This window comes from Rhinolophus ferrumequinum, chromosome 7 (assembly GCF_004115265.2).
Source record: "Rhinolophus ferrumequinum isolate MPI-CBG mRhiFer1 chromosome 7, mRhiFer1_v1.p, whole genome shotgun sequence".
Classification (NCBI taxonomy): Eukaryota; Metazoa; Chordata; class Mammalia; order Chiroptera; family Rhinolophidae; genus Rhinolophus; species Rhinolophus ferrumequinum.
Window position 1 is genome coordinate 3,131,123 of NC_046290.1, and position 234,276 is coordinate 3,365,398.

The window sequence follows — 234,276 nt, forward strand, 5'->3', positions numbered from 1 at the left end:
CAGTAGGAACCTGCTGCTCTTGCCCCCTATTTCCTTCCCTTACACTGCTTCTTGCGTCTGTGAATTCCCTTCCTGTGTTGGGGAACCCTCAGGCTCAGTGATTCACTAGAAAGACTCACGATGCTCAGAAAAGCTGTTAAACTCACAGTTACAGTTTATTACAGTGAAAGGATACACAGTAAAATCAGCAAAGAGAAAAGAGACATGGGGCGACGTCCAGGAGAGATGTTATCACAGAATCACATGACACCTTTGTTTTTACTGTGTTGTATCACAGTTTTTTTCACATGGCTTTACCTAGCCCCAGGAAGAAAAATATAACTATGTCAGTAATGGATGAGGACGTTTCCCTTAAAAGTCCCTGGTCAGCAATGAAAGTGAGAATAAAGGCATGTTTACTCATTCTTAGACTATCAGTTATTATTTAATGATAAAACAGTTTGAGATTCCCCTAGAAACTAAACATTGCACTAGATATGGAGGTGAGGAATGAATCTGATTCAGCCCAGCCGAAGATCCTGGCATGAGAATCGATGTGAAAAACTACAATGTGATACGTGCTATAATATCGATATATGCTTAGTATTATTTATTCATTCACTATTTTCACAGAAATATGCAGAGTGCCTACAATACGCTAGTTGCATGTTGATTGTGGGCAATAGGGTACAGAAAATAGAATATGTGACCCCTGAATCCTGGACCTGGCAGTCTGGTGAAAAAAGACATATTAAAACACAAATACTTAATTACTATTATCCTAATCATACATGGCTGTGAAGGAGGGGTACAGGACTCCGTACGAGAGTTTGTGGAAGAGCCCGGAGCTGTGGGAGCACAGGAGACATTTGTTATTGTTGATGACGGAACCATAGGATTGATGGTGGTATTACTTTCTTCTACCTTCTCAATATCAGTTTCTGAAAGAGGCCAACAAAAGAACAGGACAGTGAACTGGCTTCAGAATCCAAGGACCTGGGTACTACTCACCACCAGGGTTATCAATTTTAAGTATTATTTTATCTTGCTGTAGTGAAAGTATGTTTGTTAGCTGTGTTAAATCATTTCTGTCAAATGGTTGAGTTTAAAGTGATTAATCAATTATGAAATAAATCTCACCGATGGCCCTCTTCACCCAAATCAGATAAATGTGACAACAGAACAGGTGACCCAACTTTGTTATGTATGGCCACCACCATGGTGTGCTTCCAGGAATCCAGAAAACTCCACTGTGTTAGGAAGACAGCAAGTCAAATTCTCAGTATTTTGTTTTCTTTTTTCATTTTGAAAGTGAATTGGAGTTGATTTACCCACATCATACTCTCCATGACTACACATTTTATAGCCAATCTGACACATTCTGTTTGATCTCCTAACATCTAAGTAAAAGTAGATTTGTCCATTCCGGGAGGGGTTGGCACTGTGTCTGATGCACTCAGACATCTGATTAGAGTTGTTTTCTGCCCTCCTGCCCATGGATCTGCAGCCTTTCTGTGGCTGACAGGCAAATATAGAACCTGTCACCCAAAGGACTCAGTATAACTAATGATTATTGAGTGACTTTTAAAAATTTATAGCACATTTTAATATGGTTTTGCTTTATAAATCATTCTTTAATATCATCCTAGTGTCTTGTTTTGTTGTTTTATAAATTGGTGACTATAAGCTGGTGTTTATATTATTTGATGAGTCTATTTTGCCTGTGTCTGTTTGCTTTGTTGTTGAGAACACTGTTTAGTCTGAGGATTCACAAGCACGAACTGTTAAACAGGATGAAAGTTGCTTATAACTTGGCCTGTGGTTGGGAAATGCCTCATAATGCCTGACTCATTAATTCAGTCTATAACTGATTACAGAGAGTTTTACAGATGGTGCCAAGTTTCACGAGAGCTCCCCTTCACTTTCTAGATTCACTAACTAAAGTGTGCATATTATTTCCCATCAGCTGAGGACGACACTTTGGTTGGTTGCAGGTGAGAAGGCAGTGGCTGATTCAGTGTGGCCCCTTGTAGATCAAAGGCAGATCCTCTACTAGGAAAACATGACTTACGTGCAAGTCCCAGAAAACCTAGGCAGTCCTCCCTGAAACAGAGAATTGTTTACAAATACATGCCAAAAAAATATGGGCTTGGGTGGCTTTTATTTTATTTTTTTTGGAGGATGCTTTCAAAACTTCATCCAAGTCTCTCAGATATCCACTCACCTGTCCAAATCAAATACAAGACCTGCCATGCAACCCTGCTGCAAAATTGTAAATTCTGTTTCTCTTCCCTCTTCTTTAATTGCAGAAATAAAAATTTTCAAGAATAAGTTATGTAAATAGGTGACTATTATTCTATGTTTGGGGACTAACACTCTACACGGCCTTGTCTAGACAATTATTGAACTTGGTTTATTTAGCCCTGAACCTCAGGGTTGAATGAGACCCTACAAGAGTCATCCAGAATATGTCTCTGAATATATAACTGAAGAAACCTAAACAAATAGAGACTGAGGGTTTTGCACAAGATCATGGCATTTGTTAGGATGCGGTAAGAATCAGAACCAGAAATGGCAGACAGGTTAGCTAGCCACTTAACCCACGTGACCTGCACACTGAGCACACACTGACTGGCATGGCACACGATAGGGTCCCTGGCCCTTAGATGTGGCTACGGAACTGACTGAGTTCAAGCCAGTGGATGTGAGTAGATATGAGATACAGGACTCGATAATACGTTAAGTCCTAGCCCACAAGGCCTCCCACTCAAGACTCCACTGACTTCATGTAGATAAGCCACCATGGGGGTCGTGAGTCATTCGTAGGTGGGAGGAACATGTGTCTTGGAATCACTGCTTGGGGAAGAGCAACCACCTACCAGAAAATAATTTGAGATTTACATGAGAGTAAGAAACACGCTTATACATACTGGGGCTGTGACACCTGCATCATCACCTGCCCTCTGGTACCAGCTCTCTTGACTGGCTGTACAACTGTGCGTGTGTGTGTGTGTGTGTGTGTGTGTGTGTGTGTGTGTGGCCTAATACTATCCTCTCAGAAACCTACTGCAGCTATATGAATTCACAACACAACAAATGTAACCGACAGAACATAATAAATGAGTTACTCCAATAATATATTAAGCATATATTGGCTATAGAGTTGATCATGCTCTAATTGTTATTGTAGCAGTTTTATAGTTTTACTGTCACTGTAGTTGTTACTTGGTGGGTGGTATTAAGATTTATTTTTTCCATATCTATGGTCTACTTAAAAAAATGCCAGCTGGCTATCTTATACAAATACATATATATTTTTTCTCATCTAACAATCCATGTTTCCAACAGTTGTGAGACTTGAATCTGGTATACCTGGAAGCAGGAAAGTGTAACTAAGATGCTAAGACTATTTATTTCAGTAAAAGTAACTTATGTGTTTATTTATTATTTTTAATCATTATTATTGTTAAATACAAATAAACAAAAACCTTATTAAGACACCCATGTTAGTGCCTGGACCACTAATACAGGTAGCCTGCGTTTCCCATAACAACAATGCATCCTGCTGCTTAAGTAGGTCTCTATCCTGGACAGTGTTTCATGTGTATTTAGGAATGTATATTATGCTGTGTTTGAGTGACGCGTTCCAAACATGTGTCTTAGGCCCAAGCGGTTATACTACTGTTCAAGCAAGTTTTCTAATACATTGTTGCTCTTCTGAGTAGGCGTTATATCTGTTATTGAAGTGGATTTTTGAAATATCCAGCTATTGCTAAATTTTCTGTTTCTCTTTCAATTCTGTAAAATTTTAATTCATGTACTTTTATAATTTGCTTATTGTTAGATTCATAGTTTTAAAATTGTTATATTGTTATAGTTTCCTAATGCACTAACCCTTTTATCATTTTGAAATGCTCCCTTAGGTTTCTTTCTTTTTTTTATCCTATCCTTTATCCATTGTTTTTATTTAATCCCATAACAAACTACATGTTTTTCTTTCTTCATTGTTTCACTAAATAGTGATCATTTGATCCCCAATGTTGCCTTTTGCCTAAATTACAATTTTATGTGATAACCAAAACGTGCCACATTGCTTTAGGGTATAATTGCCTCATCTTTTTTTTTTTTTTTTTTTTAGAATTTATTTTTCTGAATTTATAAGGAATGCACAGAAAAGAGAATTCAAATGATATTAAAGTGTATTTAATCTAACAATAATTTTCTCTTAAAGTATCTTGTCTAATATTAATATAGACAAATGGTATGTGTGTTTGCATGGTATATGTGATTCCCTCTTTTTACTGTCAACCTATTTGTGTCTTTGAATCTAAAATGTATCTCTGGTAGAGAGCATATAGTTCTAGTTTTATCATGTTTTGTTTTGTTTTGTTGTTTTTAACTAATTCTGCCAATCTCTGCCTTTTGATTTTTTATTTGATGAGTTTGTTCAAATCCTTTATTTTATTATATTTCTGACTTTGTAGTATCAATTTATATATATATATATATATTCTGGATACAACTGCATTTCAGATAGATATAGATATAGAGATACAGAGATATAGATATATAGATATAGAGATAGAGATATATAGATAGAGATAGATATTACAAAAGTTGCCTCCCAGTCCGTGGCTTGCATTTACTTTTCACATAGTCTTAATGGTGTCTTTTATTAGCTGAATTTTTAATTTTGATAAATTTTAACTAATTCATTAAATTTTACTAAAGTTTACTGCTTTTTATTCCCTTCTTCAAGAAGGGAATTCCCTAACCTAAAATTGGGAATATATTCTTCTGTGATTGTATCTAGATGATTATAATTTTTTATATTCAAGCAATGATTCATTTCAAGTAAAAACTTTGATTGGTGTGGCTAAAGATCAAGGTTCATTTTCCCCCCACATATTTAGTTGTTCCAGCACCATTTATTGAAAAGAACTTCCTGTCTCCAACGAAATAACTTGGCACCTTTTTCAAAAATTATGTGATCATATATGAATGGTCAATTTTCAAGTTAACATTTTGTTTCCTGTCAGCTCTTTAAAGTGGCATTTCATTGTTTTGTGTATGTCATTGCTTTCCCTCGGAACTCAGGTGTCATTTCTATTATTGTTACCATCTGTGTAATGGGTAGTTTTCCTCCATCTGCTTTTAAGATGTTTTTAATATATTAATTTCAACAGTTTTACTCTGATATGCATACTCATACATGGTTCTCTTTTTAAATGTATCCTGTATGATATTTTCCTGGCTTCTTGGATCTCCAAGTTAATGTTTTTTTTACCAAGTTTTACAGTTTTTGCCATCACCTTTTAAAAAGGTTTTTCTGCCTGAGGTTCCATCTCTTTTATTTTGTGGAGTTCTATTAAACCTATGTTAGTCTCCTTCATATTGTCCCACAGGTCAGTCAGGCTCTGGTCAGTTTTCACTTATTTTTTCTCTCTGTTCCTCAGACTGGATATTGTCCATTGACTTCTTTTTAAGTGTACCAGTTCTTTCTTCTGCCATCTCTTATCATTGTTAAGTCTATCCCTTGATTTTTTTTTTGTTTCAGACATTGTATTTTTCAGTTCTAAAATTTCCGTTTAAAAATTCACCATAGTTTTCATGTCATTACAGAAACCCCCTATCAGTTCACTCACGGTGATCATCTTTTCCTTCAAGTTCTTGAGCATATTTACAATGCTGCTTCAAAACCCTGCTCTGATAATTCTAGTATCCGTTTACTTTGAAGACTGTTTCTCTTGATAGTTTTCCCCTTTTTAATGGGTCACATGTTCCTGCTTTTTGAATATCTAGTCAATTTTTTATTGTATGCTGGAAATTGTAACTGGTAGAATGTTTTGTCTTTTTAAAGATGGTCAATTTTGCAGCCAAATTACTGGTGGACACTGTCAGGCTGTTTTCGTTTGTTAGGATGTTTCTATTTCACGGTTCAGTTTAGTCCTAGGATATTTCCTCTACTGTAAAACATGATCTTTATTCCTGAGACATGCAATTCTGTAGACTCTCAAGTGGATGCCCAGTGGTGCTCAGGGAGGTTTCTGCACTGTGGCTGCTTGAGAACTCTAGCATCTGTGGGCCCTGCGGGACGTCTTACACCCCTGCTCAGCACCCAGGCTGGCAGCACAGGAGGTTCTTCTGCACTCATAGTCCATCCCTGTGCAAAGGTCAAAGTGAGCCCCAAGGTTGCTCCTGGGGCCCCCTCCTTTCCCAGCTCCTTGCGTCAGGACTTGCTTCATCATTGCCTGCTGCTTCTGCAGGCCCCAACTCCAGTCTCTGAACTCTCAACTCAGCCGCACCCCTACTTGGTGTGGGTTCTAGCTCCTCGTGGCACTGTGGGCAGGATGCCAGCACTGTTGTCAGGTCAGCTTCTGTGTCCACATGGTCCCCAGAATCAGTATCCTGTGCTGCCCAAGCTGTGAAATGTAGGTTGCTTGACAGCTGAAAACAGGTGACTCATGTGTTGTTCAGTTTTATGGTTGGTTTCCAGTGGAGGGGGCTTCTCGTGATGCACTGTCCTGACCAGAAATGGAAGGCACCATCTTCGTGTGGATTACTACAGCGTTCTCCTCCTGCTCTTTCTGCCTTCTCTCCCGTCTGCAGGCACAGCAATCCTGGATGAAAAGTTGGATCACGCTGCTCCAATACTCTAAACCTTTTCCTGGTTTCCTACCTGATCTGCCTTCCTATGCTCACCTCCATTTACTCTCTAACCTCAACTTCTTTCCCATAGTCTTCTAACTGGAGTTTCAGTTCCGGCTAAGGTGACGTCATTTTCATCTCATAGGTACACAAGCTGAGCTTCTTGGTCGTGCTCCTCCTCTCCATCATCTGGACCACAGACAACCTGGCTGCCTTCAGGTCTTTATTTCAAGCTTTATCTTCTCTCTGAGACTACTCTAGCAACTCTTCCCCAAACTGAAGTCTCCCATCCAGCTACATGACCTCCTCTATTTCTCTATTACTTTTTTCCACAGAATCTATCAATAACTAAACACTGTCTCTTTTGTATATTTACATTGTCTAATACATGTTTCCATTTTGTTCTCATTCCAGGTTCACAAAAACATGAATATTTCATGTTCTGTTCACTGTTGTAGCCCATTCTCCTGGAAGAATACTAGCCCTTTCATGGACTCTGAGGATTTGTTGAAAGAATAAACGCTAAATCAACAGAATTTATTTTTTACCAGAATAAGTACTACATATTTTCAACATTTTATATGTTCATTGACTTGTTCATATAATCTTTAAATTTGTCAGGCACACTGATGATTTATTAATTAGACCACATAATAACATGTAAATCATATTCTTAAAATAGTATAAAGATGCCTCAAATAAATTACAGAAGCTAACTTGTCCGAATAGCCCTTGTCATAGAAAATAGTTATTTATGACACTTACTAAAGCAGGAAGCAGACTTTATTCAGGGTTATCACGACAGGTATAGGGACTGCTGCAATGGAGAGTTTGCAGCAGGGGACAGCAACTGGGCTCAACCCCAAATACAACAAAGAAAAAGAGGAATTTATAGCCAAGGCACAGAAGAGGGGGATCAGTGGCTTGGAAACTACTACGAGGAAACACTGGAGTTAGAGGAGCATTCTTGCTAACACGACCCACTAGGATTCTTGCTGAAGGCAGACCCTGGTGACCAGACATCTGGTGCAAGTGAGGAATTTCGTCAGATATCAAAGCTGATCAGACATCCAGGGTGGAGATTCTGGCTAAGCTGACTTAACAAGATCTTCGCTAAAATTAGGCTCTTGAGAACATGCCTAAGGACAGGTTCATTGGAAAAGACATCAGAGAATCCTGACTAGAGTTTGGTCAAGGAGAGGATTGTCTCGTTCTGGTCAGGCTGCTATAACAAAGTACCCTAATCTGGGTGGCTTATAAACAACAGAAACTTACCTCTCACAGTTCTGGAGGCTGGAAGTCCAAGATCAAGGGGCCAGCAAGGCCTGGCCCTGTGAGGACCCCACTGGTTTGCTGACTTCCGCACTGGCCTCGCCTGGTGGCGAGCAGCCAGACGGAGCCAGCTCTCTCCGGACGCTGCAAGGGCACTCATCCCACTCACGAGGGCGCCATCCTCTGACCGCATCTGACCCCATTCACTCCCCAGGGCTCCTACTCTTATACCATCACATCGGAGGGAAGGGTTTCAACACAGGGATTTGAGGGGGACACAAATATTCAGTCCATTACAAGAATCGGTCATCTTTTAAATGCATGAAATACTGAAAAGCTTGTAAAAAACAAAAACAAAAACAAACTATTAGGTTGGTATAAAAGTAATTGTGGTTTAAAAGGTTAAAACTAATGGCAAAAACTGCAATTACTTTTGCGCCAATCTAATACATTTGGTATTTTTTTTCCATTCTAAATAGGATATACAGCATTTTTTTGAACATTGACTGAAACCGAGATGATATTCTACTGCATTTTGCTATTACATAATGACACCCTGAACCTATGGAGATTTATGGGCTTATACTGTTTTACTAAATTACCTAAAAGTGCTCTGCTTTTTATATTCTCTATTTTCCAAGTTATTGAAACTTTCAACTTTAGATCCACTTAAGCAAAATAACCATGATTATGGAAATCTTTCTAAAGCATCACACGTGTCCCTGATTTGAAATGGGGTAAAAAATTGTTCTTCCTGTCTGTGACTTCTGTGCATCTTGGCCCTCTGCTTGGTTCCCCTCTTTCTCTGCTCAGCTCTGGGGGGAGGGGGAGAGACTGGAAGGTGGACAAGGGATGAGCGGCTTTGTCTTCCTTCCATCTGCCTCCAGTGGCAGAGGTTATGTGGTAACCCCGCATCCCCAAGAAGCGCCACTGGGGTCAGCTTCAGGGAGGCTACACCCCCACCCCCAACACCCACTGGTTTCCTGGGAATGCTAATTGCTGAGTCCTCACCACCTTCTCCTTGCAGCACACCCAGCTTCTCCCTCATCTGTGCAATGGTTTGCCTGCAGTAACTTCTCTCTTCTTAGATACATTTTCCCTCTTCCAGGTTATACCCTGAGTCAATGAACCAAGGCCATGCCTGTGAGTGACAGCACTTTGTTTTGAATCACATACAAGCAGGTGCTTCTGTGACTCTGCTCCTGCTCACAATCATGCTTTGGCCAATATTCTGATTGCTACCATGTGTCTCCCCTGTACGGAGTCCCAGGACACCCCTGCTTTAACTTGAGGAAAGGGGCTCCATTGTGGGGATTCAGGAGCTTGGAAATATTTTGCCATTTTTATGATATGAATTTTGGCTCCCCCAAGTAAATCAGACACATAAGGAAATGACGTCAAATTTAACAGAGAAATCCATTATCGTTCCACATGTTCTTTTAGGTTAATTAGGTTAATTTGTACTTCTGGCCTCTCTTTTCTGCCTGCTCACTCTCCCAGCAGAGACACAGTAAGTGATGCGATGGGCACACATAAGAGAGGAAACGGGGTCTATTCTGATTGCCTCTTTTCTCTCTGCTTTGTTTGGAATTCTGTCTGAAATAAGCATCTACTCTCAGGTCCTCTATGTCATACATTTGCAAGGGCAAGGGGAGACTGACATTTGCAGCTCAGCCAGCAACTGGGTGAGTTTAATTCATTTCTACTGAGCAAGGAGCCCGTGTTGGCAGAGATGGAAGCTGTTCTGTGCAGAGAGCCTGATTCTATTCTCCACTTCTTGGACCCCTGGCTCTACCTCTTAATTGATGCCAAATGTGGAGACAGGGGAGACATTTATTAACTCTTTCAAAACCCCGTCACCAGCTACAGAGCAACATCTCATTTTGCATTCTCACCGGCCCGTGTTTAATTCTCCCAGGCTGGAATCTCTGCATCCCTTATTGGGAATATCACACACAAGAGACGTAAATGCCCCAGTAATTCCCAGAGGAGAGCGAGTGAACTTTTTGGCTGTGCACCTTTCAAACACCTCTCAATAACATTACTTAAAAAAGAAACTCCTGTAGGCAAATGTGCATTGCCAATTTATTCAAATAGGTGCTGTTCTCATGGTGAAAGGGGGTGCAGCATCTCCCCACTGTTCGGGCTGCAAGGGGCGAGGCAGCACTGTCCTCTGCCTCCACTCTCACTTCCTAACGATTTGGTGATTGGCATCATTAAGTCAGTGTATTCCAAAAAATTGCCAGAAGTTTTAACTTTGCTTCTGGATGCTTCTATGCTTTTGTCTTAAAGAAGAAACAGCTGGACGGGGCACTGTACCAACTACATAGCATGCTGCCCGGTGGCTGGTTGCTCAGTGGGGGAGGCAGAAGCAGGTTAGGGAAGGGTAAATGGTCCGACGGTGGTTCCTGGGTAAGGACAACTCACAGCCTCGACTCTGGTTGTAGCCTGTCAGTTATGCAGCTCAAAGACTTCACCTGTGCAGGAACAATACCCAGTGAAATGTAGGATGAGTTATAGACGTTCTGACCTACCGCTAGCAGAAGAAAATGGATGTCAGTCTTCGTGATGTGAAACAGGAGAATCCCTGGCCAGGGCCCAGCAGCTGCCTGGACAATGGCACCTAGATCCTGATATTCCAGAAGACGGCAGATATCCTCATGCAAGTGTCAAAGATAACTCTAACATTAATAATTATGCTTTACATTCTAAAAGGGTATCTAAAAGGGTATTCTTTGGTTTTCTAAAAGGAAGGTTATTAAACTGTGGTAGACTTTAAAATGCTTCCCCCAAAGATACCCACCTCCTAATCCATGGAACCTGTAAATTTAGCTTAAATAGCAAAAAAACAAAGGGCAGTATTTGCAGATGTGATTAAATTAAGGACCTTGCAATGTGGAGATTATTCTGCATTATCTGGGTGAGCCTTAAATGCAATCACATGTCTCTTTATGAAGGGATATTCAACTCACACGGAACAGGAAGTGAGGTGACCACGGAGGTGGACGTAGGGCCGATGTGGCCATGAGCCTGGGAATGCAACAGCCACCAGGACCTGGAGGAGTCAAAGAACAAGTTCTCCCCCAGCCTCCCGAGGGGGCGTGGCCCTGCTGACACCTTGATTTGGGTCCAGAGACACGGATTTCAGACTTCTTTCTGGCCTCCAGAATGGTGAGAGAATAAATTTCAGGTTCCTTTAATCCACAAGTTTATAACAATCTGTTACAGCAGCAATAGGAAGCTGATACATAAACCACTGACTCCTATTTACCTGTCCAAGGTAAAAACAACCCCTGTACTCAGTTTGCACATTCACGGCTCCCTGAGGTACCCCAAGCTGCTAACCTGCCAACTGCATACACAGCCCGCTCTCCTGGCAGAGGGTGGATTGTCTCAACTCATGGGTCCAGCTTGTCTAAAACAAGTGCTAAAAACAAAACAGATTTGGTTTTGACTGACTTTGAAATGCATTGAGCTGGTTAAAGTGAAGATGGTAAATATTATATGATTTTTAAAAACTACTCCTTATTTCAAAAAAACAAAAACAAAAACCCGATACTTGCAGTTCGTATTTTCATGTATGTTTGTGGGTATGTATACATATAAACACATAAATATACATATGTTAACTTTCATCCAAAACTATTAAGAAATTATAGTTAAAATGCTACAATTGCTCTTTTACTGGAAATTTCAAATTAATTGCTTTAATTTCCTTCACCTCCCAACATCCTCACACAAATTTATGCCACTCTACACGGACAGAGCGAAAATTAGAGATGAAGGGTTTTGTTTGTTCATTTAGTTGCTATTTCGTTATATCATGCTATTCTTTTATTTTTTTAGCCATAGCTTCCAAAATATATTTTTCAGTATTAAATAGAGTGTAGGACTTTTTCCAAAAGCACAAGCTATTGCTTCTCTTGTTTTATTTATTTATTACACTTGAAAATGTATGAGCTGGGGGGTGGCTGGTCAGCTCAGTGGGAAATGTATGCACTAAATAACAAAGCATCAATCTATATAAAATAGAAAAACAACAAAAGTTACAAAGCTGAAAACCATAGAAAGTAAAATCAAATTACAAAACACAACTGCTGATAACATAATTTTGTATGTGGAAACAAAACAAGAGAATCAAGTGAAAACTGATATAATTAATGAAAACAGTGAGGTGAATCCACACACAATCAAATGGTAAAAGTATTTTTATATTATCAATTACAACCAACTAGAGAATAAAAATTTAAAAACATCTTAAATTACAATATCTACCAAAATATAAATTACATTAAATTAAGTTTGGCAATGAATTTATAAACATTATTCAGGAACTACTATGAAAAGTGAGAGTTTGAATGTGCTTAGAAACTTTTGCACCATAACATCTTTAAACTATAATCTGCTCTAATCCACATACTTGTCAAACAGAAAGCAGACAAATGTTTGCTTTCTCAATTAGCCTCAGAACATTCACTGAAACAGAATGCCACTAATTCCTGGAAATCACTGCCTAATAGATGCAGTCTTTTGCAACTGAGGGGAACAAAAGGATTTCTAGCTTTTAAAATGTAAATGGATAGTTTCTCCTTGCTTTATTTCCCCTCTGGAAAATTTCAGGTTTCTTTTTGCTTTGTGCTGTCTGTAGGATTTACACCTGTGTTAATCCCGACTTGAGTCCAGTTTATCCTTTAAGCATCCAACGCAATCCTGTCATTCCGGTGTGTGAAGGTTTAAGAGTAACTGTTCCACTCCTAACTGCGTGTCATCTGGCATCCTGTTTCCCATAAATGCCATGTCTGTGTTTTATGGGAGTTTTCAAAAGGTTTGGGGAAGGATCTTGGATGGAGGTCAGCCTCCTGAATGAGAGCAAAGTGGCAGAAGCCAAGAGGAAGTCCAGAAATGATTCATGGTGTGTTCACACCGTGTGGGGCTGGCAAGTCGGGGAAACAGCGCTCTGCCAACAGGCTGGAACTAAATTCTTAGACATTCCTGTACTGCCAAAAATTGTCATCACGGAGCTTCCTGAAGAAGCCATGAGCTGGATGGCAGTGTCTTTCCACTGAAAGCAGAGTTTTTGCAAACCCCAGGAGATCTCTTTACATACACTTTTCTGTTTCCCTGACAAAGAAAAGCATTGATGCCTGAGTGTCCCAAGGGAGGACTTCAAGCTAAGCAGGATTCCAAGGGGGAAGGTACACAGGGTACAGATGGAGATTTGTTCCACCTGCCAGGCGGGTACATCTATCCCACATTTTCACAGAGATGCGATGCCTGTCAGGAACCCCTGCCGGCTCATCCCCCTCACTCTCTGCTGTGACGTGGGCCAGTCACACTGACACGCACAGTTGCCTTTCTGGACATAGAAAGCTACTTTCCCTAAGTTCTGTGCCTTCTCTGCCCTGTGACGTATTTCCAAGCTTAGCATCCCCGACTTGAGCGCACCCATCTTTCCTAGCCTGAAGCGAGGCGGTGGGGTGATTTAGTAGCTCAACCCCACTTTACTAACATCAAATTTGTCTATGCTACTCTGAGAAAATAGTGAATTCTGTCATATAAATGTCACTCAAATCTAATGGGACTCAGTTGCCTGCCTGCCTTCAGTACTGAGGGGGAGTAGCCGGGTTAACCTCGAATCATGGCAATTCCAGAACTTTCTCTACTTGTCACATACTGAATTTCCAGTTTCTTTATTGACTTTTCATCTTTTTCCTCCTTTTAATAGCAGAGCACCAACACCAGATACCATCCTAACATACTTTCCTCAGGATAATATTAAATCAATTGATTATCCTTGAACAAGAACCAACTGACTTGATTGATATGTGGGAGAGAGCCTAGAATTTCTCAAAGACATTACAAGAGGCCCCAAGTAACTAAACATGTTAAGCATTTGTGACACATGAATTTTAAAAAAGGTAGGCATATAAGAACTTAATTTGAATTGACTTTATAATTTGAAGGAAATTATCGCCCATGTTAGACAAGTGGTCACTGAGACAATCAAAGACCCATGTGTCCTATTTCCTTTGATTCTCTCAGCACTTGTGTGACAACATTGTGTCATTAACCATCTTGAAGGTGAGACACTGTGGCATGACAATGCGAGTGAATTTCTCCACATCCCACAAAGTAAGAAAACAGGGTTAGGTTATAACTGCGGGGTTTTCCCACCCCTAAACCTCAATCTCTTGCACTACACTGTAAAAATATAATATAAACGGAGCCACTTGAAAATGGGGCCAAAGATGCTGTCCCAGAGGAACGGCCTTGCACGTTTTATGCCTTAAACCTCTGGAAAGTTAAGACAGAGCAGAAGAACCTGTGAACTCGGCCTAAAGCATCATAGTGTCCCTAAGAACCGTTTGCAAAGATAACAAGAAAGCAGATATTATGACGATGGAACTGATGACTACCTGACTCAACAACAAAAGCATTGTTTGGAATTAGTGTCACTGTGTTAGCTTGTCTGCACCGAGAGAAGTGCCTTCCTTCTACTGATGCCATTGTTCCTCTTCTCATAAATACCCTGCCTTTGACTCCTCATTAGAGCACTATTTGGGCTTTGGCCTGAATCGTGGTTTCCCAGTAGCTATTTAATTTTTATCTCAAATAAATGACCGTTGCCTCTCACTTTGGTCTTTTATTTTTAGGTTATCGGTACTATAAAAATTTGAAATTCTCCGTAGCCAAGAAGACATTTGTCATCCACTTACACATGTATTAAATAAAGACTTAGCTACTGTCCAGGTGCCTGTTTCCACATGAGGCGTGCAGCCAAGCATCAGAGAAGGTCCTGTGACACATTTGTTCATAGAACACATAGTCAGCAAGCATTTATTAAACACCTCAGTGTGCCCAGGACTGGGACAGCTGCTGAGAATCCAGAACTCTTACCCGTAAGTAGCTTATGCTCTGCTGGGGATGTGAGGTGGTCAGTGGGAGGCTTGGGGAAGTGAAAAAAATGACATCAGGTAGAAGTGAATGTTACAACAACAACAACAAAAGCAAGTCCAGTAGTGGGGAGCAGGGATTCTGGTGTGGCCTGGCCTGGGAGACAAGGTGACCTGTGAACACAACAGAATGGCTTCCTGCCCATAGGAACCAAAACCACCACAAAAGCAAGCAGTAGGCCAAGTAATCGTGAACTGTGACACGTGATCAGAAGGGAAGCTAGGCGGTTAGGTGACAGGATGAAGATGGAACAGCTACCCCTACAGAGGGTGCTGGGGGGCTATGCTGAGCTGGTGATGTGCAAGCTGAGAGCTGAGCATTGACAGGAACCAGCCAAGCTCCGTGGAGCAGGCGCAGTCCGCCCGAGTCCACGCCAAGTGCACACGTGTGAGAGGAGAAGAACTCGGCATATTCTTGGTGAGTAGCATGTGCTGAGAGTGGAGCAGAATGGGGTTGAAGACGGGTCTGAACCCCAAATATGTGAGAGCTACACGCTGTCCCTGTCCTTAGTTCCTCTAACAGCAGAACAGCTGTCTCCACTTCCACCTTCCACTTCCACCTTCCCTCCCCCAGCTTTCTCTGGCCTTGGTTTTCAGAAGGTGCTTTTCTAACTACCCTCCAAATGAGGTATCCAGAAGAAATGTTGAAACTTAATGAGGTCAGGGCGACCATAGAGCAAGGCCCTCATTCCCTTCACTCTGATGCTCCAGGTCTATTAGTCCACCCCTTCTCCCCTCCATGTGGCACTCACACCACACCGAGGACGCCCCCTGAGCTTAACGGCTAGGCCCTCTTTTTCCACACATACCCCTGGAAGCAGTCGGTGTTGGACCCCAGATCAACTCTCACATTGGATGCTCTGTCAGACAACTGACACTGTGGCTGCATTCCTTCAGGTGACAAAAGCAGGGTAGGAACTCAGCTTTTAGAACTCAGGCTGTGGTCTGAGCTGTTCCCAGGGTGGACAGTCCTGGCTGCACCCACAGAAGTGGTGTCCTTGTCCGGGAGCTTTGTGACAAAGGGCACCGGGCAGGATGCTGAGCGTGTCTGCGGGGTAAGTCAGGCAGGAAATGTGAGATCCTGCTGGGCATTTCGTGAGTGAAGCAGGACCTCACAAGTGTGTCAGATGTGGAGAGTCTTAAATGCTGGCTGAAATTGTCAGGGCTTTATTCTGCAGGAAACAAAATCATGCAACAAAGTATTAAAGAAGAATTTGGGAAAGTTGACTGGTAGAAAGGTGTTGGACAGAAGGTAATGCAAGTCCCTTTTTTTATAAATTGCAGAGAGGAGTCTATCTTGGTTAACGGTTGGGTTATGTCATGAGTAAAATGAGAATAATAATTGTGTCAGGTATATAATGAGTCAACTGAGTACCAGAGCACTTTTGTGTTTTCCTGAAGGAAACATCCAGTTCAAGGAGTGAGAAAAAGAGTTTTGCACACCTATGATTCTCACTTAATATGAATGCCAGAGAAAGAAATAAGGTAGCTTTTGTAACATGCGTACAGTGGGTGTGATGTGGTCAGACAGTAAAATTATGAGAGCACAGCGTTTTGTTACAAATGTCATTTTTGCTACCTGTTAAAGTTGTAGTAGATCCACCTGGTTGAACACCTCCCCCTCTCAGTCCTGGGCCCACCTGATCAATTCCTACCAGCCCCTTTCTCTAGCTCTTTTTTGGTTTCTTATGCATCTTTCCTGTATTTCTTTGTCGTGAGCAGTCTTGCTGCTGCCTTCTCTGATATGTTAGTTTCCTCAGGCTGTTGGAACAAAGTACTAGACTGGCCAGCTTAAACAACAGAAATTAATTTTCTCACAATTCTGGAGGCTGAAAGTCTGAGATCAATGTGTGACTAGGGCTGGTTTCTTCTGAAGCTGCTCTCCTCGACCTGTACACAACAGGCTTCTCCCTGTGTCCTCACCTGGTCTTCCCTCCATGCATGTCTGTGTCTTAATCTCCTCTTCCCTTAAGGACACTGGTCATATTGAATTAGGTCCCACCCTAATACCCATTTTACCCTAATCCCCTCTTCAAAGGCCCTGTCTCCAAATATAGTCACACTCTGAGGCTCTAGTTTTCAAGACTTCGACATACGGATTTTGAAGAGACACACTTCAGCCCAGAACTCCTGTTCTCAGTTTCTCCGATTCTAGGCAATGACCCAACTAAATCCGATAGGATAGCAGCTAACCCAGACCAAGGAAAGCACCACAGCATCTGTGCTGGAGAAGGAATCCATCAGAGCAAGAGTGACATGGGTCTGTGGTTGGCCACAATGTCCTTACACCTGCCAGTACTTCCAGCTGAACCGTGTAATTAATACTGTTACCTACATAGCGATATGGTTGTGGTTTAGCCTACAGATGGAGTTCAGCAATTCCCTAATACCCTGCTTTACAAGGTCCCAAGATAAAAGAACCTGTGTAGAAAGAGTTGGGAGACACAGCTGATACAGATACACCAGGCAGACATTTCTAGAAACCACCTTTTGTCTGCCTTGTGTAGTGAGGAGAGAGCAGCAACTCAGCAGGACACATGGGTTAGTCCTTGCTCAAATTGTCATTCCATGGGGGATACTAATGTTCAGGTTCTAGCAAGCTCATTATGTAAGTTTATGTTATTTTGCAATTACAAAGAGATACCAGCACATTAAAAGAAATTTAGAAAATAGAAACATTTTAAGTCTATAAGCAATAGAGATCCAAGATGGCGGAGTAGATAAACACCATACCTGCTTCCTTCCATGAACACATTAAAATTACAACTAAACTATAAAACAATCAACCTGGAGAACCATCTGAAGACCAGAAGAACAGGTTTTGTAACTAATGATGTAGAGAAAAAGCCATGTTGAGACTGGTAAGAGACTAGAGATGCGAAATGGGCCAGCCCCAAATCTCCCTGTGGCAGCTGAGAATCAGGAGGGGATCTCTCAGCCACAGAGGTTCCCCACATAGGAGCTAGAAGCCCCAGCCTGACACCAGGCTCCTCAGCCCAGAGTACTGGTGCAGAAAGAGGAACCCCCACAGCATCAGGCTGTGAGAAACAGTAGGGATTCTGACTATCTTGGTGGGACAGAAGGCTGCGGGAAACCCGGCCATCCTCTTAAGTAGTCCACGCACAGACTCATTCGCTCGCAAGCACTCACCTTGGGATCCAGCGCAGGGATGATGATTCAGGGGGCATCAGAGGCATACGGGGGTCAGATTGAAGTGTGTAGCTTTGGTAGGAGGGCTGGAGGACTGTCTCCATTTTCCCTGTGAGGAGGTCTTCCTCCCTGCAGCCGGCAGGCAGGCACCATCTTTCCTGTGTTGAGCCCTCCCTCTCCAGCCAAATCTGAGTCTGATTGGTCTGGTGAGCTCAGCTCCTCCTTCCTGCTGACTCACTGGGAAACCCATCACCCAACTTCCCCAATGCCAGAGGCTCTTTCTCCACAAGAAGCCAGCCCCGCCCACATTGCACTCTTTCTTGAAAAAATATCAGAGTCCGTGGTCCCCAAGCAGGTGGCCACTGGTGTTGGTGTGCTCTAAGACCAGTGCTGAGTAGCTCCAGGCTCAGCACTGGCACCAAACCAGAATCTACATTAATCTGGTGACCATAATGCTTCCCACTCTAGTGACTCCCTGAGACCCTGCCTCACCCAATTAGCTTACCACAGGTTTTATCAGTGGCTGAACCTTAAGGGAGCCAGCAGGTGGCAGCAGGCCTCAAGGTGTCCTGGATTTTTAGGGAGCTACCCCAGATCCAGTACTGGTGGCAGAAGTCCTCGTTTCACAGCATTGCCTCTCCCAAGTGCCTCCAGGTTTAGCACAAGCCAGCGAACAACCACAGATCACTTCGTAGTTCCTACAAGGTAATCCCCAGCTGGTCATAGGCTGTGGGTGACCTGGGCCTGCACCAGAGCACCACCCAAGAGGCCCCAGAGGTTGGCTTCAGACCACAGCACCACCCAATTAACCCCACAAGTGGCAACACAAAGGATGGTCTCAACAGGAACCAGAGCCCACTGGGGCGAATCCCACTCCATGGGATAAGATCCCTGCACAGTAGCCCGTAAGCTGTGGACATGGCCAAACCCCACGGCCAATCATCTTGAGAGTCAGTCTCACCCACTGACATGTCAATAGCAATCAAGGCTCAAGTATAACAGAAGAGCACACACAACCCACAAGGGGCAGTCCCAGAGCACCCAAAGTAGGTGACCAGGGAGACTGTGCCTGGGCCACAAAAGGCACCTACTATGTAAGGCCACCCAGCCAAGGCTGGGAGACATAGCAGATCTATCAAATACATAGAAACAAGCACAGAGAGGCAGCCAACATGAGGAAACAAAGAAATACATCCCAAATGAAAGAACAGGAGGAAACTCCAGGAAAAGAACTAAACAAAATGGAGGCAAGCAATTTGCTAGAAACAGAGTTCCAAACAATGTTTATAAGGATGCTCCAGGAACCTAGTGAGAACTTCAACAGAGATAGCAAACGCAAAAGACCAGTCATTGACTCCATTCCTTATGCTGTACTCCACATCCTATGACTACATATATATTAAATTATAGTTGATATTCAATAGTATTCATTGTTTTGTATATCTGAAACTAACTGAAAACAAATAAAGAAGAAAAGCGAAATTAAAAAAAATAAAGAACCAGTCAAAAGTGACAAATACAATAATTGAAATGAAGAATATACTAGAACTCACCAGGAAACTAGATGAAGCAGAAGATTGAATCAGCGATTTGGAAGACAAAGTAGCAGAAAACATCTAATCAGAACAGAAAACAAAAAAAGAGGATACTGTGGGATACAAAAGTGAAAGCAACAAACAAGCAAGACAAACCAACAAACAGGCAAAAACTCATAGACACAGACAACAGTTAAGTGGTTAACAGAGTGTAAGGGGGAGGAGGTGGTAGAAGTGGGTAAAGGGGGTTCAAATATATGGTGATGGAAGGAAAACTAACTCTGTGTGGTGAACACAAAATGCAGTACACAGAATATATATCATAGAATTATACACTTGAAACCTATATAATTTTACTAACCAATGTCACCCCAATAAATTTAATTTTAAAAAGAGAGGGACATAAGAGAACCAGCAGCTTCTGGAAATTACAGACTCCTTCCTCTTGGCTCTCACTCATGTTTCTCGTTTAAAATATATGAAAATATATGGTGATGGAAAGAGAACTGACTCTGGGTGGTGAACACACAATGGGATTTATAGATGATGTAATATAGAATTGTACACCTGAAATCTATGTAATTTTACTAACAATTGTCACACCAATAAATTAAAAAATAATAAAATAAAATAAAATAAAAATAAAATAAAATATATGCCCTTATTTCATCTTGGGCTGATGGCAGGTGACGCCATGGGGATTACAACCACTGTGCCCACTAAAACCTTGAAAAAGTAAAGCATGCATCTAACTTTAGACTTTTGCAGTCAACTGTGCCTGTCTGAGCTCCTGCTACACAAGAACAGAGGCGTGGGGTTAGGAAGGCGACCCCAGAGAAGTGATCATCCAGCTACTCAGGAGACTGTCTGTTTGTGTATCTACTCCAAAACTAATGGAGTAACGCAGCAAATAATATCACCTGGAGCCATGGACTGGGGACATGATTGGGCTAAAATATCCACAGGGCTCCCTCCTGCCTTAGCGGGACCAGCCACGGTGCGTCAGCTGGGATGCTGGGTCTCTCTCTACATATGTGATCTGAGAGAGGGCTTCTCTCTCCATCTGGGCCTCTCCTCATGGTCTCTCCACGTGTTCTCTTCCTGTGGTCACTCCTCATGGTACTTCACGAGGTCACTTCCTGTGGTTTCTCCTCATGGTCTCTCCTTAGAGTCTCTCCATGTGGTCTCTCCCTATGGACTTTCCACATGGTTTCTCCTTGTGGTTTTTCTTTGTGGTCTCTCCCCAAAGTCTCCCCATGTGACCTTTCCTCGAGCTCTCTCCTTGTGGTCTCTCCGTGTGGTCTCCTCATCGGGGTAGCTGGGTTACTTATATGGCAGGTCAGGGTCCACCAAAGCCCAAACACAGAAGCTGTTAGGCCTTCTGATGGTTATGGCCCAAAGTGGACATAGGGTCACTTCTGCCTTCTCTGAAAGCAAAACACAGTCCATTTCTGATTCCATGTGGGAGAGGGCCACCCAGAGGAGAGGTGGCTAATTGGCGGTTTTCCTTGGCAAGCAGTTGTTGGCAGGTGTTAGCAGGTTCTTCCAGGCTCCGAAGGAACCCTAATTCATTAGGCAATTGCTGGTGCTTGGCTCCAGCCATGACTGCCCACGGCCATCTCCCCAGCCTCTGCACTCCCATCCATCCAGAGTGAGGAGCACCAATGGGGAACATACAGGTAGCACTGTTGATAGAAAACATACCTCCTGCTGCCTCTCCGTGAATACCATAACTTATGTTAATGCAATACTAAAGAATAGTAAATTGCCAATCAACCAACTATATGGTTTTTATTTTTTGAATCTCCCAAATATCTTTAAAATAATGGACATTATTGTATTGTAGCTCATGTTGAGGTTTGTTTTTTTGTGTTTTGTTTTTGCTGTGTAAATTTGTGAGTTACTTGCATTTGCTAAGTAACTTAATTAAGAGAGATTAAGATCTGTTTTGCACAAAGGAAATCCAAGAACAAAGGCCATGGAAGTATAAAAAAAAAAAAAAAAAATTAGCATTTCTCTTCGATCTCTCCAATCCTGGCCCCAACCCCAGGAAGAAACTGCTTTGAATTTATAATAGCTAGTATTCTCCATAAATGAAGCACAACCATGAAAGAGCTATATTTAGAAGCAAACTATGATAAGCAAATAACTGATTAAGGGAACAAGTTAGTGATTATTTCTTGGACTAGTTTGTTGACAGAAAATTATAAAGATTTTTTAAAGTTTTCTTAAAATGTTAAAATCCAGTTTCTATTTTTGTAATGGAGATAAAAGAAAGCTTGAGGGTAAATTATATGAATGTAACCTAATTTAATTTCAAGTATACAACTGTTCAAGTTTAGACATCTGATTTTAAAATGATTAAAGTGTTTAAAAATGATTGCTATACCATACATGTGGTAGGGTCCCAAAGGGAGCAAATTTTATATTTAAAGATAGCAGAAATGAATAATGTTGCCCTATCCTTCTTTTATTTGTTGTATTTTCTTTGAATCAGTTCTATAAGTATTATGTCTACTGATGATTATTATAAGTAATCATTATATTTACTATTAAGCCTTTAAAAAATGACAGAAGCACAAGGAAAAAATAACAATAATCTATAATGCTACTACTCAACGATTATTTTCAATATTTGATAAGTTATCGGATTCTACAAAATTTATACCATGCTATGTTCAAATTGTGTTAAGAAATTAATGTGAACACTTTCCCATGCAATTCAATATTTTTCTAACACTGGTTTTAAAGGGCACTGTAGCATTGCAACACGCAGATACCATGAGTTACTTGTCCAGCTCTTTATTATTGGATAGTTACTTCGGTTTGGGGTCTTAATACTGCTAAATCAAGTATGCTGGAGACACAAAAATGTAAAATGTTTGCTTTGTGTTGATTTGGGACCTACTGAGCTCCCGCACCAATCTATACCTTCTATGAGTGTTGTCCCTCTAAACTAGACATTTGGGAATGTTTTCATTTAATCTTCCCAAGTTGATCGATGGCAATGTTTTTACATTTGCATTTTAATGTACAGCCTGATAACCAGCCCTGAGACAGATAGATTTCATCTCCTGGAGACACCATCCACCGTGGTCATCAGGTAGCCCGACCCTGTGTTTGAGGATGACACCACATCCTCGCAGGGTACCGTTTTTGAGCTGGGGCCTCAGTTGCAGTTTCCCGGCTATCCCAGCCCTGTATCGGCTGGTGGCCTCTGGTGGTGTGGCATGGCCCTGGGCCCACGGTTACCGCTCCCTTTCCGAAGTCTGCTTACACCATTGTTAATTATTGCTCCATCAGTGCAGAAACCCACATGTCAGCTGATGTTTCTTCAAATTGTATCACATTTTCCATGGAGTCTTTATAGTACTAATTGTCTTAATAAGTACTCCATGACCTCAATAAAGGAAATTATTCATTAACTGAGACATCTTTTCTAAAATGTACAGATTTCTTCTCACTCAGAGATGAAGAACAGAGCCTGCCGAGACTGTAGCGACGGTGCACTTGTAGAGTCTGGTCTGGAGAAGGTACGTTCACTTGATGTCACCGGACAAGCACGCAATCCAGGGGACATTTCGACGCCCCACTTGCTCAGTGAAGATCTAATTAGTCAGTCCCTATGTATCTGAGCGACACGGTTTTAACTCTGCCCTTGCTCAGGCTGGTGCTGAATGCTCTCTGCTTCTTCTGATGGATGCTGCGTGGGCCAACGCTCTGAAGCCTTTTACGGAGTTTTCAATCAGATTGTGCTGTAAAAATGTTTGCAGAGCCTCCGTTACCGTTCTGGTTAATGTCCTCCAGGGATGTATTGTAAAATTTTAAAACTTTGTATGTTCCTGCTGCCTCACCATCCCCACAAACAGGCTGTGAGCACCACTGTCCAGATGACCAGGTGATCAGTGTGGCAAGCTTGGCCCCGCCACAGGTTCCCTTCTTGCCCTCCGTAACTGTGACCTAGTGACCTTCACACACACATTTTGCTTGGGTTCTTCACCTTGACCCCCCTGAAGGCACTGCCCACTGGTCCTCATTTGCTTTTTTTTGGCTCCCCTCCTGCTGGGTGCTCCCTCCACATGGCCCCCTGGGAGGACTGCCATGCCTACCTCTCTAGGACCTCTGGGTATAATAAATCTCTTTCACTTTCACACACCTCTCCATGGTGTTATGCCGTGTCTGAGCCTGACTGATCATTTTAAAAAGTAAATAAATTTTAACTAACATGATTATTCTTTATTACACCATATAAAACTTCCATATAAGAACGTTCTTTCGGAATTTAAGAGTCAGAAAACTCTGTGTCACCTAGAATGACATGTTTTCCCCTTCCTCATAATTGGAATTCTGTACATATTTTGATTTTCTTTCTTACCTAAAATATCAGTAGCTTCTAAACCCTGGCTGAAATTAATTCACATAAATTATACGGCCTCTTGCAATTGATGTATTATGTATGCCTTTTCTATGATGTTACTTATTTTATACGTGTATGCATAGTTTACTCTTTTGACATCTATTTATTTTGTTATAAGCAGCCTCAAATATTCCACAGAAAGAAATGTGATATAAATAATTATACATAAATTAACCAACTTAATTAAGATCTTTCCTCTAACAATAGCTATTTAGAATATTTAAAAATGCTTGCTGTCATTGGTAATGCTTCTGGGGTGAGTTGGTGTATCGCATTTGGAAGAAGAGTTCCATTTTATAAATTCTTCAGAGATTGTTTGAACAGCTCGAAGCCTTCAGCTATCTTTAGAGCTTTCTCATATGTTGCTATACTGATTTCCAAAGGTTACATGTTCATCATGACTCCTGCAATACACAGCAGTTCTTGTTTCATCTTATATCTGTATGTTTTTATTACAAATCATACCAAATACTGTATAAGTTAGTCATTTTATAAAGGGCATTCTGGTGCTTTTCTCATAATGCCAATACAATTTTATATGTTATCAATAATATTTCTTTATCCAGACTAAGTGAGACAAATGTTTTCATACTACTGTTGGCCCTCTCATTTTATTTTCCTTCTTGAGATACTTCTGCATCTTTTCAAGATACTTCTGCATCTTTTCCTTGAAGCTGAGATAGCTACCATTACTTCTAAGAGCTGTTCCTATCCTATTTTATTTTTTCTATTTTTCTATAATATGATTTAATAGTTAACTTTTTAAATTCATAAATTCTTTAGTGTATGCTTTATTATGTTTTAAGATAATCATGTGCACAATATTTTCCCATGTTTTTCCTTTAATTAGATACCTTAATAAATTTATCATTTTAGTTTTTAGCTGACTCATTCAGATTGCCTGGAAAATCTGAAAATAATTACAGCTCTAATTTTCTCATTCCGGTGTTATTAAAAATATAAAACACTTCATCTTCACTAAAAAATCCCTGAACCTTGGCTTAGAGTCACTAGGAACCTAATTAGCTAACAAGGCATTAAGAATAGATTTTATATCACAAAACTAAATGTACGTAAAGAAAGATGACTTAGTTGATGCTCCTTAACATCATTTCAAGAAGTCTCAGAGGTGAGAGAAAATTTTCATGTAGGTTAGATTAGCCAAGTGGGACTTATTTAAGAGATACACTTGATGTAAATCTTGAAACAAGTAGGAGACAGAGAGAGAGATATTTTCCAGTTTGTGAAAACCCAGTTTTTCCTTGTTTACATGGAGTCAACCAGCCCTTCATCTGCCATTGGAAAGATGGTGGCCATGGACTGTGGGCTGGTGGTGATAATGGGGCAGGGGTGCGGGCTGTGCTCAGTGTATGGAGCAGGACCTGAAATCCCCACCTCAATAAAACGGGGGTTTGCAGCTTCCTTCCTGTTTGTCATTCTGACCAAATCAGCAATTTCATGAGAGTAAGAGAAAAATCATTAAAACTGTTGCATTTTCTTACTGTCAAGATGTAACTTAGTCCTAGTCAACCATAAACAATAATATCCAATGAGTATATGTTAATTAAATTCTTAAAGAGAGCTATAGATCTGTAATAGAAGGAAAGGGATAAAAGGGGGTCAAATATATGGTGATAGAAGAAGAATTGACTCTGGGTGGGGAGTACACAATGTAATAGATAGATGATATATTATAGAATTGTACAATTGATACCTATATAATTTTACTAACCAATGTCACCCCAATAAATTTAATAAAAAAAATTAAAGAAGGAAAGGACACAGTGATTCTTCACTACAGTTTTGTTTGTTTGTTTGTTTTTGTTTGTCTGGTTTTGTTTTTTTATCTTTGAGTCCTCGGATTCTCCCTATGAAAATGTCAGATTCTGCTCATTCTATTCCACTGTCACGGAACTATCATATCATCCTATAATGCAGTCATTTTGTCCTCAGTTTTTGGTGGACTTTCCACCCAATCCTGATCTCTGACTCCAGAATTATCTTTCAAAAATGCAGCTCAACTTATGTCAGACTCCTTCTTAAGAAACCTCTTCTGTTTTTCCTTCAGCATGAACTCCTAATTCTTTATCACCTTGTAAACAAGTATCATAATTTTGTCACACTAAGCATGTTTAGCATCATTTTTCCTCCATCTTCCCCCATGTAATCCACATTCTAGCTAGGTCCAAAAAAATAAATTTTGCAAGTAGAAGATGAATGTGGAATTACAACAGTGTGAGTGATGCATCCTAATTCCATTTGATATCTGAAATTTAATTTTAGCTTGGAAAATAAATTCTCCTCATGGAGAAAAAGAAAAAGTGATTTCCTGTAAAATAATAGATGTGGATAGGGAAAACAATAATTTTTGGAGCTCTTCTTTAGCTATGTTTTGGAAAGAATAATTATTATACATGTCCCCATAGTCATCATAAATTGTATTAACATTTGTATTGTTACTCCCCTAAGTGATTCGTGCCCTTGTGGAAATAACAAAAGGGAAATGTAAGTCAAATATAAATTAAAACTTCATCTGTGTTCATTAAACTCTGTTCAGAAATTAATAAAACTGAATCCTGACGGATTATGTCGTAAATCTAATAAAGAAGGGCTTTTACAGAATCTAGAGCAATACCACCCATCCTACCCTCTACCCTGACCCACGAAGTCTATGTCACACTTTCATCCTTGGTTTCTTGTTTCTCCATCTTTGACTCAAAGTATGTCTTTCGAGAGCAAAAGAATTTACTCGTTTTCTGAGGGGTCCGATGTTAGTTTTTAGCCTTACTCTGTTGGGCAATGAGGAATCTGTTTTGTATTCCTAGTGTCATTGTACTTCCAGTGGAGCTCACATGGCAAATGCCCCATGAAGATTTCCATCCAATAGTTTGACAACACACTATTCCATACTATCCAATACACTCTTTTAACACTCAGCTTTGCATTTCTAGCTTGTCATCTACACTAGAGTTTAATGCAGAACAGAGGCTTTTGGACTCATCTATGTATCCTTTGACACATCAATGCCTCCCAAAGCAGGCATAGATAAATCTTTTTTAACCAATTTTTAAAAATTTTAAAGAACATTTAAGTCAATAGAAGAATGTTTTTCTGTTCCATTATTTTAAATTGTGTTTTGATTTATTAGTACATTTTTAGATAATATTGAGATTCAAATGCATTGCTTTGACTTATAAAAACATAATTTAAAGATAGACTTGAAAATATTACAGTTTAAATATTGTTGGTTTAAATATTATATCTGTATAGTTGTCCCTCGGTGTCTAAAGAGAGTTGGTTCCAGGACCCCTGCTCCACTCCAGCAGCACCAGATACCAAAATCTGTGAATGCTCAAGTCCCTTATATAAAATGGTATAAATGGTGCACATCCTTCCATATATTTTAAATCATCTTTAGATGACTTACAATACTTAATACAGTGTAAATGCTATGTAAATAGTTGTTGTCCTGTATTATTTAAGGAATAATGATACACACACAAAAAAAAGGTCTGCACAACTATTGTAGGCCCAACTACGTAGCATGTGCCAACAACCACATATAATATTTTTTTTTATATTTTTGATATGCTCTTTTGGTTGAATGTGGAACCCACAGATATGGAGGTCTGATTGTATAAGAAACTGAACTTTGCATGCTAGCAAGTAGCTTATGGTGTTTCCTAGAAAAGAAAGCTGTCTGACATACAAAGCGTTACTGACTCAGGATATGTTTCCATGTGGCCTGGAAGAAGTCTTGTGATATTCCACATCTGAAAAGCCTAGACAACATCCCGTGAGGGCCCTCGCTCATACTGCTGAAAAGTGTTCTGAATCCATGAAGACACCAGAAACTTGCTGAAACAATGGTTCCTTCTGTTCTCCTTAGATAAGGGTCAGTGTGCAACGGACTGTGTCAGTCGGGCTCTTGGCCCTGGAGTGGCTTACGTGGGGAAAGGCTGCTTGATTCCTTATAAAGTGCAGTGAGGAGGTGAGGATCGAACCATGAAGACCAGTAACCATAAATTGTATGTTCAAATACACAAAAGGTTTCTTTCACTGACTTTTGATTTTTTGTGTGTGTGTTAAAATATACCAAGCATGTTACGATTTAAAACACTGCCATTATAGGGATGTCCTGAATATATTTGTATTTTCCCAAATGTTCATTGGAAAAATCAAGAGGAAGTTAAGAAGCTGAGAAGATTAAAGAGGATAGCCCGGGAAAGATGAGAGGGCGTCGCGGGGGGGTTGTGCTGAGATGAGAGGGGCTGAGTGAGCTGTGCCAGGCTATGCTCTCTGCCTCATATGTGCTCAGGAGCAGCTCATCGGAATGGTTCCGTCCACCAGACTGAGCTGTCACTTTGCCTCATGAATGGCAACTGCAGCTTGAAGGCAGAGAATCCAATAGGAATCCTTATGATACTCCCTCCAGCCTCCGTAGTCCCTTCATGTTTTACCTACAATGTTTACAATCTAGCTCATCAAATGAAAATATACAAACTGAAAATGAAATTCCAGCTGACTAGATGACATTGTGTTATGCACTCAGTGAAAGCCCTAACAGGCTGCTGTTAGTCAAGATGCTGACAATGTCACGTTCAATTGCTTTCTTTTATTCCCATGACAGAAAGATGGATACTTCACGCATGTTCCCCTCCTTCTTAACCACCCTCCACCCTCCTCCATGAGAGTTTTTTAATTCAAAAGACCTGCACCTGTCTTATTTCCTTTGTGAGCATGAAGTCGTGAGTCATAAATCTCTTTTTACCTCAACAGCATCATGTCTTTTTACAGAGTAGATTCCTGTTTAACAACAACAGCAGCAACAAAAAACAGGGATGAATGCTACAGCCCAGCCCAGTATTCTAAACTAAGATGCATAATTATGGGGTTAAACATGTGCATATGGCTTGCTTGATTATAAGAATTATATGACAATAATAACAAAATAGAACCTGCTCTAAACCAACTACCAAATAAATGAAGCCTCCAAAGAGCTGAATTCTTCTCCCATGGTTTTGAGTATCTCTGAGAAATGGGTAACTTTCTCCTTTGGGCATTAGCAGGTCATTAAAGGTTTTCATGTAATGCAGGTATGTTGGACGTTGGATCCAGCAGCAGCAGAGTGTGGTTCTAGGATCAGAAAGGGCAGAAAATGCAAGCTCAGGGCAGTTGAAGGTGGGGGCCTCAGTCTCCCCAGCAGGTCACTGATCCAGGCTTTGGTCGTGGGAATGAGAAACAAAACCTACTACATGAAACATAAATCACCCCATTTGTTTATTGTCTTGATTGGATGGTTGTGTGCAATAAGCTGGCCAACGGCAGAGAAAAGGAAAGGATTGAGGCCATTGAGAAAGGTAGGCTGGCCCAGTGGTACGCTGGTGCCATATCCTACATCCCATGACAGCCAGTTGTTTAAATATTCAGGAACTTTGCCTCCAGCTTAAACCATCAGAAACTTAAAACCAACTATTTTGGGGGTGGGGGTGTGTGTGGATATTTACACCACAGAAATTGGCCAAAACCATAAACAAGGGCTCGTGCCATTATCCCTGGACTGAAAAGCCAGTTTCAGCAGCAGACAACTGGCTGCAAACAAATCTTTTAGAGTCTGGGATCTTTGAAGGAAGTGTGGGGAGTGCCCTCCTGGATTTAGGGGAAAGCTGGCAGGATAGGGAAGTGGGACAAAAATTAGGTGATGGCTTTCACAGATAGGTGAAAACAAAAGTAAAAACAACGCACTAAAAACTGACATGCAAAAAAGTGTGCAGACAGCTTTCATGCCTGCATGTCTGCTTCTTAATGTTTGTACCACGTGCCCCCACTACGCATGCTGCTTTCAGTGAGCAATAAGTTTCCTGTGAGCAGGAGGAGGTCATCATCCTAAGATAATCCGAGTGGGACTTTCTTTCATGAGCCTTCACATCTGATCCCTTTCCCAGTCTCAGTCGGTCAGCTGCACTGCTATTCAGCAAATTCTTGAACCTGAAGCTTTACGCACAATTTAAGTATATTTCTTGGCAGACCATCCTGATACGTGGACACATGTTGTAGGCAGAACAGCGGTCCCTATAGATGAGCGGTCCCAGACTCTGAGAACACGCTGCCTTACACGTAAAAGGGGACGTGCACGTGTGATTAAAGTTAAGGATCTCGAGCAGGGAGATTACCCTGAATGTTGCAATGAGCATAATCTAATCACTTAAATCATTCAAAGCGTAGACTCTCTCATTTAAGGCCAGAGAAAGAGAAACAGAGTCAGAAAAACATGACTTTGCTGGTTCTGACGGTGGAGGAAAGGGACCATGCACAGAAGATTGTGGGCCGCTTTTAGAAGCTACAAAAGGCAAGAAAACTATGCTCCTCTGGAACCTGGAGAAAGGCCTCAGCCCTGCTGACACCTTGAGTTTAGCCCAGTGAGGCACGTCATAGCTGCTGAACGATTTTATGGCATTTGTGTTGTGATAAGCCACTGAAATTGTCATAATTTATTATAGCAGCAATAGAAAATAAATAGAGTATAGTTTACTTTTCCTGTCATTTTTAAAATATTACTTCTTCAAAAAGTGTTGCTGCTATGATTGTAAATCCTGCACTTACCCTCGTGGCTACCCTAGCTGACTGAGTTCAGAGGGCTGGATGGATGCAGAGAGGGTAGACCAGTTGGAAGACAGTGCGTAGCAGAGAGGATCTGAGGTGACTTGATCTCGGGCCTCGCAACAGGAAGATGTTTGTGTGATTATGGTTTAATTTCAGTCTCTCTGACTGACTTCTGTGCCCAGAGGTCGGGGGCGGTGGGGGGGCACAAAGACTGTCATATCCCTCTGGACACAAAGTTCTCAGAGAAACACAGGCATTTTGCAAAAGTGTGTGAGAGCAGACCTCTGGATATCTGATTGTCTGGGTTCAAAACCCAGCTCCATCGCTGTGTAACTTTGAGCCAGTAGTCAAAATATTTATTTTGCCTCCATTTCCTCATCTACAAAATGGGGCCGATAACAGTACATTCAAGAAGGATACTTGGAAGATTAAATAAGTTAATATCACGGTCATTTGTTCAACTAGCATGTACCTGGTAAAACCTACCAGTGTGGGGTTTCGGAGAGTAAGGGTCATGCACTTCATATTAATTATAAATGTACAAATGAGTTTGTTTGAGGTTTTTGTTTCAATAAAAATATGACGGAATCGTCTCACCTCACTTACTCTCACTGGGACCTTCAATCCCAGTAAGGCACTGATCTCTGAATTGTCTTCATGAGATTCTCACTCAGACCTCAGCTGAGTTAACAAACAGAAGTTTGGGAAATGGATGTCCAAGGAGTTATTATAAAATTCCACTTTGTGGATGGAAAATTGGATTATCCATGGTTCTCAGCTTGAACTTCAAACATTCTTGAGAGAAGTGGCCAGTCTACAAAAGAATGCAATTATGAATTCCCATACATACTTCAATGGAAATACGCCCACTGGGAAAATTCAGTGAGGACCAATTTGTTTGCTCTAATGAACTTAAGTTTATATATGCATTCTAAATTTGTCTATCACCCAGGGGATTCTTGTAATCCAAGACAGCAAAACAGCAGGATGCATTCTGCTTCTCAGACAACCGTGATCCCTTCGCCCACCCTTGGGATCCTGCCAAGCAGGGTTCCAGGAGCAGCATTTCTGCTGAAGGGGACGGCTTTGGATTCCAGAGTGGACATGTACTGCCTCTGCACATTCCAGCACACACTCCCACCCACGTATGTTTAATAGGTGTAGATGTAGCTATAGCTATCTCTGTGCGTGAATGTAAAGTTTAAAAGAAACACAAAAATTCAGATATTTCGACTAGTTGGGGAAGATTAGCTAAAATTCTAAATAGTTTGGCTGATTGTTGAAGCTGCTAAAAATATACTTATTGTCAGATGGCAACTTTTCATTTCACTGTGTCAGTGTCGAGTATATTCTTCATAGTTGATTTGTAGCTGGCTACATGCCAGCGTAACGTATGAGCAACTTGAGAGCTACATAAGGACACTTTTGCCATCTCCTACAGACTGGGCTAGTCACCCCTGAACACAATGCAGTGACCTTGTGCTCAGGGCTTCATTCCATCACTGGGTTTGGATTGTAGCGAGATGGTGCTCCATAATTATGACAGAGTCTGGCACCTCTGAAAGAACACAGAAAGGAGAACAACTCACATAACAGCAATGATATCGCCGGCGTTTCAATGAACTTTCACTTTCACGGTACAGTCATGATGAGGGGATGATTCTAGAGACTTCCATCTAAGCAGGCGATGCCAAGGAGCAAGGCTGAAGGGTGTATGCACACACACTCACACACACACACATACAATTTATAGGTATGTACACATATGTCTGCCTGTGCATGTGGCTTGGGAAGCGTGCATGTTTCTGTCTTTCGCTGTGTCTCTTTCCACCCACCCATTTCTTTTTGTTAAGAATCATATGATAAATTTGTCAAAATTCTGCTCAAAGATCTTGGGTTATTCACGACCCTACGGACAGTTGTTTAACCCCAGGACGACAAGCAGGATCCTGTGTAGCGGACCAGCCGTTACGAGTCGAACAGTTCCTGATAAGGGGAGTGGGAATGAAAAAGAGACACTCACACAATTGATGATGTGGCCGGTCTTCAGTGATCCTGAAGCACGGAGTTTACTTTCCTTTACCAATATAAACCACCTGTGTACGTGCAGCTTAACAATCACGAGTGAGCATTTCCTCATTGAAAGTAAAATTTGCAACTTTTACATATGAACTACAGACTCACTGAAACTCTCCCAAAGTCATTATCTCAATGACAAAGCCCACCAATTACCCTGATAATCATCAGTGATCTGTGTCCGGGAACTGGCCGTTCCCACCTCATTCCTTAGCAGCTTGCAAGCACCCTCCAGGTGTAAGCAGAGACAACGCCTTAAGAGCTAAAACTGAGCCAGTCTGCAAGGTTACAGAATAAACAAGAAATCATGGCTCCCCACAATCCTGCACCAGTGAAACCATGTCGCCTCTGCACAGCGGCCCTCAGGGGCCACCTTGCTGTGTATCACGTAGGACAGAGTTGGCCTGTAAGGAGCTTAACGCTAGAGTCGCTGCCCCCCTCAATGCATCCCGTTTAACCCTCACAAATCCGCGTTTAAAAGTCGAGCTCTAGCCCTCTGCGCCTGGTTTGCTGTCTATGAAACAGCAGTAACAACCTTTCTCCTGCCAGGATAAGAGAGAGGATGCGCTTAAGGCGACGGATGCAGAGGGCCTCCTTCCACCTGTGATGGGTCCAGCAGTGCTTGTCATCCGTCACCGCTGTCGGTTCGACCTCACGCCCTGTCCCGTCATGTCAGCGGTGCTTTAGAATCTAGGAGTGAGCTGGCCCCTACTGACAGCGTTCTGTTTGGTTAGAGGACCTCATCCTGCCTTCAGATCTCATGCCTTGTGTGAAAAACTGGACTTTTCTTCTTTTTCTTGTCTTCCAGGGAGTCTAAATTCATGTGTTGACACCTCTCAGTCCATCCTTAGGTAGGCATTGCCCTTTGGGTAGTGATATAGGGCGTTTAAAACAAAAAATTCTCAGAAGTTCCAGGTAACGTGCTTGCCCATTTATGTATCCCTTTCTTTGATTAAAACCAATGACTTTCTTCTGCTTTTTGTAAAATTACAACATGCTGTGTTTTAGAGCAAGTCTTTCGTGTGAATGTTGTAATGTTACCAGGTGGAATTTCTGCACCCGTGTTCATGCTGCATTCACAGAGACAGTTCAAATCTTTGAAACCAGGCATCAGACGGCATCGGTGAGAGATGACGGAGGAGATAGCCAGCCTCGAGGGCTGACCCCTTCGTGGACCTGGGGTAGCCCCTTACTTGGACCCAATATCAACTCTGCTTCTCTACTCTGCCCTTGTTCCTGACATAAAGGATGAGCTTCTAAAAAGGGACTTTTAACAAAGAGCTTTCCTCTTGTGCCTAAGGCTGCAAATATTGTTCTCAGAAGTCGCTCTGAGGTGGTTTGGGAAGCCATGTGGAGCCCTGCGGCACTCCAGCTGCTTCTGATTTTTACGGCAAAAATTCAGTTTCAGTGGACAGTTGATCTGGGCCTTATGCTGGCTACTGCCCATTGCTCAGCATGCTGTGGTCACTGTCAGCTTCTACTCCAACTTTTAATGAAAAAAACAAAAGTTACCATGAAATAGAATAGAACTGCAGGCTTTTCTCATTCCTGACTAGGGGATAACTAAGTTATATTTCTATGTTTTTTGCATGGGGACTCTAGTGAAAGAGGGTAATTTGTCTGAGTTTCAAGTGTGGAGAAGAGCTTAGAACTACTAAGCTGGGTATATATCCTTGGTATAATTGTGTCTTGCTCTATTTCTTTGAAATTCACTCTTATTCTTTTTCTGAAAAGCTATCTTTTCAATCCCCCTGGTTTGTGTGTGCAAATCTCTGTGTCCTGAAAACATAAAGAGAGCTGATTCAAAGCTTTTGGAAAACTTTGCAAAGAGGTTATCATTCCACTGGGTTCCTTTGTCAGGTGCCTGAATCTGATCCCGCTCCATGAAAGGAGTGTGGGGAGACCATGCATGCCTCTGACCCAGTGCCTTTTCAGCCTTGCCTGGGAGTGAGTATCGAAAGAACAATCCTTACCACACTCAAATCCATAATTGTTGTGAAGAGTATTTTTTCCTAAACTTTCTCATAAGGCCTTTGCAGGTGAACCTCCCTTACCAGCCAAGGATCTGTCTCATTTCTATGAGGTTAAATGATTTCCCCAAAGACTATTAAATCTTAATCCGATTACAAAAGAATCATGTTCTACTGAATTCATTACAGAAATGCTTTCAAGCCTTAATTGCATGTATCGGTCTAGAAAATAGTTTTATGTTCATCAAATTGAAAGGAAGCTTTTTAAATTCCAGATTATTGGGACACATTCATGCTCCTCATCCCAAGGTTAACTGTGCAATTTGGATACACCTGGCCGCTGAAAACGTTTTACGTGATCAGTACATTCCAAGACTTAAACTCACCTAAGTGGAAAAGGTATAAAAATCTGCCTTGTAGACTTAGAAAATAGGTGGTATTTGTAAAATACAACCTTTAAAAAGAGGTCATTGGATTTTCTCTTTGTTAGTCCTGGTAGGAAAACAAAAAATCAGGCTGTGAGAGATGCATGGCCACATACACGTTAGATAAAGAGGTTTCTCCTATAGGAGCTGGAAGGACATGGGAGGCTTATGAGAGGAAAGCTGAGAGCTGCACACCTCTGGGGAAGGCCTCTCCTGTCCTCATCTGGGCAGCAGCCCTAGGAAGCTGTTTCATGTTCATGAGGCGTATTTCACATTCAGGAGGTTGGCTGAGTACATGTGACACTCTTTTGGACACCATCGCCTATCCAAGTGGAAAGTGGCCACTTAAGACCCTTATGGTATATATCCCCAGTCCTTGGAAAGAAATCACAGATGACCACAGGACATAACAGGCATCCAGGGGAATCTCTGAGGTGGGACCTAGTCAGAGGGTCGGAAGAAAAAGAAGAGATTCCGTGGTGTGTTGTAGGTGTTAAACCTAGGTCCCCCAAATGGACGGAGGCTGTCTTTGCTCTACACAAGCATCGCATGCCATCCCTGAGAACCCTGACTGATACAAATATAGCAAGGCCTGCCCTGGGAGCCACAGTCTGACAAAGCATCATCCCACCCAAAATACCAGTTCTGCACATATTGAAAGACATGGAATCCATCCTATTTGCTGTTTCTCCCAACTTCCCTGTATGTCAGTTATCACCATTCACCCCAAATCACACTGGCTCGAAGTGCACAGTCTCTTCTTCATCATTCCTTCCACTGATCATCTAATCAGGATCCAAGAGGACAGTCTATTTTTCCCAAAAGGACTTTCACATTCCCTCTTGCTTCTCCATGTCCATCAGCCTCCCCCAAGTTTGTAAGCCCAAATGTGGGGAATATCCATACTCATCGCTGCTTGTTCCAAACTTAACATAATGTTTACTGTAATAACACATTGTTCACACTGAGTATAAATTACCCATGGTCTGTCCACCATGTTTCTCTTGTTCTCTCAAGTGGCTTGAACTTTGTGTCACTACACCCCTGCTAGATGAGTGACCCCAGGGGGATGGTAACTATTAGACCTGGTTTGTCAATCACAGCTCTGACCCACATTAATATGTGATGTTCAACTAACTATTTAAACTCCTCAGCATATCAAAACAAATGTCTGTGTGACACACATTAATCATTCTTCCCGACTCAGAAAGGAGGTCCTCCAGCAACACGGCTGCTGTTCCCATTAGTTCTGGTCTTGGGGCACCATCACCTCTCTTGAAAGCTCCATTCAGCTTGCTTCTTGCCCATCTTGTGCCCATCAGCCCTTTTCCCCAAGATCTCTCATTGCCTAGAACAACACTCTCCACTCTCCACTATAAATATGAAGTTACATGAGATGTTTTACATTCTTTTTTTGTACTAAATCACTGCACCCAGTGTGTGTTTTTCACTGACAGCACCTCTCAACTCAGACTAGCCCAATTTCATGTGCCCAGTAGGTACACACAGCCAGTGATAGTCATACTGCAAAGTGTTAGCCTAGAGAGCCTCAGTGGTACCTGCCTCTGCCCACTGGACATGGTCACTCTAGGGTCCTAGTATGTATTCAGATCTTAGGGTACCAGAATACCATTGAAAACCTTTCAAAGCCCTCTACCCACTGCTGAACTAATAAAACCAATATTTCCTAGATATATTAGTTTGCTAGGGCTGCCATAACAAGATACCACAGAGTATGCAACCTAAACCACAAATTCTTTTTCTCACAGTTCTGGAAAGTGGAAGTCCAAGATCAAGGTGTCAGCTGAGTGGTTTCTTCTGAGGCCTCACTTGTTGGCTTGCACATGGAAGCCTTCTGTGTCTTCACATGGTTGCTCCTCAGTCTCTGTGCCTGTCTGTGTCCTAATCTCCTCTTCTTATAAGGACACCAATCACATTGGCTGTGAGCCCACCCCTATGGCCTCACATTACCTATCACTTATTTAGAGACTCTATCTCCAAAGATGGTAACATTCTGATGTACCAAGGTTTAGGGATTCAATGTGGATTTTGGGGGGACACTAGTTAGCCCATAACCCTAGACTGTCACGAAAGGCTCTCAATAATATCGACAGACATATGTTTCCTTCCCTTCTCTCTTGTTTCTTAATCTATTGATCAAAATTTAATCCTAAATCACATTGGCACCTAAATCACTGTTTGTCCACCTCCACAACTTTTGGGAGTCCCCCAGAAAGATGTCATGACCCCCTTGTTAAGACTTCAAGTTCTCTTCCAAGGTCCCTTGTCCATTGGACCACTCTCATCTTTTTATTAAAAGCCATGCACTCTTCATTCAAACCCTTAAAGATAGCATGAGCAGTACATTGCCACAACTTGGAATGATGTATCTGAAATAATATAACACCACTCTGGGGTAAACTATATGAGACTCTATGTTAGAATGCCTAGGATTGAGCCAGAGTGGGCCATCAATAAAACACTTTCATTTATGGCATATAGAATGTATCCTAGTCCGTTGCATCTTATTATACAATTGCCTAATGAGAGCTTATTGAACTGAATTATGGCAGACAGGACGACCTCGGAATTTGTAGTGCTAGCCAGTTTGGTGGCTGGAGTTTGCTGAGATTGCCTGAATAGCCCATATGCAGCTGAAGGTGTCTTTGTACACAGAGATCTAGACTTGTCTGCTGAATGGGCCAGGCTATGCTGATCCTGTGCTTCGGGCGGTGGCTGTCTCATCAGAGAACCATCTATGGGCTTCTAAAGGCAGAAAACCATGGCTTCACTATATCACTTGGGTTGCCTCTGGTTGCCCAGAGCAACTAAACTTCATCCCACTTAATCTCTAAAAAGCCTAAATTGTTGCTCTCAATTCACTTGGGAGTTTTCAGGGAACCTGATGATTTTTGTTTGTTTATTTGGCAGGATAAATTTATGATTTCTCCTTTAATAATAAAAATCCAAGTGAGAAGGGGCTAAGCAAACAAGTGGCACAGAAGCGTTATGTGGGCAAAATGCACCTGAAAGCATCTTTCTCATTGGCCTATTGAATGTCTTGGCTCCGTGGTCTTCTGGAGACAGGGATACTTGGCAAGGCTCTACCTTCCGTGTCCGACTGCAGCTGTCCAAATGCAGAGCTGTTGTCATGATTCTGCTTTATCTCCATGGCCCCTTTCCTCTGTATGGAAGCTCGAGACAGAAATTTCTACAATAACTCCTGGCCTGACTATGAGGTGACCCTGTGTGTGTGACTCAGGACTGAATTCTTCTTTTCCCTTCCCTTATGACACAGATCAGGGGAAGTAATTGAGAGATGGATTTTTTCTTTTCTTTTTCCCCTCTCTAATCCTTTATTATTGTCAATATAAACAGATGAAAGGCTTAACTCTGTGCAGATGACTCGGTTTTCTTCTTCCTTTTTAACAGAAACTGTTGTTTTGTTCCTGTTTCTATCACATGTGAACATTTTACCTTGTTCAGAAAAGGAATGAAAGGGAATTGGGGGACAGAAATATATTTCTATTATAAATTTGTTAGTTTTTAAGTTTGAGTTTTACTTATGTCTCACCCAAAATTTAATGACTACCTTTATTTTAAATCTAATCATTCAAAATATTTCTTTAGGCAGCAATGACTGGGGGTGGGGTGGGGCTGGGAGGGCAGTCCGGAATCTCATTCATGGGATCAAACGTGGCCCAACAAGCAAGAACTCAACAAATTGTAAGCAATTATTAAGAGAAAGATGGAGTGAGTATTTGTCTTTTAAGAAATACATCCCTATTAATACATTTCTAAAGGAAAGAAAGTGGCTGGCAGAGCTCTCCTAAAACTTCATGGTCTCTATTTGGAGCCAGTGGTGTGGGATGCGGTGGGGGCTCAGGGGAAGGAGATAACTGAGGGCAGCCCCCGCCCAAACTGAACAGTTTCTCAAGGATTTAATGTAGACAGTTTGTGCCACCATCTCACACTCCCAGGAATTTTCTATCTAGACCAAACTTCTCTTGCATCTTGCTCTACCCTCAGAATGAGGACTAGGGATCCTGTACAAAAACTGACGTCTCTGACCTCACACAAAATCAGAAATCCAATGAAATGCGCATGTTCCCTAACTTCCAGGGGGGATTGTAATGAAGTGGAATCAGATTATATAAATGCACTTGGTTTATGTTTGTTCTAAATCTAACAAAACACTCCTTTTTTTATGTCTTTTGCAATGTGATGCCAAAGCCAAGTTCTGTTTGATTGGTTGAGTGATTGATAGTTGACCGTAGTACCCTTGCGGTTGTCTCCTGCCATCAGGATATCCTGTGGAAGATGGGAGAGTGGCCTGGAATTTCAGAGCCACCATGACTTCCTGGCGCATCTCCAGACTCAGCAGGTTTCTTATGATCAGGGTCTGTGCAAAGTCCTTAGCAAGGCAGCGTTGAGCTGCCAGAGGTTGGTTGCCGTTGGGTTCTCTGCACTCCCTCCTCTCATGGAACACTGGCCCTGGACACCTCGTGGTCAGGCCCCCATGGCATGTGCTCCCTCCCCAGGAGGTAGCATCTGACTGGTGATCCCTGTACCTTCGGTCCAATGCTTCATTGGACCCAGCAGGATGCTGAGCAGAAACACCTGGTTTCAAGAAGCTGATGATGGCTGCTGGCAAGTAAGTCTACGACTTGGCCGAGAAGAAGCAGTCAGTGATCACAAGAGGACACTTCATGCTGGGATGTGGAGGAATGCCATCTTCCCAGCAAACTCCACAACCTCAGCAAAGTTACCACAGCTGGTCCGCTGTTCGCTGACTGTGAAAGGAAAGGACACTGGCCCTGGCCCTCCCCCAACCGCCCATGCCTGAGAGGGTTCCCCCTTCCCCAGGCACCATGCCAAGGTCTCGAAGTGCATTCTTTGGTTTGCTCTTCACTGCAACTCTATCGAAGCAGATGGTACTAACGCAGGTTACAAATGCGCAACCTGAAGCTTCTAATGGTTAAGTGACTTATTAAGTGTTTACCAGTCAAAGGAAGAATTGGGTTTGAACCCACGTTTCTGCTTCTCTCTGACCGCTGCATATACTAGGACTGAACCACTGCACACGTTTTTATATACCCCACTTGTCTTTCTTAAAGTTTCCATTCAAATGTCATCTCTCTACAGTGTTTCTTTGATTTAGCAAGAGGTCTTATAACTTATGTCTTCCACTATCACACCTACCTTGATGAAGCAATGAACTCTGCTATGGTTAGGATTTGTACCTAAATTTGCTGCTCTTGGAATCTGAAAACCTGGAAAACAGGGAACATGCATTTTTTATGAGGATTGCCAGCTTTTAGCACACTGTACACAGCATGCATTTGGTAAGGGAGGAAAAGAGAAAAAGGAAGTACAGAGGAAGGGATGATGGAAAGAAAGAAGGAAGGAAATGAGGAAGGAAGGAAGGGAGGGAGGAAAAAAGAAAAAAAGAAAAGGAAGGAGGGAGGGAAAAGAAAAAGAAGAAGGCAAGGACAAAGGAAGGAAGGACAAAAGTAGACTTTTTTGTCACTTAAGCACAGCCATCTGCCATAAAAAGGAGACTGATTACTTCTAGTGTATGAATTTAAAACTAAAAAGACACTTTAATGTGCCCTGAATTTTCCCATTGTGGAATAATTAATGGGACAGGTATGACCATGTGACCCACAGGAAGAAAGCATTCTATGCCCACCCACAGGGAGTAAGATGTCAGAAAGAAAAGGCTTTGCTTCATATCAGCCAATTTCTAAATTTTAACTTGAGAGTTTTTGAGTGATAGTCTGAGACATATATTATTAACAACCACATTTTTCTTAGCTTGAACTAAGACGATAAAAATATTTAAGTAAAGAAAAATTGATCATTTTCTGACCTCATAAAAATGTGGAATTGTCACGCCTAACACAGAGTATGGTGCCAATAGATATTCAATGAATTTGTTGAAAGCATGCCTGGGCAGCCACCAGCTCACAGGTACCAGGGGACACCAGGAAGAATGCAAAAGAGCAGAGGGGGCACACTCTTTTCAAGGAAAGTTAGGGAAAAGCCATTAGTTCATAGATTGCCCAATTGAAGTGTTGGCAACTAAGATAAGAAATTGCTCTGTCTCATGGTGTCTCCAAAAGATGGACAGTAGAGGGTACTTGCGAAGTACTGAGTCCATCTCCTCCTAAACCTCCTTGCACCAGAAAGAGTATTGCACTGCACGCAGAATTGTTATTTTCAGAGCTGGAAATGCCCTTACAAATGATTTAGACACCAACTTCCTCGATTTAGAACTAAAATGAATGGCAACCTGAACAGATAATGTCTAGTCAAGGTCACCCAGCTGAGAAGGCAGCGCCGGTACTGGACACTGTCCCACCCACCCCAACACACCAGGTCTCTCATATCTCATTTCTGACTCTGGCAAGGAAATTCTTTCTTCCATCCATCCTCAGAGACAACCTAGGAAGTTTTAACTTACATACACGCTGCTAAATCGAACCCAAGCCAAGGAAAACCGATGCATGAGCAAAGGAGGAAAGTACTCTCCGTTTACATGGAGTTCACAGGACCTAACAGATGTGAGTGCCAGGCATGCTTTTTCAGGAGTCAGCAATTCTGATGGTTGAATTTGGCCACATTTCAAGCTACACATATTTCGAAAAAAAAAAAGAGTCCTTAAATGCATTCATGAAATGATTTACACACTTTCCCACTAACACTGGGTCCCAGCCATGTCCCCCATTGGATTCTGTGAACTCTTCAGTGACTGGGACAGACTAAGGGGTCATCAGCTTTACTAAACTATATCAGTGATATTGGCTCCTTGTTGGAACAAATGCACCACACTAACGCAAGTAGTCAGTAACAATAGGGAAACTGGGTGGGGACGTGGGTGTACACTATAGTATACATGGAGCCCCTTTAGATTGGAGCTGGAGCTGCCAGGTCAGGCGAACAGCCCAGCACATCTTAGGTCTGGACCTTTGAAATGTTAAAACATCACAAAATAACTGTCAGACTGAGCCTGAGCAACCTTGTGTGCCAAAGAACTTTTTGCAAAGATAACAAGAAAGGAGACATTATGATTGCTGGAATGAACATTCAAAACATGATTTAAAATTATTGTGACCGCTATGTTATCTGCACCGATAGAAATGCCTTCCTTCTGAGGATGTACTTGCTCCCCTTCCCTTTCTCATAAATACCCGCGGCCTTTGTCTCCTAATTGGAATGTCATTCGGGCTTCAGCCTGAATCAATGCATCCATAGTAGCTATTCTTATTGATCTCAAATAAACGCTTGTTGCCTCTCACTTTGAAGGGTGATTTTATTTTTAAGTTAGCAGGGGTGTATATGAACTCTCTGTACTTTCTGCGTAATTTTTCTATAAACCTCAAACTGCTCTAAAAATAGTCTTAATTAAAAAGCCAAAAAGGTAAATCATCTATGCTGAGTAAATATTATATAAAATGCTTCTATTCATCTATCTCTTTCTTCAAATGTGTGGACTTTCACTGAAAATGTTTTCTTTATGTTGAACTTTCTTTTCACTCCCTTAAGACTCAGTCATTTTATTCTTGTGCTACAAAAATAGTATTGGAAATTGTGTCTGTGACTATTCAAAGACTAAAACAACTAACACAGAATGTGGAAACGCACATTAACGGAGTGTATTTCCAGCCTACTTAACTGGAGTCATGAGAAAGAATTTCAAAAGGCTCATGACATGTATCCTTTTTAAAAACTCTAACAAAAGGGAGATGCAATTTAATTTCTAGATTCCATATTTCACACTTGACTGTGAAGTCTCTGTGGGCCCTGGTCTTTCTCTGCAAGTTGGGATTTCTCTGCTCAGCGTGCCGTTTTATTGGTAATTGGTGCTTGGCGAAGGTGACATCTTGAAGTCCCCTCCCACAGTGCGACTTCCCTGGTCGCTGCTCAGAGACATCCTGTGGCTTCCCAGGACTCAGTCTTAGAACCCCAAATCAAATTGCAGTTTTACTCCACGGTAGAGAAGGCATGAAGGGAAGGTTTGAGAGTGAATTCTGTGAGTTGACTATATTGTGAGTATCAAATAGAAATAGCCAGAATACTAGCTGGAGGGGAAACAAAATAACAACAAAACAAGGATAAGCGTAAGTAACAGAAATCAGAGTAGAAAGAGAAAGTGCTGGGTGGAGATGACAGCTTATGTGCTGTTGCCTTGAATTTGGAGAAGCCCCTGAGCTATTGAGGGACCAGCTAGCTCGTAGTATTTTCAGAAAGCAAAGGACAGTGCACGAGCAATCTCGGGGCTGGGGGAGAGACTGCCAAGCACCTCAGCCTGCACCACAGCCACCAGCCACTGTGACTGCTTTCCAGCCACGGGCACGTTCTTGGCATGACTACTTGTTTATTATTGACTGCTCTTGGCACTGCCCCACGTAGCCACAGATCCACTGTCTATGCGAAAGCCTGGCTCTGACTACAGGCTAGGGAGAGAGAAAAGTGTCCTTGAGAACATGCGCATTTCAGATGCAAAGGAATTCCACCAGAGGCAAGGGAACCCCCTTCAGCTGCGGACCCCGAGTTCAGCATCTCCTGTGTCTTCTGTGAATGCCGCCATGCCCTGGCGGGGACTACACAATGGCTTGCATTATAGTCCCCTGTTTTCAGGCACATTTTTCTGAGAGCTTAAACTTTGTTGGCTAGGAATGTATAAACCCAGAGGGAATTTTTTGCTTTTTCTTGGAAGGTATTTGTCTCCCGGTGTCTCAGGACTTAGCAGTCAGCTTTTCCCTGCAACAGCGTGGCCGTCTTGCCCCGATCTTGTGTGTATGTGTGCAGTGTATAATTTCCCTTTGTTTCCTCTGAATTCTCCTCTCTCCACTACCACCAGGCTAAGTGGGCATTCTTCTCTGATTTCCCTCCTTATCTTCTCCAGCGATGTAGTAATTTTGCTTCGAGATTGCTACTTGGCCTGATTTCATGTTGCCATTTTAATTTTAACGTTTGGGTTTACAAGAAACATAGGGAAAGGTGAGCTAACTGGCTATTTACCTGCCCAGGATCCCCTCCTCACTTGTTTTCTGCTGTGTTAAAGATTTCCTATTGGACAAACCCTTCACCTGAAAGCAAGCGCCCCAGGGAAACAAATAATGCCACTATCGAGAAACAGGAGACCAGGAGGTATTAGTAAACAAAAACGTTCTCTTAGCCCCTGTGACCTCTGCAGAGATATTTCAATGCCTTGCCTGTGTGTTATTCCCACGCTCACAGCCATAGGACCTCGTGGCACAGGAGGTGGAGCCTGGGACAGCTGGAGCAGCTCACACCAGAAGTGCCAGCATCACCGTAAACAATCGAGTTTAATCATGTGTTCTCTTCACGGGCTCTGATTATTTCTTCCTGTCCCTCACCCAAGACCCTCACTGCCCCACCCTGCTATTCACTACTCTGTCACCAGCATATGGATATAACGTTGTTTTGCTTTCCTATGCCCCTTAAAATTTGGTCAGATTCTCCACAATGGAGGTCATCAAACTCTAGGAATTACCCATCGCCTCATACCCTTTATCCAGAACAACTGGTGGAACTGTGTTTGATTAGCTGAATATTCTGGCTGTGCCCTGGTTGTGTCATGCCTGAGTGACCATTTTCTAAGACTATAAATTTGAGGAACAACACAGCACTGCAATAGGCTGCCCGAGGCCCCAACCCTGAAACTCTCCTCCACCTCCTCCCCTCCTTCCTTCTTTCTCCCTCTTGCTCTGTCCTTTTTCAAAATACTCTATCTGATTCTTTTTATTGCAAAGGCGATGCAAAACAGGGGCATGCCAAAAAGAGCTGGGTTTAAAGAAGTGATACAGGAAATCAACTTACGTTCACATGCACTTATAATTTTTACTTCAATATATAGAAAAATTAAATCATAGCCAAAACTAATTTTAAAGCTCAGTATTCAGCTGCATATTCTTTTCTTTTCAGAAGGTACAAATTATGTCTTACCACTGCCAGACAAATGTGCATCCCAGATCATATAGAAATAATAGTCATTATATATATGACCACCACGAGGAGTGGCCAGATTTGACAGCCTGCTTGCAGACCTGTCTTCTGGTCTACTTGTGCACGGGACTTTAGGTTGCAAAGGAAAACAAAAAAATCTGTACCCAAGGAGCAACATGAAAGGAACTATTAAATGGTGTGCTATGTGCGTGCCAGACGCCTGTCTAATTACACTTTCAATACACGTTTGTAATTTTTCAGATGTGAACATGCAATGTGTTCATTTATTTAATTTTTCACTTTCACCTCAGATCCCTAACTGGGTGGAGTACATGAAATGCTGAAAGCAAAAGCCATAGCAATTCGCCTCTACAATCCGAAATCTAGCATATTGTTTCCTAAATGAGACCTGAATGAATTGCAGTCCTTTGCAATGGCCCTCAACAAAGCTGCTCTCTCTGCTGCCCTCCAGGGGATCTGAAGACCCCTGCTCAGGTTAAAGGTGGGACAGTTCTATCACAAAGAAACCATGCCAGCTGGGTTCCACTGTGTGTTTCTGAACCCTATTTGATCACAGATTTCTTCCCAAGAAACACCTGTTTGCAGTCCCAGGAACATGCATTGCGGGGGGAGGAGGACGGGGAGGGGTGAGCCTAGAAGACTTTCTAGTGCAGAGTGAAACTTGGCTTCTGATCACATTGACTAAATACACCAAAATGGTTTTCTGTTGGTTTAAAATCCTAGCTAAACAGCCTTAACCAGCATGGGAACCACAAGGAAGTGAGGACACATGATATATCTTGATCGCAATGAGCACTTAGAAGCCAACTGCAAGCTTAGCCCGGGGACTAAATCAGCATTTCTGTCATGCACAGTTCTGTGACTTTGGTTATAGAAGCTAAAATCACAGGTACCCACTTGTCACATTACCTCCAAGACAGGTGTGAGCTTTGATCAAAATGGCAGAGGTGAAACATGGTGTTGTTTCGAAAGAACCTGTACAAACAGGAAGCAAACATGTGTTGGCCGTTGATGTCTAGATTGACAAACTAAATTGCATTGTTCAATGCACTGCAGGGAACCCAGACTGTACTGTGGGAATTCCCTTGTATTTCCTCATTCCTGGGTGGGGGTGGGAGGGTCAAGGCACGTACTCAGCATAACAATGAGTTGCGAGTGACCCACTTAACCTCAGAAAGCCTATGAGCAATCATGTCCCTTGAGGAGGGTAGGACACTCATTCTCAGGGAGCTATTTCTAGACTCAGCAGCCTAGCAGCATTGAGGCAGTGAAGAAACACCACGACGTGCTAGGTTGCAAATCCTGACCAAGTCACTCTTGTCATGGTTCTTTCTGGATAAACAGAGATCAACGGCAGCAGTGGCTTCCACATCCAGGGCCAGCCGAACCAGTGCCGTCCTTTAGACCTGCAGGGGTTGTCCAGGGTGTCCCCGATGGAGAATGTTACCAAAAACACAGATGCTGAAGACAAGCTGACCAGGTCAAGTGTCTGGCTGGACTGTGGCTGTTCCTTCACACCTCTGGGTCTCAGTGTCCCCAGCTGTGAAGTAGGGACTCTCATCCACCTCATCCACCTGAGAGAGTGATGGTGCTGATGAAACAGGCTAATAAGCAGTCTCAGGCATGTGGTCGGTGCCATAGGACTGTCAGTTGTCCCCTGGAAATCTGTAATCACAATGGGGAATGTTGCTTCCTGGTCTTCTTGAAAGCCAGATGGCCAGCTGTACAAGTCCGCGGTTTGCTGCGTTGTGCTTCAACTGCCTGGAGCCACCAGAGAACAGGGAACACAGAGGCGACATGGGGTCCATGTAGGAAGATGTGGACTTGAAATCCTCCTGCGGTACCCTGGCCACACTCAGCCTGTCATCATAAGGGATCACCAGGAAGGCCAGCTTTGCTCTTGGTGTCACCACCACTGAGTTGGCTTTGCAACGTCACACTTGCTAGAATGCATTTCCCCCAATATGGGTAAATGTGTGAAATGAAAAACCAGAAGCCTACTTGAAGCCTGATATCAGACACAAAAGCTTCTGATGTCCAAAGGTGTGGAGGCTGCTGGCTTTTGAATTCGTGGACAGGACAGATGCTGCCGTGCAAACCGGGCCCCAGGGCCTGGGAATTGGCATCACTGCCCATGCAAACAACAGAAAGGTGGGTGCTACCAAACAGGGCAGCTCTGGGCAGTGTCTGGGACCACATAAGCTTTAGTACGTCTTTAAAGGTCAGCTTTGAACGATATGTTTTAGCATTTTTCACCTTGATGCTTTAAAAAATTATATTTCTAAGCCAGATAGCAGCATTCCCAAAGGAGACTGGGGGCATTTCCCAGCTGTCCATGCAGTGTGTGTACCCGTGTAGGTTCATGTGGGGAGTGATACACCTACGCAAGCAGGATCGTGTAACCTTACTTGGAGCGATGCCCCCCTTGCCACTTTAGCTACGAGGATGAGTGGGTCTCCCAAAGCCTTGCCCCAACTCCTTGTTGCTCCACTGCCCTCCTCTGGGTGAAGGAGCCTACTCTGCAGAAAACATGGACCCTTCCGCTGAAGGGATATTGATTCCCAACCTGCCGTGCAGCACAGAGGCCTAAGAAGGCGGCTTTCTAGGGGGTTCGCAGTGCGTCTGTGTTAACCCCAGTTACTCAATGACCAGGGCGGTCACTGGAACACTTGAAACACCATTGGGGTCAGGAATAAGTTATGTGGCAAGTGAACTATTAACCGAGCAGAGAGGTCTAGGTAACACAGACATCGCAGAGTCACTATGTTCTCCAGCAAAAGAAGGCCGCCCTGGGTCTGGCGACAGCTGTTCCACAAGGTCACTTGGTGCTCGTCCTGCAAAAGGGCATGGCAGACAGCTTTGCCACATATCCAGGGTCTCACCTCCTCAGGGCTTCCCCGCGAGCCCACACGCTTGATGGAGATGCTGCTCGCAAAGTAATCAAGTGCAGCTGGAATGGGACACTTACCTCCGCAACCCGAGCTCACACACTCCAGTGCTCCCAGGGAAAAGCAACTGCAGTTTCCATACTGAGGCCACAAAGTAGCAGTCGCTGAATCCGGCCATGTGACTATAGCAACTGGCGGCTAGGAAACACCTCAACTGCTACAACAGGAGGGTCTTTCAAACGAATACTAACAGTGAGGAAGAACAAATATACGCTGGTATTTCAACCATTAAGTCAGGTCCTAAGGGTGAATGTTGTTTCCTTCTTATATCATTTCAGAATATTATTTTTCCCTTTGCTTCTTGATATACCTGCTCTCCCCTCATTCTCATCTCTTTCTCTGTAGACAATGATGAGTCACTCTGGAGGTGAGTGGAAGTGGCACACAGAAGAGTCATAATCTCTGTCCCTGGAAGAAGTAGATTTGGGCGAAACAAGAGTGATGAGTGTTTCCCCCGCATGAATGAGAAGTCAGGGCAGGCCGTGGAGGGCACGCAGTGGGCTTCACAGGGCTTCAGAGGCTCCTGCCGTCAGGCTGCAGTGCCATCCTCGGGCATAGCATGCAGTGCCACCTCAGTGTCCAAGATTGCTGCTGGAGCTCCAGCCATTGTGCCCACGTTTCAGCCAGCAGGAAAGAGGCAGACGAGCACAGCCGTCCTTCCAGGGCCTCATCTCACAGGAAGATGTGCCACTTCTGCTGACATTCTGCTGGCTACAACTGCTCTCCTGACCTTGCCAAGCACCCGCATACATGGGAAATGTACTCCATATGCCCAAGTGAGAATAAAAAAAGGGGGTCCAATTACTCAGGAAGAAGGGAAAATAGCTACTGTGCAATAATTTGCTGTCTCAGCCATACCCATTCTTCTTAAGACATGAGAAAGTTATTCAAGTGGTCAGAGAAGGGACCTGCGTCATGCAGGCCAAGTTTCTGGGTCATGTGGAGCTAGGACTGCATACTTGCTTCCTATTTGTCTGCTACCTGACCTGTCCCTGAGAAAGCCACTCCTCAGCACACACTGAAACCAGTTCTTCTTCCATGGGGGCTCCACACAAGTGCAGTTTGAAAGCGCAGCTGAAGCTTTTGTCCAAATGAGAGTTGTCGATCCAAGTCTGGATCTCAAAGCTGTCCAGCCATCTGCCAGGATTCCTACTCTGGGAATAGGTTTCTAGACCAGCTCAGGAGGACCACCAGACACAAACTCCCCACTTCACATCCCGGGTCTTCCCCAGAAAGTGCTGGGCTCCACGCACAGTATGTGGATGGCCACCCACGTGACAGCCGGGCCTCTACTGACGATCCTAAAGAGTTCTTCTCTGCAGTCACTGTGTTTGAGTGTCATCCCTGTGACAGGCCTGTGTTAAGGACTCTGCATCTTAGAGATATGTATTTTTTTCTTCAGACTCAGAAATAGGTAAAATGATGGCCTTACACTCTTTACAGGTGAGAAAACTGAGGCTTAGAGAAGGTGAGTAACACATCCTGGTTCACGCAGCTTGTAAGTGAGGGAGCTGCTCGTACAAGTTGGGCCAGGTGACCTCAGGGCCACAGTCCCAGCCACTACTGTAGCCATAGCCTGTTGCAGTGCCCGGTCAGGCCAGGTGGGGCCTGGCATCACATCCTTGAAACCAAGCTAAGCTAAGATTTATTTTTAGACAAAACAGCAGCAACATGCTACAAACTCTGCATGAGCAAAATTTTCTACAAGCGTAGTCAAGCCAATTTATTGTGGCTTAAGACCAGATTTAGTGACTTCAAACCACTTCTCTTTTCATTAGTATCGTTTCAAACCAATTATGGATTTTTAATATGATTTTTATATGCTTAGCTTCTTGCCAGCTTTCTCCCTAGAGACGGATTTTAGTGTAAGAAGTTATAGTATTCACATGTGTCTTATATTATAAGTGGTATTAGCCGATACCTGCTGATTTCCTACTTATGGTCCCCAGGGCTCTGATCTGAGAGCTGTCCCCACAATCAACATGGCCTCCAGGACGTGATCCATCTTGTTTGGGTAAAAACTGTCATGATCTGCTGCTTTCTAAATGAGCAGCTGAGTCCTGGATTGAAATAGCTGGTGGATCAGAGGCCAACGGCATGGGCCCTTTCCTGCCTCTCCTGCTATCCCTTCTATCCTCTCCTACCCTAATTGCTCTGCCACCTTTTTTTTCCTCCATTACTGATGAGGTCTCATCTAGATTGATATCCGTCTACAAAGGTATGAAACTCCATGATAGGTCTAGAGAATACTGCAATTATAAACAGCATCATGTTAAATCACTTACTGGTTTCTGGTGTTCTGTGGTGGACCCACATTAGCTTATGGGATTTTCACAGTCAATAGTACAACACAAGCAAGGGAAAAAGTATTCTCAAGTACAGATTAGGTTGTTAGTTCAAAATAATTATGTGATTCATGCAATTTATATAGTTAGCAATTCAGAAATTCAAACTCAAACCGAAGTCTTATCTCTAGCTCACTCCATACATAACACAGCACTTTAGCTCATGAACTTCACCTTCAAAGCCACCTCCTCACTTTACCAGCTTGTCAGTCACTCAAAGGGGCCTCAAAGGAAGTGGGGATATTTTTACAAATGCTGTTGATAGTTTTTTTCCCCATGAGTTAAACTAATAATCATTGAAGTTTTAATGATTAAAAACTACTTGTTTAAAAAAACAAAACAAAACAAAACAAACAATCAAACAAAAAAAAAAACAAGGAGTCAATCCCAATTGAAATTGTAAACCAACTAATTAAAGAATGAGTAATTCCCTGAAGGAAATCTCCCCCAGTGATTCCTGTATATATTGTGAAACAGACACTGGGGTTTGGGAGTCCCAGATGCTGATAATGTTGATAATTCCCCCAAATCCAGACTTTGCTCCTTACTATAGTCTTAGGGCAGGTGTGTCAGTGAATAATTGATATCCACATGGTGAGATATTGCATAGCAATTTAAATGAATAAACTAGATGACTGCAATGAATGCAGATCACAACAATAATAAACTGTTGAGAGGTTAAGCGGGAAATGGTGGGCCTGACAAGTCATTAGATACAACAGATGAATGGTCCAAAGTCTTCGTTTTGTCAGTTAAGACATCTCAGGAGGTTAAATGGCTTACCCAAGATGTAAAACGTGGTGTCCACAAACAGTCATCGACAGCCAGCTGAACACATAGAGGTCTTGTAGACAGATAACACTCTGTTCCATGATGCCCCATAGAACTGATACAGCAAATCGAAGGATTCACAAGTACCCCCGATCAAAGAAAGCAATGTGTACACTGTTACAATGATGGTCCATGGATGGAGGCAGTAAGTTCTGTGCCTATCGCAGATGGCTGAGTGAGCAGGTCTAAGTGTGTGTTGAAAGCATCAGAAATCTGGGGACGAGAAAGCCCTGTCCCAGTGTCTGGGTGAGACTGATTGACAGGGATCGTATGAAAAGTACACCATCAGCCTGGGGGTCCCTTAGCTGGACCTCTTAGGGTCTCAATGCTGCACCTGATGACACTTGGCACCCAGGCCGTCCATTTCTCACATGGAGAACCTCACTGTGGTTCCATAAGCGAGAACGCAGTGGTGTCCTCTAGGCCATTGGAACACGCAGGCTTCCTAAATTCAGGTCATACATGGCCTCGGCATATTGACAAGAATTCTCTAGTCAGCAAGCACATCATTTCTATTCTTTCCAACAAGAATTCCTTACAAAGGATCCCTTTGGTGGCTACAATCTCCAAGAAACCCTTGAAATACAAATAGATTTCCAACTCTGGCCTCCCTAAATCCTGAGTTTAATTTGTGGATACATGTGTGCACTCGCTTTCCCTTTTCTCACATTTTGTTCTTTTTTCCAAAACATTCTCCATAAAATCTATTTATGTACATCAAAAATTCCTAATGGGTGCATTACTTTTGAGCCAAATTTTATGTTCATTACTTTGTATGGTGTGTGTTTTATATGCTTTTCTGCATTAAAAAGTTGCCAAAACAATGAGGCTAGAATTCAATTATCAGTGGAGGCAGAAATCTTGGACCCGATTGTCAAGTAGCCACATGCCAACGTGAACCAAGAGGCCGTTTTCCTAGAGCGAGCTGGGCACAGCTCTGATCCCAGCACACCGATCAACCCACACTCTCACTGGCTTCTCACATGGCATCTTGCCCAGCTCTTCATCCCTCAGAGAGATTTTCCTGATAATTTATTCACACACACACACACACACACACACACACACACACACACACAAGATTCCTGCTTCCAAAGATAATGTCCAAAAGATAATGCTTCCAAAGATAATGCTTCCAAAAATAATTGCATAATTTTGATCTACTTGTGGTAAATTAGAGTTTAAAAGATCATGGTAAATCTGCTGAACTTCTTTTGAAAACCTGCTTGGATATTCTCTTTAAAACAAATAATTCTTAAAGTAGAGGAATAATAATAATATGTAATAATATATAATAATAATAACTAAATTATTCTTAAAATAATGATTGATTCCATGGGGAGTTCTGGGTATGGGAGTAGCGCAGAGACCTCCTTGTGCACCCCAGGGAAGGCTGGGAACAGGGCTGCCTACCCACCAACAGGGTTTAGTCATCAGTTGGTGGAGGGCGGGAGGGGGTGGGTGTTCATGCTTCAGCATCTCCATATCCGGTGCATCAGAGAGAAGCCTGGGGACAGAAAAGCCCTTGGGCCACGGGGAGAAGCAGGTGGCTGACAGACGGTGTGCCCTGGGCTGATGGTGCCGAGAAGACATGATAGGGAGGCAATGGTGAATTTGCCACCAGGTTCCACCATGAAATCTCTCAGCCTCCTGCAGCTCTTGTTCCTAAGAGGGTGGATACACCTCCAGCTCTCTTGCTTAGAGTCGATTGTCCTGTATTTCTAAGTGATACCAAGTAGATGCACAGTTATTCTATCGTGAATGGATTTTACCAGAAATTTACCACCACTTATCCAGTTATATTTATTTTGTGTATATGAAGGCCTTGCTAATAGCTAATATCCTTTGCCAAATATCCTTTCTATAACATTCTTCTTTTATTTTTTTTCATAGACATATAAGAAACTTTAGTGATGAAGTCCACCATCAGGTTTTCATGACGTGTCCTTTTTTAAGGAAGTGTGTAATTTGTCTTCTGAATCGTTTACTATTTCTCCCTGGCCTTGGCCCTCAGGCCCCCAACAGTGGCTTGTGTTCCTCGGGACACTTTGCCTATTGGTTGTCACCTCAAATCAGCCCTGCGGAATCTCTTCAAAGCTTCTTCTCTGTGGACGGCACCTCTGTTTTTTCCCCCTATTTTTAGAGCCAATGTCACTTTTCTTTCCATCTCCCTATTATTTTTGTTATGTAGTAGAAATTCAGGAGGCAGTGACAGTATGTTCATTCAAATCTTTAGGGTGAACCTGAACTGAAATGCCAGTGGGAAGTCTGTAACTGAGAGGCAGCCGATGTCAGCTGCACAAATGACTATACAAAACAATCAATGTTTTAGATGTGGCAAGAGAATTTTAGTGAAGCTGGAAAATGTGGACAAAGTTAAAGTATACCAGAAAAAACAGAATCTGCTTGAAAATCTTGAACGTACTGCTAGGTACATTACATCAAGTTTAATAAACCAAACACTTTTGGCTTTTCTTGTGTTGCTAAAAAAAAAAAAAAGTAACAGTTCTTTATAGGACTAAGTGTTTGATTCATGAAAAAAAATGTATGTCTTATATAAAGTCTAGTTTTAAATCAAAATCTGGGATTTTTTTTGTTCAATGTTTTAATCTCTAAAAACTTTATTTTCTGATTAAGTTTGGTTGCAAGCATTATAAGTTTGATTATAAAAATTCTGTCTCTTGAAATATAAAAATTTCCCACGAAGAATGTTTAGTATTGTTGTTGTTGTTTACAGAAACATTCTTTCTCTCTGAAAACCTTGACTAGAATGGAATATAACAAAGGTGATTAGAGGTGCATGTTTGTTCCCTCAGGGTAGGAGGGTAGGAAAAGGATGTGAGTTTTCCTCACAAGGAATGTGAAGAAGAGGAGAGAATCTGAGGTCTGACAGGGCCACTTTTCGTGGGTGGGCTCAGATTTGAATGAAGCACCTGAGTCCCCTGAGGACCAGCCTGCAGGGCCACGTGGGCCCAGGACAGACGCTGAGGTGGTTGGTGGCAGCTCTTTAAAGATCAGGCCGTGGACCTTTGCAGTATCTTCCACCCATGGAATTTGATCTCTTTATTTTCCATTTCCCCCTTTCTATGGTCACTAAGATTCAAACTATTTCTGCTAGTTGTCAACATAAAAAATGTGCAACTGTGTAAAGAATTTTCTAAGAGTTTGTTGGAGCCAAACTGATGACAGTTGCCAGGAAGCAAGATCTCAAATGCTTTGGAGAGTGACAGTAGTTTTGCAGCTTCTTTTCTGCATTTAAAATTAAGGAGGGGACCTGAGGAAGACGACATGGAGGTGGGAGAAAGTAGAGCTGAGATTGGATTACAGGATAGTGAACAAGAGTCTGTGCTCTCTAGGGATGGGCACACTTATTTCAAAGATGCATTAACCTGCACGCACAGAAACAACGAAGAGGGCTGCTTATAGCCAAGGTAAACTTTTTACTAAATTATATGTCGGGGGCATGATGACCCACCATGACCTGTCCAGTTGGGAATTTATGATCAGATCACCCTGTGATATTCCTTTTCGTGGAATCCTTTTTTCATCCACATACTGAATCATGATAAGATGAAATTAGACTCAAGAAATCTGAGCCCAAGTGCTGCATGTGCCACTCCCCTAAACAGTAGATTGATACTCTGGTTTAAAAGTTTTAGGTTTCGCTCTATGAGACATTGAAACTAATATCCCGCTACCAGGATTGATGTGCAAGTTCCAGGAAACAGGTGACCCTCACCAAGTGCTGGGCAATGGAGAATCCAGAGGAGGCTGGGCTGGGGGAGGGGATTGGCACTGAAAGCACAGTGGGAAGAGATGACATTGACATAGGAAGGAGCACCTGTCCATCTGAGATATGAGAGGAGAACCGAGACACCGCAGGCAACACCTCGCTGCGTCCATCACTAACACGATGACTGTATCACAAAGCTTACCTTGCAGCGACAATTGTGTACCTCAGTGAAGCACGAGGACCTCCCCCGCCGACCCGTAAATGTGTGAGAACGGGTCATCTGACCTTATTAGCCCTGTGTCCTACACAGTCTCACCACAAGCCTGTTCATTCCTGAAATCCTGTGCCCAAAAAGGAAAGTTGCAAGGTTCCTCTCCAGGTTCTCTGCCCCCCAGTCGGAGCAGGGACAACCAGTTTCCAAAAGCAGTTTGTTCTCAAGACCCAGCAGTAAAATCACCGGCCGGCTTGCTGCATCACTCAAAAGTATTAATGAGTGTCTTGTGTTTATGATACTTTGAAGTTGTTAAATGGAAAAAGATAATTAGATTAACACATACTGTACAAATAGTCCATTATCCCCCAGATTCCCCACTGAGTAAAAGAGGCAACTGCAAATCTAATTGGAAAGATTGGTATGAAGTGCAGCTTTGGCCAACTTCCCAGAGTCTCTGGTTTTCTGGGTCCCTGATTCTGCATGTGTCTCCAGAAATCATCTCAGTAGTGTGATCACTGCCACCAAATCCAGGCCATTCCTCAAACAACGCAAAGGAAATGAATTTAGTAAGGACTCCCACTCAGACCTGCAATAAATGTGCATTTTACGTGCAACATGTTTAATAGAAAGTCTCATGTGTTATTACTATTGTTGTTAATATCGGGTTTTCTAGGAGGCGCTAAAAATGAGGACATAAAGTGGAATACCGGGCGAGGGAAAGATAAGAGTTGTCCGAAGAGCAGAATTTATCCTTCGGCTTGTTTATGACTTACTAGCTCTTTTGTGTTGTGTAAGGGTTTCTTTAGAGATTCAATACAGTAGCCGGTTACTAATAGACAATCCGTTTAGAGGTCGAATGATGAGTCTTGCAGACAAAGTACGCATGTTCTTTCTCATTTTATTTATCCACCCCCCACCCCCTGCCTGCCGCACCTTATAGTGAACCCCTACATCTCCTCCACTCTCTCTCTCTGCCACATTCTTAGTAATTTCTATTGTGCTACCTTTGGACAAATAAATATCTATTGAATATTTACAACTGGCATTCAATACTAGTAGATGTTAAAAAAATACATAAAGTTGAATGAGAAAGCATCCTTTTATGATGGAGAATATTAAATAAGTTAGATAAGTTAACAAGTAAGAACATATGACAGGATATAAGAGCCCAGAGCAAAGAGGGTTTATTAATCACATCTTTGGTTTTCTGTATTTTCGGTACTTCCACATCTGGGTGTTGCTAACCCTGGAGAGCCTGCACCCCACAGGGCTAGCCCTGCTAGTGCACCCTTCATGTATAAACCAACCCCCTCCTTATGGGGCACTTCCACAGGGGCAGCCATTTCCCTGTCCTAGTCCTGCCAGGTGCCTGACAGCTAAGGACAGCCCCTACATCCCAGCAGACCCTGCAGCTATTCAAACAGCCAATCCTAAGCCTATCTACATGGCCTGACCTGCCCCTTCCTGCGGAAACCACATTAAGGGCTCCTGTCCGGTTCCCCCCCACCGCCCACCCTCTGCCTCCTGACCCTGGTGCTTCCTTCCAGGTGTGGTCCCTCTCAGGTGCTGTGCCTTCTCCTCTTGGGATCTGTGAGTAACAATCCATTAACAGTGACAATTGTCTCCTAATCTGTTGGCGTCACCATACCTGGATAATAACAATACAATCTGTATTTTAAAACCGGTAGAGATGAGGAATAAATGAAGTGATGGAGTGAGTGAGTAAGGCTTCAAAGAGGATGTGGCATTGATCGAATCTATAAAATATTGGACGGGGTTGACAGACAAAGAAGGGGAAGTAGAGACAGTGGTGGGCCTCCCAGGCAGGGGGTGGTCCCAGGAGTATGTCCTGTAGAACCTGCGAGGCCACCAGGCCCTGCTACAGACGGTGGTCAGAAGTCTGGCCACACCTGCCCCCAGGAAGTGGCTGGGATGAAACCTTTGCAACATGGCACCCTCTGTGGATGTGAACAATGCCACTGAGAAGTGACTGAGGCAATTGCCAAGGACACACGTGAAGTCACTGTCTCTTCTGAGGCACTGCCTGGGCGCACTGCTCAAGACTGATCAGCCTAGGCACTGAGGGGTGGGAGGGACAGATGCGGGGCCATCACGTGGGGCCAGGCAGCTGCTGCCGGTTCCTTCCTGGGTCCTGGCAGGTCAGCACTGCACATGGGACACATGGTCTGGAGGCTGTGGGTGGGAAGGACAGAATCAGGTGTCCAGCTAAACACCTTAGTTATGGTCAATAAATGGAACTTCTTCAACATAGAAAATACTGGAAAACTCATTTAAACTGAATGAAAGGGAGAAAATGGGAAGACAGGAATGTTAACAGGCCCCAGGTCAGGAATATGCACATGTTTCCGAAATGTACAAAATCAGATCACCTGACATGCAGTTGGTGGGTGAAGGCTGGAGTGAACCCGGGGACTGAGGAGAGGCGTCCAGGTCTCGGTGTGGGCTGGCCAATACGGGCGCACCTCATCGTCATCTAGGGTTTGTTCTCGGGAGCTAAAGAGGACAAGCACAGAGTGAAAAGAGGGATGAGAGAGGCCAAGCGCTGTGCTGCAGAGGCCAAGAGATGCTGCATCTGAAGACCGCATCCCAGACCAGAACAGGCTGAGATAACTGAGTTAATACAAATGACTTAGAACTGAGCCTGGAGTCATACAAGGGTCAGAAGCTTGTTTTTTTCTGGAGAGTGGCCATGTGTTCAGGGACTGGTGGGCAGTGACAGGTCCTGGTGAGACCCAAGCCACCTTAGGGCTTTCTTCCTTCGACTTCACTCAGCAGCAACCTACAAGCTGCCATTATTTAGCTTAGACTGGTAGGTTCCTCCCCAGTAAAGACCGTCTCCTGCCTTTTTGCTGCCTTTCTCTTAACCCAGTTCCTCTCTCTCTCTCTCTCTCTCTCTCTCTCTCTCTCTCTCTCTCTCTCTCTCTCTCACACACACACACACATTTTGTTCCTTTTGGAGCCATGTCCAGAATGTGCAGAGAAGCCTAATAGCGCCTACTTTTCTTGGACAGGTAAACATGAACTGGCTGGGGAAGTGCTATCAAGTCAGCCTCCAGACCCTTACAAACATGATGCGCTACGAGGAATTCTTGCTGACTGCATCCATGCCATTGTGCCCTCCTTGATTTGCTGCCACATGTGTGGATGAATCTAGGGAGAGAGATGACATGATGAACTGAAAGCCTACTTTATTGTAGGTGTCAAACAAACCATACACGAGCCACTTTAGAATGAAGCCAGAGCCAACATCCCGTAAGAACGGCCTGGCAGGACTTAAACCTGTGGAAGGTTAAAACAGAGCAAAAGAACCTTAGGACTGAGCCTAAAGCAACACTGTGACCCAAAGAACTGATTGCAAAGGTAACAAGAAAGCAGATATTATGACTCCTGGACTGATGACTACAGGACTGAAAAGTGAAAGTATTACTTAGAATTAGCTTCCCTATGTTATGCTATCTGTACCATAGAAATGCCTTCCTTCTGTTGATGTAATTGTTCCCCATCTCATAAACGCCCCTTGCCTTTGTCTCTTAATGGAACACCATTGGGGTTTCTGCCTGAATCGGTGTGTCCCAAGTAGATATTCTTATTGATCTCAAATAAATGCTTGTTGCCTCTCACCTTGAAAGGCCCTTGATTTTCAGGTTAGTGTAGGACTATGCGCTCCAAGTATGTTGGCACTTGGATCAAAAACTACACATGGAGCCCAGGAGGGAAAGTGGGCACAGGAGGAGAAGTTGCTGAGTAAGTGTGGGAGCAGCCTAATTCTCACGTCTGTAAAATGGCACAGCATCTCAAAGGGCAGACACTCGTCTGTACCTTCATAGCTGTCATCTCTGCCAGGCACCCAGGCTCTCATTTGTTAAATCTGCCCTCTGCTCTTATCCTATCATGGGGCTTTGCTCTTAGCACCTGCTTCTGTCTGCCTGTGCCACCACCCCGCTCTCAAGCAAATTATCCTCTTGGCTTTGCCACATCGCTCTGCACGGATCTGTTGTTCACGTGGCCCAGCTCTGAGCACTGGTGTCCCACTGCCAGGTAGGTGCCCACTGAGGTCTAGCACCCACCCCAGGCCCCCCTGGTTTAGATCATTTCCTGGAATCTGAACAATTCTTCCTCCCTTCTAGTCAGGCACTTCCCCAAAGCATGAAAAAGTAGAAGCCTAAATAATTTAAAATATGTAGGCAGATATTAAATCAAAAGGCTTAAACCTGCTTTGTGTTCTAAAATACAAAGCTTCAAATTCTTCTTTCTTCTGTGCTGACTTCTGGGGATATGGACGAGAGACAGGGCACAGAGATTAAATGTCCACAGTTAATAAGCGTTCCACCTAGGAGGACAATGTCTTCCATACCAGCTGCTCTGTCTCTGGGCGGAAAAATGATGTCATTCTTCCAACCATTTGCATGCTAGAATGCATGCTAAGCACCCATAGCTTCCGCCTCTCACTAAGGCTGAGTTTGGAGGTTTTCAGGATGGACTGGACGATATCAATTCTCCTATTACTGCTCAGGATTGTGAGAATGCTGGGTTTTTCTGACTATCATAAAAGATGAGACAAACTTGAATGTAGACCTCTTCTGTTCCAGGCAACTCCACAGGGATTGACCTCTACCACATGCTGGGTTCCCTGAGTGGAAGAGATAAAGCCATGAGAAAGACATTCCAGGGAAAATGAAGGCAATATACAGGGCACTCAACAAATATATGATGTAATTCAAGGTGGAGAAAGAGAATAAAGCCTGGTAAGCAGATAGGATGCAATGATCTGTTCTGAGAAAGTTTGTGACCTAAACTTACCACGTGAAAGGACAGGAGAAAATGAGGTGGCACTGTCCAGGTCTGTTTGATCAACAGTGCGATTTTCTACAAAGTGACTTTTCAGTGTCTAAATCAATGCTTTTCAGTGTCTAAATCAGTCCATGCCTGCTACGCCTGCCCTGTACAGTGTTGGAGACAGAGAGTTTGAAAAACATCATCTACATTTTCATTTATTTAATTTATCTAAGTTATTTATGTATTTAGTTTATCTTCAAATTCCAAATTGTGTCAAAGGATGCTATCAGATTTGTACACTTATCAAACTGGATTTGGGTTAAAGACATTTCAGAAATACCAGCTAAACTCATCAGTTCTTTTGAGGGAATGGGTAGAGAAAGCTAGAGAGTGAGCAGCTTTTACTGGAATTATTAAGAAGTGAAAATTGAGAATTCAAATTTCCTAAAAGAAATGTGTGCTCAGTTATCAAGAATCAGTGGAAAACTTTGTATCCTAATGATTTTACAGACCCACAATTAACTGTGTCCATAAAATAAACATTAATCATGTGATGATAAATGCACTGGTCTTAGTCTATGAAACAGTATCATGTGGTACTGATCTGGAATTTTGTAATTTGGGAGCTTGGATTTTTCCATCTCATGAAGATGGAATGAGACAGCTGAACTAAAATTGCTTGATAACGGAGTCAGGATAATTAGCTGTACCTGGCGTGGTTTTCCCTTTGAATCTGTCCCAGGGCGTTAAGAAGAGCAGACACTATTGTGTTTGCAACATTGTCGATGAGATTCTTTGTCTCTGGAAGTTATCCAGACTTTTTCCAGATACTTCTGCAAAGAGGAAAACTGGTTCTTTTCTCCGATCGTTTGTATGAGTCTGATGGGCAATTTATCCAGTTTTTCAAGGTACTTACGCACGAGAGGCGAGAAGGGAAAAACTGAATTGCATTCGTCACAACAGATTTGCTGCGCAGTTCTTGGTCTGCTCAACACAGAACTGTACACCTGAAATTTATGTAACTTTACTAACAATTGTCACCCCAATAAACTTTAATTAAAAAAAAAAAAAGAGTGGCAGTCTTTATTCTGGAAGAATCACTGGAACTATTTCCTGTGTAGATCAACTGGATTTGGAAGCAAAACTTTAGAACAAAGGAAATGATGCTCACTCATATTTAGTTTGGTCTGTACTGGTCTGATACTGCCAACTATCTTTTCCATGTGTTTTATTTTTTCAAAATAATACATATTATTTTTCATTTAAATACATTAAATTTCATTGAAATTCAAGTTTTATTAAACTTATATAGCAATTTCTACATTCCAGGGGCATTGTTCTAAATTCTTTATCAATATTAACTTATTCCATTAACCTTCTGGAGGAGGTTCTATTTCTATTATATCCTTTACACAGATGGGAAAATGAAGTCTCTTGGATGTTCAGACATGTGCCCAGGGTCATATCCTGGCATTCTCCAATTTATTACATTTCCCTGACAAATATTTTAATTTAATATTAATTGGCTAATTTAATCTGCCAGTTTTCATTTGTAGTATAGATGTACTTTTGAGAGTATATGATTGAATTTTACTTCTATAACAAAATCTAAGATTCAGTTTTGTAGTAAGCAAATTTGATCTATTGTATAATCTATTGGTACAAATTTTTTTACAGCTGCTATTGTCACATCTATATCTTCCGATTTTCATTTTTCTGTTGCTAGTCTCCATTTTTTTCTTTATATTGAAAATCTTTTTATGTTTCTCTTTGCATACAGTCTTACTTTTACCACCAGTATTTAGTTTCAACTTTTTTTTAAATTAAAGTTTATTGGAGTGACAATTGTTAGTAAAGTTACATAAAATTCAGATATACAATTCTGTATTACATCCTCTATAAATCACATTGTGTGTTAACCACCCAGAGTCAGTTCTCCTTCCATCACCATATATTTGGTCCCTTTTACCCTCATCTAGTACCTCCTTCTCTCCTTACCCTCTGGTAACCACTGAACTATTGTACTTTCAACTTTTCAGGAGGATTTTAGCTTAATTCTCTGATATTCGTTCAAAGTTACAAATAAATTGTATATGTCGACTCCGTCATCTGTGGGATATAATTTAGTAGAATTTCACCTTGCTTTTCTGCCCTGTCTTCTTTTTCAGTTCCTTGAAAATATTATGTAAAGTATGAAACACACCATTTTGATTAACCTCATTTACTTACACACAAATATGCATCTATACTTTCTTTCTCAATAATCATCTTTGTCACTTTTTTTTACTTTTTTTTTCCCCAAGTCAAGTTGTTGTCCTTTCAGTCTTAGTTGTGGAGGGCGCAGCTCAGCTCCAGGTCCAGTTGCTGTTGCTAGTTGCAGGGGGCGCTGCCCACCATCCCTTGCGGGAATCAAGAAATCGAACTGGCAACCTTGTGGTTGAAAGCCCACTGGCCCATGTGGGAACCGAACCGGCAGCCTTCGGAGTTAGGAGCACGCAGCTCCAACCGCCTGAGCCACCTGGCCGGCCCTGTCATTTTATACTGTCGGAAGTTATCTAAACTCTGTTTATTTTTATGTTAAACACTACTTAGTTAATATATCTTCCAAGTAATAAGCATATAAGTATCTAGATCTTTCCAAAGCTGAAAAAATCCTTTATGCTGATGATGTTTCAGGCAGAATTAATGATAAGTGCACAGCCAGACACATCCTGGAAAGGCACAAGTGTAAGGAAACATGACGGTGCCGTGAGAATCTGGTCTGAAGAACATAACAGGCTGCCACGAAAATAATGAAACCAAAGCTGCCCATGATTCTCCTCAGGAAACGAAGGCCAGATGACCACAGTGACATGTTGGGATAGAAAACGCTGTGGTTTGGACGTTTCATTTCAAGTTGACTTTGCCATGTGCAGGAACAGAAATGCATTGTCACATGTGCACTACTTGGTGTCCCTCCCCAATGACAGTCTGACTTGAGTCCCTCCCCAATGACAGTCTGACAATCCTTCCTCCCTCTTCCTTGGGGACACTTGGCTCCACGTTAGCCTCCACGCCTGTGGTGGCAAGGAGCTGAGGAGACAGTGCAGGGTTGAGCTCTTTCATGCTATGTGTTTAGATGATTGCATGTGACCCTAAGATGTCTGCAAGCCACTGCTGTCAATCTTGTTGCACAAATAAGAAAACTAAGGCCCATAGAGAGCAGGTCAGCTGGAGAGAGACTGAGGGAGCATCTCAACCCAAGATCCTGTTGGGGCTGTCATTTAGGAATTCACTGATGGATCCATTTAGGAATTCACTGATGGATTCACTATGTTGGTAAAATGGAAAAAGGGAATTGGAAAAAAAAATGTAGGGAAGAGCAATGGAAAAGAACAAAACTGATTTTTATAAATGGGAAAGAAGAGAAAGAAGACTGATGGGGGTGGTGAGATGTCTGCTGCAGGAACACACCCTGTGCATTGAATGGTGGCTGTGCTCAGGCCCGTCACAGAGATGACAGCACCAGGTCACAGAGATAATGGATACTGGGTCACAGAGATGATGGACACTGGGTCACACAGATGATGGACACCAGGTCACAGAGATGATGGACACCAGGTCACAGAGATGATGGACACTGGGTCATAGAGATGATGGACACCAGGTCACAGAGATGATGGACACCGGGTCACAGAGATGATGGACACCAGGTCACAGAGATGATGGACACAGGGTCACAGAGATGATGGACACCAGGTCACAGAGATGATGGACACTGGGTCACAGAGATGATGGACACCAGGTCACAGAGATGATGGACACCAGGTCAGAGATGATGGACACCATGTCACAGAGATGATGGACATTGGGTCACAGAGATGATGGACTCCAAGTCACAGAGATGATGGACACTGGGTCAATGAGATGATGGACACCAGGTCACATAAATTATGGACACAGGGTCACAGAGATGATGGACACCAGGTCACAGAGATGATGGACACTGTGTCATAGAGATGATGGACACCAGGTCACAGAGATGATGGACACTGGGTCACAGATATGATGGACACCAGGTCACAGAGATGATGGACACCAGGTCACAGAGATGATGGACACTGGGTCACAGAGATGATGGACACCAGGTCACAGAGATGATGGACACTGGGTCACAGAGATGATGGACACCAGGTCACAGAGATGATGGACACTGGGTCACAGAGATGATGGACACCAGGTCACAGAGATGATGGACACTGGGTCACAGAGATGATGGACACCAGGTCACAGAGATGATGGACACTGGGTCACAGAGATGATGGACACCAGGTCACAGAGATGATGGACACCAGGTCACATAAATGATGGACACAGGGTCACAGAGATGATGGACACCAGGTCACAGAGATGATGGACACTGTGTCATAGAGATGATGGACACCAGGTCATAGAGATGATGGACACCAGGTCACAGAGATGATGGACACTGAGTCAGACATGATGGACACCAAGTCACAGAGATGATGGACACTGGGTCACAGAGATGATGGACACCGGGTCCACTGGCAGACCCTGGAATCCCTTCCTGGGTAGACTGCATGCTTGGACTCTACTCCTATTGTGCTGCTTTCCAGACCAAACAAGAGTAGTGGACTGATGTCTACCGCTCTGTGATGAGGAAAACGCAGAGATTGTGAGTGGCATCAAGAGGCTTTCAAAGCAATCCCACAGTCATTTACGATCACTGGCATCAATTACATTTACAAATGAGGATTGGATATTATATGTCTACTTCATTTTGCTCTTCTAGTAATTCATTCTTATTTTATGAAAATGGTTCTGCTACAATTTGGAAAGGAAAAAACTGGTCCATATATATACATATATTTATATATATATATGTATATATATAATTTGTGGGAGCAATATGACATGTGGAGAGAGTTTGCGGTGGGCTTTAAGATTTGTATTTCATTGTTTGACACTATTTGGTACTACCTACTGTTTGAAAAGCAGTCTCCTGGATGCTGACCTCCTCCTTGTTCATGCCCCCTCAAGGACTCATCCTGTTACCATTTTCCTAAAACAAATTCCCAGTTGCAAAGGGAGTAACAGCCTTACAGCATGCTTGGTTTCACTGTCCTGCTGTTACACTGACACGTCCCACAAATAGGGCATGCTATGCAACAAGAAACCCCTTGAAATAAGACCTGGACTTTCCATCCCCCATCTGTTAAAGGGAAATGTTCTGCCCCCTCTCCTGCTATGTCCTTCCACCTTGAAGGAAGCTGTAGGAAGTACAGCACTCCTGGCCCGCCCCACTTCTTCTGCCACTCAGTGCTTCCTGAGAAGAGTGGCTTATGTGACCTGTGCATTTGGAAGAAAAATCGGGGCACCATAACTCCTACCCTTCTTCTTCCTTCTTGGGAGCTGCCAGACCCCAGAGGACATGTCCCTGTGCTAGTGTGTGGACTAGAAGGCCTAATGTTTGGAGGCGGAGTAAATTTAATGTCCAGGACCCTTGACGATTTATATATATGTATAAAATTTGTGGGAGCAATATGACACGTAGAGAGGGTTTACGGTGGGCTTTAAGATTTGTATTTCATTGTTTGGTACTATTTGGGGGCCGTTAGGCTACCCAGCTGTTTTTGTTGGGCCATCCATGTTTTTCACCAGTGCCAAGTGACTGCTGCTAGAGCAGGACCAGAGGTGCCAAGCTTCAGGCTCCTTGCTACTTTGATGTTAGAGCGTGGCTGTGGCTTTGGGGGACCTTTTCCATGGTCACACAGAATCTGCCCAGGAAGGCATGAGCTTGGACTGGAGGTGAGAGGTACTCAGCCAGGGAGTAGCTTGGAAGCCTCAGAATACATGCATCTGGCACACATGGCCTTTTCTTCCAAACATGGCCAAGGCAGGGATGCGGTTTTAATTGTTTCTACATCAGGAAGAGACGGGAGGGAAGATTCCAGGATGTAACCAAGGGGATTCCTTCAGAGGAAGCAAGCTCTGGGAAACCATTGGGAAGCATGGAACACCCCTAAAGCCTTGATCAATGCTGAGTTTTTCCATGTGGAATGCGTTCTGTCCTCTTTTCTCATGTCCCAGATACTCTCTGAACCCCATAGCCTCTGTTGAGTCACAGCACTGTGCCTAGGCTTGCTCAATGCTTTCTGCTCATCATAAACGCACTTTGCTAGCTGTTTATAGACTCGAGGTGGTTAGTGGTGAATGAAAAGAATCAGACCAACATAATATGCTTTTCATTAAGTTAAAGACATTCAATGTTGAAAGCATTCTTAATTTTGAGAGAATGTATTTACCATTGTTTTCTTATCTTAGAAAAATGGAAGCCAGGCAACCTAGTGTTGTGTTTCAGAAATTTCATTTGGAAATTTTACTAGCCCGTCTAATCTCACCTCTGCCTTCGGTCACTACCATCTGTCCTAGTCATTAAAGTACTTATCTATAACAGTGATCACTCTTAAATCGTCTTCATTTGTGCACACCACCTAACTTCCAACTTCTACCTTTCTCTTAAATGAACTTATCATCCGTCCATTTTTCAACAACCTCTCACGTGTTCGTCAAGGCCTCTATGGTTTCTCACTTGTTTTCTGACGTATTAGCTCATATTTGTTTCTCCCTCTCTAGCCTCGCTGTCTACAACCCATCCCCCCACTCTGATCATGGGACTCCCTAAGCAAACTCCTTCAACGGTGCACCACTGGCCCTCCTCATGCAAGCAGAGATTGTCTATTTAGAAACATCAAATCAGCAGCCACAGAAGGATGGGGCGGAAAAGAGGCTGGCAGTAAACAGAGCTTATAAATGCCACATTTTGATTCCAGGATTCCAATGTTGTCTATCCTCTAATCAGAGGGTTGGTTCTCTGGAGAAAGAATATGTTTGTGTGTCTGTGGAGGGAGAGAGAGAGAGAGAGAGAGAGAGAGAGAGAGAGAGAGAAAGAGAGAGAGAGAGAGAGAGCCAGCGAGCAGGGACCAGCCTCTGCACAGACATCAGTGCCCAGGATGTCTGGCCCAGGGCTGCCACAGGCAAGAGGCACTTCCAGGCTGGGCTAGCTGGGCAAAGGAAGCCAGAGAGCACTCCCACCACTTCCTTCTCCAACCTCCTCTCCAAAATGTGCAAACACACAAAGCTTGGCTAAACTGAATAAGGAGACACTGGGAACACCGAAGCTGAAGATCAGACCAGACACCTGCAGGAGGTAAGTGGTCAGAGAGGTGAAGAGCAACCAGTGGAGCAGACTGGTCACAGGCACTAACACGTGCGTGCACTTAGGCACTGGAACACACACTCACACACAAGCACGTACACACGCTTGCACATATAAGCATGCACTGACGCACTGGCACAAGCACGTACACACGCTTGCACATATAAGCGTGCAGTGACGCACACACACACACACACCTAAGTGCATGCACACCTGCACTCACATTCATATGCACACACATGCGTGTATGCAGACACACAAGCTGTGGAGAGATAAAGAACCTGGGCTGGGCTTGTTGCCTGACCGATGGCTTCTCCCTGGGCCCCAGGTGAGGCTGGTACAGCAGCCCAACCCCCCAGATCTAGCCGCTTCGCCCCTGGGTGCCCATTTGCATGCCGCCCAGCTGTGGACCATCCGGCGGACCTCCGATGAAGCTGTGAGTTCTCCCCACTTAGGTGCTGCGCAGGCAGCGAGCGGGCCACTCGGGGCCCTGGCTGCACAGGCAATGGAGGCAAGGCCAGTGGAGGGCAGCCTGGACCCCGAGGCCAGGAACGCCCCTACATCCATGGGTAGACAACGAGGAAGACAGAGCCTCCTCCACCCGCTGGTCACCCATCACCTCACAAGCCCCAGAGGATGCACATTCGCGTATACTCTCAGATCCAATGTTCCCCGGGCGGTCTGGTCGCCCTAGTTCCGCACTTGATCTTCCCACGGGGCGGGAGGGCGACCCCAGAGGGTCACACCGGCGTCCAGGAGCTCTGAGGCCGGCGGCAGGTGTGGGCGCCTTTGGCTGCGCACCTGGGGGTGGGGCTCAGGAGCAGCAAGGCGCGAGAAGCCAAGCGCGGCCAGCATAGTAGCCGGACAGTAGGTCCGCAGGGCGACGGGCAGGGCTGGGCGTGGCGGTAAGGGGGAGCAACCTGCTCATTGCTCCGCGCCGCAGACCCCTCTCCAGCCGCGCGCCCACCCGGCGCGCCGCTAGGCTCCAGCTGCTGGTGGGCGAGCGTCCAGCTCCTCCCGGTCCTTCTGCCCGCGAGCCCCACCTAGCCGCCCTCTTTCTCCTGCCGCTTCCCTCCCCCTCATTTCTCCCCTCCTGCCCTCCTCTCCAACTCCATCCTCTTCGCCCCTCCCGCCCCTCTCCCGGTTCTCCCACGGTGCGGGCGGGTGCTCCGCCCCCCGCGCGGCGCAGAGCCGCAGTAATAAGCCCGGCGCGGCCGGCGAAGGCACGGCGGGGCAGCGTCCTGCGCACGGGCGGCATCGGGTCCTGGCTGCCCACTTGCACGCCGCCCAGCTGTGGACCATCCCGCGGCCCCGGGACCTCTCGGAGCTCCTCCGGATGAGGACGCGCGGTCTCCCCACGGGGACGCTGCGCGGGCGGCGGGCCACGCGGGGCCCCCGCTGCGCGGCGCTCTGGCTGTTGCTTCTGGCGCAGGTGAGTGTGCAGGTGAATCCCGGGCAGTGGGGGCAGGGTCCCCGCGGCTCCCCGGCGCAGTCCGCCTCCTCACCGAGGTGTCCCCGCTGTTTTCCATCAGGCACCTGCGTGCGCCCTGGGACCAGCAGCGGCCTCGCCAGGGAGCTCCAGTGTCTGGCGTCCTCCGGGTCCCGCGGAGCAGCTTGGCGGTAAGTCCGCGAGCCGGGTTCTACTCCTTGCAGCGTAGCAGCTGGTGAGCCCATACCGCTGGTTTACGAGGTGCTGCGAACGTTAGTGTTTTTAAGATGCTTCTTTCTCACCTTAGGAGCCGGCACCTTTCCCCAACACTAACACTGTGTTCCCTTGTAAAACAGCAAAGGCTCGCCAACGTTATTACCACAAACATTAGGGAAACGGCAAGGGACTATATTAAAGAAAAAAAAAAAAAAGAGGGATCCAGAGACGGCAGCAATGTATGCATCACAGCAACTATGGCCATCTCCACCCCTCCTTCCTTTCCCCTCCCCCTCCTGCTTTTTAAACTGAAGTTTCTCTCTGACCTTGACTATCAGCAGCAATCAGAAGGGGCTCATTTTTGCTCAGTACTCACCCTCTTAGGATCAAAGTTGAAGCACTTCAAGAATTGCAGTAATTAGCATATTGTGACATCATAAGCAATCTCCATATCTTGTGCCAGGATTTGTCATAAACACAAATCTGATCCTTTTGCAATGTGTGATTTTACTTTGGCCGCTCACAAGCAGCGTTTGTGAATTTCGCATTTTCTGAGAATGGATCCTTCTGGCACGTCCCGAGCTGCACTAGGGCAAATGGGAAAGCAGCAGGTGTTGGGTATAGGTGGCTAGGTGGTTCTTATCTGGACCCAATTCATTTGCAATAACTCAGTATTAGTACTTTGCATCATTTCCAACTGTCATCTCAGATGTCAATAATGACTTTTAGAGGAAGAACGAGCTTTGATTATCCCAGCAGATTTTCAGAAAATCTGGAAACTTAAAGAGTTAATAATGCAAAATACCTGAATATAATTTCTTCACCTTTATACAATTGCATAAAGACAATAATGTATTCATTAACTATTGAAATTGTCTCCTACTGAATGAGTAGAGAAAGTCTATATAAAGTTACAAATGGGATGAGCTCAGGAGAAATAGGACTTTTTCCAGGACCACCAGAGGGAGCCAGATGTAAATGATATAAAATATTTAAAAATTACTTTTCACTGTGTATTTAAAGCTCACTTTCTTGGGGTTGCCCTGGTCTTCTTTATTGTTTCTCTTACAATGCATTCTATAATATAATTATCCACATTAGAATTTAATTTCCCCCCACCCCCACCCCCCCACACACACACTTTAAGAAAAGATTTTTGTAAAACTCTTGGTTCTCTAAAATCATGAACAGTCCTGAAGGTCTCGGGATTTTCAGAGTACTTTATAGCATTTATGGAGTTTCCTTTAAGATAGATGCATAATAGACAGAGAACCACTTACTTTCAGGAGGACAAGCTAAGGCCTCCTGCCTAAGCGTGCTTTCCTAAACCCTGGGAGAACAGACGCCTGGGAGCTGGACTCCAGCCTGGTTGGTGTGCGACTCTGGTCACCTGGCACCTCAGCTGGTGTCACAGCCCAGATTTGTCATGACTGCCACTTACCTTTGTTGGAACCTGAAGGAGAAGATGCAGTCCCTCATCAGTGAAGTCCTAGCTTACTGAGAAAACCGCCCTCATTCGCCATCTCCCCATGTTTTAGGTGTTTAGTTATGACAGGCTAAGTGGAAAGCTGTCTCTGGGGACAGCTTTCACAGAAAGACTCCTCTGCTCAGCAGAGTTATCTGTTACCAACTAGAAGAGCAGAGTGAGAGTACACTTTATGTGATGCTGGGGTCAGTTTACTGTTGGAAATCTAGGTATCCATTATACAAATTCAAAATACCCCTTTGGGTCATAAGGCTCTGTTTAAACACATACTAAACTACATTGCAAAGTTTGCTGGGTATCTGAAGTAATTATGCAATAGGAAGGAGAACTGCATATGCTAATTGAGGCAACAAAGGACAACTTCCTTGAGGTCAATTGTGCTTTCAGACATTAGGTGCACCCACTTCTTTGTAGCTGGTCAGCATTGCTTTTCCTTAAAAGGAGACTCAAAAGCTTTCCCCCATAAATTTACCATTGTAATCTGCTTGTTAAGAGCAGAGGCATATCACAGGTTGGATAACTTTTTAATTCTAGAGTAAGTTGAACTTTTGGGGTGCGGTTTTAGAAGCTCCTTAGCACTTGTTTCCTCGGACGTGAGAGGTCTGTTTGTGTATGTGCCTTGGGAGTTTATATTGATTCACACTGAAACATTCCCAAACAGGAGGCAGGGCGGTGTTTTTCAGGTTGGCCCAGTGGTCTGCTTGTAAATGTTTAACAACAGGCTCTTTGGAGCTCTGATTTGTAACGTCCTCTGGTTCTCACGGGGTAAATATCCCCACTAGGGCTGATTTCAAGTTATCTATGTGATAATACAAAATACAGAATTAGGACAGAATGTGCAAAATCAGCACTCTGCAGCTGGCCAGGCACACTCGCAGAGGGTCCACGCCCTATGCCCTCTGTTGGAAACCAGCCCATTCCCAGACTTGATGTCTTGGTCAGAAAGCCTCCTGAAATCGAGTTGTCCGGGGGTACTGGCTTGAGCAGCCAGCTGTGCATTTTTCCTCCTTAACAAAATCTACATAGGGCCCAGGTCTGATTTAAAGGATTCTCAAAGGTCAAGAATCACATTAAGTTTTTCCTGAAATCACAGCCAGCAGTTGTGGGGATTGTAATCTTAAAACATAGCTCAAATGTTAGTTTCCAATTTTCAGTTTAATGCAATTATATGTTGACTTTTTTCCAAAAAGTAACAAGTGTGTGGTGAGATGCTATGCTTATTTTGTTCATTCATTGAATTCTTTAGCTGCGACCTACTTCACACTGATTTACACATAACTGAGAGTATGTGTTGGATACAAAGGATTGCTTTTTGCTACGTTAGCATTTCTCCCTCTTGGCACTGTTGCTGTTTGGTTGTGGGGTTCTGTCCTGTGCATTGAAGACCATGTAGCAGCTTGCGTGCATTTGACCCACTAGGTTCCAAGAGCACCACTGTCTCCTCCTGCTTTGGGTCAACCAAAAATGTCCCCAGACATTTGTTCCCTGAGGGTAGCAGAGGGGAGTCACCCCTGTTTGGGAACCACTGGACTAAGTTGAAAGACAGGTCTTCCTCCTTCACCAGTGTCTCCCTCACTCTCAGGGAGGGATTGTCATTGATCACAATGGGTGGCTTTGCAGGGGTTAGAGCTGGGGTGCTGGGGCTTGCACCTGGCTGTCCTCCAGAAGTGACCATTACCTTTTCAGGAATTTCGTGAGCTGTTTGTTGAAAATTAAGATATATAAACTCACAGTGAAGGAAATCGTAGTAAACACAAAATAAAATACTCAAACTTCATTGTCCCTTCACAATTCTTTTACTGTGTTTTACTATTATCTATGCTCGTGAGGTATTTGCTTATATAGCACCTGTATGGTGGAAATACTATGTAACGGTGTGCTACTGAGCATGTTTTCTAAACTTCGCGTTCAGTAATGTCATCCAGGTAACAAAATCAGCCAAGGTGGGAGTATTTACACCGGAGAAATTGGTATATGCTGTAAACCAGGCTCCTCCCCCTCCCCTGCCCCTGCCGAGGTAGCTGGGTGTCAAACATGCGTCAGCACAGCACTGCATGTACTTATGTAAAAGCGGCATGTCAGTCATTATTTTGAAAAATAGATATTATCTGCCATCCAAAAGAAAGGTCATAAGAATATGGTTTATATCATTCGGAAACAATTTGATTTTGTTAAATGGTAATCGTCTTTTTATATGCAATAAATTTGCTGGAACAGTGCTTGGAACAGTTCTCATGCTTCTGTCTTCACCTCTATTGTAATAGGAAGAGGCGAGTGGTGATTGGAGAGTACTCCCCAAGAGCCCCAGAGGGCAGGGTGACAGGTGATAACATGACTATGTCACAGCCTGTCCTCTTCATCCAGAAAGCCAGGCATGAGGAAGGTGGTTTGGGGAAAAGCAAACTTAACAGATGTGAGCTTTTTACTTTTGTCTTTCACGGTGGTCCAGGACAAACTGCAATCACATGCATATACCAGACACACAATTCCTGACTTGTTTTCCCCTTTCTGCTATTATTGCATACAGTGTGACTGGATCTGTTTTACTTTCTCATTTTCTGAAAAAATATGAAACAGTTCCAGTATATTTCACCTGTGAGACACGGTGCCCTGCTTTGACATGTATTTCAGTGGTTGGCTGTCAAGCTGTCTGCCAGAACATGCTTCCTGTTCAGTCTGCAGTGGCCCAGTTCACCAGTTACCTCACAATGCCCATTCATCCATACCTGCATGAAGGGGCCAGGACTGGGCAGTCGCACATCAAAGCTCGGGGCCAGAGGAAGCAGGAAGCCTGGAGTTGCAGAGCCCATAACCTAGGCCTAAGCTATTCTGTCCCTTGATCAGGTTGGCTGCCTGGCCTTGGACCCTGACGTGTTATGGGCTTTAGCCCGGTGGCTTCAGGCAGTGCCTTTTCATCCACGGCCTTCCCGGTCTCTCCCAAACCCAAACACGTGCCTTTGTTAACCATCCTCTGGCTGCCACCACTCTGTTCCTGTGTAACCATATAGCTGCCTGCCAGGAAAGCACAGGGACGTGTGGACAGGTACCTGCCGTGAAGAAAAACTTTTTCCAGTAAAATAATTACCCAAGTGCTGTTCCCTTATGACCTAATGCCACTTCTATGGGATGATGCTTTATTTTCTCTTAAGACTCCAAGAAGCGTGTTCAACTCACACTAAGGTTGAAAACGGTCCCAGTTATTAAACATCTAACAGGACAGCCTCATACATCCATTTTTAGGATGTTAGAGTCCGGACGAGAATGTTAGAATTGGGGTTGTGTTAGGCACGTAAGAGGTGGTGGCACTTAGAGTCTCAAGGACTGTCCATCTCACTGCAGGGCTAAGTCTCTCCAGCTTCGGCCTGACATCGTTTCAAAGACATCTCAGGAAGCCGGGAGGGCGGCCTGAGCTCATACCAAGCTGCTATTTCCCGATGACTAGAAAACGTGGGATAGGAAGCAGGCCCTCTTGGGAGGTGTGCCGCCTGTCGCTAACATGCAAATGCAGGCACACATACCACACGTTTAAACATCTCGAAGGTAGAAACCAAGTTAATACATCGTTAACTAAAACATTCTGTAAGTGAGCCTTGACAAACCCACCTTCGCATGGCCTAAAAGTCAAAGATGGCCGTGCAGGGCGAGCTGTCCCCTGGACACCCCTTCCTTAAAAGAAGCCTGTCCTGCTCAGGACAGACGCGACCTTTCCCGACCTCTGGAGCGCAGAGGTGATGCCATTAATGATGGTACTGAGAGAACAAGTCCTGCTCTAGGATGAAAACTAAATCATTATCTAGAAGGGAGAACCCTCTTTGGAGAAGCAAACTGCGGTATTCCCAAGAAGGCCACTGCTCAGGATTCTGACGGGGCTGCAGTTTCTCTGTACTTTTCACAGAGAGGAAAATGACTCAGAGGTACATGGAGTGCAACTTGCAAGATTGTCGCCCATGCAGACCTCCGTGGGTGTCCTGAAATCCCAGAGCTCTGTGGGGTGTTCTAGGCTTTTTAAAAAGAAATCACTTACTTGACTGCTTCAGGCTAGCGTAGTATGAATTAGAGTGGGAAGAAGAGCATGGGTCATGTTTTGGAAAGACCCTGGAGCGTGACATACGTCAAGTGCTAAGAGCCCAGGCCAGTCAGAGGGTCAGCGGGGGCTTCCATTGGGAACAGATACACATGTGAGCATTTCCAAGTGTTAACATCTGGGAATCTTGGAGTGTGAGTGCAGTCCACCTTTTCTCTTACATGTTCAATGATTTAATGTCAAAAAATAAGCAGCAAAGAATGCCTATCTTATTTGTCTGTCTGTTGTCTGAAAAATTGTCAGCATTTTTAAGCTGAAATTTCTTACCACAATGAAGATGTTTGTGAAAGACAGAAAGAATATGACAAAAGGAATGCTTAGAACTATGAAAATGATTGCGTATTATAATTACTCTTAAGTAAAATTTTTGAAATATAAAAGTCCACTTTTTAGTTTTACTTGGTCTGCAATCTTTTTCTCCTCTGAGCGTCATAGAATTTGCTGGATTGGTAATAACACGTTATAGGAACAGCAGTGAGTTCCCTTTTCAAGACCACTTTTAAGTTTTTCCCTCTCGTTTCTGGTTCTGTGCATTGTGCTGTTTGGATCTGAGGATGCGTCGATGTTGAAAATGCCTCCATCATTTTTCACAGGGTGAAAGTGTCATATGGTAATCAATTCTATTTGGAAAAGTCCATATTCTTTTCAAAACTCTGAAATTACTTAGTCACACCCTGTCTTACACTTTCAGAATATGACCTCGTGTCTCCCTACGAGGTTGATCGCAATGGCAATTACGTGTCCCAGGAGATCACGCACCCTCAGAGGAGGAAACGAGCGCTGGCCCAGCCAGGAGTGGACTCTCTTCACCTTCGGCTAAAAGGCTTCAGGCACGACTTCCACATGGAACTGAGAACTGCCAGCCACCTGGTGGCCCCAGGCTTTCTCATTCAGACGCTGGGAAGGGCAGGCACTAAGTCAGTGCAGGCTTTTCCGCCCGAGGAGTTCTGCTTCTATCAAGGCTCCTTACGGTCCCACAAAAATTCTTCAGTGGCCCTTTCCACCTGCAAAGGTTTGGTGAGTACAGCTCTTGCCACCTGCAGTGTGGCAGCGGGGACAGTGATGTGTGAAAGGAGAAAGATGACAGATCTCACTTGAAATATTTTGGCTCATTCTTCATTATTGCAGTGCAGACATCTTTGATCTGTAAAAGCAGGAGAAAATTGCCAAGTCATCAGTCTAAAATATGTTACGCAGCCTTCTTTGTTCCATTTGAAAATAGCGCATACGTCCAGCTTTTTGTCGCCATTGTTGTTTTAGAATAATTGTGAAAGAGCACTGTAGCTTGAAAACTGTATGTAAGCATTGATGGCCACCGCTGAAGGCATTGGCTTCTTAGAAGATGATTTTATAATAACTTACTGGCCATCGCTAATACTGGAGAAGTGTCTTCACTTTGAATAGAATGTAGTCCTCAAATGGTAATTATTTGACCAGATCACATGACTTCTGCCATTCTGATGAGGATGACATGGTTATAAATTGGGATGTTCATTCCAGATGGGTGGATGAATTCATGGCAGGGCAGCACTGGTCTTATTAGACTAATGGTTCTATTGATTGGTTCATCCCCCTGTTTTCTTAGTGTCTGATTTAGACATTGAACATCACTTAGAGCTTCAGGTGGTCCCCTTTGTTGGGACTCCAGAAGGAGGAGCATGTGGCTAGGTTGAAAGATGCTAGTACCCCTCAGGCTGACCCAAACCGAAATCTTAATGGCATGCCTTTTACTTTTCTTAAAACATTTCTATATTTTTAGGGAAGAAAAGCTTATTAGAATCCCAAATACAAGTTAATGAGTCACACACAGACGACAGAGAAATGACTCAGGGAGCAGAACGGAAATGTGTGGCCCAAACACCTCAAGGTTGTGACCATGTTAAAGATTTGCTAAGCAGGTTCCTGAACATGTATTACATCTCCAGAAAATGCTTGAGGTCTGTCTTAGATTTATTTCCCTCTTTTGAAAGAGGAAATTCAGACTCTACATAACAGACGGATTCTATGTATGTGTATGTGAATAGTGGATGCTGAAGGGGCATTCATAACCAGTTTCTTAAAATAATAAATTGTGCAAGTGCTAACTCCTCTGAAATATGTATTTTAAAATATTAGCTTCTGCTTTTTAGGAGAATGTGGTATGGCTTGGTCTCATGTCTACCTTCACTTATCAAAGTATTTGGCTTTGAGAATGGATGCAGCAGAGTGGGCACAGATGTGGTGGTTGTTACTTGGCCAGCGTGCTAAGCATGAAGACTGTGTGGCTGATTTCTTCCATGATCTCCCAAGAAAAATATACCTTCCTTAACTAAAGGACTAAAGTCTTCACATAATACACTGAAGGAAAATATCTCTTCCTTGGCTTTCTTTGACAAAAGTTCAGAGCAGAAATGGAAGCCATCTGTGGGGTAGGGAGGTGGGCCCTACCCTTCAGAGCTTGGCATCCTTGGATTTGTTTGTGGAGAATGGGTGAGGTGGTCCCCACTAACCTGCAGGGGTGCAGGCTCATTGGTACTCCGGTCTCAGTGAACCAAGGCTCTCCCAGGATGGCTGAGCCATGCCCTGGAGTCTGTCCCATGGAGAGGGCTGACTGGCTGCAGCTTGAGATTTCTGGCTCTCTTTGAACTCAATGGGAGTTACCGGCAAAAGCTATAATGACAAGTATGTGAAAGATAAAGAAGTGAAAAAGAACAGGAAAAAAAAAAAAGATTTCTCTGGACAATGAACACTGGAATTTAATATTTTGGTCACTGGAATAGAAATCCGTGTGCTTTCACCATTGATCTTCCAAATACATTAATTCCAGCTTCACTGATACTTTGTCTGGAGATGGTCATTACAAACATGATCTCAATTAGACATATGAGTGTGAGTGACAAGCCATATGATAAGACCAACCAAAGATATTTTAAGGAAGGAAAGGGGAAGATAAAGAAATCCTTCATCTTTAGCCAGATAACAAAAAAACATTGAATGTGAATGTCCCTCAAATGACTACCAAGTCTGTTCTTTTGTGATTGATGGTTACCCCATCCCACATCTTTCAAATCCATTAATATATGAAGAAAACTGGAGTGTCTTTTACATTAGATGATGACTCCCTTTTGGTTACTGTTGTTGTTCTTGGTTAGTTCAGATTCTAATTAAGTTCCAGGTAGATCTCGATTAAGCATTTTTTTAAAAAATTAAAGTTTATTGGGGTGACAACTGTTAGTAAAGTTACATAGATTTCAGGTGTACAATTCTGTATTACATCATCTGTATATCACATTGTGTGTTCACCACCCAGAGTCAGTTCTCCTTCCATCACCATATATTTGACCCCCTTTACCCTCATCTATGGCCTCCCTCCCCCGTTACCCTCTGGTAACCACTAAACTATTGTCTGTGTCTATGAGTTTTTGTTTCTTCCTTTGTTTGTCTTGTTCCTTTGTTGTTTCCAATTTTATATACCACATATCAGTGAAATTATATGGTTCTCGACTCTTTCTATCTGACTTATTTTGCTTAGTATAATAATCTCAAGATCCATTCATGTTGTCACAAATGGCACTATTTCATCTTTTCTTATGGCAGAGTAATATTCCATCAAAAGCAAGGGGAGTAAACCTAAAATAAATACATGGGACTATATTAAACTAAAAAGCTTCTGCACAGCAAAAGAAATCGACAAAATAAACAGGCAACGAACTGAACGGGAGAAGATTTTTGCAAACAATGCCTCCAGTAAGGGGCTAATATCCAAAATATACAAGGAACTCTTACAACTCAACAACAACAACAGAAACAATCCAACTGAAAATGGGCAGAGAACCTGAATAGATATTTCTCCAAAGAGGACACACAGATGGCCAGTGAGGCATTTTCTTAAAGAGTTTCTAGTTGACTCGGTTATCTGAGTCAGGAGTGAACAGAATTCTCTTTTGTTTGCTCTGTTATCGCTCACACACCTTTCCAGACCCTAGTGGAGAGCACTCTGAAAACCAGACCCCTGGGGATAGGAGGTCATCAATATTCTATTCTCCTGATTTCATCTACAGTATGGAACTATTATTACCTTTAAGGGAAAATATATTGCCTAATTAAGAATTTAATATGTTGTATCATTCAATTAGACAAAAAAAGGTTTACAACTGTGTGACATTGCAATTTCCAAACTGGTAAATAGTTTTTTCCTCATAGTTCTCAAATCTTGAGTTTGGCAACATTTTGCTGCAGTCCTCTAATAATCGACTTGAGGAACACTATGAAATATGTTTGGCTAGCGTGAATAGTGCTGCTATGAACATTGGTGTACAAGTTTTTGTGCAGATATATGTTTCAGTTCTCTTGGGTTTATACCTAGGAGTATAATTACTGTGTCATAAGACAATCATATGTTTAACATTTTAAGGAACTTCTAAACTGTTTTCCACAGTAGCTGTGCCACTTTACATCCTCCCAGCAACGTATGAAGGTTCTAATTTCTCCAAATTCTGGCCAACATTTGTAGTCCATCATTTTCATTATAGCCATCCTAATAAGTATGAAGTAGTATCTTATTGGGGTTTTGATTTGCTGGATAAGAGTATTGTTTGACAGTTTGTTGTTGTTGTATGTTTTTTTTTTCCTTCCAGCACTTTGAATATGTTGTCCTACTGCCTTTTAGCTCCCCTCATTTCTGATTAGAAGTGAGCTGTTTATCTCAGTGTAGTGTAGTGTACATAAGATTTGTTTTTCTATTGTTTTCAAGATTTTCTCTTTGTTTTTGTCTTTCCACATTTTTACTACGTATGATGTGTATGGATATGGGTGTCTTTGGGCTTATGAACTTTGGGACGCCCATTATGCATATTTTGGTGTGCTAATGGGTCCCATATTTCATCGTAGCTCCATTCATTTTACTTCATTCTTTTTTCTCTGTGTTCTTCAGATTACGTGATTTCCATGGCTTTATCATTAAGTTGACTTATTCCCTGCTGGCAGTTCAAATATACTGTTAAGTTTCTATAGTAAATTTTTCAATTTGGATTGTACTTTTCAACTCCATTATTTCCATTTGGGTCTTTTTTTTATAGTTTCTCTTATTCTGCATTTTATAAGATGTTCTAGGCTTTGTTTTAATTCTTGAATCATAGTTTCCTATGTTTCTTTTTAACATATTTATAATAGTTGCCTTGAAATCTTTGTCTACTAGGTCTAATATCCAGATCTCCTCAGAAGCAGTTTCTGTCACCTGTTTCTTTTCCTATACATGGGTCACACTCTTTTGTTTCTTTGCATGTCTCAAAATTTTTTGCTGAAAACTGAACCTTGTAGATAATATATTGTAGTAACTCTGGATATTGACCATCCTCTGCCACTCCAGGGCTTGTTTGCTATTGTCTTCTTTTTGATTGTTGATGTGGTGACTCGACAGGACTAGTCTTCCTGAAAGCCTGTGCTCGCCTGCCTCTATGGGTATTACACCTGTTAGCCTACACTAATGGCTAGCTGACTTTTTTTTTTCAATATCCTGCAGCATAAATTGCTCCACAGTCTGATTTGATTAAAGAGGAATACTTTAAAGGATGAGGATGCTGCTGCCTGTTGTTGAGACTGCTCCGACACCAGGGGAATCTACTTTGCTGTCGTTTTCCCTGAGTCTCTGCTAAACTTCTGGTCCACATCCTGTTTTGCTTACTGTTATGTGTGTCATGGAGCTACCAGCCTTCTCTTAATTGCTTGCAGCCAATGGCTCCAGGACTTTTAGTAATGCCCTTAGGCATGAACTTTCACACACTCCACTCCCAATAAAGTCAAGCCCTTTGGGGAAGCTCCGCGTGTGCACAGCTTGCATCTCTTCCTGGGCAAAATGTGGGATGGTACTGCCCTACATGTGCCAGAGTAACACACCTATTGTAGGAATGGAGCACTGGGTGGGAATGCTATCACCTGGTCTTCTCTGCTTTGGCTCCCTTGCCTGAAACCTCTACCTTACAAGTGAGCTGGGGTAGGATGTTCAGGGTTCCATTAGTCTTCGTTTGCTTAGTCTGGAGTAGGTCTTCCACCCTTTGAGTAGGGGCCACTTGGTAAAGGGAAATCATTTCCCATGGCCATGGCTGCCTAAAATAGAGCTTCTGCAATATGGAACCGAGGGGCTGAGAGAAGCTGGTGGCTGCCTCCTCCTGACATGGAAATGTAGCTCTAGAATGGGACTTGACTACATTTAGTTTAATACAGCTTTCTCCACTTTTTGTGCCTTTGGGACAATTTATAGGGACATTAAATGGTTTGGATATATATGTGTGTGTGTGTATATATGTGTGTGTGTGTGTGTGTGTGTGTGTGTGTGTGTGTGTGTATGTGTGTATATATATATATATATATATATATATGGAATTGCATTGTGTGTGTGTATAATTTTAGCAGCTAAATGGTTGTTTCACTGGAAAGACTGTCTGCCACATTCACACTGCTGTTCTGTAACTAATCTCTGCTAGGTGCTATTATTAACACATTTTAGAGATCATTGCCCAAAACCATTGTATTATCCCCATTTTACAGCTCATTCCCAAGAAAATGCTTGAAAGAAATGATATTTGGCCGTAAGTAGCCTGACTCAGAACCAGTGTCTAAAGGACAATACTGTTTTGCTTCCCTTGATCATGAGGTTATTGCTGCCTAACAGAGACCTGCAAGATCATTTACGTGAATTTCCATAGCATCACCTTGAACGTGCTCTCAATTGTAAAGACGTTCTCCTTTGGTTTATACCTTAATGCCACCTTCTTGGCCCTCTGGCCCTCTCTGAGCTTAGAGGTCCCATTTCTAATGTATCAGGGACTTCATTCAAGTACATGCATTTGTTTCATATTATCACTTTTTTTTTTAATACCAGTCTGTGAGCTCTTCTAGATGCCTTGTTTTATTCATCTTTGTATCCCCAAATTCCAGTAAATGTTAAACCAAAATTAATTTTTCATGTAATGATGATTGTATTTCAATATATCATTCAAAAACTATATCGTCTCAACCTCTATTTGAGGCATGAATACATATAAAAATAATTTCGTAATCCATGTATCTTGCCATGACTAATACCAAACAAACTAAATTTTCTTTCAAAGCACATATTTTTATTCAGAAATGGTTCAATCAATAAGGTTTCTGACAATTTTTAAAAACTCCCATTAGTCAATGCTTTTAAGAGGTTTCTTTGGAAATATTTTGTGTTGCATATGACAGGATTAGATTTCCTTGAAGGACTTCATGCAAGTTCTCTAGTAGGATTAGAACTTTAGCCAAAAATAATAACACTGTCAAGTCTATCAATTGTCCTTGGCACAAAATCTGAATGAACTTTAGCTCCTCTTGCATAAAGCATTATGTTTGTTACTGAATTAATGTGTAGGATTTACACCACTTCAAAAATCTAATTATCCTCATTTTCAACCATGTTGGAAAACTTGTGCATGTCACAGTTCTCAGTTCTCTTCAAGGGTTCCCTAACTTGGTAGGAGACTTACTCTAGAACCTGGTTTGAATTATACAAGGTTTCATTTCCAGGCACAAACTCCAGGGAGTCTCTAGAAACTCTAGTCATTGCAAGTTTTTCTATAGCACACAATAAATCCTAGGAAACTGAAATATTGCCGAAATTTGAAGTAATGTTGAAAAATATTCATGAGCCAGGGTGCTAAAACAGGAGTAGAAAAGGACAGTCAACGTGGAGAAGGTCAGAAGAGATCAAATGAGTTTTAAAATAAAGGTGTCACCATCTGAGAAGGGTGGTGATGGCATAACCAGTTGGTAACATGTCAGTTTTGGGAAGCATGTGGGAAAGTTGTAGAGACAGTAAGGTTTTCAGATAAAGTATGGCCAAAGTTTTGTGGTTATTAGGAAATTTACAAGGTTAGTATGGAAAAATGACTAGAAAGAACTGGATAATTCCATAAATTTCTGCTAATTAAGAATAAATACAGTAAGAAATTTGAAATTGACAGAAACAAAAGTATTCGATCACTAGAAATAGATCAAAGGAATATTGTATAAGGTAATATTTTATACTTGAAAAAGCCACATATTTTTTCTATTAGCTTGTATTACTTGTAAACAAAGATGAGATGATTAGAGACATTTAATTATAAAACATGGTTTTGTTCCAGTTCCCTTATTTTTCAGGTGATGAGTCTGAGATGCAAAAGGGTGGACTGATTGGCCAATATTACAACGTCAGGTGGATTCAGATAGGTCTACGGTGCACATCTTCAGATTCTCCGTCCAGTGACGTTTTCACTGAAACACAAGGGATGCTCTTACTTTTTTCACTATAGGGAATAATAGCCGGTTGAAGAAGTTTAAATGTTGGAATATGTGCCAGAGATTTTAAAAATAAAGCAAGTGTGTCCTTTGTCTGAAGATCTGGGCAAGGTAGCAGTGGGGAGATGAGAGACTGGCAGGCTTCTGTTCTAGTTGGGGGTTGGTGCTCCGGATGTCCCTTTGTTGGGTGAGGTTTCCCTGTCCCCACCAAGGACAGCCTTCATATGGATCCACATCATGGTCAGTAGGATACTTCCTGTAAGGATCCTTGGAACGGTGCTCCACAACCAGTGTGAACATGATTTTATTCTTGGTGAAGATCAGCCTAATAACAGCAAAACCCACCCCACTGGAGGAGCAGGAATGTGATCCCTGTGGTCATTTCCTCTGGGGGAAGACCCAAGTCTAGGATCCTCCAAAGAGCAAGGGTGCTCCAAACCTCGAGAGGGATTATTTAAGAGAACATCCAGCCCAGAGAGAGTAAAAGAGATGGCCCGATGAGACCAGCTTCTTTAAAGTAAAATCCCGCTTGCCTGAGGTTCAAACAGGGCAGCCTGATTGTATCTGCTGGACACACATGTAACTTATTTTTCTACCTAAGCGTCACTTTCACTATGAGGCCCACCCATCTAAAATTGCCTACTCTTCCCCCTTCCATACAAATTTTCTGTCCCTTTCCCTGATTTACTTTCCTGTTGAGTATTTATCATTATCTGCATCAATTATAGTCCAGTTAGGAGACAGAAACCACACAAATTCACTGAAAGGAGAGAATTAATGCAATGTATTAAGTAGGTATGAAAGAACTGAAAGATTAAAAAGAGAATACTGTGGCATCACAAGCTAGCAAATGCAAAAAGCAGCTACAGCCCCTAGGACTGAGGGAACTGGGGGAAGAAGTTGAGATTATTACAATTTAGATGCTTGGAGCTCAGCTCAAACCCCCGAGTAAGAGGAGCTGGCCAGCTGATGCTAGAACTCTGATGGCACATGTTGCTGCTGTTTCTTCAAGTAAACAGCAGACTGGAACAAGCTGGTGTTAGTGGAACAAACTGCCACTGCCAGGGTGAAGAAAGGCTGAAAGGAACAGGAAGCTGACAGGAAGGCTATAGGGAACATACAGGATGTCCACAGGGAGCAGACAGGAAGTGTATAGGGAGCTGACAGGAAGTTCACAGGTTAGACAGGAAGTCTATAGGGAGCAGAAAGGAAGTCCCCAGGGAGTAAGCAGGAGGTCTACAGGAGCAGACAGGAAGTTCTCAGAGGGCAAACAGGAGGGAGCAAGTTTTTTCGCCTTCCTCAATGGTCGGGTCCCTCCTTGTATGGACTATAGACAGAGGTGAACAGATAGCAGGTTCAAAGCAGAAATAGGATTTGTAGTTTCAGCCTTAATATCACAAAGCAGAGTTAAAATTTTTTTAACTTTGGAATTTAAGATAATTTAATCCTAAGCAACCTACCTACTATGTTAAACATTGAGAGTATTTCAGGGGTTTATGTCTGACTTTTGCTTGCTTTATCCCAGAAATTTCAATAATGCCTAGAACATAGTAAAGCCCTCAATAAAATTTTGTTCAATAAATGAATGATCTTTTAATGGAGAAATAAGAATTCTGGTGCTTTTTAAAATCATTTGCACTGCACAGGTTTAAGGGGTTGGGGAAAAGGGGACCCAAACAGCTGAAAGAAGTAGGGCAATCCCAGTGCTATCTAGGGAAAGGGCTAGGCCTCAAGGACTAGACCCTGCCAGTCCTGCTCCTGTGTGTGGTTGGAGCTCTCAGATTCAGTATGTGCAGACCTTCCTCCGCTGTGGTGGGCTGCACTTGCCATTGTTTGCCAGTTAGACCAAAATTAGGTCTCCTGTGCAGCTTGCCTGGACGGAGAAGAAGCACAGTGTTTCCTCAGGAAGCTTAAAAGTTGTATTTTGTAACTTACTGTACAAGATTAAGTTGGCACTCAGGCTTGTGTGTGCAAGTGTGTTTGTGTGTGTGTGTGTGTGTGTGTGTGTGTGTGTGTGTTCAGTGTCTGTGACGTTAGTTATTCTAAATCACTCTTGAAGGAGAAATCGTGGTATCATTACTTGTAGGCCCCAGGCCAGACTGTATAAAGTGAATTTATACACGCAGTATATAAAAACCAGAGTCCTGGTTTTGCTCCCTTTGGCCCACAGCCATCCTCGTTAATCTCACCCCAACTCTCAGATTCCCTGAGCCTCAAAACTGAATCAGAAGCCACTAATTGAATTTGTTCTTCTGCTGATACGCCATTTCTCATTTATTCCAGGTGTGTGTCATTGTTACTGGTTTTGATTCACTTGCCTGTTAATAACATTCATCACGTGTCATTCATTGCACACATTTTTCACTGCTTGAGAGTTTGTTTTATGGAATTTTTTAAAGGAAGAGCAGCATATGTTTTAAAGACATTAAATTGAATAAATCTGCTATTTTAAATTGGTGACAAAATCAGTGCTAATTTCATATTCTCTGTTCTGTAATTTCTGTGAAATTATAGGAAAACTAAATAACAGCTCATTTGAAAAATTACAATTTAAAAAAATGTAGACAGGATTCCTTTTTTTCCTGTATAGTTAGTTAACAGTAAATGAACATATCCAATGAGGCATTTACTGTCAATATATAAATATTTTGAAACAAAAACCAAACTAAACTTTAAAAAATAAATCAAAATCCACATGTTGTTAGTCACCAGATTTACGGTGATGCTAAAATGGTTGGTTGTCTTCAGTGTAAAAATGATAGTAACATAATACAGATCTTCAGTAGGCAATGCCATGATATATCCAAATACCGTGTTTCCCTGAAAATAAGACCTAGCTGGACAATCAGCTCTAATGCATCTTTTGGAGCAAACATTAATACAAGACCCAGTCTTATTTTACTATAAGACCGGGTCTTTAATATAATATAGTATAATATACTATAATACTGGATCTTATATTAATTTTTGATCGAAAAGACGCATTAGAGCTGATTGTGCGGCTAGGTCTTATTTTCAGGGAAACACGGTAGTCCAGTTTTCTGTCATTGAGTAGTTATATCTCTATTCCTTAAGACATTAGAAATTTGGAGCGAAACATGCAAAGTAAAATGTAGTTTAAACAATTGGTGGTTTTTTTCAGTATGAAAAAGCTTGGAAAATATTTGCCTGAATGACCTTAGGGTCATTCCCTTCCATAATAATTTAGATTTTCACGTGAGTAAATTGTATCTTTTTCTTAGGTGAAAAACTAGGGGCAGTCCCTTAAATTTGGTAAGCCCACATTTAAGTCCGCAGATGTTGGGAACATTTTAGAAGATTCTTAGTTTTGATTGGGCTTGCAGAAATAGCCAGGGCCTCCATGCAAGATATTATAGTTCGGGTTCGGCCCTGGTAATATGGGCAGACCTGGCGAAGGATGTGTTCAGGGACTGTTCCATGAAAGTTGAGACAGTCTGCTGGCATCCCTACTCTTCTCCTACTTCCCTCCAGAGAGCAGCCTCAGTGAGGTTTGAAGAGCAGAGTTCTGACTCTCATTCTCCTACTCAATGTGTTCCCGTTGCGCTCTGACTAAACCCTGTGTCCTCTTTATGGCCGACGATGTCCTTACCTGCAATTCCAACCTCATAAGGGAAATGCTCTAGACTGGAGCAGCACCAGTCTATTTCTTTCAAAATAAGGCTGAGTTCCTCACCATCTCAGGGCCTCAGCTGCTTTTCCCTCTGCCTGGAGCACAGTCCCCATCCCTCTGCAGCTGGTTAACTGTCACTTATTCAGAGTTAGTTCCGTAAGTTGTACTTTTCTGATGATCCGAGCCACTGAATGTTCCCTTGTAATACATTCGTGACTTACCTTGTTTTTCTCCTTGAAAGAAATCATTGCATTTTCTTATTTTGGTTACTAGGTCATTAGTTACCTCTCCCTCAAAATAGACAGTGGGCATCCTCAGGGCAGGACCATAGCCGTCACGACCCTTTCAAGACCACTAGTACATATCAGTGTTCCTGGCCCATGCAAGTAACTGGATGGATGGGTGGAGGGAAGAGTGGGTGAATGGGTGGATGATTGGAAAAATGGATGGATCGATGGACGGGTGCATGGATGGATAAATGTATGGCTAATGAAAGGATGGATGGATGGATGGATGGAAAAAAATGTATGGATAATGCATGGATAGATGGATGGATGAAAAAATGGACATAAGGTCCTATGCTGGAGAGAGTCCTTGTATTCAGGCAGAGGATGCCATGACTGTGAACAGCCTGGTCTAGAAATGGCCCTGTGTATGTTGAGTTTGGAAAGCATGCATTTCCCAGACAATCACCACACAGACCCAAGTCTGTCTGTCGAGGCCCTTGGAGCATATTTCCACAGTGAGGAAGAGAGCAGCCCATGTACTGTTTATATCATTTGGTCTCAGCAAACGCCATCTGACAGTGAGTACTTTTCCAGTCCTCACTACATAAGTAATTTGTTAAATGACAGATCAAATCTCTAGGCGAATCCTTAATAACAAATGTTGCAGTATACTTGGTGACAGGATATGATATAATTTACAGAAAGTGCGGTTCAAGACAGTAACTGGCATTTGTCCATCTCTTAGTCCTTCATACCTTACTGCACAAGCATAGAGACATAGTAATGGCGTGTCTCCTTTTCTTGGACGTACGTCTTCCTCAATTACCAAGCTTATGACAGGGTGGTTGCCTATTGCACCTTAAGATTTCTGAGGAAGGGTATTCTTAGAACCCGGAATCCTTCACAAAAAGTGATGCAGCAAATGTATTCTACACCAACTTTCAGAGATGAAAAGCTGTCCCATCATAAAATAGGAAAAGAATTATCTACTTACTTTGTTTAGTTAATGATAAATTATATATTATGCAATTATTTTATCAAAATCTAGAACCAAAGTAGTCAGCGAACATTTTGGAGCACCTGTATTTTAAGGATTGTGGGAGTTATCCTGGGAAACAAATAGAGAGAAATACGTGAACTCTCTTCTTGTGAAGAAAGCTATGTAGACAGACATTCAAAGAAGCAACAGAATAAAAATGACTTCTTAAGATAAGCAAATGGGAAATATAGTGAAAAAAAACGACCTTTGGGGTCAGTCAAGTCTTCTTCAAATCAAATTTGTTTCACGAGCCAAGTGGCTCACCAGTGTGTGCTTCAGTTTCTTTAATTTGTAAATAACATCAGCCTCGTAGGGTTGTGTGAGGATGAGTGAGACTGTGTGTATGTATAAATGACCTCCCTTAGCACAGGGCTTGGTGCTTACCGAGAGGTAAGGAAGTCTTTGTTCTCGTCCTCCTACTCCCCATTACTAAACTATATAATAAGGAGACAAACCTAATTAGAAAGCACCTACACACGTGGTAATGCAGGCAAGTTCAAGTCAAGTTCAAGAACCGAGCACTGAAGTCACCCTGACCTTCAGAAAAGCCCCACCAATGAGACGGGGCTAAGATTAGACTATATTTTAATTACACTACAACCTTTTAGGTGACTTATTGAAAGCACATAGGATGATAGAAAGGCATATCATTTGAGCAGGCAATTTAAAATGCAAAAGTGTTGTTTATGCAATTTTTAGAACCACTGGTTATGTCCACTCGTTTGAAAGAAAGTTGTCTATTCCTAACACCTGGGAGATTAGTCTGTGCTTAACAAGGTATCATAAATGGGGACAGTGCCCAGAACAGCTGACATTTGACTTTGCGTTCCCTCTGCAGCAACCACGGGAGCTATAAACCTCGTTTTATGTGCAGAGATTATCTCTAACTGAAGCTGAGGGAGGTTTGGCTATTCCCTTTACAGGTCATCGTTATGTAATAAAACAAAGAATAACGGCTGGCAGAACAATAAGCCAAAAGAGAAGCTGGGCTATTTTATAGAGCCCTGTATTTCTAGTTGAAATGTGCAAGTGTGTATAGTAGACTTGGGAGAGTAAATAGTGGATGTTTCAGTATGTAAGGGCTGTGTCGTGTGTGCGCCATGTGTAGAAATATCAGTCTGCGTGTTCCTTAAGCAGGTCAGTAATATAAGGTTGCCTTTCTTCATCATTCAGTATCATTATGAATTGCTAATATTGCTTTCATACATAATGTAATTACAGGTGTACTACTTGAAATCTTCTTTGGATGTAATATCAATCGTAACTACCTGTTTCTGCCCCCCAATAATCCAATATGTCGTCCAGTGGGGAGTAGTTTCTGAGCGTATACATCCTAATAAAATTGAACTCCTTGATCCCCAGCGCTTCCAAGTTTCCTGCTATTAACCCTCTGAAAATATATTAGGTTGGTGCAGAAGTGATTGGGGTGTTTGCAGTTATTTTTACCCTTTTAAATCGCGGTCACTGTTGCTCCATCCTCGTATAACAATACACGTGCCATCCTCTCCCCTACTGGAGGAAGGATGAGAGCCACTTGTTTATGACACTTTTAGAAGAATGACTTACTCCCACATATTGAAGTGGACACAATCTAAAGTCTCAGAATGACTGCAACTCCAGGCTCTGGTTGGTGTAGGGACTTAATGGGACAAGAGTCTTCTCTGAATCTGGCTCCAAATACTGACTGGTTTGTGAAAACGTTTACGTTTACTTGAAGTGATGAAAATCCTCCTTACATTAACTTAAAACTTGAAAAACTTAAAATCCCAGCTTCACCACAGGCCTGAGTTACGTGTGTGTATCAGTGGCTGAAAACCGGCAAACCCAGATTTGAGCCTCACCAGAATGGCTAAGTGCTCTGGGGTGCCTGGGTCCCTATTTGGATAAAGGGGCACAAGTTATTTGAAATAATTTTTAATACATACAGTACATTAGTGAGAATAACTTGACAGATACACAGATTGCAATTTAAATGTAATAATGCCCTAAAAGCCCGTAACTTCAAATTGTTGAGCGGCAGCCCTCTGTTACATATATACACGCAAATTGCATACATCGTTGTATATGTATGCTATAATAAAAGCATTCTGTACATCATAATAAAATCAAGCATTAACATCCATTCTAGCCAATGTCCATACCCAACCATGAGAACACCAAGCATATTAATTACATTTCGACATCGTATCCTGTTCTATTGTGTAGTTTGCAAGTTGATCCTCATTTGGCAATTATTCACAGTTTAGATTTCACCCTCGTCTCATGCAATTTAAAATGGATTCGATTTGGAGACTTCCAAGAGGTCATTTTTGTTTGATCTTAGTTTCAAAGTCAACCGCGACCACCTTCTCCTTTCTCTGATTTCAGCCCTTTCATCTACCCTCTGTCAAAGGTGTGGCCCCCTCCAGACTCTGTCACGTGATGGAGTGTCCCTGACATAGCTGCTGTAGACACGACGCTCATGCAGGTGAAGTTGTAGGGCCATAAGCATCATAGATAATTTATTTTATATGAGACAACACGTAGAGACAAAGATGTATTAGAAAAGACTCTGGTTGCTATTGCCATCGTGTTTAGTTGGATACTGTTGGAGAATCCCTTTTTTGATGATCTAACTTTCCAAAGTCCTATAATTTTGTTTTGTTTTTTTGTGCGTGTTATTTTAAAGTCCTGTGATTTTGAATTCATTTTCCACTCATGTGTTCTTTCTACCATTTTTTTCATGTCAATTATCTTCTCACAGCACACATTTACAGCTCTTTCCTAGAAGGGTAGCCTCTGATAATATTTTTCTGTCATAGGAAGAGTAAACACATCCTGTCTTAGACCTGCTTCAATTATGATGGTTCTTTGGATGGTGGTTCTTCTGTTTATTGTAACCAGACAATGGGGGGCTGTGATGATTTCACTTTCCTCCCTCAACCTACCCATCGCTTTTTTCCAACTCTTAAACCAGAGCTTTGGGGAAAAATTCTGAACCTAAACGTATTCTAATGCCCAATGTACCCAAGTACCAATGTGTCATCATTCGGAAAATGCCTACTTGCAACCTGTGTTCCATGTTTGGTTGTCCTGAAACATAAAGTGAATTCTGCTTCTTTATCATAGGAACACATATGTTAAAATGTGTCAGTGATGCAATTTGAATGGTTTCAAATAAAATATGAAGCTACACGCATTGTAAGTAGGAAAATCATCGATATGAAAATGAGCACTCGCCATATGCCAGGCCAGTCATGGTTGCAAGCAGATCTATTGCTTGCATTCCTATCGTGTCTCATTGTATTAACAACACGAGAAGAGTTTCTGTTCCCATTTTGTATAAGAGGAATCTGAGGATCACATAGATTATGTCACCTGCCAAAAGCTGCCATTTTACAAGGGACGGAGCCCAGATTGCAAGCCACACCTCTTGGCTCTCAGAACAAATGATGAGCTTTCAACTCGGCCCCCATGTCCCCTCCCAGGCACGTCCTTCGCGTGTATCCTTGCAGTCAGATCGACGCGTTGGGCAACACTGGATTCTGTCAGCAAAAGGAGAACTTAGGTGTACAAAGCCTGTGCTTTTCATCACTCTGATGCCTGATGGGGACAACAGTGCAATAATTCTGTACAACCTCACTCAAAAGCTGTGATTCCTCCAGAAAGCATTGGGGACTTTTATAGCTGTATGTTTATAGCTCTAATGGTTATAAGCTCATGGGATTATATAATTTAGTGATAAAAGGCCAGAAAGAGAGACAGACAGGCAGGCAGAGAACATATGTATAAAGCATTTTTTAATCCCAAACTAATCAAGGGAGGCTACAGAAATTTCCAGTTACAGAAGTGGTTGGTCCCCCTAATTCGGCCCACTTCTCAGCTGGTGGAAACTGCCTTACTTTTGGACATGCCAGCAGAGTTTCCAACAGTGCTATGTCCTTTCATATGGCCGAGTCAAAAATGCACATGGAGAATTGGCAGGAAGGCAACTTCAGGGAGTGTGGTGACCACAGCCATCGCTGGGAGACCAAGAGAAATGAATGTCTTACCTGGAAATAACTGAGGGAACTGGTCCCGGAACATTTTCTTTTTTTATTTCTTTTGCGAAGAAAATATATAACTCGTCAGGAATCATTCTTGCCAATAAAATACACAGACACATACTCATATGTACTGATTTCGAAATGCTCCCTTTCAGAAACTTTTCAGTCTGTTGGATTTCTTTGCGGGGGAGGTAACCTGAGCATGAATAGCTTCACTGGCCTGAGAGTTTTCCTGTAAATACGAGCTCCATGATCTGAGCAGGGGAAGTTCTTGTCTGTTGACCACCCACTGTGTTTCAAGCTCTTACCTCCATGATACTCATTCTATCAGCATCTTTCATTTCTGCAGAGCTTGCCATGTGGATTTTGAATGTTCACACGGGGACCGTGGCCACGGGCTCCAGTGTGTTGGTAGTAACTTTGACCAGGTCTCAGTCTTAAGCAGTCATTGTTTATGTGTATGATTTATGGTGAGAATCCTAGGGGTAAATGAGTTGGTAGACATCATGGGTCACTGGATAATACGGTGTTTATGGCAGTTGGCTGTCCCCCTCCCTCCACCTAAGGTTCAGTTTCCTTGTCCTAAATAGAGAGTTAGACATAATCAATTTCAGAGGATAAACCTGTTATAAGAAATATGTAAAATATTCTCCTGTGTGTGAAGATCAGATTGAACCAGACACCCTCTGCTAAGTTCTTACACAACGTGCTGGTTCCTGCAAGATTCGGACCAAAGTCCACACACATTTATTTAGTGAACATGGACAGTTAAGTGACAGGTAGTGTATGTGTCCTCAGTCTGTCCTTTGGGACATTTGGCAGATGAGAGAACTGAAATTATCAGTCACAGAGGAGACTAAGTTATCAGCAGCATCCAGTTAACGTGGAACGATGTGTCTGCACGAGTGACAGTGGCTGTTTGTCCCTGTCAGGGCCTTGGGCTTGGTCTGCATTGCCGGGTTGTTTCCATGGCCACAGCGGAGGAGACGAGGCCAGGCCCAAGCTTATTAGGAGCTGCTCTCCCTGAGCCACCGTGGGAATCGAATCCTTTCCTCACTGGTGGCAAAGGTGACAGCTGACCGCCACGTAGTGGTGTAGAGAAACCAGTGGGCAGTCACACTAAGGAAACAACCCGGGCCAGACTTCTTTTCATTATTTGTTGTGTTTTTGTTTTCCTTGTTTGTTTTGGTTTTTGTTCCTCTGGAAGTCATGGACTTGCCCGGATTTCCTAGGAGGGAGCTGTCCCCCTGGGAGGATGCTGTTTAGAAGACCCCTTCATTCCCATGGACTCATTTTGTACACTGTTGTCACTGTTTCATTTTGACAAAAAAAGAGGGTATTAGCCTAATAGATTCTTGATAAATGTTTATGGAAAAGGTATTCTAAAAAAAGAGCATTTTGAATATGCGTTGCCGCATTGCGTAATGTGTGGTTTGAGGTGGCAGCCTGGAAATAGGCTAGGTCGTAACTTTTATAATTCCCTGGGGACTCTGACATGGTTATGACAGTATATGTACTCATACATATAACTGGGGCTGGAGTTTGTGAATGGTCCGATTTGGTATCCAGAGTAACGGATGTTTAGAGGAAATGCCTGGAATGTCACATGTCTAACAGAAGTCCTGGAGAATACACAGTCCTGGTATAAATGACCATCCCCAGGCCTGATGTTACAAAAGCCATTATTGGGCCAAACTGGAAAGTTTTTGTACTTGGTATTGCTTTTCGTATTTATTAATTTACCATCAGAAAATATTGGTGTCTAAAGTCACTATTTAATTGCTTGAAAATAAGGGAACTTAATTATAACAAACTTCACGCCTAGTCAAATTGTGTTCTAGCAAGCCAGCCGATACATGGCAGACAGTGACAACACTGGGGACGCTTGCCTCTCCTGCTTGCTGAGCGCAGGGCTGGAAAGTGAAAGCTGACAGATAAGCACAGGGTGTGGGGGCCTTGCCCTCAGGGCCCTTCCCATGGGGGTGTCTCGGTGTTGAGTCTGTGACTCTTACTAAACAAAGTTGTTGTCACAAACCCCCTCCCCACCCTACATCTGCTGAGTCAGAACATCTGGGGGTGTGAGGGGAGGAGCATGGATTCCAAGGAGCTGCTCAGACAGTTGTCATGGACAGAAAGTGTTGAGAATCAGGGCTGGAAATGCAGAGGGTGGCAGACTCCAGAAACGATACCCATGACCTATGGGTGCCCTCTTTAGAGAGAGTCCATTAAGTGCCACCTTGTTCCCACAGCTGGAAACGCACAAGTGAAAGACTCCTGGTCCTTCCCTTGTGGGTTGCCCAGCCCAGCAGCAGGGGGAGGAGACAGTGAACAACTGATTTCAAATCTTAATTGCCTTTCAGAGTCACGTTGGTAGATATGAAACCTGGCACATCATTTTTCTCAGTCTTGCAATATTCCGCATGTATCCAGGGGAAGGAAGCCTGGGCATCCGTTGCACTCCCGGGGGTGCTGGCAGCCTCTGGGCTTCACTGTTTGTCTCTGTGTTCTTTTGCAAGAAATCTGACCTTCAAATGGCTTTGGTGTCTGTGCTGTGCTGTGTTAGGCAGTGGTTCCCATGGGCTCGTCTTTGAATGACTTCATCCCACCGTTTGCCCAGGAAGCACCGAGGGGCAGAGAGCATGGATGCAGGAAGCGCAGCAGGCCTCACCCCATGTCTTGGTGGTGTGCCCTTGTTTACGGAGTCTCTGTTTTCCTTTCTTAATGCTTTAATGAGGTGTAATGTGCATGACAAAACCTCACCAATGTAAGTGCACATTCAGTGACATTGTAGTAAATGCACAGTTAGTTGCGCAGCCATCTCCACAATCCACATTGAGACCACTGCCACCAACCTGTAGCCAACTGCACTCACTCCCTGGTCCCGGCCCCCACCGGCTACTGCCGCTCTGCATCCCCCTGCACAGCTTGGCCTTCTCTGGGCATTTCGTAGAAATGGCATCACACAGTGTGGGGTCTTTTGTTCTTGCTTCTTTCACTCGTCACGACTTTTTTTATTCATCTAAGACCATCAGTTCTTCACTCCCTTCATTGTTGAACGGTAGCCCGGTAGCCCGTTGTAAGTATGGAGCACATTTAGTTAATCCTTTCCCCAGGTGATGACATGTAGGGTGTTCCAGCCTCAGTTTCTTTACTCTCACAAATGTACCTTGCAAATCTGTTCTGAAGTTTACTGATAATAACATGATGTCCAGCCCCTGGGAAAGAGACAGGGCCGTGGTAGGTGACCAGTAATGAATGCCACTGGTAGTAGTATTGACAGGAGCATGATGTGACCATTCTGGAACCTTCAGCTTAAAGAGCCCTGTCAAGAGAAACTAGTATCAACACCAAAACCAGAGGGGAAAGAAATATCGCCGGTGGCAGAATTAAACAGAGAAAACAGCTGATTCATGAGCTAAGTGTCAACTTGCTGAGCTCATTACAAAATTCGTCCCAAGCTGGCAGCCTGCCACTGCCAGAGGGAAGAGTGCCATGGGATCGCACCCTGGGATGGGTTGAATGTGTGCGGGAAAACACGGATGATTTCAGCAATGGCTGGTAGACCCAGGTGACAACACCCTTGGGACCCATGGCCTCTAATGAGAAACATGTGTGTCTGTCCACCTCCTGAGTATGGCCTATTGTCTGCCATGAGGACTCGGCATGGCTGTCCTGCTCTGCTGAGACTCTCCTGGTGCCTTCAACATTTTGGTCTTTGTTTCCCAACCTGCACAGAGTCCTGGACACACTTGATTTCCGTCCTTCCGTAGCTTCCTATGTGCTACCCTCATTTAAAATGCATATGCATATGTATATTACTGTGATCTTGTTTGCCATTGTGTGTGTGTGTGTTTGCCACCTCTGAAGTATGTGTATGTAATCTGCATAGTCACACTGGGAAATAACTGTATATTTATCCTCTTTTGGCAAAGCTAGGCATTAGGACGCACACACACACACACACACACACACACGAGCTCACCCTCTGAAAAGACACAGAGGCAGGACAAGGGCGGGACCGCCACTGGCCACACACCACCACAGTTCAGGCCCCACAGCCAGGTCTGATGTCTGCCCCCCACTAAGAGCAACACAAGAACGAGCAGTCCCCACACCCCATGCTGTCCCTCCAAACTGCAGGATGGAAAGACCCAGGATGGTGGAGGCCTGTTGGAGTTGGGGGTCGGAAAGCAGGAGGTGTGGGTGTCAAGGCCCTGAGGCTGGAGGAAGCCTGGGTGTTGCTGGAGTGGGGGCAGTGACTGGCACAGCGGATGTGTCCTGAGCCCCAGGTGGGGTGGCAGGTATACAGCTGGGGGCTGGGGGGAAACCAACACAGGCCAGAAGGTGAGGTTCCTGGGTGTCTGGATACTGAAGTGGTGGACTGCAAGCTTGTCAGCAGGAACTGACCTCTTTTATGCTTCCTTTTTCCCAAAAAAAAAGTAGAGAAAAAATTGGAAGGATGGCAAGACTAGAATTAGCAGATGGTAAGTGTAACCATCTGTGGGACGTGATGGAGGCAGGCTGCAGGGACAAGCCCAGAAGCTTCACGTGTCCCCTTTATCTGACGGGCCAGAAGAGAATTTCCAAGAGAGTTTATCCAGTCTGAACAAAGCCCTACTGAATAATCATCGTAATGATAATAATAATAATAAATACTTGGTGTGTCTCCCACACGTGGGTATTCTGCAGATAACACAACCTTAGCTGCTGTCATGTTGGGCCTTCCCTCCGGTATCCTCGGGGCCAGTTCCTCATGTCATTTAGCACTTTGCTGGAAGGCCACCTTCTCAAGGAGGTCTGCCTGGCTACCCTTGCTAAAATTGAAACCCCCTTTCTCTGCACTCCTTATGTCCTTTTTCATCCTGATTTCTTTTCTTTCTTCTTTTTTTTTTTTAATGACCTTTATTTTTAGGTAGATCAGTTTTAGTTTCACAGCAAAATTAAGAGGAAGATACAGAGATTTCCCATACACCTCCCGCTCCCACACATGCACCGCCGCCCCCATTTTCAGCTTCCCCACCAGAGTGGTACATGTGTTACAATTGATGAACCGACATTGACATCATAATTACCCAGAGTCCATAGATGACGTTGTGGTTCACTCTTGGTGTTATACATTCTATGGGTTTGGACAAAAGTATAATGACATGTATCCATCATTATGGTATCAAACAGAATAGTTTCACTGCCCTAAAAATCCTCTGTGCTCCATCCGTTCATCTCTCCCTCCCCACTAATCCCTAGTAACCACTGTTGGTTACTTTTTACTGTCTCTACATTTTTGCCTTTTACAGAATGTCATAGAGTTGAAATCATACAGGATGTAGCCTTTTCAGATTGGTTTCTTTCACAGAGTAATGCTCATTTAAAATTCCTCCATATCTTTATATCTTCATATCTCTCTCTCTCTCTCTCTCTCTCTCTCTCTCTCTCTCTCTCTCTCTCTCTCTCTCTCTCTCTTTTCTGTTGAATAACATTCCATTGGCTGCATGGACCACAGTTTATTTATCCTCACCTACTGAAGGACATCTCAGTTGCCTCCAAGTCCTAGCAATTATAAAGCTGCTTTAAATATCCATGTGCAGGTTTTTGGTGTAGATACAAAGTTTTCAGCTCCTTTGAGCAAGTACGAAGGACTGCAATTTCTGGATCTCATAGTAAGAGTTTGTTTAGTTTTTTTAATTTTTAAATTAATTTCAGGTGTACAAAATAACGTAGTGATTAGACATTTAAAGTGTTAACCCCAATAATTCTGTACTTTCAGGGATCATTTCTATAGTTTGTTTAGTCTTTGTAAGAAACCACCAAACTGTCTTCCATACTGGCTGCCCCATTTTGGATTCCCCCAGGAATAACAAGAGTTCCTGTGGTTCCACACCCAGGCAGTGTTTGATGTCGAGTGTTTGACTGACGAGTCTGGCCATTCCAGTACATGTGTAGGAGTATCTCGTTTGCTTATTTTGCATTTCCTTGATTACATGATGTGGAGCATCTTTTCATGGGTCTATTTGACTTCCGTATATCTTCTTTAGTCAGGTGTCTATTAAGGTCTTTGGCCCATTTTTTCAAATTGAATTATTTGTTTTCCTATTGTTGAGTTTTAAGAGTTCTTTGTGTATTTTGTGTAACAGTCCGTTATCTGATCTTACTTTTGCAAACATTGTGTCCCAGTCAATGGTTTGTCTTTAGGTTCTCTTGACGGTGTCTTTCATAGAGCAGAAATTTTAAAATATGTGTTTCATGGATTGTGCCTTTGGTATTGTATCTAATGAGTCAGTGGTATAATGCACAGCACTGGCGAGGTAGTCAATGTTGTCACAATTTTGTATGGTGACAGATGGTTAATAGACTTACCATGATGAGTACATTGTGAGGTATTTAAGTGCGAAATCACTAGGTAGTACATCTGAAACTAATATAATAGTGTATGTCAACTATACTTTAATAAAAAAATTAAAGTCATTGTCAAACCCAAGGTCATCTAGATATTTTCCTATGTTATCTTTGAGGAGTTTTGTAGCTTGGGATTTTATATTTAGGTCTTTGATCTATTTTGAGTTAATTTTTGTGAAGAATGCAAAGTGTGTGTCTAGATTAATTTCTTTTTTGCATGCAGATATCCAGTTGTTCCAGCACCATTTGTTGGAAATACTATCTTTTCTCCACTGTATTGCCCAAGATCAGTTAATTATATTTGTGTGCATCTAGTTCTGGGCTTTCTATTCTGTTCCACTGACTTATTTTTCTGTTCTTTATCTAGGACCACACTGTTTTGATTACTATAGTTTTATATTAAGTCTTGAAGCTCAGAAGTGTCAATCCTAAAACTTTGTTCTTCTCTTTCAGTACTGAGTTGGCTGTTCTGCATTGTTTGCCTCTCCATATAGATTTTAGAATCAATATGCTGATATCCACAAAATAATTTACTGAAATTTTGATTAGGAATACACTGAATCTATAGATCAAGTTGGGAAGAACTGACACATTGCCTTTTAACTTTTTATGATTTAAGAAGAGGGGAGGGTGGCAAATTTATTATCTGTCCCCCACTTCCCTACCCATGATGGAGTTTAACCTTCAAGAGCACAGCTATATTTGTCTATTTTATTCATTTTTTTTTATCTTTATTGCCTAGAAGAGTGCCTGGCTTTTAATAGGCAATTGATGAATAGTTGTTAATTAATGAATTAGAGTAAACAAACTTAAATACACACTCCTTGGATGAGAGTGAACAAACTTAAATACACACTCCTTGGATGAGAAGGACTATGAATTTCTACCATATGGAATAAAATGAATGTCTAAATGTTACACAATTCAGTAAAACAATCCATTACAATGTACAATCCATGTAATTTGGATTACATGAGGTAGCAGAAATATATCCAGTGACTTGGCTAGGTTACTGTTTGCTTAAATATTTCTCTTTGTGGTTTGGGAATATATAGACACAGGATCTGAGAATTTAAGTTTCTGTTGTTGTTAGTTCAAACATTCTTGTGTCAACCAAAATAAATCTAAGCAATTAATCTAAGATAATATGTTCTGAATAATCAGCGGGGACAATTTTATAAATATGTTAGTGGATGTGATTACATCATTGTTCCTAACTGTGTGATATGTACTATTTATTATAGAGAAATACTATAGCAGCCTCTCATTTATGTAGCAAACTAGTCTTAAGAGGTAAGTTCCCAAAGATTTGTCAATGACTAGTTGTTCTAGATCAGTAAATAAAACATTGTGCCATGATAGAATGTTTGTACTGTCCAGTATGGCAGCCAGTGGTCACATGTGGCTTTTGAGCAATTGAAAGCCTAAAGTTTTAGCTTTATTTGATTTTAATTTATTTGAACTTGATTTGAATAACCATGCATAATGACATTTATACAATTGGAGGACTGAACATTTAATTTTCTTCAATTTTAATTAAAATTCAGAGGCTGTCGTATTGTACAGCACATGTGTAGAAGGTTTCCTCTAACAGAAGCTTAAATCCTTGCAATAGATTGGCCTGAAACATGTTATAAGTTTCAAAAGCACAAAAGCTAGAACAACAAATTCACATGGAAAATAAGAATAATATGGCAATGACGTTTAATCTCCAAGAGAAGTTTGGTTTCCCATTATAAATATTTGCCATGTCCCATTATATTATCTGTGTGCTTCACTTTTTGCATTTTTATGAGCTGTGCCCGTTTTGGTCTAAACACCAGATCTTGGATTTACTAGACTGCTTTGGTTTAATAATCACATTGTTTTACTGTTTACTGATTCATTTATTCTGAATTTATTTTTAACACTTTCTTTCTGGTTTCTAGGTGGTCATTCACTGCATTTTAAAAAATGTTTTGACTTAATGTTTAGATTGTTTATTTTCTTTATTTTTAATAAGGAAAGGATTCAGGACTTCAAATATCTCTAAATGCAGCATGAGCACATCTCACCATTTTTTAAAGAACCAGCTTTTGGTTTTCTCTTTTGATTTCCTGTTTACAATTTCATTGATTTCTGTGCTATTGTTTTTCATGTAAACGTCTTTTTTCTTTAAGTTTATTGGGGTGACAATGGTTAGTAAAGTTGCATAGGGTTCAGGTGTATAATTCTGTAATACATCATCTGTACATCACATTATGTGTTCGCTACCCAGAGTCAGTTCTCTTTTCATCACCATATATTTGATCCTATTTCCCTCATCTACCAGCCCTTCTCCCTTCTTACCCTCTGGTAACCTCTAAACTATTGTCTGTGTTTATGAGTTTTTGTTTATTTATTTGTCTTGTTCCTTTGTTGCTTCCAGTTTTATATCCCATATATCAGTGAACTTATATGGGTCTTGATTTTTTCTGTCTGACTTATTTTTCTTAGCATGATAATCTCAAGATCCATCAAACAAATACAGTAAAGTTGCCAGCTACAAAATCAACATACAAAAATTCATTGCATTCCTATATAATAACAATAAAATCTTAGAAAAAAGAAGCAAAAAAAAAACACAATTCATTTTGCAACTGCAACAAAAAAATAAAATATCTAGGAATATACTTAACCAAGGATGTGAAAGACCTATACACTGAACACTACAAGATATTTTTAAAAGAAATTGAAGAAGACGAAAAGAAATGGAAAGACATTCTGTGTTCATGGATTGGAATAATCAACATAGTTAAAATGGCTGTATCATCCAAAGCAATGTACAGATGTAATGCAATCCCCATCAAAATCCAAATGGTGTTAAAAAAAAAAAAAAGAACAAAAAATCATCTGCGCTAATTCTTATTCTTTTCTTCTGCTTACTTGAATTTAATTTGATCTTCTTTTTCTAGTTTCCAAAGGTGGGGACTTAAATTATTGATTTTAGATTTTTATTTTTTTCTAATACAGGCATTCAATACTATAAAGTCCTCTCTAAGTGCTATTTTCATTGCATTCCACAAATTTTAATAAGTGTGTTTTCATTTTAATTTTGTTCAAAACATTTTTAAATTTCTCTTGAGATTTCTTCTTTGACTCATGTGTTATTCAGAAGTATGTTGTTTAATCTCCACATATTCAGGGATTTTCCAGTTATCTTTTTGTTGATTTCTAGTTTAATTTTATTGTGGTGTGAGAGCAGATAGTGTATGATTTCTATTCTTTTAAAAATTGTTGAGGTGTGTTTTATGGACTGGAAGGTGGGATATCTTGATGAACATTCCATGTGAGCATGAGAACAATGTCTGTTTCTCTGTTGTTAAGTGAAGTAGTCTATATAGATGTCAATTATGTCCAGTTGATGGATGGTACAGTTAAGCTCAACTCTGCCCTTACTGATTTTTCTGCCTTTTGGGTCTGTCCATTTCTGAGATAGGAGAATTGAAGTCCTCACCTATGATATTGGATTCATTTATTTCTCCTTGCAGGTCTATCAGTTTTCGTGACACTAGTTCGATGCTCTGTTGTGAGGGCATACATGTTAATATTTTTATATCTTCTTGGAGAGTTGTCCCCTTTATCATCATGTACTCTCTTTAATTTATCCCTGATGACTTTCCTTACTTTGAGGCTGCTCTGTCTGAAATTAAAATAGCAAATAAAAACCACAATGAGATACCACCTCACCCCAGTCAAAATGGCTATCATCAATAAATCAACAAACAACAAGTGCTGGCGCGGATGTGGAGAAAAGGGAACGCTTGTGCACTGTTGGTGGGATTGCAGATTGGTGCAGCCACTATGGAAAACAGTATGGAGGTATCTCAAAAATCTGAAAATGGAACTACCCTATGATCCAGTAATTCCACTCCTAGGTATCTATCCGGAGAAATCCAAAACTTCAATTCAAAAATCTTTATGCACTCCTATGTTTATTGCAGCACTATACACAATAGCTAAGACATGGAAACAACCAAAATGCCCATCGGTAGATAACTGGATTAAGAAACTGTGGTACATTTATACAATGGAGTATTATGCAGCCATAAAGAAGAAAGAAATCTTACCATTTGCAACAACATGGATGGATCTAGAGAACATTATGTTAAGTGAAATAAGTCAGACAGAGAAAGATAAGTACCATATGATCTCACTTATTTGCGGGTTCTAAAGAAAAGAATAAGTGAATGAACTAATCAGAAACAGTTTTGGAGACAACGAGGAAAAAATGAGGGTTGCTAGATGGGTGGGAGGGGTGGGGGGTGGGGGGGAGGGTGAGGGGATTGGAGGGCAGTCGGTGACCACAGGATGGCCACGGGTTTGAAAATTAATCTGGGGAACGTAATTTGGTGGTTACCAGAGGGTAAGGGGGTTGGGGGGTGGGGGATGAGGGTGAGGGGGATCAAATGTATGGTGATGGAAGGGGAGCTGACTCTGGGTGGTGAACACACAGTGTGATTTATGGATGATGTGATACAGAATTGCACACCTGAAATCTATGTAATTTTACTAACAATTGTCACCCCAATAAATTAAAAAATAAAAAAATAAAATAAAAAAAATAGCTACTCTTGCTTTCTTGTGATTAGAGTTACCATCCTGTATTTGTCTATCCATTTACTTTTAATATACTTGTATATGTGTCTTTATATTTAAAGTGAGTTTCTTGTAGACGACATATGGTTGGGTCTTGTTTTTCGTCTACTTTGTCTTTTAATTGGTACATTTAGACCACTGACACTCAAAGTGATTATTGATGTAGTTCAATTAATATCCACCATATTACTGTTTTGTATTTGCTGCCTTTGTTCTTTGTTCCTATTTTTGCCTTTCTCTGTTTTTCTGCCATGCGTGCTTTTAATTGAACATTTTAGATAATTTGACATTCTGTCCTTTTTTAGAACATCAGTTATAAATCTTTTTTTTTTTTAACTTCATTTTAGTGGTTGTGCTGGAGTTTGCACTACACATCTGCAACTAATTCAAGTTTATTCTCAACTACCACCATGATTGGTGTTATTCTTCAGTGATGCAAGGCCACAGGAGAATAACAATGACAGTAGTAGAGAGGCAACAGGGGGTGCTGGGAAAGGCCTGTATATTGTAGTCATTCGACTGGATTTTCATCTTAGATGCTCCATCTAGCTAGCTCTACAAAGTTGGACAAATTTCTGCATTTAATATTTTTTTCTTTTAAATGGGAATGCTAATTCTCACTTCATGTTTGTTATTAGGATAGGAGTAATAAAGACAGCAAATCACCTAGCACATTACCTGCCACGTAGATGGTACCCAAGAAAAAGTAACTATATAAATATACATACATACATATATATAATATTTGCCATGTCCCATTATATTATCTGTGTTCTTTACTTTTTGCATTTCTATGAGCTGTGCCCATTTTGGTCTAAACACCAGATCTTGGATTTACTAGACTACTTTGGTTTAATAATCACATTGTTTTACTGTTTACTGATTCAGTTATTCTGAATTTATTTTTAACACTTTCTTTCTGGTTTCTATGTGGTCATTCATTGCATTTTAAAAAATGTTTTGAGTTAATGTTTAGATTGTTTATTTTCTTTATTTTTAATACTATATATATCTATATATATGTGTATATATATATATATATATATATAGATATAGATAGATATGGAGAGAGAGCGAGAGGGAGAGAGAAATATGGTGAATGTTTTCATTAAAAAAATTATTACAGTAAGAGACATATTGCCATTAATCCCACCCCCCTCAGGGTACTCCCTTTCACTTCAAACACACTTATCCCATCATTCTTGCCACTTTCTGAAGCAGTTCTGGAAGTCCTGTTTCATGAGTGTCTTTAGTTGCGCTGTCATGGCTGCCTCGATGTCCTGAATCATTTTGACTTTAGGGAAGAGTCAGAAGTCACACTGTTCCAAATCTGGTGAATAAGGTGAATGAGGACACACCATAATGTTTTTATGTGACAGAAATTGCCATACCAGAAGTGATGTGTGACACAGAGCATTGCCATGATGGTGGAAGAAGTAAAGAAAGTCACGAAAGAGGACTTCCAGAACTGCTTCAGAAAGTGGCAAGAACGATGGATAAGTGTGTTTGAAGTGAGGGGGAGGGGAGTATTTTGAGGGGGATTAATGGCAATGTGTCTTTTACAGTAATATTTCTTTTTAATTTAAATATTCACCATATTTTTTTATCATACCGTGTGTGTGTGTGTGTGTATGTGTGTGTGTGTGTGTATTATACATAGTAAATGTTAATTCGTAAGTCACCTGAGAGCCAATAAAGAACGCTGGGTTTTGAGGTACTCCAATACATAGCTCCCTTTTTCCTTTTTTCTTTCCCTTTTCCTTTTCTATACCTCATATATTCTGAATAAATTGTAAAATGTGAACAGAAAGTGTAACTCAGATGGTAGACCTATATTTCTCTTTTTCATTACTGATAAAAATATGTTTGAAGAAAGTGGAATATTTGTGCATGTGAGTGACTTTTCTAAAACTGGACCTCAATTTAGACCTATACATTGAGTTGCAGGAGGTGCTACATCCCTGGCAGAAGCCCATGTCTGACAGCTGCTCACCTGTGCTGCTCACCTGGCAGCCAAGCTTATCCTACAATCAAGATCCATTGAGTAGAGGAGCTTCCAACTGGGGATGCTATCCCTGAGACTGAAGGGCTGTACTATGCTTGTCCAGTTTTGATTTCCAACTCACAGATAAGTCATTCCATCCCTGAACAGGAACGAGGAGGGCTGAGAGAGCAGTGCTCCTGGATCCTGCTGTGCTCAAGAAATGAGAGCGTGGGTGAGAAGGCTTTACCTGCTACAGAGGGTCACCTTTCACTCTAGGTTCATTCTCCAGTCAGGCATGATACTGGGAGTCAGTCACAAATACCATTTTTATCTAAGCTCCATTCTTAAGTTATGTCACCATTAGGATGAGCTCATAGAGTGAGGCAAGATATACTGATGATTTAAAGTTCAAGTGAACTAAATTGGTATAACAACCAAAAATATGAGAGCTCTTCAGATTTTAAAGACAAGTGGTATAAAAGCTGGGCATTCACAGTGTTGTACACTTGAAGCTTCAGCTATGACATTTTTTAAAATTAAAATGTATTGAGATGACAGTGGTTAGTAAAATTACATGGGTTTCAAGTGTACAATTCTGTAATATGTCATCTCTATATCACATTGTGGGTTCACTGCCCAGAGTCCGTTCTTCAGTCACCATATATTTGATTCCATTTACCCTCCTCGACCACCCCCATCCCACCTACTTTCTGGTAACCACTAAATTGTTGTCTGTGTCTCTGAGTTTTTGTTTATTTGTTTGTCTTGTTCCTTTGTTGCTTTCAGTTTTATATCCCACATATCAGTGAAATCATATGGTTCTCGACTTTTTCTGTGTGACTTATTTTGCTTAGCATAATACATGGAAACAACCAAAGTGTCCTTTGATAGATGATTGGATAAGGAAGATGTGGTACATATACACAATGGAATACTACTCTGCCATAAGAAAAGATAAAATAGTGCCATTTGCGACAAAATGGGTGGATCTTGAGATTATTATGCTGAGCTATGACATTTTGAGACAGAAGAACCACTGCTTCTAACAGCAGACAAGAAATATGAAGATTCCAGAATGTTTCTGAATGTATTCACTGTCAGTAATCATTTGTAACAGGTAGGGAAAACGCTAGTGTATCACTTAATTGTGATACTCTCAAGTTACGCATCTGCTTCCTCCTGCCGTAAATGTCCCCAAAGCAGGATCGGTAAAACATCAGGGACACTCAGCTGCTGCCATAACGACAAGATTTATGGCATTTAACTGTAACCAGAAACCTTATCCCAAGTGTCAAATGTCAAATGGTAGCCTTTTGAAACTGTAGATGAGCAATAGAAAGTGACCAAGTTTAGAGCTGAGCAAATGACTGGATTCCAAAGCCTTGACGGATATTAGTTTGGGATGAGGGGTGATTCCTGTGATCAGCACACCATCCCCAATTGTCCTTGAAGCCAAGAGGGTAGAGGACACCCCATGCCTGAGCTAGGTTCAGGGGGGACAGGAACCAGATGTAAGACCTCCCGGACAAAGAGGTGACCTTTGGGGCTGTTTCGTTTCTTAGAAGATTTGGGCTGAGTTTTGAATTTCGAAGCATCACAAATAAACATGCAGCCAGACTTACTGAGATCCTGGACACTTGGCGAGCGATACACTGGCCTTGGACCAGATTCATATGTGACCTTGAGGTTATAAGGAAATAACAAGCAGATTATAAAAGTTCAGTGAATGTTGAAACTGCCTTGTATTTCTGAGACATCACTAAGAAGAATGAGTAGACTATTCCCAGCACAAATCACGCTTTTGGAGAAAAGACCAAGGAGGAGAGTGAAAATGAAATGAAAAGGAAATGTAAATGCCTCTTCCTACTAATGAGCCTGATCGTGTTTTCACTGTGTTAAGTGATAGCCAGCTGTCTTGCAAAGAGCTCGTGGTGTTATCTGAGACAAGCTTGGTACCAGTTCAGTGGGGATCTCTTATACTGCAGGAGAAACAGGCTCAGTGGTTGCACATTCATGCATTTCTTCCTAGTTTCCATTTATTTTTTGATTCGTGCAACTTTTATGGACAGCTTCTATAAATAAATATACATTAATAGAAATCTACCAACTTTCCAATTTTGAATAACAACACATATAATACAGAAAACATCCTGCTTTCAATATTCAACATTGTCTTTTACTTACATTGCTCAAAAAACAGCATTTTCTCAGCACCAACATGGCACACATTCTTTCCTTCCTTATAAATGTTACATCAGTGTTTGGTGGGCTTCCCAATGTCAAATGATTTACAGAATTGGCCGTGAGAGATGCAGTGCCCAGGAGACCTCCTTGCAAAGCCTGGAGGATATTTGCTTTTCTGCAGCTTGGTTAATAATCCACCCAGCTGACATCCCAGTGGTAACTGTGGGCAGCTGTACACTCGGGATTTTATGAGTTTCCAAATAAATATTCTTGATTCAGCAAAGAAAAACTTTGATAAGAAGAAAACATTAATCTTCCATGATTACCCTAATCTTTTAAATAAACTCTCAAACTAATACAGCAAGATAATGGAGTAACCTTTTTGTATTTTTCGTGTTCTGTTGGTTATCAAGGAATACCCAAATATGTCTTACTAGTTATTACGTTCTGTGTATTTAATGACATCGGGGGTGGTTTAAATATAGAATATTGTAACTCATACTAAATTATACAGGAAACAAGTACAATGACTGACTATGTTAATGAAAACTCACCAGCTGCAACTAGTCACTCTTGCCTGAGGATCTGGTCCTCTCAGCGTCGGCCACCCAGAATGTAGCCTTGAAACCAGGGTAAAGCAGGGATGGTTTTGAGGCTGGAGCAGCTGTCACAGAAAAAGTGTTTTAGGTGAGGAAGCCAGAAAGAGTGTAAAAAGTAAGGCATCAGGCCAGAAGCAAAGATGTGTTTGGGGTGATTGTGGTGTTGGTGTACACGGACATTAGTGTTCAGCGGGATCTCCTACTGTACAATGAAAAATCCCCCCCAAGTCCTCGGAATTATCTGGGTGAGGTATGATATTTTACACTCATTGTTTCATTAATTCAGCATAGCTCCTTTGCATGTTTGCTGTAGGTCATGTGTTTAAAATATATTATTAAGTGCTACAAATTCATGGCAAGTAGCTATCCTTTTGTCCACTGTCTAGGTGACAAAACAGCACAGAGAGGCTGAGTAAATCCCCCAAGGTCACACAAATGATAATATAGAATTGGATGGTAAGTGCTGGGTGTCTGTCTCACCTGACCCCCTCTCTTGGGCTTGCACAAGAGATGCTGCATAACATCCACTCTAGAGAACCAAGGGTTGCTGATGGGATTCTAAGCAACAAATTGTTTATATATCAGTTAAGTTTTTGTTTTGTTTTTTAAGCAAAAATGAGTTTTTTTCCATTTAATACTTAAACTGCTTTCAATGGTGTGGAAAACCTCTTTGCTTCATGTGATTGCACAAGGTTGAACGTATTGGTGATGGGTCGTGCTACCCCTGGGTTAGTTGAAATGCCAAAAGGATGAAACCCAACTGGCTTTAGCTGTTATTTAATTACATGTGGCTCTTCCTTGATAGAACTGCAGACATTAAAGCATCACATTCTAGTTTAGTTGGTAGAATTCTAGACTGTCAGAAAGATTCCACAGTCACTGGTGTGGAGCGGGTGTGAATGGCTGCCTCCCCCGCCGTGATCCACAGCATGCGTCCCAAGTATTTCACTCCACTGGGAGGTGGCATTTGGGCCCCAGGAGGTCTGCCCCCTATGGAGCTGATGGCTTCATTAATAAATTACCAAGTTTATCTCTACTCCACCAGCAGGAACACTGGGGCCAGTGCTTAATCTCTAAACGTACGATAAGCCTGGTCTCCCTTGTTTTATATCACCCACCCCAACCCTTGTGTTCCCAAGACTTGTATTTGCCCCTTTCCCAAGGTCTAAGAAGTGCTTCTCCATGCCTGCCATTGTACCCTGTACAAGCACTCACTCAGGCAGACAACCCAGCTTGACTTGGAACTTCATTCAGTGGCAATGAAGTACCCTAAGCATAGACCCCAATGAGAATCAGACAGGGGCTCCAAAATCAGAGGCGCATTTGGAACAGGCACCTGAGCGTCAGCGTCTCTGAGCCCCTAGTAAGTGTCTGGCTCCATGTACTAAACTGTCAAAATAACTTGGTAAATATCAGCACAATTGTAATTCCAGTAGTTGAGTATTGGAGAATTCTACATGATGCCTTGACATTTCTTTAGGAGTGATTCATTGTATTCTGAAAGGAGGGCAACATTTAGTCACATCTGTAAGGATTTTAACAATTCATCTGTAATTCCATGATGCAGAAATGCCACTGACTTTTTCTTTCTAAGTAAGGGCGCACAGAATTTGAAAACTTGAATAGTACAGAAAGATATAAAAATGAAAGTGGAATTCCCCTCTTGGAGCCCTCCTACTCCACTTCCTCTCCCTGAGATAAGCACCATCAACAAGTTCTCATCAGCCCTTCCAGGAAAAGTCCCTACGTGTAGATGCATGCTTTTAAAAATGAGCACAATTGGGACCACGCTATATACTTTATTGTATACTTTTAAAACATTTAATACCCTTTGGAAACCCTCCAGTGTAAACCTTAAACTTACAGGTTCCGAATTTATCCTGATTTTGTTCAAATCTTTACTCTATATTTCTGTGGGGACAGAGCCCCAGAAAGCAGTTTCCAGGCTCTCGGCCTCATGTGGAAAGGTGCTGGCTCAGGTAGTAGATGGCCATCAGCTGTGGCTGGTTGGCCGTCAGCTGTAACCATTGAGCCATTGGCCACTAATATAACTACCGCGGCTACGGAGGGAAGTTGAGGAGAGAGGAGGAGAGAGGAGGAGACTGAAGGAGAGTGGAGGAGAGTGGAGGAGAGTCGGTCAGTTGGCTGCAAAGTGGACAGCGGGTCGCACGTCGTGTGAACCCAGCCTCCAGTGAGACTATAGTGGTATGACTCCCCTACCTATGGCTCCGTGGGTGTTCCTTTTTGGCCTCACCATGTCCTGCGTTCTTATGTGGGGAGCGGGACCAGAGATCCCTCAGGCCGCCCCGTATGACAATTTCCTAGTCAGGTGACCTTATGATTGACCTTGAAAATGTTAATCACTCTACCTGTCTACTTCCTTGTGAACGAGAGGATAATAGTTACCCTCCCAGCATAGAATCGCTGTGATAACTTAGGTATTATATAGAATATATTGGCCACAGTCTCAGGAACTCAAGCAAAAAATGTTTAATCACGATTATTATCAGTACAGAATTATCTCATCTTTTTTCAATGGTATGTATTCTCCAAATATATAAATGTACTTTTAAAAAATTACCTTGAATTAATTGGTAAACATTTAAATTATTTCTCGTTTTTACTATTTTTTTGGTTTCATTTGTACTTTTGTGCTACTGCTCACAATGCTGCAACATATTATACATTCATACATATTTATCAATGTTGGAGAAGTGCCTACAAGAGGAATTCTAAAAGTTAAATTCTTAGAATTTAGTTGTACATTTTCAATGTCGGTAGCTATGGGACCTGCTTCCTGTGCCTGGCCCCAGTTCATACTTTCCAGAATGTCACATGGCCTGTTTGTTCCCATGTTCTTCAACAATTGTTACTGTCAAGCTTTAAAAGTATTTATCACTCTAAAAGGCACAAAGTAGTCTCTCAGTTTTATTTTCTTTAAGACATTTTTAGTGTTTTTATACTACATTACTTGTTTGTTATACTGTATAGACATTTCTTATGTTTTCATAATGTCAGTTCTTTCCTCTTCATATTTTGCTTAGAAAGACCTACCTGATTCCTAAGAAATTATTTTATGCTTATGGATTAATTTTGTTAAATTATACTTTTGTAGAAATATATATGTATTATATTCAAGTGTAAAGAGTTTTGCAAATTACTCTGTTAGAACTGTGATTTCATCTTTTTACTTTACTTGTTTGTAAACACACAGCTGTCCTGATATCTAGGTTTGCATATGTGTGGTTTGTCCATTATTGGGTTTAAATTAACCGAGGTTAGTATGTTGTGTGATCTCTCTCTGTTGCTGGAGTCAAGTCGTGGAACACCCGACTCACAGTACTGCAAGGGTGTGAATGGAAAGAGCACAGAAACAGGTCCTTCCCTCTCATAAATTCAGCCCAGGTGTGTGAACCCTTGAACACGTGCTCTCACAGGAGAGCTCAGCATGCTTGTAAACAAACAATAAAAAATCACTTCTTTAGGTGTATAAATGCTGAATAACTCTTATGTACACCTGAAACTAATAGAATATTGTATGCTAACTATGTTTAATAAAAATCTTTACAACATAAAAATAGAAAAAAATAAAATAAGAAAGTAATGCTTGGAGAGCTGGCCATGTCTCCAGTTGGAAATACAATTGTGTTTTCCTTCTTCCTCCCTGTTTCTCCAGTCAGGCATGATAAGAACACAAGAAGCAGATTACTTCTTAAAGCCACTTCCTCCACACCTAGCAGGGACACTCAACGCCTCTGCTGGGGGTGGGCCTGCCTCCCACATCCTGTACAAGCGGTCTGCAGAACCGCGGTCTCAGAGGGGGCTCCAGGGAACGATGGTCCAGAGGCATCGGGAGCTGGAAAAACGCCACCTCTTCTACCATGAGAATCAACCCCTACCCGGCGGCTCTCACCTCAGGCACCCACCAAAGCAGCATTTCTGTGGAAGACGCAAGAAATGTATGTAAGGGCGATTCTCTTTCTGTATTTAATCCTTCTGACATTTCCATAAGTCAGTGGAACATTCTGAATTTCCTTCAAAGTGTGTCTGTCCCTGAGGTGACATTTACTGACGGTACTTGCTAAGCTTAAAGTGAGCCCATTATCTGTGTGTTCAGTGCAAAACCTGTCTCCATGGTAGATGGATAGATAATGGGAAATGTTTCTGGGTTTTTTGGTGCTTTTTTTTTTTTTTTTTTTAGAGCTGTTTCCTGGGCAGATTAAGTGACACACAGCTGAGAAATACAGAATGTCTTCAAAAGAACCCTGGCATGTCTCCTCAGTAATTCTATATTTTTGAGGTCTAGATTGATTAGAACCCACAAACTTTTCCTGCTGAGGTAATTTATTCATATTTATACACTTGACCGACCACACCAAAAGACAGACTGGGCATGATGTAATTTACCTACTATTTATCAACCAAGGCTTTATCGAAGTCTCTCTTTTCTTTTTTTGTCACAAACATTTAGGAGGTTACATTTTTTTTTTTAATTTATTGGGGTGACAATTGTTAGTAAAATTACATAGATTTCAGGTGTGCAATTCTGTATCACATCATCCATAAATCACACTGTGTGTTCACCACCCAGAGTCAGCTCCCCTTCCATCACCATACAATTGATCCCCCTCACCCTCATCCCTCACCCCCCTTACCCTCTGGTAACCACCAAATTACGTTCCCCAGATTAATTTTCAAACCCGTGGCCATCCTGTGGTCACCAACTGCCCTCCAATGTAAGAACCTCTGACAAATTCAGGACTAGGAGTCCATGTGTTCTGGAACGTCCCTCATTTCCTCCAGCTTCCCCGTCAAGCATCACCCCATTAACCCTTCCCCCAGGAGCTCATCTTTGCCCACCTTCACCTTTCTCTGCTCTTTGGTTTCCTGGGCTGCTATAGCCAGGATCCTAAAATAGAGGTGTGCGTGTACAGGTAAATATGGTGGGATGGAGTGAATGACTCCTAATCACGTGGCACCTAAAGGAAAAGAATAGGTACCATTAAACTGCCAGCACCTGGGTGTCATCTGAACTGATATCCTCCAATAAATTAAAATCCTGTGCTACATGCAAATAGACTGTGCTGCATTCAAATAGAAAAACTCAAACCCAAATTATTGACTTAGTCAGTGGGCTGTTTCATCTTAAGGGAAGCAGCATGAAGGATGGAATGGAGAACTAAGGGAGGTAACCAGGCGTCGGAGAAAGTCAGGGAGGGCAGGTTGAGTGGGTATTAGAACAGGGTGTACTTCTCAGTGATGCTGCCTGGGGCCACATTGATGGGAGAGGCAGAGGGGAAAGTGGCAGGGGAGTGGGCCAGGCAGGGTCAGGGGCAAACCGTGGACAAGGTCAGAGCCAGAATGCTTGTTAGCAGGGTCATGGCTGGGTGTGATCAGTGCAGGACACATTTCATGTGTCCGGGAGGAAAACCTGATCCAGACAGGAGAGGTGAGCAGGGTTATCTCACCTCCCCACAGGCCAGGGTTTGGAACAAATGTGGTCACAGGCCCTGAGAAAACCCAGCTGTTGTGACCATTCTGAAGCGAATGGGACGCTTTAATTCTTATCTGGAGGTGATCAGAGTCATTCAGGCCATTGGCAGCTAAGGCACAGCTGTGCACGCAAGGTAGTCAATTCATTCTGTTTGCTGTGGCTGCGTGTGCAGCTGTGTGCGTGTGTGTGTGTGTGTGCGTGTGTACAAGAATGTTGTCTTGACAGGTATTTTAGAATGTCTGTAGTGGGGTTGGTTGGTGAGAGGCAGTTATTTGCAAAGGACTGATAATGTGTACAATAAGTTTTGTATTTGGAAAATAGAAAAAATGTAGCTATTTTTAGAACAAAACTAGAAAAGGAAAGGGTGGTAAAACACCTCTTGCCAGTGGAAGACATTAGTGATCACTACGGGCTGTTTCGGTTTGCCAACTATTCCTGTCCCCTCCCTGCTGGGATCCTGGCAGTGCTGTGCCCCTGGGCCCCTGGGGGCTGGGGTTGTGTGACCAGCAGAGTTGACACACATGCGTTCCAGGCTTAAGCCTGGCACCCTTGGGACCCGTCATCTGCGTGTGAATATTCCCATTTCTCCAGGAGCCTTTGGATTCCCCTGGGCTTCTGGGTCAGTGGGGCTCACACTTCAAGACTTCTGGTTATGAAAATGGGAGACTTTCTGTGTGTCTGGGCATCTCTCTGTGCAAAAGGCAAACAAACGCAGATTGATTTGCTCAAAATCTGTAGTTCCCCTGGACCTCAGGCCCATGAATCAGTGTGCTGCTTCTGACTGCTGGCCCTGCTGAGGGATTTTGAGCTGGGACTCGTGTTTGGGGGAAATGCTGCAGTCACCATACTGAGGGGCAGGTGACTTCCTAGGAGGGGCTGGTCAGAGCCCTCGCAAGTAAGATTCCCACCCCTGGGTCTTCTGCTGCTGGTCCCAGTACAGGGATCAGGGAGGCTGCTATTCTCCCATCGTGTTCACTTTCCTCCTGCACTTGTGTTTCCACTGGTGGAGATGATGACGGAAGGCTTGGGACCACATGGCCAAATCTGAAACCCATTTCCAACACTTCTAAGGGAGGGACGGGAGCCAGTTACATTCCTCCCCTGTGTGCCCGTGGCCTCATCGCTTGGCTGGTGGAGAGACAATACATTTCAGGTAGACAGCTCTTAGGGTAGAGTTCACATCTATGTCAATTCCATAGTGTTAACAGCAGATGATTGGAGCTTAGTAGACATTAGCTGGTATAACTATTATCCTCCTAAAGGATCATTTACTTTTGGAAGTATTTTAGGCAACAGAGAGAAAATGTATTAGACGTGGGTACCAGTCAAACAAAGCAACATCTTCTAGCTGCGTGGTCCATAAATCGAGTTGAAATCATTTATGGAATGCTAAATATGTGAGTATTTTGAAGTCTACTTGCACATGCCACAATTCTAACCACAGGTTCGGAGGCATCACTAAACTGATTTGTTTTTAGCATAGTGTTAACTTGTTGACTATATATGCCAAAACTATTATTAAATGGCTAACTTCAGGAGGACAGAGTGCATTTTGCTTTCTAAGTAAATTAGGTAAATACTCATGGTGCTTTCTAGGAAAATCAGGTCTGCAGTGAAGAAGCAGTTGGGAAAACCCATCTGAAACACTGCAGACAAACCAGTCACATGTGCAGACCTGAGAGTCAACTTTAAAAACTGTCAGTTCATTAAAAGTCTTCAGATAAGAAAGCAGTGAAAGATAGCACTCTTTCTTGTGTCAGTTCCATCGCTTTGTCAATCACTCTTTTTCAGAGCCTGTTCTACAAGTCCTTATGCTGAGTCTGAACATTTTGCTTTTGGATGCTAGCTCTTCAGAGCCAAATGACCTCTCTTGTTTTAGATCAGGACAGAATTTTACAAAGGTAGACATAGCAATGGGTTCCATGACATTCAGACTATATGGACTAATTTAAAATTCTGTTTTCACTTTAACACAAGTTTTGCATCACAAAGTTTTCAGGGTTACCTGGTTCATTCATGATCATTCATTTTGAAAATCCAATTTCAATAGAATAAGTTCCACCCCTGGTTTTGTGTGATGAATGTGCATGAATTTGCTCTCCCGACACCTCTCTGTAGACATGCCCAAGGTGCCCAAGGAAGACCTTTTCATCCTACCTGACGAGTACAAGTCTTGCTCACGGCACAAGCGCTCTCTTCTGAAGTCTCATAGGAATGAAGAACTGAACGTGGAGACATTGGTGGTGGTCGACAAAAAGATGATGCAAAACCACGGCCATGAAAACATCACCACCTACGTTCTGACAATTCTCAACATGGTACGAACTTCCCTCTTTTTGAGGCCACGTGTATAGTTACACCTTATGGGATGTGCGTGGGCATGTGTGTGTGTGTATGCTTTACAGTCTACTTTTTGTTACAGAATTATGTCTCATACATAGAAATATTTTATCTGTGATAATGCCTTCAGTTTTACTGTGCTCCAATGAAAGCCATTTTTAGATCTTCAGAGACTATATCAGAGGATAAACAATGTAACCCTCTCTGTAAGCCGGTAACATGTTTTGATATACTGATGTCTTTAGTTACCAGAAATCTGGAAGAGGATGCTGAGACATTGTAGGCATCACATCTGTTTGTCACCATTATATGTGTGATTAGAGATGGTTCTATAGAAATACTCATTTTTAGGATTATTAATGTCCACATACTGAGTTTATTTTATCTAAGAAACAGAAATACAGAACAACCCTTTTGAATGTCATCTCACATCAAATGTGTGTCCCAGGTTGGCAGCTATGGCAATTATGGAAGAGTGATGAGAGGTCTAAACTCCATTTCACCTAAGTGACATCTAGAAAACAGAAGACAAAATCTTGGGTCACCAAAACGTGTTTTAAAAAATAGTTGTGATGACAGTATTTTTAAAATATTTTTTAAGTCCTACCTCAGTGAACAGAGTGCCCCTAAATGTGTGTCACGCTCCCATGATGCCACGTGTCTATTATATCTTGCATCACCTCTGGTAGACTGACCATGGCTTACGCCCCCCACCCCAAGGGAACTGAGAGAGATGGTGACACTCAGGTCCCTACCCCTACCACTGCATGCCCATAGGGCTAAGAACAGCCGGGGCCAGGATGCTCTGATTGGTGCAGGCGTTGCCTCTGTTCTGCAGAGCTTCTCTAATGTTTCCGCACCTGCAGTGTAAAGTCGTGCGAGACAGCCAAGTGCCAAGTCAGCTCCCCGGTGCATTTTACACGGCCATCTGTCATTGCTCATCACCTAACTGCCACTCTAATATTCATTTCTACATCTGCGATCATCACCTCTAATGTTTGCCTCTTTCTTTGATCATTTTCTTTCCACTTTTCCTTCTCTTTCTCGTATCCTCTTGGCCTTTTCCCAAGCATTTATTTTATGCTTCTGGAATCTCTTGCCAGAAAAGCTTAGTCATCCCCATAAGTACAAAATCCTCCTTCTACCTAATGAGGACATTTATCAATTCAGAGACCTTATAATCACTTCATTGGTGTTCAAGAAGACGTGGAACCTCCCTTCCCAAACTTCAGTTTTTCACTCCAAGGCACGAACAACAAGGATTCCACAATCCATCTTGGTCAATAGAGATCCCAGTACCTGTCTGTCTAGCAGTAGAAGAAACGTAGTGTTGGTAAATAACTGGAGAACACAGGGATTAGCCTTGAGCTGCAGGACTCCAGGCCAACTGAGGACTCTGGAAAAAGTGTCATATATGGGGACTAACATGGATTGCTTGTCTTTTTCAGGTGTCTGCTTTGTTCAAAGACGGGACCATAGGAGGAAACATCAACATTGCAATTGTAGGTCTGATTCTTCTGGAAGAAGAACAGGTATTATCTCTCTTAACACAGCAGCTTTCCATACCCTCTCCCCCAGAAAAATCAATGTAAACTAATGCTTTGTTTTCCTTAATATAATTGTTCTATAATTCTTCTCTTTCCCTTGGGGACAAAACTTTTAAAATATTTTTTTGTCTAACTCAATGCACTGCTTGTCAGTTCCTTGAATGATTATTTTACTTTTTGTGGCTCTCATGCAGAGGTAGTAAGAAGTACTAATTTAATTGGCTCATGAAAAATGGAATAGAAGAGCTGCTTTTAATATAAGGGTGGGAAACACACTGGGAATAAACCGTACAAATTGTGTCTCTAGCCACTGTGAACTTTTAGGTTGCTGGGTAGAACTGAACCCTTTTTGTCCTTTGCTAGAAAACTGAAAATGTCCCGTAGCATAGAATTTAAATCATACTGTGTGGCATTGCATTGTTTCGCTCTATTTAATCTCCCGGCTTCTGAGACTGAGCCCACTAACCCTCACCACCTTCAGTCTTGGGATTTTATTCTCATAGAGATTCTGCCGTGGTGAGCACATTTCTCTCGTTGCGTACAGAAACCCAGTTGTGCTGGCTCTGGGCAGCATTTGGGAAAAGCTGCAAGTCCCTGTCTAAATGCACGGATATTCCACTTCCGTTCACAATGAGGAGGCATGTGAACATTTCCTGTCACAGTTATGGGGCTTCTGCCATAGGAGGCCCTCACTTGTATTTTGCCCAGAGCTCATCCTGGATGGGTCATGGGCCAGGGTGCCCTCCCCACACACACTTGCACTTTGCCGATGAGCTGGCAGAGGCTCCTGTTAGGCATAATTTTCTTATTTCTAAAACCAATGTTTTAGATGAAATCTAAGATCATTCATAAGACCTAAGATGCCTCCAGACTTTAATATTCCAGGGCAGTGTGGGAGCATGTACGGGCAGGCTGAACAGTCAAGAAGATACAAGTCCATTGTCTTCTGTGTGAGTGTGTGTCTGTGTTGGGGAAGCGGGTGCTGGACCAGCAGGGCTTCTCAGGTGACAGGTTAATTATTCCTTGTATTAAATCGTGTTCACCTTGGAATTCCTCCAAGCTGCAAAGAATAAGCGAGGTTATCTTTTGATCGTACACCTGTGTTAACTTTAATTAATGCAGTTTTCCTGGAAATCGCCAGCTGAAGAATGTAGGGTGTGACCGAGTGCTGAGGCTCACCATTTAGCTCAGGCATATTGGACTTTCTGGAAAGACATAGTAAACATGGAAGGAGAAAACGTGTCCCATGACTGAGGGATAAATATTCCAACATAATACTCTAGTCATGAAAGCTTTCAACACACTGTCCTAAGCTTGAAGTATTTAACCTCGTTTTCTCTGACCGTCCACTGGAAGATACAGCATTCCTATAAATAAGGCCCATCGCAGCCTGCTCTGGAGGATGTTCCTGCCCACCCCACACATAAATTCTTCATTTCCCACGAGTTCACACATTCTTTACTTTGATATTTCACTGTGTCTTTGTTAGAGCTTGGTATATAGGAACAAGGTTAAATGTCTTCCATATATATTTCCTTCTAGTTCCAGTTTATTCCAGAAATGAAGCTTTCCCATTTGACCTGCTCTTCTCATAAATACGTCAGCCTTGTAGGAAAATGGCTTAACTTAATACTGCAGTAATAAATATTCAAAGAGCTGTAAACTGGAAATCCCACTTGCTCAGCATGGCTGTGAAATAAACACCCATGGGCTAGGTGAGCTAGTGTATGTGCTCAGTCACATGGAAATGAACCTCTTGCCTCATATAACTTTGCAAACAGTTTTACAAAGATTTTAAATGCAAAAATTGTATGCACTGAAGTAATCTTTCTTGGGTCACTGAAAATGCATTCAGGGTTAGCTAAATATATCCCGGCTGTTTTTGTATAGAACTAGAGAAGTCAACGTAAGTGTCTGCACTGAATCTGTACAGGTTTTACAGAACACGACCTTTTTTTGTATTTTAACATGTAAAATGGATAACTTATGTGCCATTCAGATCCCTCTGTGTGTTTGCAATCCAAGTATGTGAGAGTTTGCTGGGATCCAATGCTAATAACAATTGCATTGTCACCTGTTTTCTTTCTCTTATTATGGGGGGTCTCGGTCTTTCTTGCATAGCCAGGACTTGTGATCAGCCATCACGCAGACCACACCTTAAGTAGCTTCTGTCAGTGGCAGTCTGGCCTGATGGGGAAAGATGGAACTCGTCATGACCATGCCATCTTACTAACTGGTCTAGATATATGTTCCTGGAAGAATGAACCCTGTGATACTTTGGGTAAGATTCCCCAGCAGAGTTCTGAAAAACACACCTGTGTTATGTGCCTCCTGTGGCCGAAGATATTGAGTACCTTTGCCTTCATTCCAAATCCAGAAGCAGCGACCCCTGCTGAGTACAATTGTAGAGGCTCACATCCCCATATAACCTTTGGCCAAACAAAAAAGTATGCATTTGTTTATCAAAAGTGAGTATTTCACAGGAAAACATCCCTCACAGATTCAAGAGTTCCTGTCTCTTCTAACTTAAGAAAATATTTATTGTATTTCTTCCTCCATGTGTGTGAATAGGGTCAATAGATTCAAGGATGTTTCATTATGTGGCTGAAATGGTGTGCTTATGAATATCTGTAGTGATAGCACAACAATATTATATTCGCCATTTTTCTGTATCTTTATAAATGTCTCAACCATAGCAATCTTTTTACATGTTTATAGGGCTGAGTATATTTTCGAGGCAGCACTTAGATGGTTTTCCAAATAGTCCATGTAAATAAAGCACAGTGAGCTACTGACGAGGGCTGTCCTGGATACAAGACAAACAAACAAACAAAAACTCATAGGCACAGACCACAGTTTAGGGGTATCAGAGCATGAGAGGGGAGAGGGGTGGTAGAAGAGGGTAAAGGGGGTCAAATATATGGTGATGGAAGGAGAACTGACTCTGGGTGGTAAGCACACAATGCAACACACAGATGATGTGTTATAGAAATGTACACTTGAAACCTATATAATTTTATTAACCAATGCCACCCCAATACATTTAATAAAAAATAGAAATAAACAAAACCATTCGGCAGGACTCAGTTTGATAGAGGTTAGCCCTGACACTTGTCCTCGAGAAGCCTGCTTACAATACTGGCCCTTGGCTGGCCTCTGAGCACTTAGATCTCTAGAAGGTTCCCACAGCTTCGCTGCCAAGCATGGCTCACTGTGCCTGAACCACACAAAGCAACGCGGTTTATGCAGAACACCTGCTTACCTGCAGGGAGTCTGGAATTTGGGTCCATGCCAGGCAGAGGGTGCTTATATGACCAGCCCCCAGAAAACCCCTGGGCCCTGAGTGTCTGATGAGCTTCCCTGGTGAACAGTAGTCCACACTTGTCACAACGCGTCACTGGGGACACTGGGACATCCTGTGTGGTTTCACTAGGAGAAGGCCCTGGGAGCTCATGCCTGGTCCCCGCCGACCCCTTCCTAAGTACGTGTTTCCGTTGCTGATTTTTCTCTCTGTCCTTTTGCCAGATGAAGTCCTACCCATGAGTATAATAGATCTTAGTCTATGATTCCTCGGGGCAAATCCTGGGACCTAGGGTGGTCTCAGGATTTCCTGACACATCGATTCCCTACCACACTTTTTCACTCAGTCTTTTAAGGACACAGATATTTCTAGAACAAGTCAGACATCCTCTCCCATCTGCAGTGAAACCCTCTTCTGCTTTGTCCAGTTGTAACCTGGGACATGAATGTTTCATAGAGCCCTACACTGTTTTCCACGCAGAGGCAATAGACCCCGTCGTCCCACACTGAGGGCCCTCTCTGGGATCGCCCAAGGGCTTCCCATCTCATATCTCAGCAGATGAAGATGAGAACCACATTTCCCTAAAGGAGGGGGGTAAATACACATATATAAGACACCCTCTTCCTTTATTTTATTATGATACTGCTCTATATTCTTTTGACCTTTATGCTCCATAGGATTTGCGCCCATAAGTGGAATGTGCAGTAAATATCGCAGCTGTACGATCAATGAAGACACAGGTCTTGGACTGGCTTTCACCATCGCCCACGAGTCTGGACACAAGTAAGTGCGTGACCATGGGAGTAGAGAGCCCAGGGTCCTTCCCTGCCCGGTTGGCTGCCATAGAAATACTGACTCATTAAGTCATATATGTAGGGGGAATTCACACATACCCAAGGAGAATGTCATTGACAAGTAGGAAATGCTCCCTTAGATACTTGTTTTGTTTGTATCTTAGTGCCTCGTCTTGCACATTCAATGCATGGTTTACACTTCCCTCGCTCTTTTACTCCCTTACACTTGGCTCACACGTGCATGTACCATTGCCAACACTTGTATCGTTCCCTCTCCCCCGTCCTGTGGGCTAATCGCATTACATGGTCAGCTCCTCTCAGGGGACTCCAGAAGACAGAGGACAGTAACAAGCCCGCCTATGTTTAACTCGTTACACCTGAGTTTGCGTACTTAGCTCACTTATGGAATCTGTGGAGATGTTTTTGGATTGGTGTGCCGAGCAGAGCCTGGGGAGTGCAGGTGCAACAGCAGGTTGGGCCCAGGAGGAGATGGTTTGCTCCCTACGTTCCCATTTACCCAGGTTGTTGGTTTTGAAATGGGATGACAGCATCAGGGACAATGGTTGAGCCTGGGGGCTTGGCACAGACGCCGGTGCTGGACAAGCAGCGCCCAGCAGTGGGTAGCTTGTCATTGGTGGCATCTTTTTATGTCAAAAGCTTACATTTGTTCCTATGGAATGAAAAAGTTCTATCAATTACACAGTTTCTATCAATTATATAAACTTCTTAGATAAGCTTTTGTAGTCTCATCATGCTGTAAGCTGCCTCACCTGAGGCAATGCCTGTTTTTTCCCTTAATGGTCCACTTGCTGACTTCCTGCAATTGCCCTGGTGGCACCAGCACTGACAGTGGGGATACAAGTCTTTTCCTGCTGTACTGCAGCAATACTTGACATTTCTAGGTAATACACAACGAAAAATTACAATTTTTCTGTTTTTTACTTTAACCCCAATTTTACTTGCAAAATCTCAAACCTTCCAAACAGCAGTGATTTGGTCTCCATCCTCTATTTAGGAAATAGACTGAGGTTGCTCATGGCATTGACTTGTTCAGAGCAGCTGCCTGTGTGTGTGTGTGTGTGTGTGTGTGTGTGTGTGTATGTTCATGTATGTGGGCCTGTGTGTCTGTGTACATGTCTCTGCCTGCCTTTCATGGAACCCCATGGAAGCCCAACAGACATTTGCTGTGTGAACTGATGACCTGAAAGTGAAGCTTTATATCCTATTACTGATCCCTTCATCATTACAGGTAATGATTGATTTTTTCAGTGCCTAGAAAATTGCATCTACACTTTATAAAGTCTTCAGTTAAATCATAATTGTATTTTTTAATAGGCTGCTAGAGTTAAAACATCAAAAACTCTCATTATTTTAACGACATGGGCCTCTTGCTGTTCTCTGAACCATACCTGAATTTAATTAAACTATCAAGGTAAGAAATATTTAAGTCACAGAGGGCTGAGCAAATCAGCATTAGATCAGCAGTTGAGATATGGGCACGGGCAGTGCTAGCAGTTGCAGGTGGTGAATTTAACTAAAGTTAAACTCGATACATCCAACACAAGGCCCTCAGTCTTCAATGTCAACAATATGGGTGTTTGCTTTTATTTTCTCTTAAAAGTCAATTCTTAGTATTTCCTTTCATTACTTAAGCTGGTACTAGATGGAAAGAAGTTCTTCCAAACAAGAGACAAATGTTTTGTTTGCAAGTGGGAATATAGATGGGAGAAAGGTTGGAGCTCTGGATCTGGATGAATAGGAGTCGTGCTCCTAATAGGATTGCTGTCTGCAGTGATGAGCCCCGTCCTGCATGCTTGACATATAGGGGACATGGTGCACGGCATGCAGAAACGGGAGCTCCGACATTGCCAGTGGAGTAGCTGCTGATCGTATTGAAATAACAAATGTATGTAGGGAATGTGCAAATGAACCCTGCCTGCTCCATGCCCAAATGAGTGACAAAAACAGTGAGAATCACAATGGCAGTAATCGCTGGAATTCCTGCTCTTTGTGGAGAGCGTTTTGTAAAATGGGCAGAGCAAGGTCACGTGTAGCTCAAACCACAGAAACCACTCAGACAATCTCTGTCTTCATTCATGAGCTGAGCCAGTCGGCTGGCCAGGCTGAGCAGTAGGCACACGTGCCTGAATGGAACTGGAGGAGGGAGTGAGGCAGGGAGCACGCGTCGAGTGAAGAGTGATCATTCCAAACTACAGCACATGAGATCGCCTGTGGCTCAGCAGGCTCAGTAACCAAACTCTCAATTTGGGTTGAATTGAAGACAAGCACATTTATTCTATCCAGCTTGTTTATTTAATAACTATTGTTTAGACATCTTGGGGTTTATACTGGGGAACCTTACCTAAAAATAGAAATTGCTAAGAACCAGCATTCAGGATGTGTGTTGGAACCAGAAGTGAGAATGTGTGTGTTCTCTGTCTGTATGTGGGACTGAGTCAGGACTGTGGGGCAGGGAGAGTTCCCTGTTATGTTAAATCACTTGACACGGGACGTGTGGTTTGCTCTATGCAAGTGCTGAAAAATTGGCGCAGAGCTACACGTTTTGGAGAATATGTCATCCACTTGAAAATTCCCACTTGCATAAGGGAATTCACACCGTTTGATGGGCAGGGACGTGGCACACGGATTCCAGATACACTGTGGTTCTCCCAGGGCCTGACAGTGACCCAGGCACATCGCCTGGTCTTCTCTTACCTGGGTTTCTCTCTGCAAAGCCAGTAGAGCCTGTGATATCCTTTGCAGGTGTGTGCAGGCACAATTTAAATCATACTGTTTGAGCTGAACTTTCCTATTACATCCAATAGACTGAAATACTTCATTTGCATTAGCATTTCAGAATGCTAAGAGAGTATTAAAACATATTTACTGTGCTCAGAAGTATGCATGATCCATCATTCTGTCTCCTGTCTTTTCAGCATTTATGGACCCGTTCTCTGGGCATAATTTGCATTCTGCCATCAAAGCACTATGTATCATTCTATAAAAGGATGAGTAATCCATACCCTGCAAAAGTCTAACAGAAAGTTAAAATAGACACGGCATGTAAGGGATCAGCAGAGAGGGCTGGAGGCATTGCAAGAGACACAATCAGGAGATCGGGGAAGTGTCCAAAGCAGCAGAATAGGCTTGCTAACACCATCCTGCTCAGTCCTGCTTGGCTGGTGATGTTAGATGTGTTCAGGCATTTGACGGTGATGTGTACACCCCACGATTAGGGGCTCGGCTCCCTCATCGACCTGGGCCCCTCCCGCATCGACTGGGGGATCTGAAGGCTTTGTAGACTATCAGGGCAAGTCCACACTTTAGAGCATCCCTCTGGTGATTGTTAGACTGTGCCCTGGGGGACGCCAGCAAGTAAAGGGTCATTTCTTGCCAATTTTATTTATTGTCAGTCCTCTTAAGATTTTTTGTTTGTTTCTGTTCCAAAACATATTTGAAACCCATTGACTTTTGGACACACATACAGACACACACACACACACACACACACACACACACACGGGTACAAATGACATCTAGGTGTTGAGTGATTTGACCAAAACCACATTTGAATCAGTGAAAAGGATAGAAGCTTTGAATTTTGGTTGGTGACATGCAGAGTGCCAGGTATTCTGTACAGTTGATCAGGAAGGTCTTATTATCCTATTTTACAAGTGAGGGAAGTGAGGCTCAGGTACTGAAGTAGTTTACCCAAAGTCACACCATTTATGAATGACAGAGGCAAGACCCTCACTGAGGTCCCCACCTCCACAGTGCATGCTCTCCAGGGTATCTGACCTTCCAAGACCCCGGGAGTCGCACATCACTGCCGCCTCACGTCAGCCTCCTGCCTCTCATGGAGGAGGGGTTGTGCTCCTTGGAGAGTCTGCATCAGAGCTCTGGACATCTGTGTCCTACCATCATCAGGCTCCGGGTATCATTTATCATCCACATGACATTGGCCCATGGTTCCTGTGGAGGGCTTCTCATTTCCTTAACCTCTACTATCTGAACAACCTGAAATAATTACTACAACCTCTAATATACTTGGCTGTTCATTTAGGTGTATCGTTAGCAATGAAGAAATACTTGTTGATGTAATTGAATCACTCAACAGAGTCCTGCAGAAGATATTAAAAGCATCTGATAGTGAATATAATTCTATAGTCCAGTTTATTCTGAAATCACATTTATATCTGGGTATTTGAGTTGATGTTATAGCTGGAAGGTTGTTCTTTATTCATTCAACAAACATGGATGGAGAACCTGGTATGGGCTGGGGAGTGCTCTGGCTCTGGGGCTGTGATCATGGATAAGAAGAATCTCTGTTCTTTAGATACATGTTAGATAGTAGGTAAGCAAGGAAGAATATGTCTATGTATTGCATTAACATAGGGGTGATGGCCACTTTGAATAAAGTACTGTGGTTCATGGTAGCAAAAAAAAATCATGTAATACATATAACTTGAATAATAATTATATTTCTGGGTTGCCAAATACCAATCTTATCTTCAATATGAGTCCTACTCATTCTTCCATGACTATGTTCATGTTCACGTTAGATGTGGTCACTGTGTGGCATTTCTGTGCTAATGTGCTGGCATCCGTCAGAGCACGATGCATGGGTGTTGTCCTACTCGGAAACACAGCTCTCAAAACAGTGGTGCTGACATCGGGTGGGGAGCAGAATCACAGTGCTCTGTTAGAATGTTAGAAATGTGCTGTGTACCCAAATGCCAGAGCCCAGCCCCCAGCCTACTACATCAGAAACCTACCAGGGTGGGCTTGGGGCAGCCGCCTTGTCCAGTGCATTTCTCATGTATTCTGATACACAGCCAAATGTGAGATGAATGCTAGAAAGAATCATAGAAAACACCTTGGATGGATATGCTTAAGACCAAGACGTCCGCAGACCTGGGGTGTCGTGACTCTGAAGACCTCAGAAATGCGGGCAGAAGTGGTAGCAAATCTATCCAGGGCACTTGATGGGACATAAAGTGTCTTCTTCATACTCAGGTCCAAGGCCAGCCAGGGGAGAGGACTTTGGTATTTCTTGTGGTCACTTTCTCCCTAAGGCAGCCACCCATGTGTGATTACAGCCTGAATCTTTTCATAGCTATGACACATTTTCTCTGCCATATGGTTACCCTGGCCGTGATTGATTGCTTTTAATAGAACTTCAGAGATTGGGTGGAGGCTGAAATGACTACATGTACATCACCCTTGGTACTGAGCAGGAGTTTTGCAGAAATTGGACCATTTTGCATGCTAGAATTTCTTGGATACACCCTTCAATCATGCCCGGGTCTCACTGTCGCACGGGGCCCGGGCTCTGATGTCAGGGTGTAGGGTTCCAGTCCTGACACTCAGACCCTGGCCAGGCTCCCAGAAGTCCTTGGTCTTGCTGTCACTCGTTACACTTACCTTACAGACTTGGAGTGAGGCTCAAATTAGAGAACATAGGTAGCATGGTTAATATCCTGGCTGTAAAATAGTGAGTGCTTAAAAACATTACTTGTTATTTTTACTGATATTATTAAACAGCTCTTAGCAAAATAGTAAAGTCAGAAAATGTGACTTCAGCCTTGGCAACAAGTAGATTCTCTGGCCTCTTTGGGAGTTCCTGTGCCCCGTGCTAATGTTTTCTGTCCCTGCAGCCCTCCCTCCACTCATCCCAGGATGCTGGGTTGCAGAATGTCTCCAGATTCAAGCAGCCACCTTGTCCATCTTCTCTCTCTCTCTTTCTCTCTCTCTCTCTCTCCCTCTTCCTCTCTCTCCTTTCTCCTTTCCTCTGGGTCCCACTCATTCAGAGCCCCTCTCTCAAAGGGTGTATAGAATGATTGAGTGGGTATCAGACACCAACCAACAATAGCTTCACTCTCCAAAATAGTATTTGCCCTAATAAGAAGACTTCAGGGCTATATAGAGCTCCCCATACCCCATGGTTTCTTCCCAAGTAAGTTGTGCTCTTGTGGGGCAGTTGAAGATGGCAGTACCAGGCTCTTCTACAGGCCAAAGCCTTAGAATGTTAAGGAGAAGAAGCACTTGGTGGGGGAGGTAGCTCAGTCAGTGGGATTCTCAGGATTGCAGGGTGACATTGGGGGCTGCTGACTGACATTGTGGCATTTAAACACCTGTAACAAACCATGTTACAGGTGTCCACAGCCACTGTAGCTTGAGATGTCCCCATTTACTAAGCTAGAGCCAGAGGCCCAAAGGGGTTTCCTTTTCACTCAAGAATAACAAGTGTACCTTCAAACAAAGTCCACATATGGATGCATGCGTGTGACTGGTCTCCACAGCTTGGTTATTAGGGCTTTTGATTTCCGCCCGACCAGGACAGAGAAGTATGGGAGTCTTCACCATGTTGTCATGTGTTTGTTAAAGTGTAGTAGACAATTTAAACTGTTATTTGTTTGAAAGAACCATTTCTCTCTCTTGTAGTTTTGGCATGGTCCATGATGGAGAAGGGAACATGTGCAAAAAGTCTGAGGGCAACATAATGTCCCCTACATTGGCAGGACGCAACGGGGTCTTCTCCTGGTCACCCTGCAGCCGCCAGTACCTACACAGATTTTTAAGGTATGACGTTTCGGCGATGGCCATATATCTCTTAGTGCTTTTAATGTTCACTGCCTCATCAGCCTGATCCTGTCCAGGCAGCCCCATGCTTGGGTGTGACTTCTCAAGATGGTTCCCATTTGAAGGTGTCTTGAGACATTCATTTGACCAAGGAATTTGCCAAACACTTCCTTAGAACATGGAGGCCCATAGGCTTAATCCAACATCACTCGACCTTTAAACTCCAAGGAAGTCCATATGATACTTACCAAGCCAAAATATTATGTCCACATTTAATTTGTTTTGTTGTGTTTTAGTTCTCACATCTATGTAAACATCTCAGTCCATGAACAGAGGGAGCTAGCATGTATGCATCTGTGTACACAATGGTAAAGCGCACCAAACTTTCCTTGTTTTGTTTTTGTTTTGTTTTTGTTTTGTTTTTAACAAAATTAATTTCTTAATAGGAGGAAAAGCTTGACTATATAAACCTTAACATGGCTCTAAATCCTGTAATTTTAAGAGTTCTTTTTAGGAAAGTTTGTTATAGTACTAATTCATTTAGGGTATAGAACTTGGGGAGGTAGGTTTTATCCCCTCTGAACAATACATAGTAGATTTTTAAACTTTAGAGAAAGAAGGGATTTTAAGAAGCACCCTTCGATGTGCTAGTAAGTTAGATCTCCTCCCCCACCCCCCCGAAATCTCAGTGGCTTTGTGTTTGAAGTTTGGCTTAAACTTTAAACCATAACTTTATTTCTGACTGGCACCACACTCCAGCACAGCTTGGTGAGGTCTCTGCTCCATGCAGTCATTCAGAGACCCAAGATCCTTCCACCTTGTGGCTCCTTCCTCTCCTAGGACTTGGTTCTCCATTGCAGCCAGCAGGTAACTGGGGAAAGAGAGAGCACTGGAGGGTGTGGGACAGAGGCTATTTCCTAAAAGTGAGGGTTCAGCTGGTGGGTCTCCAAAGGGAAGGGGGGGTGCTAAGAAATGTCTACCCATGTGTTCTGGGGGAATAGGACAAGAGGGTTGGTACAGAGAGGAACATATGTGCTGTATCATCAACCCAACTCATATCACAGGTGCAGTAACCGAGGCCTGCAGGGACCAGCCAGTTAGTGGCAGAATTGACAGTAGAACCCAGGCTTTCTGGACCCCAGATCTCACTTCTCTCTCCACCGACCCCAAGAACTATGCGTGCAAAGAGCTGAGGAAAAGCAGTTTTGTTGAAATCATAACATTTATTTTTGTGTTTATCTGTAAGTATTTAGCAAATTACGTGGTTCAAATACTAAAAAGATAAGGGAGGATATTTGTTTAGAAAGTAGCTCTTAACTTTGAAGATAACGTATGTCTGAGCATCAACACAGAGACTGGAACACAAGGGCATAAGAATTTAGGTGCTCGACCCACCTCAACACCTCTTTTCTCCCTCCTGAACACATTCTTCTGGAACCGAATGGCAGCATCTGGAACAGACTGGGGTTTGATATTTCTGTTCCTCATGAGGACACACCAATTTCCACCTTTGCTATTTCAGGGACATTAGTGTTTCTTTGGCCCCAGGAAGGAAAGCTGCTCGTATTCAGGATGAAGGACATGTTTATGCCGTTGACAGAAATGCATTTTCTGCAGAAGGATTCCGTTGGCTCATACCAACTCACTGATTCACAGTAATCTACGGATTCGTGTAGAGGAGATCAAGAGCTTCCCCATTTTCAAAATGCACCCGGGCTGGCAGGAAACAAAGGGACAGGACTATAGCACCTCGTTCTCAGCTAACACATTCACATTTCTGAGTTTCGTCAAGGAAAGGACGAGAACGGTCACTCATTTCCATCGTATATTTTTTGGGGAAAAAACAACAAATGAAACCACTTTACCTTAAGAAATTGGAATGGATCATCTCAAGAAAAAAAAATTAGTAGAATTCCAAGTTAGATGAAGAGAAAAGCAAACAAAAATAAAAAAATGAAGACCAAGGGAAAACGCACAAACGTGTAGAATGTAAAGGACAATGTTTATCTGTGATACTGAAGCTTGAAATGGGTCTAGGATCTTTCTAGAAACCAAGGCAATCTTGTTATAGATATAATGGGTTTGTATTAATTATAGGTTCAATCGGTATTAATAGAAAATAAGGCAGATTTCTTCAAGGAAAGCAAAGCTTTTACCAGCACAGAATTGAAAAATAAATAAAACTGTATATATAAACGTAACTGTAGATATATATGTGTGTGTGTGTGTGTGTATATATATATATATATATATATATATGCGCACATGCATTTATAAAAATGTTTCCATATACTTTATCTACTTTGTACTTACATAATACTCTATATATTATACCTTTGATATATTAACTATATTTTCCATATTTAGAACAAAAGTATGTTTATATGCCATATAGTGAGTGTTTATAAATATTAATACAAACACAAAAAAGAAAACCATTGATAGAAACTTACCTGTGTGTAAGCTTCTGTAGCTCAGCTGAGGATACACGTGAGACCACCTACTTCTGCCATCCTCTGGCCCTGGCCCTAGAGTGATGCCATCCTGGCTCATCCACACAGGCACTAGCAACATGTTTCCTTTTCTTATACTTTTCCTCATTTTTCCACAACGTGGTCCCAGCAATGGAGCAGGGACAGATCAAGGAGAAGCAGCTGCAGTAGTCACAGCTCACACTGGCCCGGCCAGAGTTGGGGGCAGAAAGAACAGGTTGGCAGCACCAAGAAGTGCCAGGGTAGCAGCCAGATAGCTGCTTTCTGAGTCTCTGCAACTTACATGTCTGAAAGTCAAAACTAAGGACTAGTTACTGCAAGCTAAGAATTGAGGACTAAGTTTACCAACCCTGTTGTTTTCTGTGGACACCATTCAGGGTTCAGCCGGCCTCTGGCTCTTTCACTACCTCCTTACTTTGGGTTCTAGATTTTTTTGTGTTTGCCTTCTCTCTCTTTCCCTCTTTCTCTCTTACTTTTCTACTAGAGCCCCCTTTTCTTTCTTTTTCTCTGTTGCAGAAATTAATTAGTCTTGTTTCTAGAACACCATTGGGGCCAGGTTACACACTACATCTGTTGGTTTTACTCTCGTTTATTATCCATTATCTGATGGACTGCTCCCCAACACCCACCTGCAGCCATGAGCCTGTGGCTGGTTGGCCTCAATTGCTGCCTCTTCCTTCAGTTCTCCAGAAGACCTTGTGACATGTCTTCTGAGCCAGCATCCTGGCCACCAGCCTGCAGGGACTCCAGCCTTCAGCTTGCGGTCCCTTCCTCAGAGTCCTGCTCTGAGATGTCAGGCAGCATATTTTACCTGCTAAAAGAATGATGACTGCTTTCCATATTTTGTGCCCTCCAGGTAGAGTGAGAATTTTGTGGATGATATCTGTGTACTGGTAATATAAACCTATTTACTAGGAATGCACATTTGGTCATTTTTCTTTTATTTGTGTTATCATAAAAGACAGTGTTAACATTATTTTACAACTGGCAGGACACATCGGGGTCCTTTAAATGTGTGGTTCCCCCCACAGCGTTCTCATGGAGTCAAGTTGGGGATTGTTAGCATTGTTTGTAAGTTTTTCTTGGAGCTGTTCAGTATGTGTGTGAAGAATTCTGCTTCCTGGTAGTAAAGAAGAACATTCATTTGATGCTCACAAGCTCTTATTTATAGTAACAAGAAAAATTGGGTAAATGGGGTCAAATATATGGTGATGGAAGGAGAACTGACTCTGGGTGGTGAACACTCAATGTGAGATATAGATATCGTATTACAGGACTATACACTTGAAACCTATGTAACTTTACTAACCATTGTCACCACAATAAATTTTAATTTAAAAATTGGAGTTTTCTTTATCTCAAATCCTTTCTATAATTTTCTAGATTTTTTTTTCCAAACAAAATTGCATTGCTTTTTTTCATTTCCATAGTAATGATGAAGACATATAAACATTTTCAACTTTTTGAAATGTGCTCCGACAACTTGGAAAATGGGATGCAAAGTCCGGGTGTGCGATGAGAATCAGCATCATGGAAGTGTCCAGAAAAAGGTTTTTAACTGCCAAGAAATATAGGAAAACTCCCGGAAAGAAAATGTTTACATGCTCAGAGACTGATTGTTTTGATGACATTAAACATGGGCTACAAGAACGAGATCTTCAGAATGATTCTTAAGGTTCTGGAATTCAAAGCCATTTTTGTCCTGTGATTCTGGAATGATCAGATGTACTCTGAAGTGTGTTCAGTAGTTTTTGTGCTCATCAGTGAAACCCTTCTGTCATACTTCAGTAATAAATCTTAATTTTCAGGGATGTTACAAATTTCTCTGGACCACATGATTGTAAATAAATATGGAAGATTTTACATGCTCACAAGTTTGTTTTCTTGGAAGATTAAATTTTCCCAGAAGGAGTCTCATTGTCAAATTCACTATGAGGGTTTATTTTACTTGAGACGACCAGTTGTGAATCGGACTATAAACCATTAACACTGATTTTTCATCAGCTTAATGCATCTGAGGCTGTCATCTTTGACATGTCTGCTGACTTCCTGATTCCCAAGTAAGCAAAATGCTGTTATATTCTCCACCAATTAGGTGGCTCTTTGGATATGATCCCAACAGTGAATAAGGATAAATGGCTAGCTTGTAACTATGAATCTGCTTTCCTTTATTAGCAGTCTAGCATTTAGTAAATGGAAAAATATATATAATAAGGAACTCAATTGGCCTGAAGTTGTCAGCACAGCTTTTCTCCGTACTTGGTAGAGTCAAGAAGGACAGATACGTGTTTGGAGTAAATTCATCAACGTCGTCAATAAAGGCGTGTGTCATTTCCTCAGAACAGACACAGACCTCATCCCATTTACTCATGTCTGCATCCAGGAGGCTAGGACTTAGGGAAAGTTTAGCTCATTACACTTAATGGTGACATGGACCCATCTTCAATTTATTTTTTAAAAAGTTGAGGCATGTCCTACTGATCAGTGAACATGCCTCCACTTGGACCGCATGAGTCTACATCAATACATGAGAGAGGTGACCATCACAGAACTGGAAGTCTGAGGTTTGCATGGATCGCCTGCCATACCCTGCACCACTTCTGTTGATGACAACATTTGATTTGACCTGAGAGCCCGTTCAGCTTGCTTTGGGGCATAGTGGAGCTACTACATCTCAGTTGCATCTTGCTCTGCTATATAATGCTCATCTTACAATAAACAAACTACCAGGTCACAGACGATTATAGTTTCTGCAGAGCCTGTGTGATGTTAAGACGAGAATGGCCACTGCCGTGTGATGGAAAGAGCAGCAGAGGGAGTCAGAGCTGACGTGCTGTACGAGTCTTTATCACTTATGCCTGGGAAGGTCTTGACCTTGGCAAGCAATATAACCTTTTGGGGGGACCCTCAGTTTTTCACTTGGAAAAGGATCAAACACATTTAAGAGATCTCTCAAGTTCTTCAATATTTTATGGCTCATGAATTTGAGCGGTAAAAGAGTTTTGAAATATTGTGGTGGTAACTTTGACTTGCTTTATTTTCTTTAACAGAAGATGTTTAAAAATTCTGAGTCTAATTTATCCGTATTTTCCCTTTAGTGTGAGCACTTTCTGTGCACTGCTGGAAGAAAACTCTGCTGACCCCCAAATCAGGCATATATTTTCCCCTGATCTCCTACAAGCTCTGTTGTTTTGCTACAATATTCATGTAGGCCACCTGCTTTGGGTGCTGGGCATGCAACAGAGTGAAAACTCACTTTGTCCTTGTGGATGGTGTGGTCGATTATTTGGAAAATATCTGCAATGCTTTTCCTTCTTGCACCCACTCCCTGGGGTACCCCTACATCTGCCTCATTGACTCTGGGCTTAGCTGTGTGACCTGATTTGGTCAACGGGACAAGAGCAGACATGCCCAAGCGTGAGCCTTGCCAGAAGGACCATGGGTGACATGAGCACGTGGAGTTTCAGCTCTTCATACATGATGCCCACTGGAGACCACGTTCACATCCCAGCATTGACACATGCATTCCTGCTGTCCCCATCCCGGGACTCTTGCAGGCTCCCAGTCAGTGTGTGTCAATTGACCAGGCAGAGACCCCGTCCTCACCGCCATGTGCTTTTCTCTGTGGCTTTGTTGACCACTTACATTGCTTCCCCTTCCATTGCTCTTCACTCCTTGCATTTCCTGTTTTCCATCTGAGACTGTATCCTTTATGTACGAAGGAGTTCTGCTAGGGTGTTGTTTGTTTGTTTGTTTGTTTGTTTAAGTGTGGGCTTCCGAGTGGCATATTCTATTTTTGTCTTTATTTTACCCTTCTTTGTAAAGGGTATTTTGGTTTTGAATAGAATTCTAGTTTCGCAGTTATCTTTCTCCAGTAATTTGAAGCTATCGTTTCCTTGTTATTTGGCTTCTCTCATTTCTGTTGACAAGATAACTGTCAGTCATGGTGTTGCTCTTTTAAAAGTAACATGTCTTTTTTTTTTTTTTCAGTTCACTTTTGATATTTTTCTGTGATTTTGGTTTTCTATAGAATTCTTATGATTTTCCTATGTGTGCTTTTCTTTATATTTTTCCTGCTTTGAATTTTAGAACTGCTTAAATCTATGGTTTGCCGTGTTCCATCAATTTTTGAACATTCTTGGCCATTTTGTTGACAGACATTAATTCTGCCTCATTCTTTCTATTGGCTCTTCTCTTGGATTCCAATTATGTAAACGTTAGAACTTCCCGCAATACACCGTATGCACATTTTTTGTGTCTATTAGTCCTTTGGTGAAAGTCTTCGTCTTAGCTTCTATTTTCTCAAATCTACTAATCATAATAATTTTAAATTTCATTTCTGATTACACATTCTCTTGGATTTAAATCATTTGGTCTCATCTCCTAGTACACTTAGTAATGTTGAACAAATGAGAGCATTGTTTATGAAAAATTTAAAGACAAAATAAAGCTCTGGGTGATGTTATCTTTTATTTCTAGAAGATAGGACGGTTGCAGTTTATCTTAACCCACTTTGGGATTGAGCTGATGCCAACCTGGCATCCAGTCTCTTTAAACCGGTCTATTAAGTTAGTTGTTACTTCTAGAAATAGGCCTGTTTTGACACCAGTGGCAACCTGTGACGTTTACCAGGACCCCTCCTTCCCAGCAGACCCTCCGTTCTGATTTTCATCTCCCCCACGCCCCCATTGCCAGAAACTTGGCTCAGCTTCTCAGCCCCTGACCCCACTTTCCACTATGCCACTTGTCTCTTGGCAGCTGCTTGTGACTCATCGAATTCCTTTTCTGAGAAGGAACATAGCAGTGGATGTTTGGTTCAGCTCTGTGCTTCCGTTTACTCTGGAAATGTTCATCCCTCGTGTCCTTTTTTTTTTCCTTTAACAGCTTTCTAATGCCTGTCAAAGGATCAGTCTAATACATGCCAGTCTAGAATAGTTAGAAGCGGAAGTCCCCTTTGATTTCAGTTTTAAGGCTGAATAGTAAATAACAGGTTAGATTTATACAAAGTGTAAAAATTCCTGAAGCCGTGAACCTCTTTGTAATTTTTCCATTTGTTATGTGGGCCAATCAGTGTCACTGACTTTCCCTAGTTTCCTGTCTGTGGACTGGGAATAATATTGGCAAGCCTGACATAACCATTGAGAGACAGCGGGGAACATCTATCTAACTAGTATGTAGAAGTCATTTGTGATCCATTCAAGAGAGGTGCTATGGAATTCCAAATTTGCCAAATCACTCCTGTCTTGGAGTGTTAATTATGCTTTTATTCATTTTTCTTTGCTGATGAATATGCACTGGTATCATGAAGGGCGGCAGTAAGAGTAAATCATTAATGAGTCCTCCCAGTGAGCCAGCCACCACTCTTAGCACTTTCCTGTCATTTGGCTTCATCTCTACTTCTTTGCTTGCTCTGGAAAACCTTCTGACCCCCGTGCATGTAAGATGAATCTCTCATCCACAGTGACAGGAGCCACCCCTCACAGTTTGGGTACACAGATATTAATTGTGGCCATGCATCAGCGGGCTCCAGGGCAGGGGGATATGGGACCGGCGCCCTAGAGATTGGGGCCAAAAAGATCCCAATCAAGGTGGATGACAACCATACGAAGAAACGTTTGGAAATGCAGGGGCAGATGTGTTGTTGTTCAGTTTATTGTGATTACAGAGGTTTGTTGTTGTTGTTTTCTTTTGGCTTATTGAAATTTGTCAGGAGGATTTAATTGCTGTTAGCAAACACGGGCCCCTCCAAATGCAGCAATGATACTTAAGTACATCCCTGGTGGGAACGCGATACTGTATCTGTGGAGGAAGGAATTGTTAGTTGGTCTTTAGCCATCTGCTAGTAAACTTAAGCAGAGTCAATTTCCTTCTTGAAGTGTAAGTCTAGTAAGAAATTAGCCTGAGTATAGAGCATGGGTGGTGAAAATTGTTGCAATGTCCCATGCAGAATCTCTGGAAGTTATAATCTATTGTGCAGGTATCCCCTAGCCTAGGAGAGGAAAGGAAGAAGGAAGGGAGGGAGGGAGGAAGGGAGGAAGTGAGGGAGGGAGGGAAGGAGGGAAAGTAAATTGTAATCTTTGAAATAGGGTGATTATGAAATAGGGTGATTATGTATTAAAAGATGTAATGCCCATTTCCATCTTTTGATTGTTCCTGGCAGAAAGTGTACATAAAAGTTGTCTGTAATAGGAGCTTCTCACATTGAATATCTGGTCGTATTATTCCATTTCACTTTTCCCCATGATGAGTTTGAGAAATCTATAGAAAAACAAGTTACCTTCCTGGAAAAAGTGAAATGAACACTTTCAGAAAATGTGGTCCCTATATTAAATATAACTAAGATAATTGTTATATTTGACCTTAGTGAAAAAACATGCCCCCTTCTCCGTGCAGGATATGTTGTAAATCTGCATGAGAAAAAAAAAGGGCATAACTGCCTGTACGTCTTTGATCACTCTTTCGGCATCACTGTTTTAGCACAGCCCAAGCGACATGCCTTGCTGATCAGCCAAAGCCTGTGCAGGAATACAAGTACCCTGAGAAACTGCCGGGACAGTTATACGATGCGAACACACAGTGCAAGTGGCAATTCGGAGAAAAAGCCAAGCTCTGCATGCTGGATTTTAAAAAGGCAAGTGATTATTGGCCAGTGTTCAGTGCGATCTGCTTCATAAAGTTGTTTTATTCAGTGTAACTGACATTGATGTATTCTGCATGTATTGGGTACCTACCAAATGTCAAATCCTATATGGCAGGGCTGGTCCTATATAACAGGAAACACATGTTTTACTGGCAAAGGAAAAATGATGCTTGATACTGTTGTGGGTATCAGTTTTCATTTGAGAACAACGTGGCCTGTTAGGTCAGCTCTGCTTCGTGATTTATCATGTGGGATCTCAGCAATAACTTCGGGTTGGTGTAAGTTGCAAATTAATACTCTGCATTTTTTTCGAATGGTATTAAGAACACAATGCCCCACCCCCTTACCTTCTTCCAATGTAAGCATGATTTACTATAAAGCAACAGCCTACCTAAAGCGTCTGATGATTACATTCCCCAAATGAAGAATTTATAAGAGAAGTTTCTCATAGGAGGTGCTATCTACTGTGTCAACCCTAGGGACATCCCCAGCGTGGTTTCCTGGTATAAATTCCTCATGTAACTCAGAGACTTGTGCTCTAGCTGCACAGGGGAACCGCAAAGGAAAACTACCCATAAATTAAATAAAAGTATCTCTTCTTGAGGCGTCTAGTTTATCACAGAGTTAAGAGGAAAGGAGACAAAAAAAATGCAGTCCTCCAGGAACCAGCAAACATTTCCGAATGCCCTGGGAGTATTTCCAATTTAAATCTAACAGCGATAATCTTTCTTCTAAACTCAAGTCTAGCTCCCGCAAAGATCACTTACAGCCCTGTGCCAGGACTGGGTTCTCATCTGCTCAGCTGGGCAGTGTCAGCTCAGACCGAGGATATACATCAGTCAGCATCAGCATGGATTCCCAACAGTCCCTTTCCCACGGGCAAAATATGCGACTCCCCCCTAAGAACTTTTTGAGTGTTACTCTTCTGTGCGTTAAGGAAAAGGAGCGTAAAACTAATGTTTTCTTTCCAATGTGGGATTTTCTGCAATGTGCTTCTGGTTTCCACATCATTTTGCTCTGTGACTGTGGACTGTCATCCAGGATACCCTAGTGCCATCTGGAAAATACAGAAATTAGAAGCTAATGAGCATGTCTTTTTTTATTCTGGAGGAAATATTCACATGCAGAGAAATGAACTCATTTAAGGTGTAAACCTAGCATTTTAACAAGTGTATTCACCCAAGGTACCAGCATCCCAATCAAGATAGGGCTTCTTCCCATAAAGCCAGAGAGTCCGCTTTTGTCCCCATCTGATCTGATTTTCACCACCATAGTATGCTTTGCTTATTCTGAAATGTCATACTCATAATTGCCAATATTTCACCATTAAAGATGTTGTTAGCTGTTGGTAGTACATAGTTACCCGTTATTAAATTGAAGAAGTTCCTTTCGGTCCTAGATACTAAGCAATTTTACCACAAAAGTGTGTTGACTTTTGTCATATGTTTTATTCTGCATCTGTTGATATAGTGTTTTTCTCCTTTATTTTGTTAATGTGGTAGAGTATACTGATAGGTTTTAATTTTGCTTTCATTGGTTTTTGAATGGTAAACCAACCTGCATTCCTAGGATCGTTGGTCATAATCTATTCCTCATTGTCATATTTTGCTAATTTGATTTGTGAATATTTTGTTCAGGATTTCTACATCTGTGTTCTTGAGTGATATTATTTAGAAACACTGCTTTCTTAGAATTGTCTTTCAAGAATTTTTATCAGAGTTATATTTTCCTCATCAAATGTGTCGAAAAGGTTCCCTACTCCTTTGTTTTCTCGAAGAGCTTGTGTAAGATTGGTTTTATTTCTTCCTTAAATGTTTATTATAATTTACCAGTGACTTCTGTCTGTGGGAAGATTTGTAATTACTAATTCAACTACACTAACATATATGGTTTATTTAGAAGAAACTCTTGCTAAGCTGACCAAATGCACTGGAAATTAAAAAAATAAAAATAAAAAGTGATACAAGAAGAGAGCTTTCCTAATACATTTCTCTGTTTTACCTATGTTATCGATGTTTCACCAAAAAATTGTCTGTAATATTTTCATTTATCCGTTTAATGATCGTAAGAGCTATAGTGATATTTCCCCTTTCATTCCTAACAAAGATAAGGTGTTTATATTCTTTCTCTTCATCAGTCCAGGTAGGAGTTTATCAGATTAATTAGTCCTTTCCAAAACATCAAATTTGGCTTTGTCATTTTTTTTAAATTTGTTGAATTCTTTCCTATTTCATTAAGTTCTGTTTTGTGTTTATTATATCCCAAGGATTACTGTGTATTTATTTTTCTTGTTTTAATTTTAAGGGATAAACTGGATGACTGATTTTAAAACTTTCTTCTTTTCCTAATATAATCATCTAACAGTATTTAATGCCACTAATTTCCATCTAGGCAACATATTAGCTGTATGCTGAAAATGTTTACATGTTAGGTTTTTAATATTATTAGGTATTAAATATTTTATTATTTAAGTGGTGACCTCTTCTTTAACCAATGTATTATTTAGAAGTAATTATTTAATTACCAAATAATTGGTGATTTTCTAGATAGTTTTTTAATTTTGATTTCTAATTTAGGTCAGTTTTATTCAGGGAACATAATCGAGTATATTTTTTTGAAATTTATTGAAATGTATTTCATAGTCAAGCATTTGGTCTCTCCTGGTCAACATTCAGTGGGCACTTGGAATGAATATGAATTCTGCAGTGCTTGGGTATAGTATTCTAGAATTATCTATTTTGTTGATTTGTTTGACATGTTATTTATATCTTCTATGTTCTCCATGATATTTGCTACTTGTTATACCAATTTTATGGATTTGAGAGCTGCATTTTTAGGTTTACGCACATTTAGGATTGTTATGTCTTTCTGACTCTTTCATTATTAAAAATTGTCCTCCTTTATTGTTGGTAATGTTACTGTCTTGAATTCTACTTTATCTGATATTAATATAACCACATTAGCTTATTTAATAACATTCTGCATGATATCCTTTTCTACCTTTTTTTAAAATCTCTGTATGCTCCATTCTGTGACACTGCTGTCATCTACCTGGGACAAAGTGCTCCCAGCAGAGATTTGGGGCAAAGATGGCATTCACCTTGTGATTTTCCCTTCTCTCCATGATCATGTCCTGTTGTCAGAGGTCTAAAACAGCCCATATATTTTGTCCAATTTTATAGGTTTTGTATGCAAAAAAAAAAAATAACCCTGTTACCAGTTATTTCATTGTGAACAGTAGAGGAATAACTGAACAGTAAAGGAAAAACATTTTTAAATAATAAAAAAATATATTTTAAAATCAGAACATGTCAGCTGATTCTGTATGATGTAAAATTGTTCTTCAACATAAATAAACTTGATGTATTTTGTTTTTATAAGTTAAATTCTACTTTTGGGGCCAGAATCACTAATATATTGAATTTCAATCCTATATATCATGTAGCAATTAGAGATTTTTTTTTTCCCCATGTGGACCGAAGCATCTCAGGGCATTTTCAATTATAAAATGTAGTTTTTTCTTTTTTTTTTTAATGAACTCCTACTGAAATTTTATAAAAATGCATCTATTTTCATTAGGTTGAAGTGTAAAGACCAGTCAGTTTTCTGATGATTCGGAGAATATAAAAGCATAAATTAGAAGCAAATTGCCCAGTTCCTAGGCCAGCACCTGTCACATAAGAGCCACTTTATTAAAATTTGCTGAGCAGGGTAATAGATGGATGGATGGTACTTTAGAAAAGAATGAACAATTTTTAAGTCCCATATGCTATTTCATTTGAGAAGTTAATATGTAGTGCAAGTGCACCTATCTGTTGGATAAATGGACGTACATCTGGTGTATATGTATGTATGTCTGCATGCTTGTGCATAAATTCACACACATATATGTCCATGGCTTTATATCCTATTATGATATCATTTGTAATTACATTTTCAATTTGTATTTTCGGCGAGGCTAATGCAAATCATTTGAGAAAATGAATCTGGTGGCAATCTATTCACAATATTGAAATGCCGCAATAAACTTGCAGCCCAGTGCTCTGAAAATGTTGATTATATTTGGGGTCTTAGGTTGTGAAGTTAAACTTAACCAAGTCAGTATTATTGAAATGGGTCTTTGTAAACATAGCTCTTAAATTATGGGACAGAATAGCAAGTGAGAGCCTTCGTTGAAGATAGTATTCCTTAGCTGAAAAGATAAAAGCAAGAATGAGCTCTTTCCATGGGCTTCAACATTTTTCTTCCTGAGTGTTAGTTATTATAATCATTGTGTCTTTATCAAGTACCTATTCTGCTTCTTCAACATTGCTTGGTGGCCTGACCCTGCAGTCTGAAATGCTAGCTGCCAGAATTACTTTGAAATTCGATCACCTTAGTGTCCTGGGTTTGTTGTTAAATCAGGAGCTCTCCCCACACCCAGCATGTCTTACATTCCAACTCTCTAGCTCTAGAACCCTGATTTCAAAGGGTCTTTGTTGCAAAAGGACCCTGAAGTTTCATTAAGAATATAATGACCTATAACAATAATGCTTACTTTAATACAACCACTGTACATTATGTCAAGATGTTAGCGACTAAGTCAAAGTATGATAAAGCGGAGAGCAAGTAATTAGTTTTTGGTTTTTCAGTCGTGGTTTAATTTTCATTTTATTATCTAATTCTCTGAGGTATTCGATTTTTTTTTTTCCAGGATAGACTGTCACATTTTACCTAATGGCAATTACATCCATAGGGTACCCAGGTCTCAAATGTTTTTTGATATGTTGAAAAACAGTCACATGGATTATATGATATTTCAAGGATCTTCTAACTCTACGATTTATTTCTACCTGGAGGACTGGAACTGGGGATTGAGCAGGTTTCGGGATGAGGCTGAAGTGCACAGATAGCACAGGCAGGACACAGACTTACTGGTGAGCTCATGCCTTGAGTGGTGAGCTGCCCATTGCCAGAATCCTATATTTGAGAGCTTTGCACTTACAAAAGGTAAAAACGTTTGCCTTTAATAGTATCTGCAATTTGTATTTCTTCATTCTACAACATGTTCCAAAAAAGTGCACTGTGAGAATATTCTGAAATTGTCCGGAATGGTATGAGTCTAGATCTAATATTTTCATATCATAAGGTAGCCCTCTTCAGCCATCTAAGATTGTTTTATGACCACAATTCACTGGTCATTATTAATTTCATTTTACACTAAAAATGCCCCTGCTCATTCTGCCCAGTTTCCACAGGCACAAACCAGCTGATATTCAACTCACTCAGAAAGCATTTCTTGAAAGCTAGCCAGGTCCCAAGCACTGAGGACAAATATATACAAATAATTTAATGTTTTTAACACCATCTATTTCCTTTGTGTGTCTTGCATAAACTTTGAAACAGTGCCATGAATTAGTGCTACCAGCTCCCTCAGCCCACGGCCATGGACTGGCTGGCCTCTGATTGTGCAGGAATCTCCTCATGCCCCTGAAGTGAGGAAGAAACATGCACTGGTTTGGTGCCTATTAGATGCCAAGCCCTGCGTTGAACCCTTTACCTGCAGCCACTTCATCTAGCCCCCAGGACCTCAAAGACACAGAAGGACACTGGGTCCCACCTGCCCAGATCTGTCCTGACCAATCCATATTGGATGTGCCTACCTTCTCGGAAGCCCAGCCTCTACTGGACCACCACATCCATCTCCCAGCTGACCTAACCACAGGGGCAGCTGCCACTTTCACATTCACCCATTCATCCATCCATCCATCCATCCATCCATCCATCCATCCATCCATGCTTTGTTTAAGTGTTCACACTCAATCTCCTGAATCAGTAGGTGTCTATGCCCCATCCATCCATTCGGCTTCCATGAGCCACTACTCAAGTGCAGGAACGCCTACTCCACACCACTGTCCAGACTCTGGTTCTCATCCACCATATCACACCCAGACACTGAGCTCCTGAGTGAGTCTACAGGCTTTGGTTCCAGGGGAACTTTATTTATATCCTGGTATGCTTTCACATTGTCACCCCTGCAGGCAAATTGAGCTTTCCATATGTCTCTTTGGAGAGTTACAGACACTCAGGCCCTGCTTTTATGGTTCCTTGAGGTCTTCTTAAAGCTCTGATTTCTAAATGTCAGAAATCCTGGCCAAGAACATAGCCTCCAACACTATACAACAATTGTTTTCTCAAGGGCCTGTCAGAAGGAAAGCAGTCCGAGGTTCTCAGCCATGTTCTTTCCAAGAATTGCTGTAGGTGCACCATTGTTGTTTTCATGCGGACACAGACTTGAGCCAGGCCAAGAACTAACCACAACATGACACATTTACCTTAGTAACACTTAATGATCCTGGAGGACTCACAAGAAAATGAAATGTAATGGCAGAGTGATTGCAACCATCAGAGGTTATTACGAATGCCTCAAAATAAAAGCAAGTGGTATCCAAATTTTGGACACCCAATGGGATACAAAATTAAAACGTTGAAAGTTTACTTGTTAACAAACCAAGTTCCCAAAGGCTAAGTTATCCATGAGAAAGAGAAAAGAAAAATAAAATAAGGCTGTGTCTTTAACTAATACCTTAACTTCTAAATACATAATATAATGAAAATTAGGGAGGAGATTTGAGAACTAGTTTTATGAAGTAAAGTTAATATGGGTGATTAAAAATAAAGCCCTTCATGAGATGACTCACATGATGCAAAAAGTTTTCATGTGAGCACATCTTTTAACATCATTGAGACAGGGAATGAAAGCACAAATACAGTGAGATGCCATCTTGGAAGCAGAACTACAAGAAAGTTTCACTGTGTCGCATTTTCTTTATAATACAAGTCACCCAGTAGATGCAGCCATTAAATGTCTTGGGAAACAATGCAACACTTGTCCAAATATCTCAAACAGTTGTGCAGATAAGAAATATTTTTTATCACGTGCAGTTGAAGCTACCCTCAGCATTCCAGAAGGTTTTGTCATGTCATAAGTCTTACTAGTTGCTGTTTATTAAGTTCCTTTGGGCTCAAAAGGACATCAAAGTGAAAATAACCCCTCACACTAGAAGAGACTTTATTGTGTATAAATCTCAGATCCTGTCTTATTTTACTGCCAAAGTATACACGTGGGAAATCCTTCCTTTGCACATACCTTTTAATCCCTTTGCTTTGAAAGCCATCACTTTCCTCCTGACAAACTCCTTGAGCTCAAGGTTGACTCACATCACATCTCCTCTGAGTCCTCCCCTGAGTGCTCCAGGCCAAGCCTTTTGTCCTTTAGACAAGCTCACAGTGCATTTTGTTCTTCCCCCTGTAGGGGCACCTCTTCCCACACGCACCAGATGGTGATTCCCAGCAAGTTTACTCCCATAAGACCAAGTTCAAGGGTAGGCTGAGTCCTATTCACTATGGAACATCTTGCCTAGCACAGTACCTGGCCTATTCCAAGCCTTCATCAGAGGTTTGGGGATAGTGGATGGATGGATGGGCCAGCTTTTGAAAATGGGGATTCAGAGAAGATAGTGACAGATGGGGTCAAGAATAAATTGCAACATGTTAGGTTTTATTGTTTGTTAGTTTTACTTTTTTGTACTTTTCTGTAGTGACTTGATTAAGCATATTTTTTACAATTTTGGTAAGTTTCTGATGAATAAATACAAATAAAGTTTCAGAGATGGAATTAAGTTGAACCGTCTCACTCTATCATATGCGTCTACCGCTAAGGAGATGCCAGCTTTTAATTTATATCAGTTTTTTCCTCTTAAATTTTTTAGTGATGATTTATCATAGATGTATGGACCATGTGTAATGCTAATAATCTCTTTTCCCTTTAGGATATCTGCAAAGCCCTGTGGTGCCACCGGATTGGAAGGAAATGTGAGACGAAATTTATGCCAGCCGCAGAAGGCACTGCTTGTGGGCATGACATGGTGAGGTGCTAATCGTAGGCACGTGCATCATATCCAGATGTCAGTCTTTCAAGCCAGGCGTCTCTCCTCCTGTGGCATTGGTTCTTTTAGCCTGGTCTTTCTCATATATCTGTGCAGACCGACACTCATGTGAAAAGACCGTGGTTATATCGATACTATGAAGAGGACTCGTTTCTCTCACTTTTCTGATTCTATCGATGAGCTATCTAGAACTAATAGACATTGATGTCAGGCAAAGGTGACGGCTGAACCTATTTAATGAATGGAATGATTAAACCCTTGGCCACCATGTAACCACGTAAAGACCCAGCACTAAGCAGTATTAAAGCCCCAGAGCATTGATCTGAAGACACTGGAGTAGATAGACCATTGTGATCCATGAAAAGGAGAGAGAGCTATGGTAGGAAAAGAAGAAACCCATCAGACAGCAAGTTCATTACTAACTGGGAGAGAATAATTTTGTCCTTAAAACATAAAAGTAAATTATCTTCACCCTCAAGAGTAATATTTTAATCCTTTGATTTAACCTGTAGTTACATTGTTTTCTTTTCAGATTATAAAATATTACTGATAAAGATAGAAATATGTTGGACCCACAATATTACTAACTATTTTTGCTCTACATATCTGACCTTTTTAGTGATACTAAGGCCATATGGAAGAGAAATACGTGTCTAAATATTACTGATCTACTATGTTTAAATTCCAAAGTAAATACGTCACCCCTAAATGTATGTAAATGTAAGCATAGACAGAAAGGATTAAAAATGTTAATAAGCATTGCTAATGCAGGCTTTTCAGGTAAGTTATTGCATCTCTGACTGAGGAAACAAAGGGAAATGAGGTAAACTCACCCAAGACTAGCACCTAGCAGCCATTCACTCTACATGTTAATATGCTTTATTTTCAATCTCTCACAGAGGGTGAGATTGATATTTAAATCCTTCTAGTGATATAGGCAGCAGCAGTAATTAAATTAATCCATAACCAAAATAATGTAATAAAAATGCTTTCAGTTTCTTGAAAGAAAAGGGTCTGCTGAGGTACTACAATGTGAAAACACCAATTGTCACAGGAAACCAGGGAGCTTATCTGAATCTGAAGCTGAAGATAACTGTGACTTTTCTGATCATAATTGATTAAAATGTATTCTTCAGGTGATAGTTTCCAAAATGATGCCTATTTCTTGAAAGATTGGCAGCCATCCATTGTTGCCCTTAACTATTCACAGACACCTGTGGCTCTCAGATGTCCTGCTGTCTTCGTGTTCATCAGCTATTTTTTCCCAAGGGCTGCCTCCTCTCTTCTCTGCAATTCTCTCCTTTAGCTCACTGAGGCCACGTCAGGAGGCCATGTCACTGGGCTGAGAGGGGCAGGACTGTGGGACTTTGTTCTGTCACCTGGGCTGAGGGCAGGTGGTAATGAAAGAGACTTTTTTTTTTCTTCTTGCTTATAGGAAAGAATCAAAGAATTGAATGGTTGAAGCTTCAGTCCTCAGAATTACTTATGTCTTTAAATTCAATTTTTCTTCCTTAAATAATATTAAATTGAACCATTTGAAGTTGCCATTTTTTGCGTGGCAAGACTGGTCAAACATCAACGATTTAATATGTTTCAGTCCAATACATCTATTAATATTTGAAGTATTCTTATTTTTCTTTTATAAAAGCAGCACTTTTTTCCTCTTGGAACACATCAGGTGGCTCTACCTTGGCCCACCTCTCACCCCCAGCCCACAGGCGAGGCCCTGCGGATCCACGTGGCCCCGTGATGAGGGACAAGTGACTCGCTTCCCTCCTCCCAACAGATGGCCTGGTCTTTATCTAAGAACCTCACAGTCTACAGCAAACCACGGGTGGAAAAGCCAACTCCACTGAACACAGTGTGAGATCTTGTGCAGCCATTACATGGGGTGGAAGTGAAGAAGCCACGCGATGTAACTATAAATTCACGTGGAGGAGCACTTCCCCTGAGAAAGGAGAGCTGATAGCATTTCCAGCCCTGCTGGGACAGACGAGCCCTGTGTGGGTTGTTTCATCTCCTTGGAAAGCCATGTGACCTCTGACATGCATTGGTTACAGCCCCCAGGCTCTGAGCCCAGGTGCCTTGGAGCGAAAGCACAGCACACTGGGCAGAAATGACAAGGTGTTGAGTCACATGGAACCCCCAGCTGGACTTTTGCACCTGAGACTCAGTCTGTGCTGAAAATGCAATGTGAAAAGCACATTGTTTTCAGGAGAGGTTAGCGTCCACTCACTTGAGAGATGAACAATCAGGCTGAACAACTGAGCAACACTATTTCATTAAAAATGTGAAGTTCCAGCAGCTCAGGAATTAGAAATTATTGTTCTAATCATCTTCCCTTTACGTGGATGTATGGAAAGATGCTAGGTTTGGAAAGACAAAAGAAGCACCCTTAAATGTATTTGTAGGATGTGCTACTAGAGAGTAGGGATGTGAATGTTGGCATATTTTACCAGACTCCCTACGACTGGGCACCGCAATACTGATGACCCACTTTTCTGTCCCTGAGTCATATCAACATCTTTTTCTTTTTTTAATTTTTAGTGGTGCCGTGGAGGGCAGTGTGTGAAATATGGTGACCAAGGCCCCAAGCCCACCCATGGCCATTGGTCAGACTGGTCTCCCTGGTCACCATGCTCCAGGACCTGTGGAGGAGGGGTGTCCCACAGAGATCGCCTCTGCACTAATCCCAGGTAAGCCTGTCCGGATTTCCCTTCTCCCGACTGGGCATGTCTCCGCTACGAGCCTTCCAGACCACACCTGTGCCTCAACTCGGGCCCACTCATTCAGCGCTTCCTGTATGATTATAGGAAACACTAAGTAGGAAAGCCATTTCGTGTAAGCGTTCCTTAAACAATGACATCCCTTTGATAAAATTTAAGATGCTTATAACTACCAGGCTATAGCAAACAATAACAGATCCAACGGTGATAGTCCAGAATCGGATGCTAACCATATTTACTTGAAATGCCAAGGGTCTGCCTAAAATAAAGAAGGAAATCATAGGAAAAGTATAGAGAACACAAACGAATAAAATCAACAAGAGCAATTCTGTCATGCGAAAAAACAACAACTTGGTTTTCCATCAAATACATTTACCTGTACAAGTGTTTTTATTGTGACCGCCTGTTAGAAGGCGGGAATGTTAAAAGCAATCACTGGTGCCATGGAGTGAACGGATTTCTAATCCTCCTTCTGCCCCTAGATTTGTTTAATGTGTAAGTCATGTTGCCCTTTGTTTACGCCTGTATTTAACCTGTGAGACCCAGTAGTTTCTCTGAATCAACAGGGTGCTCTCTACTGGGGTGACCACATGAATTTTAGTGGGGTGAGCATGGGACATTTGCCATCGGTACCAACCAGCAGAGGTGACTGGTTCTCCTGACCCAATCTGGTCTCCCGGCCTTGTTGTAGGAAGCTGGTAGTGGAAAGCAAAGTAATTGAATTTCATTCTCAGTTCTGCTTTCTATCCACTGTACAATTCTGGGAGAGCCACCACCCTCCGCGAGCCAACCCCCACTTTATGGGATTCTGAGATCAGCAGTGCTTACCCTGTCTTCTGCAGAGGGATGCTCGGAGGTGGCCATGAACAAATACATGCAAAGCCACTTTCCATATTCTAACCTCTTCTACCAGCATTGTAAGTAATACACTCAATAGAAAAGGAGGACACTGCCCCTGCCAGTAATATGTAAGGAAGTGCCAGCGTCTACTGAGAAATGCACCTTTCTTATTTGGTCTCGGTAAATAATTTCACATTATCTGCCCCATATCTCCAATGAGCCTCATTTTAAGGAAAGGGTGATTAGCTATTAAAATGTAAGGTTTCTAACTGCAAAATATGCGTTGCAGACCGTCGCATGGAGGGAAATTTTGTGAGGGCTCCAGTCGCACTCTGAAGCTTTGCAACAGGCAGAAATGTGCCCACGATAGTGTTGACTTCCGTGCCCTGCAGTGTGCAGAATACAATAGCAAGCGGTTCCGAGGGTGGCACTACAAGTGGAAACCTTACACTCAAGTGGAAGGTAAATCCCAAACCCCGCTTCCAATGATAGCCTCATACTTTAATATCTGTCCTCTAAACAATGATGTGATTGATGGTTTGCTCGGGTAGACCAGATACGTCTACATGAGGTCAACGTCACAGATTCTTTTTTGGGAGTTGGTTTAATTCTGCCTGCACCATGGCCACTGGAATCTTATCTTGACCAGCCGTGCGGTCAGAAATTAACAAGCCAGATAGAGAACATGGACATAATACCTTGAAATCTTCAAAGAAGTGATAAAAAACAAATTCAAAATGTGTGTTTTTATTGATAATGAAACAATGTTTATTTTTTAATTACAAATCACAGTAGTTGATGGTGATATTGCTGTAATCATATCACCCATTGAACACTTATAATTGCCAAAGAATGAAAGAAAAACTTTAGTATCTTCTGAAAAAATCAGATCATTTTCAAGTATACTGTATTAGAAAGTCTTGACCTTAAACTGTAAACCCAGACTTGTATTTGTACCATATGTAAAATTTTACTGTCCAGTTGGAGAGGAATATATATTATTCTTATCATTATAGTAACTTCAACTTGGTAGCTGAAGTGGCAAAATTTAAGAATAAATTCAGAGAACACCTAATCATCTCGTTCTTTGAAACTGGGAATATTGTCCAAGCAACATTAGGAAGATACATAAATTGGACCTTCTCATCTGCCAGTTACTTTCACTATCCCAATATAGATAATATTTTCATGATGAGAGGTTTATGGTGTTAGTGAATTCTGAGAGAAAAATTGTAAGTAGTTTTATACAAAGCATTTGGGGTTGTGTTTTAACTCTTAATCTCAGTAAAAATTAGGTGAGAATTAAATAGGCAGGAGGAAGAAGTAGAAAGAACTTCAAAATTGGGGTCAAAAATATATGTGCTATTCCTGACTTTCCTAGTCTTCAGTAAATAAATTCATTAATTATGGAAGCACATACTAAGTTCGATTCTTAGAATTATTCAGTTGGGTCTCTCATCTTGCACAATAAAGAAAATGTTTATAAATGAAAACCCCTAAGACAGAAAAAATTTTCATCATTAATTGTCCCCTTCTTACCAAGAAGAGAAAAAAAGGTTGCGGGAGGGAAGGTACAAAAGTGCATATTTACTATGTGAATCATAAACCCTTAAAATGGATTAGCAAGAGAGGAACTGAACTTTATCTGCTAATCTTAAGAATATAATGATACCCGTATTCTCCATGTATTGGTATTTTTTGACAACCCTTTATATTTGTAAAAAATATTGTTCTCTGGAGATTTCATCTAACTAAAATTGATACCCTTTATAAATTTAAAAATATGTATTTCTTCAACTGTATTAGCTATTAACAAATTTAGTAATTATTTTAATTCTTGTATTTCATTTCATTTGTAAGAATTTTGCATATTGTAATAAAATGGTAGTGACTTTTTGCATTTCTATAAGAGAATAATTATACTAGTAGAATAGTGAACAATAATGCTGTAGTTTAAGTCAACAAATGTTTATTGAATGCCTACTATGTGCCAACAACGGTGTAAAGAATAAAGACCAGTAAAGGACAGAGTAGAGTAAAAATTAATAGTGAAGCTTAAAAAAATAATAATAAATTAAAAGGAAAAAAACACAAATTTAATGAAGCAACCATACAGAAATGTCTTTGTACTGTATTATTGTGTGGGAGTTATTTTATGCGCAAGAAAGAAAAAAAAAAGTCTATCTAAAATTTAGAGCAAAAATGATCAGAGCTTAAGTATCTTTCTTATTTGTGTTTGTGTGTGTATTTTTTTTAAAGATCAGGACTTATGCAAACTCTACTGTATCGCAGAAGGATTTGATTTCTTCTTTTCTTTGTCAAATAAAGTCAAAGATGGGACTCCATGCTCGGAGGATAGCCGTAATGTTTGTATAGATGGGATATGTGAGGTAATAATGATCGTTCATTCATTCAACAAACATCCCCAGACAATCTACTTTGTGCCAGGCATCCTGTGAGGGGCTAGAGGGACCAGACATTTAAAACAAGCCCTTGCCCTCCAAGTCACGGCCCAGTGGGGGGAAGCCAGAGGGACATGTACTGAGACACACCGAGGTTTGTTGCAATGGAGGTGTGTGCAGAGCATGGGGGGAAGGGAAGAGCTGGTTCTCTCTTAGACGTGGATCTGGGATATTTGCAGCGTTCCTTGGAGAAGGGAGCTTCTGAGCTAGATTGAAAAGGATGAGTTGGAATAGGGGTGTTGGGAAGACAGACAAGGGAACAGGACTGTAAAAGAAAGCATGGGTTGACAGGAACCGATTCAGTCCTCAGAGAACCCGAAAGGCAAGCACGGGCTGTGGGATGCCCAAGGAGGTGAATTGGGAGGGAGAGGCTTTCCTAGGACCATCTGCCCCTGAATGAGGAGTTTTCATCCTTGTGTCCCTGTAGAGCAGGCACTGGGATTGGGTACAAGAGGAGTGGCAGGGTCAAACAACAGTAGCTGGGAGGTGGCATGGAGAGTAAATGAAGGCAGGGACAGCTCAGCGCCTAGAGGCCACATCGCAGCTATTGTAGGAGTCTCTGAAAGGTCTGTAGCCTCAGCTTCTGTTGGGGAAAAGGACTTAGGAGACGGGCTGGGGAAGACTTGGTGGCTAAGTGACCATAACACTTTGAGCTTGTTGACATGTGCTGAAGTAAGATGTGGAAAGAATCTCATTATAAACAAAGTGAAGGTGTGACCAGCTCAAACACACCACATGTAACTAATAGGTTTTCAACGAAGATATTACTCAGTGTTCTTTTTCACTGGAGTCCAAAGACCTCGGTCCTACCTCATGTTTTCTCTAAGTTGTATGACCATTGAACCCGTGGAACCATCCCCTGAGACCCTCAGTGTAATCCTTTTTAATGCATAAAGAGTAGGCTGGATGATTAATTAAGAAAGATCTCTGTCAGCTTTCAAATGCTCAAATCTCTACACATTTTGTCTAATTATTAGTTGATTTATTAAATATTTCGTTATTTTCAGCTATTCTTGATGATACAGTGTTGGGATTTCTTATCTGTAATTCTAAAATCCAAAAAAACTATGAAATGGAAAGTTGGTTTGGCTGCAAATTACAAGCTGACCTGAATTTGTTTGGTGGCAAAAAAAAAAAAAAAGTGCCCTGAACTGATTAGAGACTATTTGTCAGTTTTATTTTTCCCACTTAGTATGAAGATGTATGTGTTTTGTTATAGAAACGTCATTGCTATCCTAGACCCGGCTGGGACGTCCACATTATATGCATAATATGTTAATTACCTTTCTAAAATCCAAAAATCTCTGAAAGGCATCTACCCAAGGATTACAAGCAAGTGATGGTGGACTATAGTTATTTCATTTCTGAATAGTCTTTGTTTTACATCTATAGACTATACGCTTTGTGAGGATATATAATGCTAGGAAGCACTGTAGAAATTCTAAGGAGTTCCTAAAATTCTAAGACAGTGAACACATAAGCCCTTTATGTAATTTACTGCTGGAAATAATTTCCACGTGGCCTGTGTTACTTCTTTGCCATTGAACAAGGGGATTCCAAAGACCATGGCATATTCCAGTGGACACTCTTGAGGACACATTGCTTGTCATTTGTACTAAGTGCTTTACGTCACTCCAAAATTTACCCATGTCTCCAACATGACAACCTGATAGATTTAACTCAGGGCTCAGGATAGGACAGCCGTGTAGCAATACTGAAGAGTTCAGGTTATGTCTGACGTTTAAAGTTTTCCTACTTTGGCTCTGAAGAGTAGAACTGCAGTCTTGCTGTGCACATACTGGGTATCCAATAAAGATTTGTGAACTCCCCTGTGTTGGTGAAATTGTCAACCATAAGGGGAAGAGGCTTCCTGCTTGAGGTTTGTGACTTGGCTCCTATTGTCTTTTCTTTCATGAATGACATGTGACCTCATGGGTCCTCCAGAGAGTTGGGTGTGACAACATCCTTGGGTCCAATGCCCTTGAAGACTCTTGTGGTGTGTGCAAGGGGAATAACTCAGACTGCACGACACACAAAGGCCTCTATGCCAAGGACCACCACACCAACCGTGAGTATGGGGCAGCTTCTGCAGGGGCTGAGCAGAGAGGACCGCAAAGGGACCCGCTGGGTGGGAAGAACTTGGAGTGGGATGAAAACAGCAGGTGTTAACTGTTCCCACACGTCTGACACCTGCCTCCTTTCCTGCCTGCTTCTGAAGCCTTTTGTTTGGGTTGGCAATGGTTGCTAGGTTCTTTAAATTAGAATGGTCCTCAGGAGAAGTGAAAATTGCAAAAGCTCTGCTCTGATTTTAAAAAAAAAAGGAGACGAAGAAGTCATGTATAGAACTATCGTACCTCATTGCCAAACCAGCTCTCCTCTTTCCAATGTGGATTCTGCGTGTGGAGGTGGAGTACGGAGGGAGCTGAGGGATTTGGCCCTGTCGTTAATGAATCAAATGCTCCATCCTCCCCCGTCCATTTGTTTTCATCTAGAGTATTATCACATGGTCACCATCCCTTCCGGAGCCCGGAGTATTCGCATCTCTGAATTGAACGTTTCTACCTCCTACATCGCTGTACGCAATGCCCTCAGAACGTACTATCTAAATGGACACTGGACCGTGGACTGGCCTGGACGCTACAAGTTCTCAGGCACTGCCTTCGAGTATAGGCGGTCCTACAGGGAGCCGGAGAGCTTGACTTCTGCGGGGCCAACCAACGAAACACTGGTCGTGGAGGTACACTCCAGCTTCATGGGTTCTGGGGCTTGAACGTGGGGGTCTTCTGGCATTTCTGTAGGTTCAAAGCTCTGGGTGTCGTTTTAAGTCCGCAGAAGCACGTTTGCAGTTAGATAATGTGTAGAAACAAGACTGGTCACTACCTGGGCTGAATGGAGTAGTGGACTTGTTTTCATCGTCTTTCATTTCTCAGGGCATGATTGAGTTTGTGTTTTCACACACCTTGTAGTTCCCATGTTGGGTTCTTTATCAGTCAGTGTTTCACTCCTGTAAACTCTATGGCTGTGAGAGGCAGCTGTGTGGGGACTCTGGCCGTGCCTGCGATTTGGGTGTTGTCCTTATTCCACCAAGTCCTGGAAACCAGGCGTAAGATGAGAACCAGAACCAGAACCGAGGCCCCAGCTGCTCCATCACATCAGCCCCAGGGTCCAGCAGGGGTGCCCACAACCACCTCCTGACCTTCTGTTTTCTACCCACAACCACACCAGCTTATGTGATACAGTCAGGCTTCTTCTGACAACACAATTGATCCCCCGGGGCAGATGGCAGCGGCAGGCCATGGACATGCTAACTCCCCACCTTTTCATTAAAGAAAAGTACTTGGCTCAGAAGTTGCCCGGCCCACAGCTAGGCGTGCAGATGTGACCCAGCCAGATGCCCCACCTGCTCTCTGGGCCGGGCAGCTGCTGCACCGCCACACATCCCACTGCCATCACCCCTCTAACCCTGAGCTGCAACCTTCACCCTGTTAGAAACTTACTCATCTGCATTCTGGCCTTGATTATTTCTCTCCCACCATCTCAGGCCTTTAGCTTTAATAATCATGGAGACAGAGAGGTCAATCAGGGTTATAAATGAGTTCTTAGGAGCCGCTCCTGTGGAAGAAGAGTCACAGGAGCTCAGGGTGTCAGAAGTGACAGCATCTCCGTGTCCTGGAAACGCAGCCTCCTCTCCAGGGCTCCAGCCTGCCCTACACCGAGCGAGACTTGAGCCGTGTAGGCAGGGAGTCAGGGAGGGACCAGTGCCTTTATCCACGGAGAGATCGCATCAAGGACCAGCAAAGGCTCCAAGACTCGGAGAACGGACGCCTGGCAGCAGACTGATGGTGAGCTTTCCAAAACAAGGAAAAAGAAAGAACGGAAAGAGAAGAAAAAGCCATCGTACCGAGCTTAGCAGATCCGATAGGTGCATGAGGGAGGAAAAGGTAACTGTTCATGTGATCGGGTTTCGAGCTAGAAGGTGAAGAGTCCAAATGGGATTTTACGTGCCAAACCGTGGCTCACGGATACGCTTGGCCTGAGCGATCATCTTTACTAGTAAGCTATTTCTCGCCTGGGACTACCGGGTACGTGCCAGTAGACAAAAGGCCTCCGCACCCAGGCACGTGGGAAGTACTCACTGAGCTTTGACGGTGGCATGGGTGACACCCACTTCAGTGACCGGGTGCTTTGGGACTCGAGGAAGTGGGAGGGTGTTTTTCAGGTGTCACTTTCTGATTGACTCAGATGGATTTGCGGGGGATCCCAAAGAAACAGCAAGGGGAATAACCGAACAACTGTGGTAGGCTGTGAGGACACCTGAAGCCTTGTGTGCCGGAAACACTGACATAACGGCAGACAGGTCACAGGGATGTCTGGACATTTTCGAGATGTGCTTGAATCTAATGGGGAGTTTATTCCTATTCAGAAAGTTCACGTGGAGGACGGACAGGGTTTCATCATTGTAACCAAGTTTTTATTGACACGATTATCAATTTCAAGTAGTTTAAAACAAATTAGTGTACATTTATAGATTCCACTTTAACTTACCATGTTTTTCCCCTTTCTTATGTTGTAGCTTCTGTTTCAGGGAAGAAACCCAGGCGTTGCTTGGGAATACTCAGTGTCTCGGCTGAGGGGTGAGAGGCAGCCTGGTGCCCAGCCCAGGTACACGTGGGCCATCATCCGCTCTGAGTGCTCCGTCTCCTGCGGAGGGGGTAGGTCACTTGTCCTGTCTCTCCTGGTGGTGGGCACAGAGGTACTGAAACCCTCTTTGTCTGAACTGAACAATGAAATACCAGCCTAATTGTTACTGTATATGAAAAGTACTGAGTGACTTCTTAGCACTGAAACTAACTGCAAAGAGGTCCCCATACACATCTCCACCCAGGAATTCAATCTAGCAATTCTTCCTTAAATGTGTGAGGCAGTTCACTGAGCTCTGAGAGTATAAAGAAAAATGGTACATACTGGCCCTGTTTTTAAAATCATATGCAACCTAGAGAGAGGAGTTACCATGCACACATACATTACAAGGCAAGGTTGTAAACTGCATCTTGTACAAAGGTCTGTGGGAACTCGGAGAGGACTCCAGGGCTGTGACACACAGCGAGTGATGGGTGAGCTGCACTTCGGACGTCTGTCTTAGAGCTGGAGAGCGCAGAGAGCTACAAGTAGCCACAACTGTGCTTTCCTGTTCGTATTACTCATTTAATTGCGTAACATCTCTAGATCTTTTTCACAAGAACTGCTTAGAAATAGTTCTTCCCCATTCTTTGTGTGCTAGAGTGTCCAGAATCTTAGGGTAAGTGTTCATTTTCCATTTTTTAAACTTTACCTCAAGGGTCTAGCTTGTCCTTCTAGGTCCCTGAGATCAACTTGAAATGACTCTGGCTCTTTCTTCATGCTTTGGGTCACCTTTCAGCCGAGTTAATAAAAATGTCCTTTGTGTCATTATCCAAAACTCTGATAAGTCACAGAGTGCATTACCATCCTTTTGCCCTGTGTGATGTCCAACCCTGTCCATTTCTTCAAACGTACTTACAGGCCAGTGTCAAAGGAGGAAGCCCAGCTCTTCCCAAGGGGCAGGTATAATGTCCTGTTCCCCGGTCTCCCCAGTCCCCACAAATCCTCCGTCATCGGGCATTGGGTTCAGCTGTCCATCCTGGCCCAGCCCCTCTCACTATCATCACATGGTTGCATCCAGCTGCGCCCCAGCATCCCCCTGCTGTGGGTGAGTGAGCACATGGGGGTTTCCGGTCCTCCTGCGGGCTCCTCCAGTAAGCAAAGCCGGGACCTTACAAACAAGTAATCACTCCCTACAGTGACATCAGCAGCCTCTCCATCTGCCATTTGGACAGGTCAGTGGTGCCGTGGAAATCGGAGTCTGCCAGTTTCCTGGCAAGCAGGTCAGATGCATGAGGATGTCACAGGCCCCCAATAAATGACCACTATCACCACCCTCCGAGCTCTGGCACACGTTCCAGTGCCATATGCTCCATGTGGTCACACTAGGCAGAGCTGTCACTTCCACACAGCATGGAATCTTAGAATCTGAGCAGCTCCAGGAGTTCCCCCACTCTGGTTGTCTGGATTCATCGTCCCTCTTCCGATTTCAGGGTTTGACAGCGTTCTCGCATCATATGCCCATAACGTGCCTAGCACTCACAGTGGAAATGACGTAGGCTTCTTGTGGGACCGCATGTATCTGTTTATGGAATATTTTCCTGTTTTCCACGTAGTTTTGCTTAAATGACTGGTTTCTTATACAAGCAGGATAAGGCCTTCAGCAGCAGCTGGGATCCATTCTGTAGTTAGAATTATTGAAAACTTGGAGATTCTTTGATACAATCCTAGTCTTTAAGACTGAATACTCCTCTTTCCAATACTTTGGCAACATGTGAAGATTTTTAAAACAATTTCCAGAGAGCTTGCCAGAGCTGGTTTCCCTAAAAAGATAAAGGCAGGGCCTAGTCACATCGATCATGACACTCACCACCTCTGGTGGCCAGGATTCAGCTCTGGGCTTGCCAATTAAAGGGTGTTCTTCCCGCCTTTCTTACTTTAGCCTTTGAACTTTATACTCTTATCTGTTAATACAGATCACTTTAGAGAATTGGCCAGCTTGATTCTGGCGTGCTCGTGGACTATGTGATATTTCTTTCTGACAAATAGTCGAGTGATTATAAGCACTGCTGAGAAATTGCTTCACAGATGTGACCTTAGTGTCTGTAAATATTCAGCTAAATGGCGGAGCAGACCCCATTCCCTCACAGGAAACTCATCTGAACACATCGTTATCTACCACCTCATGTAAAAGTACAGCCTGCAAACTCTGAGTACCACTGGGCATATGTCTCTGTCCATGTATATGTTTATTGTCTCAGAATATTCAGATATCTGGAAGTCATCAAAGGAAGAAACATTTAAATCACTTTTATATTCACTATTGTTTGTGTGGGCTGGGGAAAATGAATTTGAAATTGCAATCTCGAGCATCCCTACCTCCTACAAATGGATTTGACTTCCAAACTTCACGCACCATTCACTGCCGAGTGTTTAGACACCTGACCGTTCCAAGTGGGTGAAGCACAGTGTCTGGTGTCACCAGGCTACATCCTCGTGGAAAACCTTATCTTTTGGAAAAATGCTGTGACTTGATTGGAGACCCAGAGTCAGGGGTGTTTCGCAGCATCCTGTGTCAATAGGGAGAGTACCCTCACCGGGTCTGGGCATGCGTAGCTACTGAGGGTGCTCACCTGGGATGGGGGCACTGATGTGGCATCACCTGCCTTTTGCTTCCTGAGGGCTGCTAAGGGTCACTTTGCTTAGGAGAAGGTACTCAGTTTTAATAACCTAGGATTTGGGCATTCGTGGTCCATCCTGTAAGCACCTGGCATGTACAATTTTACTCACCTGTGTGTCCCTGAGTTCACTGAGCCCCTGAGGCCCGAGGACCCTAGCCTGCGGGCTCGTGGTGCACAGCTAGCAAGAACTCCTACCAAGGACCCCTCACCCCACCTTGGCTTTTCTCCATTATTCTTGACCTGACCCCTGAGCTTCACCTGGTTCGCTGCTTTGGCCCCTGGGAGGCTTGTCCTCACTTGCCATTTAAGAAAACTGATTTTCTAGGGAATGTCACTCCCCCCATTGACTTGCCTTATTCCTTTTGACAAAGCAGAGCCAAAACGTCAAACTTCTTTCCAATATACATTTCAGAGATGTTTCCTTATAAAGAAGGGTTTGGCTTCACATGAAAACGAGCATTACAGCTTGCTGTGCTGGCTTGGCTCTTCTGAAACCATTTCTTTGGGCTTTTCCTTCTTTATAAGCAAACGCAGGATCTGCCTGACAGGGGTCAGGTGGAGTGCAGGACGTCATTCTGAGTCCTACCTGGGCTTGGGCTGCAGGGGACAGACAGCGGATGGGCCACACACACAGCGCGACTCCAGCAATTTTTTGAAGAATAGTGATACAATTATTTTAGATTTAAATATATATTTATTTGTGTTAATTTTAACAACACTAGTTTTTTTTTATTATTATTTTTGTCTCCATTGAATGAACTATTTAATAACATCCTTCAAAATGAATATCTAATTAGAATCCCTTTTTTATTCCAGTAAAATACACATGACGTAAAATTTACTATTTTAACGATTCTTAAGGGCACAGTTCAGGGGCACTAAACACATTCACATTGTTGTGTAACCATCACCACCGTCATCTCCAGATCTTTTTCATCTTCTCAAACTGAAACTTTATCCCCATGAAACAGTCACTCTCCACCCCACACCCCAGCCCCTGGCACCCACCATTCTACTTTCTGTCTTATAAATTTGACTGTTCTAGGGACCTCATAAGTAATAGTACCTATTTTGGTAAATTTAATGAATGGAAATTTTGAACAAATTTAGAGATGTTCCCAGAGCCCTAAACAGCACTGAAGATGTGAACGGAGGCTAAGAATCAAAACAACTTTCATTTTAATTGACTTCTTTCTATGTAGCTCCTAAGTCATTATTGTGAGAAGTTCACCAATCAGCTTGCAACCCTGGCAGTACTGAGATCTGTGAATTCTCCAGTGGTGAACTGCTTATTGTTACTTTTTGTCTGTATTTTATTCTGGTTTATTGCCTGTTTCCTAGTGTGACCTCTCAAATGGACACACAAGTCAGCCATATTTAGTATTGGGTTTCCTGTGAGAAATGGCTGGTGTCCCAACTAGAGAAACGATAGAAAAGAACAAGTATGTTTCATTAAAGGTATGTTGTTATTGAGTGCAAGACCCATGTTAATTTTAAAGGTGTTAAAATATAGGGGTGAACTATGTGCATCTTAGAACTGATGGAATTCACTGATAAAAACATGAAGATAGGCCATAAAAATAGAATCTCGATAGTTGTCCAATTGGCCATTAACAGGAAGTCATGCAAGTGTGGTCAAGGTTTTGTAAATGCGCTTTCATTAGCTCTTCCCCTGCCTTTGGCCCTGGTGCGTGTCTGTGTGTTTATCGTACACTTCACCCTTGCATACAGGGCAGATGACCACGAGAGAGGCCTGCTACAGGGAGCTGAGGTTTCACGTCAACGAGTCCTACTGTGACCCCGACACCCGGCCCGTCACAGGGGTGGTGCCTTGCAGAGTATCTGGCTGTCCCCCCAGGTAAGAGCTGCCATGCACATCGGGTCACTTCGCAGACATACTTGCTGTGTTCTTCTAGCTCTTGTGTCTAGGGAATGCAGGTGCTGCTACTGTCACCGAATCCCTAACGGCAAAGATGCAAAAGTCACAAGAACTCCCTGAACAAGTGAGCTTTAAAAAGCATGTTTGGGGGGTCGGGGATACTGCGGAGAGTCTTGTGAATGTGAGTGGAAGTTCTTATAATAGCATCCTGCTTGTTTTGGTGTTACTGTAATCGGTGCAGACTGGCGGGGTGATGACATACTGTGGTGATAACATACTGTAGTGATAGTAATGATTCAGCTGCCAGCCTCCTGTCTCCTTTCTGCTGTTTACTTTTCTTACTGAATGAAGCCCGTTAGAAGAACCCACACATGGGGAAGTGTGGGTGGCTGACACGCACTGCTCACAGGCACACGCGTGAGAAGAGCTGCAGAAAGCCAGTGCTCCGTCCTCCCATTGTCTGTCGTCTGTGCTGCTGCCTCTAGATATTTCTAAATAAAGCTCAGGTTCCCTGAGCTGGTGGCCTGGGCAGGACCTGAGGAGGTAACCGTGGTCCTGCCCTGCTCCCCTCAGTCATCACACTCTGGGCCGTCACACTTCCTTAGTCTCTGCTTCTAATTTCCTTCATCTTCATGGGAACATGTCACATGGGAGTTGTGAAAATCACCTGAGTAACATATACAGTGGTACTTTGGTTTTCAAATGTAATCCGTTCCGTAAGACTGGTTGAGTTCTGAAATGTTCGAAAACCGAGACACGATTTCCCCGTAGAAAGTAATGCAAAATGGATTAATCCATTCCAGACCTTTAAAATCAACTCCTATGACAAATTCAGCATGAATTTTACTATCTAATGATATCATAGATCCATAAAATTTACGGCATTCGTAAACCGCAATGTTTGTCAATAGAGACGTTCAAAAACCGAGGCGCCACTGTACATGGAATGAAAGTCTAACTCCAATGAGAGCCTCAGACAGCCGAGGCTCTGAATACAAGACAGTCCCATACGTCTTGGTTTTAAAGACCTGGAATAACTGGCCAGTGGATCCCAGGTTTGCTGAACTGTGCCTCAAATCATAAAGCGGCTGCTTTTCCTGGACACAGTAAAACACAGTAGTGTGACAGGCATTGTCTGCCTTCTGCTCTGAGCTCTGTGGTCCCTGGCCTCTGTGCAGCGTAGAGATGAGGCCACATGGCAGCACTTGAGCGGCCGAGACCTTTCTTCCCACCACGGTGCAGGAGCGGCCTCGCTGGAAAGATCCCGCCCTCCCAGCCCCAGTCCACCTGCCACCTCAGAGTCACGGGCCCTGCCTCAGTCGGGGCTACTCAGCCAGCGAGCCACACATCCTGCTATTGACAGAGATTTGGTCAAAGTTGACATGAGGACTTTGTGTTTAAGGCCCGTCACCCACTGAGGCCGTGGGTGCCCACTTGGGGGGTTCCTATTGTACAGGTGGAACGAATATCCCAGCTCCTATCCCACACCTCTTGGTGGAGCAGACTTAGTCGGCCTGATCACGCCGATGGGCCGGAGGGTGTGGGGTGCACGCTGGGCAGACAGTACCCAGTTCAAGTGGGGGCTGTGCCGCTACCAACCTGGGTGCAAACCCCACTTTGTCTTCCCACCTTATATGTGATCAGGGTGATATAGGGGGATGATGTGTTAAGGGAATGCACATAAAAACTCTCAGGACATGTGCTAAATACTCAATAAATCTTGGCTATTTTAATGTTGCTGTAAAAGGAAAAACAAATTCACATCAGTTATTTATTCAGCCTGTGAAGCAAAACTACCAATGACGAAACGCAGAAGAATGAACCTACATTGCATATATTAATCCTTATGGATTTTTGTTTTAACAATTGAATTGGGAAAATAGATCTTAATTTAAAAGTTGCTCTGTATCCCTCTGAGACATAAGATGCATTTCTCTTGCCCAGAACACTGACAATTTTTTGTTCCTGATTAACTGGGCAGAAAGCCCCAGCTTTACTTTTCTGACAATGAGAGCGTGTCTTTCTTATTAGAGTCTGTCTCACGCGAGGTGTTGGGGCCCCTCCAAGCCCCGGCGTCCTGCGCTGTCCTTGCAGAGGCATCCGCGCTGAGTGACTGCACTAGCTCACCCTCCCACGTCTTGCTCTGGCTGACTGGATGGAAGGGTTCAGGGGGTGCAACTTGGTGTTTCATGTTCAATATGTAGGAGGGTTCCAAAAGGATTGGGGAGTGCTATTTCTAAAACATCTTCATTCACAGCCGTCTCATTTTTAACTAAAATGGAAAAGAAAGACTGCTACGCGGGTACGGACCCCTGACCTCCTCCGACAGCGTCCAAATGCCTGGGCAGTGTCAGAGCTGGAGCATTGTCAAGCCACTGGGTCATTAGCGGGATGAGCTCCCTCAGGTCCTAAATCTCCACTGGGGACAGAGTGCTGGGAGTCCAGGGAGACTCCTTGCTGGAGGAAGATAATCTTAAAAAGTCTGCTTGGCTCCAGCCAGCAGGAGCGTCAGGGCCGAATGACTGGGCCTCAGCACTTCCCAGCTGCTCCTCGGGCAGGGGCCACGGTCCAGGGCACACAGCCCCCGGGCTCCCCCCTCGGCCCGGAAGACTGGCTCTGCACTGGCCTGGGGACAGACGAGCAGCACTCAGCCCTCCCGTGGCTCAGCTCTCCTCAGTCTTTGTTTTAGCATCAATCAGGCATTTTTATCACTTGCTTTTGAAACATGAACTATAGATCACCCAGATGCATATTTCCTTTCTGTGTCTCAGTGTGTCTGAGTGGACTCTCTCTTCATGTCATGTATCTTTACGAGCTAGTGTTCAAAGCATAAACACGTAGTATGTGTGTCTTCCTGGACAATAGAATGAAGATACCAGAGGAAATACCTTCCGGATGATAAAAGGATACTTTCCCCCGTCTGCTATATTCTTCTAGGAATGCAGAGCGAGAGTTTAGATGAAACAGATTGCGATCCAATGCCTTGTTTGCTCATCGTAGGGATCTGTGCAAATGTGGCCCCTCTCTGTTCTGCAATCGTCTGCCCTTGACCTCTGGATGGTCGTGTTACTGCTGCCTGTACTTTGGTGACTCCTTTCGAACCCATTAGCAGAACGATGTCTTTTACAACCCAGATATCTAGGTCAGTGACTACAGTCATTTGATTGCACACTGCAGAAATTAGAGATATAATTCAGCAGGAAAACTTTAATGCTAACTTTCTCCTTATAGTAACACTTTTAGTGACAGGAAAGGGACAGTTATTTTTCGTGTGTTGTATCTCCTTTCGCTATCAGCCATGACAAAACTAACCACCGCAGTGTATAGGTTACCAAGGGAATGGAAAGGACCCTGATCCCTTAGGTAGTACCTGTGTATGAAAGGTATTGACTCACGAGAATGCCAAAGAAGTGAGCATTTCAGTTCATTGGATCATCTGAGTCACAGAATAAACTAGGAACAGGACTGGCTACCTGGGCTCAGAAGAGTCTCCACTTGGTTTAATTCTCTGCTGTAGTCAACTCGACATGTCTAATGATTTTCATTTTGCACTGGGTTCCACAGATTAAAGGGCTGGCCCTGCCCAACACCACCCCCCATCCCCCACCTCATCTATTTCAACATTGTTTTCTGGGGTATCTGGGAACTGTATTAGAATGCTTCTTTTTTCAGTAAACCAGTTCTCCATTACTCTCAGGAAAGGAATGCTATTTTACAGGTGCCTGCATGGTGTAGGTCTGTGCCTGATACCACAGTGGTGATGTGAAGGATACAGGCTATTTGGTGCCATTCCCTTCTTTTCTTTTCTCTAATGGGATGAGTGCCAATTTTGGTGAACTTAAGAACAGTCACAGATGAATGGAATCACCGTGAAAAGGGCTTTACAGAATCTGTGCAGATGGCCTGTTCTTCTGGGTGAGAGCCCACTGTGCCAGGGAACCTGACCTGTGTCTCACACCCACCGGCGCCACTTCCCTCGGGTCAAGCCTGCTGTTCTTAGATGCGGTGGGCTGCCGCCACTGTGTCCCCATTGGAAAGGCAGCCAAGTTTCTCCAATTAATCAGGGAAGCCTGAAGTGTTGCAGAATCTTTGTCATTGACACTCTTTTAGAGAGATGTTCAGCTAAAGTGTGACGTCACCAGTCCAGGCTTGAGTATCGTGACTTGACACTGTATAATCACCGAGGTGTGACAATATCTCAGTATGAAAGACAGTGTCTTACTGCATCTCCCCCAGGAAAGATGTCACTTAAGACCAAAACAATGAGTTTAAAAGGCACTCAAGCTATAATGACATTTATTAGGATACAACCCTAGTGAAGGTGCAGTTACAAATGTGGACAAACAGAATTAGCCACACATGAGACTGACTATTTCCTCGGCCACTGAAACAGTCATGTGGAAACCACTGCAGAAGCAGTGGGGATATAAAGATTAGCTAGCTTTCTGGATGGGGATTTGTCTTTGCACACCTGAAAATCTCCCTTAGGTAGTTCTGGAAAACATTTTGTACTTTGGGAATTTTATTTGTCTGCTTATTTGTTTACGTGTGTGTGTGTGTGTTTTGTTTTATATTTATGTATTTATATATTTATTTATGTATGTATTTATTTATCCATATGAGCAAAAGCAGAAAGACACCTTGGGAATACTACTGTTTTCAAGAGAACTTACCTTGTTATGTAGGTTAAATAATACCTACATTTTTCATAAGTTTCATTATCCTGTTCTCCAGGCCTTAGCATCATCCACTCTAAAATTCACCAGCCCCCCACCCCCCATACTCAGTATAACCATCCTCTAACAATACACAGTATGGAATATGCTTCAAATATTTTGGAATGAAAATGAAAAACAAACCTATAGATAGATAGATAGATAGATAGATAGATAGATAGATAGATAGATAGACAGATAGATATAAATAGATATAGATAGAAATGGAAGGAAAGAAAGAAAGAAAGAAGGAAAGAAGGAAAGGAAGAAAGGAAGAAAGGAAGAAAGGAAGAAAGGAAGAAAGGAAGAAAAAAAGAAAAGGAAAATTAAGAAAGAAATTTTACTACAAATCTATATCTAAATCCACATATCCACAGCAAGTATACTAATTAGTACTATTGGAAATATTTATTGAAAACTGGAAACTTCACTCAGAATCATGACGTTTGGGGGAGAACACAGGTATTGTTTTTAGGTACAATTAGGCAGGATTGCTTTACTCTCAGATCTGTAAATTATTTCATGTTATCATGGTTTTGCTTTTCCAGATTTATGGAGGCATTAGGGTAATGTTTTTGTTATTTCAGATGTTATTACATTGAGATCAAAGAAAGAGTTAAAATTCTATTATTTTTAGCGTTTTGGAGACTTCCTTTATGGCTTGGTAATGGGAGTTTTTATAAATGTTTCCTGTGGGAATGAAGGCATGTGTGTGCTGTTTTGGAGTAAGGTTATTTATATGACAATCAGATCAAGCTCCTTAGTTATTTATTCAAATATGTTCTGACTTTTTGTCTATTTTGTGTATCTGTCTCTAAAAGAAATATTTCTAAATCTCACATTATGACTGCTTATTTTCCAATTTATCCTGTGAGCTATGTTAAAATACCCCTGGTGTTGTTAGGTAAAGTTGTAGCTTCTGCACGAATTGTTCTTTATCATTAAATAATGGCTATCCATATCCCTAATATTGCTTTCCAGCTTATGCTTTATTTCTTTGAAAATTAATATTCTGGTACTAGCTTTTATTCATTTATGTTTGGCTTGCCTTACATTTCTTCATCCTCTTATTCTTCAATGTCTGTATTATTAGTGTTTTCTGCACCTTGCATAAATAGGTTGGACGTATTTCTGTTGGATTTTGATTGCATCACATCAGAAAAGGAGGGCTTGCTGCTGTTTCTCTCCAGTTCACATGCGGGCTGATGCAGCTGTCTGTGTGCTTCTGGAAATGACGGGCAGGAGGGTGGAGGAAGCAGATGTGGCAGGTACCCATGAGGGTCGGCCCCTGGAGGGAGCAGGACACGACTGGGAGAGGATGTAAACTTACTCATCCTTTTCCTTTTCCCAGTGAAAGAAGCAAAGTCGTACCTAAGCATGAGAGGGAGAAGTAGTTGCTGCCTTGAGGGGGAAGGAGAAAGTGAGGTGGGCAGTGACCTGACCAGGATGCAGGAATCCCCTCCTGCTGGGGGCCACTCCCCTGGCCTCCAGTGTCTGGGCAGAGCTCACGCCACACTCCACCTTTCTAGAAGCACCTGGAAGCACCTGGCTCTGCCCACAGGGAGTCTCCTAGGCCCATGACTGTGCTGAGAATTTTGGGTAAACTCTTGGGGGTACTGGACAAGGGAGCTCCTTGTTCACATTAAAAGTCAAACCACCCAAAGGTTGCATGTTTCGTGAAACATGACTTTAAAAACCAGAGACCCAGGCTATTCTTTCAGTGAACTGAAACCTAACGGCACCGTGTCACGTCAGGCCAGTGTCCTCTGTCTCGCGTTGTATTTTCAGGAGGGCAAGACAAAGGGAAGGGAAGAGGAGGCTCACGTATAGGGAGCTGTTCCAATATTGAATTGACTGTCAAACAAGCATTTCTTAATGATGCTCTCAGTTCAAAATTGGTTACTTAAAACTCTTCTTTAGACACCACCTTGAAAGAGATGTTGATGTGCAAATATCTCTCCCAGGTAGCCTGCCTATGATGGATGTCCATATTCAGTCGCTTTTCCAGCCAGAATCCTTCTCCTTTTTGCCCACCCCCTCCACCTGAATAAAAGAATTTCATGAAATTAGAAAGACAGAAAGAAAGAGAGAGAGAGAAAGAGAGGGGGGGGAAGGGAGGGAGGGAGAAAAAGAAGAAAGAAAGGAAGAAAGAAAGAGGGAGGGAGGGAGGGAGGGAGGGAGGGAAGGAAGGAAGGAAGGAAGGAAGGAAGGAAGGAAGGAAGGAAGGAAGGAAGGAAGGAAGGAAGGAATCTGTGACCTTACAGGACTAGGGCAATTGAGCAAATGAGTACAGTAAAATCATAACCTTGAAAGAGTTTTAGCGTGAGAAGGAAACCAAACTAGTTGATTTCTAAACTTGATACAGGAATTTCATAATTTATTTTGCCATCCGCATTAGCATTTGCTGAAGCGTCCAGGTTCGTTTTGATTGAGGTGTTGATGTGTTGTCATTCCAAAGTCACCTGTAAACCATGATTTTGCCAAGCATCTTCACCAATTGTAGAGACTTGAGAATTTCCTCTTAGAGAGTTGTTCAGGTGTAGAAGGAAAATAAGACTTATGCCTTGATTTTATTATGTGGCTATGAGATTTTTCCACAAGTCTGAATATGATTCCACTATATCTTAGAATTCTCATCCTTCTTTTGTTTCCTTGAGTTTCTGCTTAAACAGTCCTTATTTTATTTCTAACATTTCCAATAAATGTTATACATCTTTCATTGCATTTTTATAAGCATGCATAGATTTTTAAATAATATTCCCAGAACCAAAGAGATCCTCAAACTCATTTGTTTAGATAAATTACAATTTGAATTAAAATACCACTTTCAAGACAAGACCTCATTTCAAAGAAGAAATAGTGCTGCATGGTAAAAAATCGAATCACGCAACAGCATAAAACTTTTTCATATTCAACTTGTTTTCCTACAGGTTCCATATATGTTCAGGGCAAAAAGACCCGAGACAGCAAACAAATTCTTAATACGCTTCTGACTGTGGTCACCAGGAATGCGTTTGTCACAAAGGAGAGACCACAGTCTCCTAGAATGTTTACATTTGTCTGGGTCCAATGCAAGACGAGAATCCACGGAAGAATTCCCCTTCCACCTCCAGCTGCCACATTACTGCAGTCTTCTTACACTTTTATGTCAAGTGAAATTCCAACAATAAGGGATTTTTAATTTTTGATGCACTTATTACATATTTCCCTAATGAAAAAGGGGCTAGAGAGAAGCCTCCATGAAAATTCTTAAAATTCAACATTTAAACTAAATCTAGGTTTTTGCTTCTGACCCCTATTATTATATTTTAATTGACATTTATTTTATTAACTACATGCAAATAAGTTAGAAAGACATATTGTACTTTATAGCTCACTCACTATGAGAAACCACAGTCCTGATCCTGCCCCCCCGGCCCACCCCAACCCCTCTGAACAGGACCACCCATTTCAGGCCCTCTCTCCTGGTATTTCTAAATAACATGCATGATCCTCACTTTCCTGTTTACTGGTTTTAGAGATTATTCTTTTACGCGCCGCAGGGGACGACGTAGCTCTTTTGCATCAGTTTTTATCACCCTCATCACTAAGCTCTCTCTCTTGTCTCCATCCTTCCAATGAGGTGACACTGCATTGGGATTCATTCAATGTTTGCATCATTAATTATTAGCCCTTGCTGGCTAAGTAGAACACCCTGATTCTGGGTCTTTTAGTTATAACATTTTATTTTTCAAAAAGTTAATTGCCTGAATTTTGTCTCCTTTGGTTTCCTTACATAATCCCCAAAATACATATTGAGTGCATCGATTCATTTCATTAAGCTGAGGGCCTACTGTGCATCAGGCCTTGGGAGACGTTAGTGAGTAAACAAAGGCCCCTGTCCTTGAGCTTATTGGGGGAGAGACACACTCAGCAATAAGCGTAATCTGTTTTTTAAACGATGGCATATTTTGGAAGGTGACGAGAGCTATGGATAAAAAGAAAGAACGTAGGGCAAGGCAGAGGAGACAGGAACAGTGAGGCCAGGTGTTGCAGGTGTGGGCAGACAGGGTGAGGAGACGGTGAGAGTACCACAGGCTTCTGGCAGCACTGCCGCACAGTCAGACACATCAGAGAACCTCTCAGCTCCTTTTCCCCTGGGGACCTCGTCCCTGGGGCCGCCATCTCTTGTTCTCCCCTGCACCTGTCATCCTGGGACTCAGCTTGTTTCTCTCTGATGAGGACTATATGTTTCCTGGATAGCAGGCCATGGCCTGTCTTATTTACACCACATTTGGGGAATCACCTCTTTCCACTGTCTGAGCAAGTTTCCGGGAGTTGAACTTTCTCCGCTGTACAGATGACAGAGAGTCTGAGAAGAGAATTCAGGGGTAGGACTCACTCCGGCTTGGAGGGTTGTGGGCATGACATCATCGTCTTCCAGCTCCTGTGACTGCCAGGGAGTCTGCTGCTGTTCTGATTATGTTGCTCTCTCCCTTTCTGGAAGCCTCGGGGTTTTTTATTTATTCCTGGGTTTCTGAGGTGCTTTTCATCTCATTGTGTGTTCATTCGTTTGCTGAGTCCACAGTGGGCCCTTTCAACTTGGCGAAAAGGGTTTCAATACCACTCCCCGGCATTCGTCACACTCTTGCCTCCTGAATTCTTAAATACACCAGATTCAGGGTTTAATGTTCTTTTCTTTTCTTTTCAAATGTCCATGTCTTTTGTTGCTGTTGTTCTGGGAAATTTCTTTGATTTTTATCTTTCAGATTTTCTGCTGTCTTTGTTTTCTTTATTATTATTATTTTTAATACTTGACAAATGCTTTTTTATTTTTGTGGTATTCAATTGTTCCCTCTCTTTTAAGGCATCCTGCTCCCCTCTTGTCTCTGATAATACTGTCATGTTCTTCCTTTCTTTCTATCTATCTTCCTCTCTCTCTCTCTCTCTCTCTCTCTCTCTCTCTCTCTCTCTCTCTCTCTCTCTCTCTCTCTCTCTTTCCCCTCTTACCTGTTGAGTCTGGTCCCTCCATATTCTTTTCTCTCGTGGTTGCTGGTTTTTCCTGTTGTCTTACATGCTGATGTCTTCTTCCAATACCTAGTAATCTTTGTCTATCTAGCCCTGTTGAGACTGAAGCACTGAGAGGCTGATCAGCCATTTCTGTGCTGAGGCAGGCTCCTTCCACTGCTCTGCCACCTCCCAGATTCTCTCCCCCAGGACCATCCATTTCTCCAGGGAAGGGTCCTGTCATCAGGTGTCTGTGCATTGGGAGTGGACCATCATGGATGCCCAGTTCTCTAGAGCACAGAAGGGAAGGTGGCTGGGGCTGGGATTCTCAGAGCTTCCCGTTCTAACACCTGTCCTGTCTCTAGCACCGACATCAGTCTCTCTAGGGGGAAAACTCCTTCATGGCCTCCATTAGAATGGAGGAAGGCAACAGAGATAAAAATGTGTACTCTCTCCACTGTGTTTCCCTAAAGATCTCTGTTGTTATTTAGTTAGAAAGACAACTAAATGGTCATAAGATACTGAAAATATGCACATTGCTGGGACATCAGTGTAATAATTAGCAGCAAAATATTGAAGCTAAGGCAATTGAAATATGGAGAAAAAATATTGGAAATCTTTATACAAGCCTATGGTTAAATTTGTTTTAATTGAGAAGAAAAGAAAAGAAATTACCCCCAGGGTGATTAATTCATCCCAGATGACCCAGGACTGTCTTGGTCTTAAAACTACAAGTCCCATGTCTCAGAAACCCTGTCAGTCCCAGGCCAACCAGAGAAGTTGGTCTCCCTGCCCCCTCTCTCCATGTGTGACCTGACGACAAGTTGAATTACAGTTAGAAAGTGCTCATCTCACTATTTGTTGTATAATCAGTGATATTCACCATCAGATCATAAACAGTCACTGTGAAAAGAAAAGTAGAAATGTCCACAGCGGGTTACATGGAGCCAGCGAGGCTGAAGCTTTAAGGTTTCTCTATTTTCAAGTTCCCAGTTTTGATTTTACTATTCTTAGAGGGTGTTGTCCTAAATTACATAAACTCCACCACAATCATGTCATCTGTTCCAATGATGGTGATGATGGTGATGATGAAACAGTAGTACCTGGCATTAATCTAATGCTTGCCAAAAGGAGGGATTGACGTGTTAATCCTGACAAAAACCCCCTTCGTGGGTACTGTGACTGCGTTATGGTGTAGATGAAGAGACTCGGGTGGATGGCCGTTGGAGATTGATTGTCAAAACATTGTCAGAGAAATGCTTCCACCATCTATCAGACAGTTGTGTGAATTGTGGGTGTAAATAAATCACTATGAAAATATGTCTCGCAGCTCTTTATGTTTACTTTATTGCCTTCACATTATGTGTGTGTATGTATAGACATATATATGTGCGTGTGTGTATGTGTGTGCTTATGTATAAATGTGTTCGCATGTGTATTAGGAAAATATATACATGTAATAAATACCCAGAAAGCCCACAGGACACTGTCACCTCAGGATCTAGAGCCCTAGAATCTCAGTGAATATTCCTCTGATCAAGAACTTAGCCTTATCTAGACACACAGGTCCATGGGCTTTACAGGCAAAAGATGGAAGCTCACAGGAGCCAAGGGGTAGCACAGATGACCCTGAGTGTGGACCGGAGCTCTGTGTGTTTATGTATGTGACACCATGCCAGCCCCTGAACTCACCGGACACTTGAACCAGGACACATTCCCATCATCCAAACGCATGAGCGCTTGGGACATTACATGTGTGAAGGAAAGCACGTGCCCTCCTGCAGCCTAAGATGAATGAGACCTGGGACGTAGGGTCAACGGCACCATGCTTTCATTCCGATCCTGAACCCCAGCTGGTCACTGCGTTTCCCTCCATGCACTGGTGGCTTTATTCTGACGGTATTTTCTTTACGATTTGCATACATTTCCAGAGGATTGGTCTGTGAGCTTGTGTGCTATCTTTCAATACATAAGTCTTATTTTTTTTTATCTAAGTTTGCTTCCTATTTGTAGTTATTTAATGTGTCTCTACTGCCACTTTTCTAACTTTTGATATATGGGCCTTCTTCTCTTGTTTACCCCTCTCATTATTTAGAAGATGTACAGTATGTGTCTAAATCTAGTTTAGTTACCTATACAACTTAAAATAATACGCGTAAACTACTCTTTTTTTAATTTATTTATCAATGTCACAGATTAAGCTATAACAACCCTGTTGGGCAAAATAAGGCAACTAGCACATTTCTACTTTAAATCTTTGCTCTTCACACTTCAGTTCAGGCCACAATCTTTGTTATAAGTGCAGCTTTCTGATTTCTATTTTTATAATGGTAATTATTAGTATTATTAGAATTAGTAGTAGTAGTATCATAACCTGTGTCCTTTCAATTATAGTAGCTTGTTGATTCTGTTATAATCTTGACCATGATTATTTAAGTTATTTACCTATTTAAATGGATACAGGGACTGCCAGTCTTTTCATACAATAGCTTTCTCATTCTTGAATTCAATAGTTTATATCTGTTCCTGGGCAACAGGAGTATGTTTCAAGGAGATTTTTCCGAGAAGAATAATTAAATCATGGATCTCCTAACTCCTTGCATACCTGGGAGTGCCCTTCTGTTGCTTCTCTTCTCACTCCCTTGAATGTCTTCCTGTCATCTTACCTCTTCCTTGATGCCTTGGTTCATAGAATTCTGACTCTCTTTTCAATTTCTGACAGTGTAATTTATTTGTAAAATTGTATTTGATAAAAGTCTTCTTCCAGAATATTTTCTTATTGTCTTCATCTTTCTTTTGAATGTTGTATGTCCTTTTTGCATGTACATTTTGGTAGGGGTAAGGTTGCTCTATAATCATCCATGGACATTTTTTTTTTCTCCTGAGCTCAGTTCTGATCCAGGCATTTGCGTCTAAGCCTTTCATAGCTTTCAATGGACCTGGTGTCTTTCCTCCTGGCCTTGTTCCTGCAGCATCCATGTTCCAAGTATTTAATGGAGCCAATACAGATGATTTGCTGGGTGAGCAGTCCTCTTGTTTTGGTTCTTTTCACTACATTCACCAGTTCTCAGCCATTTATTTGTTTTTGGGAAAAAGGAATCTCTGTATTCCTTCACTTGTACCATCTTTCCCAAAGTCTCTACCATGACTTTTAATGTAAAAAGAGAACATTTCAGAAAGATGTGCTTTCTTTATAAAGCTACCAAAGTGGTGTGGCCCGCCTGGGGCTACCAAAGATGTTAACTCAGAATCTGGTCTGTAGAGGGAGGACCAACAGCATTGCTTATCTCTGCAGACAGTACTGTCCTCCTGCCTGCAGCAGGGATGCTTGCAAAGGGGTTCTCCAGGACTGGCCGTCAGCCACACTGTCCTAGTGGCTGTTGTGACCCCTATTTGTGACGTGCCTCCAGCTGGCCTCTGAGTGGTGGGCCTCAGGTGGTCCAGGGCATAGGTGTCAGGCCAGGGCCCTCCACAGGTATCCTGGCTCCACCACGTGCTCCTGCATGTCCTTGAGGACATTACTTGGTATTTCTGTGCCTTGGTTTCCTGTCTCTGAAATGGGTATAATAACCATACCTACCATATAGATTGTTTTCTGAGAATTAAAGAGTGAGGACAGATAGAACACCTTGTTACCTAGTGATCATTACTAGTATTACTGGAACTCAGTAGATTAGAAGGCTTTGGGATTTGATGCGTCAGCCCTCTTCATCTGGCTGTAGACTGTCCGGGACTTGGAAAATATAGCAGTTTCTCGAGGACAGGGAGATTTCACACAGCCTGGCTCATGCCATGTAATGCCTATTAGACTGTAATACACAGTGCATCACGCATGAGACTGTGTTCAGCCCTCTACTGGTCTCACCATTCTCACGCCTTTATTTGTTCTTCTCCAGGAGACCCTTTTCTTCTGTTCAAGGAATTGGATTTCCCACAGAGCTCTTTGCTTTGTCTGTGAAGACTAATGCAATTCTCTCATGGCTACTTGTGCATATGTAGACCTTACATCATAGGGGCAGTTAAAGAGAGATATCATAGTACTGTCTAAACTACCCAGACATCGTTTTTATGTGCTGCATATGATATTTCAGCGTAAATTATCATAAATGCTATACCGGTTGGCTGCTGTCCCGATTTGAGTCATTTAAAACAGCTGAACTAGAGAATGAGCTCTTTAAAGAAGGAGCTGTTCTCTGTCCCAACTCACTGGAAGAATATGGAGCGTATGTCAAACCATTTAGAGATAAAATATTTTCTCATGCTCATATACATACTGTGAATACCATTGAATCATGAGGCTCTTTTGCAATACAGGCTAATAAATTATACCATCATAATGAAGCAAATATTATTAACGAGCGTAGTGCATCCCCACTCACATTCCCAGTCTTCTCGCCTCAATGCTGGTAAGAACAGTCATAGATAAGTAGGACGTTTACCGCCTGCCTCACCTGATTAGTGTTGTGACACAGTATCTGAATCTAAAGAACGCAACAGTATTTAACTAAATAATTATTTAGTTGACTCAGGAAATAACTAGCATTATTTAATTAAAAATTTTAAAGTACTAGACTCTTTCAGTATTTACTAATATATACGACTCACCAGATGGGGAAAAAATATTCAACCAATGGGTACCTCAGATGTAGTAAGAAAATAAGAAATAGCTATTCTGTGGGTGTCTTGAAGAAGAATGACTGCACCTGCAAAAGATGGTTGTACAGGGACGGGAGCCACGAGGTTACATAAATGTTGTTCCACATACTCTGAACGTTCCTTTCCTGGGTCCCATTAATCTCCTCCCAGTGCCACAGTGAGAACTCATCCCGCAGGAAATGGAATGTTCCAGGCTTACTGAGAAAGATGGCCCCTCATCAAGTGTTCACTGGGTGATTCTGGCCGTCACCTGGCCTCATGGCATCTATTGGCCAGAACAGTTGTCTACAGCATGTGGTGCCTTCACATCTGCACCTCGGGCTGGACGCTGTTTGGCAGCTTAAAAGACAGCTGAGAGATTCTTAGAAACCATGGTAAAAGAGCAAGTCCCTCCGTCATGCTGCAGAAACTGCAGTAAATATTTGGATGCCTTGCCTGGACCCCTCTGTGGAGGTCTATGCCTTATGCTCCCCGTTGTTCAGTTGTCATCACTGCTGTCACAGGTGTAGGGGTGAAAGGAAAGTAATGAGATTGCCAGTCTGGGTCTGGTTCTATGTGCTAACCACTCAAAGTGATGTGGCTTCCTCATAGACTCAGGTGGTGGGACCGCATGGCACAGTGTTCTTACTGTCTTTCCTTATTACCTGAAGGCAGTGAAGGTGCCTGAAACTCTGCGCAGGACAGTGACACTGATTTCATCCCGGTGTCAGTTTACTTCCAGAGGTGACCTGTGTAAAATACGGATTAAATCTGTTTCATTGCTTTCTCTCTTAAAATCCACTGAATGTATGGCAATTCCTGTAAACCCACTCATGGCCCTAACTGACCAGACTTACTTGGCCCAGACCCTAGCTGTGCCCCCCAGTGCTTGAGTGCAAAAGCCGCAGGAACTGAAGGGCTGGGGTCCAAGCCCAAACCGTCCAGACAGCCTGGACGAGGCCACCTGGAGAGCATTCTTAGAAAACTGACTCATGAGTCTGGAGAAGATCATTTCAAAGTATTTATCTAGGAATGAACATCCAAGAAATCCTAAAGCGAAATGCCAGAAAAACCTGAAACTGTAGAAGGAGTGATGCCATCATTTTAAAATTCTCATAAAAGGAAGCCGTGGTGGGGAGAGTTCAACCTCTGGAGTAGAACAGGAAACTGACATTCCCCCCACCCCGCCCCCCCAAAAAAGATGAGGATCTGAAGAAAGTTAGCTGGAACACAGTGGTTAGTGAATCTTCCCTAACTTACAGTACATTTTGCACCTTAAATGCTTGCTAAACCATGTCCTCTGGGAAGCTCACTCATTTTAAAAGGAAGACAAATGAACCACAGTTGTGAAATGTTTACATTCATGTGAGATGCACAAGCTTTCCCCAGAGCACCACTAATAGGCTTTCTTGAGAGGCACGAGAAGATATTTCAGATGTCATAGAAAATCTGGGTGTCCGGCTGACTAAGGGAAAGTGTTTGGAGAGGGCATGGCCCTGACTAAGTATTTCCACACTGATTCAATACCGAATCATTAAGGACCTTTCAAAGCACTGCTCTGTATGGATAATTCGCCATAAAGTAGAAATAGACAACTTCGACCAGTAGCAATAAATTCTACACTTATGTGTGTGTGAAATAGATACGCATGACAAACTTCGCAACTATCCAATTAAGATATGTAATTCCCACAAAAGTCCTAAACATACACATTTTTTCCAGGACATTTTAGAGCTAAGCAATATCAGGTAGCTACCTCACATTAGATTTTCCTGAGCTAGAAAGCCAGCCTTGCAGAGCCGAATTCATTGAGCAGCACACAGCAGAGTGAGTTTTCTTCCTGGCCCTCGACGGTAACATCGGCCATCAAGCACCCGAGCGCCTATACAAAAGACTCTCACCATCTCCATGCCTCAGTTTCCTCATCTGTCAAATGGGAGTTCTAACAGCACCTCCCCCTGGCTTGTGAAATGGGATCATGTGTGAGAACAGATTAATCGGTGGTGTAAACAGTCAGAATAGCACAGGGTGCAGAGCAGGCCCTGGGTGTGTGTGCAAAGGGATACAAACCAGCCCGAAGCTGGACTCATTGGGCTTAAACCCCAGCACGCACCACTTACATGACCTTTCTGCACTTCACTTGTGTCCTCTGCAAAGTGGAATGAATGGCACCCACCTCATTGGTTCATGAGGGGAGTTAAAACAGTAAATGGCTCTCAAAAGCTTGGAGCTTCGGTGTCGCTATTGTTGAATTGTGAGGTGCTGCTGGCTCCTTCCCTGTTTCTGTGGTATCGGAAGCCCTCTGTTCCAGGCCTCCTCCTTTCTCTCTAAGGTTTGGAAATATTTCCTTAGAACTGCGAGATTTAACATGTAGAGCTTTTTGTTGTTGTGCTGTTGTTGTATTATTAACATCTGCCTGCTGCAACAAGGCTGTTTGTCCAATTTCTCCCAGGCATCTGCTTTGGCTGCACTTAAAATAGGTGCAAGGGCCCAGCCTTGAAAAGGCATCCTGGCTACTGCCCACATACCCATTGCTTCCCAGTTTGTGCAGAGGTGCTTAATCCTATTGTTCCTAAACAGAACTGGTTAAATCCGGGTTAGCAAACTATGGCTCCCGGAGCCCAGTGCAGCCCACGGCCTGCATCTATGCATGGGATTTTATTGGAAACACAGGCACGCCCACTCGTTCCCACATGGTCTCTGGCTACTTTTTCATTGTCACGGCAAGGCTGAGTGGTGCAACGCAGGTCACGTGGCCCACCGGCCTAAAATATTTACTAACTGGCCATTTTGTACAATGTTTGCCAACTCCTGGGCTAGATGAAAAAGTTTTCCAAGCAAAATGAGAATCTTAATAGAAAATAATGTCTCCATTCTCTTTCACCTTTTTTCAGGGCAAAATAACAGTGTTAATGTTATTGCAGCAATGTATTCCAAATAGTCCAGAAAACCTGAACCTACTGTAGGTCTGCAGTCGTCCTGTCATTTGTGTGTATCTTTTAGAGTGATTTCCATGATGTATTCATTAGCATATTGATCCTCTCAGCAATTTGGGTAACATGATTTATGTTTTCTCAATTAGGAAAATTGGTGTGTCTTCAGGATAGGAGAGTTGCTCTAAATGAAAAAGTAGATTAAGTTTGGAGTCATCTGATGACTCTAAGCTCATGCAAGCTCATGTTCATACAGCTAGTGTTTGCCCAAAGTGTGTCATTTCCTAGCCAGCTGTCAGAATGTGGAAGTGTTGGGAGCAGCCTTGCAGTTACATTCTCTGAAGGAAATGGAAGAACCACTTCTCCTCTGGGAATACTGCTTCGTAACATGTTGCCTCAAAGCCACTCAAGAAGGCCTAAGATGTTCCTTCTGACCATGACTCAGAGGCTTCAGCAGCGTCTCTCAGTTCTTCACGTACCTAACTGCCTTTTGTCTTTGAGAGACGGGCTTTGTAAGAGGGACTGGCAGTGATGCCTTGTCACCTATGAACCTTCCCAGTATAGGACCTGACCGCCAGGCTCCTCCTCAGTGACTTCAGGCTTTTGTCCTTTCCTCAGGTGAGACAAACCCATGTCCAGGCCTTTCCAACATCTCGAATTGACTTTAGCATAACTGAGATAGCATTCCTTTCCTTGCTTTAGATAGAAATAAATGCAGTCAGTTACCTTTCCTCAGAGGCATTTTTTCCCCCTATTCCTGCCTCCTTCCCTCCACCCCCATTCTTGGACCCAGTTCTAAAATTTCTCAATAATTCTAAGAGTGAATGGTCTAAAACTGCTTACTTTCAACATCAGGATCCCTTTATCACATTTTTTTTACCCATCACTTAGAGGTAATACAACAGAATAAATGGGCATGTCTCTGTGATATTTTTTTTTTGCTTTTTTGCTTTTTAAAAATTCATATTTACTAGTCAGGTCTTTATCAGCTTTGCATTGATTTTCAAAAAGTACATATACAATAAGGTCACTGCAGTGGGAAGCATGGCATTCTCTCTGCTTGTATGTTGGGCAGACAGACTGAGGGGCTGAGCTGACGGAGCCACGTGGACTGTACGCCAGTGACCTCACTCCCCAGGTGACGGTTGAGGAGCAGAGGGGAGGGGGAGTAGGAGGACGAGATGGAGGAGTTCCGTAATGAGACACGTGGCCAACCCTTCAGCAGCACTCACTCTGCAGGAGCCACCCCTCTGCCCATCACCGCGTGGAGCAGGGACTGTGGTCACCTGAGCTTTGCAGACAAGGAAGTGGAGGCCACCTTCAGTGGTTTCCCAAAGGTCATACAGTTGGGGAAGGTGGAGCCAGGATTGGAACCCGGGCAGCCTGACTGCAGTGCCGCTTTTCCACCCCACCCCACACCCCCTACTCTGGGTCAGACCCAGGAACAGCATCCCTGGGACATCTTCAAGCTGGGGCCATGGATGGTCCAGAGCAGAGTTTCACAAAACACTCTGATGTAGAGTCATATTGGCACATGGCTGTAATCTTGTGAATATCCATAGGCAAAAGCAAATCCCCTCAAACACAGATTCATTAGGGCAAACCCTTAGGAACGTTTTAAGGATGTTACTATGTTTAACTGATAACACACCTCCGTGTCTGTGACATGAGAGTAGTGATATTTATTGTCAGTTTGTCAAGTATTCAGCATTTTGCATATGCTCAGACCTGTAAGAGTCACAAAGGCACTGATCGAATGCCAAATTGTGAAACACAGGTTTTGTAGACAGACAGACAGAATGGCCGCCTCTGCTGGGACAAACTCACCTCCACAGCCATAGCCAGGCTACTACCTCTCATGTTTGCAGCCTCGGAAGCCTCTGGCTGACTTTCCCGCCACGAGTCTAGCTCTCTGTCTCTTACCCATTCTGCAATGGCCATGGCCTTCCTAAAATACAAACCCAACATACACACTCCTCTATGTCAAGCTGTCCATGCCTCTTTACTGTCATTTGCTTGGAACCCGAATCCTATTGCATGGCATCCCGATCCCCTAGAACCAGTCTCTTCAAGTGCTCTGTCCTTTGAGCCCATGTCCCGGAGATACTAAACTTCTTGACTTGCTGTTGCTGACTCTCTCACATTGGCTTTCTGTTTGCCTTTCTAAGCATTTCAGGGCTGGGAGGGGGGAGTCTAAGCGATTCAGCAGTGGTCCCCAAGTCCTGAGAACATGCAGCATCCTTGTATCCTTCCTTCTCGTGGATTTTCAATGTGCTTGTCTGTGTGTGTGTGTGTGTGTGTGTGTGTGTGTGTGTTTGTGTCGACAGATTTCAAGGAACTGGCTCATGGAGTTATAGAGGCTGACAAGTCCCAAATATGTGAATGAGTCAGCAGGCTGGAGACCCAGGGAAGAGTTGATTCTGTAGTTCAAATCCAAAGGCCGTTGGCTAGCAGAATTCCCTCTTCTGGAAAGGTCAGTTTTTTTCCTAGTAAGGCCTGCAACTGATTGGACAAGGCCCACCCACACTATGGAGGGCAATCCACTTTACACAAAGTCTGCTGATGTAAATGTTAACCACTTCTGCAAAAGTACCTTCACAGGCACATCGGGAATAATGTCTGAGCAAATAGCCAGGTGCTGTGGCCCAGTCGAGCTGACATATGAAATGAATCACCGTAGACCTGGATTCAGCCCGACGTACAGGAATGCAGCTTTGTTGGACAATCAGGAAGTAGGATCTGTGATTTGCTGAGAGGTAGGAAGGGCTGGGGAGGGAAGCCAAGGGGTCCCAATGCCTGCATTGGCCACGCAGGGCAGCAGGGTGAAGTCGGGGACTGTTGGCTCAGGCTCCCATCACAGCCAGACAGAGATGCTCTGTGAGCTGGGTGACAGGTGAGGATCTTAACGGCGAGGATTTGGGTGTCTCACCAGGTAGAAGAAAAGCTCTTATTCAACCTACTGAGATAAAAAGTAGATTAAGGGGAAAACATTTAAAAATACATATGCACACACACACACACACACACACACATACACACACACACACACACACACACACAATATGTATCTTTATTTTCACTTAAAATACATGCATATGCCTCCATTCACTAATTGTTTCAGTTATGGCCAAGGCTTATTTTGACAGGGATTTGCCTAATAAAGACCTCAGTTGATTATTTGTATTAAATATGCCCAACACTTACGATGTCTAGTTTGAGTTTCTTTCAAGAAGGGCGAAACTGGTCCCATTCATCCAAGGGCAAAGTTATTTTTACTTTCTAATTTTTTCTCTCTATTTTCCGTGGGCCTCAGCCACGCCTGAGCCGGCAGCAGTTCCGTGTAACGACTGGCCCCACTGAGTCACCCAGAGATCCAGCTTCGTTTTCATAGAATGAGCTGCCTCATTTGTCTTGCTCACATTGCATCAGGCTACACCAACCTACTTACATCACGTAATTCCAGAGTAAGCTGGCAGAAGCCGGTGAGGACGCGGGCTCGGCGGGTCCCGAGTGCTCCTGTGTGTCCCCGGGGGCAGCAAAAGGATGTGGAAAGCCGTGGGCAAGAGTGGCGCTCCCCCGGCGCTCAGCGTGGTGTGGGCGGCGGCCGGTGGTTTCACCAAGAGAATGGGGCAGCCCCTGAGTCTGACCAGTCAGTTCAGATGAGTAACGAAGAGAGCTGCTCCTGAGGTAGGAGCAGTGAATGTGGTGTCCAGAGAGGAGCAGAACAGAGTGGAGGGTCCCAGGACAGAAACCGACCCAGGACTGTCCCTCGGCTTTCTCCTTCTTAGGTCAGACAACTGCAGAGCCCCATGGAGGACGTTATTTTGGTCCTGCCCAGTAGAAAACCACCTGCCTGCTTGGGTGGCAGGGTGTTTATGTATAAAAGGGATTTTTGTACCCCAAAGATGTCCCCAGGCATGAATTCCTCCACCACAACTTTCGGTGTCCAAGCAAAATGTGAGTTCACCAAGACCTTGCACCATGGAGAGACATCAGCGGGTAGGCATATCTCCCCAGCTCTCCAGCTGGCTGACTGGAGGGCTTAGAAGAGTGTCGTCAGTATTGGGCAGGGTTACCTTTACTTCTCAGAGCTCTTCATTTCAAGGTTGGACCGGTCAGTGTACAGGAAGCAGCTCCTTGGCCGCTTTGGTTCTGGGGGGGACTTCCTTTGGGAGGGAACGTGAGCTTGTGTGAGTTTGCTCGCCCAGAAGGCCAGTTGCTGGATCCTCGGCCAGGAACTGCGCCAGAGCACACTGTCAAAAACCAGGAGGGCTGGTCCACCGAGGACCCTGAGAGGGCTTGTCTGCTGCACCAGTGACAGGAAATCAAGGTATCTCCCTTCCCCCAGAAGAACCTATTCCCCAGGCTCCCACCCCCAAGTTTTATTGGCACTGTCTAGTTAACTATCACAATAGTGACAAAATAACATCACTACAACTTTCCTCTTAGGGGAGGGAAGGCAATGCCCAACTGCAGGTGCAGTGCCTGGGACTGCCCTAAAGAGCGGGATGTTCCCAAGCCTGGTAATCCTGACCACCAGGCTGGGGAAGGGAGGGCTTTGTAAACATTCCGATTCCTGAGCCCTACTCCAGATTTGCGATTCCTGCAGAATGGAGGAGAGACCAGGAATGCTAGGTGTGTGAGAGCCCCACCAGCAGCTGCGATTTGGGCAGCACTGCCGTAGCTCCTGCTGGATCCCAGGCAGACAGACCAGGGTCGTTTCAGCCCCTCTGCACTATCCTTGGGCACTGGTCAAGTGGAGGGAGGTATCTGCTGTTCAGGCAGTACTGAATTTCAGTTGCAGTCTGGTCGGGATTTTTAATTTCTCTGCTATATGCAGTCACCTTCCAGTTTTTCTACTCCATAGCAACGGTGCTTGTGATAGAAACAGGTGGCTCCATGGATGTTGAATGGGTGTGGAACAGGAGCACAAGGGAGTCGTCCTCCCCACGTTGGAATTTGAGGATGGAAAAGACACTCATTCTTTCCAGCCAAGTAGGGGTGAACACTGAGGTCGGCACTGTGGGGGCTCCTGGCCCCTCCTGTTTGCATCTTCTGCTCCCTCTGTGCCTGTCCTGTCCTGGCTTCTTGAGGCTCAGTTGCCCAGACGTAAGATAAGTGCTAAAGTCCATCATCTCCGAAGTCCTTCCCAGCTCTAACACTCAGCCTCTTTTTCCCAATTTTCCACGGAAACTGGGCAGAGGTGCAGCCTCACAGAGAAGAACCTCATTGTCGTTTGAATCTAATGATTTCCCCTTCACTTTTTATGAGCTGGTTTTTCATCCAAGTTAATGGACTGCAAACGCCGTCAGTGGTCTGCAGAGAGAAACACCTTCAGAAGAAGGATTTTTGCTGAAACAGGGAATTGGTGAGGCTGTTTGGGTCAGTGATGTCAGTTTCTATGGTCTCCGTGTCCCTCATAATTCCATTTTTCCTCTTTCCTCATGTAAACAAAAGCTCTGTAGATCTTACTGATTCTTCTGAAGATAATACCTGAGGACGGGATGGTGCGACAGGTAAATCTGGTCAATAGCATGTGGCCCCCGAATAGTAAAAATGTGCATACTTTGGCTTCTCACCATCTATAAAATTAACGCCCATAGTGTTTCCTTTGGAGGGAACTTTTGATGTCCGTCACTTTGGTGTGGTGTGATTCACAGGAGAAATGCTGCATTTGAAGGTGAAAAACACCTCAGTGCCTCTGTCTGGCTCATTACAAATCTCCCCTTCAGTTTTACAAGTCCAGGGAGGGGTTTGACTTTTGAAGCCGAACAGAAGAAGTAACTGTCAGGTTGCAGCTTCCAAGTGCTGATGACAAAGGTCTGCTGTCCCCACCCAAGTCCCTGTTTTCGGAAGCCTGGCCCCTGTCCTTGCCAACCAGTAGTCAGTAATGGACTCTCAGTTTGGAGGGGAAATTTGGGGCCAGTCCCTGGCATTGGCCCTAGAAAGAAGCCTCTGGAAGACATTGGAAGAGTTCTGATCTACCCAGACAGAGTCCAGAATACCCTGTTAACAGACTGTGGTAGAGGGAGTGAATGAGACTGAGTGTTTGTTCAGCATGCTGGGATCGTGTCTGGTTTTTTGTGTGTTTTTTTTGAGTTTTCAAATATGTATTTATTGTACCAATGAAGAGTCACATTCTGCTTAAAAGTCCAAGAGGCACTTTTCCAAGATACAACTGACAGGAAGGGAGGAGACAGAGATGAAGAAAGATTCTATCCTTTCCAATGCACTTGCTAGTGACCTTTCGATGGGTTTGGAGACTAAGTGTGTTGCTCCAGAAGGCACAGCACAAGAGTGAGTGGAGTCCATCTGTTTATCCAGTGAATCTGGCTACACCGACACCATTCTCTTACTCATTCAGTTACCACGATCACTGGCTCTTTCAGAGCTGAGCTTCTGCCTCTGGACTTGCCTGGAGTGTAGCTGGCATCACGAGACACTGATGAAACATCCTCTGACACAGACCAATAAATAAATTCCAAATCAGAAGATAGGGAAGATGAGCTGAGGGCCTGTGGCCAATGCTCAGACGGGCTCAGAAAGCCAGTTTCTCTCCTTCCCTGTCCTCCCAGCTTCTCTGACCTTGACCGCTGTGTTTTCAGCTAATCATTCTGCCGGCGCTCTTTAAGTCAATGTATTATTTCCCAGTGGAAAAAGCAGATTTTTCAAAGTAGCGTCTGTTTATTGTTGAATGTGCCCTGTTGTTTTTAAAACACTTCGTTTAGAAGAAAAAGGCAGAAGATCTCAAACTGCTTACATGTGTGAAGGTGCTGTAGTGTCCCATGTAGAAAAGGTTCTCTGCCTTCAAGCCTCACACAGCCTGTGCTGTCAGACCACGGCGGCGGCCGCCTTAACCCCCTGGGCCACGGATGTGAGTGTGTGAGTGTCCATGATCACATTTGCAGAGGTTTTTAAAGATCACTTAGGAACATGAACGTGGATGATTTGATTAACAACAGCCTACCTAAAGCCGTGATGGATACACCAACATGTGAAGTCACGTGTGCACAAGCCTGCTGGTGGGGAGCAAGGACATGAACCTAAAGCTGTATTTAACCCCGTCCCTCACTGTGCCCAGAATGCACCGCTGCTGAGCTAAATCCAGCTGCAAGTACCTAATGTCTATCGTACCTTCTTCTAGGGTCATGCTGCAACATGGGTTCTGCGCCGTCATAATTTCATGTCTTTAGTGAGTCATGAAAGACTGCCTCCTAGCAGGTCAAGTTATTACCGAAAACAGAACAGTGCACACTTAGTCTCAAAACTCAAAGAGATTAAACAGAAAAACAAAACTGAAACTAAATTCTGAAAGGAAGCTGCCAGTTACTCGCTCTCCGAGAGACTCCCTGATGCTAAGTCTGTGACAGCCCCTGGATGGCTCTGCTCTGGCGCAGGCCAGCAGCTGGCTCTGGTCCATGCCCAGGGCGGGTGGCCTCTGAGTCTGAATGGTAGCTCTGGAGCATGGCTGCCTGGGTGGCGTTTCATGACAAGGTATCCAAATACCCTTGTTGGAAATGCGCATTTTCAAAGGAAACTTTAAATAACCAAAACTAAAATGTTATTTTTTTTTTTTAAAATGGGGAGGAGAAAGCCGTTTTATTGAGAAGTAATAATAATGACTGGCAATTAGGGATATTGAATCTTGAATAAATGATGCCAGAAAATCCTGCCTAAAGTGTTGAACGACAGCCGTACTTGCTATCCACTTTGGGGCAGCACTGAGATTCTTCCCTACAGGTGTGGCTGTGAGGGGACCCTCTTCCAGAAAACCCAGAGGATGGCTGGGTGGCAGAGGCTTCCTGAAGTGCGTAATTCCAGCTGTCTGCTTTGTTCCAACTGGCAAACTTAGGGAAACAGAACAAATAGGTCCCCTGGTCAGCTACGGAGCACACCTTGCAGAAGCTCACAGAATGCTCAGACAGCACGGAAGCTTGTGTGCATTTTTACTCATGAGCTGAAATCAAGACATTTCCCCAGAGCTCTGCCCATGAAACAAAACAGACACTGGCGTTTCCACATGCCTTGTGAATGACCTTTGTTCAGGACGATTTCTTAATGGATGCAGTTAAGAGAAGGGAAGAGACTGGATCAACCCCGTTGGAACAGCTTAAAATGGTGGAGACAGAGGGGGTTGAAGAGCCTGAGTGCAGCCAAGGTATCTTTGCAACCCCGGCGTGGACAGCCCAATGATAGTTCATATAGCTATACGGCTGAGAGAGTAAATGCAAGGAATTAGAGAAAACATAAAAACAACAGGAGGCAACCAAGAGGTTCCAAGTGCAGAAGCATCACAGCCATGAGGAGGCACAATTTCACAATGAGGATCCATAATTTACAGTTTAATGTGAAACAAAAAGGGGTGATTTTATTCCCGGTGAAAAATGGAAGCATTTCCACAGTTGATACAGAAAGGACCCGACATTCTTTGTTTTCTCATGTGAATCAAACTATCTATTACAGTTATTTTGTTGTTGTTGTTGTTGTTTTTAATAATTTTCTTAGAAACACAGTAGAGTCAGTTCAGGAGTAACCTTGGCATAAAATGGTTCAAAACTTCTGCAAACAAAAGAGGTGCCACGGGACGTGACAGGGCTGCCTGCTGTGCTGGGGTGAGGTCATTTCTGTGTCCCATCTGGGAGTTGTCAACAGTTTCCCTCTCCTTCCACCACTAAATTATCCTGAGAACTTTCACAAGAGCCTAAAAATTGGCTCTGAGAATCAGACCCTTTTGAGAACTTGAGGAAAGACCTGGACCATTTTGCTCAGAAATCCGGGCAGGGCAGTGCACATAGAAGCGGCAGTCTCGGGTTGTTCCCGGCTCCCCTGGAGCAGGAACACATCCCTTTCTGCCTGTGTTGCCTTATTTAGGTATGCATCTATCTTGGTCCACACCATGAGGTGTTAGAGACTGAAACTATGTGTGCACAGAGGCTTTGCAGTGTAAGAACATGCTGGTTGTACACACTGACGTCTCAAAGTGCTGGATTTAAAAGTTGCATATACTGTTTGCCCACAATGGTGTTTAAAAATATATATTATGTATGTATGTATGTATGTATAATGTGTGTATCATATATGTATTGTGTGTTATGTATGTGTGTATTATGTGTGTATTGTGTATATATGTGTTATATATGTATTGTGTGTATGTATTATGTGTGTAGGTATTATGTATGTGTTGTGCATGTATCATGTATGTATGTATTGTGTGTGCATTATGTGTGTATGTGTATTATGCATGTATATATGTATCACATGTGTTGTATTATGTATGTGTATTATGTATGCATGTGTGTATTGTGCATGCATGTATCATGTATGTGTGTATGTATGCATTTGTGTATGTCTTATGTGTGTTTGTGTGTGTATTATGTATGTGTGTATTATGTATGTATGTGTGTGTGTTATGTATGTATGTATTTATGTATTTAAACAGAGAGAGTGAGCAGAAGCACATGTGAGGGACTCATCACAGTGGTTTCTCTGGGTAGTTTCTGTCTTTCCTGTTGTGGTTCTCTCTGTGTAACTCGGGGGCACACACTTCAGTCCTCACAAAGCCTCTCCCTTGGCACCGTATCTCTTAGAGTCACCTCACGAGCCCTTGACCGAGCACCCCACTGCTGCTTTGGCTCCTTTGTCCAAGTGTGACCATTGGGGTTCCCCTTGGTGGAAGCGGATGGCCCCAAAGCCCAAGGGTGTACGAGTGTGTGTGTGTGTGTGTGTGTGTGTGTGTGTGCATATATGTGTATATATATATAATATATATATTATCTGTCAAGCCTCTAGACCCAACTGGAAATTGTAGGACGTGCAGAGGACAGAGGGATAGGTTAAGAGATACCATACAGATGTAATTTGCAAAATCCTCTAACCAGAAAAAAAGAAAAAGAAAGCTATGGAGACTGAGTAAAGTGATCAATCCAGTTTCTGTAAAAAATAAAATGAATAGAAAAATAAATGACATTAAGGACAAACCTATAGACTAAAAGAGAGGAAAGACATAAATTGCAGACTCTGGGCTTCATTTGGATTCTGATTCAAACAAGCAGATTAAACTATGACATTTATGACACAATTGCAAATGGAACATTGAATATATGGTAATATTATGGGACATTGTCAGTTTTTTAGATGTCATAATGGTATTGTGGTTATGTTAAAAGGAAAGAAAAAGAATCCTAATCTTTCAGAGATGCATATTGAAAATATATACAGGTCTGGAATATGCTTCAAAATGCTATAGTGCTGGGGCATAAGTTGATAATTATTGAAGTTGGGTGCGTGAGACAAGAAGGCCCTTTATGTTTGTATATGAAGTTTTACATTAACAAAGAAGTTAGAGGGAGGACAGATAAACTGTATTGAAGGTCATTGTTTCCAAGGTGGCCCTGAACTCCAGGGGAGGGCAAAGAATGACAAGCAGGAAAATTAATGAAGGAGCCATTGAGAAGCCAATGGGGCCATGGGGAAACCTCTGGGGCCACTGAAATAATTATGTACAGGTCGACTGCAGATGAGATACCAGCCACTGCCCGGCCAGGCATGGCCTCTCTCCTGGAAAGGCGGCACCATCCCTCATTATAGGTCTCTTTGTCCCTTCCCAGCTGGTCCGTGGGGACCTGGAGCGCCTGCAGCCGGACGTGCGGTGGCGGCACACAGAGCCGAGTGGTCCAGTGCTCTCGGCGAGCTCACTACCGATCCGAGCGGGTCTCCGCCAGCCTGTGCCCGCAGCCCGTCCCCGCGAGCCGCCAGGCCTGCCTCCCCCAGAGCTGCCCGCCCACTTGGAGCACTGGGCCCTGGTCAGAGGTACCTCGGGCAGGGTTGATATGGGGGGTGGCAGCTGGGCCCCCCTGTGGAGCACGGCTGGGCCTGGGACCTCCAGCAAGGCCTGATCCGTTTTTTGCTGGGAGCCAATACTCATTGTCCCTATGCAGTGCTCGCGAACCTGCGGGAAGGGGTGGAGGAAGAGGTCCGTGGCCTGCAAGAGCACCAGCCCCTCCGCCAGGGCCCAGCTCCTGCCCGACGTCCTCTGCAGCTCAGCGCCCAGGCCCAGGACTCACGAAGCCTGTCTGCCTAAGCGCTGCCACAAGCACAAGAAGCTGCAGTGGCTTGTGTCTGCCTGGTCTCAGGTAGGTGTGTTGGGTCCAAACAGAATGGGGTCGACCAGCCCTCCCTTACCTGCTCCCTCCTTACCTGCTCTCACTGCTCCCCGCTCCTTTTCCACCCCTTTTCCACTAAGTCTCTGCCCCCCACCCTGTGGGCTGCAGTCTCTGCAGGCTCCCCACCCCTGGACATGGCTTTAGGCTTCCAGGTCACGTCCTTGAGCAGCCCACTCAGTGGCATCCACAAGGTCATCACTCAGTCGGTGTGGAGCCGAGGATGAGTGGGTGAACTGGGTGCAAGTGTGAGAGTAGGGGGCGAGCAGCTCGCTGACAGTGGGGCCACGGCGACTCCCGTAAGCGATTTCCCGGAAGTGCTTATGAGCAAGAGCAGGAGGAGAGCGCGTTACCTGGAAATCTCGGGACCCATTTCCTGAGACTGGTGTCCATGGCAGCGCTTATGTTTAGGGAAGAAGCCACTCATGTCGGGTTTGCAGGGACCAACACCCTGTGCGCTGAAGGCCGGCGAGCCCCCTTATCTGTACTATTTGGCAACTGTCCTGGCCCTGCTGGCTGGACTAACACTCAGTAACAGGAGTTTGGAGTGTTAAAGGTTTCATGACAACCTTTAGCCCAACTGAAGGCCGAGACAGCACATGAGTAAGTGAGGGTGCAGACAGAGCTGTCAGCTCTGCCCAGCACAGCCTCCCACAGGGGAGGGGCATGGGGACAGCCTGTGCCAGCACAGGCAGCCGCCGCCACCACCACCACCCCACCCCCGCAGCGCGTGTGCAGGGGCTGTCAGAAGCCCCTTAACCGTGGTGTGCATCTTCTCAGAGGTGGAGGTGTCAGTAAACCCCAGAAGGACACCAGGAAGCCAACAGCATAGAGTGACAGCAACACCCCACCAAGCAGGAACCCGTGGGAACGGGTGTTAAGAGCCCTCCTCCCAAATCCCAGGGCTGCCTGTCAGTTCCCGCAGCAGCTGTGGGGAGAAAGTCCCTAGCTCCGTGCCAGACAGGCGTCTCACTCCAGCCCACACCTGGAATGACAGTGTCTGGGATGGCGGCAGGAGTCAGGCAACAAAGGGGTAGCTGTGCCAAGCAGGGCGCCTAACCCTGGTGAGACACTGTCTCGGCTTTCCACTGAAAAGTAAAAGCAAGGTCGCTCACTGAAGCAAGCCTGCAGTGGCTAAGGTGGAACTCCAGGTTCTGTCCCCTGAGCCACAGGAATACCAGGGTCTCCTAGGACTGAATCACAAGGTCTTTAGAAAAGACGTTTCTTCCTGTGCATTTCCCTGGGGGCGTTTCCATGGTGACTCGGGTTGTGTGATCTGTGGGTGGTGTCCAGGTGGGAAGTCCTCACCCCGAATATTTAGCGCACACACACACACACACACACACACACACACACACACACACACACACACGCCCAGCTTCTCTCTCAGGCCATGCCTCAGAATCTCCCAGCTCTGTCTCGGTCTCGGCAGCAGGACACACACAGGCACACCTTTAAGCCACAGCTGAGCATGGGAGAACCCCGGCAGGTGTGGTCACCTGGCTTCCAGACTCTGCAGAAGAGATGGAATCACCTGTCGGGCTCAGCATCACTCACTCCTACGTGAGCCCACAACGCCTGGCGCTGGGACCTCTCTCCCCAATCCCCCAAGCCTGACCCTCTGGTACAATGGTGTACCTTGTGCTTCCATGTCCTCTCTGCCTTACCTGCAGCTGTGGCCTCTGCCTGGCCTGCTGGTTCACCCAGGGCCCCCTGCGCATGCCAGGGTGTCCAGCAGCAGTGATAGCTCAGGCGTGGAGAATACCACAGTGGGTTTGCTCCCCGTGTGTGCTCGTTCTCTTCACGGGGAGCACTGGGCTTTCTGGGAGAAAGGGGTGCTGTGCCCTGTCCGGGTTTGGTCCACCTGCCCTGGTTAAGGGGCCAGCTACACAGTGCAGAAAGGTGGTCTTCATCCCCCAGCTCTGAGCTTCACCTCCTGTCTGATGTGTTAAATTGCACTGCATTCTAATGCCAGTTACAACCCAGCATCTTTATTTCCCAGGGAAATGATAGTTTGGAATTTCTCCTTTTAGGGTTTCTGTTTGCTCTGCCTCTACTTGTGCCCCCAAAGCTAGGCCACCATGGCCTCCAGGTCCTCCTTTTTATGACAGATTCCCTAATGCCTTTAAATGCCAATAAATTCCATTGAATGTTTACACTTGTGTAAATGTTCGAGCTGATAGAATCAGGAGGTAGTTTGACTGAAGGATTTTGTAAAAGGGACAGTCACCTCAGAAGAGGTATTTTTCACCCACGTCTTATTTTCTTTTATTTTCAGTGCTCTGTTACATGTGAACGGGGAACACAGACAAGGTTCTTAAAATGTGCTGAAAAGTACATTTCTGGGAAGTACCGGGAGCTGGCCTCCAAGAAGTGCTGGCACTTGCCACAGCCCGACCTGGAGCTGGAACGTACCTGTGCCCTGTTCCCGTGCCCCAAGCACCCCCTGTTTGCTGCTGCAGGGCCCCCGCGGGCCAGCTGGTTTGCCTCGCCCTGGTCTCAGGTAGGGTGGCTCTGTGTTCACAAGAGCAGGTGGGGAAGGCCTTGCTCCTGACCTTGGCGGCTGGGTCAGGTGGGGGTTTCTGTGAACGTATAAAGCCCACTGAGCCCATCCCTGAACCTTCTCTTCGAGTGGGTGTGGGGACCCACATCCCTGGGTGTGCGTGTGGCTTTCCGAAGAGGGTGATCTGCACACCTTGCCGCATCTTTTAGGGCACGTGCGCTTTGCTCTAAATCATCACCCAATTAAATGTAGGAAAATTTGGTGTTTTTGGCAAAAGCTGGGCAGAATTCTCTGGAGAGGAATGAATGGGGAGGAAATAGAATATGAGGAATGAGTAGGTGGTTGTGAGATTATATTAGGTTAATCACAAGTTAAGTGAGACTAGGAGCCGAGACACCGTGGAGTTGTCACGTCCTGCCTGGGCTCTTGGACAGCACAGCAGCCCCGCCCAGTGAGGTCTGCAGGGTTTGTGTGGCCTTTGGTATCCCTCCCTCCCGCCTCCCTCCACACTTCCTTTGAGTCTAAGGAGAACTCTGCCATTCCTGCTGTTAACCTCCCTCACCTTGTCTCTGCCCCTGGGTGTCCAGCCACCCTCACACTGTCCTCCCCCACCCCCAACCCCGTCCTGTCAGCCTGTGGTTCTGCTCCTACTCCCTCTGTTTCTGATTCCGCCCTGTCCCAGGGCGGCACCCTCACTCCTCTGGCTCCAGGAGGGGCTGACATGTCCCTAAGCCATGCCTGCTGGCCAAACCCTGAGCACTGGCACTGCTTGGGTGTGCCCTGGAGGGGCACATGGGCTTGATCAGTGCCCCCAAGGAAGGGAGGAGCATTTTCTGGCTTTCTAATCTGTTGGCCAGGGAGCCAGCCTTGTTTTGCTCTGCACGTACAGGTCCCATCTCTGATTTTCTCCTTTTTTCTGAGGACTTGAAAGAGCAGGAAGAGGAATGGAGTGTGTGGTGGCGACCAGCCTGTGTCCCCCTCTGTGGGAAGGTCCTAGCACTCTCTCCCTGGAAAGTCCCAGAGAAACTCCCAGGTTCCATACATAGGAATCAAGCCAGTGACAATGGCTGACACCTGCTGAGATCCCCCACCCCCAATGCCCCAGAGATGTGCTAAGCATCCTGCTGCTCCTGACTCATGAATCCTTCCAGCAGCCCTATGAGGGAGGGAAACATTACCACCCCCATTTCATAGATGAGGAAACTGAGGCACAGTGAGTCTAGGGAGAGGCAGAAGCTGGCCCGCTCAGTGGGGTCCACAGGCATCATGTGATTTCAGCCCATAATTGCCATGTCTTCTCCTTTGTTCCTCAACATGGTCCTGCCAGCTCAGCCTGGCCCCGAGGATGCCAGGCTATGTCCCACCCCCACTCTGGGCAGTAGGACACAGACTAGGTTGGAACCCAGTGTCATCATGGGCACATGGACAGAACGTTGGCTTTTAAGAAGCAAATGAAAATGATGGTGTGCGCTGCCATGTGCTCTGGTTCCTGCCTCATAAACATGTTGGTCCTTGGCCAGGGTGTCCTGTGTCAGGTAACACTGGCTTCCACACACCCAAAGCCAAATCCTAAGTTAATAAGATACACAGGAGCATGGAGCCACCAAGCTGCCCCATCACAAAGGGTCCTCTCGGCCCCCATGTAGGGCCTTCCATGATGCCAGCAGCTGATCCCAGAGAGCACTGGGTTGGTGTCTGTCCACTGTCACTTCCAAAGGAACTTTCCTGGGTCTTTGTCTCTCCCGCAGAAAACTTCCCAAAAGGTCTGCGCAGTGCCTGGTGCTGTAGGACTACTCAATCGGCAGCCTGTGGGACGGCCCTCCCCGCCCACAGATTCCCTCCCTAGTCAGACTCACGTCCTAGCCAGCCTTTCGTCCACTCACTCACTCACTCTTCGTGCCAAACCTTTCCTGGGAGCTTGCACTGGAATGGGGTAGGGGTGGCTCTGAGCTCTCAGCATAACCAGCCTATCCCATGGAGAGTGGAGGTACCCTCCCAGGGAGCGTGCCATGTACCCCAAGCTCACTGAGGGGGAGGCCCTGGCATCTTGTGCTAAAAGGAAGCATGGACAGAAAACAGACTCTGGAGTGGAGACCCCTCTTGTGCCGGAATCATGCTCTGGTGGTCCTCTAGCCTAGCGAGCCTCAGAGGTCAAGGTCTGGCCACTTGAACATGAGCTGTGAGAAAGCCCATGTGGTCACAAAATAAGCACCAGGACTGCTGTTCACCCAGGCATTGCTTTGTGGCAGGTTTATGCAGAGTATTTACATGTATCTTCTACGTATTTGCATATGTGCACATACATACGTGTATATACATATTATTTGTATATACATGCCCCCGCCCCGTGCCCACCAGGACACCTAGCCCGTGCTCAGAATCAGGAATGTTTGCTGAATGTGCGAGTTGAAAGGAAATACAAATGCAGTAAGTGGCTCAGAGAAGCCATTCGTTCCTCTCCCAGCACACACCTGTCTCAGGTTTTTGTTTCCATCATCCGTCGATGTCGCATGCTCTGTTGAGAGACCCATGTGTCATGGCGTCATCTTTAAAGTCCAAAGGAAACCCTGGCTCGCCAGCCACATGCTTCCTACTTGCTTGCCCATGACTGAATGCGAAACAGACACCCATGTCATGTGGCTGGGGTGCGTCAGCGTGCATGCGTGTGTGTGTCTGCGTGCACGCACTCACGCGCCTGGTCATCGAGGCCGTTCCCCGAGTGTGTGCGCCTCATCTGGTGGGGGTGGAGAGCTCCCGAGAAGGCATGGCATGCAACCTGACAAGCTCACTAAGGGTCGTCCTAGGCAGGCTGCCGTGTCGCCAGCCCACAGGGACCAATAACTCACTTTGATGTGTGTAAGTGTTTGTTAAGGATTTAGAATTGCTGCTGTTGGCCTGCCACTGGGCAGGCCACTCCATAGAAAAGATGGCACTTGTCTGACCACCTGTCCTGGAAGAGACATCAGTGTCCAGCCCTGGGCACCAGTGTTCAAGAGGGGCAGGTCCTTGCTGAGCACGCCAGCCAGGGTCCAGGCATGAGAGGCGACAGGAAGACTGGGCTGAGGGACCCAGTGTAACCGCACGTGCCTAGCCAGACTGGACCAGGGGCCCCTGACTGACCGGCTCTCCCACCACCTGAGTCCCTCCTCACATGTTTCCATGTCCTCCCAGCGTGAGCCTGTCTCCACCTGGAGGACCCCATCCATGCTTTATGGCCCATCTTTAATCTGTCCAGATGCAACGTCCCTTTCCTGAGCCCCTTTCCTGAGCCCCCCTCCAACGTGCTGCTGCACATGATTCCTCTCAGGAGGGGCACCCCACCATGCTCACGGACGATGTCCTGCACTGAACTGTGTCCCCAAAACTCATGTCCACCCAGGGTCTCAGAATGTGACTTTAATCAGAAAAAGGGCCCTTGCAGACGGAGTCAGCTAAGATGAGGCCACCATGGGTTATGGTGGACCCTGAACGCTGTGACTGGAGTCTTTATGAGGCCGTGTGAGGACAGACTCATGCTGGGTACAGGCCACGTGCAGCAAGCAGACCTGGGAGAGAAGCAGCACGGTGCCCGGTCGCCAGCAGGCCCAGCCTCTGGGAAATGCATGACGAGACCCTCCCTCGGAACCCCCACATGGAGCTACTCTGCCGGTACCTTGATTTCAGACTTCTGGCCTCCTGAACTGTGAGACTTGTTTCTGTCATTTCAAGCCACCCCGTTTGTGGTCGTTTGTCACTGCAGCCCCAAAGAACTCATACTGGTAGTTATTTGTGTCCTGGTCCTATTGTGTTTCTTCCCAACCCCCAGAAGGTGGGCTCTAGGATGCAAGAGCTGTGACTTATTTCACTTCACATTCCTCATAGGCCAGCCCTGGGCTACAAGGACAGGTGGACAGTAGGAGCTGAACATGACAATACCATGTCACCACCGGCCTTCTCTAGCAGGGAAACATGGGGCTTGCAGGGGAGACGCAGTCCCCTGATGCCAGGGGCCACCGAGGTGAGAGGCTGCTGGCCCTTCCACTCTTGGCTCTGCCAGCCGGGATCACCCTTGGTCTGCATGCAGCCATCCTCAGGAGGCCACCACACCCTGAGTCACAGTCCTGTCACGTAAGCCCAGCCCTGACGGGGAAACACGTGAACAGCTGTGACAGAGCAATAATTACACATCATTAGTACCTTTAAGCCCACAGGAAACAAACAGAAATATGTATCAGAAGCAATTAAATCCATTATGGAATCTTTTTCAGTATTAGCTAAACTTTCACTAGAATAAAATTAGTTTAAAACTCCCTCTAAACCATCTCCCTGCCTCATTCTGTTGGAGCCCTAGCTGTATCTCTGTGGGCCTGGGGTTGGCTACTTATCAGCCAGCATCTTGAAAAACCCGTGACATCCCAGTCCTGCCGCCGCCATTCCTCTGGTGTCTCGACTCGCTCCTGGTCCCGTTGTCTGAGTTCTGCAGAAGGACCCTCAGTCCCTGGACAGGAAGACGGACACCTCCCACAGACCCTTGGCTGAGGTCCCAGCTCCACTTTGGTTCCGGTTGTCTGCAAACCCGATGTAGCTGCTTCATTTAGGAATGTATGAACCCCTCTTTAAAAGGTATTCAACTTAGAAGTCCTTTAATTTAACTTATTGGAGCAAGGACATTTTAATTATATCCTTTCCAAGCATTTCCTATTTTAAGTTGACAAAAAGTATCAATAGATGTGAACTTTTCCCTTTGGTTTTCTTCTGAGTGCTGTGTTTCCAGCGAGATGACATATAGGCGAGCTAAGGAGCTGAGTCGAGCTGTTTTGTGGCTGCCAGGCTAGCATTCACCCCACTCTGCTCAATTCAGAGACTCCAGGCAAATTTACAAAGAGGAATATGGGTTATCAGTATTTAGAAAAGAAGCATAACACCTAAAATATGTCTGCAGTAGCTTTCACCACTCCGAAATAATCCATTTGTCTAATAAGTGGTTTTTGTAATAACACTGCCTGAAGCTTTTATCCATTGTGACTCATCTGTTATGCTGTGAGACTTTAACTTTTGGGGTTCATAACTCAAAGGGCTGTGTCTGCCGTGAGCACTCTCTCCCACAGAGACTGTGGGAAATTGTCAGGCTGTAATGAATGGCCAGAGACTGGCTGAACTTTGCCTCCCCGACAGGTTTATTCTTGTAACAGTTTAAAGACCCCAGTTTCCATTATTTGATCTGCAGGGTTTCTATTGATTTAAATGGCTTTGGGTATCATCACATTTACTGGTTTGTCGCTTGCTTGGACTGATTTAAATTATATGAGTCACTTGGGCTTAGAGACCAGTGGTTCACACACTCATTGGTCTGGGAATGGCTGAAGTGGGGATACCTGTTGGCCTTTGTGTCCGACTGAAGGACAAAGTGACCCCCGAGGCCACACGGGAAAAGTTTCAGTCCCTTTACAAGAAACCTTGTTTAAATGCCCGCAGTCATCACAAATATTGGCGCTAGACTAAGTGCGACTGAAGTCAGTTCTGGAAAGAGCAGGGAAGGAAAGGGCATGTGCGGTACAGTTCTGAGCACCAGAGCTCTGGCCCGACCCACAGCACTGCAGCACTGTCAGGAATGCTGGTTCCTGGGCTCCAGACCTGCTGAGGCTCGAGGCCTGGGCGGGTCCCAGCGCTCTTTAACAAGCCCTGGTGTGACGCACAGACATGCGAGAACTGCTGCTCTGGAGTGAAGCCAACAGGAAGGAGGTCCGGACAGGCGGCCCGGCCATTGTCACTGGCCGTAAGCCACTGACCAGCTAGACGTGCAGGCCACTGTCACCACACAGCACGCTGGCCTCCTCTGTCCTGCCGTCAGGAGGAGGGGTTACCTGAGACGCTTAGGTTAATCCCATGAAGCTGACGAAGAAGCCACACGTGTGACTTACATGGCCATGTCCTCGTGTCCCTTCTCACTGAGTGTCATTTCCCCAAAGGTGCCGGCCATATGACTTGTCCCTACACCTACTGTCCTCCCACCCCTCCATGTCTCCACCCCAGGAGTCTGCTCTGTCGCCAAGGGCTCCGGGTGCTTTTTAGGATCCATCCGCTTCCAAAGCGCAGACTCAGTTGACATTCTGGAACGTGAATTCCGAACACCAGTGCTGAGGTTTCAGCCATTACATCCGAGATATTGATGAACAGCTCGCATGTATGTTTTTCTTCCCAGGAAGAAAAGTGGGGACTGCAGACCCTGGGGGAGATTCTGGGGGCGGCAGGGGCGCAGGGAGTCGGCACCGTGGACAGACGCTGGCTGTGCCCTGCTGCGTGCCAGGACCGTGCCCTGAGAAGGAGGGGCGGGCTGCCTGTGCTCACCACTCAGTGTGCAGTGCCTAGGACACTACCTGCCATGGGAGGCGAGGGACTTCTATTTGTGAATAGGTGAATTCATGACAAAAAGAATCAAACCACGCATTAATTCTTTGGGCACTGTTTACGTGATGACAAATGGTGGCCAGGTCTCCAGATTTCTAATTGAGGCATAATACCGTTATCAAGAATGGAATTCTGCCCCAACTGCTGACTAAGAAGGAATCCAGCTCATGAGGTAGAGGCCTTGTCAACACCTACAGGGGTGGATGTGACTGAGGAGACCTGTGAACTGCCGTCCTGTGCTGTGAGCTGACAGGCTCTGAAACAGTGCACAGAGGTGGACGTGACCGACGAGACCTGGAGCCAACCAGGGGGCCCTGCTCGCTCTATCTGAGTCCTGCTCACCTAAACCTAAAGGCCTTTCATCGTGAGAGACCGCAAGCATTTATCGAGATAAGAATGGCTTCGGGACACATCGAATCAGGCAGAAGCCCAACTAGTGTTCGATCAGGAGACAAAGGCAATGCTGTTTATGACAAACTCAAGGACAGCGAGTGAATCCATAGAAGGAAGACACTTCTAGCCACAACGTAACCCAGAGATGTTCGTTAATGCTTATAATTTTTAGTCTGGTAGTCGTCAGTCCAGGAGTCCTAATGTCTGTTTTCTTGTTATCTTTGCAAATAGTTCTCCAGGCACAATGTTGCTTTTGGCCAGCCCTGAGGTTATTTTGCTCTGTCTTAATATTCCAGAGATGGGAGGCGTAAGACGTGCACGGCAGTTCCTCTGGGATGACAGCTCCAGCTCCATTCTAAAGTGGTTCCCTTTATGTTTTGTTTTGTTTTGTTTTGTTTTGTTTTGTTTTGTTAATAGTCCCTGCCCCCATGGCATTTATAGAGCACTTTGCACGGCTGCCCGTTGCAGCAGGTCCCAAGTAAGCAGGTAGGAAAGCAGCTGTCTGCTTCCTCTCAGGCTGCTCCGGACTGTGGAAAAACAGCCCCAGGCTGGGCCTTCACGCACCAGAATGGGTTTCTGGTACACCGTCCTGTGACTTTTGGCAAGCAGACTGAGTCATGTGTGTCCCACTGTTGACCAGCTTCATTCTTGCCTTGTAAAGCAACCACTGCGCTGAACCAATGCCCCAGGACGTTCCAAATGTCACCTGACCCCATCTTCTGCAGGCGCTCCTTAACTGCCCGCATTCTTGGCAGTTTTTAACTCATAGCTTCGTGGCGACTCTGAGTAGCTTTCCTTCTGGACAGATTAATTGTTGCGGTGCTGGGTTCCTCCATCTCTCTGATCGCCTATCTCCTGATTTCTTTTTTGCCTGCGCTTGACCTCACCTGGCCCCACTCACATGTTCCATGGTGTGTGCGCCCCATGAGCTCATGGAAGGTGCCCTGTCTGTACTACAGTGTTCCCAGCTCTGCTGTGCTCACGCCTTAGAGCATGAGGCCTCGGCATCAGACAGCAACACCCTTGAGAGGAGGAAGAAGCCGTACACAGTGAACCCAGAACTGGTGTTCCCACCTCCAGGCATCCAGCATCCGTGAACGTGGGGCTTCAGGGGGCTTACTGTTATCTGGCCTCTGTGAGAGTTGGCTTGTCACGAGCACCAGAAGGGGTGGCTCGCTGATGGCATCCAGGAAGGGCACTGTTTGCTTCATGTCAGACTCACAGCCTGGACAAAGTCCAGGAAACAGGTCTGTGTCCCCAAATGTGCGCCCATTTCCTGATGTCCATCAGACCATAGGTGACTCAAGAACATTCTAGACTTCTGGGCAATTCTCCCCTCTGTGCATACCTGGGATTAATCCAGAATCTGGCCAGCCACCCACAATTGTAGAGAGACCACCTTGAGGAGTCTGGGGGAGGGGGTACCCCGAAAACCCAGTAGCCCTGGGTGACTCATGCATGTGTTTTTTGCAGTGCACAGCCAGCTGTGGAGGTGGCGTGCAGACCAGGTCTGTGCAGTGCCTGGCTGGGGGCCGGCCAGCCGTGGGCTGCTTCGTGCACCAGAAGCCTGCAGCCTCCCTGGCCTGCAACACTCACTTCTGCCCCATCACAGGGAAGAAAGGTGAGTGGCTAGAGCCCCTGGGCTTTACCTTGGCATGTCCTGGTGAGGCCCTCATGTTTCTGGAGTGGTTCCTCACAGGGCCTGAGGAAGTGGGGAGCCCAGAGGTTGGGTCCAGGGTGCCCAGAGGTTGTAGCTGTTGCACCTCTTCTCATCTTTTTTCGCTTCTTCCCATTTTCCCATGAAATGGCCCTCATTTCTCACACCTCCCCCAAAATGACATCGATGGGGGTGAAATAATTCTAGTTGTAAGAAAACATGATGTCTTTTAACTTTATTCAGTGTCACTCACTTTATTCAGAGGAGGCAATTTTAAATAAAGCATCTTTCCCCCCTAAGCCCACTTACTCATTGGGTGCTCCCTGAATGCCATCAACCCTCAAACGCCTCAGGAATTTGCAGAGACCGAGAGCCTGTCTGCTGTGGCTTCTCCGAGAGGAGATGGAACTTGGGACAGCGAGTGGATTGGCGCAATCAGAATTAGACGACTGAAGTGCTATCCCCAGAGGGCCCGTTGTCTCGGGTGGACGAGTGGCTCAGATTAGCACAAAAAGATGAAAATTTCAGTTTTGCAGGGACCTTCTAAGAAGGGCCTTATAAAAACAGGATGTTCCACGTGGCCCCATTTCACCTTAATAGCCATCCCCTCACCCCCTTGGCAGCTTCAAGGCAACAACAAATTTACCTTGCTTTGCCATCAGTTATCAGCTGGTGGCACCAGACATGACGTGGGGGTGTTGACTAATGTGGAGTTTGCTCGCTTCCAGACGCCGTCTGCAAGGACCACCTGCACTGGTGCACCCTGGCGCCCCAGCACGGGATGTGCAGCCACCAGTTCTATGACCAGCAATGTTGCGAGACTTGCTCCAAGTCCAACCTGTGAGTCAGTTGGGGCCGCCTCCCAGGGCCAAGAAAACCCCTGTTTTCAGCACCCGTGAGCTGTCCAGTCCACATCAGAATGCGTCCAAGGAAGATGGAAGCCGGAAGAAAAACTGTTAGGCTCGTTGACGTGTGTGTGTGTGTGTGTGTGTGCACGTGCACACCTGTGTACACAGAAGCACACGCTCTCGTGCTGCGTTGGGACCTGGAGCGAGGCAGCCACCCACCCTGCAGGATGGGAGCAGTGCTCACTGTCGTTTGTATTTCAGCAAAATCAAGTCAGAAAGAGAGGCAGGGCTGAACTTGCTAAACGTTAAATGCCTGGTGCTTTGTAAAAAGAAGGAAAGGCCACGAAATTAGAAATAAATACAAAATACCTGCCGTGTAGTACGCTGGCCTCCCTCCCCACCGTAGAGGCCCCACCCACATGAGGTCAGGACCAACTGGCCTCCTAGCAGAAGCAGCACGTGGCCAGGACAGCTCTTGGATGTGTCCCCAGGGCCCCCTCTTCCTGGCCAGCAACCGATCTGCTCTTCGAAGGGACTCAGTGCCAAGACAAGTGCTGGGTGTCCTCTGTCAGGGGCACCTGCCTACCCTAGAGAGGCTGGACTACGTCCTGGTGTGTTGGACTTTGCCGCTGGAAACAGGAAAACAAAATCCTTACTGAGGTGCTTCTATCCCTTTCAGACTTGTGTGCTGGAGGAGAGAATTTTGTATTTTATCTTTCTGTTATTTACAAGTGAGTGTACCTATTCGAACCCATGTCTTCATGGTTTCCTTTTTTAAAGGACAGAATTACAGGTTATTCCAGAATTGGAAAATTTCCAGTTACACCAAAACCCTGCTGTCCTTGGGAGGGGTGTGGTGGTCCTTCTTGCACAGACGTAGAACCCAGTGTTTCATTTTTGCGCAGTGTGGGGTTTTTGTTTTTTTTCTTAAATGTTGGTTGTTTTTGTAAGCCCCATTCAGAAAGAAGGCCCCAATATCCTCTATCAACACTGGTGCTGCTTTAGTTCTCCTTTCCCACAATGCAGCTCCATTCGGAATGGGCACCTGAATATTTATATTTGCTGAAGTTTTATAATAAATTCTATATGGTACAACGTGCCTGTGAACTGCTCATGAGTCTTTGTGAGGTTCGCGTCTGCGAGGCAAAGGCTGGCCAGCGACTGGACAGCTGTCCCAGAGAAATGGGGCTCGAGCACTAATAGAAAGTGCTGGAACAGGTCTGAGGAGAAAGTGTCCCAAATGAGGGGGCTCAGGGTGGACAGCTTGTGACCAGGAATGGTGGCTGCCAGTGTGGGAATGGGCAGTGCCCCTGGGGCCACCCAGCCTGGTGACCACGTTTGTTGTGGCGTCCACAGCAATCTTAGCACTGTAGGTGTGGCCTCCATGGGTGGTGCCACAGTAAGAGGCAGACCCTGACCCTGGGATCCCTGCTTTATTAGTCAGGATTCTCTAGAGAAATAGAACCAATAGGCTATATAGAGACAGAGAAGGAGAGGTTTATTTTAAGGAACTAGGGGCTGCCATGTCCAAAATCTGCAAGGCAGGTGGCAGTAAGGACACTCAGGTGACAGTTGGTGCTGCAGGCCAGGGTATGAGTTCCTCCTTCTCAGGGAAACGTCAGTCTTTGCTCTGTGGCCTTCTACTGATTGTGTGAGACCCACCCACCCGCATTATGAGAGTAATCTGCTGTCCTCAGAGTCTACTTACTGATTTAAATGTTAAATGCTGACCACATGTAAAATACACCTTCACAGCAACATCGAGTCTGGTGTTTGACTAAGCAAATGGACATCATTGTCACCAAGCCAAATTCACACATAAAACTAACCCTCACACCCCTGCCTGCCCATTGGCCTGGATTCAACTGGCACTAACTGGGGCCCCCAGAGAAGCTGCTGCCACTCCTGGGATTAGAATGGACCCCTGCCCCCTGGAACGTCAGCTGCCGGAAGTGCAGTTCCCAGTGAGGTGGCCCACTCACCCTCGGAACCACATGGCTTGCAGACAATGCCAGCCGCTGACACGGCCCGGGCAGCCTGCACCACCTCGGGAGCAAGGGCCCGCTGGTGGGAGAGCAGCCGAGTCCCACGTCACAGAGGAAGGCTGACACAGGAAACATGCAGTTGTTGCTGGACTCACAGCGGGAGGGGCTGAGCTGGGAATCTGCATGACCCAGTTGACACGCCAAGACACCCCAGTGTCACCCCACTAGGGCGCTGGCAGAGCACCCCAAACCTCTGTTGTTCTGGCAGATTTTCCATAGTCCTCTGTTACTGTTCTCAATACCCCTCATCTGACAAGTGCTGGCCTGCTTCCCTGAACAAGGCTAAGAAGGCTGGATGTGGTCGTGCCTTCATGTTCCGTCAGGGAGACAGCATGGCCACAGAGTGGGGTCTACAAGGACAGGCATGGGCAGAGGACACATACTCCAAGTGGGACGAAGAGTGTGAGCAACAGTCAGAGGGACAGGGTGGAGCGGCGACCTCCAGGAGACGCTCGGGGGAGACACGTGGACACAGAGGTGGCCTGGGGCAGCCTGGGGTGAGAGCCGTCAGCCCGGACTGGGGAAGCCTCTCCCTCAGCATCTCCCGCTCCCTCCACTCCATCACCCCCCCTTCTGGTCTGCACCTGCCCCAAGATGGGCCAGTGGGGAGTCCTGCTTGGTCTGGGTCAGGGTCTGACCAAAGCCTTCATCTGCTCTCTGCTGCTCTAACATTTAGCATCAGAACGGTGGGGCTGTCTCTGCCTTGACATTATTTGGCATTGCTATACGCCAAGCACAGAGATGGGCACTCTATATGTAAAAAGCCCCACGTGGCCCCCGCCTGGCCCTCGCAGCCAGCCCACTGGGGAGAAGCACACGGCTTCCCTGTCACCTGCAGCCTGAGCCTTGGGAAGCGCCCTCGTCCCTCCTCTCCTCTCCACACTGACCTCTGGCTGGTTACTCACCTGTGCAAGCTGAGAGCTGCTCTGAGCCCTGGAGTGTCTCAGACACGTGGCCCTAGCAGTGCCTGGCATTGCCCTCTCCCAGGTCCGGAACCATGCTCTGCCCACCCCCACTGCTCCAAAAATACCTGGCAGCTGGGGAACCTCTTTCCATCAGCAGCGATGAGATTGGGGATTTTTCTGAACCTGACTTAGCATCTCCTGAAAATGCTTGCCCCCAACATAGTTTATACATGTACGCTGGGCCCTGACACGCATCCGCTAATTCAGCCGTGGCTCTCTATGGGCCAGTGTCTCATCTGCCCTCTTTAGAGCTGAGGAGGGCAGGGCCTCCCTGGTGGGCGCTGTGCTCCAGGCCCCAGTGACGCTATCGGACCTCAGTGCCCCCCGCCCCCGATTCCCTGTCATGTAAGGGATCCACTCCAGCAGGTGCTGGCTTGGACAGGAGAGACAGTACCAGCCAAGACAAACGGCCCTTCCTCACTTGCCTTGAATCCATGCCCACGAGGGCACAGGAAACAGCACAGTGCACAAAGCTCTGGGTACAGGTGCTTCTCCCGAGTCTCCTTGGCCACCAGCCACCTCAAGGGCCCATGCAGCTTTGACGGGCCACCCCTGGTCCCCTCTGTGGCCAGACTTGGGGAAACAAAAACCCAGGCTGTTGCAGCTGTTCGACGGGAAGACAGATGCCACCCCCAAATGTCCAGGCACCTCCTCTGGTCTTGGCCCAGCTCCTGTGTCATTTCTCTTTCAGTAAAGGACACAGACCCAGAGTGAGTGACTGAGCAACTGTCCCAGCGTCCCCCAGCTAAATGGCCGACTCATAGGTCACACTGCAGGGAGATGAGCGTGGGATTGCTCTTTGCTTCCAGACTGTCCCATTTGTTCTCCAGGGGCAGACGTCACGCACACAACACTTAAACAGCAAGAAAAAGTCTAACACAATGCAATGCAGAGCTGTCTTTTTTCCATCTACAGGTAGATGTGGCCCACGTGGTGGCCCTAATGCCTTTTGCTTTACCCTGGATGACACATTCAATCCGTCAGTCCTCCCTAAAAGGCAGCCGAGCACTGGTGGGTGGGTCAGCCCTGCATGCTCCAGCCCCGCCCACGATGTGACACTGTTTGAATTTGCATTTCATCAGCACCCTTGCTCTGTGGATCTGCTGGGGCCATAGAGCGGGAAGGGGATGGCAGAGAAACTCATGGCTGGTTCAGTGAAATCAGAGAGGCCAGGGCACAGACGACCAGAGACCAGCCTAACCAGCTTCTTCTCTATCACTCTTTCCATTGCGCCAGGCTTGGACTGGACAGTCACTGAGGATGCAGAGCCAAGGGCAGAGACGCCTTGCCTTTCACCAGCTTGAGTCACTGCAGACTCATTCTGACAGCCACCTGGCCCCTGTTCATGGCCGTGGACCCCAGCAGAGCCCCCACTGTGTCAACATCCAAGGGAGGCCCCACATGGCACAGAGTGGGGTGTACACTGCACTTAACCAGGAAGGAATGAACGATTCAGCACAGCTTCTCCATCTATCACACCTACTATGTGTCAGGCATGGTACTTGCTTGTGTTCCAATCCAAACAGGCCCCTTGCCTATGGCCCCTGTGGTATGACATTCTACACTAACTACCCGTGTGACCTTGGGCAAGTCTCTTCACCTCTCTGGCTCTTGGATGTATCATCTATAAAATAATAATGTCTTTAAGATTCCTCAGAAATTCTAAGATGCTAGCCTTTTCACTGCACTTGCTATTCTTAAACTCATCCTTTCCTGGAAGTCAGGAGTCAGCCCTGAGAATGGTCCTCACTGGGTAGAGAGACAACTTCTGTTCTGCATGAGAAGCCAGACAAAGAAGGCTCAGAGGACTTCAGGATTGTTTGGGCGATTCCTGCTGGAATCCTGACACCTACACTCATACGCTCACAGACTCCAGGGGGTGGCAGAACAGAACAGAACCTACCTGTAATTCCCCGAGAGGCAAGGTGGGTAGATTCCAGGCCAAGCTGTCCAGGGGTCTCGAACAGGAGCTGTGCCCGGGCCTGGGTGCCTACAGACTTGCCCTGACAGCCACCTGGCTCCCTTCCATGGTCACCGCCCCAGCCAGGCCTCCCGGGGCTCCCGCTGTCAGCCTCCAGCCCATGAGTCACAGGGACAGGTTCTCTTCTCTGCCCTCGGGGGTTTTGATGGCAGGCCCAGGCAGCTGGCACCCCGGCTGAGGACTGAAAACAACAGAGGGTCTGTGGTGGGATTACAAATCACAAGAGCTTTAATCTGAAGTCTGGACAGAGACTCAGCCATACCCCTGTGTCCTGGAGCTGAGATGTAAGTGAGTGACGTGCTCTGGCCGGAGCCCAGGCTCCAGAAGCCCAGCAGATGGAGAGCCTGGAGCCCGGGGAAGGCAGCTAAGCACATGTCTGCCTGCTTCGCTTGCACAGCTGGTACCCACTGTCTTCACGGGCTGGGGAGGGCAAGCCCATCTCGCCAGGAAAATCAGGCTCAAAACCATCAAGGTAGGTATATGTGCCACACCTGTATCCATGCTTTCCCCAAAGCGCCCTTTCCTCCTGCTCCTTGGGCCTCAGGACTCGGTGAGCCAGCAGCTCCCACATCTCCTGCAAGTGGAAAATCACACTTTCCCCTGGGGGCTTGGAAGGTCACAGAGCTGTCCTTCCCCAGGGGACACCTCCCACAAGTGCCGATGATGGCCGGAAGGTCCATTTGTCTTCTGGAGCTGGGGTGCACCGAAATATCCCATTGTGACACATAGGCCCGCGCTGGAGGGAAAATGGAGCAAGCATTTGTTCAGCTTTCACTCTCTCTCATTGCGTTTGTGTGAGTGCAATAGCTCTGGAATCTGCCTTACTTTGTCACACTGCTGCACCCTTCAAGAGTGCTCCCAGCTCATGGATGCCCTGACACCCGTCCTCTAGCACACTGCTTGCTGTGGACCGAATTGTGTCCTCCAAATTCATGTTGAAGCCCTAACCCCCAATGTGACTGTACATGGAGATGGGACCTATAAGGATGTAATTAAGGTTAAATAAGGTCAGAGGGTGGGACCCTAATCCCATAAAACTGGTGTCATGCAGGGACTCTGGTCCACTCCCCGCACCAGAACAAAGGACATGGTAAGGTCAAAAAGGAACACCCAGGGAGCCATAGACAGGGGAGTCATACCACTATATTCTCGCCGGTGGCTGAGTTGGAGACACAGGAAACAGGAGCCACACGATCCGCAATCTGCTGGCCGCTTCTCTGCCAACCAACCAACCTTGCTAGCTGTACTCCGCGTTTGCTACCTCAGCCGTGGCAGTTATATCAGTGGCTAATTGACTAACTGGTTACTGCTGACGGCCAACTAGCCACAGCTGATGGCCATCTGCTACCGGAGCCAGCACCTTTCCACGTGAGGCCGAGAGCCTGGAAACTGCTCTCTGGGACTCTGTCCCTACAACTGGTGTCCTGGTGTCTTTATAAAAAGAGAGAGACACCAGAGATAGCGCTCTCTTTCTCTCTCTCTCTCTCTCTCTCTCTCTCTTTCTCTCTCTCTTTCACACACACACACACACACACACACACACACACTTGCCTCTGTATGATGTTGGGGTGGGAAGACAAGAGAGCATTGTAAGATTTGCAAGAAACCAAACAAGTTATGTTCAGCTCTCTTTTCTAATCTCAAAATTAGATACAAAATATTATTTTTTGTTCTTTCTTCCATTTTCATTTTTAAAATGTGTGCTGTATATTGATCTGTGCCTCGAATGAACTCTTAGCAAATTTAAATGAAGGAAGGAGAGATGGTAGGAAGGAAAAAATAGGAAAATTGTGCTCCCTTTGGAAATTTGTGGTCCAGCCAAGGTTCTAGACATAACCATTCATTACTGGGAGTTTCACTGTAACAGATCAACCTGCATGAATCATTTCAAAGCAAAGACACGCGGTTGTTTTACTTTTGTTATTATCTTAACTTAGGGTACGACATGTGATGCCTGCCTATGACAAGGGGCTTGCTTTTCAATTTTGAGAAAAATGAAACCACAGTAAATAGATAAGAAGGGCCATCTCAGCGTCGTTCCTTCTCTGGGGCCACACAACAGCAGGATAGAACTCCTAGGACTGCGGTCATTATATTTTCCATTAATCATGTTCTGTCTGTATGTAGAGGTCAACAACACCGTCTCCTGCTCACGGCGTGGTGGCCCCACACTCTCGGCTTTCTGGGGAAGTCCAATCTCAGATACGGTTCTGTTTGTCAGACTTTTATCTATACTCACAGGGAGTAAGTGGGTTTTGTTGTTGTTTTTGGTTTTGTTTTGTTTTGAAAGACCATAGGGTTGAGATGCAGATGAGGGGAGCAAGGGTGGAAAGGCAGTATGAGGAAAATGTCACCACTTGTGCTTGGTCGGTCATGTGGTGGAAAAGGCCTCCGTGTTTGAGCTCTACTCCAGGGAGGGGGAAAGGCACTTGTCAATGACCAGGGTGGTTTCAAGGCCTTTGAAGAGGATGAGGTCCCTTCTTAGGCGCTGAGTTAGAGGAATGATCTTTCTACAACGTCCCCTACATAAATTTTCAACTCGTTTTCCAAGTTGTCATCATGTAGCGTGGTTTTTGGAAGCTGAACTTGCCTTAACATTTTTGCCTGTTTTAGATTCAACTGAGTCAAAAGTGTACAAAAACCATAGCTCCCATCTGGTTCCATGTGGATCTTCCTGGCAGGTCCTGGTCACCCCATTTGCTCAGCAGCAGGGTCCTCTCCAGCTTCACCTTCCTCCGTGAGCCCTTCTCTGGATAACAGAGCCCCTTCCCCAGGGCCCCTGCTTGGTCTTCAGCCTCAGAATCTTGCTCACTCCAGATCTTCTTTTCAATTCAGAAGCAGTTCAGGCTGCCGTGCCAGAATACTAGAGCACCGTAGACTGGGTGACTTAAATAACATTTGTTTCTCACAGTTCTAGATGCGGGGAAGTCCAAGGTGAAAGTGCAGACAGAGTCAGTGTCTGGGGAGGACGCCCCTGCTGGCTTGCAGATGGCCTGCTTGGAGCTGTGTCCTCACGTAGCAGAGAGAAAGGGCTCCTGTCTCTCCTCTTCTTACAAGGACACTAATTCCATCCTGGAGCCCCATCTCATAACCTCATCTAAACCGAATGGCTTCCCAAAGGCCCAGCCCCAAATACTAACACATTAAGGATTAGAAGTTCAACACACGAATTGGGGGGAACGCAATCTTTCCTTCCAGAGCAGCCCCTGCGACGTGTTGCCCTGGGTGTCCTGGCAGAATAAGCAGCTCCTCCTGTCCCCACACGCGTCCATAGCCCGCTCCCAGCCCCCTCCCAGCTCCACTGCTTCTCTCTGAGGGTCAGGTCCACATCTCAGTCACCATTCTTCTTGCCTGCACTCCTGGTACGTCCGAGGTTTCCCCCTCAAGCACATTCCCTCCTTTCCATTCACACTAGAACCAGCTAGCTTTAACCTTCCATCTGAATATCCTTAGACATGAATGACCTCAGAAATATACCCATTAAACAGAGAAAACGATTTTAATGAGAAAAGAGCCCCTTGTCTCAGTAGAGGCATTTTTGGCCAAAAAGGAAAGGAGAAGAAACATCATCGCACCTTCCACAAACATCATAAATGGACACACACAAAAAAAAGTACAGAATGGGAGAACAAAGATTCTCTTTTAAACAGATCCTAATTTTCTTGTAAGTGAGTTTGATGGGGGAGGGGCTAAAGAATATCGATCGAGGAAACGTCTGTCTGTGAACAACATTTCTTTGTCAATGAAATTGAAAATGTAAAGGTGGTTAAGAAACACTAAGTAGTTGGTAAAGGTTGGCTGAAATTAAATGAATTCCCCTGAATTACATATCTGTGCACACGAGGCGATGTAAGGAGAAGGCGTAAGGATGGGAAGCTGGTATGCTGGTCTGACTTCCTCTTGAAAAGTAAATACGTGGAAGCTATAAAAAGGCTTTGGAAAGTTGAAGCCCTATAAAACCTAAGATATTATTATGATAGCATCATCATGACTCAGTCATGATTAATTACCATGTTAGAAAGTAATCTTTATGTACATATCTCAGCTCTCCTTAAATCACTCCCCAGTTGCTATGTTCTGACAAAGGAAAACACAGCTAATCCATGAGGACACCTTTGCTTTCCCGTCCTCAGCCATGACGTCCGACTGACCAGGGTTCCCTGGGCAGTGAATATGACAAGAAGACACTGAGTAAGCACTCTTTCTTAACACAGGCAGAACTTCTAAGTAAAGAAAAAACCTGCTCTGCCTGCAGTTTGCTTTCAGCCGCTATGAGCCAGGCTTCTCCATCCTGGAGCTCATGCTTTGGTTTGGATCACATGAGACATTCTTGGTGGATGTCCTCAGGTCACGGCCCTCAGGGGAATGTGCACACATTTCCCAGGGCTTAGCAGTTGGTCCTTAACAACAGAGCCGCAGAGTTGGTGGTTTTTAGGGTCACAAAGCCCAAGAAATGTTTTATTCCAGGAATCTGCTCAGATCGCTCTTCCTCTCAGCAAAGTCCCTCTTACCCGGTTCTACCCACCCTAAGCCATGTGAGACATTCAAGCTTTGAAATGTCCAATATGATCATGTGCGTAGACAACATTACCCCCCAAAACCACCAAGGCTAAAAACACCAGAGGTTTAGTAAGTGTTTAGATAAACTTATTCCATCCAGTTCCTCCATAACTCCATCTGAGCTCCAACGGTGGTGCTGTCCTTTGAAGAAATAGGTCAAGTGTACGATTCACTGCTGTCCTGAGCTGCTCTCTAATTGTACTGTGGACATACGTTTCACAATGTGAAGCAATGAGCACCTAACCTAAGAGTGTGTATAAATAAACACTGAAATGAACACGTGAAGGTCAAAACTGTTGTTCGTGCTTTGGGCTTGAGGTGAGGATGAGACTAGGTGCCACTTCACAGAGCAGATGGAACACATTGGAGTCTGGAGGAAATGGGTGAGGGCTCTCCAGGCTGATGCCACAACATGGCAAAAGAAGCAACGTATCAAAAGTGCATGTCACTGTGTGAAACATGCACTCTGGCTCTGTGCATGGCTCGCATGGGCCAGAAAGGGGCTGGATGGAGGGACCCTTTCTCACACAGACCTTGTGCAAAGGAAGGCTGGGCTGGATCTGACTCCAAAGGGAAGGACTTGGAGTCCTTGAGCGAGGGTCAGACCAGTCAGGAAGCTGAGTCATGTGACGTGGGAAGGACAGTGAGGGTGACACCAGGAGTCCACGCTCACTGATGTGGCGAAGGCCTGAGGTAGGAATGGGTCATCAGTAAGAGGATGAAGGAGTGAGTTACCAGAAATAGAGAACATCAAGGGGACCAGACAAACTTCCAGCTTCCTGAGCCCCTGGGGAAATGCTGCCAGAGGAACTGCTTATGACCACACAGGACCCAGGGCTATGCTGGGCTGACCACAGAGCTTCCCACTTTTCTTCTGGAATCCGAAGTCTCTGGCACCGATTATATGACTGGTGGTTTCTCAAGAAGCACCAAGTAAAATGTCCAGGGTTTTTCTTTAAGGTGATGCTGAGTTTTCCTTTAGGGGCCAGGGTTTCCCTAAGTTGGCACCTGCTTCAGGGGCAGAATAATCATGCATCGTGAATGATGGCTCTGCCTGTTGTGGGATGGTTAGTGTGTGTCCCTTATTGCAAACAGAGTTCCAGCCATGCCGTCCATCAGTCATGACAAACAAAAACACACCAGGTCCCCCAATGTTCCCGGGGGTGCGGGGGGGAACTCATCCACTAAGAGAAGACATACACATTGCCCACAGAAGTTGGTCTAAGCCCAGGTGTCCATTTCCAGCCTGAGTAGCCTAGTTTTCACCTGTCAGAGAAAAAAGGGAGAGGAGGGCTGTGATATATTATAAATAAGTAGTTACACTTCAGTAATGGAAACACGTAAAACAGTGAGCCCAGAAGTCTGACGGGAGCAAGAGGGGACCTAGGATGGCTGCACCCTAAGAGGACAGATTCGAATTGGGTCTTAAATGGTAAAGAGGAGGCCAGAGCACTTAAAGGGTGGGACAACATTAGAAAGGCTCAGGGACGTTGTGAAATATGTGTTTCCTTATAGAGGACTCAGGAGAATTTTTTTAAACACTCAGCATTTGTGTCTATTTGTGAACATGACAGTCATAATAAAGTCATCAAAAATTTTAAAAGACACTGTCCAGTGAAAACCACCCAGAAATGACTCTAATGGAACTGTGAAATTAGAAAAGGAAAAAGTAAGTCAGATAATGGATTTCAACTTTTTATAATAAAACGTCAACTAAGACAATTCAATGGGGAAAGAATAATCTTTTCAACAAATGGTTCTGGGATAAGTAGACATCCCCATGTGAAAGAATGAAGTTGAACCCCTACTTCACACCATATACAGAAATTACCTCAAAATGGACCAAACACTTAAATGTAAGAGCTGAAACTACACAACTGCTAGAAGATTTAAATCCACATTATCATGGATTTGACAATAATTTCTTAGATATGACACAGAAAGCACAATCAACCAAAGGAAAAAAAATAGACAAATTAGATGCCATCAAAATTATAAACATTCATGCATTAATGAACACTATCAAGAAAGTGAAAAGACAACCCAAAGAAGAAGAAAATATTTTCAATCCATATATAAGTAAAGGTCTAATATTCAGAATATATAAAGAACTCTTAATAACTCAACTACTTAACAATAAAAAGACAAATAACTCAATTTAAAAATTGGCAAAAGATTTGAATAGAATCCAAAGAAAGTATACAAATGGCCAGTAAGCACATAAAAACATGTTAATCATCTGTAGCCATTAGGGAAATGAAAGTCAAAACCACAGTGAGCTAGCTTTTGGTTTTCCGCTCCGAGGAGGCCAAAATGGAACTTTCTTGGGTCGTCCTGAATCTGGGTTCATCCAACACCAGCTGCCTCCACCAGGCCGCCGAGGTTCAACCGCAAGGAGATCCACGTCGTATACCTGAGGTGCACCGGTGGGGAAGTCGGTGCCACGTCTGCCTGGCCTCAGGATCGGCCCCCTGGGTCTGTCTCCAAAATAGGTTGGTGGTGACATTGCTAAAGCCGCCGGTGACTGGAAGTGTCTGAGGATGACAGTGAAACTGGCCAGTCCGAGCAGACAGGCCCAGATTAAGGTGGTACCTTCTGCCTCTGTCCTGATCATCAAAGCCCTCAGAGAACCACCAGAGACAGAAAGAAGTAAAAACCCCTTCAGCACAGGGGAAATATCACTTTTGATGAGATGGTCACCATTGCCCAACAGATGCGGCAATGATCTTTAGCTAGAGAACTCTCCGGAACCGTTAAAGAGATCTTGGGCACTGCCCGGTCTGTGAGCTACAATGTTGATGGCTGCCACCCTCATAACATGATAGATGAATCAACGGTGGTGCCGTGGGACACCAGCTAGTTAAGACTACAAAGGAAAGTCTTTCAATTAAAGATCATTTGACAACAACAACAACAACAAAAAAAACTGCAGTGAGCTAGTACTTCACACTCACTGGGATGGCTATGATAAAAATAAAAATTAACCCCACAAAAAACTAACAAGTGTTGGCAAGGATGTGGAGAACTTAGACCCCTCAGACCTTGCTGGTGGGCATGGCAAGTGTTGCAGCCACTGTGAAGAAAAGTCGGTAGTTTCCTCAAAGTGGTAAACATGGAATTACCATATAATTCAACAACTCCACTGCTAGGCGTATACCCATGAGAATTGAAAACTTATTCACACAAAAATACGCACACCAATGGTCACGGCAGCTTCATTCATAGTAGCCACGCCCAGGCTGGAGGGCCACCAACACACGAGACTTCAAGAGAGGCAATGTAGTTCTGTCTCAATTGTTAAGAGCTTAATAACCATCACCCTTTTAGGAGAAGTAAAGAAAGAACCAATTGCATCGGGCAGAGGAAGCCAGACCGCGGGAACCGAGGCCAGCCTGGAGCCATCTGCCGCAGCCTGAGGTCATCATGCTGTCAGAGGCTGCTGCCTGGCTTGTTCTCAACAGCCACTCTCCTTCCTCCTCTCGGGGTTCCCGAGAGCCGAGGGTCCCACTGATCTCATCAGCAGGACAAGCTCTCACCCAGCCTGGGGGTGGGAGGGCTGTGCACCCACATTCCCTCCTTGATGTGGCAAACCCACGACTTAGAAGCAACGGGTACAAACTCCCCCTCGCTTTTTCTGGGCTATCTGTCAGCCGCTTCCCAGGGCTGAGTTTAAAACTCAAGGGCAAACCTACTACCATGTAGGTATCTCTGCTTCTCAACGATATTAAACCATGTCTGGGGCAGGGTCTTTTTTTTTCTTTCTTTTAATGACTGCATTTGTCCGCATTGAGTCTCGAAACAGTCTGAATGTATGAAATGATTTTCATTTTGCATCTTCGAAGTGTATTAATACAATTTGTAGTAAAGTTGATTCAGTTTGGCAGCTTCATCTCGGGACTTCCTTCTCCCCTGGAAGGATGTGAGGCCAGAAGAAAAATGGGTGGGTCTCCAGAGAGGCAAATCCTTGGCTGGTGAGGAGAGGGGTGTAGGGCAGGATTGCAAAGGTGAATCACTGGGGAGAGGGGCTGGTCGACCCGTCGCTCTGACAGGATTTATCGTGAGGCGATACTTCAAGGAGGTTGTAATGAGTGAGGAGAGAACACCAGGAGAGCTGACCGTACACATTAGCATACTTTTCCCAGACCTCCCACCACATTCTGTCCCACTGGGCCCTGGCTGGGCCGCCCCGAGTCCGTGGAAGCCTCCATACATTTGTTTCCTCTTAGCATTACTCATCTCACAATTGCTCCGCTTTCACACGGCATGGGACTCCCTCGCATCCCCAGTCGGCCAACAGATCACCCTGCCTTTCTTTTTCTCCCAATGGATTCTGATTGATTTATCTTCAAGTATCTGAAAAATTGATTGCAGATGGGACTGTATGGCTGCACCTCTCCCCCTCGGCATGGGGTTTCCTACAGCTTGTGTGGGGTCTCTTCAGACCCAGACGCCCATAAGGGGTCTCGCCTGCTCAGAAACACAGGGCCCTCGATCCTGTATCAACTAACTCATCCAGCTCTTCACACTGACCAGGGACTTGACTTTGAGAAAGGTCAGCCACTCTCCTGAACTGAAAACTAAAGTTGACAGTGGGGGAATTCATTAGGAATTCATGGACCGCAGGGCCACCCTGTGACTGTAAGTGTCTTTGCAGTGGAAGGATGGTAGAACCATCCAGACATCCACCCACCATACAAGCATTAAATGAGAGGAGTAGCTGCAGGAACACAGCCCTGGGAAGGACGGTGATTTGTCCTGGGGAAGAGGGCTGGGCGAATAGGGAGCTGCCCCTGCTGGAGGCACCCGTTTGCTCCCAGGGGTCAAAGACCTTGGATGGGCAGTGGGGCCAGCAGCCCGCCCAGCCCCCACCCAGCTCAGGGTTTTGTTGCATATTTTAGGGGGCTCCTGACCCTTCCTCCAGCGCCCCTTCCTTACACACCACCGATGTTCTTAGGGTTTGCCTGTTGTGCATGGGATTTAGTTGAGCGTGGTTACTGGTCAGGAGAAGGAAAATCTGAGGTTGCGGTCACGCCGGCTTTCCTCCCGTCACTCCTCTGCAGTTAGATTCCTCCTCATCCTCTTTTCCAGCTGCAGTACCTGCCGCTGTGTCCATGGCAACATGACCTGAGGTGCAGTGTGCCAGCGTGCACCTGTGCTGTGATATCCAGTGTGTGCTTCTCAACTCAAAGCAGGCTAAGGGTGGTCATTTTTATGCTGCATGTCACACTATGGATTTGGAACCTCTTAGAAGGACTAATCAGTCTTTTTCGGGACCTCCTTAAGTCATCCCACATCCCTCCCTCAGCCCTTCAACGCCCTTCCTTGCTACTACAAGCTGCATGAATCTGAAAACTGTTTTTTGTCATCGTCGCAGAACAGGAGGCCTCTCAGAAAAGGCCCAGCCCTGGCTGCAGAAGGAAAGCAGCCACCTGAGCATCAAGTGTCCAATGTGCTCGACCTTCAACATGGAGTCGGCCTGTCCGGTCGCCTGTCCAGACACGGAGCCCAGCTCTGAATCCTTCCCTCCTCTCCATTCTGTAATTCTCCGAGGGGGCGGGTACCTGACTGCATTCCTACCCGCAGCCCCGGCCTTCAGGGCTCATAACTGTTGCCTACGCATTCAGGAAATTAAGGACAAATAAAATAAAAAGCCATTCAACCTACACATCCTGCCCTGGAAAAATCCAAGCATTGTTCTTTCTTCCCAGGCAACATTCTTAAAGCCCCACATTTTCACAGATTTTATCACATCTGCCCCTGGAGGCTGGAGTTTCTCCTTAATACATAGTGATTCCTGCAGTGTGTTTGGTTTGGCTCTCTGTTGCCAAGCTGGGGGTTTGGGGATTGGCAGTTAAAGCTAAACCCTGGCATTTAATCACTTTGCTTCTAGCTGTCCATCCCCCTCATCCCTTGGACCAACTAACTGGGTTTTTTTTTCATTTTTTAACAAATGTTTTTGACTTTTCATTAAGAAAATGTATTTTTGAATAGACACAAAAATAAAATGCAATTCATGTAACCATCACCCAGCTTGAGCAGTTACCATAATTTTACCATTTTTATTAGTTTCATGTGTACACCTGAAGCTGAAGCTGAATAATAATGAATGCCAATTATAATTTCATATATATATACATATATATATATATATAGTCACAAGAAGTGGAGGAATAGACAGTGGAAATGTAACGGCTGTGTGCGATGTCAGAGGGGTAGTAGATTGGGGGAGGAGGGTTACCACTTTGTGAGGGGTATAAGTGACAAATGTCTAACTATGACCAACTAACTTTTGATGGGAAAGAGAAGAAACTAATTTTAAACACACACACACATACACACACACACACACACACACACACAGCAGTGGTAGAATATCTCCAATATATTATATTGAGCCACCGGCTCAGAAACTATAGTCATAACACATGATAATCTGCACTCGCTACTTATTTCAAATTGCTTATTTAATGTCAAAAGATTAGACACTCCTTACCTCATGCCCTTCTTTACAGCGGCTGTCCACTCGCTACCTGTGATGCTTCTTTCTGGCCAGACTCTCACACTTTGCTCAATATATCAGGTAACAAGAAAGATCAGCCATGCCCTGGATATGAGCTGTGTCCAGCTTCTCCACCTTTGTCTCGAATTATGACCAAATCAATCCAATAATGTAAGTGTAAAGTATACCAGGTGAGCTTTGTAAAAGGTCAATGGTAATCACAAGGTCTACTCAGAATTAGTGAATAGAAAATGACAAAAGTCTCCAAAATATCTGAAGAAAAGGTATCTCCAGTCCCTTTGGGAAATAGAAAACTAACATACTGTGTCACGCCAATATTCTTTCCTAGGTTGGACAACAGATATTATTTTGATTTCATATTTATGGTACATAAATTATCAGAGGAATATGAAAGTACTAATAACGTGTATTACTAACAAACCCCTAACTACGAAACCACATAAAATGCTGTTTATAAACAGGAATCCAAGATTCACAAAATAATAGTATCTTAATTTATAGCACTGTCAAATCAAGTTAAAATATTCCTAAGTAGTTAACCCAGGTCACCCAAGTGACAAGTGGGTAAGAAGTGGAAGATGAAGCGCTGCAGGTCCACCGACTCCAAAGCGGGGCTCCTGACACCACACCATGCAGCTCACAAATCGCAGTGGTCTGACTATCTGACTACAGCGGTGCCTAGAACAAACAAACAAACAAACACAAACTGGGCTGAACTGGTACTGGCTGGGTGCTGACCAAAGGCAGTATAGGAGTGTCCCCAAGACAAATTTTAAAGGTAAACAAATCACAAATGCACACACACATGCATATATATGCAATTTACATTTTATAAAGTGAAGTGTGGGTGTGTATATGAGCACATATGGGTGTGAGAGTGTGTAAGGGTTGTACGAGAGTGCGTGCACATGTATAGTTGTATGCGCGTGTGTTCATGTGTGTGCATATGTATGTATGTGCACATGTGTGCGTGTGTGCGTATGCTGTGTGCGAGTGTGTGTAAATGCATACTAAAGGGGACTGAGCTCAGTCTTAGTGAACTCGAATGGCCCTTCTCCAGGTGTCTTTCAAGTATAACTTTGAGCTCTGTGCCCCACAGGGGCTATTCAAAGCTTGACTGATAGAAGTCCTATTTATGGAAGGCTTCCCTTCAGTGGAGCTGTCCCTGTGTCTTCTAGCTCCCCTCGTTCCCAGCTTGGCCCCGTGGTCCAGGGAAAGAGCAAAGCAGTGTTCCTGCATAGGCTAAGCGGGCTCCCTCCGCTGTCACAGAGATGTGCTCAGGCCATGCCAAGGTGTGCTACGGCTGCTACCAGCTGGGTGACCAGCGCATTCACCCCAGGCTGCGTCTGACCAGAGAGGGTGGAGGCGGGAGTGGGAGGTGGGTATGGAAGGTGGCAGTTGGTGAGATCATCCAGGCTGTCCTGAGCAGAGGGGTGAGGAGGCAGGAAAGGCAGAGTGGAGAAATGGCTGAGAGGTGACCACAGCTGTCTGGATGGGAGGTGGCAGAGGTTATGAAAGAGAGGCCCAGCCTGGGGGTGTTCTGGGGATGGGCCAGGGGGCTTGCTGATGGATGGCCGGTGGGTGTGAGCAGAGACAGGGACCCAGCCAAGGTTTGGGACCCACACAGCTGGAAGGGTGGGCCTGGGCTCCCTTAGACAACTGAGCAGGTTTAAAAGGCAGAACCAACCAGCTCCAAGAAGTGTGGCAGAGGAACAACATACGTTTTGAAGAATACTAAGTTTGCATCTACATTTCTTAATTGTCAAACATTGTCTTCCTTACGCTGTGTATTGCTGGGAGCTAAATAGCCACTCTTGGATGCCAGCTCGAAAGTTTTGACAGATAAACACTCTTGCTTCCTCTGCCCTCTCTGAGCCCCAAGCCTCCAGCATGGATTCCAAGAGGCTGGGCGGTCCTTACCGCCTTCAGCTGAATGCACTGTCACTAGTCACCTGGGTACACACAACTTTTTCTTCTTCCAGCTGCAACACAGCCAGTCTTTTCTGGGACAACTTAAGCAACCGATTAGGTGTCCGAATGTGTAAGTTAAAATCCAGCTGTGTGAGTAGCTGCCAGGGGCCTGAGAGGGCAACTGGATGAATACATGTACCCTCCCAGCCCTCAACCCCACACACACAGATAATATATTTAGAAAACGAGGCCATTAAAATTGTGATGGCTTGGTATAAGCCAGTTGACTTTGTAAAGAGCAACTTACTTTATTAAAAAGTAATACAACAGAGGTGACCCGTTAGCTCAGTTGGTTAGAACACGGTGCTCTTAACAAGATTGTTGGTTGAATCCCCACATGGGCCACTGTGAGCTGCACCCTCCACAACTAGAGTGAAACAACTACTTGACTTGGAGCTGTAGCATCCTGGAAAAACACACTTGAAAAATAAATAAATAAATAAGAGCAAAAAAAAAAAAAAAAAAAGTAATACAACCATTGTGTTCAGGAAGAAACAGTGTACTGTGAAAGAATCCTGAAAAGCAGAGCCGATGGAAGCCACCAGCCCACCACACACACCGTTTACTCTAATCCTCAGAATAAGAGCCCAGGAGTGTAATTGACTTCCCCAGGTCCAATGACGGAAATGGCAGAGCCAGCTGGACTCCCTACAGTCCTGGGCCTCTGTCCCTTGCCCTTCACTATCATCTGCTCTGCCTGTCCTCGTGTAAAATCTCAGAGACCCCAATCCTTTGCTGTCAACAGCCCATGGACACCTGAGCTGTCCTAAGAACTACCCAGCTCCTGAGAGAGGAAAGGAGCTCATGTCACTAGATAAATTGGAACAAGCCGGTGCTGCAAGGAGACTTCAGCCACCCCTCGGGGCGGGCACTCCTGTCTGATGGCCCCTTATCCCGAGACCATCCTGGGCTCCACGGGGTCAGCTCTTGGTGGGTCCACATGCAGCCTCAAGGCTTCGGAGGGTCAGCTGGAGAGAATGTATTGAGAGATCCTTGGAAGGAAAAATATATACAGGACAATTCTGGCAAAGGTAGCAATTTGAAAGAGGAAATCAGCGGACATAAAGCAGGGCGGTGGACTAATTAATACTTTAGCTTAGCTTGGCATCTCTCCTGGGGCTACAGGGCACCTCACACTGAGGAACTCTTGAGTTTGGGAATGAGGGTAAGAGATGAGTGCGGGGGTAGGATGTGGAGAATGAATGCTACCGGACTCTAGTGCATCCACGGGGAACAGGTTCATTGAGGTTTCCTGGCATCTCAGGGAAGTAGTTCATTTTTCCCAAGCTGCATTTGACAGCGGCCTTTCTAGTTTCCAGAAATCACTGTGCTGGAGCAGCCCGTGAATGTCTTCATGGAAGGGTTTGTTGGTTTTCTTTTCTTCCTTCCTTCCTTTCTCTCCCTCTCTCTCTCTCTCCCTCCCTCTCTCCCTCCCTCTCTCTCTTTCTTCTTTCTTCTTTTTTTTTCCCCTATTTTGCCCATGATTTCATTCCCAGATCTTGTAACCTTTCTCAGGCACTTTGTTCTCAGATCCTAGCGACAAGCTATGGCAATTGTCAAGATGAGTGATGAATGGACTTGCCAGGCTGACATGATATTTATAAATCAGCACTAAATATCTGTCTGGGCTATAAATGTCTTCGGTCTCTTTCATCCTGCGGAGAGTAATGTAAACAGTATCTGTGTGTTTGTCTGACCTCCCCTGCATTCTGTTAATTCCAGGCTGGCGAGCCCTGCCTAGGGAGGGCAGGGGCGGCAGGCGCAGCTGGGATAATGGAATGCTTGTGACCATTCTTCTCTACTGCCCAGGTGACATGCAGTGACTCATGGCACACTGGAGCCAATGGAGACATGTCACCTGGGTGGTGAGCTCTGTTCCCCTGGGGCTCACGCCCTCAGGCAGACACACCACAGGGCTCTCTCTGCAGAGCTGCCCAGTGTCAATGGTGCACCCCTGCCCCAGCTGAGATGTGGCCCGCACAGCCCCATTCAGGCAGCACTCATTGGTTCTGTCACTCTTGGAGCTCAAAGATGTGCGTTTCCACTTTGTTCCTGCAGGAATCCCTCTTAAGGAAATCTTACAGAATTAAGTGGAACACAAGTCTCTCCTCAAAATTCATCAGTGATGGTTCCATTTTCCTGTGAATTTTAACATTGTCTACAGGGCCTCACAAATAGAGTCCAGTGCTTTTCAAAGTATCAGACGTTCTGTTGTTTTCCTTATACTCCCGGCAGCTGCTCGCCGTCCTCACCTGACCTCTCCCTATTTTCTGAGTCTGCCGGCTCCTTCAGCCTCTGCCACTGCGGCTCCCTGGACACTCAGCACGCCACACCCAGCCAGTTCTCAAAGCGCTATGAGCTCAGCCCTCTGTTTCCTCTGTGCCCGCTCTTGTTTATTTCTCTTCATCTCATTATTTTTCTCTATTTTAATGTGAAACATTTCAAGCACATAGAAAATGACATACCAGGGACCCATGTAGGCACATCCAGTGCATTGGAAGGAGCCCGGTCTCCAGGATGCCTCCCACCTGGGCCCCAAAAGGCCCCAGTCAGCCCCCAGAGGTAACTCCCCCTCCGCCCCCTCCGAGGCCCCTGGGCAGCCCCTGTCCTGCCTACAGCTGCTGCCCCCAGCTTCTGTCAGAGCCACTGTGCATAGGAGGTGACCTCCCAACAAGGTCACCTTCCCGGGGGGATGTTGGAAGGTGGAGGGACCAGTGAGGGTGACATGAGCAACCACGGACTAAGCCATACTTCCTCTGACCGCAGCCCAAGTCCAAAAAACAGCAATTCAGGCCCTTTTGACTTAAGATCCTTTGTCTGAAGACTCAAATTCCTCCCTAAACCCCCCAGACCTCTCACCAGTGGGGATTAGGTAGCCCGCCTGCCCGGCACGCCACGGCGGGCCACCACTCATTCACTGCCAGCACATCCTGACAGCATCAGACGCAGTCGTTGGGTCAAACTCCAATTCTGTTCTGGGTTCATCCCATGTCTTGGGCCACACATTTGCAAACCATGCCTTACTGCCTCCCCTTGCTCCCCAGTCTCTCCAAATGGAATCACTGACTATAAGGACAGGTAACCAGTCAGTGGTTCCATTTGGAGAGAATGGGGACAAAGGACGAGCACTCACTAAGGCGTGTGGCCAAAACATGGAGCGAACAAAACCCTACTGTTTTTTCTCCTGGCAGTGACTCGGGTTCCTTCCCCTCCTGTGATCATGACTGCCCACCACCACGCTCCACCTGCCCACAGAGCAGAGGCTACGTGCACTGCCTGCAGTGGGGTCTGTCCCCACCCGGCCACAATTCCTCCTCTTTTGTGCACCAGTGCTCTCCTGGGGAAGGAGGGCAAAACCTGCAGGGGCTCTTCTCAAGTGCAGGTGCTGAGTTCAGCACTCTGGTTTCTTCTTGCACAACCCAGTGACCTGGCGAGAGGGATGGTCTCTGACCATCAGGACCTATTCAAGCATGGAAGCCTCACTGCGGAAAAGGACTGAGCTCTCCAAAAAAAAGTCAGAGTTCCTTTGATGCAAGAAGCAGGAAGTAAAAGCTGAAGGTACAAGAGGCAGCAAAATGATTTACGTTTCTGCCCTCAAAAATATAGTTTGGGAGAAACTGTGATGGGAACACCCTTTATAATCTGCTTCCACTGAACCGCTCTCTTTTGGCCACCTGCCAACTGTTGATCAAATCCAAAATATTATCTTGGCCCCTTGGTGACTGTCATAATCTTTATGAAGTTTTCGCTGCTCATTTAACTTTATTCCATTTATCTTATATCCATGCTCATAAAGGGATTCTTGCATCCCTAAACTCTTCTCTTCATTCTCCCTAAATCTGAATACAAATCTTAATCTAATGCCTTATATTAATCACTGCTGCTAATGTTAGCCCCTTGATAGTGGGTCTAAGAAATTTATCATTTCAAAACTTCTTCAGATTTTTTTTCCTTTGGTCTGAGACTAAATTTTAAAATACTTGGATAATCTAATTTAAAGTAGAACTGTGATATTGTGATTGAGAACAGGAAATCTATATTTGGTCTTCACCCCTTTCCTGGCACAGAGCTCCTAAAACCCTTGGAATTTCCTCAGTGATGAGAGTGCTAAAAATGCCTTTTATGTCAGTGACGTGACCTTTGGAAACCTCCTAGCTGACTTAAGGGTGGGGGCTGGTAGCCAGGGAAAACCATCAGGTGGTTAGAGGGTAGGAACTTTCAGCCCCACCCCCCTCCCTGGGGATGGGAAAGGAGCTGGACATGGAACTCAATCACCCATAGCCAGTGATTGAATCAATCATGCTGATATAACGCAACCTTCATAAAAATCCAAAAAGATGGGGTTCAGAGAGTTTTCGGGTTACTGAGCACGTGGAGAGGCGGGAGGCGGTGCTAGGGAGGGTATGGAAGTTGCCCCACACAACTTCCCACACACGCTGCCCTATGCGGCTCCTCCACCCGCTGCTCCTGGGTTTTAACCTTTTACAATAATCCCATATTCTAGTAGGTAAACAGCTTCTGAGTTCTGTGAGCCACTTTAACAAATTAATTGAACCTGAGGAGGAGATTCTTGGAACCTCTGATGTATAGCCAGTCCCTCAGAAGCACAGGTGACAACCTGGACCTGTGATTGGCATCTGAAAGAGGCGGGGGCAGTCTTGCAGGGCAGTCTCAGTGTCACTGAGCACTTCACCTGTGACATCTGGCTCTATCTCCATGGAATAGTCTGCGTTGAATTGTAGGACACACAGCTCACCTTGGAGAATTGTTTGATGTGGGATGTGGAGGGAAAACTCCACACAGTGGAACTGGGAGCAGAACACTCAACACAATCCCAACCATACTGTGTTAGAGGCTACAGTTGTGGCCGAAATGTTGAAATATGTACATTTTAACCCTTCCTCTTCAAATCATGGGAGTTCTCATGTTGTCTTATGATATCGTCCAAACAGTTAAAGGCTCCTGATTGCACAGGATGCCGTAGTGGCCACAGCCAACTGGCAGGCTAGCACCCACATGACGGTCTTCAAGCCACCGCTGCCAACTCATCCACAGTCCAGCAGTTACATGTGGGGCGCAGTTGAGAAAAAGAACGAGGGGCGACACGTGCTGATAGTGAGGGAATGCAATGGTCTGATACTCTCTGACCACAACGAATCTAATAATTGCTTCATTTGGGTCAGTTTCAACAGAACTGGGAATGAACTAAACTGACCCCACTTCCATATTCAGTGGTCAGTCTAGGCACGTGATACAGTTTCTGCTCCAATTTCTGGCAAGAAAGGCGGAGGTGGTGAAGTCATTATTGCTAGGACAGTAAAGAGCCTGGCATCATCACTGTCATGGCCACATGGATTGTGTCAGATGGCAGGAGGTAGATCACGCATCGAATGCCATGCAAGGAGCAGGGGTCAGCTACGAGGGCACCCCGCTGTACTTCCTTTCGTGCTGAGACAGTGCCACCATAGCTCTGGGTGCAGAACGAGGACCACTTCTCAAGCTGAAAAGGCAGAGTGGACAGGCCATAGGAGGCATTTAGAGTCTGTGTTGAGCTTTCATATGTACGTAACACAGAGTTGGAACAAACTAAGCATCTCAACAAATTGTGGAAGGAATGTTGTTGAATGTGGGGCACCTCCTATCCTAGGAACATGGTTTGGCAAATACCAGCTGGGAGTTTTCCCATTTCCAGACTATTCCACAGTGCAGTATAGCAGAGCTGTGAGGAGAAGCCACATAGGACCTGGAGCTGACCCCTTGGTTTAGATTCTAACTTTGCTGTGTATTAGCTGTGTGACCTTTGGCAAGTTACTTAACCTCTCTGTGCACAGGTTTCTACTGAGTATCAGACAGTGTCCAATAGGATAATGGAAACCATGCTGATGGTTTAGAGATGAAGGGGACTTAATGCAAGGACTTGGTTAATCAGGTGAGGGAGAGGCTGAAAAGCCAACCAACCAGGGGGTGATGAGGCAACCTAGAGGTCAGCAGTAGAGAAATCTGGACCCACCCTGAGGTTTCAGGATGAAAGGAGGAGGTGATGATTACAAGAGGGAGAAGCTGAACCCATGGAGAGAATGTCCCAGCCCAGAGCCACCTGGGGGTACAAACTGTGGCCGTCAGACCCCCACCAGATAGAAAGCGGAGTTGGGAAGGACGGGGGACAAACATGAGGGCACCCATTTAGTCTATAAAATAAGCATAATACTAATACCTTCCCCAAGGGCTTGCTGTGAGGGTGCTGAGTAGACCCTGTGAGAACCCTGAGCCTGCTGGAACACAGTGGGTGCTCATCAGCATTGCTTCTTGCCCCCTAGTGGTCTTTCCCACGAGCAAGGCCAACTCAAGTTGCCTGGCGATGGTCTGACAAGCTGTGCTTTTTGTTTGTTGCTGTTATGACATAAAACTTCCTCACTGGCTTCATCTGAACATCTTAAACATTTTGAGTTTAAAACCTTTTGGTCCACCTAATGCCAAGAAAATCAGTTTCTGTCGGTATCTCGTGATCTGAGCATTAGGGTGGTATAGTTGAAGAAACACCAGAGATCTTCATACTTGTTTCACTTCTTCATCTACTTGAGAAACTCCCATACCTTAGATTCTAAGGAAATGAAGACACGAGCATGGAGGGGGAGTGGGGGTCAAGTTGCTCTCAACTGTCACACAAACGTCCCCTTCAACGAACACACAACAACATTCCCAAGAGCTAACAATGGGTTCTGGAGAGTTGTTGGGTTGGAGGTACCATTGATGCACCGTGAGGTCCCTCAGAGGACATTCAAAACCAGCTCCTCGGAATCAGGCGTAGAGAGATGTAACATTTCATGAGTCCCCCCTTTCTTCAGCTACACATTTGCCATTGCCAGCATGTACATATTTTTAAAATAAAAAATTATTGTACTCACACTGGTTCACTTGATCTCAGAGAGACCAGGTGATGTGGGCAGAACAGGATGCCTCTCCCTCTCCTACAGTTAAAATTCAGGCTCACGGAGTCCAGTGACCTGTCCCATGGAACTCGCCTCATTGGGGCAGTAAGGTGAACTCAGACTCCCGATTCCACATGCAGGCTTGTTGGGAAAACCGCCTGCTCAGGCCTTTTCACAGAAACACCATCAGGTTGGAATGCGAAACACCCAGCTTTTATAAATATTTAACTGGTCTCTCTTCCTATTAGGTACACACACACACACACACACACACACACACACACACACACCTACTACCAAGTTAAATATAAAAAACAAACACTCCTTAAGTAATAATTTTACCAAAATGTCTTAATTGTGTAACTGAGATGCAAATGTGAATACGTAAGTATGAATGCAGAATTCACAGTTCACTCAATAGAAAAACAAAGGCTAACATCTTGTCTTCTATCATCTTTCCTTGAAGAAATTTTCATTGGTTACCAATTAGGAAAATGACTCCTTGGAGAATCTTAACACAAAATTCCCATTTGTTTGGAGCAAAGCTGACCCATCACTAAAAGCCACAGTCCCACTGGGAGGCATCTCTCCAGCAGTGCCAGCCTGGTGTTGCCGAGCCTCTCCCTCTGTGCTCACCCACACCAGAGACAGCCTGCCAAAGCATGCAGCTTACTCCATCTTTTCCCCAATTATGAAATTAGCACATACTCACTGTATGTGAATTTGGAAAGTACTGGGAAAAAAATCTTCACTGGCCCTACCAGCTGGAAATCATCACTATTCAACTTTTTGTATACTTCCTCCAGACTTTTAAAATGTATTTTGTGATTGCAACTTTGTGGATGCCAAGCCTCCTCCCTCCACTCAGAAGGTAAACTCAACAAATTGGTATTGGATGCACAGAATCTCCCAGTGGCTTCAGGAAGGCGCCACCCCCCCACACACACCCCCTCCCCGCCACCCCTGCCCAGAAGCTGTGTGACGAGGGTTAGTGAATTTTAATTGTGCATCAACCAGAGGGCTAATGGTTTTAGCGTAACCCACCTATCTGTTCTACCTACTGGAGTTCTGTGTATGCGTATGTCTGGAAAAAGGATTCCAGTGCTTTAAAATGTTTTTGTGTGAGTCTTTTTTTTTAAACACACTGGAGTAGGGTCATTTAAAATGCTGTATGCTTCTGTAAAGGACAGAATCACACTTTCTGGTGATATCTCCATGGTGTGCCTGCCATTGTCTAGTCCAACTCATTTCCACTTTAGGGACATGCCAGCCAACGGCCTGGGAGCTGGGTCTCAAGTCAAGCATTTGACAGCATGAAAGAGACTTTCTAAATTCCTAGTAACTTAATTTTTTGGAAAGAGTATTGTTTTTGAATTTCAGATACTCTCAAGTGTTCTGAGAAAGCATGGGAGGGCGGAGTATGCAGGGGGTGTCACATTTACACAACTCAGATTTTAAAAACAGGTGTGGCTTCTTGATAGGACAGTCAATCTTAAAAGTTTTCATAACAATAAAAAAAAAATTATAACTGTGTGGATGGACACTGACTAGACTTATTGGGGTGGTCATTTCACAATATACACAGATATCAATCATTATGTTGTACACCTGAAACTAATGTTACATGTCAATGCTATCTTAATAAGCAAATAGATGTGACTTCCTTATTTCTTTACAACTGAAGTCCGTCAAAGGGCCGTCATACTGCTGATGGCAGAGAAAACTTAAGTTGGCTAATTAACTGTAACTCAGTGTTTTCTTACGGACACCTTTTGGAGGCACTTATTCAGCTGTGTCAGGGTTCAGACTCTCAGACAGGGATACTCTCACCCCCAAAGGTGCCTTACTTCCTCTTCTTCCAAAATGGCGCCCAGCATCCAGGACTTAGCCCAAGATGGCACCCAGCATCCGGGACTTAGCCCAAGATGGCACCCAGCATCCGGGACTTGGCCCAAGATGGCGTCCAGCATCCGAGACTTGACTCAAGATGGCTCCCAGCATCCGGGACTTGACTCAAGATGGCGCCCAGCATCCGAGACTTGACTCAAGATGGCGCCCAGCATCCGGGACTTGGCCCAAGATGGCGTCCAGCATCTGGGACATCCAGTAGTCATGACTCAACCCACCTGAATCCTCTCTGCTGGTTCCCACTGCCTTTCTCTGCCTCTGGACCAACCCAAGTTGTCCATGGCTTGTGGGCCTCTTGCTTTGAGAATGTTTTGTCTGAGCCACGTTAATAGGAGTTGGTATCTCATCATCGTCTTAATTGGCGGTTCCCTGGTAACTGATGTTGAGCTCTTTTCTGTGAGCTTATTGGCCATCTGCATATCTTCTTTGGCATAACATCTTTTCACATCTTTTGCCCATATTTACCTAATTGTTTTCTTATTTTTGAGTTTTTAATTTTTTTTATATAGGAGCCCTTTATCAGACAGGTTTTGCAAGCATTTTCTCCCTCTACATGGTCTATCTTTTCATTCTCTTAACAGCATCATTCACAGAGCAGAACCTTGCAATTTTGATAAAAGTCCAATTAATCAATTTTTCATTTTATGAATTGTTCCTGATGTTGTATCTGAGAGATTTCTAATCCAACATCACAGGTAGTTTCTCTTATGTTTTATTCTAGAAATTTTATAGAACTAGATTTTCTATTTCAGTCTATGAACCACTCTGAGATACTTTTTGTATAAGATGTGAGGTTCATTTTCTGGCATACAGACACCCAGTGGTCCCCACATCATTTGTTGCAGTAGCTTTTATTTTTCATATTACGTGTTACAGATACACGACCCTGGACAAGGTGTCTATGTGAATTTCCTCATTTAGTCTTCAAACTCACCCTGTGAGCAAGAAGGTGGGTTATTGATCCTTTCCCTCTATGACAGACAGGGAAACTAGAGCAGATAGTGTGTGAGTGCTTGTCCAGGATTGCCCAAGCCATAAAGCTGGGACCTGAATGGTGAGTGGCTGACCCCTACCCCAGGGCTCCCCTTTCGGGGAAGAGAGGAATGTGGTCAGCCTAAGGCCATCTCCTTTGCCTTTGGACAGCAGACCCACCCATGCATATGCATGTCTTATTGTCAAATCACAATGGGGATAAACATAACTTCAAAGTTTCAATGTATGTTTAACCTATACACTCCCCAGTCACCACAGCTGGCAGAGGAGTGGTTTTCCTCCACCATACGGGCCACTCAGGCTGTGGAGAAGATGGAAAGGAGTGGGCAGGAGCCACAGGTTCCACCTAGAGTCCATGCAGCATCTTAGATGAAGCAAAAGGACTGATCACTTCAGACCAAAAAAAGAGATGGGTTCCTGTACTGCCAAGGCTTTACTGACAAAAGAAAGGAAAGGCGATCCCACCCGGTATAAACATCTTAATGAAACAGCCAAGGGACTTGTATTTTGTTGCATTTTTTGGGGCTTCCTTTATCCTATTCTAAACATTGGTTTTGGACAGAGTGCTAAAGCCCCACTCCCATTTGATCTTATCCTTTGTAAAATCATGACCATCCCAATGGTCTTGGGCTTCTTTTAAGTTTTCAGTAAATAAACACAGTGTGGCATGGTTGCCCCCCTGTGGGGGTGACACATCAGTGCCCTGAATGCATCTCATCAATCATAGCATGGTGAAACCCCACTGATTATAAAAAGGACTTGTCATTGTACATGTTTCTGATATTTCTTTATTTAAGAAAATCATGGACTCAGCTATTTAAAAATTATTTTTTTATTTTAGATTACTCAAGAGAAATACTTGTGCCATGAAGCACAGAGATACGTGAGCCTTTTAATTTTAGAACTTTGATTATTGAAAGGAACTATAACCTATCATTAACCACTAATATTCCCTGTAGGATTAGAGTGTGCATTTAAATCAGACTTATCCCATAGACTGATTTGTTCTTTTTCCCTTCAGAAAATAAATTGCTTCATCTGATTGCTATGGTTTAGTTATAATGTCTGTGGCACTAATTTTGCCAGTCAGTCAATTTGCTATCCTATTGATCTCCACTCCAAATGCAACCATGACCAATAGCATTTGGTATGTATAACTCTCAGATGCCCTTGCCACTGATAAAAAATTGGTTTTTCCATGGCCAATAGAGGCCACAACAGTTGCACAAGCTGCTCCCATGACCCACCAGATGCCCCAGTGGTTGTAAGATGTTCCTCAAAGCCCTGTGTGGAGTGAGAGCCTGCCAGTGGTTCTGGCCAAACATGTACGTTCATTCCAGATTGTGTTCTGACTCCAAGAGTCAAACTGCAAAGGAGCACTGTTTGGACAACCTACTCAGATACTCAAGTTGCTGTAAATTACCATAGAACAGGGGCTTAAACAACAAATGTGAATTTTTCACAGTTCCAGGAGCTGAAAATCTGAGGTCAGGGTGTCAGCAGAGTCAGGTTTTGGTGAGGGCTCTCTTCCTGGTTTACAGATGCCCACCTTCTTGCTGTGTCCTCACATAAGGCAGAGAGAGCAAGCTTGTTCTTTTCTTATAAGGTACCAGTCCCATCACGGTGACTCCACCCTTATGACCTCATCCAACCCTAATCACCTCCCAATAGCTCCACCTCCAAATACCATCACATTGGGAGCAGGACTTCTACATATGAATTTGGGGGGACACAAACATGCATCAATTGCACTCCCATTTTCACCATTCCGCAAGGCTCCAACCGCAGGCACAGTGGTGGCTTCAGACAATCTCCAAGGCTACCACCATTCTCCTACTTCTATATTTCTCTCAAATTCTTCAAAGTGAATTAATTTTGACCCGGAGGAAGGAATGCAGTGGAGATGAATGAGGGGGCCATACTATGGACGTATTTCCCACAGTGGAAGGAGAATTCTACTTACTACATTTGAAAATAAATATATGATTGTTGGATGAATGAATGAATGGGTAGATGGATGATCATATCCTCAAAACTTGATATTGTTAGCAAATCAATTTTATTTTGTTTAATGTGGCCAAATATTTGGAAGTTAAAGTCACAGAAGTTTAAATTATTCAATTATCAGAAATTTGAGGCCAAAAACTCTGTTTTTCTTTTCTATGAAAATCATGTCACCAAATTCCATAATCATTCCTGTAGTGATAAATTAAAGTTCCATGTTACTAAATTCTGGGGAAGATGTCATCCTTCACTCAGGCATTGTAAATTATTTGTAAAGCCTCTGAATTAGATGTGCATTTCTTAAATAAAAAACTAATTTTTCAACAATGAAGTAGGAATCATAGTTGTGAATGTCCTTGTGTATGTTTGTGTGTATGTCTGTGTATTTCTATAGTTCTCTTAGAAATAACTTACAATCACAATATTTGGTATTTGACTTTGTAGTATACAAAATACAATCAACCGTCTTACATATCAAGGCCTCAGACTTGAGACATTTACCTTCAGAAAGATGAGGTTGTTGCTGCCTTAAGTTTGTCCCCTCCTGGGGATGCCTACCAAAGAAAATATTCAGCCTTTTCTCAAGCTCTAGGCCATAAAAATTATGGAGCACAAAGAGAATGGCATTTCTGAGGAACTGGAGTGAACTCTAATCATTGAAATTCTTTAAAATGTAAACAGCCTACGATCACGAAACAGAGACTCACTTCCTACATCTAAAAATAAAATAAACCAGCCCCAAACACTCAAACATAAAGCACGACGTCAGCAGGGAGGCACTAAGATATGTCTTATCCTGCTGCAGATTATGAAATAAACAGACATGTGAACACAATCTTATCTACGGTTGGGCAGCCTCACACAGCCCACGCAGCTGGAGGGTACTGGGCAGTACCATGTCCCTGGAAAGACAGACACAGGCTTGGAGAACCAAGGTATCCAGACAATACAACATATTCTGATTATCCTGACTAATGCAATACTTTCTATTAAGTCACGTGTAGATGAAACGTCCACATGCTCTGGCATTCCACAGAGACAAAAACAAAAACGAAAAACAACAACAACAAGAAAAAACCATGAAGGACATGCTATGGATTGAATAGTTTGGATTTTTTAAAGTTTGTGGCTGCCTTTTAATAAACTTCGGTTTGACTTGTCAAGTCAGTTATAGCAGTTAAATCACTGTGGAGAATTAGACACAGCCTGGGCTAATGTCCTTATACTAATAATAAGCAGGTTCACCGTTGTACCAGAGAGGAATTAAAATAATTGGGAGAAATCTGTGTCACATTACTTTACCAAATGTACTCTCCCCTCTTTCCTCATACAAATGGATTTTCTTCTGTCAATACCAACATTTCCAAAAGACAAACACAGCTAATAGTCTACCTATGTGTCTTATTCCATCGAGACTGCTCTAACAGAACACTATGAACCAGGTGGCTTATAAACAAAATACTTTTATTTCTCACAGCTCTGGAAGCTGGACAGTCACAGTTCGAGGTGCCAGCAGATTCAGGGGCTGGTGAGAGCCCCCTGTTTGATTCCTGTGTCCTCACATGGCGGGAGGGCTGAGGGAGCTCTCCGGGGTCTTTCCTAAGAGCACTGATCTCATCATGGGGGCTGTACCCTCGTGACCTAATCATCTTCCAAAGGTTCTACCTCCTAATATCTCACATTGGGGTTAGAACCTCAACTTACGAATTTGCGGGGGCTGGGTGGACACAGCATTCAGTCTATAGCACTATGGAATTTCCCTTCCATGCTTTCTGCACATGGTTTTCAGTGAGTAAAATGGTCTGTTCTGGACAGGGATAAATGAAGGTTAAGCTGTTATAACTGAGAGAATGTCAAGGCCGTGAGCCCACTCTGGAGGGATGGTTCGAGCCAGTTCTTTCATTTCATTTCCATTCTTCTCCCACCTCCCTGGTTAGGGTGCATAGATCCAGTTCCCCAGTGTCCTGAATTAACTACGGCAGCAAAAAATGCCAACACTTATCTCTCCTGGTGTTTGTCAGGCTTTGTGCACTGCCTGACTGAGAGCTCTTCCCAGGCCTGGGGTCACCAGCCATCCCACCACCATCCTTCAGAACAAAACCCCTAAACTAAAACTTGTGATAAAACCCAAAGGCAGCCTCTCCTCTCACACCTCACGCACCACTTGCTTCTCCTGGATTTCATTTCAGTCTTTTGTCCTAAGTAATGGAAATCACTGAAGAAAGCTGAGAGGTTGGGGGTGGGGGGTGGGAATAGGCTTTCCAGGGTCATGGCGCTCCATCTTCCAGCCCCAGGACAGGTTCAACTCATCAGGCTGCTGTGTCATCTCCAGACACCTCACTCTTACACACTGTCTGTGACACACAGTGTTTACACAAAAGAAGATGTCCTGCTGTGCTTTGGCTTATTTACTACTTAAATACTTTTCAAAACCAATTGGTGGATTTTGCACTGAAAGCTGTTATTGTTGTCGTTCCCAGGGTAGCTTTGTTTTTATTGTTTTTAAGGAAAATTGGGTCACTCCACAGATAAACCTTAGAAATGCCAGTTTTGTGCCAAGAGACATCTGTCTAAACCTTCCCATAATCAAATGCATTACTAATAGTGAACCATTTATTGGGTTTTTAGTGCCAAGTGTCACCAAGTAATTACACTCATGATCTCATCACCAACTTAGGAATGGGGGTGTTGTCCCTAGTTTACAGATGAGGAAAGCCCTAAGTGGAAAAATCTTTTCCAAGGCATTCAGTGATTGAGTAGAGGATGGAGCCAGGATCCAAAACCAGGTATGCCTGCTTAACCTAGCAAATGCTCTGTTTGCCACGACAGGGGCATTTTCTGTGAAGCTCATGAAGCTTTGCTTCTGTGTCCCGTGTCACCCTGAGCTGCCCTGGGCAGGTTGGGGAAGGCAGGGTGCAGTCAGGGAACAGTTCCAGGAAGCACTTCTGATAAATCCCTCAACTAGGTCTCAGAATAAGGTGACATGAACCAACAAGGCTCTCTCAGGTCTTTTGCTTGGGATTTCTTTTCTCATTCTAAATCAGTGTCACTTGCATGCCTCACTGTATTTTTTTCTTACAGAAAGTCCTGTCATGTTGTAAAGCTTCAGGCCCCGCAACACGTGGATCTGCCCCTATCAGTTACTAAATTTGAATCTTACAGTGGAGTTGGTTAGTACATTATGTTATGCAAAGCATATCCTAAAGCAATGGGACAGCGGGATTGGATGGAGGGAACAGAGGCAGAAATTCCTGCCTCTGAGGACATCTTCTGGACCTGGGAGAGGATCCTGTTTGATGGACATATGTGCCAAAAAGGAGGTAGAGAGAGAACACAAAGCAAAAAGAAGAAGGAGCAAAAGAAGGAGAGGGGAGGGCCCCCAGCCCAGGAATGATCTGATCTTCCCGCCCCAAAGTGCTTTCACTGAGGGAGCAAGAGGGACTGGGTTTTGCAGTGGTAGCAGCTACACCCCCAAATCAACAATAAAAGGCTGGGGGCCGTGCAGGAGTGGGGCTAAGGGTAGGGTGGGAGCTGCCCTACAGCAGAGAGATGGTTGCAGATGGCCAGACAGGGCAGGGAACACAGTATGGGAATGTTTTCATCATACATGTTCAGTTTAAGGTAACAGAAACAAGCCTGATTTGCTGCGCTTTGGTGTATTATACTTGACTGATGTAATTGCACTAAGAACTTTAGATCTCTCAATTTCACAGATTCTTGCCTGCTGAATCCCGCTTTCATGAGTGTAGCTTGCTGGAAGCGGCTGCCTTGCATTCTGAAGACTGAGAAGTGAGACCTAGGCCCTTTGCAGAGAGCTCTTTCCCCACCTGTGTGATTGTTATGGACTTTTAAGAGTTGGACTTACGATGAGCTGTCATCTTTGATGGAAAATGACCAATGGAATAAAGAACTGCTTGACAACAAGAACACCCCACCCAAAATCTTTGTATGATGTTTCTACAAAATGTAGCTCTAGGTTTAGACATTTAAAACACAACCTCATTAAATGAATGCTTCCTGTGGTTTTGCCTAAATAAAGGCATACCTATTGGAGCAGATTCAGAAAGCTAACTGCAATAACAAAAAAGCAGCAAAATGCTTTTTCTAATTCAAACTGAAGAAACGTGACGTGTTTGTCAGAATGTGTTGGTCTCAGTGAACTTTGCACATGTGAGGCTCCTGTAGAGAATTCAGACAACCGGTGGCCCGGGTTGCCCCTCCCCTCTGTGGACGTCTGTTTCTCTGTCACTAAAAGTGCTTTCCATCTGTGCCGGAGACAAAAGCATCACCAGGACACCAGACACATTTAGCAAATGGAGATGGCTGGGCACAGAAGGCACAGTCTCATAAATCTTCATTTCTGTGCGTCTGCTCAGAAGGGTTAGGACACACGTTTGTGTTAGGGATGGTCCCCTAGAAAACAGCAGCAGACACAGGAAAATGGCTGGGCGTCCAGAACCTGAGACGCTAAGGGGTCAGTGCAGGACCTTGGCAGGGAAAGCAGGCTCTTAGCCCCTCCATTCTCACCACGCCATCATGGACAGGCAGACCCC

The 234,276-nt window shown here is 43.9% G+C and overlaps 1 protein-coding gene across 1 annotated transcript; it reads left to right on the plus strand.

The window, feature by feature from the left end:
• The first annotated feature begins 68,351 nt into the window (after positions 1–68,351).
• On the plus strand, positions 68,352–200,857 carry ADAMTS16 (ADAM metallopeptidase with thrombospondin type 1 motif 16). Its single transcript, XM_033110716.1, has 23 exons — positions 68,352–68,543; positions 68,644–68,731; positions 75,018–75,343; positions 110,982–111,264; positions 114,918–115,117; positions 116,588–116,671; positions 118,808–118,967; positions 120,665–120,770; positions 127,226–127,363; positions 136,333–136,486; positions 144,307–144,402; positions 146,971–147,119; positions 148,279–148,451; positions 150,249–150,379; positions 152,396–152,519; positions 152,944–153,188; positions 155,025–155,163; positions 159,484–159,610; positions 187,508–187,709; positions 187,838–188,032; positions 190,338–190,562; positions 198,816–198,963; positions 199,728–200,857. Exons 1-23 carry the CDS (start codon positions 68,448–68,450, stop codon positions 199,841–199,843), a joined length of 3,705 nt encoding a protein of 1,234 aa, XP_032966607.1. The 5' UTR covers positions 68,352–68,447; the 3' UTR covers positions 199,844–200,857.
• Positions 200,858–234,276: the final 33,419 nt, after the last annotated feature.

Bases quoted from the DNA above. Each gene is read 5' to 3' on its own strand.
- ADAMTS16 (XM_033110716.1), top strand. From the start codon at position 68,448: ATGAGGACGCGCGGTCTCCCCACGGGGACGCTGCGCGGGCGGCGGGCC. The intron at 153,189-155,024 runs GTACACTCCAGC...CTTATGTTGTAG, and splicing joins ACGAAACACTGGTCGTGGAG to CTTCTGTTTCAGGGAAGAAA. The intron at 190,563-198,815 runs GTAGGGTGGCTC...TGTTTTTTGCAG, and splicing joins TTGCCTCGCCCTGGTCTCAG to TGCACAGCCAGCTGTGGAGG.